The 263,458-nt window shown below is 41.5% G+C and overlaps 5 protein-coding genes and 1 pseudogene across 8 annotated transcripts; 4 read left to right on the forward strand and 2 right to left on the reverse strand.

Moving 5' to 3' along the window:
- The first annotated feature begins 7,664 nt into the window (after nt 1-7,664).
- TRPC3 (transient receptor potential cation channel subfamily C member 3) lies at nt 7,665-89,440 on the forward strand. The gene is made up of 12 exons (XM_004594542.3): nt 7,665-8,267; nt 28,099-28,870; nt 36,438-36,626; nt 47,756-47,920; nt 52,008-52,224; nt 57,740-57,973; nt 60,766-61,030; nt 66,410-66,605; nt 67,775-67,984; nt 71,086-71,169; nt 86,863-86,938; nt 88,818-89,440. Exons 1-12 carry the CDS (start codon nt 8,053-8,055, stop codon nt 88,958-88,960), a joined length of 2,766 nt encoding a protein of 921 aa, XP_004594599.2. The 5' UTR covers nt 7,665-8,052; the 3' UTR covers nt 88,961-89,440.
- Nucleotides 81,413-86,015, reverse strand: LOC105942329 (ubiquitin-conjugating enzyme E2 variant 1-like; annotated as a pseudogene).
- A 6,157-nt stretch (nt 89,441-95,597) lies between the features above and the next one.
- BBS7 (Bardet-Biedl syndrome 7) lies at nt 95,598-147,074 on the forward strand. 2 transcript variants are annotated; one of them, XM_058666897.1, is made up of 19 exons: nt 95,598-95,656; nt 97,678-97,743; nt 99,772-99,834; nt 101,414-101,589; nt 105,439-105,625; nt 107,885-107,957; nt 108,295-108,411; nt 109,763-109,893; nt 116,591-116,675; nt 118,626-118,728; nt 122,603-122,795; nt 123,951-124,025; nt 125,846-125,911; nt 131,438-131,577; nt 134,606-134,770; nt 139,837-139,946; nt 140,033-140,136; nt 140,249-140,372; nt 146,541-147,074. In XM_058666897.1, exons 1-19 carry the CDS (start codon nt 95,621-95,623, stop codon nt 146,672-146,674), a joined length of 2,148 nt encoding a protein of 715 aa, XP_058522880.1. In that variant the 5' UTR covers nt 95,598-95,620; the 3' UTR covers nt 146,675-147,074. The 2 variants fall into 2 exon arrangements, 1 of the variants encoding a protein (XP_058522880.1); XR_009245837.1 differs by lacking the exons at nt 140,033-140,136; nt 140,249-140,372; nt 146,541-147,074 and adding an exon at nt 135,209-135,337 and having other exon boundaries at nt 139,837-139,926.
- A 1,169-nt stretch (nt 147,075-148,243) lies between these two features.
- CCNA2 (cyclin A2) lies at nt 148,244-153,782 on the forward strand. The gene is made up of 8 exons (XM_058666900.1): nt 148,244-148,732; nt 149,482-149,737; nt 150,718-150,830; nt 150,954-151,177; nt 151,648-151,855; nt 152,528-152,641; nt 153,016-153,149; nt 153,455-153,782. Exons 1-8 carry the CDS (start codon nt 148,520-148,522, stop codon nt 153,501-153,503), a joined length of 1,311 nt encoding a protein of 436 aa, XP_058522883.1. The 5' UTR covers nt 148,244-148,519; the 3' UTR covers nt 153,504-153,782.
- Nucleotides 153,783-154,121: 339 nt separating this feature from the next.
- Nucleotides 154,122-166,099, reverse strand: EXOSC9 (exosome component 9). 3 transcript variants are annotated; one of them, XM_004594538.3, is made up of 12 exons: nt 165,929-166,099; nt 165,507-165,601; nt 164,358-164,477; nt 164,120-164,222; nt 163,202-163,339; nt 161,533-161,615; nt 160,545-160,677; nt 159,201-159,289; nt 158,482-158,628; nt 157,404-157,588; nt 154,481-154,565; nt 154,122-154,259 (listed from the first exon to the last, which is right to left on the reverse strand). In XM_004594538.3, exons 1-12 carry the CDS (start codon nt 165,992-165,994, stop codon nt 154,175-154,177), a joined length of 1,329 nt encoding a protein of 442 aa, XP_004594595.2. In that variant the 5' UTR covers nt 165,995-166,099; the 3' UTR covers nt 154,122-154,174. The 3 variants fall into 3 exon arrangements, with proteins under 3 accessions (XP_004594595.2, XP_058522881.1, XP_058522882.1); XM_058666898.1 differs by having other exon boundaries at nt 165,883-166,065; XM_058666899.1 differs by lacking the exon at nt 165,507-165,601 and having other exon boundaries at nt 165,929-166,060.
- A 29,599-nt stretch (nt 166,100-195,698) lies between these two features.
- SMIM43 (small integral membrane protein 43) lies at nt 195,699-197,167 on the forward strand. Its single transcript, XM_058666682.1, has 2 exons — nt 195,699-196,077; nt 197,050-197,167. Exon 1 carries the CDS (start codon nt 195,831-195,833, stop codon nt 196,020-196,022), a length of 192 nt encoding a protein of 63 aa, XP_058522665.1. The 5' UTR covers nt 195,699-195,830; the 3' UTR covers nt 196,023-196,077; nt 197,050-197,167.
- The last annotated feature ends 66,291 nt before the right edge of the window (nt 197,168-263,458 follow it).

Consider the following 263,458-nt stretch of genomic DNA (forward strand, 5'->3'; position numbering starts at 1 on the left):
CAGTACTTGGGCATAGGAAAATTGATTAGTAAGGCATTTAGTCACATGGGAAAATTATTACAACTCCTTTAAGAATCTAATTTACTCTTGGAGATTTGTGCTCTGGGGAAAGACGTGAATTCTTCATCTCTAAAACGTAATAATTGTGAAGAACTATGAAGGGTCTGAAATTTTATTCTACTTGTGAGTTAACAAGGTAATCAGACACAGTTTCACAGATGCTGGCAGAAGGAATAAAACTCCTAGGCCAAAGACAAAAAAAAAAAAAATGTTGACTATGCATAGCAAAGGCAGTGTCTAGAGTATCAGCATCGTGCCAGTTCCCTGAGTCCTAATTCCCACAGAGAGACATCAAGAGGGCCAGGAGACACCTGCATATGCAATGGGTTATGTTGCAACAGGGAAAATCCAAGGTTAGGCAACTTGAATCGTTTGTAACAGTCTGGTAGGCCTGTCCAATCTTTGCACCCAGGAAAAAGCACTGTCTACTACAATGGAGCAGAAACATATTTGCTCTATTTTTTTAAAGAGGAACTCTAGCTTCCAAGGCCGCTCACCATAATTAAAAAAAAAAATCCTTGAAAAAATATTTCGGAATCAAGACAGCCACTGTCCTACTTGCAAGATATAAAGAAATGTGAGGTACTCATGGAGAATTGGCCTAAATTTCTATCTCTATTTTCTCAAGAGTGAGACTTTACTTATGGTCCCAGCTCTGCCCCTTAGCCCACTTTCCATTCCCTCCCCAAATTAAGAAGCCTTTCTTGAAATGCTATTGGCAGAAGTTGATTTACGTGGATTGAGAAACCTCAGTAGCAGAGGAAAAAAAGTCAGGGCCTCTACAGAGCAGTTAGCTCAAGTCTGACTTGCTGCTTGGCAACTCCTTCCTCCTCTCCTCCCCCAGACACATCTTCCTTTCTTTTAGTATCCACTAAATAGGGATTGATTGCTTTTGGAGGTTTTTGAACAACGTAGATGCCTCTCAGCCTTGACTGCTGAGTGTTTGCACATGTCTGTGTGACTTCACGGAAGACACTTTCCCTTGAACAGCTCTGTGGGCTAGCTTCCCTGAAGAAAGAGCAATCTTAACCTGGCAGGGGATAGAAAAGTAATTGTGAAGCAGAGAACATTTCATACAGCAAGCCTGAGAGATAACATTGTTGGGAGGATCAAACAAAATAGTGTCACTGGGCACATAGGTACCAGAGGCATACTATAACCAGATAGAAAAAGATGGAGATAAAGTAAGTCAATGCCAAAGAGAAGCTTCGCCCATTCTCAGATTTTCCCTGGACTCAGCAGTGTGACCGGTGCAGAGCAAGAAGAGTCTCTTCTTTCTCCCCCTCCTAGATCTCAAGTATTCACTAAAATTTCACAATTGTCTGCTGTTGCAACTGTCACTGCTGTTTTGATGAGTTTCTGTGCATTGAGCACTTTCTATTTGGCTAGTTTTTTTGCTACCCTGGTGTGACAAGGTCAAACAAGACAATGTTCCTAGGCCCTGAAAAAGTTCACAGCCTAGTGGAGGAAACAGACAAGTCAACCAGCATGTAACTTGGCAAATGCTGAGAGAGTGGCATGATTAGCAGGAGAGATGCTTGCTCTAGGACCCAGACTGGGTCTACTATAAGTCCTATAGTGCACAAGAGGGAACTAATGGTAGCCGATACTCACATTGCACCTACTATCTGCCAGGAATATATTTTTAAAAAACATTTATTTTTGTTTTTATTGGAAAGTCAGATATACAGAGAGGAGGAGGGACCAAGAGGAAGATCTTCTGTCTGATCACTCACTCCCCAAGCGGCCACAATCGCCAGAACTGTGCCAATTCGAAGCCAGGAACCTAGAGTCTCTTCTGGGTCTCCCACATGGTACAGGCCTGCTGGGATTAGAACCAGTGCCAATATGGGATCCCAGTGCATGCAAGGTGAGGACTTTAGTCGCTAGGCCACCGCACCAGGCCCAGGAATATTTTTAAGAAAGATATATTTATTGGGCCTAGTACAGTGGCTCAATTGCCTAATCCTCCCCTTGCAAGCACCAGCATCCCATATGGGCATAAGTTCGTGTTCCAAATACTCCACTTCCCACCAAGATCCCTGCTTGTGGCCTAGGAAAGCAATAAAGGATGGCCCAAAGCCTTGGGATCCTGCACTCATGTGGGAGATCTGGTAGAGTCTCCTGGATCCTGGCTTCGGATTGGCTCAGCTCTGGCCATTGCAGCCATTTGGGGAATGAACCAGTGGATAAAGATATTTCTGTCTCTCCTTTCTGTAAATATGCCTTTCCAATATAAATAAATAGATACATACATAAATTAAAGCATTTAAAAATAAATAAATAAATAAATGAAATTTTTAAAAAAGATGTACTTATTTATTTGAAAGGTACAGTTGCAGGAGCAGGCATTGTGGGAGGAAGAAGAGAGATTTTCCCTTTACTTGTTCCCTCACAAGTGGTCAGGGCTAGGCCAGGCTAAAGCCAGGAGCCAAGAGACTCATCTAGGCTTCCATTGTCACCTTCCACTGCTTTCATAGGACTATTAGCAGCAAGCTAGATCAAAAGTAGAGCAATCAGGACTCAAACCAGCACCCATAGGGATGCTAGCATCACACTCCAGTCAGCATTTTAGCCAATCAAGCCATAATGATGGCTCCCAGGCAGTTTTAACTGCTTTTATAGAATCCTATAAAAGTCCTATGAAAGAGGTACTCTGATGTTATCCCCATGTTTTAGAAGCTCAGGGAGATGGAGGAGGTTCCCCGAGCTCAAAGAGCCTGAATTCAACAGAGGGAGATTTGACTCCAGGCCTCTGGCCCATAGTATTTGTTACAAAATGCTTTGTGTTCCATCACTGAAACAAGTTTAAACTAATTGTCTTAGAAAAACTATCACCATTTATAACCTATTTGGATAGTAAAATACATTTTTTAATTCCAAATTTCTGACTCATGAAGAAATTTTCAAAGCCTGTAACTGCTCAGGATTTCCTTGCCCTGTAAGAGAACTACAAATATTCATGATGGCTTATAGGACTCTCCATATTCTGGACAAAAGGCACTAGATTATTAATGATCATATCATAAGTTCAGGAATGTCACATTTGAGGCTTCAATCCTTCACATACACAATTCCCATCTTGCTAATAAAATTGATGAGGTAAGGTTACTTTAAGAGAGCAAAAGCAAAGTCCACTTATAAGAGTACTTCCATTCTTAAAAGTAGGGGAAAAAATGCACTGCTTAGAACATTATGCCTGCTCCATGCTCTTGCTCGCTTGAGAAACTGGCTAAGTCTAACCTTCATGTTGTGGTGCAAGAATTTCTACTCAACACTCTTTATTATTATGTGTATTACGCACAGCCTTGGAGAAAGCCAGGGAGGGAGAGAATGAGGGCAAGGAGCAAAAGTGTTCCCTCATGTGTAAAAGATTCCAAAGAAGGGATAGATTTTTTTTATAGAGATTTAGGAGGAAATTTGGAGACCAATTCCTGCTACCAGAATTTTTTTTTAACAGATCACTTTATTTGGACTTATCACAGAAGCCATGCCTCACTAGTTTTCAGTGGTTACTTCTACTTGAAAAATAATCCATTTGAACAGCCAGATACTTTGAACATAGAAAATTAATTTTTTGTTCTCCAAACAAGATGTGCATTTTGAATGTAAGTTAAGGAAACATTTGAGTACACAGATAGCTGATAATCTACTTGCATATACAATCATATAGCCTCTTTGATTAAAAAAATAAAAATAAATTAAAATGACAAATTGGTTTATGCCAGAGAGAGAACAAATTTTATTAGATCTAAAAATGACTTTCTTGCAGATATTCTTTCCTCTGGGCTTTCTTTACCCCAGAGCCATGCTTCTTGAGAGCATAAATGTGCCAGACTTGTGCTGGAGCAGCTCCCTCCATGTGGAGGAGTGAGCGTGTGAGGCTGAACCATGACCCCACCCACTTCATATGCTGAAGACCTAACCGACTGTGACAGCCTTTAGACTTGAGAGAGCTAATAAAAGCAGAATGAGGGGTGAGGGGATTCTATTCCAGTGAGCAGTGTTCTTAGAAGAACGGAAGGTTACAACAGAAGCACAGAGGGAAGACCATTTGAAGACACAGAGAAGACAGCCATCTGTCAGTCAAGGAGAAAGGCCTCAGGAGAAATCAACCCTGCTGATGATGCTTTGAACTTGGACTTCCAGCCTCCAGAACTGTGAGAAAGCAAATGTTGTTTAAGTCATCCAGTCTTTGATACTGTGTTATGACAGTCTGAGGAAAATAACACAGGATGTGGGATCTAGTGACGCTTCTATATAGGACCCCATAAGGGCAGGCTCATGAACTTGTTAATACAATTGTAAACATCCCACAGATTCCAGGAGTTCACTCAACAAACACTACTGACTTTACTTTGTACATCAAGAATTGAGCTATAAATGGGGTGTACAACAGACTAGACCAGTCCATTGCACATGCTGGTAGGCACAGGAACCAGAGCTGGGGGCCAATCCAGAGGGGGTCATTTGGGGTCGCTCTGACTGGGCTGCAGCTCCCCCTGGTGTGAGTGCTGAACATGAGGTGGGCAGGGTTGGGCAGCACTCATTGGTTTGCAGAGGAAGAAAGGTAGAACAAATGATCAACTACCCCAGTGAAGCTTAACAACAAACTTCTGGGCGAATGAAGACTCTGAGGTGGCCTATGTCAGCCAATTGACCTTGGAAGGATTTCCTCATCCTTGGAATGGTGATAGCAACAGCATCTCAGAACTATCTAAACAATTTGAGCAGAACCCTCAGAACATGCTCCACGATGGGGAACCTGGGATGACATCAGGTACTGAGGTGGTTGGGAGGCTGGGAGTGGTTTTTCCCATTGCATCTCACCCTCCCCCAGATACAGAAAGAAGAAAAAGAAATTGTCTAAACAAAAAAAGTGCAAAAACTGATGAAGAGAAGGGAGGGAGGTAAGGGGACTGCAGGGGAGGAATCCAGGGAGTGAAGAAAGTCTGGTTGTCTTCTCGGAATTGTATGGCTATGTACATTAATAAAATGCTTAAAAATTAAAAAAATAATAAATAATAAATAAAAACAAAACCCTTGGTTTACACACACCAGCATTCCACATGGGTGCCAGTTCGTGTCCTAGCTGCCACACTTCCCATCCAGCTCCCTGCTTGTGGCCTGGGAAAGCAGTGAGGATGGTCCAAAGCCTTGAGACCCTGCACCGGTATGGGAGACCCGGAAGAACCTCCTGGCTTTGGATAAGCTCAATTCCAGCCATTGAGGCCACTTGGGGAGTAAATCAGCAAACAGATCTTTCTGTCTTTCCTTCTGTCTGCAAATATGCCTTTCCAATAAAAATAAATACATTTTTTAAATGAGCCCCCAAATAAGTCAAAATAAATAAGATTGCCAATCATTCTCCAAGTATTCACAATTAAAAGAGGAGACAGCCATATAAATTGTTCAACATAATGTGATCAGTATGCTCGCACATTCTAGCCGCAGACTGCACGCTGTGCGAGCTCCTCTGGGATGTAGGGAAGCTGCCAGTTTCAGGGCCACGCTTCATCCAGGGCTTTGGGGCACGGTGGCGGTGTGCCAGGTGGACCAGGGAACAGAGCCATTGCGGTGATCAGGACACCAAAGACAGAAGCAGAGAAGTGGGAAAGCATCCAGAACTCCAGGTGATGAATGGGAAATTCAGGTAAAGGCAGTTAAGATGTGTCCAAGGGAGGGTGGAAGCAGAGACTGAAGAATTAGGGTTGGTGAGGCATGCCAAATTTGGATTTTTAAATTCAAAGCAGCGGGGAGGCATCAAGATTTTTAAAAAGCAGCATCATGATCAAACTTGCTCTGAGCCTAGCATCTTCAGGGTGTGGCCAAACTAAATGGCCTTAGGACTGGAGGGCTGCAGAAAGACCAAGGGCATCTAATCGGAGGCAGGATGTTGGGGTGAAGGAGGTCAAGGCTGCTTTGGAGATGCTGGTGTGCAGAGGTGGGATGGATGGGGTTTTGGAGCTTACAGTGTGAGCATTTCAACACTTTCACATGCGGGAACTTTAAAAGGTGCTTCTAATTGTGAAGTACTGCTCAGCAGTCACTTGCTCCTTTGCTTTTCCTGTAGCAATGTGTAAATAAATATCACTGCTTCTTTAAACTTACACATTGCCCACTTAATACAACACTTAATATCTTATTTACTTTCTCAAAATTAACTGCAGGGCATGATGCAATGGCTCATTTGGCTGTTCTTGCCTTTGTAAGCATGGAGATCCCATGGGTGCTGGTACCTGTCATGGCTGTTTCACTTCTCACCCAGCTCTCTGCTAGTGGCCTGGGAAAGCATTGGAGGGTGGCCCAAAGCCTTGGGATGCTAGACTCACACGGGAGAACAGAAAAAGATTCTGGCTTCAGATGAGCTCAGCTCCAGCCATTGTGGCCACTTGGGAAGTGAACCAGCAGACAGAAGGTCTTCCTATCTGTCTCTCCTTCTCTCTGTAATCTGCCTTTCCTATAAAAATAAATCTTAAAAAAAAAAAACCCTTAGAACTTAAAAGAAAAGAATTAACTTGAAAAGAACTACATTTGGGAAGCATTGTGGCACAGAGAGTAAACTTATGGAACCAGCATCCCAAATAGGTGTAAACTACAGTCCTGGCCATTCAATTTCTGATCCAACTTCCTGCTAACACACCTGGGAGAGCAAAAGCGGCTCAAGAACTTGGGCCACTGCTGGCCAGTTGGAAATCTCTCTTTCTCCCTCTCCTTCCCTCCCTTTCTGTAACTCTTTCAAATAAATCCTCTTCAAAAAAGCTACATTTCCTTACCTGTGTTTTTGCTTACAGTGGAACTGTTCCTCAAAAAAAAAAAAAAAGTATAACTGCATTTAGTCAAAAATAATTAAATGCTATTTTATCTCATCCTGGCAAGTAAGGGATTTTCCTGATCCTTCAAAATCGGACTTGCAAACTCATATTTAAGGCAATAAGAAATCTCAGCGAACACAGGCCCTGAGTCTAATCTGCACTTTCTCCTTGCCTACCTTGGGTAGTTTACTCAGTCTGGCTGAGCCTCTGCCTGCTTATTTAAGGGAGAGAGAGATTCATTTGCTATCCGTAAGTTGCCTGCTAACTAAAATTCTTTCCTGTGGGAAAAATGACTGCTCTTAGATTATAAAACGCTCTTTAAAAAAGTTTGAAAAATTTGCTTAAAACTTTTTTCTTGCCAAGTTTAACCAAACTTGTCAGACGCCTTGGAGTTTCATTCAAAGAAATGACACATTGCGCACATTAAAGTAATATAAAGATCTTCAGGAAAACGACTTTAAATCTGGGAGGATTCAACTATTGCGGTGACCATCACAAGGAGTGATGCTTCCAAGAACAAATTTAACAGTTGGGTGGAGTAGCTACGACTGAGAGAAATTCACAAGCCTGTAGGTGCCCCATTTACCCTTTTTTTTTGGGGGGGGGGGGACTTGTCTCTGGATGCAAAAGGGGTGTTGGCTCCTCTGGATAGCGCAAGAGGCTCCGACCCCACCCCTCCCCACCTGCTGCCCAGCCCGATTCCCTCCTCAGCAAGGTCTGATAAGGAACTGCTTCTCCCCGCCCCCCCCCCCACGTCCCGCGCCCGCCCCCGTTCTCCTTCGCCCGGGGGTAGCAAGGCTATCCTAGCAAGAGATGCTGTCGGAGACGCGAGCCCGGCGCGCAGGAGGCAGCGCCGCCGCCGCGGGGCCGGGGCGCCCTTCCCAGCGCCAGCGCCCCGCTCCGCCCCGGGCTTCCTCCTCGCGGCCACAGCCGCGCGGCTGCTCCCAGGGGCTGATGGTGGGAGGCGGCGGCGGCTAGGCTTCGGCTCCCGCCTCTGACTGCTCCATCGCGGTCCACGCCACCCTCGGCCCTCTGCCTTCCCGCCCCGCGCTGCCTGAAGCCCCGGGCGCCTCGGGAGGTTGGGAAGGGGCGCCGCCCGGAGACCGCGCGGCTCCGGCGGCAGCGGCTGCGGAGGAGGAGGAGGCCGGCGGCCAGCAATCGGACCGCAGCCGGCGCGATGTCCACCAAGGTCAGGAAGTGCAAGGAACAAGCGAGGGTGACCTTCCCCGCTCCTGAGGAGGAGGAAGATGAGGGCGAGGACGAAGGAGCGGAGCCGCAGCGCCGCCGCCGGGGCTGGAGGGGCGTCAACGGGGGGCTGGAGCCGCGCTCGGCGCCCTTGCGGCGGGAGCCACACGGCTTCTGCCCACCTCCCTTCTCCCCGGGACCCGACCTGTGAGTACCCCGGGGCGCCGGGGTCCGTGTCTCGGCAGGGCGGCGCTTGGGCAGCGGCGGGAAAGGCGCGGCCGGGGACGCCTGAGCCCGCCAGGCACGGCGGGGGAATCCGAGTGGGGGCGACTTCGAGGGAGCCGACCTCGGCCGGGGCTGCGTGGACCTCGGGTCCTGCTCTGTGGAGGGACTTGGGGTGGGAGGTGCCGACGGCGTGGCGGGGTCGCCGTCCCACAGCCCCGCGGACAGGCGCACCGACCCCACCTGCTCACCGCGGCCGCTCCCTCGGCGAGAGCCTGACGCGCGCTGAGGAAATCGCCCGCCGGGGCGCCGGGGCCAGGGAAGGGGCGAGACGCGTGCCAGTCCCGGCGCGCACTCGAACCTCCAACTCCTCCCCGGCGTCCCGGCGCTGGGAACTTACTTGGGTCCCCTTGGTCGCGCCTGGCCGTCGGGGAGGGGACAGGGAAGTGGGGTGTAGGGAGGAGGACGGATTGGGACGAAGGGTGTGGGTTTGCCTGGATGCCTGGTCTCCCTGCGGTCCGTGCACAGGTGGAGGGAAATGAGAACCAAAGACCGCGCAGGTCTCCTGCGGCAGGAGTGGGCGACGGGTGGAGCCGCCTTGGTGCTTAGTCTAGCCGCGATTCTCTGGGTTCGGCGGCTATGCCCTTTCTTAAAAAAAAAAAAAAATTGTTTCCTTTCTCTTTTTTCATTTCCATACTTTTTTTTTGTTCCCACGAAAGAGCGGTTGGAGCTCTAGTGTGTGAGAAAGCGACTTTTCTCAATTTCTATACAGCCTTTGATTATCGGGGGCGGGTGGGTGCAAAGAAAATGAAGGGTCAGTTTGTCCGGGTTGGGGTGCCCTGTATTTCTCTTACCTTTGGGAGTTGGGGAGGTGGGGAACAAATGCATCGACTCAGGTCAGAACTTGAGGCCCAGGGGAGTTGGCGGCGCCCTCCGGCTCTGCCGGAACCCGCTTCTCCCAGGCGGGACCGAGGCTCTGCAGCGCCCCCTGCTGCCCTTTCCCGGGTCCGAGGCCTGGGGGCGACCCCAGGAGGCAATGATTCCCTGTGGGCTTCTTGGCTGGCTCAGAGCTGGCGCTGCACCTGGCTGGACTTGCCTGTAGGACACAGAAACACAAGTTGATGGCGGAGGCGATCCCCCAGGGCATGATTCTGATTTAAAATGAGCGGTACATCCCGATGTGCTTCAGTTATTACTGGAGATCTGTGAGGAGTTTAAACAGCCTTTTAGAGAAGGGGAAGAGATATCCTCTGGGATGAAAAGTGCCATCCATTCCTTTGCCTGCCTGCCTGCCTAGGATTAAGACTTGTCCGTTTTTCCTTCTGCTAAATCGTTTTTTTTTAAAAAAAAAAAAAAAACCTAGTTCCATTTCTTTAAAATTGGGCCTTCTTTCACCTTAAATGCAGGCTAAATGGGACACCTGAAAACTTGCTTCTTTCGGGAAGTAGGCCAGAGCTGAGATTACTGTACTCACATCTGAAGTTTGAGGTCGCTTACACACAGCCCTGGGTCAAGTGCTTTTGCTACCTGCTCGTAGACCATCTTTCCAAGGTGTTAGCTGCTTCACATAACTCAGCAAGTCAGTGCTGTGGCATAGTTACTGTGCACAGGCTGAGGGGCACCTGGCACTCCCAGGAGGCACACATTAATGAAAGTTCATCCCCAAGAGAGGGCAGCGAGCTCTTTCTGCTGATTTGAGGTCTCAGTGTGATAACATCAGACTAGTTTGACGTCTGTGGCGGAGATCAGCTCTTTAGCTCTTTACCCTGCCTTTGAGTAATGTCTTTATTTATCACTGTTTAAAACCACACAGGCCTTAAAATGGAGTCAGAGCAGGATACCCCAGGCTGTCCGAGTCATTTTCAATCCACAGAATAACACAGCTGAATTTAAAATTAAGTAGGATATACTTATACTTCCCCCCCCCAAAAAAAGTCCTCAGAGAAAACCATGTTGCGCACTTCAGCTGCTACATGTTCCAATATTCCATGTGGGAATTTTAAGCAGACTTTGGAGGAAGTGTGTCACTGCTATGTCATTAACAAGATTTTTTTTTTTAAGCCTCTGGTGGAACTATTGAGTCAACCATTGATTTAGACCAAGACTTTCTTTATCACAATTGTTTGCAAACCTGTAACCAAGCAGCATATCATCAGAGAGATTACCTCATTTTTGAAGTTTTTCAGTCATTAAATATATCTTATGAACTCCAAAAAGACATTTGAACAAGATATTTATGAGTTTCCATGCAAACACATTTCTCTAGCATGTATTTGTGCCAACTGGAGGCTGATGCAGCAACCCCAAAGACGAGACAACTCTTTTGCACAACAACGTAAAAATCTCACGAGGGAGAGGTGAGAATGAGATGGGGCATGAGCAGTTACTCTGTCAATTAGAGTAAAGTGTGTAGTATTAAAGATATATAGGTATAGATGTATAGAGATACACACACACATTTGGGACTAGGAGAAGGGTGAGGTGCAAAGCAGAAAAGAGAAGTAGGTGTTTGTGGTGATACCAAGGGAAGCTTTATGGGCCTGGAAGGATAGATGGTACGAGGGATTAATTATTTAAGCTCTTTTTGTCAATTCCCATCTCCCCCCTGCCATATGCCAGGTGTGTCTTCAGAATCATTCTTGAATTTTGTCAGAACACAGAGTGTTTTTAAGGAGCGGTGAGATTCGCTGGTTTGGCACATTCATGTGGAAGGGCTCCTGTGCTCAGTCAGGAGGAGAGGAAAGTATTGATTCTTTCAAACCAAGAACAATTTGATCAAAGCCTTGCTGAGAGCAGGATGGATTGAAGTTGCAATTGACAGAATAAGAAAAACAAAATTAGGAGGCTATTGTAGCTGTCCAGAGGGAGATTAGGATCATAATGTGTAGTGTGTAGTGTCAGCAGGATGAAAAGAGATTGGAAAAAGAATACACACAAAAAGAGAGTTTATGGGATCTTGCATCTCACTGCGAATGAGGGCTTTAAAGAAAAAGCAAGATCTGAGATGATTTAATAATATTGACTTGCATAACAAGATTGTTGATATTAACGTTGAAAAGAACAAGAAATGGTTCTGGTTATTTTTAAGTTAATTCTGATAAAGGTGTCATACTAAAAATGAAAATTGAGTGTAAAGCTTAGGAAAAATTGATATTCTGCTGTTTGATAGGATTTGTTACAGAGTTGTGTGCCTGTGTGAATTTATCCAAAGAAAGGGTGTGCAGAGAGCAACTGAGGGAGCCCATGCCGGTTTTCTGGGGGGAACATTTTTGTCTGGAGAGCACTGACAAAGAACAGCCAGCAGAGTACGCAGAATAACGGAGAAACAGGCTGCTACTCAGGCCAGGCCACCTAAAGAACAGTTTCCAAAACGTGAGAAGAATTGACACACACAACTCAAGAAAGCAGGAAAAAAATTATACATCTAGTTTTAGAAAGAACAGTATGCCTTTGTATGTGTTAACATATCTGCACAAAATCATTGCATCTCTCCATGTATGTTATCTTAGCAGAAGGTTCCTAAACAAATGGATTGTGTTTATGTGTTCTTCAGAGGAAGTGTTGTTAAAGGTTAGTTGTGATTAAAGCAAGAACAGTGTTTTTTAAATATGTCCAGCTGTCACTGTGAATGTGAATCCCATGTCTTTAAAGCAGGGTTTTCAAAATGTTTATTGATTTTCATCTAATTGAAAGGCAAAATAGATAGATATGTTCTGTTTGGTTCATTCTCCCCCACTCAGTTCAGGGCCAGACCACAGACAGGATGCCAGAACTCCATGCGGGTTTCCCAAGCGTTGGGCCATGTTCTGCTGCCTTCCAGGATGCGTCAGCAGAGAGCTTGATTAGAAGCATAGTAGTTGGGATGTGAATCTGCATTCCCAGATGGAATCCAGGTATCATAAGTGACAGCCTAACCTGCCCAGCTTACCTTTTAATCGCTTTTTCCTTGAACTCTTTGGAGGGTGCTGGTACCAGAGCTTCTAATGCTCAACTCTGGGACAGGGCGATGAATGAGTTCACAGTAACATATCCCAGCTTGTCTGGCTGGATGTAAACTGCTGTGAGGCTGGCCTTGTGTGATGTTAGAGACTTGGAGGAGTTTGGCTGTGGGCTTAAGAACAATGTGAGGTATGTTGGCTTGGATATCAGACTGGAGCAGAAGGCGGGGTCTTCCCTTGCAGAGGAGTCTGGCCTTGGAGGACTGAGCCATTCTGGTGCGTTAAGGAAGAGGCAGGCTTCTCTGTGGGAACAGTTACTCTTCAAAAATAGCACAACATGGCAGTAAGCTTGAGGTTTTTAATAACCTGAAAATCTTCATTCCAATTTACATCCTGGGTGAGTTCACCATATACAGTAGTTTGTTTTAAATTATATTTATGTAACAGCGAAGGAACACATAAATAGAGTTTTAGAAGTTAGATAGTTCTGAAAGGTTTCTAAGAATCATAGCAAGTACCTAGCAGTTCTCTAGTCCTCTGGTTCCCTCGTCCTTTTTGTCTGTCCATTCTATTTTTGCTTCAATTTTAGCTTCTGCATGTACTGTGATACTGTTACTTATACGTTTTCAATGTTACCAATACTCTCAAGTAAGAATGTTTCCTCATATATATCACGTGTTCTCTCCTAATCTCCACAGCATGGCTATCACAATTTCTGGATAAAGCAGTGTGTGTATATGTGTTTGTGCGTGTGCGTGTGTGTGTTTGAGATTTTCTTATTGGGACCAATGCTGTGATACTGCACGGTAAGTCACCACTTCCTCTATTATCAGAACATCAGTTTGCATTCTTTCTTTTTTTGCTTCTGCTCCAGCTCCCAGCTATTATCCCGGAGAAGGCAGTGGAGGATGACCCGTGGGCTTGGGCCCCTGCCACCCACATAGCAGACCCTGATGGAGGTTCAGCCTTATGGCTTCCATCTGTTGTGACCGTATGAGGAGTGAACCAGATTTCTTTCTGTGTCTCTCCCTTGCTCTCTGTTATTGCCACTCAATATTTAAATAAAGAAAATAAACCTTTTTATGTTTATTTCAAAGGTAGAATGATGGAGAAACAGAGTGACAGAACGTGAGAGAGAAAGAGAATCTTTCATCGGCCTGTTCACTCTCCAGATGGTCACAACAGCCAAGTCAGGTTAAAGCCAGGAGTCGGGAGCTCCATCCTTGTCTCCTGTGTAAGTAATGGAACCAAATACATGGGCCATTCTCTGCTGCCTTCCCAGACACAATAGCAGAAAGTAGTTGGGGCTTGAACTGGCAATCTGATATGGAATGCCGGTACAGCAAGCAGTACCAATTTCAGTTCTTCGGATTTATGTCTTGTAAGATCCTTGTTATTATGACCATGTAACAATTGTGCACTGCTAAGCCATGTAATATAGTATGATTACTTTTCTTTTGTAGTCACTTGTTTTTCATGGAGTAAATATTTGTGGCATCTTGTCTTTACTCCTTTAGTTGAGCCTTCCTCAGTTTCCAACCTGTATGTTTTATTGAAGCGCACACATTTCCTTTGTAAGTGGTGTTTAAGTCTCTTCCTCAGGAAGCTTTTAGAATTGTCTCTACATGAATACTGTTCTTGGTATGGTTTTTTGTTGTTGTTGCTGTTAACATGAGTTAGACATTTGGTGCACCATTTCAAGCTGGAGATTATGTTCCTTACTGTCCTTAGGTCTTACGTATTTCATTATCATTATTCTCGTTCTTCCCTCTGGAATTCCTATTGTTTGGATTATTGTACTTCCCGGATTGATTCCCCAATGCTTATCTTTTGAGTATTATTCTTCTTGAATTGTTTTTGACTGTATCTCTCAACTCTTTCCCAGATTTTATTTCTTCATTAGCGATTTTGTTTTTCATCTTTCATACATTTTTTTTTCTTATAAGTTTTCCTTCTTTTTGTAGCCCTCTTTCTTACTTCAGAGACGGGATATTGTGGTTTGTTTTATCTTCAGTTTATCAGGGAAGGAGACTTTAGAAAGCAGCAGTACACTGCTTGAAGCTGTTGTGGAACTGGGCAGGGGTTCTCCTGTTCCTAGTTCCTGCCTTCCTCGATATTCCCAGTACCCTCACGTCTATAGCGTCTCTGTTGGGTATCTCCAGAGACTTCATAGTGTCTCGCTCTTACAGGGGTACAGATTTGCACTTGACCTTACCACTTCAGGGTTAGAAATCTGCCTGCTTCTTCCACATGTTTTCAGCAGTTCCTTCGACTTAGGTCCTCCCCTCATCTCTTATTTCTGGGATTTCTTTTGTCTTGAATGTCTGGGATTTCTTTGACTTTGAACATAGTGGCACAGTTCCCTTCCTGTTACAGTCACTCAGGTAAGACCTTCCTTCCTCCACTAAATCACTTATTTTTTTCAATCTTGTCTCCCAGCCATCTTTGCGTATTGTGGCTTGGGGTTACTAATGCCCTTGGTTTCATGGAAGATGATATTTTTGTTGCTTTTCTTTGTTCTCTTCTTTAGGGGATGATTTTACAAAGACTAGGTTAAGAAAGACTTTGTTTCTCCATCACAAAATAAAATAGCCCTACAAGTGTGTTTCAGCTGTTTACTTAAGGCCTAATGATGGCCATATTCTTTGACAGAGCCAAAAACACAGAATCTTACCAAATGTATTAAATAGATGGTAACCTACGTAGTGTGATAAGAAATGTCATCTGAAATCCCCACCTAAAACCATTTTAGTATTGGGCTTTCTAAACCTAACTTATATGGAATATTTTTAAAGACTAATATAATGTTTGAATTGGGCTAGTCTAGTCTTGTCAGGGCTCTTATTTTACGAATTGAGAAACTAAGGATGCATGTATTGTACAGCAACCTTGAGCCAGGTGAAATCCCCCAGGACTGTTAGCTGTTAGCATACTCTGGCCTCGTCCTCTTAAAAAAAAAAAAAAAAAGATCAATTTACTCCTGGGAGAAGTAACATAAGATGGAATTAATTAGTATTAATTCATTTATGAGATCCAATTAATTTGTCATTTCAACTTGACTGCTGATGGCAGAGCAAGTTGAAAAAGTTTGCAAGCTAAGCAAAAGGACTAAAAATAGAGAGAAAGAGGAAAAACACATATCTCTAGGCAGAGTTTACCCTTGCCAATACCACTCGAGGTCACCCTTGTTAAGAATTATAATTCTAGGGTTTTTTTAAACCTGTATTGGCATAGCAAATGTCTGTTTGTCTTTCTATCTCTTTCAAAAATTAATCTTAATCATTGAGTTTTCTTTTTGCCCACAGCATTCCGTTACTCTTTGTCCCCAGGTTACATTAGGCTATAGACCACCACAGAAAATGCACTGGGAGGAAAAAAAAAAACAAAAAAACAAAAAAACTGTGCCCTTGGTAAGAAAGAATGCTTTGAATTGCCTGGCTTGGATTGAGATCACCTGTCAGGGAGCATGCCAGCTAACAGTGAGTAGCCACTGAGCAGTCTTCCAAGGAGGGAAGCTCGTTGCTTGACTAGCTGTCCCCCAACAGTGTGGTCAGCACTGCACAATAGAGCTGCAGAAGGAAGCTCATGCAGGTGCGCACATGGGCGTCTAACCTAAGATGGAGTGTCTAGAGTTGTGGACTGTAGGGAGGCTCACGTCATGCTTAAGGGCTCAGCAGTGACTAGGTAGATCATTAGAGTGGCTTTAGTATGCTGCCTTGAGTTTAGCACTGAGGCCAGGGATAGTGGTCTATAATTATCTATTCAGAGAAGTTCTGTTTAAAAGAAAATGCTCCTGTTTTCTTTGCACTGTTCATATAATAATGGATAATAATAATGATCTGGCTCTAGACCTTTTTGAAGAATGAAATTTAAATGTCCACCAATGTGTGACCTGTGAAGGAAAGAACTTAGCACTGCTAAGATTTTATAGCCGTTTTGCATCTCTAAATACACTTTGTCAAATAGAACTGATGTAGATTCTCTATTGAAATGTGGGTCGCAGTGCGATGAGGTAGACATCAATATTTAAATCCTGACTTTTGACTTCAAATATAGATAATAATGCAAGAAAATCAAATCCTTTTGCCTCTTACATTAGAGTTTGAAAGTATTTATAAATGGTAGTGACTAATATATTCAGATAGCCACATATGACCTTCTCTTGAGCCATTTTTTTTTAATTTGTTATTTGAGTTCATTTTCTCTCAATTGTTATTCAGTCATAGAATGAATTAATGTGACTCTTATTTGTATAGTTTGAATTTTTATATTTTCATTTCCTGAAAGGCAGAGTAGCAGAAAAAGAGACAGACAGAGAAATGTTCCATCTGTTGGCCAGTGTCCGAAAGCCTGCAGCTGCTGGAGCTGGACCAAGTGAATCCAAGAGTTCAGAATGCCCATGGGTCTCCCATGTGGGTAGCAGGGCTCCAAGATTTTAAGCCATCATCTGCACCCTCCCATAATGCATTAACAGGAAGCCATATTGGAAGCTGGCACTCTGAAATGGGATGTGGGTATCCATAATGGTGACCTAACTTGCTGAGTTACAATACTACCTTTCGTAGACTTTAATTTGATTGCCTCCAATCATTCTAAAATAATAAAGACTAACTTTTAAAAGTACTATAAAGGGCCTGGCTCAGTAGCCTAGTGGCTGAAGTCCTCAGCTTGCATGCACCAGGATCCCATACGGGCACAGGTTTGTATCCCTGCTGCTCCATTTTCCATCCAGCTCCCTGCTTGTAACCTGGGAAAGCAGTCGAGGACAGCCCAAAGCCTTGGGACCCTGCACCTGCATGGGAGACCCAGAAGAGCTCTGGGCTCTTGGCTTTGGGTTCACACAGCTCCAGCCTTTGTGGCTGAGTGGGGAGTAAACCAGCGGATGGAAGATTTTTCTCTCTGTCTCTCCTTCTCTGAAAATCTGACGTTCCGATAAAAACAAATAAATAAATATCTTTTAAAATAAAAAGCAGTGTGAAAATTAGGCTGTTTATAAAACAAGTATTAATTATTAAGGACTGCTAATTGTAAAATTCATGCCTCGTTTGTGCTCAGATTATTCTGATAAATAATATAGGTGAGAATCAAGAAATGTATAATTCATTGATTTTTTTGATTCAACAAAGAATTGGATGTGATTAAGTAGAAATCTGCACTTGAGTTTTTGATTGAAATATGAATTACTATTTACATTCCTTTAATTTTTGATCAGTTATATTAAAATACTCATGATTTTTAAAATACATGGCTTACTCTAATTTCCCTTCACCACTACTTTCACATGTTACCTTATGTAACCAAGGGTATTTTTTGATCTGGAAGGAAACATTGGCAGAAATTATTCCCCGGGTCTTTGATTTTGTGGTTTATGTATCCGTGCATTTATGCATCCATCTCTCCAACAGATTCTCATCAGTCTTATGCTAAAAGTCAGGTATGTGCACAGAAGAAGAGGTAGTCTTGGCTTTTGGACATCAGTGTCATTGAAGAAATAGGCATAGAACAGACAATTAGAAAAAAATGTGCTGTTTGGTTTTATGGAGTTGCACACTAGCAAGGGTCTTGGAAGCATAGCATCGAAATTCTAGAAGGCATTTGCCTCAGTATTTTCAAGGGCACGTAAATTTAACAAATATTACCCTGAAGTCATGTAGGCAGTGACTCAGGGTGCTCATTCCTTCCTATGGGCTTTTCTGCTGTTTGCTGTTGAGGAGTCTGGCTGGGAAGCCTAACGAGAAAGTGATGATCATGTGAAATGAGGGCTTGCGTCCTTCAGCAGACAGCTTGTTTCTGGCAGTCGCTGGGGCAAATACCAAAATTAGCATACATCTGATTGATCTGTTAGCATGATACAGGAAGAATTCTGAATAGAACACAAGCCAACAGATACTCTTGGGGTCTTTGTAACTTGTGTAATCGCTCTACCTTGTGATGTTTCTCTGGAAAAATGTCTCTTTAGAAAAGAAAGTGGTACTCCTGGAGAGCTTTCTGAGGCCATCCAGCTGCTTCCGTGACAGGGCATGATTGAGCTGGATGCTGTGTGGGTGGATGTGGGCCTGGCAAGGGGCAGCGTGGCGTGGTGACACCCGAGGCTCAGCACTGGGGCACTGGGCAGTGCCTCTTACACTGCCTTCCTCTAGCTTTGTGTGCTGGCATGTTTAGGGGACACGGAGCTCATCATGACACCCACTTGACTTCCTCCTCACTGCAAATACTTATACACTTAGGAGATTTTTCAAAGAGGGAGGTTTGGTGACATTATTGAGGCTGTTTGTCATGTTTCCTCTCCTGCCAACTACACACTCAGGTGTCTCAGGAGGCAGCTTCATTGACTGGCAGCTGGGTTGACTGACAGCTGCCTGCTGGTGAGGGGCACTGTGGCATTTGCTATTTTTGGACTTTCCATCTCTGACCTTTCTTGTCCTCTGTCAGTACCTGCTGCCTGCCACCCTCATTACCACTTCCAATTATCACCATCTCCAGTGCTGGAACTGACATGGTGTTTGATCTCTCACACTTTTCCTCCCCTCCTCTGCGCGTTTCTCATTACTAATCTTCTGGGGCTCCTTCTGTCCTTCTTGTCCTTCACAAAATGACAGGCTGGGCTATGGCCAGTTGGCTCTGTCGTTGTTGAGTAAGGTGAACTAACCGTCAAAACGTTGTGGGTGTTACTGCCCTGGCTTTGCCCACACACAGAGTGTTATTGCTTTGCCTGCTTGCCACATGGATTGAGTATTTAGTTAATTCTTCACTTCATTGCAATTAAAGGATGAGGATTGCATTTTTCAGAGTGTTAGTTTTGTAGCTGAAGGCTTAAGTAGTTTGTGGTTCAGACCTAAAAGTCAGTTTAAGAGTTGTTCTTTGTAGAATCAAAATGTTCCAACGCGTAAGTTCAGCCTATCACCTGTTCTTCATTTATTATTTCCTGTAGACAGCATGGGAAGGTAGGGGCAGTTTGGGTGAAGACCTGTGAGCTCTGACCTTTTCCTTCTGTAATACTCTGTGAATTAAAGGAAATCACTCATGTGTCACTTAATGGTGGAGGTACTTTCTGAGAATCCTAGATAGTTTGGTCCACCTCATACCTAGGTTATATGGCCTCTTCCTGGAAGTGGATTTCATATATCTAGGGGGCAAGATGAACAAAACACAAGATCCAATCAAGCACAAGGAGAAAATCTTGCAATCAAGAAAGTTAGTAAGCATGAGACATAGGAGGTTGCTGTAGGCCTAACATGGTAGGCTGTTTTACAGTTAACATTTTTACAGGTAGAAAGAATATACTCCAAACTAACAATTAAAAATAGAGCATAACAAAGGTATAAATTAATAACATTTATTTATTAGCATTCTCAAGTCCTGTGTTCTACAACTAATTGAATTGTTAGACTTTTATACAACAGGCAAGATAGTGGATTTACTTATAATAGCATCACCACATGGGTGACATGATGTTTGATCTTACTATGACCATCACTAGGTGATAGGAATTTTTCAGCTGCTTCATAAACTTATGGGACCACTGTTATACATTCTGTTGTCCTTGATGGAAATGTCATTATGCAGTATGTATCTGTGCTTACCATTCTAATGAGGTTTTTTAAATATATAGAGTTAGTTTAATCTGATAATATTTTAAAACTTTAATATTTTAGTACTATAAACACAGCATAAAGAGTATATCTTTAAATAAGCATAAAGCACTTAAACTCAACAGACTTGAAGAAATGTGTCCTAGAAATTAAGAGATGCAATAAAATTAGGTCTCCAGATTTGTGGGCATACTATAAAACGAGGGGTAAAGTGGTCAGGAAAAGCTTCAAATGGACACAAAGTCTTCATACTTCAGAGTGAGAATCCTGCAAGTGTTCCGGGCTTCACCGGGGAAAACTTGATCTTGTGTTTACAGAGATGTGATGTAAATTGGGTTGTGAACTGGCGAAGGCAGAAACAGTAGTGTGTTCGGGGACTGAAACAAGAGGAGCTTCCAACAGGCAGGTACAGCAGGGTCAAGAAATCAGAGCAACTTAAATGACCAATAACATGTGGCCCCTGTGATCTGTTTATGGCATTTCCTGAGCCTTCCACTTGCTCGTTGGCCAGGAACAAGAATTAACCAAGTGCTAAAACGCAATTTGGTGGTTTTTTTTTTCTCTTACTATACATATTTATTTAACAAGTGAGTTAATGCAATGGGGGTAAGCTGTTTTCTTCAATTCCAGTATCCAATATGAGCACTGGTTCAAGTCCCAGCTGTTCTTTTTCTGTTCATCTCTGAGCATTTGGAACTTACAAGTCCCTGCAGGTTGAAAGTTTGGGGTCCTCTGACTCTTCTGGTCTCTGGGCTGTGTTCCTTGCCTGCTTGGATGCTGCTTGTCAGTGGAAGTAACTTGATCTTGGCTGACTCGCCTTTGCTAGGAAAGCAGATGTGTTCCCTAGTGTACTTGGCTACAGCTCAGTTCCCACGGCTCTGGAGCCAGGTACCTGCGACATCCTCCATCTAGCTTACAGCACCAGTGACTTGTCCGGCTGTGATGCAGGCTCCTGGCTGTTACCACAGGGCCTATGCCATATGGGCCCTGAAGGTGCTTAAGAAAGCTCTTGGCTCGTACTGTACCACTGCTAACCAGGACCATGCTGTCCCAGGCCTCTGATAAAATAAATTTGGCAGGAACCCTCTACCCTCAACACGTTTCTTCTCTGTTGAGTCCACAGCTTGGTCTGTAGTTCCCTTCTGTTATTTCTTTCTTTTCCTAGGACAGTAAGTGTCACGACTTTGATGTGACAGTTGTCCTGAGTGCGTGATGAGAGCACTCGGTGATCAGCTTCCTTCAGAGAAAATCAGAGAAATAATGGAGTTGAGCAGTCTTTCCTTAAGACAATATTTGTTTCCCCAAATTCTACTTTCAAAAGCCCATTTTCTGGGAAACATATGAACATTATCTTGGCCTTTTTCTTTGCACATCTACTTTAAAATTTATCTTCTTCACTTCGCCCTAAACACACTCACACAAATGTGCTACAACTGCAGCCCCAAAACCCCCAGAGAGAAAGATGTCTGAAGGCAACCAGGCAAAGATCTTATATTTGGAAAGGTAGAAACAAGAGGGCCTTAATATATTTGCAAAAAAAAAAAATATCATTGATACCAGAGGAAAACCCGTGGTAGTACAGCAATAAGTAGAATCATGTGATTACAGGACAGTGAAGGAAGAAGCTAATGAGCAGGGGAAGGAAGGTTTTTTAAGCAGAGTGAGACAGATTGTGAGCATCCCTGAAGACAGCCTCAATGAAAAAAGCAGTAGGGAGCCTAAGAGAAATGTGACATGGTAAAAGCAGGATTTAAAAAGAGCTGACGCTGCACTGGGTGTGGTTATAAAGAGGAGTCAGGAACAGCATCAAGTGTCGGAGAGAACTGGAGAACAGGATCTAGGTTGCATCCCAGTTCGGCCTTTTGTTGTCTGTGCTGCCTTGCACAGTTTCCTGAGTTCTGCTTTCCTATTTATGAAACCGGGGGAAAGAATGCCTGCTTCATAGCATTGTTACGAGAATTAAATACAAGAGTGCATTGAAAATATGATGTCTACCAGGGCTCAGGATGGTTTAGTTGCCTTTCCATTTGCCATCTGTGTTGAAAACTCTTATGATCACCAACTCTGATTTTATAATCATCTGGAGGATGGTACTGGCAATGAGAATTGGAGGGAAGGGTCCAATATGACCAAGATAACCCATTTTTATGTTACTTGAAAACAAAGAAAAAGGACACTTTGCATTGACAGAATCAAGACAGTTGAGTCATAGGTGACCTTAAAATTTCTAGGCCTGAGATACAAATGTTAGGAGGGGGCTCATCTAAAGGACAAAGTAATTTGTAGTATTTTAGTGTGATCAAGGGACAGATAATCATTCTGGTGGGATCTGAGGAAAGATGAGAAAATGGATTTGGGAATTCAGCTGAACAGATGCTTATTGAATCCCTGCTTTCTTTGAGACATTGGATTGGACCTTGTGGGTAACAATGAATGCAACCTTCCTCTAAGAATGGATGCAGTAGTGACACATAAGAGGAGGGTGTTTCTTAATGTTCTGGTATTCTAAAGAAGCGAAAACAGTTTAGAACACATGGAGTATAGGAGAATTGATGTAGAACTTATAGAAGAAATCACTTATAAGGAGAGAGACAATCAGAAATCTGAGCTAAAGTATTAATAAATGGTAATTCAGCACTTTGAGGTCCAAAATAAGTTCCTGGATGCACTATCATCTCCCCTCACACGCAAACACACACACACACACACACACACACACACAAAGTGAGGATTATATCATGCGCCTTACTCTTATTAAAGGACAAAAAGTCATCTGGAGAGAGAGGCTTACTGGGACACACTTCTGGGTTGATTTTTGGTACCTTACCCTTGTAAAGGGTACAATGATTCCTATAAAGGATGATATCTTTAACTCTTTAGTTGCAATTTCAAGAAGATACAGTGATTTTAAGCAATATTACTTGATGAACACCGGAGTGTGACATTCAGTGGTCAATAACAAAGGCACTTCTATAAAGGGTGCTTATTTAGCTTATTTACCATGACACAGAATCTTGGCTTCCTGCAGATCACATTTTAGATTGTAACAAAACATATAACTAAATGAATGCTATGTCTACTTACCCCTTATCCTGTGCTGCTCAAATATGTCATTTCAATTTCACTTTTGGCAAAGGCAGTGTGCCAGGTGCTTAAAGAACTCCTAAGCTGGGGCTGTTTGACCCAGAACAGCTTAATTGTTTTTATCTTGAAGGTTCCCAAGGTTTGGTGTGTGGGGAACTGATGGTGGATGCTCATTTACGGCTATATTCTAGGACCCCACCTCTGAAAGCTTGTGATCTATTTCCCCTGGCTGGCACACAGTCCCCTGCCATTTTAACAGTCTCTCCAGGTGATCTTGAAGCTAGTGGTCCACAGCCCAAACTCTAACACTGGTTCTAACAGATCTCTAACATTGTTAAAGATCAGTTGACAATCATGTTGTGAAAACCAAGGGGTGTTGCTTGTATTTTTGCCTTTGAATATAGTGGAACAGACAATTTTCTATGGAGACATCAAACTATTTCTCAGAAGGAACTTTTCATCTAATTAGCTGTTTAGACAAATACAAATGCTCCAAAAGCGTGAAGAAACGTTTTCTAGGAAATCTATGGTCAGTGTCTTAGCTTGGATTGCCTTAAGAAAATACCATATACTATATGTTTGCAACGAAAGAATCGCGACTTCATTTGAACTGTAATACTGCAACAAGGTGGAGGAATCCACCATGGGGGGAGGGCATGGGAAGGGGATGGGGGGATCCCAGAGCCTACAAAATTGTGTCACATAATGCAATGTAATAAAAAAAAAAAAGAAAATACCATATACTAGGGAGCTCAGAAGCATAAATTTGTGTTTTTGCAGACCTGGAAGTTGAAAGTCTGAGTTCCAGGTGCCAGCATGCTCAGGTTCTGGTTCCTTTTTCCTTCACCAGCCCTGGCCTGCAGAGCTGCCTTCAGAGGGAGGGTTGGGGGTGGAGAATAAGGATGAGTTTTCTTTTTTGTTTCTTTAAGGTTTACACCTCTGTCTTCGCAGGCACATTAGCAGGGAGCTAGATTGGAAGTGGAGCAACTAGGACTTAAACTGACCTCCAAGTGGGATCCCAACATTGTAGGCAGCAGCTTTTCCTGATACACCACACTGCTGGCCCCTGTCAGTTCTTAAAAGGACAGCAATGCCAACATAATGGCCCTAACTCTTGACCTCATCTAAAACTATTAATTTCCCAAAGATCTTCCCTCCAAATGCTCTGATGTCAGTTTTTTGGGCTCCAACATGTGGATTAGGGGCAGGAGGCAGCTAGTGCTTTGACAAAAGAGATTCTGCAGAATGTTTCTTTGGGTGCTGAATGCATCGACTCTGTGGAGAACTGAAGGTGGGAAGTGCCCAGAAGACATCATTTTGTTAGCACTGCTGCATCCATTCCCCTCAAATTCCTTGCTTGCTTCTCACATTTGTGCATTGTAGGTGAGTTGCATGTTGACTCAGATTATTTTGTTAGTCCAAATCATGAAGGTTATCTCAGCACTATAAGGGAAGTTGTTGTTTTTTCGGTAAGGTAACTCACTATTGTGGAGTCACCACAAAGATAAGTAGCAGTAAGTCAGCTTTTTTATTTTGAAATAGCAGTGTAATTTGTTCTAATTGAGAAATCTGATTTCACACTTAACTCAGTGTTAGAATTACTTTAAGACAGAATAAGAATGACTCATGTGACTTGGTGTAGTACTAAAATCACAGGTTTTAGTTCAGATATATGAAAGTAGAAAAGCATTAATAAAAAACTTAAAACACTAAGAAATGTAGTCTAAAATGGAGACTCTATAATGGACTATGTTAATCAGTGGATTCTTCAACGGCCTCATTGTGCTTGGAGTGGTGAGATTGGCAGCGATTCATAACTGGTGAACTATCACAACCACTTGAGCAAGTATCTCAGAGCATGCCCCACATCGGGGACCTGGGGTGGGTGGGAGGCTGGGTGGGCTTCTCCCTCAATATTCCCTTTACCTCAGATATATGAAGGAAACAATATGGAAATAATAGTCTTACCCACTTCCCTATAGCCCTTTTACCTTTTTACCCTGATTAACTATGCAAAGATTGTCAAAAATATAATAATAATTTTAAAAATAAATAATAAAATAAAAATTCATACAAAAAAACAAAAAAATGTAGTCTATTAGATACTAAAATCATACTATGCTGAGATTCAGGCTAAATAAATATATTCTAGCTACTGTTATAACACACACACACAAAAAAACTGGTAATTATTCAAAGTGATGGATATGTTATTTGTTTCATTGTAAGAAATTTTGTACTAGTTATATATGTCCCATAACTTCATGTTATTTAAAACAATACTAAGAAACACCAAGAAAAAATAATGGAATAATCATTTTTTAGTATTTCAAGTCTACCTCTTCTTGGAAAAAATGATGAGATTTTTATAAGTGGTTTCCTTTCTAGGTAGCCATCATTAAATTAAAAAATCCTTTTATTCAGATGTGACATTTTAATAAGAGTTTATTTTTCCAAAAATAACAATCTGAATATAGATTGTATATTCTCCATGTATACTCTCCATGTTAATTTTCTATTGACATATTCTGTAATTATAATTAATATCAAAATATTATTTTAATGATAGGCACATAATTAACATTTTATGCAAGATGGCAATTCTTTGTGTAGAATTTGAAGTGTAACAGTTTGTAGCTCAATAATAGCTTTGAAACCCAATGGAGTCAGGACCATTAGTGGTCATGAAACATACTTATTACAATAAAATTTATAAGGTCTGCTTGACATCCTTATCATAGATTTTGGTCTTGAAACAAATGTCTTTTTTATGTAGTTCAGGGAATGGTATTTCCCAGTACACCTAAAAATCATCATTATACCAACACAAGTACTTACACTCAGTCTTGCACCCACATTCCCTCACACACCACAGATTCGTATCTCACTAACAGCAACCAAGCATGGGACTTTTATTAACCTACAGAGGGATTATATTGTAGAGATGGCAACTGCGCATTTGTATTTTAAAATCTTTGTCAATTAAGTGATTACAAAAGACAGAAAAACCTTAATTTAAAAAGCCCATCCAAACTGTGATTAAAACTACTCAAAATATACAGAGAAAGGTATAAGTGAAAAGTAAAAATCCCCCTTCTCTCAGGCGCCTTGGGGCCGCTCCTCTGAGCCCAGGTATCACTACCGTTGTACACGTCTTGTGTTGCTGTCTAGAAATTGCCACAAAACGTGTATGTCTGTCTATGTATGTTTATCTGCATACATATGGATGTATCAATGTATGCAGTTAGTATTTTAAAGTCAGTCACCCAACACTATCTGGGCATTAGATTGGGGTGCAACTCACAATACTTTTGGCTCTTGAATAAGTTAACAAACTACTTTAGGGAACTTTGGTTCTTTGCACGGTTGGTCTCTGTCCTGGAAACCTGGCAGTAGCATCAGTGCTCCTTTTATTGGGGCCTTTAAGTGGAGACTGAGGATCACCTCTGATACCTGGTGCTGGACCAGCTCCCTAGTTCAGTTGTCCATCTCTCTCCAGTGAGGGTAGCTTCCTCTCTAGTCCATATTCAACCTCTGACTGTATACATGAGATTTTTCTCTATGGGAGAAAGTGTTTCTAGAACATATGGTAATAAAGCATTTTCTTTCTCATTCACTTTTATCCTTAGCTATTTTGTTCTTAAAATCCATGATGGGGAAAAAAAAAAAAACCCTTTATCTGGCATCTTTGGGTGCAACTAATACCCTTCCCCAAATTGCATATGCTTTAAAGGAAGTGTTTTTGAGTGTTTCAATCAGTAAGAATGTTGGAATTTGGAAAAAGTAGAGGTACAGTTGTACAATACTTCAACAGCCACTGAGCTATTGTGTAGATTACTGAAACATTACTGACAATGACAATGTTAAAATTACATTGTTCAGCATTGCTCTTTCAAGACTCGATTCTTTTAAGATATATTTTTTTTGTTTATTTGAAAAACAAAGAGGAGAGAGAGCATAAGAGAATCTTTCTTTTGCTTATTCACTCCCCAAAAGGCTGCACCAGCGAAGGATGAGCCAGGCTGAAGCCAAGAGCCTAGAGCTTCTTCTAGCTGGACTTTGCGGGTGCAGGGTCCCAAGCATTAGGACCATTGTGAGCTGCTTTTCCAGGCACATTAGCAGGGAGCTGAATCAGAAGTGGACTGGCACCCATGCAGGAGTTGCAGGTGGAGGGTTAGCATTCTTCTCCAAAGCCCACCTGGAGATTTTTTTTTCCTGAAAGAGCGTCTCATCATGAGCTCATGGAGAAAATCTGAAGAACAGTATCAATTCCTGTTTTTACACATGTAGTGCTGAGTCACATGGACATGAAAGTATTTGCCCAATATGATAGACATTACAGTGTGAATGCAAATCACTGCACATATATAAATGAATGATTTGAAGTTTATAGTAACAGGTAACTTTCAGTGAATGTGGTTGGTGCTGGGACTCCGGTGCACATGGTTCTGGATATGCAGTCTGCGCCCAGGTCTTTTCATTACAAATAAGGCTTGTGGTTTTTAAGCCATGGTCAACTTTCAGTTTCAAACAGTTCCTAATGACAAAGACATATTTATTTTCAACAAGATGAATCTAAATTGATCCCCAAATTCCGAAATTGCTTAATCTAAGTCACTGAAAATAGGAATCCTGGGAATTGAGCCTGGGATTGGCAAGAGAAGGAACAGCTAAGATCCCACAAGACGATTCTCCTAGGTCTAAATGCTAGACTTTTATTTGGGTGGATGGCAGGAGGCGTCATTGATTTTATTTAGTTCAAGTAAGCAGTGATTATGAGATTTGTGTTTGGCCTAATTCTGGAAAAACTTATCTTTGCTTAGCCCTCAAGCCCAGTGTTGTGCCAAGTGTTTGCTAGCCTCCATTTCTAAGAGAGCTGGATTTTGAAGGTTCAGGAAGGTTCTGAACAGGTGTCACGAGGGCGTGGGTGTGTGGAGATTGCTTCTGATGGTAGGACTCCATGTGAATGCTGTTTGCTAGAGAGCAGGATCTTTTGTGCCAACGGGCTACCGAATGCTGTCAGGGTGCCAAGCTGCCAATGGGTAGCAACAGGAGTGAATTTCCTGAGTCCTTTGCACGTGAGCCAGTTTGCCCAGCAGCCACGGTGTCTGCAGTGGGTCCTGCTTTCATAGGGACCCCTTGTGTGGGAGGAAGCAGTGTGCGCCAATATCCTACAGCTGTTTTATCATCACCGCTGCCTAGGTCCATGGAGGGAAGCCCGTCCTTAAGACGTATGACGGTGATGCGGGAGAAGGGCCGGCGCCAGGCCGTGAGGGGACCGGCCTTCATGTTCAATGACCGAGGCACCAGCCTCACCGCTGAGGAGGAGCGCTTCCTGGATGCGGCCGAGTATGGCAACATCCCCGTAGTGCGCAAGATGCTAGAAGAGTCTACCACGCTGAACGTCAACTGCGTGGACTACATGGGCCAGAACGCACTGCAGCTGGCAGTGGGCAATGAGCACCTGGAGGTGACTGAGCTGCTACTCAAAAAGGAGAACCTGGCGCGCATCGGCGACGCCCTGCTGCTCGCCATCAGCAAGGGCTACGTGCGCATCGTGGAGGCCATCCTCAACCACCCGGGCTTCGCGGCCAGCAAACGCCTGACCCTGAGCCCGTGCGAGCAGGAGCTGCAGGACGACGACTTCTACGCCTACGACGAGGACGGCACACGCTTCTCGCCCGACATCACCCCCATCATCCTGGCGGCTCACTGCCAGAAGTACGAGGTGGTGCACATGCTGCTGCTCAAGGGCGCCAGGATCGAGCGGCCTCATGATTACTTCTGCAAGTGTGGGGACTGCACCGAGAAGCAGAGGCACGACTCCTTCAGCCACTCGCGCTCCAGGATCAACGCCTACAAGGGGCTGGCCAGCCCGGCGTACCTGTCCTTGTCCAGCGAGGACCCGGTGCTTACTGCCCTGGAGCTCAGCAACGAGCTGGCCAAACTAGCCAACATCGAGAAGGAATTCAAGGTAAGCCCGCGCTGCTGCTGCGCTCCCTGGCGGCCCTGCACTCACCCTCTCTGTAGGCAGCTGGCGGGACCCGCGGCTTATTCTACTCCTTATTTTTGGCCCCAGTGGACGTGGTGAAGTCGGGAGGAAATGGGGGGCGTCATTCCGAGGTGGACCCCCAGCGATGGTGCCATGATCAATTCAGTTTGGACCGTGCGTGCTTTAGTTATGGTGCCTCTCTGTGTGCTGGGTACAGAAAGTGCAAACTTTTTCCACTTAGGAGGTTAGACCTGGGACTCATTCCTCCGGTTTTGTTGTTAGTTTTAGTGTTTTAGTGTTAGTTTGGTTATTACCTTGACAGCGTGCATGGTAGGTAGCTGAAGGTGCCCCAGTGCCAGATCCACACCACCCACTGTACCTCTCTCAGCACTATTAGTTGTGAGTGCCCTGTTCAGTGACCCAAGCATTTTTGTATCCGTTCAAAATCAAAAGTCAAAAGATCAGTGTAAGATGCTATTAAAGTAATTCCTCTAATATGATGAAAATTCCTCTCCTTGAATTCTACTAATGCATATTCAGAAGGGTGAGCCTTGGCTGTCAGGTCAACACAGAAATACAGGACAGGAAAGTGGTCTGCTTTTATGATTTTTTTTTTTTTGATGAGTAATGAGTAAATGTTTGTTTTACGTCAGTATCATCTCCATTAAGCCATATTATTTTTTATAAATTTACAAGTTAGTGATAGACCATTTTAAAATTTGTTCTCTCTTGCTACATTTTCCAGTGTATTTTTAAACAGTTCTAGTTGTTAAATCTGGGGCAAAAATGGTATTTCAATGTTATGGTGAAAATTGGTCCGACCTTTTCACAAATTCTACCTAAAAAAATTATGATACTTTTCTTTGAGCTACTTTCTGGATGCTGAAAATCCTAGTTCAGGCTTGTGGTATCAGATTAGGGAAAGATTACTCCTTCACTTACATGAAATTTACACAAATGCAACTAGTAATGTAATTCAGGAAAATCTATTTTATTCTAAGATTGCAGGAAAAGAGTGAGTAAGTACCACTCCCCTTCCACATCTGTAGTTCTCTAGGTATTCGTCGGCCTTTAACTTGTCCTGCTGGAGATCTAGGCTTAGTTTAATTTTATTTGTGAATACATTGTACATTTTTTCTGAAATAAGGCAATATACTTATGGTAAAACTTCAGAGAAAATACAAATACTAAGTACCCCTTGTATTTGCTTCCTTTGAAGAGATTAGTTATGTAGTATCTAAGAAGACATATTGCTTTGAACCCAAAATGGAGTTTAAAACAGAATTCATGTAGAACAAGTTAAAAACTTCTAATTCTGCTCAGAGAGTAGAAGATAATCAAGTAAAATAAATCTAAATATCGCACCTCTGAGAGTCATGAGATGATAAGTCTGAATTTATTTACTTCTCACTATTTTAAACTTCACACAAACTTTTTATGCATTTTTGGACATATGTTGGAAGTCTGCAAACGAGATTCTATAAAAGGGAATATTTCTGACATATTTTAATGATTTGCTAAAGATGGTGATGTTTGCAAGTCTGCCCAGTCAAGTCGTCTCCAGGAAGTGATGGCAAGAGAATTTGTTATTCATAGTTTCCCCTGAAGTTGGCTGAAAACATATCAGTGATGCTTAGATCACCTTTCCTCTGTAGGAGGGTTAACTTTGACAGCCTTCAAAGGTGGGGAATTGTCATAAGAGGGGAAAAGATGAGCAAACACAACTGGCCTGTGGAGGACATTCCGAAAGCTGCCGAATCTCTAAGGAATTACAAAGATCACCTAAATTCCCAGTTCCCACTTCTGGATCATTTAGCCAGCATGATGGAACTTATCCTTCTCTGGACCACAAGTAGGACAGTTCTGAAGTTCCAGTGCCCCAAAAGTGCAAATCTCTCTGCCTAAACTGAATGTGTTTTTTCTTTGCCATTTTACTGACCTTGTTATTCCTTAGTAGATGCCTTCCTTTCACCTCTTAGCCCTCTCGTCTCATGTTCATGTCCATCTGTCAGGGTTTAGACAGAGAAAATAGGGCTTGCTTAGCACTGACCCAGGACCTCTGAGTTTTGCAAGGACAGTGGAAGTGAAACTCATCTCTGAGGCAGCTAGGTAACCTGATTTGCCCTGTTCCACAGCCTTTACCGGAGGGACTTAGAGCTTCAAGGACTAGCCTTGAAATGAAAAAAAAAAATTAGGTAATATGTTCCCTGGTGAAATAGAGGTGATATTTTTTCCCCTTGTCAAATTCCTGTACCTACTTAATTTTGTCAATACCCTGGAATATCCAGTATCACCTCTCCAACTGCCATGGGTTACGTGCCCTGGAAAAAAATTGTCAGCCCCATGCAGTTCTCCAAGTTCCTTGAGTAACCCAGTAGGCATGGGGCTGAAAATACATGAAGGTCATTATCCTAAGAGGCTGGACATTCTAGGATATAGATACAGATAAATTAATGGAGGACAGCTAAGTGACAGGTTATTAAAGAAATATTTTGGATGTGCAAATGCTGCCTGGAACTATTCTGAGAAATAGAATATTGGACAGGATGGACTGGAGGTCTAATCATCCAAATGTCAATGGCAAGGAAGTCAGTCATTTATTAAGTTCTGCAACCTCAAATTGAAATTCCCTAATTCTTACTAAGTCAATGATGTACTTTTGTTGTTGTTGCTTATAAAGAAAAAAAAAATGATCCATTTGCCTCCTTTCCTGTGCCTCAATTTTCTTCTTGTAACTGAAGAAAAGAAATTTTAAATTATGTCACAGTATAGCTAAAAAGTAGAAGAAACTGAATAGAATCCAAAAGCAAAACCTTTTCAGGCAGAAAGATACTCCAGGAATCAACTGATCATTACCAATCTCTCATTTTGCAAATTAGAGTCCCACCTTTTAAGCCTAGATCTTAAAGTCTTGAGTCCCAGTTCTAGATAATATACCTCTTATAATGTACCCGGTGTTACATAAACACTTCACTATTTAACGTGTACTAAGCAAACTGAAGCATTTAATTCTCATAGCACCCATATTGGGATATTCTCATTAGAAAGAATCGGTTAATTCCACAAGATTATTCAACTAATAACTAGTAGAAGCAGTCATTGAATCCAAGAAGTCTGGCTTTGAATTCAGTGCTCTTATTTTTAAAATTATTTCATTTTATTTTTAATATTGTTTACAAAATAGAGAGGGATGCATGCCAATGTGGACCTCCAATTAGAGCAAGGATGGTTGAGGTGTGGAGAAATCGGGTGAGACAAAATGTTTCAGTTTTTTTTTTCTCCTACATCCACTAGTGGGGAGGCAGAGGAAGCTGCTCCCTGCTGTCAAACTACATCAGCACTGGTGCATGGGGAACAACTGATGACTTCTTGGAGACCTGGATGTAGGGAAAAATGTTCTGAGGGTGTTACTTGAGTGGTTTTGATAGTTTTGAGACATTGTCAGCTTTGCTGCACCAGGGATGAGGAAATCTTTTCAAGGTCTAATGGCTTACTAATTTCACCTAGTGCACCCACAGATTCAGACCCTTGCTGCAAAATTCGGCCAAGTGAATGATCTAACCTGTTCTGCTTCCTATCCTCTGAGGAGGCACTCAGCATCCACTGCTGCCCTAGATGAGATCCGTGTGCATTTGCGCACGCTCTCCACTGTACCAGCATCAGCAGCTGAGGAGGCCCAGTCCTGTTCCATGCACTCTAAGATTGGACTGTATAGCGATTTTCCCTGTGGCTACAGTTTGGGTCCAGCAATCTAGTTGAGGACTCCACCAAGAAACTTTTCCTGGAGTGACATCAGACTTGACCAAAAAAAAAAAAGTATTTGTTTTTATTGGAAAGGCAGAGTTACAGAGAGAAGGAGAGACAGAGAGGAAAAGATCTTCCATCCACTGGCTCACTCACCAAATGCTTGCAATGGCCATTCGGAGCTGAGCCAATCCGAAGCCAGGAGCTTCTTCCAGGTCTCCCACACAGGTCCCAAGGCTTTGGGCCATCCTCCACTGCTTTCCCAGGCCGTGAGCAAGGAGCTAGATGGGCAGTAGAACAGGTGGAGCATGAACTGGCTCCCATATGGGAGCTTGGTGCTTGGGAGGGGAGGCATAGCCAATAGAGCCATTGTGCCGGGCCTCAGACATGACTCATATATGTTCCAGCTAGTGCAGGGTTAGGATCAATTCATCACCTGCACCAGCCGATGCACATACCACTGGATGCAGCCACCTGGTCAGTTCCACCACCAGCCACCATTCACTCCACTATATTGCCCCTTTTGCTATTTGAAAAAGTTCCTGGCTGATGTAAGCCTGCCTAGAGTTGAATTTCCATTTTCTTCTGATGCATTAAAAGGGATTATGATGGTGATTAAACCATGCACATCAAAGGGAATATTCAGAAACCTGCAGACAGGCTGTGATGAATACTGAACTTTACTGTTCTTCCTCTGCCTTGAGCAGGTTTTCAGATTTTACATTCCTGCTTTATGTGTGCAATAGGTCACCTGGTAAATGGGCAAGGCCATGGTAATGGAAGGACAGTACAGCAAATACAATTAGATAATGTTGACCAAGCCAAGTGTCTAGGCTATGAAGTAATGTGAGCTAGTGTCTCTTGGTGGAACTAACAGGCTATTGAGACTTCAGATAGAGTTGCTCTTTTGACTGAGAACAGGCCATCTCCTAGCCTCTAGTTTTCTTTCACTGGACTTTTGCACAGAGGGGTACTTCAGAAAACTCACAGAAAAATGAAATTAAAAGGGGCCAGCGTGTGAATCAGTGGTTTGAGCCACTGCCTGCAATACTGGCATCCAGTATGACCGTTTCCCTGGGAAAGCAAGTGCTGGGGCCTCTGACTTGGGGGGCCCAGAGGGAGTTTCTGACTTGGACATGGCCTGGCCCCAGCTGTTGCAGTCATGTGAGGAGTGAACCACCAAGTAGGTGGAAGATCTCTGCCTTTTTCTCTCCCTCTCTCTTTCTAAATCTGCTTTTCAAATATATCTTAATTTTTTTCATTAAAAAAGAAAATAATTAAATGATAAGTTTGTTTTCTTGCAAACATTTTGAAATTCATGCATACGTGGGGTCTTCATAAAATTTATGGAAATGCCTAATGTGCAAAAATTATGCATAGATTTCAAGGCTTTTTTGCAGAAAAAATAAACTTGCCTTTTCATTTCATTTTCCCACAGACTTGAAGCATCCTAGTATATTTAAAAGATGGCATCCTGTGACTGCAAGAAAAAAAAATCATGTTTTCTAACGATCATCCTTTTCTGTACTTGGGTTACAAACTTTGTGCAGCAGGAAATGTTCAAATTATTATGAGAAGCATTGTTATCACAACTTTTGTGATTACTAGTTTCTTGTTTCCTGGCTGATCTTTCAGCGGATTTGAAAAAAAGTAGTGTTCTTTAAAAATAGTCTGCAGATTGTAGTTTCACAAATAATGAGTCGTTATTCAGGTATTTATGCATAAGCAGGTGGTGAGGTTTCTTCGAAGTACGCAAAGAACCTCTTTTGTTTCAGATCAGTGGAGAAATGGTCATCGTATGTTGTACCAGATTGCACAGAGCAGTCTGGACTAAAGAATAATGGGAGGAAATTTCATCTAAAAGTGTATTGAAAGAGGAGCTTTCTGTAGAAACGAACATGGCTTTAATACTTCTTCTGGGTGCTATAATAAAGCATTTCATTAGTCTTTCAGGAATGGAAGGCAGATGGATATTTAACTGATACTCTGCATAGAAACCAGAGGCTGGACATCTTATTAATTTTATCAGTTGCATGGTGCCAACTTGAATGGAAACCAAAGATTGATGCTTTATTCATTTTATCTGTTCCCTTTTGAGGGGAAAGGATTAACTGTAACCGTTCTTTATCTGGATTTTTGATATCTGAAATGGAAACTATTCTAGTCTGTGTAGCCTTTAAACAATCCCTCTTGTTTATTTTAGTGGCTGACATGGTTTTGCCCATCAAATCAAATTAATTCTTTGAGAGAGAAAAAAAGAATTCTTGTGTTTTTTTTTTAAATATAATTTTTTTTGGAAGCAGAGAAAGTCTGTTCTGTTAAGTATTACTTAGTTATGTCAACAAATACAGCATCTCAGAGTGGATTGAAATGAGTAATTCTGTTTTTCTCAAGTGTACCAAATTAAATTCTCATCAGGTTAACGTTCCTAATGAGCTGGAATGTTAGTGAAAGTCACAGAAGTAGAACTGGGGCTGCTGAAAGTGAAACTTTTCCCCAAGGGCGGGCCATCCACACCTTGCCTGGAACCAGCGGGCTAGAAATAGAGCTTCATTCAAAAGGTAGCAGGGAGTGCTACCAACAGTCCGTGGCACTATGTAAATATGCAAATGAAATTAAAGAGTCACAGATTATTTTTAGCAAGGTGTTACTTCCAGTGGCCTAGAAATTTTTCTCTCAGGTATTGATATTCTGTAACCCTTCAATTACATATAATCAGACAATTCTTTTTTTTTCCAATTTTGCAGGGCATGTTGATATGCCCTTCAGACAACCAAGAGGGAACAACACTAACAAAAAAAACCCTAGCTTATCTGTCCCTAGCCACCTCTTTGCATTCTGAAATGTCATTCTCAAAAGTCCACTTGCATCAATCACCAGAGGGAGTATTAAGTTACAGGTTGTTTAGGCTTTCCTCAATTTCTAAATCAGTACCTCTTAGATAGAAGCTCAGAATTTCTAGCACTTTCCCAGGTGCTATGCCTGCTGCTGATTTGAGCACTGGAAAGGCTTGTCTCCAACAAGGCAGGGGATAATAAACTGGGCAAGTTATTTTCACAAATATCCCATCTTCTGTCATTTTAGAAAAAGAAAAATTGTCTAATAAAAATGATCTTGCTTAGGCCTTAAAAGAACTAAAGATACCAAACTTTTTGATCTTTTGGTTTTTCAGCATTGACATTTGGCCAGTGTCACTTAACATAAGCTTTTATGCCTAGCATTTTTCAGAGCAGCATTATAATTGACAAGTAATTGTGTCTGTCTATATTTATGGGGTACCATATGGTGTTTTGATGTATGTATATTGTGATGTTAAGACCAAGCTAAAATATACTTATCACTTCACTTTGTCATTTTTGGTGAGATATTTGGAAATCTACCCTTAGCAATTTTGAAATATATAATGCATTGTTACAGCTAAGGTCATTGTGCCTTGCAATAGATCTCAAGAACTTATTCCTCCTGTCTAACTGGAACCTTGTACTCTTTGATCAGTAGCTCTCCATTCTTTTCCTAGTCTCTGATAACCACCGTTCTATTTTATACTTCTATAAAGTTGAGTTTTTTAGGTTTTCCACATATTAGTTAAAGTCATGGGCATAACACTTCCAGAGCTGTCTCACATGGCTGAGCAGATTGTCAAAGGGGGTTCGGAGAGAGGTGAATGGAGGAAAATCCAATCTGTAGTTAACTCAGCAACCCTTGCATCCAGCTAGCAAGCTTTCCTTCTCAAAGAAAGAGCCCCTGTACAGTTTACATGGTTAGAGCAAATTTCCTATATTAAACAGAAAACCTCTTGTTGTAGAATGACTACCGGAAGCTCTCCATGCAATGCAAAGACTTTGTAGTGGGCGTGCTGGATCTCTGCCGAGACTCAGAGGAGGTCGAAGCCATTCTCAACGGAGATCTGGAGTCAGCAGAGCCTCTGGAGGTTCACAGGCATAAAGCTTCACTGAGTCGTGTCAAACTTGCCATTAAGTACGAAGTCAAAAAGGTGAGTGGGCCTGTGTGCATACAGCATCCAGCACCATGTCAGAATAAGCATGGAATACCACCTGTGCCGTAACACCATTTCTAAAAATAAAAATAGTGAGAGGAATTTGAAAAGGGGATTGTGTAATGTACCTTTCCAAATCTTGAACTGTATATAGAAACTTGGGATTCTGAAATTTTTTTTAAAAAGAGGCTATCTGTATTAATTTTTTTGAAAATACAGTGTTCTGTCAAACTTTGTATTAAATCTTTGTCAAATAAATTGATGGAATTTTTGTGCTATTTTATTAATGATTGTGTATCTACTTTAAAACTTTATTCACATAAATGAAGTTGAGTATCTTTTGCTCTGGTTATTGTACATAGCACTTGTCTATTTTCCTGCTGGACTGTGGTCTTTTCTAAAAGATGCTATATATTCATTTGAAAGTTATAATTTTTTGGGTACAGAAAGAGATCTTCCATCCATTGGTTCACTCCCCAGTTGGCCACAATGGCCAAAACTGGGCCAGGCCGAAGCCAAGAACCAAGAACCAGGAACTCATTCTATGGCTCCCATATGAGTGGCAGGCACCCAAACACTTGCACCATCTTTTGCTTTTCTCAGGCCATTAGTGGTGACCTGCAATGGAAGTGAAGCAGAAAGGACCAAACTGGTTCCCATATGGGAATTCCAACATTGTAGACCTGATCTTTTTAATTTGACTAGGTGAATTCTTTATTTAGTAAGCCATTGAGCCTTTGATTACTATGTGAATTTAAAATGTTCTGTAAAAAAATAATAAATACAATATTAAGTTTAAAAAATAATAGAGGATATTAACAAAACTTTTTTTCTTCATGAGAGAATCAGAATCATGGTAAGGTTGGAAGTTAAATGTCTAGATCTTTTTTATGAATTGTGAAACCTTGAAGAGTCATGAATCTTTAAATTTCAATTTCCTCACATAAAAGGAGAATTATTTCTCTATTTCAGGGCTTTAGTGGACTATAAATAGATTAAGATATGTAAAAGCATTCTGTAAACTTCATTTTACTATAACTGGTATACTTTTTGTAAAGCACAGTAACATAAATTTTCATGTAATCCTTGCAACAAGTTTATGTTTTTATTCATTGCATTTATGAAGTGGGTTAAGAATGATGATGACATTTTTATTTTACAAGGAAACTAAAGTTCATCAAGCTTCAGTGACACATCTAAGGTCACACAGCCAGGTAGTTAAGTCATGCAGATGCCAGCAATGAAATTGTTTTTCCTGCAACAAACCCTCATCTGCTTGGAAAATTGTATGAGGCTTTTAAATAAGTCATGAAAATTTTAGTCATGCTGTTTCACTATGATAAAAATCTCATTCAGAATATGAGTGTCTGTAAACTCTAGATCAGGGAGATTCTTGGACTTTGAAAGAAGTCAGTAAATCACAAGGAAAGCTATTGTCATGAATGGATAGTTTTACAAACTGGGAAGTCTGTCAACAGCCAAGCCTTCTGCCTTCCTGCTGTGTGATGTGGTGCTTGAAAGGACAGGTACCAGAGTCACCCTGCAGCAATTCACTCCTGATATTACCATGTGTTTCCAGGATGACCATGACTGTGAACAAGTCATCTAGACCCTGGTCTGCTCATTAGTAAAGTATAAAGGAGACAATCTGAGTGCCTACTTAACTAGCTCTTTGAAGTTTGCATGAGATAATAGATGTAATTGGCAGAGGTTGATGCTTGGTGATTATTCAATAAGTATTAGCTAATGTCATTATGAAAATTCACATTGATGACTCCCAAACAAGGTCAGTCCTCAAAGATGAATGTTGTAACCCATGTAGATAGGAAGGAATTTTCTAAGTTCACAGAATCATAAAAAGTGAAGGAAGAAACTTATCTAAGCTGTGCTTCTAGAGTTTTACCCCAAATTATGCGCAGAACTAATTTAATAAGAAAATGTATGTGGTCCAAACAGAACAATTCTGCTTCTACTGTAGATGGCCAGCTCCTGCAGAAAGGATGGATGCTCTAAATCTATTATCATTTGACCCCTCCCACATCAGAGACCTGCACATGCCTCTGACCAGGGAGTGGCTCTCAAGCCAGTGTTTATATTTTAGGAGATAGGGGCACATGAGAATGGAAATCTCTCCTCTCTGCTGTGTAACACACATCTACTACAATGTAGAAAATTCTCAACTGTCATGTCCACAAGATTTTGGTCGGCCACTAATGACAAATCTCCCCTCTACTTAATAAGATAGTCAAATGTGAAGATTCTCAGTAAATTAGCTTTTCAGAGAAATTATCATCTACAAGATAATTAAATTGTCTAGACTGCCTCTCTTTCAGAGCATTCTTGCTAGTTGAGATTTTGGTAAATGGGGGGAGTAGATATAATTTGGAGCAAGATTGATTGTGAACTATATTTAGAAAACTGTCTGGGTATATGTTCACAGATCTTGTACTATGCATCCTTCTCTTTGACACCTGAAAGGAGAAAATTGATTTTGGTTGTCACAGGTTTTTTATCATTGCTTTGAAAGTGTCATATTAGCAGAGACAGCTCATCTACAGATGTGCTTCTGTTAACCAAACTGTCTTGCAGAGTGAATGCCTTCCTGCATGTTAATTTTAAGTAAATCAGTGTGTAGGCTGCAATGTGTAGTGTCATTAATAATAAATCTACTATCAATCAACAACCAGCAATTTAAAAATACAGTATTTATAACTGAAAGGAAATTTAGGATTTAGCAAGTGTTTCTGAGTTTGTTCAATGCTGTAAAAGAAATATTTCTTTGGAATTTGAAATATTCCTTGGATTTGTAATCTTCAGTTAGTAAATGTATGTAAAAACACGATTCTGGAAAGCCTCCAAGCATTCTAACCAGCATCTTAACTACTAGAACAAATGAATTTATAATCTTTTGTTTTTAAAGATTTGTTTGTTTATTTGAAAGATTGGAAAGTGAGAGAGAAAGAGAATCATTCATTTATTGGCTCACTACCCAAATGCTGCAACAGCTAGGGCTGGGCCAGGCTGAAGCCAGAAACTGGGAGCCAAGAGCTTCTTCTGGGTCTACTACTTGTGAGGAAGGGGACCAAGTACTATGGCCATCTTCTACTGCGTTTCCAGGTGTATTAGCAGGGAGCTAGATTGGAAGTGGAGCAGCCAGGACACCAACTGGCACCAATTTGGGATGCTAGTATTGTAAGCAATGCCATAGCACAAGCCCCCAGAATTGATATCATAAATACCCAGTCAACCCAAAGGTTTTAAGAAAAACATTCAGAGCTCTGTAGAAAAATAATAATAAAAATAATAATAAATAACATTTAAAATGTTCAAATCCTGTTATGATAAATGTGTCTTATATGAAGATACCATTTTTCTCCTCTGTCAAAGCATCAAAAAATAAAACATTGCAGTTCTCAATGCTGTTTGTAGAGCAGGCCAGCATATTCCTCTCTCCTTTCTAACAGGGAGTAGATTTGGAAGATTATTCATTCTAGAATCATGTCTAAGTGTTCCACAAGGGGAATTATAAAACTGTGAGGATAAAAAAATACTATCGCTATCTATAGAGATACCTGCATTATCTTACAAAAGGAGAATGAACCAAAGGGATATGAAATTCAATTAGAAAATAGATACAAAAATGCAACTTTTAGGCAGAAACACTAATTTTGTCCAATTTGAGTAGTGAGCTATTTGCCTCCCCGTACCCCTTGAGTTGTGCTTTTCACTGTGCCTCCCTTGTGCTGTGTGCTTTGAAGCTGAACATCAGTCCTCCTCTCCCATCTTAGAAATAACAATTCTACCTGCTTCACAGTGAGCTGTGTCTGGTGTGAAAGATTTCTCAACAGATGGTTCAAGAACTGAGTGCTGTAGCGTATAGACTCCAGTCCTGACTGGAGCACTAGAAGAGTTAACATAACATTTTTCTCTCAGTTCAAAAATCTGGAAAATCTGTATAATGTAAGCATGTTTTCTTTTTAAGATTTATTTATTTTTATTGGAAAGGCAGATATACATAGAGGAGGAGAGACAGAGAGGAAGATCCTCCATCCGATGATTCACTCCCCAAGTGAGCCTCAACGGCTGGTGCTGCGCCAATCCAAAGCCGGGAACCTGGAACCTCCTCCAGGTCTCCCACACGGGTGCATGAACCCAAGGCTTTGGGCCGTCCTCGACTGCTTTCCCAGGCCACAAGCAGGGAGCTGGATGGGAAGTGGAGCTGCCAGGATTAGAACCGGCGCCCATATGGGATCCCGGCGCGTTCAGGGCGAGGACCTTAGCCGCTAGGCCACGGTGCTGGGCCCTATAATGTAAGCCTGGTTTTATATTCAATGATTTTATGAACTTTAAAAAGAAACTAAATTGTGTAATTCCATTCACAAGAATATTTTCATTTTTAAAGATTTATGTTGTTGGTTTGAGAGGTAGAGTTACAGAACAAGAGGAAGAGACAAAAACAGAAAGAGAGCAAGTAAGCTGGGATAAGACCAAAACCCAGAATCAGGAGATTCTTCCAGTTCTCCCACATGGATGCAGAGACCCAAGCACGTGGACCATGTGCTGCATTCCCAGATGTGTTACCAGGAAAAGACTGGAAATAGATCAGCCCAGGAAAGAAGCAGTGCCCAGATGGAATGCTGGCACTCCTGGTAGTGGCCCTACCTACTGCACCACAATACACACCCCAAGAATGTTTGAAAATGTGTGAATTGTATCACTGACACTACTATTAAAAATGAAAATAGATCTATTCCTACTAAGTATTTGTACAAAAGTGTTCCCCTGAAGAGACTTCCTTTAACAGCTGATTTCATGAAAAGACCATGGAGCATAAATTTTAAAATAATTATTGCTATTTTCCATAATGCAGTTTTGAAGGTATAAGGATCTCCCTTCCCATTTTCCCCCTTTGCTTTTTCCTACTTATTATCACAGTAGCACAATTCTTTTTTTTTTTTTTTTTTTTTTTTTTTTTTTTATTAATTATTATGCATTATGTGACAGTTTCATATGCTCTGGGAATCCCCCCACCCCTCCCTACACCCCTCCCCCCTGGTGGATTCCTCCACCTTGATGCAGTATTACAGTTCAAATTCCATCAAGATTCTTTCCTTGCAAACATATACCCAGCATAGAGTCCAGCTACTCATTGTTGAGATGGGTTGAACAGTTCGTTGGGGAGACCATTTCTGGTCCAAAGTCAGAGCTGGTAGAATATCATCCCAGTCAATTAAGAGTCTCAATATAACATTAACAGCAATTTGTAACATTATGGAATTGACAAGGTTTTGCGTAACCAGTATGTTAAAAAAAACAAAACAAAACAATACAAAACAAAAAAGAAGCAAGTTCTTAACCACAACCTATGATTAGCTCATTGACATTTCAATTTTAGTTCATATACAGGACCAGCTGCTATATACCTTAAAATGGCTATAAGGTACCATTCAGCTGTCTCGTGTCTGTTTCATTTTAGTATTTAGCCATTTGTTGTGTTGAAGTCTAATTTTACTGATCTTGGCAGATTTTAGGTTAATCTAGACTGGCTTGTAACTCTAACAAGACATTTGTCAGCAGTTAAGGTGCAGAACATTTTTTTTTTGGGGGGGGGGGTGTGCAGGAAAGTCCCCAACACCATGGTAAGGAGTGACTAATCTTTGTGTCCTACCCAGCGAGGCATTAGCCAATCCATGCCAGCTCTTTCCTGTCGGATTTCAAGCTCTACTTTTTGTTGTTTGTCTATTTATTTTAGGTTTTTTTTTTAGTTTGTATGATTGTTTGTTTGCTGTGAGGGGTTTTCGGAGCGATCCTGATGGTCATTGCAAGGGAGGGTGGGGGTCCAGAGGTGGAGCCAGGCTCGGTCCAGAGAAAGCTCTCCTCCCTGGTCCCGAGGGACGTTTATTGTTCTTCTGTTTCTGCGGACCGCTCAGGGCTTCTGGTTGTCATTCCGATGACGTTGGTTTCTGCGCGGTAGTGTTTGGACTTCTTCCATCCCCTGCGGGAGCTCCGGTTAGGGGTGGGTGACCTCAGAGTACTCGGCCTCCGAGGGCATCCAATTCCCTGTGGCCTCCTTGGCAGTTGGGATATAGTCCTTGTTGCTCGTATTAGTAGTTTGTGGTGAAGGTCTGGGAGTCTTCATGGTTGGGATCCAGGCTTTCTCCTTGCCATCTGCTCTACCCTGGAGTGCCCCCCTGCTCCACGCACATGACCTCCTGTTAAGAGGTTGTCAGGATCGCACCCGATTCCCCCCTCATGCATTGGTATAGTAGTTTTACTATTGTTTAGTGCTGCTTTGAGTCTGTTGTCTATGAATTACCAGATTTGATCATGATAGGCTATATTATACTTTTTCCTCACTCTTTTTATGGTCCCGAAAGGCTTCCCTGCACTCCCCCCCAGTAGCACAATTCTTTAGGAACAGTTGTAAGTTTAACATTTAAGTGTATCAGGGCATTCTAGGTATAGACAGAGGTAGAAAATCTAGTATCAACTTGTCAAGGTGTATATAACTGTTTCATTGAAAGTTCTCCTTTTATTGAAGAGTAGAGATGCATGCTATAACATGTCTTCACTTTCTGGTAGGAACATAAATTTAAAAAATTTTTAAATTTAATTTTAACTAGTTTTAACAGATTCAGCCCTTTCTCCCTCTCTCGATGAATATATGTATATTTTAAATTGTTTAAAATTTTAAAAATTTTATATTTAAAATTATTTGTTTTCCATAATTTACACTTTTTGTTGGTTCAGTTTATGATCCATTAGTCATTGGATAAGAAAAAAAGTTTGTCCTGAAGTGAAGTGAATATAAAGTTGTGATCACTTTGTTCCATTGATACGTTGAGACTTTCTTGTGTGTCAAGCATTCTTGCTTAAATCAGAAACCCTCAAATAGAGTATTATTTTTGTAATGAGTTTGATTTGCTGATCCCCTGAAGTTGGGAAACAGCATACAAATTTTATACAGATGGTTTTGACTGGTATGGTAGCATGAGATTTTTAGAAAGTAAAATAGTTTTTAAGAGATAAAGGTCCTTGTCCTATTCTAAAGCTGTTAAAATGAGAAAAACTCATCTCCTAGAAGGATTAGTTTGCTTTCCTCTCACCTGCTAATATTCTACTGACTATTTTCACTTTAAAATGCTCTTTATGGAATTGGATTAGGATTTTAAGTCACTGGAGGGAAAACTGATTCTATTAAAAGAAAGCAATTGTCATAAGGTGCCACATTGTTATCTCAAATAAAAAGGTGGCATTTTGTAGTACATGGAATGTGCTTGTTGAACTATGTTTTGAAGTACAACAAATGATAAACGAACACCACAATTTTGGCTACTATTCAACATATGGAAAACATTTGTACTGTGCCATACAAATCACAGTAAGTCAAAGATTGATCATTACATCTATGCCACATAGTAAAGAACAGTTTCCACAAGTCTTTCAAGTTGTGCAACTTTAGTGCAGGTATAATCGATGCTATAAATCACATCTTTAGATTTAAAGGTTAGCTCAAGGAGCAGGATTACAAAAAGGGAGCATACTACAAAGTTACTATTTCTGTCTTCAAGCATTTATAGCCTAAGACTAATGTTTCCGTTCATCTGAGCTGCTAAAACAGAATACTTGAGACTGGGTAAGAAATTTCTTTTCTTTTGGAGGCTGGGACATCCAGTATCAAGACTCTGACAGGTGCGGTTGTCTGATACAAGCTATATTTTCTGGAAGGGAGGGACACTGGGTTCATAGTTCTTAGCAGAGGAGTGGAAGAGCAGGCTAGCCCAATGCTGTGTGAATCCTGCATTGGAAAGGCTTTAATCCCGTTAGTGAGAAACCCTCTTGACCCATTCACTTCTTAAAGAGGCCACCTGTTAATACTATCATTAACACTTGAATTTTGGAGGTAACATCTCAAACCATAGTTGCCCATCAAATCATATAGACAGATGTTCACCAATCTTATAGAAACCCTTGACATATAAAAAAGTTCATAGTTGACTTTCCAGCTTTCTAATCTAATGACATTTCGTATAACACCTGTAGCTTTTCTTGCATGTACCTTTCCTGTCCTTAAGTCTAATAGGAGTCCCCTGCGCTGCCTGTTTTGGTTCTACCCCTTCTAAATGTAGATCCTTCAAAAACTAGCTATTGGGGCCTACATCAAAATACTGATTAACTTATTATTCTTGAGCACTGTTAGATGATTTAACTAACATTAAATACATTAAATTAATATGTTAAGCAAATATTGAAATTAACTCATTGAATACTGATACGTATTTAAATTGTAATTCAATTAAAATTCTCATCTTAGCAAGTATTCGACGTTCAAGTCTCTATTACAATAGCTTACTTGCATTTACTGGGAATTTTCTGTGTGTACCAGAATAATGATAATACTCAGTGTCACGCTGATACTTCTATTTTTGTCTTATACCATGTCCAGCACAGTGCCTGACTCATAGAAGCTCAGGGCATTTTGATAAGTGAATAAATGGATGAATGAGATTGACCTAGGAACTGAAAAGGGAAATGAAACAGGAAGAAATGATATAAATATAGTACAGGGACAGAATGTAAGTTTGGCAATGTTCTCAGCAAGAATCCTAGGACATCATCTCATGTGTCCAGGATGCCCTCACCTTTAATTAAATCCACACCTGTTTTCATGAGTTTCGGTAATAACTGCATTTGCCCGTGAGATACTCTTCAAAAAATGAGAATCTTAAAAGAGCAACTGAATCTTGTTTTGGAAAGATCTGATACACACTTAACAGCTAGCAGTGACTGATGAGCATCAGGATCTAGGATTTTGATAGCTGAATTGAATGGAACTTACAGAATAATGCGTCTTAGTCTAGGCTGCTATAACAAAGTACTATAGCTATAAAAACAGTAATTTATTTCTCACAGTTCTGGAGTGGGGGGAGAAGACTACGATCAGAGTGCCAGCATTGATGGGTTTGAGTGAGAGCTCTCTTCTGTGGTTGCAGAGTGCCAGCTACTCAGTGTAACCTCATGTGGCAGAGAGAGAGAGAGCTAGAGGAGTCTCTGGGTCCCTGTTACAAGGACACTTATTCTACAGGTCAGGGCTCCATACTCATGATCTCATTGCCTCTCTAAAGCTCCACCTCACACTGTCACATTGATGTTAGGATTTCCATGTATGAATATGGGGACTATAGACTGAAACAGTCACCTGTAGCAATATGCTTTTTAAACATTGATTCATCAACCAAGAAAAGATAGCATATTTCTCTTAGAACTTTAAATCTCTCCTACACTACTGTCTAGTATTACTGTAAAGTATTCAGGCATTCAAAAGGTATTCAGCATGTTTTAAATCTAATATTTATGCATGCATAATACATTCTCGCCACCTCTGTCCACGGTTGCCTGAGTCCTGCTGCACACTGGCATAGCCACAGCTGCCAGAGCAGTCAACAGTGGACTTCTCCAAGGATGGCTGTGCACTGGGGGGTAGGAGCAGGGCTTTTAAAAAAGAAACTCTGCATCTGCCACCTATGCTGAGAGATAAGAGTGTGGTTTTCGCCAATGGGAAGGTCTGCATCACTAAGTGGAAACCTGTTCATTGACTGGTAAATGATAACTTGAAGCATATCCCAGAGTTAATATGAACCAGTAGGAACAGTGGCTGCTCTCTTTGCCTCTCAAAGTTTGCTGAAAACAGTTTATTGACATTTTCTAACAGGTTCTTTGTTACTGTTGATCCTGCTTTTTATAACACAGGGAGTGATACCTTAACTTCTGTGTTGCTGAAAGTTTTTTTTTTTTAAGAAAAATATGTTGTGTAACTCATAGTTGATTTTAAAGTAATATTTAATAATTCCCAAACCTAGGCAAAGCATGTGTGGCTAACAAAAGTCATGTCGGACCCGGCGAAGTAGCCTAGTGGCTAAAGTCCCTGCCTTGCATCCACCAGGATCCCACGTGGGAGCTGGTTCTAATCCTGGCAGTCCCACTTCCCATCCAGTTCCCTGCTTGTGACCTGGGAAAGCAGTCAAGGATGACCCAAAGCCTTGGGACCCTGCACCCATGTGGGAGATCCAGAAGAGGTTCCTGGCTCCTGGCTTTGGATCAGCACAACTCCGACCATTGCGGCCACTTTGGGAGTGAATCAATGGATGAAAGATCTTCCTCTGTCTCTTCTCTGTATATCTGACTTTCCAACAAAAATAAAGTAAATCTTTTAAAAAAAATTCGTGTCTAGCTGCAAATGGGCATTTTTTTGGGAGGGAACTTTTCATGGACTTGAACACAAATACATTCTGCTACCCATAGAAGGGCATATCAGGAAAGAGGGCCCAGTTCCTACAAATGATGTCAGCAAATTAAGTGACTTAAGAAAGTCACATGGGAAAAAATCTATTAGCAAGACTTAAATAAGTATAATTTGCTCATTTTTTTTTCCAGAATAGTTTGTAGTTATAGAGGACCTATTAGTGGTAAATGACAGAGGGAGAAATAGAGAGGAGAAGAAATCCCTAGATTAGGAGGGAGCAACATTGGATGCCAGTTCCTGGACACAGGTCCACTGTGAGCCCAGCAGAATACCCACAGATTCATTAATTATTTTTCTATGCAGATGTACAAATTTTAAATAATGGTACATGTATGAACATAGGGCATACCACATATGAATTTTACACATATAGCATTTTAGGGATTGCTCAGTAAACTCAGTAACATTTCTCTTTCAGTTATAATCCATAATAAACCAATTGATTTTGTTTTGTTTTGTTTTCCACTTTGAACTGAATGAAAATAAGCCATCAGATAGCAAGAGGAGATGCATTTGCACAGCAGAGACCAAGAGTCTCCTGATTCCACAGAGGGACTAGTGAATTATGGAGGGTTTCTATAGGAAAAAACTGACTAAGGAGAGCATTACTTTTATCCTCTGGTTTCCACTTTAGTTCTCATAATTATGAGGCAGTTTTGAAAAATGGAAGGAAGGCAAAGTCACATGTTAGCAGAATTCCCTGTGCCTCCATTGTGGAAGAAGATGTGTTGATACCTGGGATTTACATGTATCCAGTAGCTGGACTCTTGATGATGGTATGGTAATTTTTCTCTCTCTTTCTCTCTCTACCCACCCCTAATAGTTTGTGGCTCACCCCAACTGCCAGCAGCAGCTTCTGACCATCTGGTATGAGAATCTCTCGGGTCTGCGGGAACAGACTGTGGCCATCAAGTGTCTGGTTGTGCTAGTTGTGGCCTTGGGTCTCCCATTCCTCGCCATTGGCTACTGGATCGCACCTTGCAGCAGGGTATCGGTTTTCAACACCTGTTTCACTCTGAGTTTTCGTCTATCCCATCCCTTTGAGATGAACATAGGAAGAGCTTTGTAGTTAAGGCTCTTATCAGTTTTACCCTGAATGCTAATTGACTCAAGAACATGGATTCTGCTTTCTAGTGGTTGAGTCAATTTGAATAAGAGATGAAAAAGCAGTTGATACCAGTGGGACAGATCACATTTGCAGGCATAGTATACATAGGCTTGTGAGATAAGATCCCCATGGTAGACAGACAGGAGGAAAAGCTGCTGGAGTGAAGCAGCGGTTAATGCCAATTCCATTGACAGCTTAATAAGAATGTCATCTGGGCTGCCTCTGGCAGGGAGGAGGAACAGATAGCTCTGCTGCAGTAGAACTAGGAGACAGTTAAGAATTTGGGGGCAACTGATTTGAACCTTTCAGAAGCATTCTAAGGCTGAGTGTCTTAAGTATATTTGAGAATAGTAGCATTATCCAGAGTCTTCAAGAAAGGGCATGTCAGCTTTCTCTAGCCCTTTGTTCCTTTAGAAAGTTCTAAAAAATGTAGAATTGGGGTTTGAACTTTGGTATTATTTTTATAGTTTTTTTTGGCTCACTTTGTTCACAACCGTTATTCACCAGTGCAATCAACTGATTGTGCCGAAGAGATCTCCTAAGCCAGATGTGGAAAGGAGTACAAGGCATGCTAACAGAATCTGTGATAGGTTAATAAAGGGCAGAGCTGAAGAGAAGGAGCTGCTTTGAGTTTCTTTAATCCTGTTTTTATATTCTGAAATCCGGTTTTGTTTAAATCAGGGCTATTTCAGGCAAAGTGAGCCAAGGTCACCTACAAATGACCCTGAAAATCAGTCAGCTGTCTGGCTCAACACCCCTCTCCCTTGTTACAACCATAGGTTCTCTTCTGCAAGCACCATATGTGTGTGAGAATATTCATCCATCTTACTTCACTCTTGATTTGCCTGATGCAATTTAAGGCAGAGAGTTTGTCATTTTGATCAATTTTGATGACTTAACTAAGTTCTTTTGTTATGGATTGTGGAAAACTACTTTCAAATTATTCAAATTCATAAGCACTGAAGACTGTAAGCTATAAATAGTATGAAAAATCATGCAACAAAGCAAAGATCATATCCTACCCAGTTTCCTTTCTGGAGAAAATACATTGGGAAGTTCAGGTTTCCATGTCTTTAAGGGCAGTTAAAACATTGCAAAATAGAGCCTGCAAGTCAGGTTCTGTGTTGGCATCTTTGGGTCCATTCCCTTTTTTCTCTTCATTTGCAAAAGTGTAGCTCACAAAGTGATGAACTCTGCTTAACTCAGAAGGGACAATGGACTGGGCCATTTCTGGAGCTCCTGTTTATAGCTGCCCTGTAGCACCTACCCTACTGTTGCAAAACAATCCTTGGTCAGTCATGATATGTTCTTTAGGGGATTTTCATGATGGCCAGGTGGGCTTCAGTTGGTCTAGTTGGGGATGGGATAACATGTAAATAATACTTACCTTCTGGCCCAGACCTGGAATTTCTCTGCATGCCTGGGTTTGGAATGTTGCTACAAAAATCCCTCTGGGCAGTGCTGATTAGGACGGTTTTTATTATTGGAAAAACGAATGTCTTGGCATGTCCAATGATTAGAACCCTGTAGGGCAGCTGCACCACTTGCTCAGTTCATTGGATTCCTTTTGTCAAAGGTCAAGCAAGGACATCTTCACCTAAGGGAGACAGAGGATAGTTGAGTTCTTCCTTTACATTATAAGGAATGGTTCTCACTACAGTGACTATCAGTGTACCAGGGCTATTCCTCAAGTATCTCACCTTTGAGATGAGTGTGCTGCTCTCTTTTCCAGTTATGTTACGTTTTCAAAGAGCAACCTTTAGCTAAAAGTGACTTGGCATGTCCCAACAAATAACTGGGCAGGAGATTAGCTACCCCAGAGGCATCCACTTGCAGCTGGATAACAGCAGAGTGCTGTGTAAATACATAGCTATTTTTCTACGTATAACATGAAAAATGTGTAATTTGTCTTCCTGTATTCATGTTCAATCTCAGAAGTACTCGACCTTCTTTGATCATGTTCTGACATCCAATTAAGTTTCTGGACATGCAAAGTGCTTTGTTTGACACTACAGTCTCTTAAATGTGAACCTCTGTACTTTGAGTTTAAAAGCCAGGTCTGAATATGTAGAGAACTCATTTGACAAATCTGCCAAGTGTGCTTAATTCTTGGACTGTGGAAGCCCTTGGGCAGAAGAACTTGTTTTTCATTTCTACTAGAACATGAGATTTTTTTTTAAGATTTATTTTTGTTTGAAAGGCTCATTTACAGAGAAGGAGAGACAGAGAGGTTTTCCACCTGCTGGTTCACTCCTCAGATGGCCACAACATTTAGAGCTGAGCTGAGCTGATCCAAAGCCAGGAGCCAGGAGCCTCTTTTCAGATCTCCTACATAGGTGCAGGATCCCAAGGATTTGAGCCATTCTCTGCTGCTTTACCAAGCCATAAACAGGGTGCTGGCTCATAAGTGGAGTAGCCAGTGCACAAACCAATCCCTATATGGCATGCTGATACCACAAGTGGAGGATTAGCCTGCAATGCCACTGCACTGGCCCGCTGAAAATGAAATTTTTAAAAGCATTGTATTAAGGGGCTTTGTTAAGGAGTCACCCTAAAACATTTACGGACTGAACTTTAGAAGTGTTTTTACACTATTAACACAATTTTCCCAACTCAGAGATGACTTTTATGCAGTTTGTCTACTTAAATATTTTGATTATGGTATATTTCTTCTTATCGTAGAAGTAGCAAATAAAATAATTTATCTCAATTGTAATATTTTATTTTAATATAATATAAGACATGACTTGATTTTTAATATTCAGAAGTGAGAATTAAAATGTATATGTATGATAGTCATTTATGTTTTAATATTTAAAGGGTTTTGAGGTTTTACATAATTTTATAAGCTCATAATTACATTTAAAATATAAAGCAATAAATAAGTTCACAGCACAAATATTAAATTAATTTTCCTAGAAATTTTTTTCTTAGAAAAAACTCTGAAAACATTGACTTTGAATAGTTTTTCATATCAAGCAAGAATCTGGAAATATCCTGTGATTCCAAGAAATGTGTGTGGAGCCCGGCATGATGATTAAACCGTTAAATCCTGTCCATGCAAGTGCCAGGATCCCATATGGGCACCAGTTCGTGTCTTAGCTGCTCTACTTCCTTTCCAGCTCCCCACTTGTGGCCTGAGAAAGCAGTGGAGGACAGCCCAGAGTCTTGGTACCCTGTACCCACATGGGACATCAAGAAGAAACTCCTGGCTTCTGGCTTCGGAACAGCTCAACTGTAGCCATTGTGGCCATTTAGGGAGTAGGCTGGTGGATGAAAGATCTTTCTGTGTCTCCTTCTTTCCATAAGTCTAATCTGCCTTTCCAATAAAAATAAAATACTTTTAAAAATATAGGTAAAGAAGTATGTCTGTAAATGCAGTATATCCTAAGACAAAGTAGACCTTTAGAAACAATGAATTCTGAAAACATATTAAATTATGTTTGGAAAAAATATACCCCTAAAAAGATTAGTTTTCAGAATGTATAGCTCTTCAGAAACAGAAATATAATTTTGTAAGTGTTATTTCACTTATTTAAACTTTTTTATAGATTTATTTTCATTTCATTTAAGGCAGAGAGACCTAGAGAAGACAGAGATCTTCCACCGAATGTTTCACTCTGTAAATGCCTGCAATAGTCAGGGCCAGGCCAGGTCAAAGCCAGGAACCAGGAACTCAGTTGAATCTCTCAAGTGGGTAGCAGGGACCTAAATACTTGAACTGTCTCTTGCTACCTTCCAGGGTACACATCAGCAGGAGGTTAGATCAGAAAGTCCTGGCTCAAACCCAGGCACTCTGAAATGGGATGGAGATGCCTCAAGCTGCATCTTAAATACTGTGCCAATTGTCCACCCATATTATCATTATTAATTATCATTATTACTATTCATGGTAATTATTATACATGGAAGGCAATTTCCTAAATAAAAATTTTCTTCTTTTTTTTTTTCCTTTGTCTTATTACAGCTGGGGAAAATTCTGCGAAGCCCTTTTATGAAGTTTGTGGCACATGCTGCTTCTTTCATCATCTTCCTGGGCCTGCTTGTGTTCAATGCTTCCGACAGGTTTGAAGGCATCACCACACTGCCAAATATCACAGTCATTGACTATCCCAAGCAGATCTTCAGGGTGAAAACCACCCAGTTCACATGGACTGAAATGCTCATTATGGTCTGGGTTCTTGGTAAGCCTTTTCTCTTAAGTAACCTAATTTGTACTTTAAAATATATGAATGATTGAATTTTCTATGGAAAATGTTATTATACCTTTTGTTTACTTCATTCTTCCCATTTCATTATTATTATTATCAGTTTATGATACAGTTCCATAGGCCCTGGGATTTCCCTTAACCCTACCCCAATACCTTCCCCCCTCACTGAGTTCCCCTATATCATTACTATAGTATAGTTCTTCATACACAATCAAAATTCTATCATTGTGGGCATGGGCAATGGCAGAGTGTCCAGCATCCTTTCAAGATAAATTTAACAGTTTCATTGGGAGTCTATCTTTGATCTGGAAGTACAGATGCATACTGCATTGTGTCCTCACATCTGGCTATGATAGTCTCCATTACACAGTTACTATACATCCCCTTAAATGAAAAGTCTCAAAACAAAATTAGCAACAAGAAAAAAAAAATTAGAAATCTACAATGTCATGAAGTTAAATAACATGCTGCTGAATGACAGATGTGCCAGTGAAGAAATGAAAAAGATCAAGAACCTTCTTGAAGAAAATTATTCTATGCTATGATTTATGAGTCAGTGAAAAATTTAATATCACAAAAAAACTATTTTTGAAGAAATGGAAACAAACGCGTCAAAATCCATGAGATATAGCTTCCACTTATCTTTGTTGGTGAGATGTGTCTCCTGTAGGAAACAGATAAATGGTGTTTTTTTTTTAAATCCAGTCACTGATCTATGACGTGTGATTCATGGTTTAAGCCATTTACATTTAGGGTTAATATGAATAGGTAATAATTTGATCCTGTCATTTTAGCAATGGGTTGTTCATTGTTTTGAGTTAGTGTTCTGTTATTATTTTACCGGGATGTTCTTCGCATTTGCCTTTGGTTTTGGTGGGTGCTATTTTATCTGTCAAGAGAACATCTTTCAGTATCATTTGTAGGTAGGTATGAAAGAAGCATGTTCTTTGAGCTTTTCTTTACTGTGGAAGAATTTTATTTCATTTTTTAAGACAAAGGAAAGCTTTGCTGGGTACATTATTCTGGACCAACAACTTTTTGCTTTTAGAATCTGGAATATATCACACCATTCTCTTCTGGCCTGCAGAGTTTCCTGTGAGAGGTCAGCCTTGAGTCTGATTGTTATTTTTCTATGCGTCAATTGATTGATTTTTTTTCATGTGCACTTTTAAGGATCTTTTTCTTATGTTCGACTGAAGAGAGCTTGATTATGATGTGTCATGTTGAAGATCAGTTTTGGTCAACCCTGTTGCAAATTCTGTGCCCCTCCTGGTTAGTGTTTCTCAATTCTTTCTCCATATTAGGGAAGCTTTCTTTTATTATTTCATCAAATGCAGCTTTTTAAAATTTAATTTAATTTTTATTGCATTTCATTTTATGACATCGTTTCATAGGCTCTGAGGTTCCTCCAACCCCTCCCTGTGTCCTCCTCCCATGGTGGATTACTCCACCTTATTGCAGTATTACAGTTCAAATCCAGTCTTGTTTCTTTCATTGCAAGCATGTACCGAGCATAGAGTCCAGCATCTTGTTGTCCAGATCAATTCAACAGTTTCTGGAGGAGACCATCTCTGGTCTAAAGGCAGAACTGGAAGAATATTGTTCCAGCCAGTGAAAGCCATAACATAACATCAACAACAGTTTACAACATTATGGGGTTAATTGACATGGTATTGAGTGACTGATATGTTAGAAAATGCAGGTTCTTAACCACATCCTGATCCTCATTAAGGACTATCAGTACGGGCACCAAGGACTACATCCCAACTGCCAAGGAGACTACAGGGAATTGGAGTGCCTTCAGAGGCCGAGAACTCTGAGGTCATCCACTCCCATTTGAATCTCCCACATGTGATAGAAGTCCAAATCCCTCCTCACAGGGTCCAGTGTCACCGGAACAACAGCCAGGAGCCCTGAATGATCTGCAGAAACAGAAGAACAGTAAACTCCCTTCAGGACTCGGGAGAGGAGCTTTCTCTGGTCCTTGCTTAGTTCCAACTTTGGGTCCCCATCCTCTCTTGCAATGACCATTAGGGTCGCCCCGGAGGCCCCCTCCCCCAAACAAAACAAAACAAACAATCAACAACAAAAGGAAATTAGAATAGACAGAGAACAACAAGGAAAGCTTCGAACCAGACAGGAAACAGCGGGGACTCACATATACCTTACTAAGGTTACTCCTTACTAGGGTATTGAAGATTTCTCTGCACACCCCTCCTAAAATTGTTCTGTGCCTCAACTGTTGATGTATGTTTTGTTAAAGCTATAAGCCAGTTTGGACTATCCTAAAATATGCCAAGTTCAGTAAAAATTATGCTTCAATACAATAAACTGCTAAATACAAAAATGAAAATATACACAAGACAGCTGAATAGTATCCTATAGCCATTTTAAGGTGGATAGAAGACAGTTGTATATAAACAAAAATTGAAATGTTAATGAAGTAATCACAAATACAGCTTTAAACCCTATTTCTTTTTTTGCGCCTTCTGGAACTCTCATAAGTCTTATATTTGGCCTTTTAATAATGTGTCTTAATTCTTGAATACTTTTTTTAGTTTGACCAGCTTCACTTCCAACTTTTTGATTGTTTCTCCTTTGTGGCAAGAAATATCTTCCAATTCTGAGATTCTTTCTTCTGCTGCATTCATTCTATTATTGAGACTTTCCACTGAATTTTTTATTTGTTCTATTGCATCCTTCATTTCCTATAATTTGATTGATTTTGTTTCAGTATTGCCATTATTCCTTAAATTCCTTGAACTCCTGTATGTGCTTTTAGTTGTTAATATTAAACTTTATAACAAGTTTTTAGAATTCTGTATCCCCCATTTCCTCTATGTATTCCTCAGTTAAATCTGAGTTTGGCAAAGGCTTTTGCTGCTTTGGAGGGGAGTCTTCAGTAATATTCCTTGTGCATTTGTCTCTTCTTTTGCTTTTAGTCATTGTATTTCTGGTTAGCAGGTTCTTCTCTCTAGGGCAGATTCCTTTTTCTAAGATTTATTTATTTATTTATTACTATTTTTTAATAATCTTACTTAGTTGATTAGGGTACAAAGGATCAAGGACTACAGGAAAGTGGGTAATACCATTGTTTCCAAACTAATATCATCACTTTTTTTTCCCTGTATCTGGGGTCAGGGGAGAAACAAAGAGAGAAGCCCCACCCAGCCTCTCAGCTATCCCAGGTCACTAATGTGAGGCACGCTCTGAGGGTCCTGCTCAAATAGTTTTGATAGTTCAACAGTTCTGAATTGCTGACAGTCTCGCCGCTCCAATAATGATGAAATCTATTCAGAATCCACTGACTGACATAGTCTCTTCATGGTTGGGGTTCTGAGATCAGCAGTTCAGTTGGAGGGATTTCCAAAGAAACTTCATCTGAGGTGATCCCAGACCAGATTCTTGTGTGTGCTTGCCAGTACAGGGTCCGGCACATTTCGTTGTAGGGCAGGTTTCTAACCTGTGTCACTCACAGGTCTACAGTTCAGTTTTACTTATTGTGTTTGGTACCCACTTCTTTGTTTGCAATCACTTGTGCCACTCCCTCCAGTGTGTTTCAGGTCTGGGCTCTTGTGTTAGGCTTCCATCATGGTCTCCAAAGCTCCAGCTCCTGGCTCACCAATCTCCACCTCCTATGATCCCAACTGTGGTTACACTTTGTCTGTACCTTGCTCCCACTTCAGTTTGAGCAGTTCCCCACTATTATACCTTATATGGTGGTAGTGTTACCCATTACCTCTACAAGATATGATCAAATTGATCTTGTTTCAGTAAGCAATAAAAAAAAAATGTGATAACTAGGGCCCGGTGGTGTGGCCTAGCAGCTAAAGTCCTCGCCTTGAACGCCCCGGGATCCCATATGGGCGCCAGTTCTAATCCCGGCAGCTCCACTTCCCATCCAGCTCCCTGCTTGTGGCCTGGGAAAGCAGTCAAGGATGGCCCAAAGCTTTGGGACCCTGCACCCACGTGGGAGACCTGGAAGAGGTTCCAGGTTCCCGGCTTCGGATCGGCACGTACCGGCCGTTGCGGCTCACTTGGGGAGTGAATCATCAGATGGAAGATCTTCCTCTCTGTCTCTCCTCCTCTCTGTATATCTGGCTGTAATAAAGTGAATAAATCTTTAAAAAAATGTGATAACTAGATAATGCTGGAAGATATCTATTAGCATCAGATACGTATTTGATATTTGAACATCAAATATGAGTAACATGAACCTAAATTTTAGTGACTGAACAAAATGTCAGTTTTTAAATGTGACTCACTTTGATGATCGATGACTTAATTAAAATATTTGTGAAACAACCTTGTGGCTATTAACTGATATCTGAAGAGTTTTCATCTTGCTTATTTTCAGAGATTTTTGGAGAGTTTCATTTTGGCAGAGTTTCCAAAAGTCTAATTTCATTATTGTTCACCTCACAATAACCTCTTTTGAATTCAGCTGCATTAAAGTAAACATTTTTAAGTTATGTGAGAAAAAAATATTTTCTTTTTGTTTGTTTGTTTCTTCATCCTGGCAAATGGAAGTGGAAGCCATGTGTCTTCTGGTTGCTAATCCAGAATCATTTTTCTACCCTTGACTGTTTCATTCAGTTTATTTCCTGACCTGTTCTCATTTCCTGAATCCATGTGTTGGCCCCCTTGTCCTTTTATTCCTGTCACCTCATCCTTGGTTAAACAATTATAGAATGAATTTTATTTTGTGCCATTACATTTCTTTATAAAAATTCCACCATGCTAGCAGGACAATATGTTAAATCAGTATATATTGTTCTTCTCCCCAGAATGACCTTTTTTTTCCCAGTTTCTTCCAAGTGTCCTAGAGCCTCCTGGTTAAGGGATTCCTCTTCCCTAAATGATGTTCTCCATCCCCCCAAATTTAGCAGAAATGAGGAGAGAGGATACAGGATGATGGGAGTGCTCCTGGATGATTGGGAAAATGTCCTCACCAGAAATTTACAGTCAGTTTCTCATGGGAGGGCTTATTTCTTTAATAATTACTAGAGTTTTATTATTTTCCTTTGTACTTTTTTTTTCTCCTCTGCCTCCTAAATCTCATGGGGGCAGAAATCTTTTGACCTGAAGAACCTTCTTTGCTTATTGCTTTCCCTCTTCCTCTGCCCACCACACCTCACCCTTCTACCCTTCTCCACAATGAGTATGCAGTTTATAGTACCTAATATAGAACCCAGTTTCTCCCAATTCTAACTTGGTGAGGTAATCATTCCCTTAGTGGAAATTCTTCCATTTTCTCCTCTTCTATCTCTGTTTCACTCTCTCTCCTCACCCATCCCTTTTCACAATTTCTTGAATTTAACTCCAAGTAGCCCCATGACCCCATAGTCAGTCAGTGCTTTAAGGCACCTACTAAAGCCCTTTGCCTATGGGATATTTAAAAGACGTGACTTGAGGTTGGACAAAATAAAAGCTTCTCCGTAGGGGCTGTCGGATCTCACCTGAACTCTCTGTGTGTGTGTTGCAACAGGAATGATGTGGTCTGAGTGCAAGGAGCTGTGGCTGGAAGGGCCTCGGGAATACATCTTGCAGCTGTGGAACGTGCTTGACTTTGGGATGCTCTCTATCTTCATTGCTGCATTCACGGCCAGATTTCTGGCTTTCCTGCAGGCAACCAAAGCACAGCAGTATGTGGACAGCTATGTCCAGGAGAGTGACCTCAGTGAAGTTACCCTCCCTCCAGAGATTCAGTACTTCACCTATGGTAAGTTGCTAGCTGTAGGGTCTGCTTAGGTTTCAGGAAGGGTATTAGAGTCACATTAGAGCCTCCAGTGGATGCCTGAAACTGTGGGTAGTTACAAACTCTGAATGTGCTATGTTATTTCTTAGGCATAAACACCTATAATGAAGTTTAGTTGTTTACATTAGGTACTGTAAGAGGTTAACAGTGCTAAACAGTAACCAGTAAAGACAGGTGTAACAGCCTTCAGTAAAAAAAGAAAAAAGGATAGCATCACCACTCTTTTTTTTTTTTTTTTTAAGATTAATTGTGTTTGTTTGAGAGGCAGAGTTACAGAGAAAGAGAATTAGAGAGAAAAAGAATCTTGCCTCCATTGGTTCACAAGTGGCTGCAACTGCCTGGCATGGGCCAGGCCAAAGCCGGGAACCAAGAGCTTTATCCAGATCTTCCACAAGGATGTAGGGGCTCAAGCAGAGCATCTTCTGCTGCTTTCCCAAGAGGGTGCATTTACAGGGTGTGGGTTCCAGTCCTGGCTGCTCCACTTCCAATCCAGCTCCCTGCTAATGTTTCTGAGAATGCAGTGAAGATGGTCCAAGTCCTTAGGCCCTGGTACCTATGTGGGAGACTCAAAGAAACTGCTGGCTCCTGCCTTCAAACTGGCTCAGCTCCTGCTGTTTTGGTTTTTTGAGGAGTGAACCAATGGATAGAAAAATCTATCTCTGTAAGTCTTTCCTTCTCTCTCTCTCTCTCTCTCTCTCTCTCTCTCTCTCTCTCTCTCTGTCTCCTCCTTTCTACATCCTTCCCTCCTTCTCTGTAAACTCTGCCTTTCAAATAAATAAATCTGTTTTAAAAATGTTCAAGCCACCTTTCCACTGTGAAAGGTGGAACTATCGGTGAGATGGGGACTATTGTGCGTTTAGTGTGAATGGAGTGTTGACTGTTTATGAACAGTAGAGAGAGCTTCAGAGCTCTGCCAAACTGGCTTCATATCTAAGCTATGATATTTGACTTCATTCAAGATAACTTGGTTGTGTGTGCCTCAGTTTCAATGTCTATAAAAAGGAGATGGTGCAAGATAGGATAAAATTGTCTTCAAGGCTAACAACATAATAACTCTTACTGCAGGAGACTGTCTTAATTGGGGAGAAAAAATAGCTTGATAAACTGCTTAACATAAAGGTGAGTCCCTAAGAGCAGGGGTTTGAAGAGAAAAGATAAAAAGGTGCTAAACTGCCCTGCAGGCTGAGTGAACATTAATTCAGAAAAGGCAGAAGTAGGAACTAAAATGACCTTGAGAATGTGAGCTTTGGAGAGCCCACAGAAACATCAGGGAGGATATATTGTATTTTTCTTATGGCATGGAAAGAGGTTCATCCCACGCTCTTCTAGATCATGAAGAACAGGGAGACCCTGCTGATATCAGTGTGAATGGATGGCAGTGTGCCTAGCACAAGGCCATGTTAACTAATATCAACTTCCCTTTCCTGGAAGCCAAATTGAGAAGTTGCAATTAGCAAATCTTCACATAGTTGTAAAAACCTTAAATCTGGGAAAGACATGATTCTCCAAACCTCACTTTACAGGTTGGAATACTAAGGCACAGAGTTTAGAGGTGTCTAATTGTGAAGAATTTCTATAATTGCAATTAGGGCTTACATTGTGATGAGTACAGGGAGCATGCTGACATTGTAGAAGATTTGACTTCCATCTGAAAATATGTGAGTATCATGCATTGTGAAATTTAAACACATTATCTCTTGTCAGCAAAAGTAAACATTTGTGTGTATCAAGGAGACTCATTTGAATAAGAAAGTCACCATCAGCAATGAAAAAATTTAGATCATGATATTTCTCGACTTTTTCCTGTAACTTATTTATTTAACTTTATTCTTGTGCGTTGAATGACTCTTTTCTAGAGGGGGAGATGTGAATTCAGGCCTCTCTGCTTCTGGATGTATGGTTTTGGTCAAATTTTTCACTTTTCTGAGTCTTGATTTCAGCATCTTTTAAAACATGATAATAATAACATTGACCACATAGGGTCATTACAAGCAGTGTCTGACACATCTTCAGCATGTAGTTCATTTTTTGTTGATGTTTGTCAATATCTATAATGCATCCATTCTTTTGGGAGTGACCAGTTTGTGCAAAATTAACCATGTAGTTTTTCTGTTAGAGAAATGGGTTTGCTGCACACTTAATAAGTGACCTTAAAAGTGTTGCTATGAGTTCTCTTTCAGAATCAAAATCCAAAATGTTTATAGTGAAGTGGCATTTTCCATTTTCCGGGAGCAAGTTATATCACATGATCAACACCACTGTGATTCAGTGACATTTTCACTCCTCACCATATGACATTTTACTCGCATCCACTATTTGATGAACGAATTTCCCCACAAAATGTGGAAGAGAATTTTTGCTGCAGTAATGCCTATAGGATGACAAAATAAGTGGTAGATAAATCTTATAACCGAGGGAATGAATCAGTCCAGTAAGCTATTTATCATCCTGAATACTGTTTGTTTAATGAAGTGTTTTAACCTCTTTCCTTCTCTTTTATATATTATTCTGTTTTCTGTTCAACATGAAATCAGCCAAATGCCTCCAAAATAGTGTTTCCTATGTGGAAAGTAATGTAAGATTCATACTTCTTGCTGAACATGAAAAACCGGGCTTGGGCAGTTCACTAAACATAGAGTGGTGTCAACTGGGATAATAACCACCCACCTACAATACAGATCCTGTTTCAGGTATTTGCTTTGCCTGGTTGGCAATGAATAAGTTTCATTTTTAATCTCCTTCTCTCTTTTCTCCAGCTAGAGATAAGTGGCTCCCTTCTGACCCTCAGATCATATCGGAAGGCCTTTACGCCATAGCAGTTGTGCTCAGCTTCTCTCGGATCGCTTACATCCTGCCTGCAAACGAGAGCTTTGGCCCCTTACAGATCTCACTTGGAAGGACTGTAAAGGACATTTTCAAGTTCATGGTCCTTTTTATTATGGTGTTTCTGGCCTTTATGATTGGCATGTTCATACTTTACTCTTACTATCTTGGGGCTAAAGTAAATCCTGCTTTTACCACGTAAGTAAAACGTCTTATTCAAAAGCTGTTGATAAAGAGACATTTAAATAAGTTGAGATGAAGCAAAGGAAAACTGTCAGTGAATTAAATGAAGATTTTTTTAATAGCAAAAAAAAAATCCACCAGAACCAGTGCTTGTATGTGACTGTAATACTCCGCAGGTTCTTCTGGTTGTGCCTTATGTTTGGCCACAAAATAGATTAAAATTTGGAAAAAAACAAAATCAGATGAAACTGGCTATTTTTTTTAATTACGTTGCATTATGTGACACAGATTCATAGGCTCTGGGATTCCCTTATCCCTTCCCCCTCCCCTCCCCCCATAGTGGATTCCTCCACCTTGTTGCAGTATTACAGTTCAAATTAAGTCAAGATTCTTTCATTGCAATCATATACCAAGCATAGAGTCCAGCATCTTATTGTCCAGATAAATTCAACAGTTTCTTAGGGAGACCTTCTCTGGTCTGAAGGAAGAGCTGGCAGAATATCGTCCTGATCAATTAGAAGCCCCAGCACAACATCAACAGCAATTTACAGCATTATAGAATTAATTGATGTAGTATTGAATAATCAATATGTTATAACAGTGCAAGTTCTTAATCACCTCCTGTGATTACTTCATTGACCCTTCAATTTTTGTACTCAGCACCGGCTGCTATACACCTTAAAGTGGCTATAGGGTACTATTCAGCTGTCTCGTGTCTGTTTTCATTTCAGTATTAAGCTGTTTATTGTGTTGATGCATAATTTTGCTGAACTTGATAGATTTTAGGGTAGTCTTAAACTGGCTTATAAATCTAACCAGGCCTTTGTCAACATTTCAGGTACAGAACAGTTTTAGGAGGGGTGTGCAGAGAAATCTTCCATACCCTAGTGAGGAGTAATTAATCTTTGTGCCCTATCTAGTAAGGTATATGTGGATCCACTCTGATTGTTTCCTGTTTGGTTCTAAGCTTTCCTTGGATTTCTCTGACTATCCTATTTATTTATTTATTTTTATTTTTAAAAAAATTTTTGGGGGGGCTCCGGGGCGATCCTGAGAGTCATTGCAAGAGAGAGTGGGAATCCAAAGCAGAAACTAAGTAAGGACCAGAAGAAGCTGCTCTCCATAGTCCCGAAGGAAATTTGCTGTTTTTCTGTTTCTGCAGATCTCTCAGGGCTCCTGGCTGTTGTTCCGATGACCTTGGGTCCTGTGAGGAGGGATTTGGGCCTCTTCCACCCCATGTGGGAGATCCAAACAGGGCTGGGTGACCTCGGAGTTCTCGGCCTCCGAAGGCACTCCAATTCCCCGTGTTCTCCTTGTCTGTTGGGATGTAGTCCTTGGTGCCCACACTGATAGTCCTTGGTGAGGATCCGAGTCTTCAGGGTTGAGATACAAGCCTCCTCCTGTCCACCTGCTCCACTCTGGGGTCGCCCAGCTCTGTGCATATGACCTCCTGTTAAGAGGTTGTCAGGATCGCTCTTGATTCCCCCTAGATGTCTTTGTCATTTAACTATTGTTTAATGCTGATTCGAGTCTGTTGTCTATGAATTACCTGTTATGTTTCTAGTAGGTTATACTTTATGTCTTCCTCACACATTCTAAGGAGATGGAAGATTTCCCTGTTCTTCCACCCCATTTCCGAGTAGCTTAGGGTCCTAAAAGTATATTAGGTTTTACAATTCTTTGATGTAGAACATAAGCAGTCTGATTCACATTAATTGTATGTTCACTGAATACATCACAATATCTTAATGCATTAGATACAGGCTGTTTGAGGTTAAAATAATATTACAATATATGGGTACTATTTTCCGGATTGACATCCTTTCATCTTATATTAAGGCAAACATGTGGTATTTAACCTTTTGGGATTGGCTCATATCCTTCAGCATAATGGTTTCCAGTTGGGCCCATTTGGCCACAAAAAACTGCATTTCATTTTTTTTAATAGCTGAGTAGTATTCCATGGAGTAAAAGAACCATAGCTTTCTTATCCAGTCTTCTGTTGATGGGCATTACTGAAAATCTGTATACCATATGATCCAGCAATAGCACTCCTAGGAATATATCCAAAACACTTGCTACATGAGAAACCAACATGCACCCCTATGTTTATAGCAGCACAATCAATAATTGCAAAAATTTGGGAACAACCAAAATGCACATCAACAGAAACTGGCTATTTTAAAAGAAAATGGGAATACAGATTTCTAATTTTGGATGCTTCTTATCTTGTGTATAACAGTAAATTTAGTTTTATCATTCTGTAAGCAATACTAACCTTTGAACAAAAGAAGCATCAGTTTCATGTATCCATTCAGCAGCACAGGAAGCTCACCAAGGGGAAGTTGTAGTGAACTGATTTGCAGTCCCTGGAAAGGTAATCGCATTTCCTTCCTTCCCCTGGCAGTGGTGCTTTCTACACTGCAGATTCACTTTCTCCACAAGTCTCCAGTTAAGCTTCCGAAGTCATTGTGCCCTTCTGGATCCTCAGCATGGAAACACGCAGGCTGAGAGGTCCTTCGTCACTCAGTGGTTTGTGTTGCCTGGAGAGGGGAGGAGCCTCTTTCTGTATGACAGTCTTTCCAAGTTGGGATGTCATAAAGTACCTTCTAGTTACTCCCTTGTTCTCCGTTATGCTCCCACTGGAAACAAATGACCACTTCAATAAGGCTAAGGCAGCATATGAAGCACTTGCTGGCATCTAAATTATTCTAAAATGAAGAGCAAGACTTAGAGGTAAAAGGAACCTGAAAGTCACTTGATTGTAGTAAAGAAGAAAAAATCTGTTTGAGCCAGTAGGGAAAAGACAGATTCTGTACACAAACCACTCCGGCCTTTACTCCTTTTAACACTGTAACTGGTGTTTTCCATTACATTTCTTTACCGTTTCAATGTAGTGGGAAGAACAGAGGCCAGGAAATCAGTCAAACCTAGATTTGAATTCAATCTCTGCTGTTTCCCAGCTCAGGCATTTAGTTAAGTCACTGGGAATTTTGCTGTGTCGGCTTCCTTCTTTTTAAAATAAGCGCAACAAGGTTTAAATAAGGTCATTGTGCGAATTATGTAAGGCAAGTTATATAAAACCTCTTGCCCACAGTAGGGACCCAGAGCTGCCAGTTTCTTTTCTGTTTTGACGATCCAACTTTCCCTACTCATCTACTCCATGTAGGCTTAAAGAGAGGTGGCAGGTGAAATCAATGGCAAGAAAAAGAGATTGTAATTTTTCATGGTCTTTATCTGCATGTATGCCCATTAGTATTACATCACATAATAACGTTTCATAATAGAGAATAATGATAGGAAATTTCCCTGCTCAATTATCTTCTCCAAGAATCTAGCAAAACTTCTTGAGTATAATGAATAGGTACTCCATAAATATATGTTGAATAGGTGAATGGAATAAGTAAACTAGTATTTAAACCGATAAAACTTCAGAACTTGTTATTTGGAATCAGTTACAAGAAATGCATAAGTTTTTTTCATATGTCTTTCTCTGGATAAAGGTTGTTTTTTTAAAAAGATTTATTTTATTTTTATTGCATAGTCAGATATATAGAGAGGAGGAGAGACAGAGAGGAAGATCTTCCATCCGTTGATTCACTCCCCAAGTGACCTCAACGGCCAGAGCTGAGCCAATCCGAAGCCAGGAGCCAGGAATTTCCTCCAGGTCTCCAACGTGGGTGCAGGGTCCTAAGGCTTTGGGCCGTCTTCAACTGCTTTCCTACGCCAAAGCAGGGAGCTAGATGGGAAGCGGGACCGCCGGGATTAGAACTGGAGCCCATATGGGATCCTGGTGCATTCAAGGTGAGGATTTTAGCTGCTAGACCACTGTGCCAGGCCATAAAATGGTTGTTTTTGAACCCTTCTTTATAATTGTGTAAAGCTGTTTAGTTTAAGGACTACTTATTCACATATCAATGATGACAACTCAGTAAGTAAATACATGATGCTAAAAAAAATCACTGAAGGACAAAAGTGTGGTGAGGGCCTAAATGGTAATTATCAAGGTGGAACAGTAAGTAGACTATGTAAATTAAGGGGAATGAATAGAAATCTTCCATTCTGTGTAACCTCTTCAGTTACAGTTAAACATTATTTCTAATGTAGTACCTGTCAAACATTAGCTCTAATACAGTTGGCCCTCGGTAACTGTAGGATTACATTTGTGATTCAGCCAACTATGGAACAAAAATATTGGGGAAAAATTTACATCTGCTCTGAGGAGGTATAGCCATCCTTGTTGTCATTGTTCCTTAAATATACAATCATTATTTTCACAGACATTGTACTGTATTAAATATTACAAGTAACCTAGAGATGACTTGAAGTTCACAAGAGAATATGCATAGGTATATGCAAATTATGTGTTATGTTACAGAAAGGACTTGAATATCTGAGCATTGTGGTATCTGTGAAGATCCCAGAAGTTCATGATCAGCAAGGGATGACTGCCCAAGGGGTGATTATCCATTCCAGTGATAAAAATTCAGGTAGAGAGGCAGTTACGGTGCAAGGCTTGTGTTTAAGACACTGGACATTTAGCTGTGTCAACCTTTTCCCACACAGGTTCTCCAGTGTCTAGGTCTTCTCTGATTCCAAAGGAAATGGCTTCTTTTGGATACTCTCAGAGACTTTTTTTTCATAAACAAGAATATAAGGATTTATGCACCCTTTTTCTTATTGAGGTGATAGACTATTTCATATTTACCATATCTCATTTTTACTCAATCTTGGATTTTATTTTCTAAACATTCCTGAAGATAGATCTGTTTCATTCTCTACCTGATTCCCCACCCTCAGCGATATCATGACATCCCTTATGCAGAATACCAAATTGTTCAGCCTGTTTCCTGTTGATACTTGTTTACATTATCTTCCTTCTAGATGCAAATGATTTCATTGCAAATGATGCTACAATAAATGTGTTCATATGTAGTTTTTAAAAGTAGAAATATAACTTGAGTCCCAACCCTAATCTACTGCAGAAAACCAGACTTAAATTTCTAAACCACCAAAAAAAGTCAAACTACAAATTTTCACCATGGATGAAAGGAGTGTCATGACATGACTTCAGCTTTTCCCTGCTCAGTTCACAGGGTTTTCACTTGATGATAACATCATGAAAGCTAGGCATTGGTTTCTATGCATGTAAATCTATATCAAGGGGAAAAAATAAATCTTTATGCATAAAAAAGCTAGGCATTGGTCCCATTTCATCACCAGTTCCTGGAAACCGAGGAGAATAATTTCTATTAAGCAGCATAACAAGACCATTCTTCTCTTAAAGAGTTTATTATGATGGTGTTTTACATCTATATAATATCAGATTATGACTTGCTTTTAATTTTGATCTTTTACTACTAAGACTTACTGTGCATCTTATTTTTCCAACAGTGTAGAAGAAAGTTTCAAGACTTTGTTTTGGTCAATATTTGGGTTGTCTGAAGTGACTTCTGTTGTGCTCAAATATGATCACAAATTCATAGAGAATATTGGATATGTTCTGTATGGAATATACAATGTGACTATGGTGGTGGTTTTACTCAATATGCTAATTGCAATGATTAACAGCTCCTATCAAGAAATTGAGGTAAGTCTGTCTCCTTGCCACCCCATTGTGAAGGCATGTTGTGTCTGCCTCAGTGCCCTGTGGTGGATCTCTTGCTCACATTTCAAACAGGTTTACCTCCAAGTGGACAACTTGGACCCTCCTGTGTTTTCCACCTGTATAGGTGATCACACATTTTCCAGAGTGTTCTAGGAGAATAGCAGAGGTCTCCGTGAATTTATCACCACACTGCCTTCATTCAGGGTATAGCTTGGAGGTTTTGAAATTAGTATCTAAAAGAAGTATTGACCAGGGGAAAAGTATTCTCTCCTAGGTTAGCAGCTCACCTTTCTTCCTTGGGGAACAAACTTTAGATAGCTGGCAAACCTTTAGCAAGTAGGAATTTATAGTGTTCTAGGCATCTATTTTTCATTTTGTGGATTTCATCTGGTGCTATTCATTATTGTATATACACTTTGTGTCCTCCAGTTTAGTGTGCAAAATCTTTTTAGTGCATGCCGTTTTTGAACACTACTGAATCTCTGTGAGTGCCTCAGAAACTCGTAACACAGTGTTCTTAAAACGGGAATTAGGTCCTCCATGCATGAGAACTTCAGCAAGCTGAAGGCCTACTTACTGTGGTAACGGCAGTCTGGGCTGTGTGAACTGAGTCGACCAGGTTCCTCTACTTGCATACTGCACTAATTTCTTCTGTCCGTTAGAGTGTCCATGGTCATGGGTGTAGAACTGCGCTGAGAACGGAAAGAGTTAGGAAACAGCTCTCAGCTGCCGAGACACTAATGAGACATTTAAGAACATGAGGCAACCACAAAAACTTCAAGAAGCCTTGACGTCTTTTCTTTTTTCCCTTGTCCTTACCACACTGCAACCTTGCTTAATTGAGTCTAGGAGAGAACGGAGGGTGGGTGGAGTGTAAAACTATACCCGAATGTGCAGAATTGATGAGAGTTGTGGGTTGAGGGGGCGGGAAATAACCACCTCTTCCTTCTTTGGCTTTGATTTTTCTTGTCTTTTTTTTTCCTTGTATTTTGTTTTTGCATAATGCTCAGGAAATTCTGGTTAAATTTCAGTGCTCACGGGGCCACGTATTTCAAAAATGAGTGTCGATTCACTTAAGAACCTATTGGTATCAGTTACTGGAATACTTAATTTTTAAAACCAGGTACATCTTTTCTGTCTTTGTGACTTAGGATGACAGCGATGTGGAGTGGAAGTTTGCCCGTTCCAAACTTTGGTTGTCCTATTTCGATGATGGGAAAACCTTACCTCCACCCTTCAGCCTAGTTCCTAGTCCAAAGTCGTTTGTTTATTTCTTCATGAGGATCATTAACTTTTCTAAATGCAGAAGGAGAAGGCTGCAGAAGGATCTAGAAATGGGAATGGGTAACTCGAAGTCCAGGGTAGGTATCAAAACCTTATCGAAACCTTAAAATAGATGTTTTTGTCTTTTTCTGCTTGTCTTTGAATGTTTGTTCAGCAGTTTTTATGTGTGAGCCTAGAAGATGTTCTGAGTAACCACTCATTCCAGAGTCTTTCACAGACAAATAGTCAGTATCAGCATAATTTTTTAACAAGTCCCTTAGTCTATACCCTGTTTTTGATCAGAACTTGATGTAAGCTACCAGATTAAAACAAAAGTTCTTTAACTTGTTAAAAGTAAACAGAAAATTTATTGTTAGTAAATGCTTTCTTTTTGTGTGCTCCATGTTTCTCAACTGTTATTCTGAAGTTAAATCACTTTAACTTCAGATTTCTTCTTGGCATATATGTCCACCACTGTGTCCCTTCCCCCCCCCCCTTTTTTTTGGTAAGGAATACTTAACTGCACTAAATAATGCTTTTTGTTCTAGTATCATAAAATGGACACAGGCCTAAGAGCAACCTCCCCAGGCAACCATAAATACCTCCTTTAATAGCATGGATGGTTTGCCCCTGAGCTGTCCCAGCTGAGTCACAGTTTAACAAAGAAGATGAGTTATAGCATTACAGCATGGCACTTTAATTCCATGTAGTTAATTTTCAAAGATAGAATTGGCATAAAAGCCGAAGTTATAGTCAAACCTCAAATCATGGGGAACAATGCAGATGGGGCAAATGGGTCTTGCCTAAAATTGAGAAAATGGTCTGTAGCTGGAATAATCTAGAAGCCCACAAGACGTTAACGATATCTCCATAAAATATAGGCTTTCTTAAGCAGAGGTGGATATTTTTTCTTGGTTAAAACTTGGGGGAAGGGATTGGATACAATTTAATTTCTCACATTTTAAGATATATAATAACTTCCAAAATGTGAACGAACCCTGGACCATTTATTCATTATGAAAGTGAGTATTCAAATCTTTTCAAAAACTTACTTGACCTTACTGTGGGCCCTTAATGCTTTTTGATTACAGTATAATGATTGACTGTAATATTCCATGATTTAAAATATATATACAGTAAGAAACAGTATTATGTAAGGAACAGGATCTTGGCATTAGACCTGGGCTTGAACTCTGCTTCATAAAACTTACAAGCAAGTTTTACAGGTAACTCATTCACCATTCTGAGCTTTAGTTGTCTGAACTGAAAAAGAAAACTGGGCAGAATATAGTGAGGATTATTGTGAGATGTCGAAGTTCCAACCTCTACAAATATCAGTACCCTTCCCTATTCACAGTTTATAAAGTGTTTTGTTGCTCATTTGAACCTCATGCAACACGGTGAAGTAGGTATGACCACTAATCCCATTGTATAGGTAAGACAACTGAGACCCTTTAAAGAACTCATTTATACAGGGTCTCATGAGTTAACCAGTGCTTTGGGGAGGATGTGCAAGTCAAATGTGCTACCATCAAACTCACAGCTCTTCTGTGGCACTTGGCTGCCCTTTCAGCTGAGAGCTTAAATTAGGCTAGGCTAGGCTCCTACCTCGTTCTTCCCACAGGGTAGCTAGTCATTAAAAGGACCAGGCTTAAATTGTCATCCTGGGCACCTTCTGTTAACTGCTGAAGTTGATTTTTTTTTTTTTTTTTAAGAAAGAACACAGTTCTGGGATTTATTAACTGAGGCTTTCTTATTAAGAAGGATGCCTCTTCGGTGTGTGGGCTTTCAGTTCTTGCATTCGGGAGAATATTCCCAGAGCTTGCTTCCTAAAGGGAACAAATCTCATAAAGTAGAGACACTGAAACTCCTGCTGGAAAAAAAACAAACCAAAAACCCAAAGGACTTACCAGCTGGGATGAGCAACTCTGAGTTGCTGTGGCTACCGAGAGCCCCCTAGCGGGAACTCAGCTTACTTGCAGGAATCGGTAGCGTTTCATGCTGTGTTTTCCCTTCTGCCTTGGTCTCACCCTTGGCAAGAATGATACCTTTTCTCAGGGAGGACACTGGAAAGGAAGGGAAGTGGAGCGCAGACGTCTTGGAACGTGCTCTTTGTGTCCTGGTTAAAACGAACATTTTTATTTTCTTAATAAAATTGCACAGAGCTATTTAAATGTTCCTAGAACTATTCTTTGCATACTGAATTTAGTCCAACGTTGGATAAATTACGTTTTTTTGTTTCTCTTTTTTAGAAAAAAGAGCCCCAAGAAAACTTCCTCGCTAACCTGTACTGCTAACCCCAGTCAGCAGCCAGCACTGACCTCCAGTGGCAAATGGGAGAATTTCCTTTAGTTAGAGGAAATTTTTTTGGCACAAAAGCAGAATCAGGAGGGTGTTTGCATACCAGTGCCACTCCCTTCCTCCCTAGCATCCCTCTCTGTATAGTATACAGAGCAATAATGGTGAGGAGTCAGGTGGTGGGTAAATACATCTTGTAGGGTGGGGACTCCACCTTTGAATAACATCTTGCCGAAGGCAGCTGGTGCAGGAATCAGAAGTGGGCCTTGCTTATACATGTGCTGGAAGCATAGACAATACCTGTGTGTTTCCCTTGCCTTCTGCTGTTGCTCGTTTAAAAGCTAAACGCTTTAAAAAGAGAAAGGGAGAGGAAAAAAATCAAAGCCCTTTAACCCGTTTCTCACCAAAGCTATGAGCCTGACTTGATGTGAGACCAAAATGCCTGGGAAGACCTGTTATTTTTGGCTAACATTTTAAGGCTGCAAAATACCAGATAATTCCATCTGAATTTCTGTTCAAATTTAAGAGAGGAACGTGGCCTCAGGAGTCACCTGGAATGCCTCTATAAACTTTGCCTTCTCGATGCCATGAACACATTTGTATAAAGTATTCAAGACCCTCAGGAAAAATTTTGTCTAGTGTGAGCCATCTTTGTAAAATACATTCAGTTAAACAGTCCTGTTTCAGTATATCATGTCAGTATTTCAATGAATGAGAGCATATTGCTCACATTAGTTTTTGCCTTCCAGAATACAGTAAGTCACTTACAAAATCCATCTTCCAGAAAGTGTTCCTTGGAAATGTTGACTCCGGAAATGTTATCAGAGAGAATAAACTGGATTATATTTTTATTCCAAATAAATGTATTCTAATTTACTAGGTTGATTGTATTTTTTCCTAGTTAAACCTCTTCACTCAGTCTAACTCAAGAGTTTTTGAATCACACAGTTTTAACAGCATTCTCAATCAGCCAACACGTTATCAGGTAAGCATTCATTGGACATACCTTCTTGTATGTGATTCCATTTGTGTCTCAGTGTGTGTGTGTGTGTGTGTGCACAGTGAATAGAGTTGTATCATTCACTCTGCCATAAGGATGGTACAGAACAGAGAAAATGAGAAAACTGTTAGCAGGGGGATACTTTAGAAATCAGAGTCCAAGTCCTTTACTTTTTTTAAACTGAAGATTTCCTTTTGCAATGTTGAAAGCAAAGTGTTGCTACAACTGCCAAAGAAATGTTTTATGTACTTTTAACTGGAAAAGGAACTTCATCTAGGCTCCTAGTTAGGGCAATTTTGGTAGCAAACCAGTGAACAGGAAATTTCTCTTCCCTTCTATCTGTAACCCTTTCAAAGAAAAAAAATCCTTAAAAGAACAGAGCATAGTGCCCGTATTTATCTATTCCAAGCGATAAATACTATAGTAAGTACCCTTGTATCTTTCACATTTCAAATATACATTATTCTCTGGTAGGATAGTACATTTTAATTTTTTAAACATGATCAAACTGATTTTGCATCAGTAAGATTTATTTTCCTTTAAAAGGTGAAGTTACAGAGTGAGAAGCAGAGACAGAAAAAGACAGATCTTCCATCTGCTGGTTCTCTCCCACAGTAGCCACGAGAGCCTGAGCGAGGCTGATCTGAAGCCAGGAGAGTCTTCTGGATCTGCTGTGTAGGTGCATGAACCCAGGAACTTGGGCCTTCCATCACTGTTTTCCAAGATCAGTGGTAGGAAGATGAATTAGAAGTGGAGCGGCCAAGACCGAAACTGGCACCCATATGGGATACTTGCGCCAAAGGCAGAGGCTTAGCTTGGTACACCATGGCACTTGTCCCATCAGTTAACACTCTTACAGTAAATGTATGGGAGTGCCCATTTCCTGCTTGCTTTACTAACAGTATATTACCAAATGTTCTCATATTAGCCAGATAGGCGAAACTGGTTTTACTTTGCATTTTTTTATCATGGATGAACTTGACCAAATCTTTCATCCCTTGTGATATGAATTGGGAATCTTTTCATCAGTTTCTCATACAATTTTTGACTTTTATGAATTGTGTATTACTACCCAGAACTTTTTATTTTGTGTAATTAATTATTTTTAAGATTTTTGTCTATTTACTTGAAAGGCAGAGTTACAGAGGATGGATGGAGAAACAGAGATCTCCTATCAGCTGGTTTGCTCCCCAAGTGGCCTCAATGCCAGTGTTGGGCTAGGCTGAAATCAAGAGCTTCCTCTTGGTTTCCTGCATGGGTATAGGGAGCCAAGCACTTCGGCCATCTTCCACTATTTTCCCAGATATATTAGCAGGAAACTATATTGGAAATGGAGGGATCGGGACTAGAATACACACCATAGTTGCAGGTAGCTAAAGATTTTTAAACATTTATTTGAAGGAGTTACAGAGGAGTAAAGACACACACAGAATCTTCCATCTGGTTCCAATATTCATTGGTTCACTCTACAAATATCCAATGCCAGCAGTGACCAGGACTTACCCAGGTAGAAGCCAGGAGCCCAGAGCTTCGACTGGATCTCCCACATGAGAACAGGTGCCAAAACATTTGAGCCGTCGTCTGCTGCTTTCCCAGGTGCATTAGCAGGGAGATGGATCAGAAGTGGAGCACCCTAGACTCAGGCAAACACTCATGTGAAATGAGAGCATCACAGGCAGAGGCTTAACTTGCTATGCCACAAAACTGACTCTGAAAAAAATCTTTTTGTAGCTTCAAATTTCCTGTCCTATTTGGAAAGATCTTCTCCCACGTGTGTTTATATAACAATGTTAACTCATATTTTTTATACATTCAATTCCTATCTGGAAAATATTTTATTCAAATAGAATATATCCAAAAGCTTCCTCTGGGTCTCCCGTATGGGTCCAGGGGCCCAAGAGCTTGGGCCATACTCTGCTACTTTCCCAAGCCATCAGCACATAACTGGATCAGAAGTAGAGCAGTTGGGGGCCCGGCGGCGTGGCCTAGCAGCTAAAGTCCTCGCCTTGAACGCTCCGGCATCCCATATGGGCGCCGGTTCTAATCCCGGCAGCTCCACTTCCCATCCAGCTCTCTGCTTGTGGCCTGGGAAAGCAGTCGAGGACGGCCCAAAGCTTTGGGACCCTACCCCCGCGTGGGAGACCTGGAAGAGGTTCCAGGTTCCCGGCTTCGGATCGGCACAGCACCGGCCATTGCGGCTCACTTGGGGAGTGAATCATCAGATGGAAGATCTTCCTCTCTGTCTCTCCTTCTCTATGTGTATCTGGCTTTCCAATAATAATAAATAAATCTTTAAAAAAAAAAAAAAAAAGAAGTGGAGCAGTTGGGACTCAAACCAGATCCTATGTTGGATGTTGGTGCCATGGGTAGAGAATTATCTTGCTACACAACTACACAGCTCCTTTGTTTTCTTCTTTAAGAACAGAATACCTTTTCTTCAGTTCAGATCCTCCTTTGTCTACTCAGCATCATCTTAAAGTTGTCTTTAGATTTCTCATATTAATTGGAATTATCATGGTACAGCACATTCAAAACCACTAAAATGCTAAAGGAAAGCAGAAGTTCAATTCTCTGTCATGTTAGAAAGATAGGAGCTGGTCGTCCCAGAGCCCCTAGTATGTCCTGAACAATGTCGGGGAGGTGGCCTTTTCTATATACCTGTCATGTGTGCCTTTCAGCCTAACATTATCTTGTGGTTCAAGAAATGTACTGGGCTGGCTATTGTGGTGACATGAAGGAAAGTTCCTGCCTGATAAAGAACTTCTGTAAAGTTGCACAAGCTTTTTATGTGCCATGGAGGCTGCAGAAAAAGTTCTAACTTCAGTTAGCTGTCTGCCAGACTGAAAACCTGGGGGAAAAAGTTGTTGGTCTCTCCTTGATATAAGTTGTGTCACTTTTCTTGGTGCTTACCCTTATGCCTTCAGGTATAGTTGTGTCCTTCTGACTTGAAAAATATTTTCCTCTACTCTCTTACTTTAGTACCTAGGCCTGCCAATCAAAATAAGAAAAGATGAGTTGTCTGTTTTTCCCTTTCTCTCAATTGTTCTGTCTTTCAAACAACATTCTTAAAAGCAAAGAGTCTAACCAGGAGGGAAAGATCAGAGATAAATGTACAGTGCCCATTGGGAGAATTCAGTGATGAATAGCTGAAAAAGATGGTTGTAGTTTGGGACTTACTGCCGTAACAAAGGGGGATAAAGTTATGGAGAAGGAAGAACACGTAAGAAAAGGGGCATGAATAACTAGGAGCAATAAACTTCAGAAGGGTAAATGTATGGAAGAAATTAGTGGAAAAGTTACATTCATAAGGTTTGTTTATGCAGACCCATCTTGGTGCCAACTTTCTGTTGCCAATGACAGTGGTTGTTTTTCCTCCATCTGGTGTGAGGGAGGAGAGAAGGCCTTCATGACGGAAAATTTATGCTCCCCTTTTAGGGAGATGGGAGAAGGCAGAGAACCCTTTCTGTATTTGGTGATTTTTAGTTGCTGTATGGCTAAAATAATCCTTATGTCAAAGTGACGTATTTTATGATGGTGTATTCTGATCCTCTTGACTACGGTGGTCAAGATTGTAACCCACGTTTGTTTGGTGCAATTCACACAGTTAAACAGAATCAGCGTTCACCACTGGTTTCTTTTTGCCATAATTCTCCATTAATCTCTGTCAGTTTAAGTTTCTTGTAGTTTCTTCAAGAAGAGCTCATAGATACTTTGTCGTTGGTGTTATTTCTAAACCAGTTTCTACTTTCTAAATAATACATTTGCTAGCTATAAAATCCAGATTTAAAAAATATGTTTGTAGACACTGTTATACTGTCTAGCTGGAACGGAATGTTGATAGTGTAGAGTTTGAGACCAGTCTGTTTTCCTCATATAAATGACCTGAGGTGTTGATTTGACTGCCCCAAGTTTTCTTTATCTTATAAATCCAATAACTGGCTAGTGATGGCTCTGTGGATGGAACTGCATTAGTTTTTCCTGGCACACAGCATGGCCTTTACTATGTACATTTAATTTTATTTTATTTATAACAAATTTATCTTGAAATTTTTTTTTCTGCTCCATTATTCGGTGTCTCTTCCTCAAAGGCACCAATTGATGTCTCTCCTAGCTACCACTTTGTTTCTGTTCCTTTTGAATTTTTCATCCATTTCCTTTTTTAACTCCTTTTTTGTCAGAATCTGTTTTATTTTTGTCTGTTATCATTTGTGCTCCTTCTAATTTATTTTTTTTAAGTTTTTTTTTTAATTGGAAGAACAGATTTACAGAGAAGGAGAGTCAGAGAAAGATCTTCCATCTACTGATTCACTCCCCAAGTGGCCACAATAGCCAGAACTAAACTGATCTGAAGCCAGGAGCCTGGAGCTTCTTCTGGGTCTTCCACACAGGTGCAGGGTCCCAAAACTTTGGGCCGTCTTCGACCGTTTTCCCAGGCCACAAGCAAGGAGCTGGTTGGGAAGTGGAACAGCCAGGACACGAACTGGTGCCCATATGGGATTCTGGCACATGCAAGATGAGGACTTTAGCTGCTAGGCTACTGCATCAGGCTCTACTTTACTTTTTATTTCTTTGCTTTTTCCTCTCCTCTTTGCAAAATTTATCAACTTATATGTCTCCCCTCTTTGGCTCACCACATTTTCCTTCTCTTTTAGAAAAATGTTTCTTTTTCATTTTATTTATTTGAGATAGCAGAGAAAGTGATCTTCCACCTGCTAGTTCTCTCCCCAAAGGCCTGCAACCACCAGAGCTGGGCCAGAGTGATATTAAGAATCCAAAAATCAATCCAGGTCTTCCACATGGGTGGAAGGAATCCAAGTGCTGGGCCATCATCCGCTGCCCCTGGTGCATTAACAGGAAGCTCTATTGAAGACAGCGGCAAGACTTGGTCCCAGCACAGTGTATGGGATGCAGGCAACCCAAGACATGGCTTAAGCCAGCCACTATGCCATAGTACCTCGTCCTCTTTGACTTCCTTTTGGATCTTATCTGAAAGACATGACTTTGACTTGCATGTTAAATATGGTAATATGTTTATAAAATAAGTCTTAGGTTTAATTAGTCAGCCTTTCAAAACCAGAACAAGGTACCAAGAGAAACTGCTTAGGTTTATGTTTACCTCTGGGTTTTGCAAGTTGATAGTCCAAGATTGAGTGGGCCCCTTCGATTGGGTGATCTGGTAGGGTAGACGATGGCAATAGCAGAGCATATGAGAATAAGCCATCACCTCGTGGACCAGGAAGCAGAGAAAATGGCTTTTCCCCAGACTGCCTCCTGATGCACACCCCCAAGGATGAGCCAGCTGTGTGTGAGTCCTCAGACCCAGTCACCATAATTGGGTTTCCACCTTCTTTGTACTACCAACTTGTGTGACTTTGGGTTGAACATCACATGAGTTTAGAAGCCATATCTTGTCCAAATCATACACATGTGTTCTCATTTTTTCTTTAACAGTATCTTTGTTATATTACAGTTTTGGAGACTTGAAGTCTAAAATCAAGGTGCCAGTGACTTAGTGTCAGGTAGAGGCCTGCTCCCTGAGATCTCTTATTAAAGATACTGATCCCGTTCATGACCTAATCACCTCCTAATACCTTCACATAGGGTTTCGGAATTTCAACACATGAATTTGGCATTGAAAATTCAGTCTGGGAAGAGCTGGGCATTTGATTTTGTGACCTGAAGCTACAGGCCATGACTTCAAGAATCCCTCCTCTGGAGAAGAAGGGCAGTGTTGAAGGGCTTTCCTCCCTTGGAGCCCCCTCCTGTCACAATGGCAGGAGATCTCTTTCTTAAATAAATCTCGCTTTACACACTGAAAATGTTCACATGAAAATTCTCTTCCATGTGAGACAAGAATCGAGATTGCTATTGTCTTTTGTGTCACCCCCACACACACACACACACAACACTGAGAAAGCAAAGGAAGGTGGTCCAAGTCCTTGGGATCCTCTTCCCATGTGGGAGACCTGGAGGAGGCTCCTCCTGGCTCCCAGCTTCAGAGCAGTTCAGCTCTCACCATTGTGACCATTTGAGTGAGCCAGCACATGGAAGATCTGCTGTATCTCGCCTCTCTCAAATAAAAAAAAAAATCTTCCTTTTAAATAAAATAAATCTTTTTTAAAAATTAAAAAGGAGGGTAAATGTTTAAGTGAGGAAGAAGGAAAGAAAAGAAAGAAGTAGGCCGGCATTCACGTAACACTGCAATACGATTTAGTAGTATAGTATGCCTATATCCGGAATATAAATAAATGACTAAAATTAAATGAAATGGGATGGGAACCTGGAAGAGGGAGTGTTTGAAATTCATTCAAGTGGTAACAGCAGCAAATAATTCTCTTGCTCTGCACAGCGTAACTTGGAACAGAGGTTAGAAGTTAACAGCAGGCAGATTTGTGCTCAATACACAGAGGTTGTTTTCTAACAGCTACAGCTGTCCAAAAATGGATTCAACTAGCTGTCTGGAAAAAGTACCAGACTCTGAATCACAGATGTTTATTCAGGGATTGTGTAAGGTAATTTGTCAGGCAATCTCATAATGACTTGCGTGAAAATAGGGGAAAAAATTATTTCCAAGGTCCCTTTTCTCCTTATTTTTTTTAAACTTTACTTATTTTATTGGAAAGGCAGCAGATGTACAGAGAAGAGGAGAGACAGAGAGGAAGATCTTCTGTCCGATGATTCACTCCCCAAGTGGCTCCAACGGCCAGTGCTGCGCCTATCCGAACCCAGGAGCCTGGAACTTCTTTCCCGGGTCTCCCGCGTGGGTGCAGGGTCCCAAGGCTTTGGGCCATCCTCAACTGCTTTCCCAGGCCACAAGCAGGGAGCTGGATGGGAAGTGGAGCTGCCGGGATTAGAACCGGTGCCCATATGGGATGCCGGTGTGTTCAAGGCGAGGACCTTAACCGTTACGCTATTGTGCCGGGATCAGTCCGTTTCTTCTTAAAACTTCACTGTGTACTCCTGAGTCCAAACCAACCTTATCATTTCAGCTCACCTTTTTTAGGTTTCTAAAACTCATACCACAAAATCTATGCGTGACAAATTGGTCTTTCCTATACAAATAAATAAGACAATGAGTATGAAAACAACTCATAGCATTCTTAACAATTGTTAATTAAATTTGAATTAGTACAAAATAAGGAAAAGGAAAAGCTCTGATGCCTGTGCAAAGGAAAATCTCCAACCAGCTACATGGGAATTCTTTCTCTTGGTTTGAAAGTCAACTTGGTTATTTTGTATAATGGCTTTTCATTTAAGGGGATGCATAGCAACTGTGTAATGGAGACTATCATATATAGTAGCATATAATTTAACTTCAAGGCATTGTAAGTTTCTATTTTTCTTCCTGTTGATTTTGAAACATGACTTTTCATTTAAGGGGATGTACAGTAGCTGCCTTGGCCTAACACCACCCTGGTTGAGCAGGCTTTGGGGAGTGAAACAGTGGAGGGAGTGGGTGAAAAAATCTCTCTACTGTCTCTTTTTCTGAGCTGTGAAAGAGAGAGAGAGAAAGGCTCTCTCTGCTTTTCAAGTAGTTGAAAATAAGCATTTTGAAAATGGTTTGCTTTATGAAAGACTAGGTGAAAATTACAAAATAGTTATGCTGAGTAATTTACATGTAATCTACAAGGTACATTCCAGTATTTCCCTTATACAGCTTGAGGCAGCAGGATTCCACAGCTCTTGAACCATGGACACACAATTCAAAGGGTTATTGCTGAAGTTGACATGAATGCCCAGGCTAGTCAGGCACATCAACTGCTAGGCAGCAGTAAAAAACTGTGTATTGGGACTGACACCTGGTGATTAAGTTGCTGCCTGAGACACTGGCATCCTATATGGTTGCCAGTTCGTATCCCAACTGATCCCAGTCCAGCTCCCTGCTAAAGGCCTGGGAGAAGCAGCAAGAGATTGCCCAAGTATTTGGGCCCCTGCCACCCATGTGGGAAATCTGGAATGAGGGCCTGGTTCTTGGCTCTGACCTGGCCCAGTCCCTACCTGTGCAGCCATTTAAGGAGAAAACCAGCCATAAATCTCTCTCTCTCGCTCTTCCTCTCTTCCTCCTCCACCCTCTCTAACTCTGCCTTTCAAATAAATATTTGTATTAAAATGTAGATAATTATTATTTTAATAGTTTATTATTTTATATTTAAAATTTTAATTATAGGTTATTTTAAATGCAGAGGGCTATTATGAATATCCTATAAGTCACTACCAACTTGCTTTAATGAGTGTGAACATTTTGCCCTATTCTTTGGATTTTTTGGTGCAAGATTTTTAATACAAGTCAAACACTCCATCTCATTACAATAGATTTTCTTCTTCCTCAGAGATTTTCACTATCTTGAAGTTCAAGCATTTTCTTCTCATTATACTTATGTTTACATTTATTTGTTATATAAACCTACTCATATCATAAAATAGTTTGTTTTTGAAATATATGTAAATAAACGTTGCATGTCTCGTAATGTCTTCACTTCTGTGTTGACAGATGTATCTCTCAGTTTTCATTCTAGTTTATTATACAATGTTTCATTGTATGAAAAAGCCACTTTATTCATTCATCTTCTGCAAAATAGTTAGTTCTGTGAGATTCTTGACTATTTTAAATCCTGAAATAATGAGCATCCTAGTAAATGTGGGTTTTGCTTTATGCATATTGATAGCAGTTTTCCTGGGTAATACACGCGAAGCAGGGTAATGCTTATTTCATTTTATATTTCCAGCATCAGGGTGTAAGAGTTTCTCACAACTAGTTGGTATTTTCAGAGTTCAAAATATTTATTAACTACAAAAAAGTTGGTCTGTACACTTGAAAAATTTCAGCTTCATGAAAGACAAAAGCCAAGTACCTGTTCCAGATTAAAGAAGACTAAAATATGAATTTTTTTCCCCTGGAGGACACCATAACTTGCTTTTTTTCCAGTATCATTGACGCTTCAGCCTTGAGTAGTCCTGGGGGGTGATGGGGTACTGTGCTGGGCCACCCACCTCGAGACCCTGCTGTCTACACCACCTCCCACCTCCATACCTGCACCGGCCCAGCCCCTCAGCCCGGCTCCAGGGTCTCTCCATTCCAGTTATCTTATTCCAAATTCGACTCAAGGGACCATGGATGCCGCATGCGAGAGCCCTGTCTACAACATGGAGTCGTCCATGTTGAAAAGCAGAAGCATTTATGGGAGAGGACTATGCAGAGCGCTCCTGGGTGTGGATGGGTCTCCAGACAGCCTGTCTCCATGCCGAAGCATGAAGGACTCTGAGAACTGGCAGGTCTGGGTCATCACCGCCCTCAGAATGAGCTGGGAGAGCGCCTCTGCAGCTGCTGGGACCCCCTCAGAATGAGCTGGGAGAGGGCCTCTGCAGCTGCTGGAACCCCCTCAGAATGAGCTGGGAGCGCGCCTCTGCAGCTGCTAGGACCCAGGCGCCGGGCTGGGGCTTGGCACTCACTTGCGGGGCGAGTGCAGAGTGGATGTGTTTCCCCAACTCCAGGGGGCCTCCCTGCTGGAAGTGTCCGGAGTGTAGAGGTGACAGAACACAAAGGTCCTGAGGGAGAGGGGAGCACACACCCCTCGATGTAGTAGGGGAGCAAGGTGTGGGGGAGCCCTGAAGTCCACACTGAAGGCCAACTTCAGGGGTGGAGGGAGAAGGGTTCCAATCTATGCTTCAGCCATTGGTGGAGGGCAGAGGGCAGGATGATGGCTAGAGAGGGCACCATGTAAGAATCAAGAAAGAAACCAAGGTGAGAAGCACCTCCCCACCCCTGCTGTAGTCCCTTGGCCACTCCCCTGAAACCTTTACCCTTCCTCTAAGGAGCCACCTGAAGCTGCAGGTTGGCACGGTGGCGGGGGGGGGGGGGGGGGGGGGGTGCGGCCAGGAAGGGTGTTGGGGGGAAGGAGAGGCCCAGGCCAGGTCAGCAGCAAGCTGTGTGACGCGTCTTTTCACAGTTGAGTCAGCAGTGTCCCACCAGTGAGGATGGGAATCGATTTAAATAGGTTTTCTTGATCCCGGCAGTTCAACTGCATGGACAGTAGTTACGCTTGACAGGATGATATTCTAGCACAACTTATATATTTCAAATGGACAAGAAATTGGTATCATTTACAGTATCCTTAAACAAATTGCCTTTGAATGGGAGGTTCCTTTCCAGTATTTGGAGGCCTACAAGACGAACCTAGAAAATGTACTGTGGAGCCTGCCATCTGCCTGGTGGCTGGCTTGCTGCAGCCTAGTTACTGTAGCACTGTACTTTAGACAGCTGCGGGAGCTTCGGGTTCTCTTTGCCATCAAAAGGCACCAGAGCTCCTGCAGCACGATTTTGATGATCTGCGAGTTCTGCCACCTGGCCAGCACTGAGATGGCCCTGAGGTCCACTACTCCATTAGAAGTATTAACTCTGTTCACATTAATTTTTTTTTTAGATTTATTTTATTTTTATTGGAAAGGCAGATATACAGAGAGGAGGAAAGACAGAGAGAAAGATCTTCCATCTGATGATTCACTCCCCAAATGACTGCAACGGCTGGTGCTGCACCGATCCGAAGCCAGGACCCAGGAGCTCTTCCCGGGTCTCCCACGCAGGTGCAGGGTGCCAAGGCTTTGGGCCATCCTCAACTGCTTTCCCAGGCCACAGGCAGGGAGCTGGATGGGAAGTGGAGCTGCTGGGATTAGAACCGGTGTCCATATGGGATGCCGGTATGTTCAAGGCGAGGACTTTAGCCACTATGCCATCACGCCAGGCCCCCGTTCATATTAATTTTTGTTACAAGTCATACAAACAGGTGAGAGCTTCTGGGGATATGGGTCCACATTCTATTATAAGACTGTATATTCCACTTCCGTAAATTGTTCTTGGAGGCTCAGTTATCATCCCTGGCCATCATGTAAGTGTCATGTCTTTATCATCTTCTAGACCCCAGATAGCTGTGCCATCTCCTACTTCTTTCTGGCCAATTTCGAGGTCTTCCAACAGTTGAAAATTGCAAGAGACTTTTACATCTGAGCCCATGGTGGCTGCAATCTTGTGGCACTAGAGCTCAAAGGCCGGCCTATTCTTCACCACACTTCAGTTCCCTGGGTGCTGCTGTGCAGGCTGAATTTTTTTTAAAGATATGTTTATATCTTTGAACGTGGACTGACAGAGATAAAGAAATCTTACTGTTGGTTTGCTCCCTAAGTGGCTACAAGGGCCAGGACTGAGTCTGGCAGAACCAGGAGGCAAGAATTACGTTTGGATTTCCTACATGGGTGGCAGGGTAGCAGAAAGTGGAAGCAGCCAGGACTCAAGCGGGGATTACAAGCAGTGACTTAGGCCATTGTATCACAGCATCTACCCCAAGACACATGGTATCTAACATCAGCAAGCAATATTTTGTTGAGAAAACAGAACATGGACTATGTATTAAACAATTTTTGATCGATGTGAACATTATAAACTTGATCATTGTAGCATTTACTTATTAGGAGATACACAGTAAACTATCCTAGAACAGAGGAAAATGCTATCTGAAAATTAATTTGCAACATTTCAGCAATATAACGTAGGAGAGAGAAGGAAAAGCAAAGTGACAGATTTTCAACATTAGTGAATCTAAATGAAGTGTATGCAGAGTTTGGGTTACTCCATTTCCCCCTTTTCTGTAGGTTTAAATTTTATTCAAAAGAAAAAAACTGAAAAGAAAAAAGTGTTTGTCAGACTCAATTTACTCTTCATCAGTGAGGCTGAAGAGCTTTTTGTAGTCATTCAGGTTTTCTTTTTTGTGAACTTAAGTTCTTTTGCATAATTCTACTAAGGCTGTTTGTTGTCTTTGTATTGCTTTGACAAAATCCTGGTGACTGATTCTTTCTCAGTATGTTTTTTTTTTTTTTTTTTAATTCATTGATTACATTGTATTATGTGATACAGTTTCGTTCTCTTTGGCTTGTTTTCACTTTGTGTCCTGGGTTTCTTAAGTAGTCTCTTCCTGTGAACGCATAACAATTAATTTGTTTTCACTAATTTCCTACTAACTTTTCCCAGTTTCTTCCCCTTTGGTTTTTCTAGTCTCTGGTTATTGGAAAATCTCATATTTCTAATCATTTTAAAGCTTGTCTCCAGATCAGATCTAAGGTTCTTCTCCTTCACCCTCAAGTCTTTGGTGGCTCTGGGGGTATAAGCATGAGGAGGAGCTTCATTGGATCCTCACAGCTTAGTTACAGGCTCCAAGCACTTGAGCAATTTTGTTCTGCTTTCCTAGGCCATGAGCAGGAAGCTGTATCTGAAATGGAGCAGCCGGGCCTCAAGCCGGCGCCCATATGAGATGTTAGTGTTGCAGGTAACAGCTTAACTAGCTGTACCACAATGCCAGCCCCTCTCAGTTCTTTTCTCTCCCTCATTTAATGCCTGGAAGCAAGCCGACAAGAGTAGACATCCTACTATGGATAGCATTCCTGGCTTCCTTTTTTTTCAGACAACTCTAATCTTCTCTGAGTAACCACCATGGATTCCATTCTTTCCTGGTTGGGGAACACTACCTTCCTTTCTCACAATAAGGGGAGAAAATAATCTGTTTTCTCTGAAGGACCAAGATCCCTCCTGGCTCTCATGGCTTTTCCTTGTGTGAGTGAAGAGGGATTGGGTGGTCATTTCAGTTCTGGTCTGATGAGTCTCAGGGAAGCCCTAAGGGCGAGTGGCTAGTCCCAGCTGCTAATGACAGTTTGATTCTACGAGATACTGATCATGCCTTGTTTTGGAATTAGGTTTTATCAGTTCTGAATAATCTCTGTGTTCATTAGGTTTTCATCACTGGAACGAAATGCTATAGAGAGGATGTCTTTATAAAGGAAAGAGGCTTATATTAGTTCATATTTCCCATCTGGCGTGACCTTCTTGTTAGAGTTCTGAGGTGCAGTGCAAAGCGTCACATGGCAAGAGACCGGCAGGTGTGCATGTCCGTCTTGTTCTCTCTCTGCATCTCTCAGTATAAGCTACCAGAGTCTATTCTGATCTAATTTAAGTCACTTTTCCAAGAGCTCTTCCTTCAAACACTGTAACTGAATTAAATTTCTGCCTCAGTAATGTAAGACTTTGATGGGTACAAATATTCAATACATAGCTATTTCTCTTGATATCAGGCTATTTTTCATTGCTAACCTTTATCACATTAAAGTTTAAAAATGGTCTGAATATGGATTTCTCAATTCTTTCCTCATGGTTTGTTCTTTTATATATTCAGAATTGATCTTTTTCTTTAAAATCTTTGCTTTTCACACATAGGTGTTGGCTCTTATGATTGGTGTGGGGTTGACATCTAACTTTAACTTTCCTATATGGTTAGTTCATTGCCTTGGCTTTTTTGTCTAATAGTCTTTTTTTCCTCACTGATTTGTATGGTTGACTTTCAGATTGCTTTTGACTAATGTGCATAGCTTTGTGTTTTCTTTTTATAGGAATCTGTGCACACTGTCCCTTAAACTTATCAAGATTTCTGTGGGGCTTACCTATCATAACGAATTGTTCTGTGCAGACAAGAAACCTCACTTGTCTAGGAACTACCTTGAGTACCATATTCCTGACACCAAGGAGTGTCCTGGACACAAAAGGAGATATTAGCAAATATTTGCTGAATGAATAAAAGAATTTAGTGTAAAGATCCACCCCCTCATGAGTCTGTCTTGAGGTCTAGATTCCACACAAGCCAGCAGGTTTTGTACTTTAACTGGTGAAATACACCTTTCCTGCTCAATAGCATGGGATCTCTTCTGTTGTTATTCTCTAAAACAGATTTTGAATCATCATAGACTCATCTGTTTTATTTGTCCTTAGCATCTGGTGAGTCAGTTAGGTCCATAATTTCTGCTTCCTCAAAAATAGGATATATATACTGTCCTTACTGTCTATGCAATTTCTCCTCCAGCTCCCTTTCCTTTATTGTATTTGAAATGTGATATTTGATACATGCACAAGTATGGATGTTACACGTAATAAGTTATAAAGAATAAGCAGAAGCCCAACTGTGAGATCACCATGTTGTGTCATAGATAATATCACTCATCCCCTTTTTCCACTTTTTCTTCTCCACTCCATCCCGGTACCTCCAACTTAAAAGGAAATCTCTATCCTGAAGTGGGGATTTCTGATCCTCTTGTTACAAGTGTTGTTTTCAAATATGTTTATTGAAAATATAGGTAATTGTTAAAATGTATCATACGCACTTGTCATGGAGCTTTATAGGAAGAGTTTTATCCATACTGTCTCTGTGGCTGTGGTCCACGAATGGTCCTTGGAACACAATGGCATTACATTGTGTACACTGCTCCAATTTCTTTGTTTCTTCTCCTGTATGCTATGTGTTTAAATTGTTTCAAGTGTCTGCTCTTTGAGATAGGGTTGCTATAAACATTGCATATAAACTATTATATTTCCTGCTTTATGTCTGCAAAGTTGCTCTAGGTTCTATACCAAAGAATGGACATTTTGGATAAAGGATGTACATATATTCAACTTTACAAGATAATACATTATTTTCAGAGTGGTCGGTTTACATATATATGAAAGTCTTCATTGACTCATATACTTTTCAACACTTGGCATTATCAAGTTTATTTTCCCATTATTTGATGAAAGTTTGCATATCATTTTGTTATAATTTGTATTTCCACAAGAAAAGAGTTTCCTAAGCTTATTCAGCATTTACATTTTTGCTTCAGTGAAATCTTTTGTCTATTTTAAAATTTGGTTGAGCTTTTATTCAAATAAAGTTCTTCATACTTTTGGAGACAAGTTATTTGTCAGTTATACTTATGTAGAGTGTTTTCTTCCAGTTCATAGCTTACCTTGTTACTTTCTTCATGGTATTTTAGAAAATGAATGAAATTAAATTTGTCAATATTTTCTGTTTTTATTAGAATCTACCATTTTTAATCCAACTTTATCTTGAAATTTATTTATTATTTATTAAAGAGTTCAAAAGCTTTGTCTTTCATACTTTGAGTGCATATGGAGTTAATTTTTTATTCATTATTTGAAATCAGATTTCAATTTAACTTTTTCCCTATGTATAAAAAATTATCCTGTAAGATAATTCTGTTATAGCATTTATTTAGTGAAATATAAAGACTACATTTATAAAGCTGTGGAAGGTAAGCGTGCAATATAACAGAACGTGAAATACTTTAAAATCATAAAAGGTAATACATGCAATATTGATATGTATACATAACTCAAAGATATTAGAAGGTTATACATCAAAATAAGTGAATATCTTTAGATAGTATACTTAGCAATGATTTTAGTTCTTCTGACCTTCTCTAAATATCCAAATTCTCTGTATTTGTATGTTCTTTTAAATGGAAAACATCAAGGTAAATAGTGAGTTCAAGGCAAACTATAGAGTCAGTATGCCTTAAATAAAGAGAAGCCATTCATTGAAGGAGAAACTATAAATTGAAACTTTTCCACTTAAGTTTGTTTTGAAAGCTTCTATTCCTGGAGTGGAGAGAAAAGGATGCTTGTGGATTATGCAGTGTTTCAGCAGGTGAAAAGGGTTAATTTCTAAAACCTCTGTAATTTTTCTGTTTCTAGGGACATACAGTTCTCCTCTGAGTTTGCTTTACAGGTTTTCAAGGTTCTTTAGTGATTAGGAACCAGCATCCTTATGTATATCACTGGTGATTTGATGTTTTCTTTTTGCCCAACAGCAGATAATGAAAAGACTTATAAAGCGATATGTTTTGAAAGCACAAGTAGATAAAGAAAATGATGAAGTTAATGAAGGTAAGCAGTCCCAAGATGAGAAATGTCCTTTTACAATTAACTTAGTGATCTCGGAAGATATCACACTGAAGTATATTATAAATGTGCAATCCTTTATGGCCTAGTGAGTTAAGCTGCCACCTGTGATGCAGGCATCCTAACTGGGTGCTCCCAGCTGCTTCCCTTCCACTCCCGCTGCCTGCTAATGGCCTGGGGAATGCAGCACAAGATGGCCAAGTACTCGGGCCCCTATCAGCTGCTTAGGCCACTAAAGAGTAGGTGATGGCCTTTTTCTCTTAAAATTAATTTCATTTGTTTGATGTGCTGACTGACTGAGAGGGAACGAGAGAGAAAGAGATCTTCCATCCTCTGGTTCACTGCCCAATAGCCGTGATGGCCCAGACTGGGCAGGCTGAAGTTAGGAGCCTAGGATTCCATCCGAGTCTCCCATGTGAATGGATGGATCTTCTGATGCTTTCCCAGGTTCATTAGCAGCCAATTGGATCAGAAATGGAGTAGCCAGGGCTTGAACCAACACTCCTATGGGATGCTGGCTTTGCAAGTGGTGGCTAATTTGCCGTACCACAACACTGACCCCTTGTGCATATTGTTGAGGAAGACTTACTATTATTTGGAATAAAAAAGTTTTGCCTCCTACATAGCAGAACATAGGAATTATGCTTCAATGCATTATAAAGGTAATACACTCAAAAATTTATTTTGCATGTTATTCTATTATGAAAATCTAAGTCAGGGCCCAGTGCTGTAGCGTAGTGGCCAAAGACCTGGCCTTGCACGCACCAGGATCTCATATAGGCATTGGTTCGTGTCCCAACTACTCAACTTTCATCAAGCTCTCTGCCTGTGGCCTGGGAAAGCAGTGGTGGATGACCCAAAGCCTTGGGACCCTGCACTCACATGGGAGACCTGGAGGAAACACCTGGCTCCTGACTTCGGATTGGCTCAGCTCTGGCCATTGCAGCCACTTGGGGAGTGAACCAGTGGACAGAAGATCATTCTCTATCTCCTCTCTGTATATATTCCTTTCCAATTAAAATAAATAAATCTTTAAAAAAAACAACTAAATCATGGTGTCAATGAACTATAGAATCAATTATAGGATTTAAGATAAATTCCTGCCCCAATTTTATTTTCAAGGTTGATAGTTTATCTACATTACAGTCCCTTGCAAGCGAATCCAAGCTTTAATTACAATCTGTCTATACTGGAAATACTACCAACTAAGTTACAGGGCAATGGTGTTTTAATAGACAAAACTCACATGGCCAGAGGTTTCATATCTAAACCCCTCAATTTCACTGTAGCTTGTAACTTCCGTATATACAGATCCTCTGTTGCACAAACTGTTGGTTCCTTGGCCCCACATTCATCATTGCCTTCCTAACAAGCACCCTATATTCTTTTTCCTTTCCTTTCTGTCTTTCAATATTTACTTCATCTGTATGAGTAGTATTTGCCTGTTAAATAGACTGATCATTTTTAGTGAAGTTTAGTCTGGCTAGGATTCGTTTTAATTCAAGTCATGAGAGACATTTGATGAAGATATCAAGCCCTATGACTGAAGCAAATGAGGGAACTCCTTGTAAAACCATACTCTGACTATAGATCAGCTCGGAGGATCATGTTGTGCTAAAAGTTGAGTGAGCCAAAGGACCATACTTAATGCTGAGTTTTCCCATTAATACCATAGCTGGACTATGCAGCTCTTTCAAAGATCAATATATTATTTTAGGCAGATGTTTTTAACATGTTTTAAAGAAATTGAAATGCTACCTTAGAGACTTTATGAAATACATTTACGAATTTCACTCTTTGTTCTTTTATAAATCCAAAGAACAAATTATCAACTACATGTTTATTTTTCATACAAATACTACAGGTGAATTGAAGGAGATCAAGCAAGATATCTCCAGCCTTCGTTATGAACTTTTGGAAGACAAGAGCCAAGCAACTGAGGAATTAGCCATTCTGATTCATAAACTCAGTGAGAAACTGAACCCCAGCGTGTTGAGATGTGAATGATGCTCCAACATGGAATCCTGGCTTTGACCACAGCACAAATGTTGGCAATAATATATCTGAGTATGAAATACTTGAAAAACTGTGTTGTAAAGTTTTAGTATTAACTACCTTTATCATGTGAATCTTTAAAAGTTAGGTCTTCATTGATTTTGTTTTTTTTTTTTTCACATGAAAATGCATTTTAATGGTCTGCCTTGACATTGCAAACAATACCATACTATTGTATTTAAAAGCCCTATATTACCAACATTTCTGATATTTTTGTTCATTTCAGATTATAATGTAATTCTTTGCACTACCTGCTTGCCTCCAAGAGACGGTAAACTCCTTGGGGACAGGGACCATGTCTTATTCATCTTTGTGTCTCCAGCATCTAGGACAGTGCCTGGTACATAGTAGGTGCTCAATAAATGTTGTTGAAACCAACTGAACTCCCAATAAGATATAAATAAAAATAAAAGATCATCACTATATAGCATACCTTTCTTTGTCCAAGTCCTGAAAAGGGTTTTTTTTTTTTTTTTTTTTTTAAATCTAGAAACTGAAGAAATTTTACAACCAGCTATGTCTAGGTGAGATTTTCTTAGAATTTTAGCTCAATGATAATACTAGAGCTTTGAAACCCTGAGTAAAGAACCTAACAAAAAATGAATTAGAAATGTAAAATTACATTACATGTTTAAGTTTCTTAGAATTGTTCAACACACATTAAAGATTTTTCTAAAATATATGTTGTTTGTTTTCTGTGTTAGACTTCTTTTGCTATTTTTCAATAATGTGAATTAGTCAATGGAGGGTGGGGAGTTTTATTTAAAGTTGGCTGTTATGGGAGGTTATTATTGTGTTATAACCTAATTTCTCCTCTGATGCTCTATTATAATCTAATAAGATTAAAAGCTGACATCATAGATTGCCTATTAGTTTTGGACAAGATTTTTTTGAAGATTTTTCTTAGGGAAAGAAGTAGAAAAGCAATGACTGTCTAGAAAAACATGGCCAACCATCTCTGGATGTATTCCATTTCTTTTTGAGGCATCTCTTACCATCATTGATGATAATTATTGATGTTTCTTACTTACGAATTCCACTTTCTACACAGAATACACTGTAATGCATGTGCATTTGACTGCTGACATGGCTGAGCTGAATACTGGTCACCTTCATCACCTCATGATATTAAGAAAGGACTTCAACAGCAGTCTTAAAAACTATCATACTTCAAAATCCCTAAGACCACACCAGGAAGGCAGACATGAACTACATAAAGTGGAACTACATAAAGTTTTAAGATTGTGTCTTAGTCTCTAATTTTTAAGTACAGACTGATTACAAAGACAACTTTATAAATTTTTTGCTACCATTATAGAATATTTTATTAGTTTTTGTGCTATGCTAATAGTATTTGTCTGAAACACTTCTCAAATTTTATATATTATATTTAGGCCTCAGAACTGAATAAAATGTTGAATTTTTCCATTGTTATGCTACCATACTTTCTGTTAAAATGTTAAATATATGAAATTTCTTTAATAGATGATTACTTTGTTTTGTAGCATAATAAAGATTCCATGTGTGGGAACTTTTGCTTATGGCTAGAGAACAAATATTTATTTAGTAATTTTCATATTTGGGGTTGGAAAAATGCTAAGTGAAGAAGCAGCAATTTGACTAGGGACATTTAGCCTGAAATCCTTGGAATTTGGAGATCAGAAATGTATGGAGATAATACTCATAACATTCACAACATATGTGTACACAGGCATGCCTTATTTTATTTTATTTTATTTTATTTTATTTTATTATTTTATTTTATTTTATTTTAGTTTAGTTTAGTTTAGTTTAGTTTAGTTTAGTTTAGTTTAGTTTAGTTTAGTTTTTGGCCCATGCCTCCAACAAGTGAAGGGGTGTTAACACTGGTTGTTTAATTACTAAGCTATATACAGCTGATATACAGTAGCAAGGTCCAAGTGCTGTGGATGTTACCCGTGGTCTGCCCAGATCCTTTCTAATGTGTCACTGTACCTGTTTCCTAGCTACTCCTGAACAGTTCCCAGCTAATCATCTCCCCAGGGGAATGCTCTCAGTTGAAATGAAAAGCCAGACAGACTGCAATATCGCAGCAAAAAAAAAAATAATAATAATTTTTCTTCCTCCAATCTTAAAAAAAAAATATATATATATATATATATATACATACATATATATATTTGAAATGCAGCATTAACAGAGAAAGACAAAGACAATTCCTTCTACAGGTTCACTCCCCAAATGACCCCAGTGGCCAGGGCTGGACAGAGCTGAAGCCAGGAAGCTGGAACTCCATTTAGATCTATCAGGTGGATGACAGGGGCCCAAGCACTTAGGCCATCCTCTGCTTCTTTCCCACACACATTACCAGGGAATTGGATGGGAAGTGTAACACCTGGATGCCTGTGGAATGCTGGCATTGCAGGCAGCAGTGAATCGCTCTGTGTCACAGCAACAGCCAAGAACTGGTCCCCTTGATTCAAGGCTGGGTCAAACTTGGCTTGAAATTCTTGCTTTACAGCTTGAGAAAGGAGTGGGCTGAAGCAGGATCCAAGCTAAGATGATATCTCTGTTGCCTTTTTCCCTATATTTTCCCCACTTCTCTTCTTCCTGAAAGCATTACCTCAGTGAATCACTGTAGGTAAACCATATCTTGTTAGATATCGCATAGACGTATAGCACTAATGTGGTACCACAGGGCAAGGTGAGGATTAGCTTAACGGATTGCTGTCAGAATTAATACTTCTTTTGAGGTTAAATATAGTTCTGGGCCAACAAATCCCTTCTCTACTCATTGTAAGAGATCTTTTGAGAAAGCAGAGCTTATAGAAGGTGGGACAGCTTGGAGAAGGGAGCATCTTAACAGGACCAAAACACATTGCCTAGAAGAAAGACATCAGGGTGCCTATAATTAAAAGATTGTCAAAAAGCCGACAGTTTTTCTTTCCTTGTGGCATTTTACTTTTTGCCCATTTTTCTATTCTCAGTTCTAGATAATAAAAGGAAAGAATAATATTCAAACCACTTCTTGAGCCTTCCTGTTAAACAAATTGTGTTTTGTAAAATATCTTATGGATAACATTTACTAAGCACTCTTGATTTTATGGAATTCAGTCTGTTGAAAAGCTTGGATTGGATTCCTAGACTTGAAGTGAAAGTGGGCACTGTGCAAAATGGGACCCAGTGTCTTCAAAGTGTTCTGTACACTTTAGCAACTTAAAAAAAATGGAAATATATTGTTATTACAACAGAGCTAGTACAACTTAGGATAACTGGATTGCCCAGTCATGTCCAATATTTTTATGTTTCAAAATGCCAAAGGAGGGCCCGGCGGCGTGGCCTAGCGGCTAAAGTCCGCACCTTGAACACCCCGGGATCCCATATGGGTGCTGGTTCTAATCCCGGCAGCTCCACTTCCCATCCAGCTCCCTGCTTGTGGCCTGGGAAAGCAGTCGAGGACAGCCCTAGGCCTTGGGACCCTGCACCCGCGTGGGAGACCCACAAGAGGTTCCTGCTTCGGATTGGCACAGCACCAGCCGTTGTGGTCACTTGGGGAGTGAATCATCAGACGGAAGATCTTCCTCTCTGTCTTTCCTCCTCTCTGTATATCTGACTTTGTAATAAAAATAAATAAATCGGGCCCGGCGGCGTGGCCTAGCGGCTAAAGTCCTCGCCTTGACCGTGCCTCGGGATCCCATATGGGCACCGGTTCTAATCCCGGCAGCTCCACTTCCCATCCAGCTCCCTGCTTGTGGCCTGGGAAAGCAGTTGAGGACGGCCCAAAGCATTGGGACACTGCACCTGCATGGGAGACCTGGAAGAGGTTCCAGGTTCCCGGCATCGGATTGGCGCGCACTGGCCCGTTGCGGCTCACTTGGGGAGTGAATCATCGGACGGAAGATCTTCCTCTCTGTCTCTCCTCCTCTCTGTGTATATCTGGCTGTAATAAAATGAATAAATCTTTAAAAAAAAAAAATAAAAATAAATAAATCTTTAAAAAAATATGCCAAAAGCATTTTATTTATTTATTTATTTATTTATTTTTAAAGATTTATTCATTATTTTCATTGCAGTCAGATATATAGAGAGAGAGAAAGGAAGAGAGACAGAGAGGAAGATCTTCCATCCAATGATTCACTTCCCAAGTGACCTCAAAGCCGGTTCTGCGCCGATCTGAAGCCAGGAGCTAGGAACTTCATCCAGGTCTCCCACACAGGTACAGGGTCCCAAGACTTTGGGCCGTCCTCGACTGCTTTCCCAGGCCACAAGCAAGGAGCTGGATGAAAAGTGGAGCATCAGGGATACGAGCCTGTGCCCATACGGCATCCTGGCTTTTTCAAGTCAAGGACTTTAGCCACTAGGCCACCATACCAGCCTCGGATTCTACTTATTTTTAAAGATTATTTATTTTTATTGGAAAGGCAAATTTATTAGAGAAATATCTTCCATTCATTAGTTCACTCCCCAAAGAGCCACAGTGTCTGGAGCTGAGCCCATCCAAAGCTAGGATCCAGGAGTTTCTTCCAAGCCCCACGCCGCTCCTGTGCAAGAAAGCTGGGACTGGGGACAATCTGGGCTGGGCAGGGCTGCAACAACCTTCGGCCCGCATGTGAGTTGGGTTTGGGGAAGCACCAGGCTAAGTCAGTCCACTGCATCTACTGGCTCATGCAAAAGCTAGAATAAGTGCCGACTGGCTCAGCTTTACCACAGCATCCACTAGCAAGGGCTGAGACAGGTTGCAAGTTGTGTCAGACTGGACTGCAGTAATCCCTGGGAAGTGCAAGATCTGGGACTAGGCCTAGTAGGGAAGTTGTGGACACTCTGCTGGGCTGCAACTTCCACTTGTGAGCATGACAGTGTGGGCTGGGGGTGGACCTTGCTGGACAAGGCAGCAGTATCTGTTGGCATATGTATGGACTGGGTTGTGGGGTGCAGTGGGCTGAGCTAAGCTGTAACAAGCATAGGTGTATATGAGAGCCTGACTGGGATGTGGCCTGGACCAGACTAGCCTGCTGTACATACAGGCATGCACAGGAACCGGGCCTAGGGGGAGGTCTGGCAGAGCTTAGTGGGAGTTACCCCAACTAGGCTACAGTTCCTGCTGGTGAGTGTAAGGGCCAGATTTATGGCAGGCTATATTGAGTATTCCATAGGTTTGCACAGGACATGTAGCTGGGATAAAACTAATCAGGCAACCACAATCATTGGTGTGTATGTAGTCTGATGTGGTGATGGACTGAACTGGATCCTGTACTGGCAGGCACATGCAAGAGTTGGGTATGGAGTCATCCCAGGTAAGGTTTCTTGGGGGACTCCCCAACTAGACCACAGGCCTGAAAACTCTGGCCACAGGGTAGATCATGGGATTTATGGTCTGACCTTGGACCACATGCATGTATCAGAACTGGGCCTCCTCCATTGCTGATGCAGATGCAGTGGGTGACGTGCCCTGGTGCAGATGGGAGACATGATGGCCAGCTCGCTTGGGCCTTCAGAGGACAGACAGTGAGTGCATGTCAGAAGATGGAAAACAGAGCAGGTTGGACAACTCTCCTGGCTTAGTTTTGGCAGCAAGTATCCAGGTGAGTGGATGCACTGGGGTGGACCCTGTCAGCCAATGGTCCTTGGAAGGATTTTCTATCTTGAAACAACAAAACCAACAGTGTCTTAGAACCATCAAAACGACTCAAGCAGTATCCTCGGAACATTCTTCTCCACATTGGGGTTTCTAAGAAGACATCAAATGGTCATTCTCTCATCCCCAGGTACTGATGAGGTTTGGCAGCTGGGAGCACCCTTTCTCCCCCCAAGTAGGAGAAAAAGGAAGATAAGGAAAATTGGCAGCATTGTCCCACCCACCTTTCCCTATTTCTTGACCCTCCCCATCTTAATCAGTGGTCATTATGGGCATCCATTCTTATTAACTATGTAAAATAACATATAATTAATTTTAAAAGGATTGAATATAAATCAAATCTGAAACTCCTGCTGTCTACTACAAAGTTGGACAATTATAGATTTGCACCTCAAGGTAGTCGTTCTGCTTTAACTTGAAAAATACAATTATGAAGACACATTTTAAAAATACTGTTTTCAGTTTTAATGTCTAATTGGCGATTAACCAAATATGTCACATAAACCAAAGTTGGTCTCTGAGCTCTTCAGCAGACTCGGGCGTTTGTAAAGCAAAACAAACTGCACCTGTCAGACAACTTGATCACGACACTAGCTAACTCTTGCGGCCGCCCTTTCAGCGCCAGTGTGAGGCCGGCAGAAGCCGCGGCTTCACCTCGGTGCTGCTTCTGCTGACTGATTCCCTCAGGGCAGGGCTGAGGCGGGAGCAAAGACAGCGTCTCCGGTCTCTCTGGAAACGGTCTTTCCCACCCCCAGTCCCCGGTCCTCGGTCACCGTTCTTTTCCACCTCTGATTGGATCAGGTTTACGGGGGCGGGACTTCGTTTTGCCTCGGGGCCAATCACGTGGACGTGCTGACGTCACGTCAGCGCCGCTGTTCGGCGTCCCACCCGGAGCTTCGTTGGGCGAGGCCGCTAAAACTGTTTAGTCCCTCGGAGGGGACGCGGGGGCGTGCGGTTGGCGAACCTGCGTGCGTCCTGTTTCGGTCTTGGTCGCCGGCATGGATCTGGTTTTAAATCGTGCGGACTACGTGCAGGTATATGCGAAGATGCGTTCCTTGGCTGACGTGGCTGCGGGATGGGGCTCCGGGAGCTGCTACCCGCCTTGCGGGCGGCTCGGGCGGGTCTGTGAGGAGCTTTCTGGAGGTGGGAAGGGCGGTACACGCCCCGAGGGTCTGGCGCTCGCCTCATCCTCACGCCATCCCGCCACATTGCTCTTCCCCTCGGCCCTGCCCTCGTGCCCTGGCTGCCGCTGCCCTGGGGTCCCTAACTGTCTCCTTTCCCGCGAGCCAGATAACTGTTTCTCACCGTGAGCTAAAAGCCGTGACAGCCATTGATGGAGTGTTTGCGCTAAGAGCTAAGCATGTATAAATATTTACCCATCCTGACGCATTTCAGCGTAGGTGGTGACCACCCAGGGACTCCCGAAAGGATAATAATTCTTGTCATTGGTGGAGTTGCTATGTGGATTAAAGGCGTGGACTCCAGAGCTCTTTGCTTCTGTTACACTATCATGCCTTTTAGGATTTGTCTCAGCTCTAGAATTACCTTTCCCGATTTCCTGACTTCTTCGTTTTCAGCCATGTCCTATTGTAGCTATTGCTGTAAACTTTCCCTGGAAGTTATGCTAGGTACTTCTGCTTTTAATATCTTCTGTATCCAGTCACTGCGTGCTCTGTTTTGACATCCCAAATCTCTCTTGGATCTGTCCCATTTTCTCCACCCTCTTTAATCCCAGTTCAATTTGGTCTTCCCTTGGGTAACTAGCAAAGCTGCATAGTTGCGCTCAGAGCCTCCAGCTTCACCTCCATGGCACTTAGCAGATGGATATTTCAAAACCCAAATCTTAACAGATTAAACTGTAGTACCACTTACTGGAATGCCGAATAAAACCATATTTGCATTCGTTCAGTATGCATTGTTTTCCCTATCCTCCTCCCCCAACTGTTGACCACCAACTGTTGACATTTCCCTGCTGGAAACAAACAAACAAACAAAAAAAACCGCAGTCTGGCCCTGCGTGTGACCCAGGAAGCTGAAGTCCTCACCTTGAATGTGCCTAGGATCCCAAATGGGTGCCGGTTCTAATCCCTGTGGCCTCACTTCCCATCCAGCTCCCTGCCTGTGGCCTGGGAAAGCCGTGGAGGACGGCCCAAAGCCCTGACACCCTGCACCCGTTTGGGGGACCCAGAGGAGGCTCCTGGCTTTAAATCAGCCTTTGTGGATGCTTGGGGGAGTGAATCAGTGGATGGAAGAGCTCCCTCTATCTCTCCTCTTCTGGGTTTACAATACAAAAAAAAAAGAAAAACCAAAAAAAAACCCCTCTGTCTCTTGTAAAATAATCATCATTTGCCCCAACCAGCAGAGCCAGTAAGCCAGTAACGTGGACACGGAGAGGGTCTGGGGATGAAGCACTGACAGGAGACCAGTGGTGGTAGAAGTCTCTGTGAAGTCTGCTTTATTGCTCCTTCACCTCTCCTTATATACTCTTTCCCCCCACATCCTCATTTAGTAGGATATTGGATACAGATGAGCCCAATTAGTCTGGGTGTTTTTAGCCACAAGCCCAGTTCCTGTTCCTGCCCAGGCTAAGGAGCACTATTCAACTCCTTAACTCACAACAATCATTAGGTTAGGTTTCATTGCCTAGAACATGCCTGATATCTTGGCAGAAATTTCTTTGTTGCGTTTTTGGGAACTATAATCTACTTTCTGAAGATTTTAAATCACTTTACAAAAAAAAACTTTCAGCAACTCTATGAGATTGGGAAAGAAGGTTTATAATTTTTTCTTAATGGAATACTTTACTAGTATGTCATAAATTACTTTGGCATGAGACATGGTGTACCTTTTACTATTTTTGGTGATTTCCTATGTTCCTTAGTAACATATTTCATTTGAAAATAAGTTCATTGCTGATGTTAACCGTTATATCATCAATTTCAGTGATTAAAAAGGCTATTCCCTGAATCTCATGGTCCATTTAATCTCTGGTATCATAGTTTTAAATTAGAGCATAGCAGAAGACATGCTTTGATTGGCTGGTGTGTTTCTTTAGGTGGGAGTGACCTCTCAGAAGACTATGAAGCTACTGCCTGCCACCAGACATCGAGCTACACAAAAGGTACGGAGGAGATACTGATTTCTTCGCTTCTCATTGGCTCCCACAGAAGATAGGTTCCTAATACTTTCTTATTGGTAAATTATACTTTAAAAAAATGCTAGTGTTGAAATAGTTAAATGATTAATTTGTGCAGAAATTAGAATCCAAGGGAGTTTTCTAGACATGAATTCTCATGGATGTATGTGATTAGTAGATAACGTAAGTGAACTTGCTGAAGTCTATTCAATAGAGAAGGGAAGTTCAGTGAAGCATTTAAGGCATCCCACATTGGAGTGCCTGGGCTTGAGTTCCAGTTCTGTTGCCACTGAATATCCTGCAAGGCAAAAGTGAGCTTCCTGCCATGTAGGTTTCAAATCTGCATTGTATCTCCGCTCCTGGCTTTGATTCAGCTCAGCTATGCTTGCATTTGGGGCGTGAATAACAGATGGGAACTTTGTTTCTTCCTTCTCTGTCTTTCTGCCTCTCAAATGAAAACAAACAAATAAAGCCCTGTATATCATGTTGTTATTTTGTGTGTACTAGATTGTATATATAAAGGAATACATTTTAGAAATAGAGAAAATGCTTACCCAAACTTTCTAATAATTTTTTAAAGATTTATTTTTTAATGATTTATTTATTTTTATGAATGTATTTAAAAATACATCTTTAGGGCTCGGCGGCGTGGCCTAGCGGCTAAAGTCCTCACCTTCAAAAAGCCCCGGGATCCCATATGGGCGCCGGTTCTAATCCCAGCAGCTCCACTTCCCATCCAGCTCCCTGCTTGTGTCCTGGGAAAGCAGTCGAAGACGGCCCAATGCATTGGGACCCTGCACCCACGTGGGAGACCCGGAAGAGGTTCCAGGTTCCCGGCATCGGATCGGCGCGTACCGGCCCGTTGCGGCTCACTTGGGGAGTGAATCATCGGACGGAAGATCTTCCTCTCTGTCTCTCCTCCTCTCTGTATATCTAGCTGTAATAAAATGAATAAATCTTTAAAAAAAAAATACATCTTTTTTTTTTTTTAAACAAGTATTTTTTTTTTTTTTATTGTTAGACAGAGAGGAAGATCTTCCATCCGATGTTTCACTCCCCAAGTGAGCCGCAACGGGCCGATGCGTGCCGATCCGAAGCCGGGAACCTGTAACCTCTTCCGGGTCTCCCACGCGGGTGCAGGGTCCCAAAGCTTTGGGCCATCCTCGACTGCTTTCCCAGGCCACAAGCAGGGAGCTGGATGGGAAGTGGAGCTTCCGGGATTAGAACCGGCGCCCATATGGGATCCCGGGGCTTTCAAGGCGAGGACCTTAGCCGCTAGGCCACGCCGCCGGGCCCAAAAAAAAAAAAATACATCTTTAAATGTAGAGTTTACAGAAAGAGAAGAGATACAGAAAGTCTTTCATCCAGTTGTTCACTTCCTAAATAGCTGCACTGGCCAGAACTCAGGTGATCCAAACTAGGAGCCAGGAACTTATTCTGGGTCTCCCACGTGGGAGCCAATTCGAAACCAGGAGCCCGGAGCCTTTTCTGGGTCTCCCATGCAGGTGCAGGGTCCCAAGGCTTTTGGCCTTCCTCGACTGCTTTCCCAGGCCACAAGCAGGAAGCAGGATAGGAAACAGGACTGCCAGGATTAGAACCGGTGCCTATATGGGATCCTGGTGCATGCAAGGTGAAGACTTTAGCCACTAGGCTATTGTGCCGGGCCCTCATAATTTTTTTTTAATGAGCTTTCTGGAGATGCCTCGATATATATGGATTTTTTTTAAAAAAGCATCAAAATAGACGTTACTTTCTAAATTCTTTCTTGAAGAACCTTTTGAACTAGCTTTGTATGGCAGTTACTTTCATTTTGATTCTCCATAGCTTTCTTTTTTGGTCTTTCTTGTTCTTTGAAAGATTAGTTTTGTAGAAATTGTAGAAATTGCTTTTGTAGAAATTGCTTTCCTAGATTTTCTAATAACTCTGCTTTTAAAACCATAGTTTGCTTATTGATAATTTTGCTTTTCTCATAAAGGACATGATGACAATAAGATTCTCTTCAATATATTACAGGTGGTTGTTGGAGACCATGATGGGGTAGTTATGTGCTTTGGCATGAAAAAAGGAGAAGCAGTCGTAAGTATAGCTTTTTATCAAGAGAAGAAAGCTATTCTAAAAGAGAAATGTATTGCTTATTGAACACTTTTAATGTTTGCATTTTTGAAAATGCAGACAAGGGAAAATGGGCTGTAAAGGAGGTAATTTATGAAGGATGAGGCTGCAAGTGGCAGAAGTGCCAGGTAGGTTAGTTTTCTAGACTCTCTAACAAATTACCTAAAACTTCGGGTCTTACAACAGTACACGTCTTTTATTTCATAATTTCTCTGAGTTGGAGTCTGGCTTAAGTTTCACATGGCTGCAGTTTAAACGTCAGCTGGCCTGTGTTCCTCTCTAGAACACAGCTGCTCTTTCATAGTCTCATGGTTGTTGGCTGAACTCAGCTCCTTGCTGTTGTAGTCTAAGGCTCCCACTTTTAGGCTTGGGCTTCTCCCAGCCGTTTGATGTTTCCACATTCCCTTGCCATGTGACCTCCCACAGTCCTCCACACAACTCGGTAACCTAATTATTGAAAGACAGCAGGAAAACCTGGTCAGCTAGAATGGAGTCTTACATAGCCTAATGGCATCACAGAAGCGACTATCAGGACGCTTGCCACTTCATGCAACTTAATCAAGGAGAGGATTACTGTATATAAAGTTTAGAGGGTCAAACAAGTACAAATAAGAAAATGGAAGTAGCCAAGAACAAAATTAATGCTAAGAACGAAAGAGATGAGGAGAGATTAATTTTTAATGTTCAGTTTTGAAAGGCAGTTAGAGGGAGAATGAGAGACACAGAGAGAGAGTGATCCTCTGTCTGCTGGTTCACTCCCTAGATGGCTGCAGTGGCTGGAGCTGGGTAGGTTTGAAGCCAGGTCAGGGAACTTCATCTGAGTCTCCCTCATAGGTAGAGGGACCCAAAGACAGAGCATTCCTCCACTGCTTCTCCAGGACACCAGCAGGGAGCAGGAATTAGAGTAGCCAGGACATGAATTGGAACCCATATGGATGCTTTTGCCCTGCCGCAGGCGGAGTATTCTCCTGCTTTTCTATGGGACTAGCACACCCCCTTATTAATTTTAAAGAGGTGATTAAAGTGTGAAAATGAGTCCAGTTGACCTAGTTAAGTAATTTGCTGCATAAGCTTTCCTGTAGATGAGAATATTGCTTAAACCAGTGCTTATTTAATATATCTGGGAACTGTCTGGGGAATCTTGTTAAAATGTGGATTTCCATTCAGTAGATATGGAATTAGACTCGAGATTCTCTGCTTTCATCAGTTAGCAGTGTTAATGTTGCTGCTTAAGGAACCATGCTTACAAATGAGAGTGCAGTTTTTGCTTATGTCATATTGTATGTAATATATTCCAAAGTTTAAGAATATTCAACAATAAAAAACCCCAAAACAAAAACAAACCAAAAAACACCACAAAAAATGAAAAAAAAAAAAAAAAAAAACAACAGACCTGAATAGATCTTCATCTAGAGGTGTTTCTATATAGTAGGACTATAGTATTTTATAAATTTAAAATCATAGTGTATTTTAAGGTAAAAGAAAAAGGCTTACAAGAAAGAAGCTTGTGTTTTACCTTTTTCTCTCTGAATGCAATTTGCAGGCAGTGTTCAAGACTCTACCGGGCCTGAAAATTGAGCGGCTGGAGCTAGGAGGGGTTCTTAACACACCGCAGGAGAAAATTTTTGTTGCTGCAGGATCTGAGATTAGAGGCTTCACAAAGAGAGGAAAGCAGTTCCTCTCTTTTGAAACAAACCTCACTGAAAGCATTAAAGCCATGTATGTTTTTTTCTTTCTTCTTTTTACATATGTATTGATCACATTTTGGATAGATTGTAAAGCAGCTTATGAAGTATTACATCTAAAAGCTTTTGGAAAATCAAGTCGTTTAAAGTGTTTGCTAATTAAAATTTACCATAGACTCAAAATGTATTGCTTGTTAAAATGTTGTTTTCTTTTTAAAACTGTCATAATTATAGCTTACTTCAGCTATGATTCATCATGAAGTACTGGAGGATAAAAACAAACCTCTAGATATTTAGATTTATATTCCTTGGCTGTCTTTGAGAGTTCTGGTTTTGAGGAAGCAACAAATACTAAAAGGCTGGCCATCAAATTTGGTGACTCTCAGAGGAGTATAATTTCAGGTTAAGTCAGCTAAGACTCTAAGAAAAATAACTCCCTTCGTGATTTCCTGATATATGAAATTTTTGCAAAATGTTCATGTTTGACTCATGGGATGAGGGACAGGGCCGTTAGAAAGGGCTTTAGAAGTCATCTGACTTGCTGTTATACCTGCTACTCAAGAGGATCTTTTGGAAGATGAGGATGGTTTGTCCTGTCTCATATTTGCTGATTCAGAGTAATCAAGAATGGGCCTAATGTATTTTTAGAAAACAGTTCTTCATTTGAATCTGAACCAGTAAATTTGCACAGCTAGACTACTAGATTAGGAAACTGCAATCTGTAATGCAGAGCCCATGTGTAATTCCATAGAGTGCACAGTGACCTCCTGTTGTCTGAGCTACAAAACTGTGGCTTGAAAAGATTAGATCAAAATTACACAATGGCAGGTGGAAGTACTTTTAAGTGATTTAACAAGAATGTAATATTTGGATATACTCTTGTAGACAGGGCCAAAATACTTGTGAAGTACTGAAATTAAATATGTTAATTAGCATATCCCTGTGTCAGAGAGGTACAGAGACAAAGGTGTGAGGAAAATAAGTAGTTTCCCAGTAATACTTACATTTTTTAACCTTAAATATTTTCACTGGAGTGGAGTGGCAAACATTTGAGAGATCTTTTTTTTTTAAATTTTTGGAAGGTTTATTATCTTAATCTGAACATGAATAATGTCTCACAGTAAAACAAAAGTTATAATTTCAAAATATTCAGGAAAACAACTATTTTAAAAAAATAATTAATCCTTATACATCCTTCCCCACTCAATGCATTCATCTATTCCCCATTCTTGTCAATAATACTGTTTGCTTTGGCTATTGTAATGCATATTGACTTCAAAATGGAATTTCAGAGCATGAAAAAGATACAGAATGATGTAAGTTGGTAAGAATGATATTATCAAGGATCTCAGAGAATGCCCCACATCCGGGACTTGGGGTGGGTGGGAAACTGGGTGGGGCTTCTCCCTCAATATCCCCCTTTACCTCAGATACATGATGGAAACAATATGGACATAATACTATTACCCACTTCCCTATACCCCCTGAACCTTTTTTTTTACCGTAATTAACTATGTAAAGATTGTCAACAAGAATACAATAAACAAAAAAGAGAGAGAGAAAAAAAGAATGATATTATGTGGGGAACAGGCAGGGTTGGCATTTGGCATAGCAGGTAAGGCACTGGTAGACATGCCTGTGTCCTGCCTTAGAGTGCATGGTTTGAGACCCAGCTCCTCTGTCACCAATACAGTTTTCTGACAGTACAAAATCTGGGAGAAAGCAGATAGTAGTTCCTGCCAACCATATGGGAGACCCGTGTTGAGCTCCTCTGGTTTCCTGGCTTTGGCCTCCTGCACTACTGGCTTTTGTAGGCATGTAGGGAATAGATCAGCAGATGCATTTCTCGCTGGCTCTAATCCTTTCAAAATAAAATGAAAATAAATAAAAATCTAAAAGATAGTTCAGCTTGGATATTTAAAAAAAATGATATTAAGAGGGATATTTAATCATTTGTAGTCACAAAGTAGGCCCACTTAATTGAAGAGGAGAAAATCAATGATCATTAAATTCTGCAAAGAATAATGTAGTATCATGATTTTTTTTTTTAAGATTTATTTGTATTACAAAGTCAGATATACAGAGAGGAGGAGAGACAGAGAGGAAGATCTTCCGTCCGATGAATCACTCCCCAAGTGAGCCGCAACGGGCCAGTGCTGTGCCAATCCGAAGGGGAACCAGGAACCTCTTGTGGGTCTCCCACGTGGGTGCAGGGTCCCAATGCATTGGGCCGTCCTCGACTGCCTTCCCAGGCCACAAGCAGGGAGCTGGATGGGAAGTGGAGCTGCCGGGACCAGAACTGGCGCCCATATGGGATCCCGGGGCGTTCAAGGCGAGGACGTTAGCCACTAGGCCATGCCGCCGGGCCCATATCATGATTTTTTTTAAGAAAAGATTTATTCATTTAACTTGAAAGAGGTACAGAGAGATTTTTTTCATCCACCAATTCACCCAAGTCAGAGCTGAACTGATCTGGAGCCACAACCCACGAGCTTTTTCTGGGTCTTCCATGTGCATGGGTGCAGGGGCCCTACATCTCGGGCCATCCTCCACTACTTTGCTAGGCCATTAGCAGGATGCTGAATTAGGAAGTGGAACAGTTGGGACTTAAACCGACACCGGTATAGGATGGCAGCATTGCAGTTGAGGAATTAGTCTGATGCACTATAAGTATCAAGGTATTTCAAGAGGCTTTAAAACGTGGGAAATCAAGAAAACCTTGAGGTTCAGTTACTCTGTTTTGGTTTGTGGGTATAGAAAGTGAAAGATGTATTTGCACTGTAATATAATTTTTGTCAAAAATTATCAGGCCCCCACCATGTGAGAACATGATTCCTTCTAAGAATTAGAACTTTATTGTGATTGTTACCTAAATTATGTTAAGTGTAACAAATTAACTTAATTTTTCAAGATAAATTCTAATGAAATAATTTTCTGCTGTTTAATTTTTAGTTGAAAGTAGATTCATTTCAAACAGATGTTAAAGTTGTTTCATTTCAAATAAATGTGTCTAGGTGACTTAACATGTTAGAAAGCTAATAGAGAGCTAAAAGCTGTGCAATTTACTGCCTACTCCACTGTTTACTGTTACATGTTGTTGCGCAAGTTACTTAACATTTTAACATTCACCTGCTTAAAGGGATAATAGTGTTCCCTAGTTTAAGGTGATTAAATGAATTAATCCATGTCAGATCACTTAGGACAGTGGTTGGCCACATAGAATACATTCAGGATAAGTTTGTGCTATATTAATTTTCTTCAGATAAAGATTTGAATTCCCCTTATTTTTGTTTTATTTTGTTTTGAGCTCAGTTTTTATTGAATTAGCCCAAGGACTTAAGATCCTTATTTTCAGTTTTCAGTATGTTATCAAAAAAAAAAAAAAAAAAAACCTAGAAATTAAGTAGAAGAAATGAAAAAAAAAAGTCATTCTGTCTGTGATGGAATAGTAATAAACAGTTTAAATAGTTTTGTTTTTTTTCTTTTTTTGAAAGATTCATAAGATTCATATGAAAGGTAGACTTAGAGAGAGATTGAGAAAGAGAGAAAGAAAGTGATTGATTTTCCATGTGCTGGTTCATTCCCCGAATGACTGCAGTAGCTATGACTGAATGAGGGTAACATCAGGAGTGAGGAGATCATATCTAGGTCTCCAAGTAGTTGGTTGGCAGGGTCCTAATCACTTGGACCATTTTCTGTGGCTTTCCCAGGATTGTGAGTATGGAGCTAAATCATATGGTGTATCTGTTTTGGAGGTGGTGGCTCCACTTACTGTGCCACACAGTGGCCTCTAGTTTTGTTTTCATCTGAAAAAAATTCAGGAGTGACCTATGCTCACTTTTTAAAATACATGTGTGTTTAATTACTATTTTAATGTTCTCAGGCACATATCTGGCTCAGACCTCTTTCTCAGTGCAAGTTACATCTATAACCATTATTGCGACTGCAAAGACCAACATTATTACCTTTCTGGGGACAAAATCAATGATGTCATCTGCCTTCCAGTGGATAGAGTGCCACGTGTTACACCAGTATTGGCCTGCCAGGACAGAGTACTCAGAGTTTTACAGGTTGTCATTGTTTGTGTTTTATAACTTTATATTTTTTAGGTAGATGAATATTGATCAGTGTTGTGTACTTGAGATAAATTGCTTTAGTGATGTCTATTTTAAGTGTGTTACATAAGTTTTTTTCTGGAAAAAAATTTTAATGATTGATTATTTTTACTTAAAGCAAGTATGTTGAGATCTTTTATAAGTTTTTAGGAGTCATATTTGGAAGGAAAAAACTGCTTTTCCCATCTCCATCTACAATTTCTGAATTTGTACAGTCAGAATGGAATATTCCTAGTCCAAAGAACTTTTCTGAGCTTTTACAGTTGTTTTGTTGGTCTTTTTTATTTAGCAGAAGTTGTGATTGTCTCTATCAGTTGCTTCCGGTCATTGTTACTAGTCACAGTAGTTAAGACTGTGTCTTCTCGAATCTGGCTCTCAGTAAAACATACACTCTGTGAAACCCTTAAAGGCTTTTCTTTTCTTTTTTCTTTTTTATTAATATAAAGAAAAGACCCTTGAAATTTAAATGCAAATAGCATGTGAAAATGGATTAATTGAGTTAAAAATTAGGCTGATAATGGTGCAAAGTCTAAATATGGATTTCACGCCTCTGCAGACCAGGTCACTCTGTGAAACTCTATAGAAAGATGGCTGTTTCTTGGCATGAGCCATTTTGTAGAAAGAAACATCCACTGATTCTGTGAGGTTTTTTCCCCTGTATGGGCAATTAGGTAATTTTGGGGATTCATTCTGTAGATATGAATAATTATTTTTTCCCTAACCTTATCTTTCAATTATGAGTTGTTGCACAGGCTTTTAAGCAGAGCTGGAATTAAAAGTTGATCTGACTGAATTCTAGGATTCTACTTTTTTGATAAGATGGGATCCATATTTTTTTTTTTTTTAAGATTTATTTATTTTGGGCCCCGCAGCGTGGCCTAGCGGCTAAAAGTCCTAGCCTTGAACGCGCCGGGATCCCATATGGACGCAGGTTTTTTTTACAGTGGGTGATTTTTTTTTTAAGATTTATTTATTTTTATTTACAAAGTCAGATATACAGAGAGGAGGAGAGACAGAGAGGAAGATCTTCCATCTGATGATTCACTCCCTAAGTGAGCACAACGGCCAGTGCTGCACCAATTCAAAGCCGGGAACCAGGAACTTCCTCCAGGTCTCTGACATGGGTGCAGGGTCCTAAGGCTTTGGGCCATCCTCAACTGCTTTCCCAGGCCACAGGCAGGGAGCTGGATGGGAAGTGCAGGTGCTGGGACCAGAACCGGTGCCCTTATGGGATCCTGGCGTGTTCAAGGCGAGGACTTTAGCCGTTAGACCACGCTGCTGGGCCCGGGATCCATAATGTTAAAAAAAAAGAAAAGAAAAAGAAAAAGAAAAAATTTGCCTCCAATAAAGATTGGTGGAAAGAGTTGAAATCTTCTACTTATGTATACTTTTTTTACTCTCTATCTACATTTTAGTCAATCTGTTTCTCAAGAGGTTGTATGTTTTAACAGATACTTGTGTATTTTATGTTTTTAGAGTTTTATATATATATCTTTGAGTTTTAAAATATTATCTTTAAAACAAAGCATTGTGGTTTTCATATGTCATAAAATATTTTAAACATTTAATAGTAAAAATAATAAATACAATAATAAAATAGTATACTATACTATCTACAGTTTTTTAAGTTATAGTTTATTGAATTTAAAACCATGGATACTTTTCTCCTGTGAGCATAAATACTGCTACCTTATTCTCTAATAGCTTCTCAAATACTGTGTACGAGGTAGCTAGCATTACAAGTGGCAAAGCTGGGGAAAACATGTTAAATAAATAATTTGTGAATTTTGGAAATTTCCAAAAGCAAGACCAGAACTTTTCTTAGGAAGTTACTTTGTGTTTGCTTCAAATGGTAAAACTCTTCAATAGGTCTTAAAGGGACAGAAGAAATAACTTGTTCCTGAAGAGTTTTGGTAAGAAGATTTACTTATGCCAAGTTTTTAGGCACACAGTATGTTTAAAAATAAAAAGTATTGAAGATGGAGAATATTGTAATTACTTTCTTCTTGGTCTTTTTATTTTATATGTATTTTATTTTCAAGGCTATTTATATATGTTTTATAACAGATACAAATTGATAATTATGACCTGCTTTTTTCCAACAGTTTTATGTTTTATACTAGGTGTTAGTAAGCATACTGTATTTTAATATTGATGTTATCTATGTTATTTTCATTTTTAAACTGTTTTAATTTATAAATGTTTCCTCTTTAGGGATCTGATGTGATGTATGAAATTGAAATTCCTGGCCCACCAACTGTTTTAGAACTATATAATGGAAATGGCGGTAATCATAATTTCATTTTTCCAACCAATGGTGTATTATAAAAATATTAGATGAAACAGAAAATTGTAGAATGAATGAATATAAACTGGAAAGGTAACACATTTTTTTGGATAAGTTGTCAGTAATCAGCAATAATGAGTTTTTAAAAATAAATTTTAGTTTCTTCACCTAAAATTATATGAGAAGTGTCTTATCTTGCCTGTGAATAAAGCGTTCTTTCAAAAGTTGTCTTTTATGATATTAAAAAATGAGTTTTCTAATGTGAAATCATTTTAATTTGAAGGAGATATTATGAACTATAGAATGGATATAATATGTTGACTTTCATTCTAAACAGGTAACTCAGGAGAAGATATTCTGTTTGGAACATCAGATGGAAAGCTTGGGCTTATTCAGATCACTGCATCCAAACCAGTACACAAATGGGAAATTAGAAATGAGAAAAAGAGGGGAGGTATGCTTTTGTTGTAGCTCAGATTCTGAAATTTCAACGCTTAGGAATAAAGTAAATTATTATCTGTCTTTTTTTTTTATTCACATGATATAGCTCATTTAAGAATTCAAGAGCCAATTCTGAATTTATCTACTGTCTTATGTTAGGTCTAGCATGTTATTGGCATACATTAACTGAGAAATGTCAATAATAATTTGGGATAAATAGGATTTTAAAAAGTAATATGCATCATTTTATATGAAAATCTGTTTTTTATGGTTTGGAATAGGGGACTAACTAGAGTGTGGGAGCACTTGTTACAAGGCAAAGAAAAAGTGCAATTGTAGGTCGGGGCAGGGAATATTTGTATTTCCTAAAGAATACATACCTACCTAGGAGGATTTATCCCTGAATTTGTAAGTGATAAGATGTCATTTATTGCTTCAACAAATACTTGTTAGGGAAGATAGTGTAAACAAATGAATATATAAATAGCTTTACTTGGTCACCTGAAAAAGATACAATAGGAAAATGTGTTAGTGAATAATAATTAAGGGATTTTTTGGGCTGCTTTTTACTGAGTGGTTAAAGAAAGTCTCTTGGAAGTGGTGGAAATTTGAACTAAAATCTAATTGATAAGAAAATATATTAGAAATGTAAGGATTTGGGAAGAATCTTTCTTGAAGAGGGGAAAAATGTGAAAAGGACTTGGTTCTTTTAAACAACAATAGGAAGATCAGTGTAGCTAAATGAATTAACCTGGTATGAAGTGAATTGGAAGAGGTAGGGTTCCTGGCTCCTGGCTTCTGATTGGCACAGCACCAGCCATTGCAGTCACTTGGGGAGTGAATCAGCAGATGGAAGATCTTCCTCTTTCTCTCTCCTCCTCTCTGCATATCTGACTGTCCATTAAAAATAATAAAATAAATCTTAAAAAAAATAAATCTTTTTAAAGAAGATTTATTTTATTATTTTCATTGGATATACAGATTTACAGAGAGGAGGAGAGTCAGAAAGGAAGATCTTCCATCTGCTGATTCACTCCCCAAGCAGCCCCAATGGCTGGAGCTGAACTGATCTAAAGTCAGGAGCTGAGAGCCTCTTCCAGGTCTCCCACACGGATACAGGGTCCCAAAGCTTTGTACTTTCCTCAACTGCTTTCCCAGGCCACAAGCAGGGAGCTGGATGAGAAGCGGAGCTGCCAGGATTAGAACCAGTGTCTATATGGGATCCTGGTGCATGCAGGGCGAGAACTTTAGCTGCTAGGCTACCATGCCATACCCTCAAAGTCATTTTTTATATCCTGAGTTCGTATATACTTCACTATAACTGTTAGTTTTTTAAAAATAATTGTTGTGTTTCTTTCTTAAAGGTATTTTGTGTATTGACAGCTTTGATATTTTGGGTGATGGTGTTAAAGATTTACTTGTTGGAAGAGATGATGGAATGGTGGAAGTCTATAGTTTTGATAATGCAAATGAACCTATTCTAAGATTTGATCAGGTAGGTTCATTATACTTCATATGATTCTAATTCAAATTATGGAGATGATTGATCGTTTGAATTATATGAAATGAAAATATGTTAAAATCTAGTTTTTGGTTTAAGTATAATTATTTTGATGTTCTAAAAATTTCTAGTATTTGAGTAATTGACTATTGTCTTCAAGCTGAGTAATAAGTTACTGTTTCATGACACTTAGAGATTATTATAAAGCTCAAAAGCATTAGACATTTTACCTTACTTTCTTATGTTTCAACACTTAATAAGAATAAAATTTGTATGTTTTGGTAACATAAATAAGTGTTTATTTAAAATAAAGCTTAGGAATGAACATATGGACAGTGTAGGAAGTATCCTTAAAGATGGAAAGGTAGCAGTGTACTTTAGCCACTGAAAAAGGCTGGCTGTGTAAAAAAAAATACTGGATAGAGGTACTCTTAGTTCACAGATTTTAATGTAATTAAACTCATTTATGCTAGGCTATAAAGATACAAGGGAAGCATTCTAATGTAAATGTAATCTTTCATTGTCACGAGCAGTATTCTTCAAACTAGGGCTTCCCCATCTTGTCTCATGAACGATCTTTTGAGACTTGTTTTTTGGAAAACAGAGTGAGGGAAATTGAGGGACAGGTAATGGATGTAAGGTAAGATACCATTTGAGAGGCCTGCTCTCATAATGGAGTGTCTGATTTTGAGTCCTGGCTCCACTTCTGAGTCCAGCTGTCTGCCAAGTTATTCCCTGAAAGGTTTTAGCAATGAGTCAATTAGCTATGTTCCTGTCACCCATATTGGAGACCCAAATTGGGTTCTGGGGTTCTGGCCTCAGCCTATTCCAGCCCTGGCGATCGTAGGCTTTTGGGGAATAAACCAGCAGGTGGAAAAGCTCTCTGTCTCTCTCCATCTCTGTCTTTCTCTCTCTCTGCCTTTTGAAGAAATAAAGATTAGTGCATGAAATATTTTTTAAAACGAAGATGCAATTAAAAGATAAGTTCTTTGAAAAAAAAAAGCCACAAAATATACAGACAGTATAGGGATAAAAATGTTACACAGTTTATTTTATAGATTGATTTCATATTTGTTAGTCTTTGATATAAAAAGTCATCCTGCTAAGAATGTAAATACTAGTTTAGGCTTAAAATAAATAAATTTACTTATTTATTTTATTTTATTTTATTTTATTTTATTTTATTTTATTTTATTTTATTTTATTTTATTTTATTTTTTTGACTTGTGAGGGAGAGTGGGCGGGGAGGGGGAAGAGGAAGGGCTGGAGGCCCAGGGCAGAACAATAGGGGCTGGCTGGAAGGCAAGGTCCCCCACCACCCCCTCCCCCTCCCATGGGCGGATGAGGGGGTGTGGAGGAAGAAGAAAAGGAGGAGGAGGAGGGAGGGGGACAGACACCCTGGGGCAATGGTGGGTGGGCAAGGGCACAGGCTGTGGCTGCCCCTGGTGGCTTCCTCTGCTGGTCTGGGCTAGGCTTAACATTTATAATAAACTTTGTTGATGTCTGCTGATTTTTCTTAATACCCTAGAGAAATTTTTTATGTTAGACCTCAGCTCTCTTTATGATTTCTATTCCAAATGCCAGCAATGAAATAATACTTACTCTGCAGAGTTTCACATTAAGAAATCCTATCTTTTCACTCTTTATGTATTTATTTTTTAATCGCAGAGATACTGCTTTCAGCTCATTCCTAGGCTTCAGATATGCTGCCTTTATCTTGAATGTTTTCCTTATCAGAAAACCTCTTATCTCACAGTCTGACTTGGTAGCTGGTTGGATTATCAGAAAGTTAAAGTGAGAATCATAGAAAGAAAACTATACATACCTTAAACTTTGTATTTTAACTTAGGGATATGCAGTTTGCCATTTACCTTTGTGGACTCCGCATCTGTGTAGTCAACAGACTGGATAAGAAATATGGAAAAGAAAAATTGAAGTGTATTGAACATAGACAGATATTTTTCTCGCTAGTCCTTCAACAATAAATATGGTGTAACAACTATTTACAGATGATTATATTTTATTTGGTATTATAAATAATTATAGATAATTTAAACCATGTAAAAGTATATGTGTAGGTTATATGCAGATATTATGCCATTTCATACATATCTGAACATCATAGATTTTGGTCATCTTTGGTATCCTCAGGTGATCCTGGTACCTGTCTCCTGATGAGAAAAAGGGATGACTATCCATTCCTTTGCCAATATCTTGAGGACTATATCTTTTTGTCAGTTTGTTGACCTTGAGTGTCACTCTGTATTTCTTCTTATTTAAACTTATCCATACTATATTTTAAAATATTTTAACAATAATTGTACATATGTATGGGCTGCAATATCACATTTCATTACCTGTATACAATGCGTATTGATCAAAATGAAATAATCAGCATTTCCTTTTCTTTGCTATTACTTTGTCATTGAAGAGTTGGAACTTCTATTTGTTCATACATTATACATTAGGTTATAGTGAACTATGTAGTCTTCCCCATTATGCTATGCAATAGTGGGAATTTACTTTTTTGTTTGATCTGTTTTGTTAGAATTGAATCTAACTCTGACTTGCTACACGTTATCTGTAGTGCCTATGATTCTCTCCTTGCTTGCTTGCTTCATTTATTTATTTATAATATCTATTTGAAAGGCAGAGAGACAAAGAGAAAAATAGAAAAATCTAGCCACTGGCTCCTTTTCCATATGCTTGTAGCAGCTAGGGCTGAGTCAGGACAAAACAAACGAGTGCAGAACTCAAACTGGGTCTCCCAAGAGTGATAGGATCCAAGTTCAGAGATATTCTTGGCACCTCCAAGGATGTACATTAGCAGGAAGCTGGAACTGGAAGCAGGGCTGAGACTTGAAAACAGGTATTCCATAATGAAATGTGGACATTCTGAAATGCGTCAACCGCTGTGCCAAATACCTGCCCCCAGGCTTGTGTTTTCATGATTACATGAGGACACTTCAAAAAGTTTACGAGAAAATAGAATTGAAAGGGGAGTTTTCTCACAAAAATGAACTTTAAAAACTACTTTCCATGAATTCTTGAAACAGTGTTTATTTAAAAGACGCAGAGAGGAAGAGACAGAGATGGAGACAGAAAGAGGCCACAAGAGTGAGGTTTGGGCCAGGCTAAGGCCTGGAGTTAGGAACTCCTTCCTGGTCTTCCACTTGGCAGGGGCAATCATCTGCTACCTTCCAGGCACACTAGCAGGAGTCTGGACTGAAAGTGGAGCTGTTGGGACTCTAACCAGTACTCTGAAATGCTAGTGTCACAAGTGACAGCTTAACCCTTTGTGCTGATGCTGGCCCCTCTCTGTGCACTCTTTGAAGGACTACATGTAACTTTTTTTTTTTTTTTAAAGATTTAGTCAGATATACTGAGAGGAGGAGAGACAGAGAGGAAGTGGAGCTGCCGGGATTAGAACCAGCGGCCATATGGGATCAAGGCGAGGACCTTAGCCACTAGGCCACGCTGCCGAGCCCTACATGTAACTTTTTAAAATGAGCTGAGTTAGCTAAAGCTGAAGCTCCAAAGCTTTTTAATAAGTGTGTTTAAAGCACAGGAGATAGATGATTTTCATTAAAATGTTTAACTTATAAATATTTCTGAGTATGTTAAAGATGATACTTTTAGGTGAAATAGTACAAACTATACTTAATGGTCACTTGATTAACCACTGAAAGTGAAAACATGCGTGATTAGTGGGCAAAGTATCCTTTTAAAATTCAGTTGATTTGCAATTAGTTGATTTCAGTAAATTTAAGAAGGGCCTAATTATGTTGTTATCACTAACAATGCTTTTGATAGTTGGTGATACTATGTTCATCACTTGGAGGATTTTTAGACAATCTAGTTAACTTATGTAACAAAACTTCCTCTGTAGAATGAAGGATTTGTGACTATTGTTATAATATAGGGGAAAGCAGTGGGGGAGTACGGGCATGGGCAGGGTGGAAGGGGAAATCCCTGAGCCTAAGGAATTGTATCAGGAAAAAAAAAAATCGTATGTTAAAAAACAAACTCCACAAAAATTTTATTCCTTTCAAAATATTTATATGACTGTAGTTAATCGGTGCTTACATTTGTAAAAATAAAAATTATGTTGAACCCAACTTTGTTCTAACACTATGTGCAATTAATTTTATAAGACCTAACTAATTCAAAAGGAAATGGAAAGTTCCTATTTATATCATTAGACATATTTCCTGTAGAACTTTACCTTTGTGATTATTATTTACCAAAGTTTATCTCAGACATTTATATATTGCTAACTATAATTACAACAACTTCTCATACATAGAGCTTTATAATCACAAGATAATTTATATATTTTTGGTTATAGAGAAATATAAAAAATACAGAAGAATTTCAAGCATATGAGTATTTTATATTAAGATAAAAGTATGTCAGAAAAGTGAGGTGAAAACAAAAGTTCAAGGAGAGAAAAGTAACAATGTAGAATTTCCAACTTATAACAAAAGATTATTTCTTCACTTTTTAAGTCAATCATTTGTGTGTGTGTGTGTTTGTGTGTGTGTGTGTGTCTGTATCTGTGTATGTTTGTTCTGGTATTTAGATTCTCTAGGTATGATTAAAAGATATTATAATTTTATTTAAAAATATTGCTTACAACTTCCAGAAACTTTATTCCTTATAGCTATTTAAAGTAGGAATGAAAAGTACAGAAATGTAAAATATGTAAGGTAAAGTTTTGTTCAGAATTACTTGTGGAAACATGAACAAAAGATTTTTTGAAGATTTCTTGTGTTTATGAAGTAACCAGGATACTTATTAAAATTGAGCTTTTTGCAAATTATAATAAGATCTTTGCTACTTGAGTCTCTGGGAAATAGCCTCAGGAAGAATTATGATAGCCTTTTTTGCAGGATAGCTTAGAGGTAGAGAGTAGCTGACATTTTGTTGATTGGTTTGATGTTTCTGTGCATTCCCTCTGTTGCCCCACTTGAAAATGCTTCTCATTCCTTCCTGCTAAGCATTACCTACCCGAATTTCCTTTCTGGTAGTCAGAACTTAATACCGTGTTGTTAATGCATTTCTTCAGAATTTAATAGAATTGATTGGAACATATCAGAGTGTAATACTGCCTTATAAGTTGTATTTTGTTATTATTTGAACATAAGCCAGGTTGTCCTGTAGTTTATTGCTTGCTTTCCAAAAAACTTAGAAGTCGGGTCACCTAGAATGCATGTTTGTTTTTTTTTTAAAGATTTATTTTTTATTACAAAGTTAGATATACAGAGAGAAGGAGAGACAGAGAGGAAGATCTTCCGTCCAATGATTCACTCCCCAAGTGAGCACAACGGCCAGTGCTGTGCCAATTCGAAGCCGGGAACCAGGAACCTCTTGTGGGTCTCCCACGTGGGTGCAGGGTCCCAATGCATTGGGCTGTCCTCGACTGCTTTCCCAGGCCACAAGCAGGGAGCTGGATGGGAAGTGGAGCTGCCGGGATTAGAACCTGCTCCCATATGGGATCCCGGGGCGCTTTCAAGGCAAGGACTTTAGCTGCCAGGCCACTGCGCCGGGCACTAGAATGCATGTTAAAAAAGATATTACTAGTTGATTTACATGAAACATGTTTTGGAACTATAGCTTGAAAGATGATATTGTAAACATTGAATCATCTGAAAATCATAGATTTTCTTAAAAGTAGCAAATTCTTAAAGGTTCCTTTTAGGTTGTCATTATGCACCTAAAACGGTATCTGGAGAAGACACATGAGAGATTATCAGTGGAGTTCAGATAATAGACAAAAATTACTGGCAGTTTTACTTGTAATTTTTAAAAATTTCTATTTATTTTTATTGGAAAGTCAGATATACAGAGAGGAGGAGAGACAGGGAGGAAGGTCTTCTGTTCTTTGACTCACTCCCCAAGCAGCCACAACAGCCAGAGCTGTACTGATCTGAAGCCAGGAGCCAGGAGCCTCCTCTGGGTCCCCCACGTGGATGCAGGGTCCTAAGGCTTTGGGCCATTCTCCAGTGCTTTTGCAGGCCACAGGAAGGGAGCTGGATTGAAAGTGGGGTTGCCAGGATTAGTACTGGCACCCATATGGGGTCCCGGTGCATGTAGGGTGAGGACTTTAGTTGCTAGGTTACCATGCCAGACCCGCTTATAATTTTTTTAAAGTATGTGTAAGTCAACTATTTATGCTAATTAGGCTTTAACAAAAACAATGCTTATTTGTAAGGCAGACAGAGGAGAGAGACGGAGAAAGAGAGAGAAATGTTTAATCTCTTGGTTCACTCCCAAAATGACCAAACTGACCGGAGGTGGGCCAAACCTAAGCCAAAAGCCAACAGTTTATTGCAGGTCTATACGGGGACAAGAAGTACCATTTTCTGACCTATTCCCAGATTAACTAGCAGAGAGCTCTGTGGGATGCTGCCATCACAGACAGGGACTTTAATCACCGTGCCGTAACTCTGGCTCCTTTTTGGATGATTTAACTAACTGGTACACACCAATACACTAGTCATTTTTAATCATCTTTCTCAAATTAAGAAATGTTGTAATTTTATTGCATTTGTTAAAGATGTTTGTCTTTCTGATCTCAGAGTCTACATGTAATAAATATTGAACAAGAGACAAAAGATAAATTTTGTAGCTTACTTTACTGTGAAGTATCTAAGTATTAATGAAATGGTTGGTCTTGAATTTATTCCAGATGTTTTCTGAAAGTGTCACATCTATCCAAGGCGGTTGTGTAGGGAAAGATGGTTATGATGAAATCGTGGTATCTACATATTCAGGTAAAATAAATGATAACTGTTGAAGACATTAGCAGTAGCAAAAATAATTTGGTTAATTGCTTTTTATCATTAATTAAAATTAAACATTTTTTTAAGGTTTTAATTTTATTTTTTGTTGGAAAGTCAGGTATACAGAGAGAAGGAGATACAAAGAGAAAGATCTTCGTTCTGCTGGTTCACTCCCCAAGTGGCGGTAATGGCTGGAGCTGAAGCCAGGAGCTTCTTCCATATCTCCCATGTGGGTACAGGGTCTCAAGGCTTTGGACCATCCTCCACTGCTTTCCCAGGCCACAAGCAGGGAGCTGGATGGGACGTGGAGCAGTGGGAAAAAAATCAACTGGTGCCCAAATGAGATCTCATTTGATGCAAGGGGAGAATATAGCCACTAGGCTATCACATTGGGCCCTAAAAAGTTTTTATTAGTAAGTCACTGGTAACCAATCACATAAGAAACTTCATTCGTTAGAAAATAGGAAAGAGGAGTAGGTTTTATTTTAATTTATGAAATAGTTAATGTTTGAATAATGCTTTGTTTTTTTTTTTTAAAGATTTATTCATTTTATTACAGCCAGATATACACAGAGGAGGAGAGACAGAGAGGAAGATCTTCCGTCCAATGATTCACTCCCCAAGTGAGCCGCAATGGGCCGGTGCTTGCTTATCCAAAGCCGGGAACCAGGAACCTCTTCCAGGTCTCCCACGCGGGTGCAGTGTCCCAATGCATTGGGCCGTCCTCAACTGCTTTCCCAGGCCACAAGCAGGGAGCTGGATGGGAAGTGGAGCTGCTGGGATTAGAACCTGCGCCCATATGGGATCCCGGGGCTTTCAAGGCGAGGACTTTAGCTGCTAGGCCATGCCGCCGGGCCCTGAATAATGCTTTGTAAGAGTGCTTATGTCTCAGTACCATTGATATCTTTTGCTTTAAAGAGAAGAGTACTGAAGTTGATAATAATCATTTAGAATTTAACTATGAGCTGGTTATTTTTGCATTCTCACAGTACTCATTTCAGAGTTTTAATTCCCATGTAATTTCCAAGTAATTTTTGAAAGATAACTCTTTTCTTTTTCCTTTTGATTGACAAGAGATAACTCTATCCCCAAATGTCTGCAACATCCCTGTCTAGGTTGGGCTTGAACCTGGGAGCAGACATCTTAATCCAGGTGAAGCTGGCAGGACTCAATTACTTGATTGATCACCGCTGCCTGTCAGGGCTTACATTGGCAGAAAGATGAAGTTAGGAGCCCGAGCTGGAAATTGAACCCATGCACTCCAGTGTAGAATGTGAGCATCTTAACCCATATGCTGTATGCTCACTGCTGGCAGTTCTTATTTGTTGGCTTTTTTGGAACTTGCTGGAATGTATTAACTTTATCATACTTGGAAAAATAATTTAGCGGCCAGCACTGTGATGTAGTGCCTGCCTGTGAAGCCAGCATCCCAGATGGTCTTCTGTTCAAGTCCTGGCTTCATCATTTCTGACCCTGCTTCCCGCTAATGTACCTGGGAAAGCAGTGGAGAATGGCCCAATGCTTGTGCCCCTTCCCTCACTCAGGAGACCCAGAGGAAGCTCCTTGCTCCTGGCTGCAGACCTGCCCAGTGCCAGCTGAGGTATCCACTGATGGAGTGAGCCAGCTAATGGAAGATCTCTTTCTTTAGCTCTTCTGTGTTTCTCTAACTTTGCCTTTCAAATAAATAAATAAATCATACAACATTTAAAATAAGTATTACAGTATTTAGGACAAAGAAAATAGCATCCCAAAATAGTTAGTTATGTCGTTAGGTTTGAATATTTTTCAGTTTTGATTATCTGAATAGTTCTAGGGCTGAGCAGGTTGCTGTTAGTTGACAAAACGCCATATATATTGGTACTTCTGCTATACAAAGTATAATACCTCTTTTTTAAACACTAGAACCACTAACCAATGCATGATTGTGATTCGTCTCTACAGGCTGGGTTACAGGTCTCACAACAGAACCCATTCAGAAGGAAAGTGGACCAGGAGAAGAAGTAAAAATAAATCAGGAGATGCAGAATAAAATTTCTTCTTTACGGTAGTTTGTTTTTGTTTGCTTTTTAGATTTCATCTCATGAATTATATGGTTATTGCTTTTTATTATTTATATATGTGCCATATTTTATTGGAAGAAATAATCACTTTTTAAATAAATAAATAAATGATTATCACTGTATTTTTTAATGTTCATGACCAAGGTGAGGGGATTGCAGACCCACGTGGGTAATAATCACTTTCTAAGGTGAGTGTTTTGGGCTGGCTTGTGGTGAAGTAGGTTAACACACTGCCTGGAACACTGGCATTTCATTTGGGTGCCATTTTGGATGCTGGCTGCTGCACTTCCAATCCAGCTCCCTGGTAACATGTCTGGGAATGCAGTGGAAGATGGCCGAAGTCCTTGGGACTCTATACCCATGTGGGAGACTGAAATGCAATTCTGGACTTCTGACTTTGGCCTAGCCCTGACCACTGTAGCCTCTTTGGGAGTGAACCAACAGTTGGAAAAATATCTATCTTGCTCTCTCTGTTTCTCTGTCCTTGTGTTCTTCAGCCACCTCCCATGTGACTTTTTCCTTTTAAATAAATGTAGTCTTTAAAAACAAAGTGAATATTTATGGACTTGAAAAGATTAGTATTAATATTTTGAAATCATAATACTTTTTCTGTATCTTAGTCTGTATTGACTTTCTTTGATCAAGAATTGTATTTTTCATTTATTTAGCTATATACAGTTATAGTATTGTTTTTTGCCAAGATTAGAGAAAAGGCAACGCAGATAACTGTTTTCTCATTAGCTCTTGTTCTCTGTTCCTGTGGACCCTTATGGATTTTTAATTTTTTAAAATTTGTTTTCTTACTGGAACTAAGTAATGTTGGGTCCTATCCTGCTCAACCTGACATACCCTGTGAAAAAGTACCCATGACTTATGCAAGGCTGTTTCATATAATGAAGTGGCAATTACTAGAACTTTCAATGATGGCTCTCCCTCCTTCATCCCTTGCTAAACCTGCTAGGTTAATGAGGGCTGATTTTTTTTTCTTTTTTTGATGATAATTGAATACTACAAAAACTTTTAAGGCAACAGATTCTTTAAGTACTACTAGTACAAGCCATTTCACCAATGCCACTGAGAAAGCAAGCTCTAAATGTTCATACATATAAGTGCAATAAATTTTTTTTAAGATATCCAGATTCTTGCAACCAGGCTAATGATGAGTTAGTGATTGTTTTCCACATCCCCAGTATAATGCCTTTTATTTACAACCAAATCTGCCCCATTCAGATTCCACTGCAATGTGACTCTGTTATGAACTTACTTCTGATTTATTTGCTCAACCCCTGAAATAGTGTTAGATACATAGGAATAAATACATAATATTTAGCAATAAGCATTAATTGAGTGGATAAATCTTCTGTGTTTATTGCACATATCCCTCCTAAGCCCCTTTCTATTCTTTTTACCCTATATTGGGGCTGGCTAAACTAAGCCTCATGTTATTCTGTTATTTACTTCAATTATATGTGAATTTTCCCTTTATCTTGAACTACACTAAGCAATGTCTGTGCAGTCCAGTCTCAGAATACTATTTCTTTTTTTTTTCTTTTTCTTTCATGATGAGGTTCCAAGCACAGGGATTCCTCTCTCCACTGCCCCATATTCTCCCTACTATTTTCCCCACCTATTTACAGTACTAAAGCCCTTCAACAACAGTTACAAGTCCAACATTCTGCTATTTAATGTCTCATGGCATTGGATGTATAGGTAATAATAGTCTAGTATCCCATTGTCAAGATATATATAACAGTTTCATTGGAGGTCCATCTTTTATTCAGGAGTAGAGATGCATACTGCAATGTATCTTCAGTTCCTGGTATGCTGATCTCTTTTACAGGATATATATTTTTTTCTTTTTTTATAAACATTTTATTATTATTATTATCATTTTATGATACAATTCCATAGGCTCCTGGCATTTCCCTTATCCCCTCCCCAATTCCCTCCCCCCCATCTAGTTCCTCTGTATCATTACTAAAATACAGTTCTTCATACACAGTCATATGTCCATCATTGCGGGCATGGACAATGACAGAGAGTCCAGCATCCTATTGTCAAGATATAGTGAACAGTTTCATTGTAAGTCCATCCTTGTCTGGAAGTAGAAATGCATACTACATCTGAATGTTAGTCTCCATTTCACAGCTCCTGTACATCCCCTCAAATGAAAAGTCATAATACAAAATCAACAATAGAAAGAAAAATAGAAATTTACAATGCCATGAAGTTAAATGACATGTTACTAGATATGACAGTCTCCATTATACAGCTACTATACATCCCCTTAAATGAAGAGCCACTAAACAAAATCAGCATCAGGGAGAAAAAAGAAATTAACAACACCATGAAGTTAAATACCATGCAACTAAATGATTAGCCTGTAGCTGAGGAAATGAAAATCAAGAACCTTCTTGAAGAAAATAATGCTACTGTATGATCTATTGTAACTGAGGAAGACATCGAGAAAATGGGGCACACAGAATTCATAAAACTCATTTTAAAGCTTCTGATCAAAAATGAGAAGCACATACAAGAGTTCAAAGAATTTAAGGAAGCAATAAAGCAAATCAAGGCTGATATAACAGAAATTAAGAACACAGTAGAGCAAATTAAAAGTACAATGGAGAGTCTCCAAAATAGGATGAAGCAAGCAGAAGAAAGAATCTCAGAATTGGAAAATATTTCCCATCATCAGGGGGAAGCAAACAAAAAGCTGGAAGCAGAGCTGGATTAGGCCAAAAAAAGTATTCAAGAATTGACAGGATATATTTTTAATTATATTTGCCTATATATCTATCTTGTATTTTGCATGAAAGTTGCCCTATATCAGAGAGAACATGTGACATTTGTGCTTTTGGAATTGGCTTATATCACTGAGCATATTGTTCTTTAGCTGGGACCATTTTTTTGCAAATTGTAGAATTTTATTCTTTTTGATGGCTGATTAGTATCTATAGAGTAGATGTACCCTAGTTTCTTTATCCATTTCTGTTTTGATCACGTCTGGGTTGTTTCCATGTTTTCGCTATTATGGATTGTGCTGCTATTAATATTGGGTTGCAGGTCACTTTTTAATGTGCAGATGTCACTTCCTTTGGATATATTCCCAGGAGTGGGATAGCTGGGTCATATGGTAGATCCACATTCAGTTGTCTGAGCACTCTCCATGCTGGCTTCCATAGTGGTTACACTAGCCTGCCTTCCCATCAACAGTGGAGGAGGCTATCTTTCTCCCTACATCCATGCCAACAGGTGTTAGTAGATTTGTGAAAGTAGACTAATCTCACTGGAGTTAGGTGAAACCTCAACATGGTTTTTATTTGTATTTGCCTAACAGATAGAGAGCCTGCGCTCACAATCCTTTTTCAACTATTAGTAGATCTTGGGGCCTCTAACTCATGACCCTGCTTATGGTCCCAAATTGTTAATGGTCTGCAGCTTCTTTATTCTGTCTCTTCCCCCTCCTGTTGCACATGCTTACTGACTTCATGTTTTGTTTCCTCTCATATGTTCTTCAGCCGTCTTATTTTTCTATTTTAATTAGTGTAGCTTCTCCTCCATAACCAGATTCATATATTGTAAATGATTATTTGCATCCTACCTTGATACTTACAACTCTGTTAATTTTTTTGATCTGGGAACAAGTGGATGTTTTAACTTTTGGGTTAAAGATAAATAATGTGAAATCATTTAGTCAGTGATAGGAGCAAAAATTTTGCTCTTATTGGTGTTATACTGTTAGCCAAAGTTATAGAGACAAGTTTTGCTAAAGTGTCTCAAATTTATGTAGACATTATGAGGATATCAAATATTTTTGTATTTATAGATGACAAGGTTGTATTTATGTTCTTATAGGAGTGAATTGGAACATCTTCAGTGTAAAGTATTGCAGGAAAGAGAGAACTATCAGAAGTCTTCTCAGTCAAGCAAAGCAAAATCAGTAGTGCCTTCGTTTAGTATAAATGACAAATTCACATTAAATAAAGATGATGCCAGCTACAGCCTTGTTTTAGAGGTACAGACTGCAATAGATAATGTCTTAATACAGGTAATCAAAATGTCTGATTTCTTGGCTTTATGATTAGAGCTATTTTGTAAACCAGTCACACACTAATTATTGTTGAACATTTCTAGTTTTACACAGTAATATTAAATATTAAGGCTGGTTAATCTTTCATTGGGTGGTCAGTTTGCATGTTAGATATTTGAATTTTATCTTAAATTTATCATATACTTAATAAACAACAGGTGAGTAGACATAAGGTCATGATATAAAGGGGAAAAGATCTAAAAGGTAATAGAAATTTTCTACTTTGGCCTCCCTCTGAGAGAATCTCAATAGAAACATAACTTAGAAAACTTCAATATTTAATATCTTCGTTAGAACTTTTTAAAAAAAGTCTCATAGCATTAGAATGACAGGTGATACTACAGCTTACTCATTAATTCAGTAACTTCTAGATAGGCCAGTAGACAAAATAGATCACCTCAAAGGGTGAAATTTGTAGAAATAATCATGTGTAATTCCATTATCAATATATGAATATGAATTTGCAAATATTGAGGAAATACAAAAAGATTGTAGTAAAATGAAAATAAAATGGAAAACATCAGAAAATGAAAAGCTATAACTTGGAGGAAGAAGATAAGGTTTCAGAAATGTGGTGGGCAGATCAGGTTATTAGTTAAAATTTGAAGGCTGAAAATTCTTTATGGTAATATTAGCTCATGGGCTGCTATATTGAACAACTCTAGGAATAGCATTTATACAGAATATGATGCATCAAGTTTCTCCTAAGAACATCCTCCTAAGGGAAGACCAAAGATTATTTTCTGTCCGTGTTACAGGTGAAATTAAAATCGATTAAAGGGAATTGATAAAATAGCCATTATTTACAGCCACTGGTATCTTTTTGGTACTGAAAAAATAGGAAGATTATGCTTTTAATGGGGATAGAAAGAAAAAGATATTCTATGACTTCCACTAATTCTATTTAGAAAAAAAATAGATGATTGTAAAATAATATTTTTTATTAAGTTTACTTGCTGGAAGTATATACTGTCCAGTATAAGTAAGAAAATTGATACTTTCAGATTGCAAGATGAATATGAAATAGAACCAAGGAGAACTAGTAGAGAAAACACATTTTATAAACACTTTCAGGTTTTCTCTCTGAACTTTTTTTTTTTTTTTTGGCGATAGAGTGATGTTCCAATAGATTTACTTGATGTGGATAAAAATTCTGCAGTTGTTAGCTTTAGTAGCTGTGATTCTGAGGTGAGTAAAAATATGAAAAATCTTCATGTTTTTATTTGTTATACTGTTTTGATTTAAGTGTATAAATGCTACAGGGATTTAATATTTTTTTTCTATAATCTTTTGTTTCATAAAATTTCCCTCAAAGTTGGCTTTAGTTTTCTTTCCCTGTCTTCAAATAATTCAGAAATTTGGATTCTGTCCTGCATGTCTTCTTTTTGTGGTCTGTTATGTCCAGCGAGTTACTACTTTATGTCAGTTCTATATCCTTGACTCTCATTCCCCATTTGGGCTTCATTCATGTTCTGTTGACCAGTCCTTGCCCTTCTTTTGTCTTGCCGGAACTGTTGGTTCTGTCAGTTTCTTTTTCTTCAGTCAAGCCTCTCTACTAGACAGGTTTTCTGTCTCAGTTAATTTTTCTTCACTGTAACTCAACTACTTGAGAACAGAAATTTTATAAAGAAAAGGAGTTTATTTTGGCTCCAGATGCAAAATGCAAGAATAGGTGGGTCTCCTTGGTTCAACTGTAGCAATGGTACTGTTGGCAGAATCCCAGTTTGGCACAGAGCATCACGTGATGAGACAGAAACTTGGGTACTTCTCTGTGTCTGGGTGGTGTTTATTATAATCACCAGAATTCACTTTATGGGTAACCTAATCCAATATAGTCACTTGCTAATTCTACATCTTTAATGAGCTTTTACCCTCTTAGTGCCATTAGCATAAAACTTTGGTAACTGAACTCCTGAGTTTGGTTGAAGGACAGATACTCAAACCATAGCATCTATCTAAACAGAAAATGTCACTGTATCATGTCTTCAAAACCTTTTAAATTTTCCTTATGTTCTGTTGAAAGTTAGTCTAGTTTCCTCATTCTGGCATATAAAAATTTTCGTGATGCAACTCTCCAATTTATCTCTCACCAACTGCTACCTCCTTTCTTAAGCACATTATTTCTGTCCAACTGAAGTTACTAGAATTTCTTGAAAATGCTATCGCATTCACACTTTATTGCATTTGAAAATGCTGTATTCGTTCACTCTTACTTCTAGGTTTTTCCTGGTTTGGGGAAACTCGATGAATACTTTCTTAACCTTTAACCAGTAGATATTTATTGAGTCCTTTCTAGGTGTAGAATGCTGTGATGAGATCACGTCAGTGCTTTTGAACATGCTTACTGTATTATTTCTCTTAGTACTAGTAGACTCAAAGGTAGATGTGCCTCATGAAGAGAATGGGAAGGTAAAAATAAGGCCTGGATTAGCTGCACTGGAGAAAGCAAGCCAGAAAAGGAGGAGATGGATGACTGCATTCCTCACTCCTCAACTCTCTTTGATCTGTAGCATTTTATCCAGAAATAGTTCAGTGCATTTGTTTTTAATTACATTATAATGTCCTTACTTTAATACTGATTAGTACTATTTATGAGTTAAAAAATTGAAATTAAAATATTTGAGTTTCTGCTTTCAAAATAGCATCTTTATTATTTCTTTGGTTATTCACTAGAGACAAGGTTCAAAAGTGCAGAGAAAATGAAATTAGATGATTATTATTTGCAGGGTGGAAGCAAACATTTAGCTAACAATGTGTTCAAGAAATTCATGGAAGGTGCATATTGGGGAGAATTACTTAACCCCCAGAGCTTCTGGGTTTTCATATGTTAAAACTTAGTAAAATATAGTGCTTAGAGTTGTTTGTAGCAATAAATGAGGACATGTGGGAAGCGCACCTAGCACAGATAATAAGTTACTCAAGCAAATGGCAATCGTTGTTATTGAAAGTGACGTTTCTCTTGCTGTAAAGATGAGTTCATCTTGTCTTGAACTTTGAATTCTTCCTAGTCAAACGACAACTTTCTGCTTGCCACTTATCGGTGCCAGGCAAATACCACAAGGCTGGAGCTCAAGGTAAGAAAATGTTAGAAATTATCTTCACTTGCATGTGTAAACATTATTTTTTTTCTCTTTATGTATCTTACAACAACATTATGTAAATTATTTGCATTGAATTTCCCCTTGCAGTGTGTCATTTTGGAGTCATGACTCCATTGGCCAGGTAGATCTTAATGCAGTCAAATCACTATCTCTGCTCTTTGATTTTTAAAGTTTTATCTATTTTTATTGCAAGGTCAGATATATATAGAGTTGAGGAGAGACAGAAAAGAAGATCTTCCGTCCAGTGTTTTACTTCCCAAGTGACTGCAATTGCCGGAGCTGCACCAATCTGAAGGCAGGAGCTAGGAGCAATTCTGGGTCAGCTGGATGGGAAGCAGGTCTGCTGGGATTAGAACCGGAGCCCATATAGGATCCTGGCGCATTCAAGGCGAGGACTTCAGCTGCTAGGCCACTGTGCAGGACCCGCTATCTCTGCTGTTTATGGTCAGTTAGTTTATTGTCTCTAAAAAAACAGAATTTAACATTTCTTCTAACAGAAATATTTTTCTAATTTTTTATGGAAAATTTTGAACATACATAAAAACAATCCCCATGCATTTTTCAGCTGACTTCAGCAAAGATCCACTCATAGTAAGCTTGTTTATACTATTACTCACCATCTGTAATTATTTTGAAGTGAATCCAAGATATTTAAAATTTCACTTGTAAATATTCAGTTTGTTTGTCAAAAAAACACTTTTTAACATAGCTGTAATGCTACAATCAGAACTAAGAAAAAGCAATACTCTCTTAATACTATCAGATATTTAGTGTTCAAATTCTAAAGAGGTTTAAAAAGTTTTTATTTTCAGTTTATTTGAAAGAGATAGAAAAATCTTATGTCCTGTATTTCACTCCCAAATGCCTACAGTAGGCAGGGCTGGACCAAGCCAAAGCCAAGAGCCTGGTACTCAGTTTGGGTTTCCCGTGTGGGTGGCAGGGACACAAGTACCAAAGGCATCATGTACTGCCTCCTGTAGTACACCTTAGGAAGACGCTAGATCGGGAAGGCAGTAGCTGGAACTGGAAGCACGAACTCTAATAAGGCAGGTGATGATTCAACCACTGAGCCAAGTGACCACCCCTGACTTCTGTGTTCACATTTTGATCCAATCAGGATCCCAGAAAACGAATCTAATTATTGACATTATTCTGGATATTTACTCCATATTTTCTTGCTGCCTGGATTTTGCTCATTTCATTCCAGTAACATCACTAATTGCTATTTATCCCAGAGGAAACTTCCTAAAATTTTCTTCAGCTATTTAGGAATATGATCATTTTTACAATAGAATATTCAGCTTAGCATATTAATCTAGTTATATTGTGAGTTTTTAAAAAAATTTTTTATATACTTACAATCGGTACCTTTTTTTCTTGGTGTTAATTATATTGTCAAACTAAAGGTTTTCTTTTTTCAAGAGATGGTGCTGGATCCGGCAGAATAACCTAGTGGCTAAATCCTCACCTTGCATCTGCCAGGATTCCATATGAGTGCTGGTTCATGTCCCAGCTGCTCCACTTCCCTTCCAGCTCCATGTTTGTGGCCTGGGAAAGCAGTGGACGATGGCCCAAGGCTTTGGGATAGTGAGGGAGACCTGGAAGAACTCCTGGCTCCTGGCTTCAGCTCAACTCGGCTCCAGCCATTGCAGCCACTTGGGGAAGTGAATCAGCGGATGGAAGATCTTTGGCCCTCCTTCTCTCTGTAAATCTGACTTTCCAATAAAAATAAATGAATCCTAAAAAAGAAAAAGATGCTGCTACATTTTTTTCACATCTAATTAAGAAAGGGTCTAATTAAATGCATTTTTCCCCTAAGTGGTTCAATTTATTCTACATTGGTTCTTTTAAGCATTTTGAAAACAAAAATTGAGAACCAAGATAATGTTGATTTCTGAAAGAATATACTTGAGCAAAAAAAAAAAAAAAAAAAAAAAAGACCAGAATGAGAACAAATCTAGAGCAAGGGTTTTTTTTTTTTTTTTTAAACAGGTACATGAATTAAAAATTTTAATTTTAAAATTCTGAAGAAAAAAATAAATGTCTAACAAGGGTCAAGAAAAAGTGAAGTAGAACTTTTCATAAAATCTGTTGTAACACCACCATGATAAAGATTGAAGGTTATTTTTAGGCCTAAATGAATATTCTATATAATAGAAGATTATATACAAATAGAGTTTTGCACACACTTATGGAAACTTAATGTATAATGTTTCTATTTAGAGGGAAATCATATTACATTGCTGTTTCTTCTTAAAAATTGGTGTTGAATTTATCTGGAAGCAAATTAAGTAATTCTTATGCCATTTTGAAATAAATTGAAATCATCTAGTTACTTAAAAGTATAATTATCCTCCCAAGAATAATTTATAATAATATGTATAGACAGCCTATGAAATGCTATTCAAAATACCAATGAAAAAGAAAGTAAGTAAAGGATGTGGTAGTGAATTCACAGAAGAGGGACTCCAAATAGGTAACAAAGATTTTTACCCCATTGTTAGAGAAATCCAAATTAAAACAACAAAAGAAATTTCTGCTTATCTGATGAGTTAGTAAAAAAAAAAATGTTAAGAAAGAACATTACTGTGTGACAGGACTGAGGAAAAGGACTGTCTCTACCATGGCTGATGGAAAAATAAAGTTTATAGCCATTTTGAAAAACAGATAAATAAATGATCAGCTCCATTTGGGGAATCTATTTAAGATTAAAAAAATTACAGAAATATACACTGCAGATATTATATATAACTAATTTCATTGTGTAGAAGTAGAAGCAAAATGAATACTCTCACTAATTAAATGGTTGAATAAATGACTATTTATCCATATCATTGAATAGTATGCTATTAAGAATGAGTAGATTTGGGCCCGGCAGCGTGGCCTAGCAGCTAAAGTCCTCGCCTTGAAAGCCCCGAGATCCCATATGAGCGCCGGTTCTAGTCCTGGCAGCTCCACTTCCCATCCAGCTCCCTGCTTGTGGCCTGGGAAAGCAGTCAAGGACGGCCCTGCACCCGCGTGGGAGACCTGGAGGAGGTTCCAGGTTCCCGGCTTTGGATAAGCAAGCATCGGCCCATTGCGGCTCACTTGGGGAGTGAATCATTGGACGGAAGATCTTCCTCTCTGTCTCTCCTCCTCTGTGTATATCTGGCTGTAATAAAATGAATAAATCTTTAAAAAAAAAAAAAAAAGAATGAGTAGATTTTCTTTTTTTTTTTTTAATAGAATTTTTTTTAAGATTTATTTATTTTATTACAGCCAGATATACAGAGAGGAGGAGAGACAGAGAGGAAGATCTTCCGTCTGATGATTCACTCCCCAAGTGAGCCGCAACGGCCGGTACGCGCCGATCTGAAGCTGGGAACCTGGAACCTCCTCCAGGTCTCCCACGCGGGTGCAGTGTCCCAATGCATTGGGCCGTCCTCGACTGCTTTCCCAGGCCACAAGCAGGGAGCTGGATGGGAAGTGGAGCTGCCGGGACTAGAACCGGCGCTCATATGGGATCCCGGGGCTTTCAAGGCGAGGACTTTAGCTGCTAGGCCATGCCGCCGGGCCCGAATGAGTAGATTTTCATCCATTACCATGGATGTATCTCCAGAAGAAAAATGGATATAAAATCCCTATATGTTTAGATACATGTTTTCTTTTTTAAAAAATTGTTTGTATTATTTTTAAAATACATTATTATTTTCCATGATACGGTATTGTGTGTATAGGAATTTCCCTCTCCACATCCACCTCCTCCCTTCCCATTCTTCCCCCCACCACCATTTTCCCCCATATTATAGTAGTAGTATAGTCCTTTAGCAACAGTCACAAATCCAACATTTTGCTGTATGAGTGTATCATGGCATTGTAAGTATTGGCAATGGTGAAAAATCTAGTATCATATTGTCAGAATATATTTAACATTTTCATTGGGAATTCCCCTTTTATTCAGTAGAGATGTATACCACAATGTATCTTTACTTCCTGCTAAGGTAGTCTAGCTAGTCTCCACTATACAGTTCATTCACAAGAATATATATGTACATATATTTACTTGTATATCTATTTGTATATGCATGTATGTTCCCCACTATCAGAGAGAACATGTGATACTTGTCCTTATGGGATTGGCTTATTTCACCGAACATAATGGTCTCCATTTGGAGCTATTTGGTTGCAAATTGTAGAATTTCATTCTTTTTTAATGGCTGAGTAGCATTCCATGGAGTGGATGTACCTCAGTTTCTTCATCCATTGCTGTTTGGACAGACATATGGGTTGTTTCCATGTCATTGCTAATGCTCAGGATCCCTAGCGATTAGGGGAATACTAATAAAAACCACATTGAGGTTCTAACTCTGGCTCCCATATGGGATCCCAGCACATGCAAGGTGCGGATGTAGCCACTAAGCAATTGCACCAGGCCCTGTTATTTATTTTTTTTATATAGATTTTCATTTTACTTTTATTGCAAAGTCAGATATACAGAGAGGAGGAGAGACAGAGAGGAAGTGGAACTGCCGGGATTAGAACCGGCGACCATATGGGATCCTGGCGAGGACCTTAGCCACTAGGCCACGCCACCAGGCCCCAGGCCCTGTTATTTATTTTTCCTTTTTCTTTGTAAGATTTATATTATCTATTTTTATTGCAAAGTCATTTATATAGAGAGAGTAAGAGAAACAAAGAGAAATATCTTCCATCCGATGATTCACTCCACAAGTGACCACAATGGCTAGTGCTGCAGCAGTCTGAAGCCAGAAGCCAGGAGCTGTTCTGGGTCTCCCACATGGGTACAGGGTCACAAGACTTTGGGCCATCCTCGACTGCTTTCCCAGACCACAGGCATGGAGCTGGATGGGAAGCAGAGCTGCCAGGATACGAACCGGCACCCATATGGGATCCTGGCATGTTCAAGGCAATGACTTTTAGCTGCTAGGCCATGGCGCTGGCCCCTTATTGGTCTTTCTTTAAAAACAATATTTCTAGCACATTTGCAAAAAAAATCTTAATTTAAGTTTTTATTTAGGTAAAACATTGATTTTTTTTCCTCTCACCTATGACACAAAAGGTGTGAGTCAAAATGTTAGATTAGAGAAGTTGCTTTTATAGAGGTCAGATTTTTATAACACTAGCAATGTGCTGTATAATACATTCCTTCTGAGTGAAGCTTTAGTGATTTCAAAGAATCACTTATCTTTTCAACAAAAACTTCTTGATCACAAAAATTTTTATATGAACTTCATGTATAATATACCTCTGTTTTTATAATGATGGAGTAGAGTATGAGAATGTCTTAAAGTGGCAAATGGAAATATGGTAAGGATAACTTATAGACTAATTTTGCAAATAACACCAAGTCTGTGACACAAATAGTTTTTTAATAGACATCATATATCCTTCAGGTTTGAATAGAGGAATTAAAGCATAAATGCTTGATAATTTGTGTTAAACATTTTAAAGATACACATATGTTGCTGTTTCTTATTCTTTTCTTTTGTGTTCAATCAGATTCGTTCAATTGAAGGCCAGTATGGCACGCTTCAAGCATATGTGACTCCAAGAATTCAACCTAAAACCTGTCAAGTCCGCCAATACCAGATAAAACCTCTTTCACTCCATCAAAGAACACACTTTATTGATCATGGCAGGTAGGACAAGGGAAAGAACAGTTTAATTTTACAGTATGATATAATTCAGAACAAATTGCCTTTTATACTGTAAATTCTGGAGGTTATTCAACATTTAAAAATTTAATGCTTTGTTTATTCTAATAGAAGCTGGTTTGAATTGGATTTTTGCATCTTTCCTTGTATGTTGTCTTTCTGGAATCATTGGAGTAGCAGTTTTCTCTCTTAAATACCTTTTTTGGTGGCTTTAATTTTTTAAATTGTTAATATCATTTCATGATACAGTTGCATAGGCGCTGGGATTTCCCCAATCCTCTCCCCAAAAACCCCTTGCCACACACACACACACACACACACACACACACATTTCCAATAATAATTCGGCTTGATTTTGTTTCAGTGTTGCTATTTCTTGTGTAATATAGTCCTTAAATTCCTGCATGTGCTTATTGTTGTTGATAAGAAGCTCTATAACAAGCATTTTGAATTCTGTATCCCCTATTTTCTTAACGTATTCCTCACTGAACTCTGAGGTTGGTAAAGGCTTTTGCTCCTTTGCAGGGGAGTCTTCAGTAATATTCATTGTGCCTCTGTCTCTTCTTTTTCTCGTGGTCATTGTTCTTCTAGTTAACAGATTCTTCTCCTTAGGGCAGGTTTCTAAGCTGTGTCACCCACAGGTCTGTAATTCGATATTACTTACTGCAGTTGGTACATGATTCTTTAAAGTTTGCAGTTCTTGTGCCACTCCTTCCAATGAGTTTTAGATCTCGACTCTTACGTTAGATCTCCACCAGGTCTCCATAGACGCAGCTCCTGGCTTTCCACGTCCACTTTCCACTTCCTGTCATCCTGTGCCATTGTTGCACTGTTGTCTGTATAACCTTTCTCCCACTTTTGTTTTGTGTAGTTCCCAGGATGAGGGAGAAACCAGGTGTCCTCAATAGCTAGGTTGTTGGCAGTGCTGATCTTGCCGACACCTACTGGCCATTAGGTCTAAGGGCCACATGGACCTATTTTGAGTCATACGATGCCAGAGTCGGTATTATTTTCACTGTGGGACCAGTACAGCACACTGAGCTCAGTAAGTTCTTTCCCAGTTCAGTGCATTTGCCAGCTCACTGTTGTCCTTTGAGCCTTTGTCCAAGAGCCTTTGTCACACTGTACAAATTGACACCTGATGTGCCACTTGTGGATTTCTGGATCTGCTGGCTATTAGGTCTGGGGCTACCTTAACCTATTTTGGGAGGAACCTGTAGGATACTATATTGGTGCAATTCACTGAGCCCAAAATGAGTTCTCTCCCAGCTTAGTGCATGTGCAGTCCTGTCCCACAGCCTTTGCCTGTTTACATAAGATGGCACCCAATTTGGCTCTACTGGGGGTTTGGGCTGTGAAATCCACCCTGTTCCCACACCGCCTGTTTGGGATCTGCTACTCTGTCTCTGCTCCTAGTCAAATCAAACAAACCAGTGGAATGGGCAGTTCTTTGTATGGGTTCACCCCCTGAGCCTCTGATGAATGTCCCTTCCCACTTTGTTGCTGGTGAATTACCAGAGGCCAGTACAGTTAAGATTGCTGCTGGCTGAATGTTGCTGGAATGTCTGGTCACTGCAACACCACCCTGTTGTTTCCATTGCTTTCCTGTGTTCATTGGTCTCCAGGTCCCCTCTGCCTTCAGTCTGTCCTCTTCTATTTCCTGGAATGTGCCCTCTCTGCTTCACATGTTTAAATGTGTCCTTACCCTATTCCTCCATCTTGGTTCCCCTCCTTGAATACCTATTGTGAGCAAGTACTGTTTAGCATTTAGATTGTCGAGTAGTTGTCTGTGAATCATGCCTCAAACATTAGTCTCATTACTTCCTTTCGGTTTCTTTTCAAAAGATAGCAGCAGAGTGATTGGTTGTGAGAGCCCCTGTTATTTTTTACTTCCTTTCCAACTGAAATATCCTATTTGTATTTTTTTCTGGACAAGAGAACACAGACTTAAATGAAATAGAAGGAAAAGAGATGAATAGTTATTGGATAGCTTGTCTCTGCCACATACTGTGCCATAGAAGGCATAAATATTATTTAATTCATAGAGCAAAACAAAAGTGATGTCTCCATTTTAAAAGTGAGAAATGGAGATTTGGACAACAAAGTGACCGATAAAAACAAACAAACAAAAAAAAACCAGAGCTGAGATGTTAAGCCAAAACTCTGTTGTAGCTTGTAACTTAAAAGATATGCAATTTAAATAAGATACAGGGAAGAATATTCTTAAGGAGATATCTGAAAAAACATTTAAAAAGCGTAGATTTTTTTAGGGTGTCTTCCTGCATAAAAAAGTAAGGTTGGCATAAATGGAGGCAGTATGGTGTGCTAGAAAAAGCAAAGTGGAAGTCAAAACACTGGAATTATAATCTGTTCCTGTGCAATTTTGAGGACATAATTTTTGTGGATTTTGTTTTTTTTCATCTGCTTATGAGAAGATTAATTTGGATGATCTCAAAAGATCCTTCTTGTTTTTAACAGTCTTTAATTTTGTGTCCTTAAAGTTCCCTTTGAACTTTTCATGCCATAAAGTATTTTTTCAACTCTTCATAATTATCCATTTTAATTTATTTTAAATCAGTTTGTCTTAGTTTACCGTTTTGCAAGATGGAAAGTATTATTCCATTTAGATGATACTATTTTCTTTTTTCCTTTTTTAAGATATTATTTTGTAATTTGCCCAGGACTACACAAAATAAGGTTTCAAATCTATGCCCTCTTAAAGTTTATGTAGGAGGTAAAGAGAAGTATGTTATAATGAAAAAATAAAATAGTTATATGACTTAAGTGAATAATACCTTTGATGATCATTTTTCATGAGTTTGAAATGTTCACTTTTTTGATATATAAGATTAATCTGAAAAAAGTTAAATTTCAAATAAGACTAAGTTGAGAAAAGTTAAATTTGTTTTTATATTTGTTTAGCTACAATTGCAAAAATTCTGCTTGCTAATATGTGCATATGCTATTTCTATGTGTTCCCACATAAATGTGTGCCTCTACAATGAAATTCCAGACCCATGAATACGTTGACCCTAACAGGCCAATTTAGTTTTGCTGAAGTTCACTCCTGGGTGGTATTTTGCCTGCCTGAAGTTCCTGAAAAACCTCCTGCAGGAGAATGTGTGACATTTTACTTCCAGAACACCTTCCTGGATACACAGCTTGAAAGTTTCTACAGGTAAATCAAGCTTTTTTACTGGCTTGCAAATGTTATTTTGTATAAATAGTGCTTCTAGGTTTTCATTTGTCTTAAGCAAGGAATAATCTGAAAATATGTGATTGAAAACCTATACTAATCTAGATCATCTATTGAAAAACAGGTAGGATTAAGGTGTTTAGGAAAGTGATTGAGTAGGACCAAGTAATCTAGTGGCTTAAGTCCTCATCCTGCATGCACAGGGGTCCCATGTGGGTACCACTTCGTGTACTGGCTCCTCCATTTCATCTAGTTCCCTGTTTGTGGCTTGGGAAATCAGCAGAAGACAACCCAAGGCCTTGGGACCCTGTACCTGTTAGATTTGCCGACCACTCGTGAAAGAATAAATCAGCCAAGTATAGAAAAAATGCAGGTGGCCTTTATTCAAAGAAACCACTTTTGCCAGCCTTTCTTCCCCAGTGCCAAAAAGACAGATGTGGAGGAGGGAGCTACAGAGGAATGGGAAGAGACGAGGAAAGAAGCTTGCAGGGACTTTTAAACCCCTCTTGACAGGGAAGCTGAAGTGGGTGTCGCTCCTGTTGTTATTTGGTGAGGAATATTGGCTTGTGTTCGTCATTGGTCCATCAGGGCTTTGCTGCCCTGGTGACCTGCCAGATCCCTACTGCCCCTTCCTAAGGCCCATGTGACTTGTCTGGTCTGATGCAAACTCTGTCCAACTCATGGCAACATCAGTACTGACTTGGGAGACCTGGAAGAGGCTCCTGGCTCCTGGCTTTGGATTGGCTCAGCTCCAGCCATTATGGCCACTTGGGGAGTGAACCAGCAGACGGAAAATCTTCCTCTCTGTCTCTCTCTCTATATATATCTGACTTTCCAATATAAATAAGTAAATCTTAAAAAAAAAAAAGGCAAAAGGAAAGATCAGTACCTTTCCTTAATTCCTAACAGTAAATGAGAGAATGAATTGTTTAAAGACACTCTTCTAGAGTAGCAGTAACAGCAAAATCTCACATGAAATCCATAGGAATATTCTTAATTTTAAGCATGTAGAACTCATATGTTAAAAAAACTACACTTTTATTAACATAAACGACCTTGATAAACTGATGTACTATATAGTGGCAGTTATAAAGATAGCCCCCTTTCCCTGATTTAATAAATATTTTCCTAATTCTAATGAAAATTTCAGAAAATTTCTTTATATAAACATGTGAAAAGGCTTAGAATTTCAGGGCTTAGAGCATGTAGACTCTTTGAAGCTGTCCTGTTGCAGTGTGAATGTCATACTCTTCTAATTCATCTGGACTTCCTGGTTGTACTTTTTTTTTTTTTAAGGATTTATTTACTTACTTGAAAGAGTTAGAGAGGGAGGAAGATAAACAGATAAGATCTGCCATCTGGTGATTCACTCTGCAGAAGAACAAAATGGCAGATAACCAAGTGCTTGGGTCTCTGCATCCATGTGGAAGACCAGGAAGAAGTTCCTGGCTCTGTTGCAGTCTTGAGGAGTGAGCAAGAATTCCTTTTCTTGCTGCCCCATCTTTCCCTGCAGCTCTGACTTTCAAATAAATAACCAGGTCAGTCCAAAGCTAGGAAGATTTGATTTTCTTTGTTTCATTTGGGGGAAGGTGGCAAGCTTATCCCTTCTTTGCCCTCTACCTGTTAAGGATTCTTTCTCTGAGCAACTAATTGAGAATTTATTTCTGCTTTCTAGTTGAGAGTTTACTGTGCTGACTTCTGGAAACAGTAACAAACATGTAATTTTACCACAGATTGCAGTCTTTTGGGACAAAAAATCTTAATAAGTCTAACTGGTGTTAGCATCAGTTATTTGAGATTGATTCACTGTACCCTTCTGGGGGTTTGTGGTCATTACTCCTGTTTTGAAGTGCCACAGTGACCCTCGCATGTCTGTCCTAGCAGATAATTCAGCATGCGCTTGGCATATCTTTGCTGTTTATCATTTTATATATTTCTAAATTATTAGTTTTTATTTATTTATTTTAAAAGAGTTTCATTTACTTGAAAGGCAGAGTTAGAAAATGGGAGAGAGACAGAAAGAGAGGGGGAGCAGAGAGATGGAGGGTTGTCTACTTCCCAAATGGTTGCATCATCTGAGACTGGTCCAGCCCTAAGCCAGGAGCTTTCTCTGGGTGGTGTGGAGCAGCTGTGTCTCTGGTCTGGTTCCCATAGAGGATTTTGTCAGGTAGGGGTTTAAGCTGTTATGCCACAGTTCAGCCCCTATCTGAGGATCAGCTAGAGAGATAGAGTACCCATTTGCTGATCAACTCCCCAAATGTCCCCAGCACCCAGGCCTGAAGGCGGGAGCCAAAACTTAACCCAGGTCTCCCATGTGGGCAGCAGGAACCCAGTTACATGAACCACTAGCTGCTGTCTGCCAGGGTGCACACTGGCAGGAAGCTAGAGTCACAAGTTACAGTTAGGAGCTGGGAATAGAACTTGACACTCCAGTGTGGGACCACTAAGTGCCTATTCCCATTCTGTTTCTTCAAGTAATCTGTGTTTCTAAAGATTTATTTATTTGTTTTCCTATTAGTTAACTTACTTGAAAGGCAGAATGACAGGGAGATAGATATCACATCTTTTGATTCATTTCCCACCTGGCCTCAACTGCCAGGGCTGAGTCAGGCCAAAGTCAGGAGACAAGAACTTCACTGAAGTCTTCCATATTGAGTGCAGAGACTCAAGTACTTGAAGTGTGATCTCTTGTCTTCCAGGTGCATTAGCAGGGAGCTGGCTCATAAGTGGTAAAACAGATTTATATTTAAGGGATGTGAGTGTCTGAAGCAGTTGCTTAATCCTCGATGCCATAACACGTGCCCCTAAGTACCTTCTCTTAACATTCAAAACTAATTTAGCTGTCAAGGCACAATTTAACAGCTATATTTTTAAAACCTTCCTCGGTTCTTTTTTAAGTGCATATAGCATTTTGTTGTTACTTATCTTTGAAGTATAGTTTTTGTGTATGTTTGTTTAAGACTATAATGCATAGAGTCTATTTTTAATTATGTTTGCTTATATGCTCAAGTACTTTATACAAGGTTTTGCATGCAGCATGTTCTCAATAGATATTTTTCAGGCACCTGGCTAAAAATACATGTATATGGAAGTATAGTAGTATAGAAGCATTTGCTTTGGAGGCAGACATATAATAAAATCTTGGCCTTTTGGCTAAGATCAAGTGTGGAAGCAGACATACTTAGACATGAATCTTACCTCTGTGACTCACCATCTGTGTTACCTTGGCTGGTTACTTAACTCTGATTTTCAAGTTTCTTGGGCCTGGCGCAATGACTGAATTGGCTAATCCTCCCCTTGCAAAGTGTCAGGATCCTGAATAAATGCCAGTTTGTGTCCTGGCTGCTCCACTTCCCATCTAGCTGCCTGCTTATAGCATGGAGAAGCAGAGAAGGATGGCCCAAAACCTTGGGGCTCTCATCCATGAGAAACTTCTGCTACTGGCTTCAGATCAACTCCGCTCCGGGCCATTGCAGCTTTTGGAGAGTTAACCAGCAGATAGAAAATCTTCCCTTCTGTGTCTCCTTCTCTCTGCAAATCTGCCTTTCCCCAATAAAAATAAATACATCTTTTTTTAAGTTTCTTTTCTGAAGAATGGAAGTAATAATGCTTCATTGGATTATTGTGATGATTAAAAGAAGATAAACCATTTGAGTCATTCCACAGTGTTTGGCAGCCTGTGTTAATTAAATAGCATCTGTTAAGATTAAATACTAGTGAAAATGCCATGATTTCTAAAACATAATTGGGATCAAAATAGTAAGGGTTTATTATTCATCTTTATATAAAAGTAGAATCTGACTATAGCCAACCAATATAGATGATTTGTGAGTGCCAAATGAAAAGATAATGTTAATAGATAAAAGATGATAAATATTATTTAGCAAACTTTTGTTAATTATAAAAAGAAATCAAATGCCTGCAACCTTAACCAAATAAAGGAATTTATCAGCTCCTGTCACTTTAACAGTGGTTTGCCTTAGGCCCAACTTGGCCATGGTCACCCGAGGTGCAGTGAAGACCTGTTGTGGGACCAGTGTTGTTTCTCAATGGGTTAAGCTGCTACTTGTGATACTGCATCCTATATTGCAGTTCTGGCTTAATGTCTGGTCATTTCTCTTCTGACCCAGCTCCCTGATGCTGCTAAGGAGTCAGGGGAAGGTGGCACAAGTACATGGCTGGTGCAAATATTTGGGGAGTCTCTCCAAATGTCTTGCTCTACCTTTGAATGAATGAATAAATGAGTTTTTTTTTTTTTAAAGACTAATACTTTTCTATTGCTCCATTCTGCTTTTGTTTTTCTGTTTTATTAATGCATTGGCATGTTGGCCATGAGCAGCTCTGGGGTCCAACCTTGAATCTTTTCAACTGCCAAAGGATATCTTATTAGTTTCTGCGAAAATCTCTGGATTGAGTATCTTGATTAAGCCATCAACCCTCTGGTCAGGACTATGGAATATACTGCCAAAAGCTTCCTTCTGACATGCAGAAATGAAGTGAGACCAGTGCCACTGAAATTATGTAAATGGAGAAGAGGCATGCAGAGAAGCATGGCTTCCTAAAGAAAAACAGAATTCTCTAACTTCAGACTATGGCAGTAGATGCTGGGCATGGAAAAGCTCTTTTAGGTTTTAAAGAAGTTTGTTTTCAAAATGAAGCATATAGTTAATACTGTAATTCAACTAGTTGCACCAAGAAACAGTGTGTCTATAAGTAAGAAAATCTAAATGCATGTTACGTATAAGGGATTAGCTATTAGATATATGAGTGAAGAGGAAGAAAAAATCATCTTAAATCAAGAACTTACATAAATTGTGGTGTCTTTAAGAGGCATTGTCTAGCATCTTCAGTTTCATGAATATGTTCAGGAATTGAATTAAGATGGCAGTAAAAGATTATATTTTAAGTATGCCTAATATTAATAAGACACGCACAGGCATAAATTGAAAAATCAAGTGAAATATAAACACTGAATGCTAATCATAAAATGTATATTTAATGGACCAAGTCCTTCTATAGCTCTTTTTAAAAATGTTTTAATTTTATAGAAAAGGAGAAGGAGTTTTTAAATCTGACAACATTTCTACTATATCCATCCTAAAAGATGTGCTCTCTAAAGAAGCTACAAAAAGGAAAATTAACCTCAACATATCATATGGTAATTCTTTCTGATTTTCTGTTGTTACATTGGTGTTGTTTCTGATCAGTGTATTTACCTATTTGTGCCTGGCCAATTCCTTTTAGAGATAAATGAGGTGTCAGTCAAACACACTTTAAAGCTGATTCACCCAAAGCTGGAGTACCAGTTGCTTTTGGCTAAGAAGGTACAATTAATTGAAGCTTTAAAAGTAAGTATGCATGCCATGATTCACAATTTCATTATTTTTAAAGTTTTGATATTTCTCTAAATAATGTTATACTGGTTGTAACTTTGAACTTCTGTTTTTAATGTAAAATAAGGAATTGCAGGTTCATGAAGGAAATACAAATTTTCTGATACCAGAGTATCGCTCTATTCTCGAAGAGGCTGATTATCTGCTGGAAGAATACAAAAAGCAACCTGCACATCTTGAACGACTTTATGGTTAGTAGACCATTCTAGAATAGTCTTTCTGTATTTGTTTTCAACTGGCTGTTTGACAAGGATCTTGTAAGAAAAACAGGAAAAAATGAGACAAATATTAACTTATGAGGTAGTAGAGTTTAGACTATATTTTACACAAATAATGTTCAGGTTTTATTGTTATTGTGAGTTGTAACAATGCAGCAGCATTTAATAATTTTAGGTGAAATTAAATGAATTGTTTATAGTACAACTTGTAATATACCCAAAATCTTACTGCCAAAGCAAACCAAATATTGAACTATAAATTGACATATATATATATATATATATATATATATATACATACAAACATACATACATACACACATATGTATGTTAAAAACTTATTTTACTTTGGTGGTGGGATTGGTGTTTCACTACTTGTGTTGAAAGAAATAGGGAAAGAAGAGGAGGCAGGCAGGAAGGAGAAGCTTAGGAAAAAAAATTTTTGTTCTCAGTCCTTATGTAACACCTATTATGCATGACACTATTTAAACCATCTTCATAATCAAACGGGACATTTAATTCTTATCATGAAATGATCTTTATTTTTAAAAATATTGTTTACCTAAAACCTAAGACTAAACATTTCAGTTCTTACAGCTGGGCCAGGAACCAGCCAAGACCCTGGCACTCCACCTGGGTGTCCCATGTGGGTGGCAGGAATTTTTTTTATTTTGCTTTTTCCATTTTTTTTATTATAATTTTGACAAATTTTACATAGTTAATTAGGGTAAAAAAGGTTCAAGGGCTACAGGAAAGTGGGTAAGACCATTATTTCCATATTGTTTCCTTCATGTATCTGAAGTAAAGGGGGATACTGAGGGAGAAGCCCAACCCATGCACCCACCCACCTCAGGTCCCGAATGTGGGGCATGCTCCGAGATTCTTGCTCAAGTGGTTTTGATAGTTCACCAGTTATGAATCCCTGCCAGTCTCACCACTCCAAGCACGATAAGGTCGTTGAAGAATCCACTGATTGACATAGTCTATCATAGAGTCTCCATTTGCCCATTTTTTCACTGCCAACATATGGCTGAGGTGGTTGATCGACTAGTTCTGTCCTCTGTCTTTTCATGGTTAGAGTTCTGAATCCAGCAGTTCGATTGGGGAGATCCCCAAAGAGACTTTGTCTGAGGTGTTCCCAGACCAGATCCTTGTATGTACTAGCAAGTACAGGGTTCGGCACAATCCATTGCCCCAATCAGCTGGTGCTTGCAATTGCTGGGTTGGTTCTGTTTTCACCCCCAGCTTCCACTGGAAGCAATGGGTGTTGCAGTCCAGCCTAGTTCTGCCCAGCACATACTTGGCCCTCACATAAACCACTGGGAACTGCAGCCTAGTTAGAGCAACCCACAATAACCCCCACCAGGCCCGCCCCCTGCCCTGGTTTACCAGTATGTATAGCTGACTAGTCCAGTCTGTCCCACACCCCATTCGGCTCTCGTACATGTCAAAGGGTATTAAAGCTTCATTCCATCTAACCAGCTCCATTATCCAGCCCTCACAGATATTGTTGAGTGCTTCTCTGTCTAGCCACCCCAGCCCCTGTCCTGTTTTTCAAGCTTTCCAGTGGGAGTGGTAACCCAAGAGGGCGGTGCCCACTATTTCCCTTCTAGGCAACTCCCATTCCTGGATTAGGCACTCTCCAGGTGGTTCTGTGCTTTGACTTGAGACAATTAGCCCCCAGTGCCAGCTTCTGCCAGCTGATGCTGCAGCTAAGCCCAAACAACCCTTACCCATTCTAATTTTTGTTTGCACCAGTGGGAATAATCAGCCCAGCCTGGCTTTTCCCTGATCTAGTCCACATGAGGCCCACAGGTGTTGCAGCCCTGCTTAGTGTGGTCTGCCCCCATCCCAGCTCACACTGTCCAGTGGGAGTGGCTATCCAGCAAGGGAACCTTCCCATATTCCTTCTGCTGGCTTCGACCCCTCCCTTCCTGGTTCTCACATGTGCTGGTTGGGTGCTGCGGTCACATCTGGTACAGGTAACCTCACCTTGGCATTCCATATTGTGTACTGGTTTTTGTTGTGACCGAACCTGGCCTGACCCAAACTCTGTTCTGGTGCTCAGATTCGCCAGTGGATGACATGAACTGATTCAGCCTAGTCTGTCCCTGACCAATATCAAATGTGTGCCAGTGGGAAACTTTCCATGGTCTGTTCTGGACTGTTTCCCATTATGCTTCTTGTGCTTACCTGCAGGGTCTGTGTCCTGCCAGAGGAGTTGTCCAGGCTCCTCCATCAGAACCTCTCCCAGTGCCAGGTTTTGCACATACGGGACCATGAGCCAGCCCCACTCAGTTCACTTCCTGTCCTAGCCGGAACAGTGGTTTTTCCTGGTTGGCCTTCAACCCAAACTGGTTCTTACTGTTGGATGTTTCAGCCCAGCCACGGCTCGTCCATATCCACATACGGCTCACACATGGCTCAGTAGGGGTTGAGACTTAGCCTAGTCTGTCCCACAGCTACCCTGGTCTTCCAGAACACCAGACGGTGTTGGAGTCTGGCCCGGCTTGGTGCATCCAGTCCCAGTCCACACTTGTGCTAAGGGAGACTACAACCATGTCCTGATCAGAATGCAGCCCCCATTCCAGCACACGTGCCCCTTGGTGGGAACCTCAACCCAGCTAGGGTGTCCCCTTACCTCCCCAGCCGGGCCTGTTCCCAGGCATAGATCACGCGCCTGCCAGTGGTTGCTCTGACTCAGCTTGGCTCAGTCCCTCACCTGTCCCGACCCTCGCCTTAGACACTGTGGCTTAGCATCCCTGGCTCACGCAAACCAGTAGGTGTAACAGCTTAACTCGGCATGACCTGTGCTCCATCCTGGTTTCTAGTTTCTCTTGTGGGCTAACGTTTGCTCAGTCCTGCCCGTTACACCCCGTTCCATTACCAATTCACAGATTGGCCAGCTGTTGGGGCTACTTTGCCCAGCTTGTCTGACCCCCAGGTCTGGACCATATGTTCACCAGTGGGAGCTATGACCCGCCAGGGGAAGTTTCCCAAGTTCCTCCACTTGATCCTCTCCCAGACCCAGTTCTCATACATGCCAGTGGGTTTTAGGCCATGTCCCGGCATAGTCCGTCCTTCCGTTTGGCCTTGTATGAGCTGGTGAATGTTGCAGCCCGGCCCACCCCACACCCTGTTCAGGATGCACATTTGGGTGCTGCTACCTTGACCAGTCCAGACTGTTGTGGGTTGCTTTACTTGTGATTGATGGCAGGCTCCTTGGTCACAACTGCTTAGTCAATCACCACCTTAACTCTTGAGCTAACCAGTGGGGCTAGAATTATCACAGGGTTTGGCCCACACATCCCCCACAGAATCTACCTCTGGATATGGTTCTCTCGAGTGCTAGTTAATGTCATGTCCCTACTTAATGTGACCTTTCTCCTGATCCATCATCATGTCAGGTAATAGGATATGATCCTGCTGGACAAGCCCTGAGCCTTAGCTTTTGCATGGACTGGTGTTCAGTGGTCAGCATTGTTCAGTGATTACAAGTTCTTCAAAGGAAGAGTTACTGTCATTGGGAATCTTTAGGATTGATTCACATCTCAGAAGCACAGTGGGTTCAGCCTGGAGCTACCTAAGCAGCGATTCAAAGAACCAAAACCCCAGAGCTCCTGGCTGGGCAGCCAGCAGGTGGAGCCTGGCGCCAAATGGTGCACTGGCTGCCTGCGGACAGCTCACCACGTGCATGCAGTGGCTGGAGTCAGGGATCTCAGCATGGAGACACCCTGGCCTAAGACCCCCAGTAGCCAGCAGGCTGCAGGAAGTTCCAGCCCCCAGGCCCAAGGTCATGCCCCTCCCCAATCTCATCCACCACTGAATGAAGGCGGCAGGTCGGCCCCAGGCCTGCCCAGCCCCAGAGACTCCCCCCGTTGGTGTACTCACCCGGAAGGGAGCAGCCCCTGGAGCCCAGGCAGGCCCCTGGACAGCTTAACACATGCACGAGGCGGCTTGAGTCAGGGATCTGAGCATGAGACGCCCTGGCCTGAAACCCCATGAATTCTAATGTTTGTTTTGTGTTCCACTGCTTTGCATGTGCATGAGCAGGGAGCTGGAACATATGCAGAGTAGCTGGAGAAGAACTGGCAATCTGATATTGGAAGTCAGCTTCACAAATGGTTAATATGCCACAATGTAAGCCCTTAAATATTGTGTCTAAAATACCAACCATTTTAGCTTCATGCAGTGGGTGGGACCTCAGTGCTTAGAAAAAGATGATTCAGACAGGTTGTAATGCAGTAGATTAAGCCACCACCTGTCATGCCAGCATCTCTTAGAGGAGTAGTGATTTAAGTCATTTTTCTGCTAGTGTTACTGGGAAAGCAGTGGGAAATCATCTGAGTGCTTGGGCTCCTGCTATCCACGTAGGAGATCCACATGGAATTGTGGGCTCCTGACTTCAGCTTGGGCTTGGCCAAGCCTGAGCCCTTGCAGTCATTTGGGGTGTGAACCAACAGATAAAAGATCTTTGTCTCTTGGGGCTCAGCACCATAGCTGAATGGCTAATCTGCCTCCAACTGCCAGGATCCCGTATGGGTACTGGTTTGTGTTCTGGGGACCCCCACTTCCCATCCAGCTCCCTACTTGAGGCTTGGGAAAGCAGTAAAGGATGGCCACAAGGCCTTGGGACCCTGCACCCGCGTGGGAGACCCGGTAGAAGCTCCAGGCTCCTGGCATTGAATAGGTTCAGCTTTGGCTGTTGTGGCCATTTGGGGAGTGAATCAGTGGACAGAAGATCTTCCTCTCTCTTCCTTTCTATATATCTGACTTTACAATTTTAAAAAATTTATAAAAACAAAATGTTTCTTCTCTCCCCACCTCTGTCACTCTGCCTTTCCAATCAAAAAAATGCAAGATGATAGTAACACAATTTACTTTTTCTTTTTTTTAAATTATATTTTTGACAGTTAATTAGGGTAAAAAGGTTCAAGGGCTACAGGAAAGTGGGTAAGACTATTATTTCCATGTTGTTTCCTTCATGTATCTGAGGTAAAGAGGGATTTTGAGGGAGAAGCCCCACCCAGTTTCCCACCCACCCCACAATTTACTTTCTCTAATAAAAATTTATTTGTCTGAAATGCAGAGTGGCAAATAAGGTGGAGACAGAAGGGGAGGACATGGGGATCTTCCATTTGTTGGTGGTTCACTCTCAAATTGCTGAAACAGCTAGAGCTGGGCCAGGCTGAAGCTAGGAGCTAGGAGCTTCATCTGTATCTCCCATTGGGTGCAGGACCCAAGTACTTGGGCTATCCTCTGCTGGTTTTCCAGGTGCATTAATAGGGAGCTGGATCGAAAGTGGAATTTCCAGGACTCACGCCCATACAGGATGCCTGTATTATAGGTAACAGCTCAACCCATTATGTCACAACACCAACCCCAGTAATGTCAATCTTTTTTTTTTTTTTTTAAAGATTTCTTTTTATTACAAAGTCAGATATACAGAGAGGAGGAGAGACAGAGAGGAAGATCTTCCGCCTGATGATTCACTCCCCAAGTGAGACGCAACGGGCCGGTGCGCGCCGATCTGATGCCGGAAACCTGGAATCTCTTCCGGGTGTCCCACGCAGGTGCAGTGTCCCAAAGCATTGGGCCGTTCTCAACTGCTTTCCCAGGCCACAAGCAGGGAGCTGGATGGGAAGTGGAGCTGCTGGGATTAGAACCGGCGCCCATATGGGATCCCGGGGCGGTCAAGGAAAGGACTTTAGCTGCTAGGCCACGATATCCAGAGCTCGGTGTGATAGCCTAGTGGCTAAAGTTCTCACCTTGCACACACAGGATCCCATATGGGCACCAGTTCTAATTCTGGCAGCCCCGCTTCCCATCCAGCTCCCTGCTTGTGGCCTGGGGAGGTAGTTGAGGACAATCCAAGGCTTAGGGACCCTGCACCTGCATGAGAGACCTGGAGGAGGCTCCTGGCTCCTGGTTTTGGATCAGCTTAGCTCTGGTCTTTGCAGCCGCTTAGGGAGTAAGTCAGTGGATGGAAGATTTTCCTCTCTGTGTCTCTCCTCTCTGTATAAATGACTTTCCAATAAAAATAAAAAATAAATCATAAAAAAATTTTTTTCCAGGCGATTACTTACTCAGTATGCCATTAAACAGAGCTAAGTGACAGGACATTTTCATTTTTCTTTGTAGGCATGATCACTGATCTTTTCATCGATAAGTTTAAGTTCAAAGGCACCAATGTAAAAACCAAGGTACCTCTTCTGCTGGAGATCCTGGATAGTTACGATCAAAATGCACTGATTGCTTTCTTTGATGCAGCGTGATGTGTCACCAAGGTAAAGCTCCAAAGATGTAGTCTTAACAGAAATGCCAAAACAGAATTGGAGGCCATACATGCTTCTTACTGCAGATGCTTTTTGATGTCAAGTAATTTATTAATGTATCACCTAAAAATGTGAGACAGTACTTTTTAGTAATACTTCTATTTTGATAAATGAACATTTTTTTAAAAATGCATTTTTACTTTTGAAGCTCAAGGAGAATGGTTGTGAGGGTTTGCTTTGTACATTTTACTAAGTGAATGCTTTTATTTTCAAATTGAGAAATAATATATGGAAAATTAAAATGTATTCAAATTTTGTGCAAGCACCTACACACTTAAGTTTAAACTACTTTATAGGTTTCTAGGCATATTTTTATGTATTCCCTTGTTTCCACAGCTGGTGTGTGATATGCTGCCAGACTGTGCCAGCTCCCTGCTTCTGTTTGTGCTGGTGGCTGGGGTTGATAGGCAGTGTGTGATGTGCTACACAGCGCTGTAAGGTGTGGCCCCAGAAAGAAGCCCGGCTCCAAGCCTGGGGCAGGCTTCCCTCCTGCGGCATCACGGGCAGAGCTCTGAGGCGCCAGTAGGAAGAGTGCAGAGTCTGGCCTCGTTTTCCTTCGGCCATAATTTCCTTTTCATTTTCGTTGGAGCAAAATATTTTGTTCATTAATCCTGACTCAAATGTATTCATGTCAAATGTCAGGGAAATATTTGGTTTAAAAGTTTTTGCATGGTGCCAAGATCATGGAAAATAAGCTCGACTTTATGCTTTCAGGAAGGGCCAACTGATGAGTTTGGCAGAAAATTGCTTTGTTATATGCCATTATTTATTTGCAAACCTTGTATCTTAAATGTGAAAATGTGTTAGACACATGCAGTTAAGAGTTTTGTTGTAATAGGGTCGTATTGCTTTTGCTGCATTTAAACAGTCTTCATTTTAAATGGAACACGTAATTTTATCTCAGTCATTAGAATTCCAGTCCCCTTTCTATTGGCTGCCATAGGTTGGCAGAAACATTAAAGGTAATGACTTGTGACTGTCCATTTCTGGTTTTTTGTAATCTGTTACTGCTTACCTGTTATCAACGATAGTTCAGTGTGTCACCTTGAGTTACCTGCATCTTCATTAAGAAAAATAAAAAATGCTAAGAGAAAGTTCTGCCTCCTTCACCTTGTAGTCTGTCATTTTTAAGTATTACTATGTGAACTGCGTGTTAAAAGGTGGATGCACGTTACGTAAGCCTAACAACCCCATGACCTCTAGAAACTAGTTCCATTTAACAGATAAAACAAAGAGTTTGAGACTTTGAGGCCAAGACCACTTAGCCACCGGCAGCCGCTGCACTCCTGCAGGGCAGCTCCCGCAGGGCAGCTCCCGCCTTAAGGCTGCACGCCCTCCAGCCCCGGCCTCCGGCCCCGCGCCGTTCCGCGCAGGCGCCTTTCCTCCAGCCCGTGCTGGGCTCGCTGCGCCGCCGCCTTCACTCTGCTGCGACCCTGTCGCATCCGGTGACGTGGCGGGACGCGGCCGCTCTCATTGGCCCATTTCAATAGTCGCGGGATACTTGAACTGCATGAACAGCCGCGGCGGCGGCGGGCTGCTGGCTGCATCTGCGGGCGCACTCTGCGCTGCACGCCCGCCAGGCCTTGCCTCCGCCTCTCGCAGCCTGCTCGAGCCGAACGGGCCGGAGGCCGAGGAGCGGCCCGGACGCCTGGCAGGACTGGCCCTGGCTGCGGCGGCGGCTCCGTTTGCAGCGCTCCTCGGCGGGATCGGCGCCTTAGTCGGCCGGGCGGAGTGCACGCTGCTTGGCTCGGCAGCTGATCCCGCCGCCCGCCGCAGGGAGCAGCGATGTTGGGCAACTCGGCACCGAAGGCCGCGGCCCGCGAGGCGGGCTCGGCCCTGCTAACGCTGCAGCACAAGGCGCTCCACGAGGACCAGGAGAACATCAACCCGGAGAACGCGCTGCCCGCCCTTCAGCCACGGACCCAGGCCGCCCTGGCGGTACTGAAGGCCGGGAACTCGCGGGCTGCAGCCGCACAGCAAAGGCCCAGGACGCGACGGGTAAAGGGATGGTAGACGTCTGGAGGGCGGTGGGCCGAGCGGGGGTCGGGCTTGGGCTGAAGAGGAGGGGAGGAACCAGAAACAAACTCGGGGCCTCGCACGGGAAGCCAGAGGCGGGAGCGGAATTCCACTTGGTCCCCGCTGCTCCTGCGTGCGGGGTGCCGTTATTGGCTTTCTTCCACTCAGCAGTGCATGCGTTACCGGCGCTGCGGGTGCTGCCTGTCTGCCCTGGGCGGGCTCATTTCTGTGGATCCTGAGGTCAAACCTAACCCCACAACCAGGGCCTTGGCCCAGCTCCACGCCTTTCTTCCACTTTCAAACCCCAAGCACTGTCCGAGGAACCGGGTCCCCTCCCCCCCTCACCATCTGGCCATGCGTCCTTGTATTTCAGAAAGGGATGTAGAGAAAAATAGTAATAACCTGTAGCTTTTGCCAGTTCGGCCATTTTGGCCGAATTGGCTATGTTGTTCCACCCTGGGGCCAAAGTGCTGAACCAACACTATAAATCGCCTTCCTCAGCCTGTCAGGTCTGCCCACCCCCCGTTTCATTGTGGCTTTGGTCAGGATTTATACAATTCTGCCCCGGTTCTGCCTTTTTAGGTGCTTTCATAAGAACGTATGTGAGACTGAAATATCCTTCTGTCTTCCTTGCCTAGACTTACGAAAGTTGAATTTTCCTGAATACTGAGTCTTGGATCTCATAGGGGGAAAGTGATAAAACTCAAAGCCAGCTATTAATGTCCTTTTAGGTTGCACCTCTAAAGGATCTTTGTGTAAATGATGAGCATGCTGCAGTTCCTCCTTGGAAAGCCAATGGTAAACAGCCGGCCTTCACCATTCATGTGGATGAACCCGAACAGGAGCCTCCCAAGAAGCCCAACGACTCCAAAAAATCCTCCCCCAAGTCTGAGGATGCCTTGGCTTTTAGTTCAGCAATTGCTTTACCCGGACAAAGAAAACCACTGGTACCTCTTGATTATCCAATGGATGGTAGTTTCAGTGGTGGTAAGTTTCAACGAAAATATGTCATACTAAGATAATGATAGCTATAGGGTTATAGGTAATTATTTCACAGCTAACATTTGACCTAGCCACTGACAAAAGGACCTCAATCCTGATCACATCAGTTTATTTAGATTTTCAATGCTGATTTTAATGTGACCCCATAACTGTTTGCTTCTCTGTGAGCGTAATTTCATTTGCATGTAAGCAGTTAGTACTTTTGAATGGTGATATTGTGATCCCCAACATCTGCAGCTTTAGCATTTTGGTTCTGTGTCATCTGATACCCGAGTGGGGATGCCCTGGTGCAGGTCTCCAACACAGCTGTTTCTGTGACAGCAGCTGCTGCAGGGCTGTGTCTGGGCTGTGCCGTTTGTTTGCCGTGGACTGTTGAATCACTGGATCTAATCCGATTGTAGTTTTAGTTGGGAGAATAATCAGGGAAGGATCTTTGGAAGTAATTTATTTTTATTCCACTTTTGCAACAAACTTAACCACAAGGTGATCTTTCAAGTGAAATAATAGTATTTGGTTCAAGATAGCATTACAAAAAATGAATAGTTTATTACAGTATTAATCTGAACTGTGCATTGATAGACTTAACGTCCTCATTAACACTTGTTGGTAGAAACCAGTTAGCTCTGATTCTAACTGCTACGTAAGTCTGCCTTGAATATATCAAGACTGTGGGTCTGCAGTCTTTTAGGGCAACTCTTAAGGATGTTAACTGTGCCATCTCCTGTCCCATAGGATATGATGCTTTAATAGAATACTCAGGCTTCATTTTCTGTTCCTTGCCTGTTTTATTTTTTATTAACTGAAATTCCAAATAGTTAAGATATTCTGAGTACTTCATTATAAGCAACCATTCTTACGGATGAAATAGACGCTTTGATAGTGAGATTCCTTATAACAGTAGTAATTTTGAACTGTTAAACACAAAACTTTTAACAATTAACTTGGACATTTTTTTATTGTTTCAGAATCACCAAATAAGATGGACATGTCAATTGTATTAGAAGATGAAAAGCCAGTGAGTGTTAATGAAGTTCCAGACTACCATGAGGATATTCACACATATCTTAGGGAAATGGAGGTAAAGACTGAGTCCGCTTTGTAAATGTAATTCAGTAAAACAATATAAACTGCTTTATCCTAATGCTTTACTTAAGTTCACAGTGTGCACATCTTTGTTAACACAAGTAAACTTTTTCAACAGCTTAAATGTAAACCTAAAGTGGGCTACATGAAGAAGCAACCTGACATCACCAACAGTATGAGAGCTATCCTCGTGGACTGGTTAGTTGAAGTAGGAGAGGAATATAAACTACAGAATGAGACCCTGCATTTGGCAGTAAACTACATCGACAGATTCCTTTCTTCAATGTCTGTGTTGAGAGGAAAGCTTCAGCTTGTGGGCACTGCTGCCATGCTGTTAGCCTCGTAAGTTCAACTTGCTTTGCCTGATTGAAAGTGATCACTGCCTTTTTGCGTAGGGAAGAAGCTACATTAAAAAGACACCCACTGGCGTTTTAGTGTGGTACCGGACAGAGCATCAGTGATTACTTTAGGGATGATGGTGTGGTGGAAGTTGGGGTTAGAGGAGCTGAGGAGGAGTCATTGTCAAAGTTTATTTTCCCACGACTTAACATTTCTTGAAATCTTGGCTACTTGGAAAATTCTAGTGTAGTTCTCTCCTTGGGCAATATCATCTCATTTCTTTGAACTGGGAGAAATGTCTCAGGAGTCCTTTCAGTTTGGACCCTTTGATTACTATTCATATATACACTGTTAGAAATGATGGTCAGGAATTGGTAGAACTGCATTTTGTGGAGTGCAGGTTTTGGATTCATTCCAGATGTTCTACTGTGACTTCAGAATCAAGATTGATTATCTAAAAACTTTCATTGTAGGAAATTTGAAGAAATATACCCTCCAGAAGTAGCAGAGTTTGTGTACATTACAGATGATACCTATACCAAGAAGCAAGTTTTGAGAATGGAGCATCTAGTTTTGAAAGTCCTTGCTTTTGACTTAGCTGCACCAACAGTAAATCAGTTTCTCACTCAATACTTCCTGCATCAGCAGCCTGCAAACTGCAAAGTTGAAAGTTTAGCAATGGTAAGTTATTTAAATTTTTGTTGGAGTTTTATGTAATGATTGGTGCAAGTCACACTTTAATTGCAGTGCTTTTTGGTTAAGAGACTGTTCCGGGGACAGGTGAATGCTACAGAATGGAAGAAGGCTTGCCAGAGATAATATATAATATGTACTGAGAAAGCATTGGGATTGGCAGTATGAGGATTGTGATTGGGACATGGCAGTCAGAGGGGTTGTTTCTAAAATACAACAGTGGCACAGAAATGGCCAACACTGGTGGCAGGCTAACCCTTCTATGGCATCAGCATCCCACACTGCTGCCAGTTCTTGTCTTGGCTGTTCCACTTCCCATCTAGCTCTCTGCTAATGGCATAGGAAAGCAGCAGACTATGACTCAAGTCCTTCCACCCCTGCATTCATGTGGGAGACCCAGGAGCTCCAGGCTCCTGGCTTCACATTGGCCCAGCTCTAGCTGTTGGCGGCCATTTGGGGAATAAACCAGTGGATCAAAGATCTGTGTCTCTAATTCTGCCTTTCAAATAGAAAAAATTTTTTTTCTAAACGGGGCAGTACACTTTATGTATTTAGAGATGAGGTTGTGAAATGTTTTCTGGAACTGGTACAAAATAAAACAGGTCAGAACTTGAGGCTTGACTTAGAACTCTTCTGATCACAAGGTATTTTTCATTTCAGTTTCTTGGAGAATTAAGTTTGATAGATGCTGACCCATACTTAAAGTATCTGCCATCAGTTATTGCTGGAGCAGCCTTTCACTTAGCACTCTACACAGTCACGGGACAAAGCTGGGTATGTATGACATAGTCTTCACATATCTTCCTTGTGTCAATTAAGTTAAATAATCATCCTGTACAAGTGATGGTAATGTAAATGATCTGTCGTGAAGAAAACTGTCCAACCATATACTCTGTTTAAGACATCTCACTTGTTGAATAACATGTTGTTAGACTGAAGGCTTCGTTGTAGAATTTGAAGAAAGGTGGCCTTCAAGAATTCAGATTCTATGACCTGCTGTTGGCAGGGCAAGTCGTTAAAATGGGATTACGCGTGAGAAATATGGAATAATGGCCTAAGAAACTAACACATTTGTTAGTACTGAAATGTAGCACCAACTTTTAACTGCCTACTATCAACAACACTGGTTCTCTGCTCCTTTCCCATAGCCTGAATCACTAGTCCGCAAGACTGGATACACCCTGGACACTCTCAAGCCTTGTCTCATGGACCTTCACCAGACCTACCTCAAAGCACCACAGCATGCACAACAATCAATAAGAGAAAAGTACAAAAACTCAAAGTAAGAGCTAACTTGGATTTTGAATAAACCTGTTTTTCAGGCTGTGCTTCAGAAATCATTCCGATTCCCATTTTACCTTTAATCTGCCTCAGCCTCCACAAGCAGCTGTTCTGGCTGCTCATTTGTTTGGAGGCAGCTGTAGTTAATGCTTTTTTATCCTGCATCTGGAAGAGGGAGAAGTGAGGAGGAGGTATTTTGGGGATCAGACATTCTTCAATCCAATAGAGGTTCCTAATACATATTGTATTATAAGATTTCCCTCATCCAGTGATATTCACTAAAACTGGGTATTTTTCTGCTTACAGGTATCATGGCGTTTCCCTCCTCAACCCACCAGAGACACTAAATCTGTAAAAGCAAAGACTGCTTTTGTTTTCTAAGATGTAAATCACTCAAACTATATCGTGTACAGATTTTAGCTTAGGTTTTTAATGTTAACGATCATTTATGAATACAGAAGTATGGACAAAAACAAATTATGGTATCTATTACTTTTTTTAAATGGTTTTAATTTGTATATCTTTTGTACATGTATCTATCTTAGATATCTGGCTAATTTTAAGTTGTTTTGTTGAAAGTATTAATGATGCCAGCTGTCAGGATATTGAATTAATAAATTCGTTTGGAAAATTTTGCAAGTCAAATTTAATTTGAGTAAAAATCTGGCCAACCCACTAAAGCAGACCCTATTTTTTTAACGCCCATTTTCCTAAGCAACTGGATTAGCCTGCTAACTTCTGTGTACTTGTTCTGTGTTTATTTACCATGTCAGTGAAGATCTTCATTCTGGCTTTTTTTTGTACACACAGGTCAACCTATGAAGTCATTTTAGTCCTTTTACAACATTTTACTTGGGTTTTTAAATGACAAAAACAACAGTTCTAGAAAGTTCATTTTAATATAAAAAAGGAACTATTAAAAATATTGGGCTGATAATGGATTTGTGAATAAAAAATACCCAGGGCTGTTAGCACTGAATAAATAACCTTTTAATAGTTATATACAAATACTCAACTAGGTTGGCTTTAATTAGCAGCTCTCTTCTTCTTTCTCTTTTTCACTGGCCTTTTGCCTGGTGCTTTTTCTTGTTTCTCATTGGTGGCTTGTGTTCTGTGAATAAAGTAAATGAACAGTTCACTAGCCATGCTTGTTAAATTTTGGATAAAAAAAATAGATCTGTGGCAGCTATGAAAGTAAATACAGGAACCTGAGAACTAGGTGAATATCTTAATGTAAAAGGGATGTCTTTGTAACAGTACTGTAGAAGAGGTAGCCTTCGGAAGGCTGCTAAGTTATGTGTACACATTTCCAATAAACCAGAACTTTGTTACCTTATTTTCTTTGGATTCTTGTGTGGTTCTGGTTCTAAAATGATCAGTTCTTCTTCTTCACTGTCTGAGAGCACTATAGGGGCATCTAAGAAAGTTGTAAGAAAGCAATATTGGTAAGTAATCTCAAATTTCACATGGGTGTCACAAGTTCTAAAGCTTCCATTACACAGCCCTAGCTACTCTTACTGATGAACACTGTCAATAGACTGTCAATAGAAAAGGTAGGGGAAAACGCTTTCCAAGAACCAATTATGGCCGCGAGGAAGGCCCCACAGTTTTCTCTGAGCAGAACTGCTGGGTCAAAAGGCACATTCATTTTAAAAGATGTTTCTGCCAAATCCTTCCACAAATATTCACCTACTCTTCAAGAAGCAAACAGCCATTTTATATATCCTCATCAGTGCTGGTATTTCTTATATACATTGCATTATGTGACAGTTTCATAGGCTCTGGGATTCCCCCAACCCCTCCCCTTACCCTACCCTCATGGTGGATTCCTCCACCTTGTTGCTGTATTACATTTCAAATTCAGTCAAGATTCTTTCATTTCAACGGTTTCTTGGGAAGACCATCTCTGGTCTGAAGGCAGAGCTGGCAGAATATGATCCCGATCAATTTAAAGCCACATCATCACATCAACAACAATATGGAATTAATTGACACGGTATTGAGTAATCAATATGTTAAAAAATGCAAGTTCTTAACCACATCCTGTGACTACTTCATCGACATTTCAATTTTGGTTTATATACTAACGAATGTTCTAAAATGTTGCTATTCATTATACTTTGAGTACTGATTTGTATCTGCTCACTATTCGTAAACATCAATCAAATAGGTTGCATATCAGTTTTTTGCATTTTTAGCTTTCACTTATGTCTTCATGAAACAACTTTCAGATCATTAAGACTGGTTAAATCTGTTACATTCAGGGCTACATTATTCTATATAGCACTTTTAAGAATAATATACATTCAAGAAAAAAACACAAGAATTTAGCTGGTAGCAAGAGTTGTAAGTACTGGGAAATTGGAAATTATCAAAATGGAAGTATTAAATTACTGAGAAAGTTGAACAAGGGTTATCTACTTAATTTGAATAAGTAAAACAATTGTCTGCTGACTGGGACCCTTGTTCAACTTTGTCAGTAATACTTCCGTTTTGATAAAATGAGTTATGCAGTGCAAAGATCCCCCTAAATGGTATCATCATCACTGATCCCTCCCTCAGCCAGATTTAGTATTTTAGCATATTTTCATCCCTTCATCTAATTTGTTGATCCTTACATCAGTCCTGCTTTTAACAATTCATAGTTTGTGCGCAAGACTAAAAATTTCTAAATTTATCATTCGGCTCCTTCATTATACAATCCACACTTAAGGTTTTCAAAAGCTACATGGGGTTAGATGATGCTGTATTGGGTATCGCAGAAAGTTCTACTAAGACAGTACTATAATGACACATTTCAGCCTATCAGTTTAAGATGCTTGACCTCTCCTGTTGGAGTGCCTGCGTTTGACTCCAGGCTCTGCTCCTGATTCCAACTTCTTACTAATGCAGAGCCTGGGAAGGAGCAGGAACAGCTTAGATAACAGTTCCTGCCACCACAGGACTGATTTCCAGGCCTGGTTTTAGGACTGGCCCAGTCTCAGCTGTTGAAGGCACTGGGGTATAAATGGTTTATACTCATGCTCACAATAAAAAAAAATCATTTACATGCCAAAAATAAACATCGTTTCAGAAGAAAATTGGAGGCCAGTGTTGTGGTAAAGCCAGTTAAACCACTTGTGACACATACTGTATTAGAATGCTGGTTTGCGTCCCAGCTGTCCTGTTTCTGATCCAGCTTCCAGCTACTGTGCCTGGGAAGGCAAAGGAGGATAGTCCTTGGACCCTGTCATCTTGGTGGGAGACAAGGATGGAGCTCCCAGTTTCTGCCTCTGGCAGGGCCCAGACCTAGCTATTCCTGGTATTTGGGCAGTGAAACAACAAATGGGAAATCTCACCTTAGTTCCTGTCACTACAAATATATCTTCCATTTTAAAATGGGGCAAATAAATGTGTCAAAATAATGGTGCTGGCACAATGGCTCAATTGGCTGATTCTGCCTACAAGTGCTGGCACCCCATATGGGCACTGACTGGTGTTCTGGCTGCACCACTTCCCATCTAGCTCCCTGCCTGTGAACTGGGAAAGCAGTCAAGGATGGCCCAAAGCCTTGGGACCCTGCACCCACTTTGTAGACCCAGAAGCTCCTGGCTTTGAGTTTCTTCCATGTCTCCCATGCAGGTATAGGGTCCCAAAGCTTTGGGCCATCCTGTACTGCCTTTCCAGGACACAAGCAGGAAGCGGGATGGGAAATGGCGCATCCAGGACACAAATGGTTGCCCATATGGGGTCCCAGCACTTACAAGGCAAAGATTTAGTCACTGGGCCATCGTGCCAGGTCCTTAAGCGACCATCTGTGACAGTGGCAGTTCCAATACCAGTTCCACTCAACTGCTTCACTTAAAATTCAGTTCTCTGCTAATGTTCCTGGGAAAGCAGCAGAAGATGGCCGAAGTGCCTGGGTAGCTGCCACCCACATGGGAGACCCAGATGGAGCTCCTGGCTCTTGGCTTTGGGCTGGCCCAGCCCTGACTGTTGTGGCCATTTGGGGAGTGAACAGTGGGCAGAAGGTATTTCCCTCCCTTCTCTGAAACTGCCTTTCAAATAAAATTTTTTAAAGAAATTATTGTCAGCCTTAATAGTTTTAAAACAAAAAGTCCCCCTAAAAAGGATATACATTTATGTCTATAGACTCTTTAGATAGAAATCACTACCTATGCACATGCAGCTATTTCATATATATATATATACATAATTTACTGTATTATCCATATAATGAAAGACACAAAAATAAAAGCTATAAGGTATCACTTACCTTGGCTTCCAGAATCAGAAATTTCGATTCCAGTGTCCATTTTCACACTGTCAAGAATGACAGCTTCATCACTGCCACCTTCATCCTCATCGTCCTTCTCAGAGTCTTCAAGCTCACCCCAAGCATTTTCTATTCCCTCTCCAATTTGGGCAGTTCCAGGAGTCCATAGAACAGGTTTAGAAATACTTAGCAAGTTAAGAAAACAGAATATAAATATTGCTATTTGACAGACTGTTGAAAAAAAATATTTTTGTAAGACTGATTCAAATGTTCCTCCAAGAGGAAAAAGAATTTTTTTTAGAGCATTTGTTATTTCAATAACCTGAAGCTGTTCTGTTACCTCTGGGCTCTCAAGAGGAAAAATAATTTAATACAGCTAATACTACAGAGAAAAATAAGGCGTGTAACTCAGGCGAGACGTTACAGACATACAAGAGAACAGAGGGAACTGGCTTAGCAGTTCACGCCTGCATCCCACCACTGGAGTACCCGAGCTTGATTCCTGGTTCTGACTTTTGACCTGCCTCCTGCTGGTGCACACCCTGGGAAGCAGTGTTGGCTCAACTTACTGGATTCCTGTTTCCCATGTGAAAGACATGGATTGCATTTCTGACTTCTGTCTAAAACTCCAGTCCAGCCCTGGGCAATTTCTTAGATAACTCTTTTAAGTTTTTATTTTCATTTTATTTGAAAGGCAGAGATCACCATCCACTGGTTCCCTCCCTCTAACAGCCAAGGCTGTTACAGTGGAACAAGGATGCAGCCATCGTCTGCTGACTCTCAGGGTATGTGTCAGCAGGAAGCCGAAGCAGAACAGCTGAGATTCAAACCAGCTGTTCCAATATGGGATGCACACACATGTTCCAGGCAGTGAGTTAAGCACTGAACCAGTGCCCACCCCAAGAACTTTGGTTTTTGCAGAATAACTCAAAGAACCTAGGTGTTATATCAATTGGAGTAAGTCACCACCTTGCATCTTTAAGCTTTCTCCCTAAAAAAGTGTATCTTTCAAAGAGTCTTAACAATACAGAAGTGTTACAAATCTCCTTGTTACTGCTAAAACCACCCCAAAAGATACACATCTGAAGGAGGCTCAGCTTCAGCAATGATTTCTTCTGCTTTCTCCTCAACGTCTGAGGTATCCACAGAGGCCTTTTCCATCGTAAACGCTGTGATCCTCTGATTTGCTATAGACTCTGCAAAGCCAAACTTTCCACCTTCTTTCCTGTGTATGGTGTTTTTGGGAAATAAAGTGTTTAAAGATGGGAAGAGAACACACAAGAAGGCAAAAATTTATTTTATCCTCTGGTGGATGAGAAATACTAAAATACAATCAGTTTGATCAGCATAACCATACCAGTTTGTTCAAATAATCAAGGGACATTACAAAAATTGTAATTTTAGGCATCTGAAGTTTCTTCAGCTCTCCCATTTTCCAATCAGTCATACCGGTTAGACATTAACCTTCCAACTTACAAAGGAGCACAATGAAGTATTGGATCATATATCTTACATGCTCAAACAAAAGCAGAGTTGGGAGTTAATGCCAGCTGAATTCTTTTGATTAACTTGAATTATCAGATTTTTTTTTAATCTAAGAAAATGTTAACACATAAAGAAAAATCTTATTAAAGATTCATGTGGCTTTACAATACAGTTTAAATTGAAATAGTTAAGTTATCTTTGAAAAAATCTATATCATTTTTAGGAGACATTATTAATAAGAATTAACTGAAAATTAAAAGTGTGCAAGAGCCTTAACAGAAAAAAATTTGTGTCTGAAAAAAATTAACTTACCTAACTTTCTGATCATTCTCCAAAGCCTTTTGTATTAGCTCTGTAATTTCTGCTACTTTTACCCCAGCTATTTTGCTGCATCTCAAAACCTATTTATAAAAGTGAATCAGTTATTTAAAGGCAACATAAAACTGAAACAATGTTACTAGTTTTTCTACTTTTAAGCCTGACCTTTTTCCCCCGCCCAAGCATGAAAATAATACAATGTAAATACAATTTAAGGCATGGAACTGTTTTAAAATGTCTCAAAGACCATCACATTAGGTGGACAGACTCAAAAAAAGGCCTTAACAAACAATAAAATACCAGATATTTGGAGGGGTCTCACTAACTTTCTGAAGTAGCTGCATATGTACATCCATGTGCTACTGTCCCTTCTCTGAGTAATCAACAAAAGGGCTCTGGGTAGTAGTTACAATACTGTTAATGACAATGACCATGAAAACACAAGCACATTGCACATTTCCTTTTTTGTAGATACCTATTATCCTTTCATTCTAATAATGTCATTAGTGACATCACTCCCCATGAACAGGAAGAAACAGAAATCTACACACAGGTAACATGTTGCCCGTGGTCCATTAGTACCTGACAGGGAGAGCACAATGCTCTTAACTGCAAACACTGTATGTTATAGAAGTCTGCTTTCTAAAAGTCCTCATGTGAATCTGGCATATATCTGATTTCAGAACTACTACCTATTATATCCAAAATCTTCATTTTTACTTGAAAGCTAGATTTACAGAGAGGAGGAGAAATACAGAAGAAATCTTCCATCTGCTGATTCACTCCCCAGATAGCTGCAATGGACAGAGCTGAGTCGATCTGAAGTCAGAAGCCAGGAGCTTCTTCTGGGTCTCCCGCACGGATGCAGGGCCCCAAGGCTTTGGGCCATTTGCTGCTGCTTTCTCAAGACATAACTAGGGAGCTGGATGGGAAGTGGGACAGCCAGGACACCAACTGGCACCCATTTGGAATGTTGGCACTGCAGATGGAGGATTAGGCTGTTGGGTAACCATGCTGGCCCCTATGCCCAAATCTTACAAATGAAATTAACTTTTAATGCCCCCCCTTTTTTTTTAAGGAATAGGAATCTTTTCATACAAAAGAAAACATGTTCTAGTTGGAAGGGTCAGAGTCTGGAAGACCACACATGGAGACTAAATGGGAAGAGAGAGGGTTCCTTAGAGCTTCCAGCCAAAAGGACAGAATGACGGTTCTGAAACCAGATTCAGGCACATTCTAGAATCAATCCTTAAGAATCACGTTCACTAGATTTGGGTTAAAAGAAAAAACATTCTAAAGAGAAGTGACCTATTCTTAATCAGCAATTAAAGTACTAACTTGATCTTTGAGCAGCATTATCCCACCACTGGACTGGATGGTACAAATCTCTCGATGCTTGTTCATGGCAATCACCAGCAAGCCATCCATTACTCGCTCTTCTCGTTCACTGGGATCCACCAACAAATACATCCTGCAATGAATGTTACAAGAACCCGAGTACATCTGAGGCAGAGTTTTCGTCAGTTTTGGGATGATGGATGCTTTCTGTTTGCTTTTGAGAAACGGAGAGCGCAAGAGCGTGAGAGAACATGCAAGCATGCGCAAGCTGCTTCCGTCTACCAGGTCACTCGCCGAATGCCCACAGCAGCAGGGCCAGGCCGGCTGAGGCTGCAGGCTGAGAACACAACCCAGGCTCCCCAAATGGGCAGCAAGAGCCCAATTATTTGACACACTGCTGCTCGCTCCTAGGGACGGCGTTAGCGGGAAGCTGCAGTCCAGTCAAATAACCAATCAAATGCAGGTACTCCGGTGTGGTGCACTTCTTAACCGCTACGCCAGACTCCTGTTCCCCAAAGCAATGGACTTTTTAAAAAACAGCATCAGTAAAGACACCACAGGACCACTACAGGGACCCAAAAGACTCCCAAGTTTTTTGTTGTAGGGTTTAGCAGTGAAGAAACTACGGGACAGCTACAGGAAACTAGATTTTTCCCAGTCTTCCGTTAACTCCTAGTAATTTCTATCCCCACTTCCCCAAAAGTGAGTCTAACACACAACTGTTCTTTATATCTGTACATCTTTAGAAAATACAAGACACTATCAGTAAATCTGTAAATTTTTAAGTATGCCATTAAAAGAAAAATGGTACAAAGTGTCTTAATTATGGAAGAGTGTAATTACCAATAGGTAATGCCCTCACAGATAAAGAGAATAACACTAGGGTGCTTTAGTGTTAAAGCAGGGGCTTATTCATCCATGCGTGTACACACTTGAGTAGAGTTCCTAGCTGCATTGGTGATTCAGCCCATTACAAGGTGAGACGCACCCTTGCTGGAAGAAAGCAAAGCTGACACAAATGGGCATGTGGTGGATGCTCAGTGGCACGGGATCACGCTCTTCCGGCGTATACTGTTTCAAAAGAAAAGGCTCAAGTTAAGAACTTTTTTTTTTAAAATCATCTTATTCAACAAATAGTGAAATGAAAAAATAAAATTCCTTCAATTCCTAGTGAGCACCTAAAATCTTCTCTTACAACTATCTGTTCGAGTGCCTTATACCGGTATACCAGCCCCACAGTGCCCAGTGCTACACTATGTCATCACATGAACATATCCCATTTTGCTGATCCATTCAAGAGCTGATGGATATATGGATTATCTTCAGGTTCGGGCTAATACCACGTTCCTACAAGTTTCTAAGCAAATAATTGTTCCCACTTCACCTATAAATTCCTAGGCAAGAAACTGTTGGAAATCTTTTCTCCTAGTTCTAAACCATTGCCGACTTTAATATCAGCAAGTCATGTGTGTCGAAAAGTATACATACAGAATATATTTAACTTTCTAAACTCCCAAAATTTCCCCCAACATAGCTGTATCATTTTACACTCCCACCAATAGCTTTAGAGTATCATCAGAATTGTCAAGTCAAATAATTGTTCTACTTTAACTTCCTTGTTAGAACTGTCTCCTCTAAAAGAAAACCATTAGTACACCTTTGTCCTACCTCTAAGGCTTTAGAGTTTTGCTCTAGCTTAATATCTGAAAACAGCACTACGAATATCTAGAAAATGAGCATCTCAAGTACCCTTTTGCAACATTAAGATTATGACAACAATGAGCTTCCATTATTTTAGCATACAATTTATGTAAAGCAAAAACAACACACTCAACACGAAAGACAGAGACAACATATGTTAACTGTTTTCAAAATGTGGTTCCTGGGCCAGCAGCACTGGTATTAATTCTTGGGTACTGCTCCTGTCCTGCCTTGTGAGTGGAGCTTAGCAGTAAGTTTTAACAAGCTCTGTTGATGGTATCCATCTGCCATCTATTTTGAATAGTGAACAAAAGCCCTCAAGAAAGTCATGCATCTCTGGTTTCTAGATCCTTCTCAAGTTACTACATGCCTCTGAACAGTAAGTATCTCACTTTACTCTCAGGTATTTTTCACAAGTGTGATCCTTAAACATAATCCAACTACTTCTTTTAATACTCCATAGAATTACTCTACCTTAGAAAACCAGGCTAAGAAGCATTTTTGTTTGAAAAACAGAGAGATAGCCCAGATTTCCTGTATACTGGTTCATTCTGTAATGGGCAGGAGAGAGCTATTAGACTGGAACTCAATCTGGGTCTCCCACATGGTGAGGGGGATCCACATACTTCAGATATCATCCCGGCCTCCCAGGGCACACAACAGGAGGAAGCCAGAACTGGAACTTGAGCTGCGACTCAAACCCACATACTCCAGCGTTCCGACTGCTAAGCCCCATGTCCACCCCTATGGCCCGTTCTTACTAACAAGATACCAATACGGAAAACGGAAGAGATCTTAGGGCAGTACTGGGCACATACAGTTTTCACCTTATGAACAAATGTTAGAACTTAGCTCCTAGCCATCTATCATATGTGTTTGCTAGTAACAGGTAGCACGCACATCCAGGATACTCCTTTATTCCTGGAAGGATCCTGGCTCAGATCAGGGGTGTTTACCAGTGTCACTTCGTCTCCTTGGACTGAGACATCAGGTCTTCGGAAGTGACATAAGGCCACAATTGCAGCAATGCTGGCAGCATCAATAATATTTCCATCATGATTTAACAAATGCAGGTCAACACGGATCTGCCAAACCTGAAAGTGAATTTCAGATGAAAATAAACTGATCATAACCACTTATCAGAAATAACACCATGTACAATTTTTTTCTTGTTGTTAATGCAGTGACTTCCAGATTTTTAAGAAATATATACCTAACAAACTTTTAATTTACACAAAAATCTGAAATACCAACATTCTACTTTATTATATGAGTCATCTAGTCATCTAAACAGAATCACTGTACAATTTAAATTTAAGGTTTTCCTAATGCCAAATCCAAGTATATGTCTACTAGACCTGCTAACTTAAAAACTTCAAATTCTTAGTTTTTACATGATAGTATTTATGATAACTTTACAAATAAAGCAAATGTTCAGGTAGGGAATGTGGAAAGTGAACTGATCACTCTGGAGTCAAAAAGCTGATGTAGCACAATTCTGGGAAGCCAAAGATTTTCCAGTGTCAGCCCTGCCACTGACTGTGTATGACCACAGCCTACTCACACACATTTGGATCTGCTCACCAGTTCATCCATAACAAAGGAAAACACTGTTCACTAACTTAACAAAGAAATATATGCGACATTATGTAAAAGAGGTACAAGCTCTTCAAATGGAATGTTTTACATACAGTCAAGTCACTATTTTTCACCCTTTAAAAAGAAGATAGAAGATAGAGTATGACGTTCCAATAGTACTTAGGGAAGGACGGGAACCAGCACAAAACTTCTTCAATTAAAGCACTGAGAAAGTACAGCTACAGGAACCAACAATATTTACCCCAAGAATCAGAAGTTTGGGTGCATTTCCTCACCTTCTCACCAGCAACGACACAGAGCGATTCAGTGTCTATACATTTTGAATTTCTTAGACATCTTTCCAAGAGTCGATTCAATTTCACCAAGAGATCAGACTGCCTATGAAAACAGGGATGGGCTAACATCATGAAATGTAACAAAAAGTACATTATATACATTAAACATTACAATAACAGCTTACTGCTATTAGATTCTCCTATGGTGAAAGCAGCTTAAGAAAAAGATCTGAAATACCTGCCAGGTTCAAAAGCTGGAGCAGCCATCTGGGAGAGCTCAAGGTTCAAATAAAGAATCCCTTCTGTTGCTCTATTGAGCTTTGGAGAAACAAGTTCACAGGAAACCTGTCCGAGAACTCTGCCGAGGTCAGGGTACAAAGGAGTTAGCTACCTGCATTTCCTTGTTCAATCTTGCTTTCAGGAACACAACACACAGAATGACATTCTGAGGTAGCAGTTACATCTAGAACATACTCAGAAATAAAAGACACAGACATAGTAACATTCACTATTTCACAGGCCCTTCCTCCTAAAATCTATCAGTAAATACTGTTATTAAGATTGATCAATAGGGTCCGGCGGCATGGCCTAGTGGCTAAAGTCCTCGCCTTGAATGCCCCGGGATCCCATATGGGCGCCGGTTCTAATCCCGGCAGCTCCACTTCCCATCCAGCTCCCTGCTTGTGGCCTAGGAAAGCAGTTGAGGACGGCCCAATGCATTGGGACCCTGCACCCGCGTGGGAGACCTGGAGGAGGTTCCAGGTTCCCGGCTTCGGGTTGGCGCGCACCAGCCGTTGTGGCCCACTTGGGGAGTGAATTATGGGACGGAAGATCTTCCTCTCTGTCTCTCCTTCTCTCTGTATATCTGACTGTAATAAAATAAATAAATCTTAAAAAAAAAGACTGATCAATAAAAATGTCATGGAAACTTCAAATTTCTTAAGGGTTTTCATACAGCATGTTTTAGCAGCACTCTCTGACCAAACAGCCTCACAATTTTCAAGTGAGTATGAAAAGCAATTCTCACATCACTCAGGAAAAAGAGGAAGCTGGATACTACTTGTGACAAAAAGTTCATGATTGCTACATTCCCCATTCAGAAGTGGAAGAGTTCAGGAAACAAATTCAGTGTTACCACTGCAGGTTATTTACATGATTTGCAGTGGTCGCGCCTAACTATGGACTACTTAAAACTACTTAAAATGATTAAAAACAAAACGGGATTACAAAACCAAAAAGTCCCGGACTAAAGAAAATACCCTTATTTTTGGCAGCTCCACAAAGTCCTGTCCCGACCTGTGAGCTACTTTGTCAAGAGCGGACTCAATAAGTGTTATTTTCAATCAACTTCCTGTTGGGTCTGTATCTAACTGAAATCTTCCCTTACCTTGTCTTCCCAAGTTCCACAACGCAACACCCATAATCTGTTCCAAATGAGATCCTGATGTTCCTATAATCGTAGGTCTGCCTGCCGTCCAGCCGCTGTAAGCATATCATTCATTTTCTTATTCCTTCAAGCATCTCTTGAACAACTGCTAGCGGTCCGGCCCTGAGTCTGGCATCTGGGCCAAAGTGGGATCTGACCCTCCCCACCTCGCTGGGAAAGTGGAAGCTAGGCGCCTGCGCGGTGACAGGTGCGGGCACGACTCGCGCCTTCCGAACAAGCCCGCGGTGCAGCACCCCGCGGCAGAAGCCGGGGAACATTCTGGCTGCTTCCCCATGGGTTCCCCCGGCCCAACGCGAGCCACGGTCGGTGAGTTCACCTCGTGGGACCAGAGCACCCGCGCAGGGTGCAGTCCCTCCGTTTACCTTCTTCTCCTCGATGGCGCGGAGAAGGAAGCGGCGCTCGCAGTTGGAGAGCGGCGTTTCCTTCATGGTATCCTGAGCCCCACGGGCACCACAATCCTTGCAGACACCGGAATTCCAGACTGCAAGTCCACGCACCGCTCGCGGTGAGGCGCAGGAGATTTACGTCATCTGCATCGCTGCGGCGCCGAGCGGGGAGGCTGATGCTTGGCCTGCCGCTAGTGCGCAGACTCCAAGTAAGCGTGGGGGCGGGGCGAAGGGGCGGGGAGAAGCCAATGAGGCTGTAGGAGCCGAGTTTCCGAACACTGGATTTGGAAGTTGTTTTGATGTAAAGCGCCCAGAGGCTGAAAGACACACCCGGTAACCATCCGTTTTAGTAGTCCGCCCTCACCCTCACCCTTTCCTCACATTTTGGAATGTCCCTGCGTTTTAACTGTTACTACAGTTGGCTGAAACTAATTTCACTGTTGAAGTCATTAGGCTTGTTTTGGCGGCAGACAGAAGCCTTGGCGGGGTGGTGGGGGTGGGGGGGCGTGCTACTGCGAAGCTCTTAGCCTTTGGAGGAAACAATTGTCAAGTTGCAGTAGGAGACTTGGAGTTCCAGGCTTCTGGTTTCTGCCTGGCCCAGTCCTAGCTGCAGCAGCCATTTGGGGAGTGAGCCAGAAGATGGAATAGCTCTCTAATCTCCCTCACTTTGTCAGTTGCTCTAACGTTCATGTAAAGAAAAAAACAATCTTTTAAAAAATCTATTTATTTTTATTGGAAAGTCAGATTTACAGAGAGATTTGTCTCATCAGTTTTTTTTTTTCCCTAGCAGGGATACACTTTAGTTTTAGTTTGTACCATTTTCAGTCTCTTTCATGTACTCAACAAATATTTCATGAGGGACTGCTGTGTCCCAAGAATAACTCGAGGGCAAGGGGACAAAGGGTTGGACAAGATTCTTTCAAGGAATTTGCATATTTTCTTTTGAAGAGACAAAAACTTAGAAATAAGTAGAACTCTTGCACCTCCGGTAGTGCTAAGAATACTGATCTCTATCTCTCTGCCTTTAAAATAAATACATTTAAAAAGAAGGAAAGAAAGAGGCCCTTGAAACTTGGGTTATAGAGACAAGTGGACAATGCAATAAAAATAAAGCAATGATATTGCCTGAAAATGATGTGTTATCCAAGGGAAGCTGGCCCAGGTCAGAGAAGGTAGCAAGGATGTTGCTATGCTGGGAGTGTAATCAGTAGTGAAGACTGGGTGCTAAGGAGGTGTTTGTGAAAATCTGGAAATTGGAGTGGACTTCAGTTTGCCAAATGACAGAGCAGGCTGTGGAGAAAATTGCTTGAAATATATTGGGCAGCTGGGTTTTGAAGAGCTAGGGCCTCCTTTGAGACATTTGGATGGTTTAAATTCCAGCTCAGAAACTTACAAGCTGAGTAACCTTGGGTAATTCAAACCCTTCTGTGAAAAACACTCTGGGCTAATAATTCCTTGCCTCACAATGCTGTCAACAGGATTAAGCAAGTTAAGATGTCAAAAATGTTAGAACAAGCCTGGATTCATGTTTAGCAATAACAAACACTTAGTATTTATCCTTCATTAGTGATGTCAACACATACTACTCTCCAGAGCTTCAGTGATACATGTTTTAAAAAGGGAAGGGTGTACTTTCAACTTTGCAAACCCAAATTCCAAGTTGCTTCCCTGTATGTAGGATTCTTTTCAGATAGAGATCCAGGAGGAGCTTTGCAGTCAGGTTAGGTGTTGCGCAGATCATTAAAACAAAGTTCTCAAGAGGAGGCTGTCAGGGTTCTTTGAAATCAGCCAAGTCACACAGTTGTCTTCCTTCCCTTCCTACTTCCTTCCTTCCCTCCCTTCCTTCCTTCCCTCCCTCCCTTCCTTCCTTCCTTCCTTCCTTCCCTTTTTCTTTCTATTCCTTCTTTTCTTCCTTTCCCTCCTTCCTTTCTTCCATCCATCGTTCCTTCCTTCCTCTGATTTATTTGTATTTATTTGAAAGGTAGATAGAAAGAGATCTTCCATTCGCTGGTTCATTCCCCCAGATGGCTGCAACAGCCAGAGCTGAGCTGATCTGAAGCCAGGAACTAAAAACAGATTTCCCATTTGGGTTCAAGGTCCCAAGGCTTGCAGCTGTCCTCTGCTGCTTTCCCAGGCTGTTAGCAGGGACCCAGATAGGAAGTGGAGCAGCTGGAACTTAAACTGCTGTCTATATGGGCTGCCAGCACCATAGATGGAGGCTTAGTTAGCTATGCCACCACACCAGCCCCTACTACACAGATTTTATAGCGTCCATGCCATGGGCTTTGGCATCAGAGAGCCTTGGGTCTAGATCTTAGCTGGGCGAATGGTGGTGTCTTAGACACATGAATCCCACCTCTTGTCCTAGGCTGCTTAGGCTGCTATGACAAATACCATAGACTAAGTGACTTAAATAACAGAAGTTTATTTCTCTGATTTTGGAGTCTAGAAAAATCTAGTATCTGGGTAGTGGTCTGTAGAGGACCATCTTCCTGCTTTATCCTCCCATGGCAGAGGAGGGAATTATCTCTCTCTCTCTCTGATGTCCTGATTGCCTGCCAAGGGCCTCACTACCAAATACCATCAATTGGAGATAGGAGACCCAAAACTTCAGTCAGTAGCTCATGAGACGGAGTTGTTACAGTGACAGTCATATAGTTAATTCACATTTATTATGTGCCAGACACTTTTCTAAGATGTTTGCCTAATCTTTACCACCTCTTACAAATAGTTACTATTGTTATTATCACCCTATTTTGCAGATTAGCAAAATAAACCAGAGGTTAAGTGACTTTCCCAAGAGCATACAGACATTTAAGTAAAAGTGTCTGGATTTGGATATAGACCGGTTCCAACTCCGTTGCCTAAGTCACAATTCTACTATTTTTTGATAACAGTAGTTTCTATCTCATAGAAATGATTGACTTGCTTTATTTATTTGAGAGGCAGAGAGAGAGGTTCATCTATTGGTTCACTCCCCAAATCCCTCAGTTAACTGGGTCTGGGTCCAAATTGGGAGCAGGGAATTTCATTCAGATTTCTCGTGCAGGAGAAAGCAACCTAGTTACTTGAGCCCTGACATTGCCTCCCAGGGTCCTCATTCATAGGCAGTAGAGTCAGGGACTCCAGTGTGGAATAGGGGTATCTGAACTCCAATCTAGACACCCACTCCATAGGTAGGATCATTTCAGAAGAAATGGCTTTTATTTAAAGATTGATTTATTTATTTTATTTTTTTTAAAGATTTATTTATTTTATTACAAAGTCAGATATACAGAGAGGAGAGACAGAGAGGAAGATATTCCGACCGATGATTCACTCCCCAAGTGAGCCGCAATGGGCCGGTGCGCGCCGATCCGATGCCGGGAACCAGGAACCTCTTCCAGGTCTCCCACGCGGGTGCAGGGTCCCAAAGCTTTGGGCCGTCCTCAACTGCTTTCCCAGGCCACAAGCAGGGAGCTGGATGGGAAGTGGAGCTGCCGGGATTAGAACCGGCGCCCATATGGGATCTCGGGTGCGTTCAAGGCGAGGACTTTAGCCGCTAGGCCACGCCGCCGGGCCCCTTGATTTATTTTTATTGGAAAGTCAGCTATGCAGAGAGGAAGAGAGACAGAGAGGAAGATCTTCTGTCTGTTGATTCACTCCTTAAGCAGCTGCAATGTCTGGAGCTGAGCCAATCCGAAGCCAGGAGCCCAGAGCCTTTTCTGGGTCTCCCACATGGATGCAGGGTCCCAAGGCTTTGGGCCGTCCTTGACTGCTTTCCCAGGCCACAAGCAGGGAGCTAGATGGGAGGTGGGGCTGAATGGGATTAAAACCAGTGCCCATATGGGACCCTGGCGTGTTCAAGGCGAGGACTTTAGCCACTAGGCTACTGTGCTGATCCCAAAGAGATGGTTTTTAAGCACACGGAACACTTCAAACTATAAAGTAACACATTTGTTGAATCATTGACTTTGGAAAGTCAGAGTAAGTTGTATCATATTAAAAAGCAATGACATATTCAATTCTGGCTAAATAATTCAGTAATATCTCATCCTTTTAGGTTCCTTTGTGGATATCACATAACTTTCCAAATCCATTTTTGGAAAACGACCATGTTTTGGTAGAACGTTAGATTATCTATACTGAGCCCATGCTGACTCCTGATGGAGTCTTGATTCCCTTATACTTCTGAATGCTCACGGACCATCTGTTTGAGAACCAGTTTCAGAAAGTTGCCTGTAGAGTAGTGCTCTTCATATCATTTGGTTTATAGTAGTTGTCTTCTGTGTGCTTAGGAACTTCAGCAAGTTCTGCTTTTCTTTGGGCAGAAGATCTGGCTTGCATTACTGGCGTGCCTTGTTAGTAATGAGGACCATCAAAGGCTTTCTACATCACCTGAATTTTTTATGAAAGGAAGGACATGACTACATTGTCCTTGAGAAGTCTTTGGATTATACAACTAGCAACTGACTCCTATTTCAAACCATAACTGTATCAAATTGTGGGACTGATCCAATATGAAATTAGATTACTCATCTGTGAGAGGCAGAGTTCCAACGGAAAAATTTAGGTAGAACATGAGTCATATGATGTGACATTCTTCTGCCCTGTAAATATATCCTATCTAACTAAACCATATGTTTTCACAGAGCTAAGAAAATGAAAATATAAAAATTTTGTATATCTACGCTTTGATCAATGAGATTTTATACATTTGAATTTTTGAGAGTTATAGTTGGATTTTGAAAATGTCTGTCATATTCTTTGCAGCGAAATTTCCCAACTGCATGTTTTCCTAAATAAATAACTTGTGATCATTTAAATACGGCAAGAAATTAAACTGCACATGCATTTATTGCTTTTTTCCTGCCAGAAACATTACTGCTATCTGAAAAGCTAGGTGCAAAATAAGTTAGATGCATGCAAAAGAAGTCCTTTTATACAGAAAGGCTGCTCATGTCGTAGGTTTGTCAAGAGAAGTTTCATAAAACTCTCATTTCTGTAAGGTTTTTCTTTACAATTACTAATGAAAACATCCTGAAAGTTGTTATTGATGTTTTTGTGTGTCAGTATTGTCTGATGCAAAAGCTTATGGGAAAAGTCATGGTCTCCTTTCTTCAAGACTCCATTGAGTTGTTAAGAGAAGTGAAATTTATAATATTGGTTGATCGGACTAGAGTTTTATCTCTATGGCGACCTTTAAAAGAATGATAATTTGCTGCCACCGGGCGGTTTTGGTTCAACAGCTAGAATTGTGGTACCTCTGAAATGGCTTCGGCTGTGGTCACAGGGCTTTTTAAGTTGCATCCCACCTCTGTTCTCTTTCCTCTTTTGCTTTGGAGTGCTGAGGGCTGTTGATGAGTCACAGAGCGAGTACAAAGGATGGGGGCAGTGGGAGGTGAGAAACAGGAGAGAGCAGGCCTTGATGGATTTTAGAAGGACACTACCCATTTCTTGGGAATTGAGTTATGTACGAGTCTGTGCCAGTGGGTCTAAGTGGCTCTGCGTGGCTTGTGGAATTTAGTTGACTGATGCATTTTGGTTCCATCTATTGAAAACTGGATCTCTCACTTCTCTTTTCTGTGTCATTTAGTATCATCTGTATTCTATAAACAGTTTTTTTTACTTCACTTTAGCAACCTCCTTGAAGTACTTTTTCCTGTTGACGTGGATAGCTTGTCATTTTCCTGTGTTCTGTTTTCTGTTTGATTCCTTCTGCGTAGACATTCTTTCAGTACATCTGGGGGATTCTTCCTTGCCTCATCTCTTAAGTGTCAGTTTTTCATGAAATTCTGTGCTAGAAAACTTCTGCTTGTCTCCCAAATTTCTCACTTCCATGGTTTCAAATACCAGTAACCTACCAATTGCTCCCAAATCTGTTGTCCTGATCTTTGGGCTGTAGATGCTTCCAAATATTCCAAAGACATTGCAAATTTGCCTTGTCCACAACTGAACTCATTTTCTTCATTCTCCAACAAGCTCTTCCCCGTGTTCCCTCTGATGAATGGCAGTTTCCTCAGTGCCAATAGATGAATCAAGGTGCCATTCTTCATTCTTCAGTTGCCACATCCACCCGTCCTTATGAACCATGAAGTTTAATTGAGTCCACCTGCCAAGTACTTACCCCATATGTTTTCTCCATTCTCATCACCACTAGATCATTGAAGTCACTATCATTTTTACTTGATTTTATTAGCTTTTTTTTGTTTTTTAATTTTTTATTCGCTTCTGATTTAACCTCCAAACTGTGGGATCTTCCTCCCACAGTTCATTTTTCCATATTATGTATGGAAAAACTTATGTTTTTTTAAATTTTTTAGCAGTGATATTTCCCATACAACCCTTCCACAACTTCCCCTTGCTTTTTAAGATAAATTATTAAGTTCATACCACAGTTTTCAATGCTTATCATGATCCAGTCCCTGCTTGTTACTGAAGCCCCATCTTCAAATTCCTTTTTGTCTTTCTAATCTCCAGCCTTAGTGAATGATTTTCAGCTGCTCAAAGGCAGCAATTTCTCTGTTGCCTCCAGGGTTTTGGTTTAGGACTCCTTGTCTGAAACATTTCCCTCTAGGTTTTCTGTCTGGCCAAGTATTGACCACTCTCCAGGATCAACTTTTTTTTAAGATTTATTTTAATTTTTTTAATTGGAAGTGTAGATATACAGAGAGGAGGAGAGACAGAGAAGAAGATCTTGCATCCATTAATTCACTCCCCAAGTGACTGCAATGGCTAGAGATGAGCCAATCTGAAGCCAGGAGCCTCGGAACCTCTTCCGGGTCTCCCACATGGGTGCGCAGGTCCCAAGGTTTAGGGCTATTCACGATTCTTTTTCAGGCTACAAGCAGGGAGCTGGATGGGAAGTAGGGCTTCTGGGCTTAGAATTGGCACCAGTATGGGATCCCAGCATGTGCAAGGTGAGGACTTCAACCATTGCATACTGGGCCCCAGGATCAATTCTTGAAAGCAGAAAACCTTTCTTGAATCGTCTATCACTCCCCAGCTGGGTTGAAACCCCCTCTTTGTGTCCCTCAAGCATTTCAATCTTCCTCCATCTTAGTTATTATGGCCTGGGCTTGGAAGGGTTTGTTTGCCTGGCTGTGTCCCAGTGAGCTCGTTGGAGAGCATCTGTTACACTCAAGTTCTTATCCACAGCATTTGGGCTGGAATATAGAAGCAACTTAACAGATATTGGATGAGGATAAATAAAGTGAATGAGTGAGGAAAAGATGAAGTTGGTAATACACTCATCTGGAGTTATGTGTCCCAGGCACTGTTCATAGAAAAAAAAATCTGTCCATTTAATTTCCCCAACAAACTTTCACAGAGCTGGACTGTTGTATTAGATAAGTCAGGTTTACTTGCCAAATATTTATTAATTTGATGCTGTTTTTCATATTTAGCAGGGGATTTGAGAGAGCTCACTGTGTCTGACAAGCTTCAGGCTCTCTGCAGCAAACACATAAATACATTACATGTTTAAATTAGAAAAGATCATTTTGTTTTAAATAGCCAAATATATATTTGTTATGCAAAATCTGTTAAGATTTTTCCAAAATTGTCAGTCAACATTACGTAAGTTGTAGAACATTTCAATAAAACCACCTGCATTTGTTCAAAACTGCTCTGAAGCTGCCTCAAGAGGGACAGATGGTGCTTCCATCATTTGCAATAACATGAAGGACAGCAAAGCAGTTGAAGAGAGTTAAAGTCCTGGATCCCGTAGGGCCGGGCTTAAGATATAAGAGGCATGGAGGAATGTGTCCAGAATCAGGGGACTTGACAGAGTCCAAAATTCTCCCACATATCTGGTCAATGTGTATTTTACAAGCTTCTCAGTGCAGCGGCATTAATAAAGATTTTGGTAGTCAGGCTTTGGGAACTACACAGAGAAAGTGATCAATGTGCATTTGTCAATGGAGAGATTTAAAATGACAGCACCCTGCTTTAGCTGGAAGTTGATGCTCATTGGTTGATTAATATTATATGACAATAAGTACTGAAAAGAATTAGATATGCTTAAATCAGTGAATATGTTAGGGTGGTGGTATAATCCCCCTGTCCACTAATTTTGGATAGATGCTGTGTGAGTATGTGCTGTTGATAAAAATCAGGATGGGTATTTGGCACAGTGGTTAAGACACAGCTTAGGTGTCTCTTCCTGTATCAGAGTGCTGGGTTTGCTCCACTCCTGTTTCCAGCATTATGCATACTCCAGAAGGCAACAAGTGATGGCTCAAGTACATGGGTACTTGGTGCTAATATATGAGACCTGCATAGAGTTCCCAACTACTGGCTTTGTTCTGATTCAGACCTGGTCATTAGAGGCCCTGGGAAGAGAGCCAGTAGGTGGGAAATCTCTGTCTGCTTGCCTTTCTGTATTTCAAATAAGCTAAATAAATAAGAACTTAAAACAAATTGGGAAGAAATATAAGGTCTACCTACCAACTTGTGCCAGGGACAGGCTCAAGTATCTGGTTATGCCAAGCTAAAATAGGCAAGGAAATCCCTGGGGACTTTGAGTAGGCAGCTGTACCCAGTGGCCATTCTCATCAGGCTTGGATGTCTGTTTTGGCTTGAGATTTGTTTTGGCTCTGGTTAACAAGACCTCTTCTGTCCCAAGGCACAAATCAACCTGTGATCATCTGATTAAGTCATACTCTTTGAAGACACACAATAATGTGTATCTACTGGGATGTGTACATAGCATGTTCAAGAACCTCTCATGCATCCAGGGCCAGAAAAAGGTATGTTCCCTGAGACTGTCTCCCTCCTAGCTTCCAATGCGTGTCACATTACTCAGAAAGAAGTGGGAGGAACAGCTGGAGCAAAGCAGAGAAGTTGGCAGTAGAGTGTGGTGTCAGAAGAGTGCCCATTATTGGTTGCATCAGTCATACCAGGACTATTTGAGCTGCCAAAAGAGTGGTTGTGTTTGGGTAGGTGGGTCAAAGAGGCAAGGGGAATGATGCAAGCTCAGTTCAAGGAGGGGCAGGAGATAAGCGGTGAAGAAGATGCCCTCAGTCATGTGACCTGTTGGCAGCTCTTCTGGAGGTGCCACAAGGTGAACTAGGTGAGCTGCAGATGAAGAAAGGTACAGCTCTTGCTCAGGTAGCTGTGGATGAGATACTCAGTGACAGACTTCCCAGGAAGCCACACTGGGCTTTGTGGTCATGGTTCAGACACCACTCAGGAGGTTCAGAGAGGACTCAGGGCTTCTCCATCTCTACCTAAGCACAATCTTGGCACAAGAAACAACTTAGCAAAACCCAAGCTGAAGAGTAACCTTTTGCCCAGAAGAGTGCTTCCCAAATATCAAGGAGCACATTTGGTATATCCCAGGGATCCCTGAGACTTCCCAGTTTGGTGAAGGGACACATTAATATTTACTGCATTAAAAAAATATATTTGAGGCTATGGTTCCTTTTGCCTTTTTGTTCTACCCACCATTTACCCACAGTCCTCCTGTCATGACAGGCAGAAAACAAGCAGAGGACCCAAAAAAAGTAGACCATGGCCCAGCTAGAAACCCTTAAAGTATGTATTCATCTCACTTTCCTTGCAAATCCTACCTCATTCTGCGTGTTTGTACCACTTCAGTTCATAAGGTAGTAAACTTTACAATATTTTTCCATATTTTGCTGTGTGATTTTTGTCATTAATTTTGTCTGAATGTGGCCTTTTTCTAATCAGAAAACATAAGTTTCTTTTTTATTTTTAAAGATTTATTTATTTCTATTATAAAGTCAGATATACAGAGAGGAGGAGAGACAGAGAGGAAGATCTTCCATCCAATGATTCACTCCCCAAGTGAGCCGCAATGGGCCGGTGCGCGCCGATCTGATGCCGGGAACCTGGAACCTCTTCCAGGTCTCCCACACAGGTGCAGGGTCCCAGAGCTTTGGGCCATCCTTGACTGCTTGCCCAGGCCACAAGCAGGGAGCTGGATGGGAAGTGGAGCTGCCGGGATTAGAACCGGCGCCCATATGGGATCCCGGGGCGTTCAAGGCGAGGACTTTAGCTTCTAGGCCACGCCGCCGGGCCCAAAAAACATAAGTTTCTTAGGGATGAGAATATGTATTAGCTTGGGGTGCTGTAACAAGATGCCGTAGACTTGGTGCCTTAGAAACCAGACTTTTGTTTCTCATTCAGATGGAAGTCTGAGATCCAGGTGCTGGTAGGTTTGGTCCTTGGGGAGGGCCTCTCTCTGATTTGCAGGTGAATACTGTCTCAATATTTCCTCTCATGGCAGAGAAGGAAAGAGTTCTGTGTCATTGGTTTTTTGTTTACTTATTTATTAATAGAGAGAAAGCAAAAGTAGTCCAGTTGCTATTTTACTTTCCAAATACCAATAATTAGACAGGAAGTGGAAAGCTGGGAACCAGGGAACCAGGAATTTAATGTCAAGTCTCCCATATAAGTGCCAAGAGGCAGAAATTATACTTTTTGCACCTCCACACAAAAGAAATTTTAAAAAGTTCACATAGAAACTTGCACCTGAATTTTCCTAGAAACATTCTTTGTAACAGTCAAAAAGCCATTGGCTGAGAATAAACAAACTGTACTTTAGTCATACAAGGGAATGTTATTTTGCAATAAAAAGAGGATAAAGTTACTGATACATGTGATGTGTCACAACTGTATCTCAAAACATCTAAGTGCATGCACTAACAAAACATGCTAAGTGAAAGAGGCTGTCAAAGAATGATCTCATTGATATGACAAGTCAAGAGAAGGCAAATCTTAAGGTAAGTAGTGGTGTCACAGGGCTGAATGAGGTGACGAGCAGAAAGGATAGTGGTGGGTGACTGATAATGGGTACAAGTTTCTGATAGGGGTAATAAAAATATTCTAAAGTGAGTTTGATGATGGTTGCATAGTCTGCACCATACTAAAACCATTGAGCTGTATGCTTTAATGTAGTAGACTTTATGACAAGTAAGTTATATTTCAATAAACCAGTTTATGAAAAGGATGTGTCAGTTTATGCATCTAAGTTAAGATAAACTTTCTCTTAAATGGCTTTTCTATAGTCTCATCTTACCTCTCAATATTACAACTCTGGCTTAATTATATCAGTGCTTCTAGTTTCTGAATTGAGTGCCCCAACGAGTCAGATATATCTTCAAGAATCTACTTCAGAAAGTCCCCGGAAAAATGGAATTGAAATTTTGGTGCAAAGAAATTTTTGAAATCCTCACATGGCTTTTGTATCCTAAATTTTTGAGATTTTTGAAGACTTTGTATATGCCCAGATTTCCATTTTTTATGCACAAAAGCAATCTTATATTTTCATTCCATTTTTCATAAATGTTTTGAAGTACTGATTTATGTGATGATTCCTGGACCTGAAAAATATTGCACTTGTTAATTTGCTCATTCACCCAGCAAATGTTTTCTTTGTGACAGTACCAAGCATCCAAGCATAATGTAGTAGACAGGCTGCTTCCATCCCAACACCCTGGAACTTACTGTGTGTTTTTATAATAAATATGATGGGACTCATATTACATGTTCAAGGAAATCTGCATGAAAGGACACTGGGATGGTTTAGGGGTAAAAGAAGATTCTACAAAGAAAGTATCATTTCAGCTGAGAGAATGCACTGGGCAGGTACAATTAACCAAAAGTATTTCCCTTGTATCTTTCTGAACTCAAGGAAGACATTTTGATGCACATCAGTGTAAACTTGCTGTTTTCACATTTTAGTACCAGGTAATTTGCACAAGGATCTTCTTAACCTTCAATATTCTTGTACTCCAGGTTCTGATCTGCTTTTCTAGCTATTTTAAAAGTCTGATAAGGAGCCTATCACAAAATACCTTGAACTTGGCAATTTTCAAATAACTGAAATCTGTTACTTACACTTCTTGAGACTGGGGAGAGTAAGCTCAAGGTGGCAGCAACAATGGTGTCTAGTGAGGGCTCACTCTGTGCAGGAGCTGAGGGAGGGAACCAGTCAATGGAAGCTTCACTGAACTGAAGAGGGGAGAGCTTGCTTTTCATATCAACACATCCTTCCTTTCTTGATGGGCCAGTTATAATGTCACATACCCTATTATGATTTGCCTTTTTTTCAGCTGTGTTACTTGGGAGCTGTAGCTCAGGATTGTATTTTCTTCCCTAGGACAGCATCACAAAGCAGTCAGTCAATAGTCAATACTCATTCTGAGCAGAAATGACAGGTTGCCACATGATGTTTACTAAGGAGAGTCACATCCTTTGAATTTGTGATGTTTAAAGTTGAAGATGCCCTTTAACCATAGTGCTGCTATCTGTATTCTCCATAAGAGTTTGCTTGGGTTGGGAATAAGTGTGATTAATATTGAAATATTAAATCTGAGGGTCCAGGGTTGTTGTGTGGTGGATTAAGCCACCTGAGATACCAACATCCCCTATGGGCATTAGTTTGTGTCTGAGCTGCTCCATTTATGATCCAACTTCCTGCTAAGAGTCTGGGGAAAGTGGTGGAGAATGGCTCAGATGCTTGGCCCTTGCTGTTCAGGTGGGAGACTCAGATCTTCAGCCTAGCCCAGTGCTAGCTGTTGCAGCCATCTGGGGAGTGAGCCAGTAGATGGAATATCTGTCTCTCTTCTTTTTGTAACTCTGACTTTCAAAGTAAATAAAGAAATCTTTAAAATAATTTTTAAAATCTGAATTAATGCAATCACAAATGATTGTTATTTATCCTCTGTTTGAATGAAGAATCAGGAGTTCTGGATTCCAGCTTGTGTTCTGCCACTACCCTAAGTGAGCTATTTGATGTTTCTTGGCATAATTCTACCAATATGATTTCCAGATCTTTTGTGTGTGTGTGTGTTAGACTGATAAAACCAACCCTAAGGAAGTTACTTTTATTTTAAAAGTCTTCTAGAGCTTAGTAGAAAAATGTGAAAGAGGAGTATTGATGTTATTATTTTTTTTTAAATATTTTCAAGTAACTTCTCTGAATTAGGATATGTTCATCTTTGAAATCTATTCAAAAGGTTCTACCCACATCTTGTCCCATTGTTACAATTGTATTTGTGCATTTTGAAAATACCACTTTAAATTGGAAGTAATAGCTGGAAACAAATTTGATCATGTTTATGAAAAGTGACTTGATTCATCTACAGATACATGTTGTTGTTATTATTAGTGATGACAGTTGTCCCAGGGCAGCCAGGAACACACTTTGAAAGCAAGGAAGGAACTGGACCCACATTAAGGGTGCGTCTCACCCATGAGCTAGCGAGGCACTCAACTGCCACCAGCCCACAGTGCTTCTCAAACCTTAAGATGCATAGAAATTATCCAGATATGCAGATGGCCACATCGTATGATGGTTTGACTTGGGATTTTTTTCGACTTTATAATGGTGAAAGAGTGATGCCCATTCAGTTGAAATTATACTGTGAATTTTGATCTTTTTTCAAAACAGTGATCTGTGGTCTGATGCCTGTGACACTGAGCAGCTAGCAGGCCGACATCCATTAGTGAGGAGACACAAGGGAGGCCCCACAGAGTGCTTCCTTGCTGGTTCTGAAGTTGGATAGGTTAAATGTATCGAATGCATTTTTGACAGAATATTTTCAGTTTACAATGGCTTTCTCGGGATGTAATCTCATTTTAAGTCAGAGAACATCTGTATCATTAAAATGCTGCTTTTGATGAAAAAACCTGGGGTCAGGTCCGAGTGTCTTTTTTAAGCTTCTGGCTGATGCCAACATTGCTGAGCTGCGGAACCCACTCTGACTATAAAAGTTAATTAAAAAGAAGAAGAAGCAAGACAGAATAAGCTGCAGACCATACTCTTTTCAGTGTGGGTCCCTCATGATTCATGATCATAGCAAACATATGAAAAAAGAGAAAGGAAAAGATATATTTTTTCTATTTTGCTATTGTAATTTTAATCATTTTATCTTTAACTCAATCCAATTGATTACAAAGATGGCAGAAGTAACTGTTAATTTGTGTTCATGTATCACTTCTACAACTTTTGTACTTGGCACCTCTAAACACACATATCTAGTAGGGGCTGAGTAATTCCAGCCAGGAATCAGGATGGAGAAGGAGATGCTGGAGAAGTCATAGGCAGAGCAGTTGAATATTTCTTACAGGGTGCTTTAAAATCAAAAGACCCAAAAGGTTTTGGCAACATAGTATAAAACCCTTCAAATATCTCAAAATCAACCTTTAAACATTTAGGCAGTCTGGTTCTAGAAATCATAATGTTCAGTGAAACAATGTTTAATTTATGGACTTTTGAGAATTTATTTACTTAAAAGGCAGAATAAAAGTGAGAGCAAGCAAGAGGGAAATAACGGAGGTAGAAAGAGAGCTAGATCTTCCATCTGTTGGCTCACTCACCCAGATGCTTGCAACAGCCAGGGATGGGTCAGACCAAAGCCAGAAATTCAACCTGAGTCTCCCATGTGGGTGTCAGGAACCCAGGTGCTTGAGTCATCACTGTAAAGTCCCAGGAAGCTGGACTGAAAGGAGAGCAGGGACTTGAACCTAGGATGCAAGGGTCTTTACTGCTGAGCCAAACACCCAAAACCTTAGCCCAACCATGTGTTTTTCAAAAATGCTAAACAGAAAGTTAATACATATTATAATTTGACAAAGTTGCATCTGCAGTGTCAGTTTTAAGAAATGTTTATTATCTTCAGACAAGTACATAGAAATTCTTTCTTCATTTATCAGTTCACTGAAAAAGCTAAGTATTATTATTTTACCTTTATCTATTTCACTAACCGGAGAGTATAATTTTGACATTGTTTCAAGGTTTAGTTGACAATTTAATTTCATAGCATTCAAAAACTCACAGGGTGCAGAATAGTTTTAGAAACACACTGCTGTTATGCATGAATTATCTTACAAATATGATTATCAATAGTTTATCATAGAAGGGTGAACAAGGCAATTCTCCTTTACATTAATATTCTGTTTGTGTTGAAGCTAAGAGCAAGTACTGTGACATTACTCTTTTGGAAAATCTGCAAACCTCATTAGAAATGTATGAACCAGAAGGCATATCAAATATGATAGCTTTCTAATACTGCCATGAAATGATTACTGTAATGTTAAAGAAGATATCAAAGACTGGATTGTTAACTTGCTTTATAATAAAAAACCGATTTGCTAATATTCTTTAGTGTTTGCAAAAGAGCCTTTTGTGGGGTTGGTGGAGAGGTAGAAAGCTTCAGACTTCAGCCTATACACTGTATTTTTTTTAGCGTGGTCTGGAAGAAACCACAGACTGCATGCAATAACACTGTGCATGAGATGCTGGGGTGTGATGAAAAAGATGTCTTTCTCTTTCAGTTCCTACTTGGAGATGACTTGACTTTGATCAGGGACATTGTGTAACATTTAGGGGAGAAATACCTTTTTCATTGTTGATGGGACAATTAGTTGTGTACTGAGGCCATTGTATTTGAAAGAGAATTTGATAAACCTGCAGGGAAACTATCTAAAGGGAATTGGTGGGAAGGAAAAAAAAGCCCTCTCAAGTTAGTTTTCAGGTTTGTTGCAGAGCAAAAAAAAGCAAAAAAAAAAAAGCAAAAGTAGAAGTAAAAGCTTTGTTGGTGGAAGGAAGGGTTACAAGAAGAGCAACTCCAGGAAATTTTCACACTGTTCAGTCTTGCCAGAGGAGTATTTTCTCCCTTCAGGAAATGTCATGTTTTGCTGAGTCTTGCTTCTTAATTCAGTGAGAAAGTGGTTAATTTAGGGAGGAGCAGATATGCAGGCTTCTGTGAACACTCACTGAAAGTGGAAGTAGCCATGTCCATGACTGGCAGGAGTAGTGATTAAGAAACCCCTTGTGGAGCAAATTCCTTTCCCAAAGAAAGGCGCTCTGGGTTCCAAGCCCACTCTGTCATCATGGAAGCTGGCAGTAATTCACCCAGTTCCTTGCAGCCTCCTACTAGCCCTGGTGTTTGCAGTTAAAATGAGAGCCATTTCAAGTTTGGATCTAGGCAGGATATGGAGATAATTACGATTAATCTCCTAATTGAAGAATAGATGAGACCCTGGTAGCTGGGCATAGTGAGAACCTCTTAAGCTTCCAACCACTGCCCTTCACAACACCAGGAAATCCCAAGAAATTTGAAGATGAAGAAAAAACGTCTCACAACAGTAAACAGATCCATGGCCTCCACAAAATGTTGAAACCAACACATAAATGTTTGCCTCTTACAAGAGACTTTCTTCATCTGACAAAATATGTAAGATAGAAGAAAATATGAAGCCCAGAAAGCTAAGTTGGGAGCAGGTACTGAGTGTTTTAGGATGAACTTCATGGGCTCCTGTCTTCTTGGAGTGAGAGCTGGTTCAGCCACAGCTGGGGTGAGTGGAGAGACGTAATTCTTGGTAGTGTGTAGTGGAAAGCACAACCCAGCTGCTCAGCCATAAAACACATGAAGGGCTGGTGATTATGAGCAGCTACACACAAGAGCCAGATGTGTGCCAGCTGACCATTTTCTCCAGTTGCCTCAAGGCCTTGTTTCCATTACCGAGTGATTGCTGTAACATCATCCCTCGTATCTGTCACGGAGCAAAAGAAGACTTCAGATTGCCATCTTTGTGGGCACTCTGAACATTTTCTTTTTCACAATGTTTTGAATGTTATAAAGAAAATGATAGGACTCTCTCTTTATTGCTAACTTTATAACTTTTTTTATGTGTAATGCTTGAAAAAGTGCTTTAAAGTCCACAATTTCTGTGGTGCTGGTATCTTGGTTTGTGGGTGTGCAGAGCCACTAAACTAAAATAAAGTGAAGTCATGGAAGAGTCCTTTCTTCTCTGTCTGAAGCCAGCAGCCACTGGTCTAGGGTGTACTGACTTCAGGGGGTAGGACTGTAAGGGTCCTTGGATGGATTCGCAGTAGCTTACAGATGGCTGTTGCAAAAGCCGGGGGAGCGGTTGGTGTGAGCGGTTGTTTGTTGGCTGGTGTATGTGGGGATGGCAAAATGAGTATCTGGATAGATTTCCAACTGGAGGCCTCAGGGTGTCTCAGCAGGGGATTCTGTTGATTCCAACTGGTACTCATGACAACAGGACTTTCTGATTATAGAAGCAGGAACACCCAGACTACAGCTTATAACCACTGTGGGATTTGCTTCTCTAAATATGAAAGATCCCATGCTATGGCTGGGATGTGGCTTGTTCTCTAAGGGTTCATGTATTGGATGCTTGTCTGTCAGGATGGGGATGTGAGAGGTGTTAAGGTCTAGTGATGTGAGATCTTTAGGCTGTTGGTGGGTGCTGTCCTCCAAAGGGACTGTGTGGGATTTCTTAGTTCTCACGGGAGCCAGCTGTGGTAAAAGCCCGAGGCTGACCCCCATATCATGTTTTGGCTTCCTGTCTGTTCCTGTCATCCCTTCCTTCTGCTTTTGTTTCCACCACAGTAATCTCAACCACCAGATCTCAACCACCTTTTCACCAGAGCTGAGTTCATGCTGGCAACATGCCTTCAAACCTCTGGAGCTGGAAGCTAAACAAACATTTGTTCTCAGAGTTACCCAGTTTTAGGTTCATTTTGCTTTAGGAGGGAGAAATGAGACTAATACACTTTGAGTAATAATACTGTTCAACTGAGCCAAGCAGGAATATGACTTTTTTACTGTTCTTATTCTTCAGGAGAGCCATGTCTGTGCCTTCCTATGACCTTTAGCCTGGTAACTTATTTTCATGTTTTCCAGCTGATGGAAAAGCTACAGCTTTACTAAAAACCTATCTACAAGAGAGGTGTGTACATTCAACACGATATTTGCTGGTCAGGGTTCTCAAAGGAAATAGATCCAACAAAATAGACAGATAGATAGGGATGGATAGATCGATGGATGGGGTAGGTAGGTGATAAGAAATGGGCTTATGTGATTATAAAGGCTATGATGTTCTGGGATCTGGGTTTAGCAAACTGGAAGTCCAAGGGAGCCAACAGTGTGCCTCAGTCCTGGAGACTCAGAGCTTAAGTTTCAGACTGAGTCTGAAGGCAAGGAAAAAACAGGTGCCCCAGCTTGAAGGCATTGAGCCAGAATTCCCTCTTAGCATCAGGAAGCTCATTCTTTCTATACTATCAAGGGCTGGAAGGATTAGAGAGTGCCTCACCAATTGCTGTATTCAGTCCACAAATTCCATTGTTAACTTCATTCAGAGGCAGTCATAAATATGTAAAAACATTTTTTGTATAAAAATTAAGAAAATTAAGAATAAATTTGTATTGGTTTTATGGCTAGTGTTAGAGTATAATATACCAATGCTGTTACATTAAGAGTTATATGATTCTTTTAAGAAAGCTTTTATTTTAAAGGCAGAGAATGAGAATGAGTGATCTTTTACCTACTGATGCACTTCCCAGTAGCCAGTACTGAGCCAGGCTTACGCCAACAGGCTGGGATCAAATATGGATTTCCCAGTGGGTGGCAAAGACCTAAGTACTTAAGCCATCACTGCTAGATCCCAAGGTGTGTATTAGCAGGAAGCTGCAATTGGAAGTAGAGCTAGGACTATACACCTGTACGGGATGTGCATGTTCTAAGTAGATCTTAACCACTGTATCAAACAGCTGTTCCTGATGTTTGATTTTCAAAACAATCCTTCAAAATTTTATAGTTACTATTAAGGAAATTTAGTGTCAGAGAAGTTAAACAGTTTTCCTGAAGACACACACACAGCTTGCCTACCAGAAACAGAAGTAACTGGGTGGAGTATGAATCAGGAGTCTGGTAGGAGACAGAAAATACCCAAAAGGCATACTCAGGGGATAGGTATTGTGGTATAGCAGTTAAGTTTCTTCTGAGGTATCTGCATTCCATATCAGGGTGCATGGGTTCAAATCCTACCTCCATTTCCCATTCAGCTTCCTGCTAATGTGTATTTTGGGAAGGCAGCAGGTAATGGGGTCGGGTACCTGAGTCCCTGTCACCTATGTGGGAAAACTGGATGAAGTTTTGAGTTTCTTGCTTGGGTCTGCTTTAGCTATTGGAAGCATTTAGGGGAAGATCAAAGAGATCATTAATAGATAACAATTAAAAGTAAAATATCTTTTTTTTTTGAAGAAGAAGATGACATGATGGTAACTTTATCTATTCAAGCTGCTTTGATAAAAACACCCTATACTGGGTGACTTAACATTGATTCTTACTGTTCTGGAGACTGAGGGATATAAGATCAAGGCTCCCTTATATTAGGTAATAAGGGTCTGCCTTCTGATTCATAAACAGCCCTTCTTTCACTGTGTCCTCACATGGGAGAAGCAGTCAGGGGCTGTTTATGGTTTCCTAAAAAGAAAAAAATGTAATCTGTTTTGTTTATTTGACAGATGTTCATTTATTTGACTAGCTCACTTCCCAAATGACTGTGATGGCCATGTCTAGGCCACACTGAAGCCTGGAGCCAGGAGCTTCTTTTGGGTCTCCCACACGGGTGCAAAGGTTCAAGGATGGGCCATCTTCTGTTGCTTTTCCAGGTGCATTAGTAGGGAGCTAGATTAAAAAAGAGAAACCTGAATACAAACCAGTGCTCCTAGAGGATGCTGGCATCACAGGCAGTGGCTATACCTGGTATGCCATAACATCTGCCCCTGTGGTTTCTTGTATGAGGAAACTTCCCACTCATGAGGGCTCCACCTGCATGATCTAATTATCTTCTGAAGCTCCCTCGTCCCCATCTCGCTGTCTCCTTTGTGTTGTGGATTATGATCTAACATGATTTGTAAGGGGACACAGTTTCATCTTAGTCTGTTTTTGTGCTGCTAGGATACAATAACTACGATTATGTCATTCATAAAGAACAGGCATTACTTTCTCACACTTTCAGAGGCTGGAAAGTCCAATAAGCACCAGACTCGTTTGCCTGGTGAAGGCTGCATCCTCAGAAGGAACGGGACAGAGCACCTTTACATGGCAAAGGTGGAAGGGCAAGAGCACAAAAGCCCAGTTCCCTGGCAATAAGGGAAATCCAAATTAAAACATCAATGAGGTACCACCTAACGCTAGTAAGACTGGCCCACATGAATAAAAGCACCAACAACACTTGTTGGCGAGGTTGCGGGGAAAAGGGATCCCTACTCCACTGCTGGTGGGGCTGCAGGCTGGTACAGCCTCTATGGAAATCAGTATGGAGAATATTCAAACAACTCAAAATCAACATACCGTATGATCCAGCAATAGCACTCCTAGGAATATATCCAGAACAATTGTTTTATGAGAAACCAACATGCACTCCTATGCTCATAGCAGCACAATCAGTAATTGCAAAAACATGGAAGCAACCAAAATGCCCATCAACAGAGGATTGGATAAGAAAGCTATGGTTCGTCTACTCCATGGAATACTACTCAGCTATTAAAAAAAACAAAATGCAGTTCTTTTTTTTTTTTAAAGATTTATTTATTTCTATTGTAAAGTCAGATATACAGAGAGGAGGAGAGACAGAGAGGAAGAGCCTCCGTCCAATGATTCACTCTCCAAGTGAGCCGCAACGGCCAGTGCTGCGCCAATCTGAAGCTGGGAACCAGAACCTCTCCCGGGTCTCCCATGCGGGTGCAGGGTCCCAAAGCTTTGGGCCGTCCTCGACTGCTTTCCCAGGCCACAAGCAGGGAGCTGGATGGGAAGTGGAGCTGCCGGGATTAGAACCGGCACCCATATGGGATCCCGGGGCATTCAAGGCGAGGACTTTAGCCGCTAGGCCACGCTGCCTGGCCCTTGAAGCCTAGTTCAACCCAACCAGCTCCACCACCCAGCCCACACACATACTGGCGGATGCTGTTCTGTCTAGCCACCCCAATCCTGGTTTTCATGCTCTTCAGTGGGAGTGGTAACCCAAGAGGGAGGTGCCCACTATTTCCCTCCTAGGCCACTCCCACTCCTGGATTATGCACTTTCCAGGTGGTTCTGCTGTATAACTTGACAGAATTAGCTCCCAGAGCCAGCTTCTGCCAGTTGATGTTGTGGCAAAGCCCAACCAACCCTAACCCACTCAAATTTATGCTTGCACCAATAGGAACAATCCACCCAGCCTGGCTTTTCCCTGAACTAGCTCACATAAGGCTCACAGGTGTTGTAGTACTGCCTGGTCTGGTCTGCCCCCATCCCAGCTCACACTCTCCAGTGGGAGTGGCTGTCCAGCAGGGGAGCCCTCCACATTCCCTCTACTGGCTTTGACCCTTCCCTCCCTGGTTCTCATGTGTGCTGGTTGGGCGTTGCGGCCCAGTCTGGTACGGCCCACCTCACCTTGGCATTTGCCAGTGGGTGTTGTAGCTTGGCCCGGCCCGGTCCACCCCCAATTCCAGCTGATGCTGGTGAGGGTTATAGCCTAGACCAGCGCAGCAGGCATTCAGTCCCAACTGTAATGTGCACTGGTATGTGTTGCCACCATACCCAGCCTGACCCACGTTGTGTTCTACTGCTAAGATCCGCCACCATGTGATGTGAACTGGTTCAGCCTGGTCTGCCCCTGACCTGTGCCAAATGTATGCTGGTGGGTACCTTTCCCTGGCTTTGTCTGGGCTGCTCCATATCGTGATTCTTGTGTTCACCTGCAGGGACTGTGTCCTGCCAAAGGAGTTGCACAGGCTTCTCCATCAGAACCTCTCCCAGTGCCAGATCTTGCACATATTGGTGGGTCCATGAGCCAGCCCTACTTAGTCCACCTCCTGTCCTAGCAGGAACAGTGGCCTTTCCTGACTGGCCTTCAACCCATTCTGGTTCTTACTGTTGGATGTTTCAGCACAGCCAACGCTTGTCCATACCCAGACACGGCTCTTACATGGCTCAGTAGGGGCAGAGACCTAGCCTATTCCATTCTACATCTACCCTGGTTCTCCAGGGCAGCAGATGGTGCTGGAGTCTAGCCCGTCCTGGTACGTTTAGTCCCAGTCCACATTTGTGCCAAGGGAGACTGCAGCCATGTCCAGACCAGAATGCAGCATCCACTCCAGCCCCTGCTCTCACCAGTTGGAACCCCAACCCAGTTAGGGTGTCTTCTTAGCTCCACAATCAGGCCTGTTCCCAACCATAGATTGCGCACATGCCAGTGTTTGCTCTGACCCAACTTTGCATAGCCCCTCACCTGTCTTGTCCTTTGCCTTAGTTGCTGTAGCCTAGTAACCCTGGCTCATGCAGACCAGTAGATGTAAGAGCCTAGCTTGGCATGACCTGTGCTCCCCTCCTGAATTCTATTCTTCCTTGTGAGTTAAGGTTTGCTTGGCCCTGCCTTGTCCACCCCCTTCCAATTGCAGCTCAGCATACCCCACATCCTGTTTTAGGATGCGTATTCGGATACTGCTGCCTTGACCTGCCCAGACTGTTGTCGGTTCCTTTTCCCATAAGTGATGGCAGTTTCCATGGTCACACCTAGTTCAGCCCATCACCACCCCAAGTCACGAGCTAACCAGTGAAACTTGTATTTCCACAGGATTCGGCCCACACTTCCCTTAGAGAATCTACCCCTGGATCTGGTCTCTAGAGTGTTGGTTAGTGTTCTGACACTACCAAGTGTGAGCCATCCTCTGTTACGCCACTCAGTCAGGTACTGGTACCTAGCCCTGCCAGACAGACCCCCAGCCATAACTTTCATGTGGACTGGTGTGTGGCAGTCAGTGATGCTCTACACCAACAGCCCATCTCAGGATTCCCATGTGGGTTGGTGAATCAGTCTTGCCCAAATAGATCTTATGGACTTTCCCCTCCAAACTGTCAGATCTTAGTCCCCATGTTTGCAAGCAAGTTTTGTGACCTCATCGCTAGGAATCACACAGAATTCATCCCTCACCTACACTTACACTAGCCTTATCCCTGGATGTCCCTTTGCAGCAATTACATACCCTAAAAACCTTAGAGCTTGCCACTGGGTGGTTAGCAGGCAGAGCCTGGGCCCATTGGGCACACTGGCTGCCCAAAGCCTAGGACTCTTTCATTATGTGGTGATGGTGCCCATGGACCGTGTCCCAGGCATTTGGTCTGACCTGCCCAGGTACTCTCCGCAAATGGGTTGCCACCACTGTGGAGGGCTGCTGTCACCCAAGCTGCCAAGGTCGAACTCCAAGAGAAAACTCTTACTCAATATGTGGGTCTTGTGTACTTTCTGATCAGACAGTGTTTGGGGCATTTCGGTCTTGTTTTTGCCATTTCCACCAGCTTGCTGTCACATAGTTTCCCATGAGGTATTGAGAGCAAGCAATGAGCATGTCTGGAGAAGAGATTGGCAAGCCACTTGGGTTGGTGGAAGGAAGACTAAGGGCAATGAGTAGTTGAATGTGTCCCAGACAAGTTCAGTTCCTGCTGGAAGAGTCAAGTTTCCAGTAGTAGCTACAGCAATGGGTGCTCCAGTGGCCTTCCTGACACAGTGATTGTGGGTTCTGGGGAAGGCTGTTATGGTTCTGTGTGATATCTCTTCTATCTTGCTCCTCTAGACAGTAGGGGATGGGGGGCTATGACTTGGTGGTAATTTCCTTTTGCTACTTCTACCCATTCAACCACTTTGAAACAAATTTTTCCAGTCTAAACAGTATGAACTTGCCTTGCTTTAGATACCTTTTGTGATTTGTTCTCATTTTTGCATACTGATTGATATACTTCTGTTAGATTAAGTTAGTTTAGGCCATGTGCTTCTTGCTAAAACACGCCATTGGGGAAAAAAAGCCACAACACAACACAGTGTCTCTCTCTCTCTCTCTCTCTCTCTCACACACACACACACACAATTACTTGAATGGATTTTCGACTACTCAGAACACAGTTGTCTAATAAGAAAAAAAAGAGCAGAGATGCTTGGTAGACAACTACCTAGGTGTAATGCTATCCTGTTAGCAAGATGTGGTCAGGACACATGCATATCCACAGGATTCTACATACCTTGCAGCAACCCACAGCATTATATAGCATAGAACCAGGTGCTGGGTCTGGCACTGGGACAGGGGTCCAAGCCTGCCAAGGATCAGTCTGCACTGTGGTGTCTTACTTTCTGTATTTAAAGGGCACTTTGGATAGTCAGCTGCTGTTTCACTAAGGAAACAGTGGTTGCAGACTAAGTCTGCTTTTCTCTCGTTCTTTCCCCTTGGGTCAGTTCAGTTTCAGCGTTATGTGTGCATTTGTGCATGGGAGCCACAGCTCTTAAACATTACCAGCTCATACAGGAGTTTGCTAGACCTCCCCTTAGTGGCAGTTGTCTCCCCAGTGTTGTGAAGGTTGTGCCGAATGAAGGATCTATTACTTGGTAACGCTCAGATTCTTTATTTTTGCTGCATGACATAGCATTGATCAAGCCTAGAGTCAGCCACAGTTGCATTAACTTTCTCTAATGTTCCTGCTAACTTACTGGCAGAGTCTAAATTAAAGAAATAATGTTTGACCATGATCACAATCTGTCATTTAATTTCTTTTTCCAGTAATGGATATACTTGTGCTCTTTTGTTGTGTTTAAGGATATTCTAAACTGAGGACAGAATTTAAAGTGCTTTTCAAAGGACTATTCTTAGTGTGAATTCTGCATTTTAAAGGCTACCCACATAGGATAATCTCCCACATACCCCTCAAATACATAGCGTTTGCTCCCTTCATCCCCCTGCTTCCCTCCCTCCCTCCCTTCTCACTGGCTACATGGGATTTCAGTAGCTTATCACATATATTATACTTGTTTCCTGAGGAGTATCTTGTTTTCTAAGCATTGTGTAGTTGCTTAAGTCATTTTTTGAAATGGAGTGAGGAGAAAAGGAGGCAGGTAAAGCAGATCCTGTTGTTCAGAAGTTAAAGAAGTTGATGGTTAATGTAACAGCCTCAGGTAGACAATTTGCTTTTCTTTTATCCTACAGTAAACGGTTTTTCTAATTCTGAGCTAGAGAGTTATTGGGGTGATAAGGAGTATAAATAAGGGATCATTCCAAGGAAACTCAGTTTGGATCTCCTAGAAATGAAGGCTGTGCTGTGACTGTCAATGGAGCAGGAGCAAGACACATCGAGTGTTAGAGACACATAGGTAGTAACTTTGGTAAACTGCTCGGCTATTATGAATCGCCAGAATCATTGAAGCTGATTCAGGCTTTGAGGAGCTAGATCAGGGTGTCCTTGGGCCTGGAAACTTCTATACAGTATGGACCTCATTGCCTAAGCATGAGTGGGTTATTTTAAAAGACATTCTTTTCAGGGGCTACTGCAGTGGCATGCTAGGCTAACCATCCATTTGCAGTCCCAGCATGTGGGTGCTGCTTCATGTCCCAGCTGCTCCACTTCTGATCCAGCTCCCTGCTAATATACATGGGAAAGCAACAGAAGATGATTCAGGTCCTTGGGACTCTGCACCCACATGGGAGACACAGAGGAAGCTCCTCCCTCTTGGCTTTGGATCAGTTCAGCTCCAGCTGTTGCAGCCATTTGGGGAGTGAACCAGAGAATGGAATATCTTTGTCTCTCCTCTCTCTGTAAATCTGCCTTTCCAATATAAATAAATAAATAAATAAATAAATAAATAAAATTTAAAAAGAGATCCATTTTAAGCAGAAACCACTTGTCTATAACTCATTTTTTATGACTCACAGCACCTGGTAAGACATATAGTTACCTATAACTTCAGTCTTACTGCTCATGATCAACAACATGGTTGAAGTCCAGAGCATGGTGCAAAACATCTCTTCCATTTCTTTTGAGTTCATTTTCAGGCCAAATTGAATCACTCTTACAAAGTGCTTGGAAATCTCATGTCCTCTAGTTTTCTATCCGTAACCTTCACACCCTTTTACCATTTCCCTACTGCAGGTGACCTTGTTAGGTAAATCCAAGTAAGTTTCAAACTGGGATTGTGGCAGAAGATTTTTACAGCCTTTTCTGGGTATTTCTTTAGGTATTTAGACTCTTTAAAGAAGCATATTGACACAGTGAATAAACACTTCTATTCTATAATAATAACACCACAAGACTGGGATATGTACCAGAACTAGGGAAGGCTGTGGAGGACACATGGTGAGGAGAGGATAGTTAATGGGTACAAGGATCCTGTGGGGAATGAGGAATAATAGCTAATTTGGTATAGCACAATAGAATAACTGTAGTTGACAATAATTCAATATTTCAGAAAAGATAATAAGACCTTGAGTACATGCAACACAAGGAGATGATAAAAGTTTGAGATGACAGGCCAGTTAACTTGATCATTGGTCACCATGCATTGCATGTATAGATATGTAACAATGTGCTTTATAAAAACGTGCAGTTACTGTGTCAACTAAAAATAGAAATATACAAAAATTGTAAACATTATGCAAATGTACCTGTGATGCTTGTTTTGACAAGAGACTCCTCTCTACTAGAAATGAAGGAGGAGAAGAATGAGGCAGGCAATGGGATGGGAACCCTGCTGTGTAACATGCCGTGGAGGTCCATAGGCCAGGATCCTGCACAGCCCTGGGGCATCATCCAGCTGATTTGAGACCCATGGTACAGAGATGGAGGGGTTAAAATATTCAAGTGGTTTTCTTACTAGTGGCACGTGTGGGGTCTGCTCTCTGGGGCAGGGCATGCATTGGGGAGATGCAGTGTTCTTCCTTCTTCATCTTTGTGCCATGAAGGCTCCTTTTCTAGCTGCTGGAACTAGCCAAGCTCATATTAAGTGAGTTTCCTTTCTGCCTTTGAACATTCTTGGGGCTTAAGGAAGAGAGGCATTGTGCCTTACTTCTACAGAGTCGTTTATTTATCATAAACTTGTGAGGAAATATAAATATGACTAGAGGCTAAAATGCTTCAGGAGCTTCTAATAAATGTGATATGCTGTTTTTCATGGTAGAAATGCTATCTTGAATACAAATTTTAAGAGAGAATATTAAGATTTATTAGCTAATATTTATAAACCCATTTAAACTGCTGAGAAAAATGAATAATCCAAATAGTTATGGTTAGGAGAAATAGAGTAGCTTTGCGATTGGAGACATAAAACCTATATCCCTATTTCCTCAATATTCTGCTAGCAAATATTGACTCATCTGAAATGTTGACCTTTAAAACTTTGAAGATGCATGTGTGCAGGAGGTACATTTCTCAACTTGTTTTTCTTTACCTTGATATCCAAAAGACAAAAAAATGTAACCATTAGCTTGACAGCCATGCAAAGAAATGTGTGTGTGTTTTCCTTGTGAGGCAGACTTTCATGGGGTTTGGGAGTGCAGGTTCTCAGGGTTGGTGTCCTGACTCTAACACTTGCCAGCTTTCGGGGTGGTGGTAGGGTCTTCGGTGCATAACCTGACTTCTCTGTGCTTTCATTTCCATCTGTTGTTGATTTGGCTATCCGCATGGCAATACACCAAATGGCTGCACATTTCTACCTAGTATGTTGTTATGATGCCTAACATGGAAGCAATATTTTTTTAGTCACCAGAAATTCTTCTATTTGTCTGCAAGAGTTTGTCCTCAGCCCCTCCACCTGGCTTTCATAAAACTCTCCAGGAAACCAGCAGAAGCTTGTAGAAGGCAGAAACTTGCCTGTGAAGAGGATGCTGTGGAGGCAGGCAGCAGGGGGCAGGCCCACACCACTTCCTCCACCCCCAGATCTGTTCTGGTCCTCACTTTGCCTCTGCAACTGGAATGCACTTAATCCCTCCAAACATTCTGCCTTATTCTGTCCGCTCCCAAGCCACAGAGTCCCACAATCAAGGATATTTCTGGCATGGCTCCTCTTGCTCATCTTCCCACATTATATCAGAGGTGGGTAAAAGATGATTCCTATCCCTTGGGTTCTGTAACAGGAGGTGGTGATGGATTGCAGGCACTGGTGACCTCTTGTCAAGATGACCTAAGATGCAGAGTTCCACCAGTAGAGGATTGTGATGCCCCCAGTGGAGGTGCTTAGATTCTGGGGTGTCCTCCATTCCCATCCACCCCCACCTCCGCCAAACAAATAAACAAGCAAACAAACATCAGAAATCTCTACTGAACTAGAAGACTTCAAATTTCCCTCAACAGCAGTAGTGCACTGGCCAGTCTTCAGCAATTGGCTAACTGGTCCTGAGTTGTAACAGTTGCCTGTTTGTTCTGACAAACACGGTACCTTGGCTCACAGCTTTTCCCACACCCTCCAGTCTCTTTGGACCATCCTGCCTCACTGGGACAGGCATTTAGGGCAGGCAGCCCTCTATATCATCTAGGATGTTTTTGTTAGATTTCATCTGCAAAACAGCCCAGGAAGCTCAGATATGTTCACACAGAGACGAAGCCAGCTGGAGGCCTGCGTCACAGACAGCTACAACCTGCTGCCTTCGCTACCATGGAAGCCACATGGCCCGCAGGCTCTTTACCTATCATGTTTATGTCCTTGGTCTTCTACCCTGAACAGGGCTGAACCCTGTGACCCACAGAACTTTGCACAAGTGACACTGTGTGACTTCTGAAGCTAGTAAGAAAGGGTGCTATGGCATCTGCTTTCTGCTCTCGGATCCCCTTTGCTACAAGACTCCAGCTGCTGTGTTGTGAGTGCCCAAGCAGCCGTGTGGGAAGGAACTGAAGCCTTCTGCTGACAAACTGCACTGCTCCCCAGCACGAGTATTCCACCTCAGAGGTGTGCCCTTCAGGAGTTGGCAGCTCCTCCCTGGTTGGAATTCTTTCTTTTCAAGATTTATTTATTTAATTTTATTGGAGAGTCATATTTACAGAGAGAAGGAGATACAGAGAGAAAGATCTGTCCACTGGTTCACTCGCCAAGTGGCTACCAATGGAACCAGGAGCTTCTCCCAGCTCTCCCACATAGGTGCAAGGTTCCAAGACTTTGGGCCATGCTCTACTGCTTTCCCAGGCTACAAGCAGGGAGCTGAATGGGAAGTGGTGCAGCTGGGACATGAACTGGTGCCCATATGGGATCCCGGGGCTTTCAAGGCAAGGACTTAGCCACTAGGCTATCACGCTGGGCCCTGGTTTGAGTTCTTAGTTTCTGATCTCAGCCTGGAATTTGGGCAGTAACCTGGCAGATGGGAAAGCTCGGTGTTTCAGGAAAAAAAAAATAGTGAAGAAGGAAGCAGCCCTTTCCATCCCAGACAAATCTTTACGAGAGTGCAGCCCTGGCTGACATCTGATGTACCCTTTTAAGAAATACCAAGCCACTAGCACCACACTAAGCACCCTCAAATTCTTGACCTACAGCAACTTCAAGAAGTAGTGTTTATGTTGTTAAGCCATTGAGTTTTGGGGATCATTTACTCTACAATAATCTAGAAACTACATTTCTTTCCAAACTGCACCATATGGGCTATGAGTGATGTCAATCCAATAAAAAATATTAGGGGCTTAAAGTAACACATTGAGTGGATTTTATTTTCTGCTCATCAAGGAAATTGAATTTCAAGCCAGCGCTGGAAAGCTTTGTACAATCCAACTTTGGAAACACTTTTTATTTTGAATGCTTTTCTTACTAACCTGTGCTTAGAGCGCATCTGCAGCTGGGAAGGGAGAGGCAGCTGGGACTGGAGTCTAGGCAGCCATCGGTCATGGGGGTGCCCCATTTTCATGGTCACCTTTAATCGATGTCACCTGCTCTTTCAGAAAGCCAGAACGGGTGAAATTAAAAAAAAAAAAAACAAAAGAAGAAGAAAGAAAGAAACTGATTGGGAAGGGAGGGAGTTAAGGACCTTCCTGGAGGTTGGGATTGGGAACTTTTAGATCCTTTGGAGATCACCAGCTCCCTGGGAGATGGCCCACTGAAGTTCACTCCGAGAAAAATCCGCTCCTGTCTCCTCAGCGCACGAGAGGATCTTGGTGAGGCGGAGGCTCTGGTGTCTGCTCCAGGGAGTTGGAACCAGAATCACACTCAGCTCCCGGGCGTGTTTCCTACCAGCCGGGGAGGCAGAGCCTCGACCCGCGAGTCGGGGGCGCCCTGGCGCGGGGCCGCAGCGGAGTGGGAGGTGGACGCGCTGGCGGCGCAGCTCGCCGGCGCCTCCAGCATGGAGTGGGAGCTCAACTTGCTGCTCTACCTGGCGCTCTTCTTCTTCCTGCTCTTCCTACTTTTCCTCCTGCTCTTCGTGGTCATCAAGCAGCTGAAGAACTCCGTGGCCAGCACAGCCGGGGCGCTCCAGCCGGGACGCCTCTCGCTGCACCGCGAGCCGTGGGGCTTCGCCCACGAACAAGCGGTGTGAGCCGCCTCACGGGCAGCAGTCCCGGCTTTGATTATCCGTGCCTGTGGCAGTCCAGGTGCGTTCAGGGTGAGAGGGACCCGCGGAGGGATTAAGGCTCTGCATGGCCACAGGAGGCTCGAGGTTCGCTCACACTCAGGGGTCCGATTCCGCAGGCACCGGGTCCGGGCTGGCTCTGCTCTCCCGGAGGGACCCTGGGGTTTTCTAGGGCGTGGAGGGATGGAGAAAAGAGCTCAGCCTCTGGAAGTAGCATGGCTTTGGGCAGCATTCGGGTACCTTGGGGTTTCTAAATCCTCAACACTCTCTTTTCTGGTGCAATTGTGTTTTATACCTGTGGGATGGAAAACCGAATAATTTGGATATCTCATTCCAGCCACTTCCAGACATATCAATGTCAACATAAGCATACAGATAATCAGAAAGAGTGTGAGCTTTGGAATGAATAACAGGAAAACTGGACACCCTTTAGATATTAAAAAGTTCGTGACAAGTGACATTAAAATCCTTGTGCAGTTTTTTTTAATTTAATTCATTTCCATGAACTTTTTAAATGCATGGATTTCAAACTTTTTTTTAAACCAAATAGTCTCAGCTTTTAACTCAGTTTCCATGAACTTTTTGAAGTAGTTTGAAATTGCTTTAAATTTCTTTGCACTTTGGGAGACAGTGATGAAGAGAGGAGTCAGTGACCTATTTTGCAGAGGAAGTCTCTTCTATCCTGATTCAGGTCTAGCCACCGAGTAGGTGGAGTGCGGTGCTGGGTGGGTTTAGACTGCTACAGTGGAAGGGAAACATGAGAGTGAGTCCTTAGAAACATGCCTTTGGCTCGGCTGATGGTGACCTTTTGGGTGATGGCCTGGGAAGTAGGCAACAAGAAGCAGAGGGCAGGATCACGTCTATGTTTTCACACTGACTGATTAAAGCTGTTGCTGGAAGATGGATGGGCATGAATGCATTCATCCATGTGTGCACCCCAGCATCCTGCAGTTGGGGAAATAACAAGTGCATCCTCCAGATGCTTTTTTTGCAGGTTGATGCTGTCTGGAGTCAAGCGCTGCTTTTGGCTGCTGTGCCTAGGACCCGAGCTGCGGTTGCAGCCTGCAGACTGCAGTGAGAAGGCTACAGCAGTGGGAGAAGGAAGCTTCTCGCAAAGGGTAAATTGAGATCACTCCTGCTTTCATGTCACACCCCTAATGGCTTCCTGAAGATCTACGGCCTACTGATACAGTGAAGTCAAGCTCCTCTCCCACTCAGAATCAGTGTCCCTCTCCAGGAGCCAAGAAAACAAACTGATTCCTAACTCAGTGCAGGAAGCTGTGTCTAGTCTGAGGACTATGGGAATTAGAATGAGACATAAAGAGTGTTTGCAATTTTAGTAATAATTCTGCTCTTTGAAAAAAAATAGTGCAGGAGCTTTTGGATTGAAACACGTGATACTGAAATCATTGTCTTCCACAGGGGTTAAGTCTCGTGAGGGTGGAGCAAACTGTCTATGGCACTATTGTATTATTGAAAATGCAAATTTTAGACACAAGAAAAGTTCACATAGAGAGCCTAGAAAAGGAAACACTACTTTTTGCATAATTGATAATGTAAGCCTTAACTGAAAGATAATTGTTTTGATAATTCAAAGGAGGGGAAAATCATTCTCAAATGAATAATTATAGAAGCTGTTTGGCCTGAGGTATTCAGATAATTTCCCACATGTTCTATTTCACTTTACCAAAACAGACTTGTTTTTACTGAAGTTCGGCGTGGTTTAATTATTATTTTCTGGGCAGATTCTCACCTCTCTCACACCTTGTTTAGAGAGTTATGGTAAGACTGGATTTGCAGCTGTGAACAATAGTGCTCTAATTGGTATCTCTGCAATGGCATTTAACTGCAGGTTGTATGGTTAACAAGGACATTGAAAATGAATGTGGGAGTAATTAATTAAATATTAAAACTATTTATAGGGATGGAAAATAGCCATTTCATACTTTATAAACAGAATGCGTATTGTTCAGCCACCTGCTTGGCTTCTTGATTTGCAATTTTTTATTTTTCCTAGTGGTGCCACTGAAGTCCATCCAGAAGTTTAACCTGCCCCTGACTCTTCAGAAAAAGACTTCAAACAACTCAGTGTAAGTAGTTTGTTGCTATCCCCGTATTAAGGCAGCCTCTCTGGGTATGTACTCTCAGGAGCCTACAACATGAGTGCCTACCTGTCCTTTCTTTTTTATGTTCAGGGACATTCTGTAAGCTCTTGATAAACTAATTCATTAACTAAGTTCCCATTTTTCTAAGGCAAAATGGAAAAAAAATATTTAGCCTTATCGCTGAATCTGTGCTTGGAAGTTGGCTCTAAATTCTAGGAATTAAGGCTCCTCACATTTGCTCTCAGACCTGGCTGATGTTTGTCCCTACTGGTATGATGAAATCCCGGTCCTTTCCCACTCAGAATCAGTGAGATTTGTTGTTGACACTTTGACACCTGCACATGAATTGTTTCTATTCATTTATTTAATAGTCATTTTTTTCAAGATCAAGCATAGATTGACCTTCCAATTCAGAATTTTTGAACTCACATTTTTTGACTGTGGTTATGAATTGTTGGCTTAAATTTGATATACCCACAATGCTCTAATTTCCAGGCTCCTACATATTCGTGATTCTATCCAACAATCATAGCCTGTTTCTAACAATCACTATGTCAAGTGTATTTTTAAAGATGAGATAAATATAAACTAGATTTAAAAGCATTTGGAAAGTCAGGAACATTTAAAATAACTACACTTTGTGTAACTTAATTTAAGATTCCTATGTTTTATTTTTAATAAAACATTTTCAGTGATTCTTCAGAGCCAAATTGAATTTCTTCTCTATAAGGAAATGAGCCATAATCCTATAATGTATTGTTAATGTTTTAAGTGTTTCTATTTTATTATTGTTTCTAAATTTCAGCAGTTCAAAATGGCTTCAAATATTATTAGAACATGTAGATTGACCAACTTCCCAAGTTATTAGTGCAGTGCAGTTCTGGTTGGCATGATAAATCATTTGAAGTTGAATGAGAAAGATATCACAGTCACACCTGCAAAATCCTAAGTGTCTCATAAAATAGATTCCTACACTTGAACTTTGATTTTAGGGCACAGCTGTAGAGCAGGACCAATGCCATCTGGTGTGATTCTACAGAAAAGAGAGAACATTTACCCACAGTGTGCCATGCACTGGCTTTTCTGGGAATGACAGGGTACCAGGATGTTTTTAGTTCCCTTGCAGGGGCGGAAACTTGGAACTAGGTGAGTAAAATATACGTAATACCCTATTTTTAGTTTGACATTCCATGTTTCCAATTTTGTCTATAGTTTCAAAGTACAATAAAGTTAAATTTTAAATGGCCAAAATGTTAGACCTAGTAAGTGGTTAAACTGCTGAAAATGGTGGGAAATGTTTATTATCTTTTTTCTAAGTTACACTTACCAGCCTAAGGACTTTTAGAATGCTTAGGACATTGATGTAGGACAGGGAAAGTATCTTCAGATTACTATACTCAATTTTTTAAGTTTTATAGCCATTGTGAAGTATTTGCGCTTATTCAAGCTAAATACACAATTAAAACCATTAGATTGTGACTGTCAGATTGCTGTTCCACAAAAGGGAAAGCTAAGAAATGAGCTATGGTTCTTCCATGTAGATATTTTTGTTTTAATCAACAAAACAAATTCATTAATTCTCCATTTCCTATTTTGTCTACACAAGCTGGAGTTTTAGATTAAATAATTTTCTGATTAATGATGAGTAGTGAGCATCTCACTATACAGGGAGTGAACGGGGTAATCAGGAAGAGCAAACCTGTGTTTAGAACAGTAATCAGAACATAATAGGCACTCAGAAAAAAGATCCTGATGAATTGAGCTAAAAAAAGCCTCGATTTTCTTTAATAGCAACTACTTTATATAATGATTCTAATCATTTCTGCCATTCCTGGTCTATATAAAACGATTCTGAAAACATGGATGGGTTCAAGTTTAAAATCTTTAAACTCTCAATTTACGTTTTACTAGTATGGCTCTGGGAAGCTAATTGAGTGTAGTGAATAGGTACAGGTTCTTCAGGCAAGATTTGTTGTTTTCCTTTCAGATTGGAAATCAAAATGGATGGATATCTTGATAACAGGGTGGGAAGTCACTGGACTGAAGAACAGCTGAAACAAATTAGAGGTTTTGCTCTTTGCTCATGAAACAGGGAGGCGGATGTAGGCAACTGCTGGTACTGGTTGACCTGTTCACTGATGTTACACTCTGTGGCTCTAAGCTTCCCTGGGCTTTTTCCTCTAGGCTCCAGAGTGCTCCCTGCAACTTCCTACCAAAAGAAGGAGGAAGCCCAAAGGGAAAACAGGGCATGCTGGTGGGATCCTTCTTCTTTCCAAGAGTGTTCCTGGCAGCCCACCGATCTTTGCTTACATCTCATTGATCACTACTCTGTCCTTGGCTACTGCTCTCTGCAAGCTTGCCTGGGAAATGTGGTTCACGTAGCAGGATGTATGACTGCGTTCAACCAAGATCCAAGTACTCTTGATTAGGAGGAAGATGGTGGTGGATTTTGGGTGGATAGTTGGCAGTTTGTGTTCTGGTTACAAAAATACAGTTGTAACATCATGCTTCAAACAGATCAGAATTGTAGTTGCTTCTCAACTGGCAGAACTCCAATCAGTGCTGCACAGTGAAGCACATGCCAGATTTTCTCAGGAAATGCTTGACACAACTGACCTTCCCCTCGGTCAATCTGCTCATCCTGCAACAAGGTCTCCAACAGGAGGACCCTGGGGACCTACATACCGTCTTGCTGGACATCATATTTTTTTAGAGAAGTTTGGTGTAGGATAAACATTTTGTTCCACTTTGTTTTTTCATTTTTTTTTTCTCCCAGAGTCAATTAGATTTTGATTTTCCAAATCTAGATTTGGAAAGTTGATTCTCACAGAACATCCCTTTCCTACACAGAGGAGGGTAATCTATGCAAAGAAAGGCTGTGTTGCTCCCTTCTGGGACTCCACCACCAACCCAGGAATATCCTGAGAGAAGATTGCCTTTCAAAGAAGCTGCTTCCACAGGCAGCCTACATCCTGGCCAAGCAAAGGGAGAAGAAACACTTCCCACATCTAGAGCTGTCCAAAAGAACTTTCTGTGATGATAGAAATGTTCTGTGTCTGCAGGATACAACATGGCAGCTACTAGTCTTCTGTGACTAATAAGCCCTTGAAATGTAGCTCATTTGGAAGTGCAAGTTATATCTTTCCATTTACTTTCATCTAACTAGCCACACGAGGCAGTGGTTATTGTATTGAACAGCACAGTACACATCCTTCTCTTTCTTGGGTTTTAGAACCAGTGAGAGAGATGGGGATACGTTATGTGCTCTTCTGCTTTATCATTGAACTTGTCCCTTAACAAAGGGGACAGCTGGTATTTAGAACTAAACCCAAGATATTAGCTTGACATGTATCCATGTATACATAATACTCTGTACATATAACTGTGATAAATGGTATAGTCTCCTGAGTATAAGTTTTGTGATGAATTTTAATAGTATATGTGTCCCTGTATGTATTAAGGATAACACCTGGATAAGCTTACTGTAAGTTGAAAATACTGTAAGTTGAAAATACTGTAAATTGCAAATGCATCTCAATTAACCCATCATAGTTAGCAACATGGTACAACTGGAGTCTTGGATATATACCCACAGGTGGTGTGACTGTGCACTGTACTGCTCTGTATCGTGAGAAAGTATTTTGCAAATTCCCACCCTGGGGGTTAGAGCAAGATCTGAATTGCAAAGTGTAGTTTCCACTGAGTGTGAAGCACTTTTACACTCTCATAAAGTTAAAAAAAAAAATCGTTAGTTGAGCCATATGTTGGAGACTGCCTGTAGCTGCTGAGAGATGAATGGCAGTGCTGGGCCAAGTCACCCTGCTATGACCATGATGTGCGCCTCGTCAGAGTGGCTTGCCAGGGACTGCTTTTGTTCTGTTCTGCTATTCACTCTATATCATTGTATTTTTGTAAGATTATGGCTGCTATATGATAACTCCGTATGTTTTTAAAAATATTTAATGGTTTATATTTTAAAAGACTGTGAAATAAAAAAGTTACATGTAACTCGTGTGTGTGTGTGTGTGTGTGAGAGAGAGAGAGAGAGAGGGAGAGAGAGAGAGAGTGTATACTGGTGATCTGTTATTATCCAAACTTTGGTAAGAGTTTGTGAAGATAAGATTAATGTATAGAAGAAAATATTAATTTTACTTTTATCGTTTGTTACACTTAAAAATTGTTATTAGATAAGTATGCTATAATTCATTAGAAAAGGATATACATTATATTAATTAATTTTTCCTGTGGGCATATGAGTTCAGAAATTTTACTTATTTGACAGAAGGACTGAGACACAGAGATGTCTCATCTGCTGGTTCACTTTTCCAAATGCTTGCAGTCCTGGGATTGGATGACACTGATGCCAGGAGCTGAGAACTCAGACCAGGCCTTCGGTGTCTGGCAGGGATCCAAATACTTGAGTCATTTCTGCTGTTGGTGTTAGCAGGAAGCTGAACTCAGGAACAGGAGCTGGCATCCTGATTTAAGTTGGGGGCGTCATATCTGGTGTGATAGCCTAAATGTCTTTCTCCCTTATTTTTTTTTTTTTTAAGATTTGTTTGTTTATTTTGGAAAGGCAGATATACAGAGAGGAGGAGAGGCAGAGAGGAAGATCTTCCATCCGATGATGCACTCCCCAAGCGGCCACAACGGCTGGAGCTGAGCCAATCTGATGCCAGGAGTCAGGAGCCAGGAGCCAGGAGCCAGGAGCCAGTAGCTCTTCTGGGTCTCCCACACGGGTGCAGGGTCCCAAGGCTCTGGGCCATCCTCGACTCCTTTCCCAAGCCACAAGCAGGGAGCTGGATGGGAAGCAGGGCTGCCGGAATTAGAACCGGCATCCACATGGGATCCCGGGCGTGCAAGGCGAGGACTTTATCCACTATGCATTGTGCCGGGCCCCTCCCTTTGCTTTTTAAAAAGGTTTTCTTCCAGTAGTTATAGGAATTCTCACTTAGTATACAGTTCAGAATAAAACATATTTAAAATATAGGTAAATAAACGCAACAAGCCTGCACTCAGGTTCTAGCTCAGGATCAAGATTGGTGGGGCATCCAAGCTAAGATGTAATGTAGGTGACTTTCTTACCTAGAGTAAATTTAATTTCGATTTCATTTAGCCTGCTTTATGGAGTGAATGCTGGATTGGTTCTGGAGATGCCCATTGATTAGCCAGGATGAAATGGTCAGGAATATCAGCTGATCTCCCCTAGTGATTGGCACAGATTTGAGAAAAAAGTGATCATAAGAAATTTATTTAAAAAAATGATATGTAATGTGGAGAAGCTGTGTAAGCATAGTAAGCCAAGCCTCTGCATGGGCACCAGCATCCAATATAAAAATTTGTTCGAATCCCGGCAGCTTCACTTCCAAACAGCTCCCTGCCTGCTGCCTGCGGAGACAGTGAAGGATTGCCCAAAGCCTTGGGCTCCTGCATTTACAGAGGAGACCCAGGAGAAGCTCTAGTCTCTTTGCTTTGGGTTGGTCTAGCCATTATGGCCATTTGTGGAGTGAACCAGAAGGTGGAAGATCTTTTTCCTTGTCTTTTCTTCTCTCTCTGTAAATTTGCCTTTCAAAGAAAAATAAAGGAATCTTAAAAAAAAACACCCAAAAAATAAAAAGCAAATGCAAATGATAATGAAGCTAAATATCTAGGTAATTTCTTCTGAAATAGCTGTAATTTTTCAACAGGTTTTTCTTTTTACTTCTATTATTATTATTCTAATTATAATTATTATTGTTTTATGATACAGTTCCATAGGCTTTGGGATTTCCCTTAATCCTCCCTAAATCCCCTTTTCTCACTGAGTTCCCCTATATTATTACTATAGGATAGTTCTTTACAAACAGTCGTATGCCCATCATTGCAGGCATGAACAATGGCAGAGAGTCCAGCATCCTATTGTCAAGATATAGTGAACAGGTTCAGTGGAAGTCCATCTTTAGTCTGGAAGTAGAGATGCATACTGCATTGTATCCTCTCATCTGGATATGATAGTCTCCATTACACAGTTACTGTGCATCCCCTTAAATGAAAAACCACAAAACAAAATCAACAACAGGAAGAAAAAAAGAAATTAACAACACCATGAAGTTAAATAGCATGCTAAAGAAAATCAAGAACCTTCTTGAAGAAAATGATGCTACTGTATGATCTATGAGTCAGTGAATAATTTAGTGAGAAAGTGTTTTGAAGAGATAAAACTAAAAAAAATCACAGTCTATGAGATATAGTTTCTGCTGATCTTTGTTGGTGAGATGTCTCCTGTATGCAACAAATAGGTTTTTTTTAATCCTGTGTACTAATTTGATGTTTGATGAGTTAAGCTGTTTACATTTGGAGTTAGTATGAATGGGTGGTAATTTAGTCCTGTCATTTTACCTTTATCCTTTTATCCTTTTAAAAAATATATTTGTTTCTTTTAAAATGAGAATTTTTTTTAAAGATTTATTTATTTTATTACAAAGTCAGATATACAGAGAGAAGGAGAGACAGAGAGGAAGATCTTCCATCCGATGATTCACTCCCCAAGTGAGCCGCAATGGCTGGTGCTGCGCCAATCCGAAGCCAGGAACCTGGAACCTCCTCCGGGTCTCCCATGCGGGTGCAGGGTCCCAGTGCATTGGGCCAGCCTCCACTGCTTTCCCAGGCCACAAGCAGGGAGCTGGATGGGAAGTGGAGCTGCCGGGACTAGAACCGGCGTCCATATGGGATCCCGGGGCTTTCAAGGCGAGGACTTTAGCTGCTAGGCCATGCCGCCGGGCCCTAAAATGAGAATTTAACTATCCTAAGAAAGCATATAATTCTCAAAGCATTTTAAAAAGAATCAAATGTTGAGAGATTAAATGATGATGACTTTATTTATAGGAACCAAACTCTTCATTTTCCAGTTAACGCCTTAAAGTTCTCCTTACATAGAGTTTATCCCTTAATCATGGTATTTCCACAAATAGTATTGTATGAAAATGTTACAATTCAGTATATTTTTGTAACAAATGTCTAAAACTAACAGCAAACCTTATATGGGATAAACAGTCCTCCGAGTTGTTTGTGAAAGCTGGTCAGTCCTAATTTGTAACTAAGTGTATATTTTCCCTATTTTGCAGCTTGATTCCTTGCTCTTTATTTTTTAATTAAAACTTTAAATTTATATAAAGTGAACAAATTTCCTGTATCCTTCTTCCCACCGTCGCTTCATCATCCTGCCTCCTTTCCTTTTTTCTTTTAATTTTTACAATGATATATTTCAGTTTATCTTATAACCATAAGATTAATATCATTTCTCCTTTTAGTGAGAAGATCTATGTGCCAATTAACATTACATTTTAAATATAGTAAAATATTTTTTCCAATATATTCAGAATTTGGGTACAGTGAGAGAGTGGCATGGTGATTGGATTAACTCTTCTCAAGTAACTTTCACACAGAGCATCACATGAACTTTATTTCTATACAGATTCCCTGTTTACCTTGCATATAAATAAAATAGATCTTAAAAATAGGGTGAGAAAGAACGGGTGACACAGAGAGAAAAAGAAATCTCTCATTTGCTGTTTAACTTCCCCAGTGCCATAATGGCAAGGGTGGGCCAGGCTGACACTGGAGCCTGGGTCTCCATCTGTGTCTTCCACATGGGTGACAGAGACCCACATATTTGGGCCATCTTCTATTGCCCTCCCAGGTGCATTAGCAGGGAACCATACTAGAAGCAAAGCAGCTCTTGTTCAATACACTCTTGTTCAAGTATTAAACAAGTGATCTGGTATGGGATATGGTGTTCCAGGTTGTGGTTTAACCCACTGTGTCAGAACATTTACCCTAAATGTCCTGCTTTGATTGTCTATATTGTATTATGGAGTTGTAGATATTCTGGCTACATCCTAGATACCCTTTCCCATTTTTTTCCCTCAAGTATATGCTTTGAAACATTTTCTCCCAGTTTATCCCTGACTCACTCATTTTTTTTTTAACAATGTCCTTGATTTTCAAGTTTGATTTATTATCAACTTCTTTTATCTGATGGCTTTCGCTATCCTCTCTGATATACTTTGTCAGGGTCAGTTCTGTGATGTGGTGTATTGAGCTGCTGACTGCTGCACCAGCATCCCAAATGGGTACTGGCTCAAGTTCCTGTTGCTCTACTTCCGATCCAGCTCCCTGCTAGTACACCTGGAAATGCAGCAGAAGCTGGCCCGAAAGCTTGACTCACTGCTCGCATGTGAGATGCGCAGCAGGAGTTCCTGGCTCCTAGCTTAGGCCCAGCCCAACTCTGGCTGTCATGGCCATTTGGGGAGTAAACCAGTGTATGGAAAGTCTCTCTCTCCTCCCTCTCTTTCTGGAACTATACCTTTTTTTTTTTTAAAGATTTATTCATTTTTTTAATTACAGCCAGATATACACAGAGGAGGAGAGACAGAGAGGAAGATCTTCCATCTGATGATTCACTCCCCAAGTGAGCCGCAACGGGCCGATGCGCGTCGATCTGAAGCTGGTGCCAGGAACCTGGAACCTCTTCCAGGTCTCCCACGCGGGTGCAGTGTCCCAATGCGTTGGGCCGTCCTCAACTGCTTTCCCAGGCCACAAGCAGAGAGCTGGATGGGAAGTGGAGCTGCCGGGATTAGAACCGGTGCCCATATGGGATCCCGGGGCTTTCAAGGCGAGGACTTTAGCTTCTAGGCCACGCCGCGGGCCCGGAACTATACCTTTTAAGAACTAAGTACATTTCTAAAAAGAGATTTTTTTTTTGTCTACCCCTAGGTCACCAAAAATATTCCCTTGTGCTTTCTTTTAAGCTTGCAACTTCATTGTTCATTTTCACCAAATCTATTGTACATTTTGAATTAACTTTTTGTACCAAATGTAGTAATGATTGAGGACTTTTATAGTTTTTTCCAATTCATTGAAAAGACTTTCCTCTGGATTACTTTTGCATTTCTGTCAAAGCTTAATGACTTTGTAAGTGTGGGTCTAAGTTCTCTATTCCAGAGGGTTTCATTATGCCATTCCCATATTCTTTCTCTTAGTGTAGTTTTATAGTAAATTTTGGTATCCATAATAAAATGTAATGAACCTTTATAATGAATTCCCCCTCAAAGACCATGGCCACTAAGAATCTTGAATTGGAAATGGTTAAATTCAATCAGAAAGTCTCAGCTCTTTTATTTATTTCACTTTGTTATTATTACCTTATTATCATTGCTCTCTCTGCGGTCTGAATAGAGAGATAGGTTTTGGTAGTGCTTGTCAAGATGGATGCACTCATATTCCTACATGACATAGAGGAAACGCCCTCTCTGTGTATAGCCACATGGTTTGAATGTAGCCATAGTTTGGACTGTTTGGCTCCAGGATTAGACATCATTTCACTTCTCCCACTCATTCCACTTGAGTGAATAGATACTGGATCGTGTGTGTTCAGAAGTTAATCTAGAAGTGATGTGGTTGTCATAAATCATTCTACTTACATGCAACTTCTTAAATATACTGATTTGTATCCCTTACACATCTTAGAACTAATTGCCAAGTCTTGTCCCATAGTGGAAAAATTAAAGGGCTTCTCCATCCCCCACTCCTATAATCTTCTTTCCTCAGAGTTAGCTCTTGCAACAATTTGATAAATATCTTTCAATGGGAGTTTCCACGAGTTTACCTGCATAGTTGCGTAGTCACATTTATTCACATTTGCATCTACATGTGCAAAACATATTTTTTTCTTTTTAATATAGATACCATTGGGGTGTAACTGTTACACAGTTTCCTTTCTCTCTGTTATGCTGTAGCAGGTTCTATTTTCAACAGGATAGCTGCAACAGGATCGCCAGTATTATAGCCTCCTACAATGTGACCTTGATGCTTTGACATTGAGTAGTGAGGTCTCTATCTTCTCCCCATGCACCTGGACAAGCCAACACCAGAATGAAGCACAGGTGACACTGTATGACTTATGTGGCTTCATCAGGAAGAGGAATGAAGTTTCTTCACTGTCAAAGGGAATGTGCACTATGGAAGATGGTATTATTCTGAGATTATTTAATCATCATTCCTCTGAGAAAGTCTCTCACTCTCTCGGTGGCCCCAGTGAAACCCCAGCTGGCAGGGCTAACTTCCAAGGGGTGAAAAAGACTCCAGCTGATGAACAGTCCTAGTTCCACTACCAGTGAAGCAATGAAGTGAGGTCTCACTATGCCCCTTCCAAACCCAGATTTTTGTTTTGTGGCCAAATTGGATTTGCTTGTTATAACAACAGTAACTAAAACATATGTCTCCAAAAATTACAACAAAAACCAGAAACATTTTTATTACCTTATTTTGTTGTTGAGTGCCCTCAGGCATTTATTTAACAAGTATGTATTCTTGATGGGCATTAAGTTTGTTGTCATTTGTTTAACAATTTGTTTTCATAAAAGTAGGATTACTGGTTTAGAAATCTTAAGACTTGGTAGATGCCAACAATCCCCTAATGACTGTGTTAACATTTATCCATCTGCCCATCTATTTCCCCACGCTTAAGTTTTGGCAATTATGAATAAAGTCACTATAAACTTATGCAGGTTTTCATAGAGCTAGAATTTCTAAACAGCAATTTGGGTAAAAAAAAAAAAGAAGTACCATTGCTGAGTCATATGGTAAGAGAAATGTTTAGTTTAGTTTAGTTCTGTTTACTGTATTCTTCCTGACACTTATGTGATTACCAATTTAAAAAGTATTTATTTTAATTTTATTTTTGAAAGGCAGAGAGAAAGAGGGAAAGAAGGAGAGAGGGCGGAAAGAGAAGAGAAGAGAGAACTTTATTTACTGAGTCACTCCCCAAATGTCCAACACAATCGGGATTGGACCAGTACAAAGCCAGGAGTGCAAAACTGTCTGGCTCTCAGGACTCAAGCAATTGAGCTGTCATCTGCTACTTGCTGAGGTGTGTGCTAGTAGAGGAACTGGATAAGGCACTCCAGTATGGGTTGTGGACTTTACAAGTAGTGATGTAACCACTGCATCAAATGCACCCCGCTTTCTTTTTGGCAAGGCATTGATGAACTCAATGCTTCTTTGTGTATTTTGAAGATTTATTTTATTTTTATTGGAAAGGCAGATTTTTAGAGAGAATTAGACACAGAGAGAAAGATCTTCCATTTCCTCCCCAGATAGCCACAGTTGCCAGAGCTGAGCTGATCTGAAGCCAGGAGCCAGGAACTTCTGGTCTCCCACATGGGTGCAGGATCCCTAGGCTTTGGCCATCCTCTACTGCTTTCCCAGACTATAAGCAGGGAGATAGACAGGAAGTGGAGCAACGGGACACGGACCAGTGCCTGTATGGGATCCTGGCACTTGCAAGGAGATGATTAGCCAATTAAACCATCTCTCTGCCTCCTTGTATTTTGAATATTAGATCTTTATCGCAGGTATTTTGCAGGTATTTTTTTTTTATCAGTTTGTGATTTGCAATTTCAATTTTGTAACGATGTGATTTTAGTGAAATCCAATTTACCAATTTTCTTCTTTATTTCCTCTCATGGATAATGACTTTGGAGTTTTTAGATTAAAAAATCATTCCCAAATCAAAAACCAAACAAACTTTCCCTTAAATTACCTCCTGGGGATTTTTAGTTTTGAAGTCCTCATTTAGGTCCATTATCTATTTTTGAGTTAATTTTTGTTGAAGATTAAATTTTGTTTCCACTTTCATTTTTAAAATATGTCGATAAGCAGTTGTCCCAGTATTATTTGTTTTAAAGACTTCCTGAATTTTAAAAGCTAAATATGTCATCAGAAAGTTTTGGAGGATAAAGTTAGGTTTTAGTGACAGTAATTGTTTTTTTTTTTTTCAATTCCAGAATGGTACATCACTTCATTTTATGAAATAGAGAGTCCATGGGCCCAGTGGAAAAGATTGGTTTTACAGACAGAGAAGGAATGAAGAAGAGACAAAGACAAGCAGGTTGATCATTCTCAAGATTCTTTCACTGTAAGGTGAAGTCAGTGAGCCAGAAAAATAGAGAATAAATGGTTAACATCAGACTTCTGACTACCTTTTTTTGTTTGTTTATTTGTTTGAAAGAAGTAAGATAAAAGGAACTCCATCCTGCCAATTCAAGTTGTTCTGTTTGAGAATTTGGCTGCTAGTTCACTCATCCTAATTTTTCTTGTTATTTTTATGAATATATTTTGTAGCTATAGGGATTCCCCCTACCTCCCCTTCCTCTTTCCCCATTCTCACCCTGTACCATTTTCCCCCGTATTATTACAATAGTGTATTCCTTAGCAACAGTCACCAATCTAATATTCTGCTATTAAGTGTATCATGGCATTGTAGTATTGGCAATGGTGAGAAATCTAGTATCATATTGTCAAGATATATTAACATTTTCACTGGGAGTCCTCATTTTATTAAGGAGTAGAGATGCATACTTCACTTCCAGCTATGCTAGTATCCATTATACAGTTCGTCTATGAGCATATATGTATATATGTGTTTATGTATTTATTTATGTTGTATTTTGCATAAATGTGCCTTATATCAGAGAGAACATATGATATTTATCCTTTTGAAATTGTCTTATTTCACTGAGCATAATAGTTTCAGGTTGCGATCATCTTGGTTTTCAAAGTTTTTGCAGACACCCTAGCTTCAATGTGATGAAACAGAAATGTGGAATGACTGACTCTTTTATGACTTTCAACCTGGTCTGTTGGTAGTCTAAAACAAAGACCTCCTGTCATTTTTTATTTAACAAGGTGAATTCTTTATCTATTCATGGTTCACTGTCATGCTTGTTGAATTGGTCTATTTATAATTTGTTTGCTCAGTAAAAACTGTTGGCATATTCTGAATCTAATACATTTTAAATCCCTTTCTTAGACTACCGGTCCTTTTTACTTCTCCTCTGCCTTTGGTTGCATAAGTGGTACTGGGGAAAAGAAAAAAATGAAACCAGACCCCATCTCTCACTATATATATATGTGTGTATATATAGATGTGTATATATATACATACATACACAGACACACACACACACACACACACACACACATACATTAACTCAGAATATACTGACAATTTAAATGTGAGACCTAAAATCTACAAATCACTTCAGGACATTAGTATGGGCAAAGGTTTTTTTGGATGTGATCCCAAAAGCTCAGTAACAAAAGCTAAAGTTGACAAATTGGATTATATCAAACTAGAAAGCTTCTATAAAGCAATTGAAACAATCAATAGAGTAAAGAAACAACCTAAAGAATGGGAAAAAATATTTGTAAACTATTCATCTGGCAAGCAATTAATAGCAAGAGTACATGAAGAATGAAAACAAGAGCAAAAAGATAATACAATTTATTTATTTAAATTTTTAGTTTTATTTTTAATATTGTTTACATAGTTGAGGGTGATGTATGCCCATGTGGAACTCTGATTAGAATGAGGAGGATTGAGGCATTGGAGGAAGGTGGGTGGAACAAATGTTTCAGTCCCTCCTGTTTTTTTCTCCTGTTTCCACAGAGGGAAGGAGAGGGAGCTGTTCCTTGCTATCAGACTACATCAGCTCCTGAGCATGGGAGATGATCATCTGAAGAAGCTGAAGTAGGTCAGAGTGTTCCAAGGTGTTACTTGAGTAGTTTTGATAATTTGAAGATGTTGTCAGCTTCATTGTACCAGGACTGAGAAAATCTAAGTTCTATTGGCTGACCAAGTCCACCTTAGAAGACCCAGACATTTCCTGCAAAAATTGGCCAGGAGTGTTGTCCAATCTTTTCTACTTTCCATCCTCTGACGAGGCACTCCACATCCTCCGCTAGCCAAGATGAGCTGGCTGTTATGTCCCCCATGTGCATCTGGGCATGCTGTTCACTGCACAAGAGTTAGGCATTAAGGAGGCCCAGTTCAGATACGTGCACTTCACTGTCGGAACACATATATTGTGACTTTTTCCTGTAGCCAGGGTTTGAGTCCAGCTGTCTAGCTGGGAAGTCCCCCAAGAAACCTCACCTGGGGTGACCTCAAACTTGATTCTTGTGTGCACCAGCCAGTGCAGTGTCAGGTTTGGTCTGTTAACCACACTAGCTGTTGTATTTACCAGTAGATGTAGCTGCCTGGTCAGTTCTGCTCCCAGCCCCATCTCTCATGCAAACTGATGGATACTGTGGCCTAGCCCAGTCCAGCTCACCACAGACCTGGTCCTCACACACACCAGTGGGTGCCACGGCTAGTTGGAGAAAATCCCAATATCCTCCACCAGGCCTTTACCCAGCCTCAGTATTTTCACATGCTGACATGTACTGTGTACTAGCCTGGCCATCCTGCATCCCATCTGGCTCTTGTACATACCGTGGGTGCTGAGGATTAGCTCAGACCAACCCCCTCCCTCCACCCTTCCTCCTCCTACCCAGCCCTGCCTGCACACATGCTGGCAGGTGCTACTGCCCTGTCCAACCTGACTGAACTCCAACCCTGGTCTTGTGCTCACCAGCAGGAGCTGTAGCCTAGTAGGGGAGTGCTCACAGCTCCTGTGTCAGGCCCACTCCCAGCCCAGGATCTTGTGCCTGCCAGGGGGACCAGCCTGACATGAATTACACTCAATGCCAGCACTTGCCAGGCCAGCCTGCACCCATTCTGGCTCTTGCAAGTGTCAGCAGGTGCAGCAGCCTAGCCCAGCCTGGCCTGCCCCCAGACCGAGCCCACATGGCAGCTGATTGATGCTGCAGCACTGACCAGATCAGCCCATGCTCAGGACCAGCTGTCCCGCTCATCAATGGAAATAGTGCCCCAGTAAGAGTCCCCAAAGTTCCCCTATCAGGCTTGCTCCCAACCCTGGGTCTTTGCATACTGGCAGGTGCTGAAGCTCATTCTTAGATGGCCTGTATCCAGTCTCAGCATTCAGTGGTAGGTACTGCAGCCTGGCTTACACTGGCCTGCCCCCAGTCCCAGTTCTCACTGGTGGGTGCAGCAGCCTAGCCCAGTCTGGCTTACCCCCAGCCCTCATGTGAATTGGTGGGTATTGTTGCCAAAACTTCACCTGGTCCTCTCCCCATCCCGGCTCTTGCTTATTCCAGTGTGAAGTGTGGACTGACCTAGCCTGACTCACGTCCCAGACATGGCCCACATGTATCTCAACAGCTGCTGTGGCTCTACCTGACCTGTCTGCCCCCAGTCTCAGCTCTCACACTCACCAGTGGGAGCTGTAGTCTAGCTGTTTCTCTTCCAGGCTTGCTACCAGTCCTGGATCTTGTGTGCTGGCGGGTGCTGTGGACCAGCCTGACATGACCTGCTGATAGTCCTGGCACTCAGACAGCTTAACTGGACCACATCCATTCTGCTACTTGCTGGTGAGTGCTACAGCCTAGCCCAGATTGTCCCATAGCCATTTCTGGCTCTTGTGAGTTCCAGCAGGTGTTGGGACCTAGCCAAGTCTGGCATGTCCCCACACCCAGTCCAGAAGCATGTGGGTGGGTGCTACAGCCTTGCCTAGCCTGGTCCACCCCTAGCCCTGGTTCTTGCACTCACCAGTGGGAGCTGCAGCCTAGCAGGGAAGTTCCTTAAGTTCCTCTGTCAGGCCCGTTCCTAGCCTGGATCTTGTACATGCTGGTGGGTATTTCAGCCAAGTGGGGCATGGTCCATCTCCTGTCTCAGTTGTTGCTGGTAGGTTTTGCATCCTAGCCTTGTCCAGCATTGGCCACACCCTGTCTTGCCCCTTGCAAATACCAGCAGGTGCTATAGCCTTGCCCAGCTCACCTGCCCTGAGGTCTGGCTCCTGAGCTCTCCAGTGGGAGCTGCAGCCTGGAAGGGGAGTTCCTCAAGTTCCTTTACCAGTTCCACCCCAAGCCCTGGATCTCACATGTGCCAGTGGATGCTGTGGCCCTGCTTGGCATGGTCTGCCCTTGGTCCCAGTCTTTGCATGTGCTACAGGTGCTGCAGCTTGGCCCAGTCTCGTCTTCTCCCAGCCCTGGTTCCTGCAAGTGTTGGTGAGTTCCATGATCCGTGCTGGCTTGGCCTGCTACCCCGTTCTCTCGCAAACTGGTGGGTGCTGTGGTCCCACAGAGGCAATCCACAAATTCCCTGTAGAATCTGTCCCCAGATCCAGTCTTTCACATTCTGGTGGGTGTTGTAGCACAGCCTGAGTGGCCACCACCTTCCCCTACACTTGTGGGCTGGTATTACAGGCTAGTCTAGCCAGGCATGTCCCCTTCCTCCCCTCCCCCCCCACCACCCCAGCCCTAAGTTTGCAAGCAGTGGGCAATGATACTGTGCCTGGCCCGGGTCTCTTACATGGGCAGATACATTGGCCAGACACAGAAATACTTTTTGGTTTCTCCCTTCTAAAGCACTCCATCTGAGCTCTCTTGTGTACCTATGGGTGCAGTGGCCTGGTCTGTAGAAGCCCCCCAAAGTCACTCCTTACCTGTTAAACATGCCCTCAGTGTCCTCCACTCTAACATAACCCCAGACTCTCTTCCTTGGGCAATCTGTAGTCCTCTCCTCTTCCCTGCATGGCTGTGTGGTGTGCCTGGGGGACTGGGTGGCATGACTCAAGATCCCCTGTCTTCCCCACATATCTTAAAAAAAAGAATAGGTAACTACGCTGGCACACTGGTATAAATTAACACAAATTAACTAGTAACTGCTTTTATCCCAGAAGTGTTACACTTTCTTAGGTACAAGGCAACCTAGGCAGTTGCCTACAACTGGGGCAGGTAATCAAATTTAAAAGTGGGAAAATGACCTTGCATTAATTAGGTTTTCATTACTTTAACTATGGTTGAGAAAAGCAGCTTAGCAAGATTTATTCTGGCTCATAGAGGAGTCCAAGGTCAGGTGGCCCATCCATCTGGCATCTAATGGACACAGATAGTGGCAGTGTGTGTGTGTGTATGTGTGTAGGAACAATCACATGGTGAATCAGGAAGCTAAGACACTGGGAGTGCATTTTTCTGCTCTCTGTGTGGTCTTTCTTTGGAGTCATAATGATTAAATCATGGTCTCCACCCTCACAGCCTAACCCAATCCACAAACTTCTCAAAGCCTTCATCTTCAGGAATCATGATTGAAATGATTCTTCCTAGTCCATCAACCATTAATCCAGGAATCTCTGTGTTTCTTTCTCTTTTTTAAAAAAAATTATTTATTTGAAAGACAGAGTTAGAGATGGAGAGACACACATCTTCCATTCACTGATCCACTCCCCAGATGGCTGAAATAGCTGGAGTTGGGCGTGTCTGAAAACAGGAACCATGAGTTGGGAGCTTCTTCTGGATCTCCCACTTGGGTACAGGACCCAAGCACTTGGGCCAACCTCTGCTGCTACCCTCGGTGTATTAGCAGGAAGCTGAATTAGAAGTGGAGCAGTAAACTCTGGGGATAAAATTTCTGCATGGGTTTGGGGAGCCAAATCCTTTTCAAAATATAACAGACTCCAACAGATATTTCTCAAAGAAGAAATACAAATGATCAACAAGCATAGATACGAAAAATATCATCACTGGCATTAATCACCAAGGAACTGCAGAAGTTAATGAGGCATCATTTCACCCCATGTAGAACATCTATTATCCAAAAGACAAAATAACAAATGCTGACAATGATGTGGAAAAATGTAAATCCTGCATAGTTTGTAAGAATGTAATTAACACAGATATTATGGAAAACAAGAATGGAAATCTTTCCAAGAAAAAAAAAACCTACCATATGTTCCAGTAATCTCCATACTGGGTATACATACGGTCAAAGGAAATATAATCAGTATGTAAAATGGACACCTGCACTCCTCTGTCCCTTGTGGCACTCTACACAATAGCCAAGATTTTGAGTCACTCTAGAAGTCCATCAATGATCAATGAATAGAGAAAATGTGTTCAACCATAGTGAAACGTTTGGTTCGAACCAGAAGGTACTGTGTTAGGCAGAGAAAGACAGAAGTGGTTACCCGCATCTGTGGTGGTTGTAGGAGACAGGGGATGGACAGACGATGGTGAACTGGAGTGCTGTTGAATAGGATGGAAAACTGCTAACACCTTACAGCACAGCTGGGTGATCATGGTTGATAACAATTATTTTTTATATTTCAAAGTAGGTCATAAAAAAGATTCTGAATATTCTCTAAGCAAAGAGATAATAAATGTCTGAAATGATGGATAACTGATATGATTTTTGTACAAGATACACATGTATTGAATTGTCACCCTGGACCCTATAAAATATAGGTATATCAAATGAAAATTGTGAAGCAAGTTCTTACAAAAGGCAAAGTTGTTTCCCATTTTCCTTCCTGCTGCCTAAAATGACATGACCATGATGGCTTCAGCTCCAGTCGACCCTTTGGGACCTCAGCCTGCTGGTACTAGAGGACCCTCACGCTAAGAACATCCAAGAGAAGAAGAGGAGAAAGAGTAGAAAAAGGAGGAAGAGGAGGAAGAGACTTGCTTTTTGACCCCAAGGGTACAGCCCTACCTGCTCTGGGTCACTCTGCTCTGAACACATGGTGTCAGGGTGTGACTATGAGGGTGCTGCTCTCTCCCCCAGAAATACTGTCCTAGTTACACCCTGACATGATATCTGGGCAATCTGTGATCCAGTTGAGTGACACATAAAATCAGCTGTGACAAGTAGCCATTGACAAGCCAAAGCTGAAGTCTTCAGGAGAAATCAGCTTTGCTGGCGCTTTGCTCTCACACTGCCAGCCCTCAGAATAATGACAAAATCCATTTTGGCTCATTAGACACCCAGTTTGTGGTGCTATGTCATGCCAGCAAGAGGAGACAGAACCGAATCGTTTTCTAGACTCAGCTCTTCTGGAAAACAGAAAACTGTTTTCAAACAAATAGAAAAGAGGACTTTAGTTACCATGACCAGTGTGGAAAGGCATGATTGGATGGAGTACTTGCAAGATGAATGCTAGAAGTTTTTGCTTTGTTTATGCTTATATGTACAAGTAAAGTGGGCAAAGTCTATTCATTTCTGATGTCTCAGGTAACAAATGCCTAAATTATTCATGACATTTATTCCTCCTACATCCTACTATGCATAGATATTTCTGAAAGTTTACTATATCAACATTTGAAAAAGATGAGCTTGTAATCAACATGGATGTCAGCTGGATACCCATTTTATGCTAAGATTATTTTACCACTGTGCGCATTTTTATAGAGGGCATAATGGAAATGGAGGATTTTGAATGAATCGCTCATATATATCCCTAAAAGCATAATATGCCTTGATAAGAATTGTCTAAATTTACGTCATAATATGCTTAAGTGGTTTTCTTAGTCACATTTACTGAGCTCCAAATGCTGTATGGTAAACGTAATTAGGATCCAGACAACTCAAGGACTTCTTGATGTCCTTAAGTTTCTGGGAAATGTATTGGTTCCTCAAGGAGAAAAACTCTTTCATATCATTCCAGAAGAACAAAGGATGAAATGATTAGTGAGGTGCAATTCTTTAGGATTAGACAATATAGCAAGAGCGGGTCTCAAAATGCAAATTGGGCAATAAATGAGTTTTTTTTAAATGTTTTCCTTTTGGTGTTTCACAATGAGCTTTAGAATATATTATTTGTGTCATTATTTCTATTTTGCTAACTATATGCATTATCTAAACTGCTCTTTTAAACATATATTTATTGGGCCCAGCGTGATAGCAGAGTGGTCAAAGTCCTCGCCTTGCATGCCCGGGATCCCATATGGGTGCAAGTTCTAAGCCCAGAAGCTTCACTTCCCATCCAGCTCCCTGCTTGTGGCCTGGGAAAGCAGTGGAGGACGGCCCAAAGCCTTGGGACCCTACACCTGTGTGGAAGACCCGGAAGAAACTCCTGGCTTCGGATTAGCTCAGCTCCAGCTGTTGTGGCTGCTCTGGGAGTGAATCATCGGACGGAAGATCTCCCTCTCTGTCTCTCCTCCTCTCTGTATATCTGACTTTCCAATTAAAAATATATATGTATATTCTCATTCCTTATAAGTTCATTTCCACAGATTTATAGAATATCATGGTGGCCAAACAACAGGATATGGCAAATAAATCTTTACCTCCAGACCATAAAATATGTTAGTAGCACAGGCTGCTTAAATTATCCTTTATTTCTTTTTTTTTTTTTTTTTAAAGACTTATTCATTTTATTACAGCCAGATATACACAGAGGAGGAGAGACAGAGAGGAAGATCTTCCGTCCGATGATCCACTCCCCAAGTGAGCCGCAATGGGCCGATGCGCGCCGATCTGAAGCCGGGAACCAGGAACCTCTTCCGGGTCTCACACGCGGGTGCAGTGTCCCAAGGCATTGGGCCGTCCTCAACTGCTCTCCCAGGCCACAAGCAGGGAGCTGGATGGGAAGTGGAGCCGCCGGGATTAGAACCGGCGCCCATATGGGATCCTGGGGCTTTCAAGGTGAGGACTTTAGCTGCTAGGCCACACCGCCGGGCCCAAATTATCCTTTATTTCTAAGAAAATAATTTACTTAGAAAGTACTGCTAAGAATATTTCTGGCCCAGTGGCTAAGATGTCTTGGGGCATCTATATTCCTAAGCTGAGTGCCCATGCTTGGCTCCTGGCTCCAGCTCCCAATCCTGCTTCCTGCTAAGGTAGACCCTGGGAGGCAGCCATTGCAGTTCAAGTATTTATGTCCTTGCCATCCATGGTGAGAGACTTGGATTGCATTCCTGGCTTCTGGCTTCAGCCTGGCCCAGCCCAATCTTCAAATTTGCAGCCCACAGATTCACTTTGAGAGTTTAATGAGCACAAATATTCCTTCACTATGCTTACTCCTCACATCACATGTATATAACAAACCCAGAAAGGACAGTGTGTTAGTCAGGACTGGCCAGAAAAACAGATGGATGAAATATAGATGGACAGATGACAGATGAGCCAGGATTTGTTAGGGATATTGGCTCTGGTGATCCGAGACTTCCCTTGACAGGCTGTCTGCAAATTGCAGACCCTGGGATGCTTGCAGTGCGGCTCAGTATAGACTAGGAGGCCTTCGATCCTGAGGGGCCCATGGCCTCACTTCTAGTCTGAAGTGGAAGCTCTGAGAAGCCTGGGATGTGTTGCGGAGCCCTGGATTCCTGGAGGCCTGAGGTTAGAGAGCCTGGAGTTTTCATGTCCAAGGATAGGAAGAGGAGGGTGTGTCCTGGTTCCAGGAGAGGAGGCCAATTTTCTTTTCCTCATTTTTGTTCGATCTGGGCTCCCAGCAGATTGAATGGTACCTGCCCATGTTGAGGGTGGATCTCCCCCTCTTGGTCCACTCCGTTTCACCTGCTAACCTCCTCAGACACACCCTGAAATAATGCTTCATCAGTTCTCTAGGTATTTCTTAATTCAGGCAAGTTGACACTTAGAATTAATCATCCCGAGTGGACACTGGATTTTTCACCAGTATAAATGAATCACTTTGGAACTTTTACTAGCTAAGTTATGTTGCATGTCCTTAATTATTTCCTTAGGAAAAATTTCTAGACTAGATCTGTGACTTAGAGCATATGAGCATTTTCTATTTTAAATCATTGATTGATTTACAGAAAGACTATAATCATTCTCTATCCGACAGTGCATTAAAGTATTAATTTTCTTACATTTTTTTCAGAGCTTTCATAAGTGCTTTATATAAATATTTCCCAATATGACAGATTAAAAAGGTCTTTTTTGTAGTTAATTATTGATGAGCTTGAATATCTTTTGATGAGTTAATTAGCTAGTAGGCAATTTTTATCTAGTACATATCAACTTAATATTGGGGTCTAATAGCAAAAGAAAAAATAACAAATGAGAAATTGTGACCCATTGCTATAATTATCTCTTTTTTTTGCAGTTTATTTAAACATTTATTTACACATTCCTCTTATAATTATCTTTAGAGATGAAGTCAGCTTCCTAGCAAACGTGACATAAAAAATGATTATTTGGTGGCCTTTTGGCCCTTTTGTCAGCACACGTTAGTGTAAGCCATTAGGCACTTTAGGAACCAGACATGTCAGTGGCTTCAGAACCAAGTGTGATTCACCTTGTCCTGGGAGTAGGCCTGGGCCTGCAGGACTTTTCCAGCACTAGGGGATGACGAAGGAGAATTTGAAGTCTCTTTCACATGAGAGCTCTTCCTAGGTTACACACAGGGTCCCAGAGTCTGTATTTGGTTCATTTGCCTCTGGAATCCTGCCAGCCAGACAATGATCCACTTAAAAAGAAATGTTGTTGATGTGGCTGTGGGTAAACAAGTCACTGGGGGAGGAGTGTGGATATGAATGGATTCATTGGAGGACAATTTGGTAATAGAATACAGAGAGTGGGGTGAGTTGGGGACTTGGGGCCTGGTGTCTGGGGTCTGGAGTGTGGGTCGTGGGGTCTGAGACCTGGAGGCTGGGGACTGGGGTCTGGGACCTGAGACCTGGAGCCTGGGGACTGGAGTTTGGGGCCTGGGACCTGGAATCTGGGGATTGGGTACTGGGGACTGGGGACTGGGGTTTGGGGCCTAGGGAAACACTTGTGGGCCATGGTGTAAACTTTGTTTTTTTATTGTGCTTGAAATGGGAGCCATTGCTTGGAGGGAATCAAGCACAGAAAATATGTGCTTGACCTTCCAGTTTCAGAAAAAAAAATGCTGTTTTATGTTGGAAAGAGACTTCAGGAGATACAAGTAGTATCTAGGAAATGGGTTAGGAGGCCATTTCAGTCACTCAGGCCAAAGTGATAGCTGTGGGGTCAGGGTAGGGACAACGTAGGTTGGCCAGGTCTTGTCATTGACAGGTCCCCTCTTCTGCATTTTGAGGACTTCCCACGTAAAACTTGGTTATAGTTTTTGCCTTTTATATCTTTACTGGGTCTTTGGTAAGACCCTTGTTCAAGTTAGGATCAGTTCAAGCCTCATGAGATGCTAAGCACTCCCTCTAGTCAGCTTGAGTTTCCTACAGCTACTTTGAGTTAAACTTTCACTCAGTTAAAAAGGCGCCCAACTCGCTTATCATCCGGATCACACCTCCTCAGCTTTTTGTTAGCAAGTCGTGATGCCAGGCGAAAATCACGTTTTGCTGTGTCTGTGCTGTGGTATGGCATTTCCTTATATGATTCAGGAGACTTAGTTTGGGAGGCAGGAAGACAATGATGTCTACTAGGAAAAGGAAATTGGATCCTCATGAGAACTGGGTACAGAAAGTACGAGTTGATTTAGTCCAGCTTTACCCAAAGTGGGGTTCAAAGTCAGGTGGTGATTGAACTAGCATGCATATTAGATGGACATGCATAGTGAGGCATGATGTGAGCTGTGCAGACAATGATCAACATTGTGCGTTGGGGTAGTCAGTCAGTTTACAATGGGTCAGAGCTGGAACTAAGGGAATCTGGACCCACTGGAGCTGAGCAACGGGTAGCCCCCAGAACAAACTGGTTCTGGAAAGTAGGCAGAGGAACGGAGTCAGAACCAGCCTCACAGTCTGGGTCTGGTAGAAACAAGCTGTGAGAATCTGACTTCAGGTTCACTGGACAGCAGGACAGAGACCAGATTCCTCACCACCCAGAGATGGCTGCTGTGCTTTCTAGACTGTTGGGCAAAGTAGAGTCCAGCCGGGGAAGACTAGAGTTGAAGGAACTAGAATCACTGACTCGTGGCAGAAGATTTTCTCTATTTCTACAAAATATGACTTCTGTTCCATGGTCACAAATTATGTTTTTAAATATAGAAGTTTGACCTGCATTGACCTTAAACTTACTGTTTCATAATTTCCAGACTCTTCCCGTTCCTACCCCTTTGCCAGCTTTTTGCCTGCTCCTCTTCTTGTGCTTTCCAGGTTATTCTCTATGATTCTTCCAAATAACTTTCAGCTTTAGCCAGAAATGGCCTATCCTAGCCTTGGCTTCTTTGAACTCTAGCAGAAGAAGGGAGGGTGCTTGTTCCACAGCTTTGCTAGTGACTGGAATCTCCAGTAATTGGATTGTGTATATGAGCTATTCCTCAGAACTAGACTTAATATAGCTGGTGCTTGGTCCAGATACCTGTCTTTTAATAATCTATTATTTTTGGGAGGGAGGGAGGGAGGAAGAGAGAGAGAGAGAAAGAGAGAGAGATTGAGCTTGCATCTGGTAGCTTACCCCTCAAATGGCAGCAGTGGCCGAAACTGGTCTGCTCTGAAGCCAGGAGCCAGAATCTTCCTCTGGATCTTCCATGAAGGCACAGAAGTTCAAGGAGTTGAACCATCCTCTACTGCTTTCCCAGGCAACATACAGGGAGCTAGATTGGAAGTGGAGCAGCTAGGACTAGAACCGGTACCATGTGGGATGCCAGCACCACAGGCAAAGGATTAGGCTGCTATACCACCACGGTCGCCCCCTACATTCTTACTATTTGTCCCACCTAATAATATTTTCTTTCATCTAATATGACATCCATCTCCTTGTGTTAAAGTTTCAAGTTCAGGGTAGGTGTTTGGCCTCATGGTTCACATGCCTACGTTCCACTTTGGTGTGCTTGGGTTTGGTGCCTGCCTCTGGCTTCCTGCTCATACAGGCCCCGGGAGGCAGCACTGAGTGGTGATGGGTCCCTACCATACATGTGAAAGACCTAGATGGAATTCTCAGCTGTCAGTTTCAGCCTTGGTTCCCCCTGGCTGTTTTACACATTTGGGGAGTGAACTGGTAGATAGAACTCACTGCTTCTATCTATCTATCCCCATCTGTCTATATCTATGTATCTATCTATCATCTATCAATCTATCATCTATCAATACATCTATCATCCATTTCTGTCACTGATCTCTATATGCCTATTAAATAAAAAAATAAAATCTTTTATAAAGTCTTGATTTACTCGATTACATTTGTAATTTAGACATAGTCATGTGAGGTGGTGGTATTGCCCTGGTCTACTCCCTTGTTTTCTGCCGAAATTTGTTAGTCTGTTTCCAACTGTGGTTGTTCTTAGCTGATACCTGGTATTCTTTGTATGTGTATAATTTTATCTGTGCATTTTTTCTTCCCCACAGATTTCAAATGAGCACCTTCTAAACAAAAATCCTTGTTCTATCCCCTGTAGAAACAAGTTACTCTCTGCAGGAGTCTGCTCTCCCAGAAACCCTCTTTCATCCCTAGCTACGGAGAAAGCCAGCTGTCATTTCTGACACCCTCCTTTATCTTGGAAAATTGCAGCCTTCTCTATGGGCTCCTTCTGCCTCCTGCCCAGAACTCCAAAATGCACTGAGAGATTTTCTTGAGAGTTTTTACTATGCTCTGCATACTCAGACGAAATATGAGCTGTTAGTTTGTAGCAGTGGGGTTTCATGAGTACTGACTGACTTAAGGACTCAACTTAGACACAATCAAGTGCCAAAAACACACAGATCATGAGTGTCTAAGTAGGTATGGAGGAGAGACATAGAGGGATGAACTCCAATGTTTACAGCATGAGCTGTCTGACATTCAAGGAGAAAAGAGGGCACCTCACCATTGTGCCTGTGGGGTGTCTGTGTGCCCAGAAAGGCTGCAGACACATGATGAAGCAGGGATCTGGCTAGCATGCATCCAGGGTCAAAGTACATCTCCCCCTCCAGTATGTGTTCTGTAGAAAGATTAAGGGGAAACAGAGTATTCTTGAAGGGTTATATGTGCTCATTATACTCACAGATGCTGTTCCATGTTGAGAGTCTGAATTATAATAGGAACTATTCCCAGGGATCATCGTAACCAGGTCTTGTCTCCTGTAGGGGTTTTATGTTTAACAAGATGTGAGCTCAGACCCCAGATGTGAGTTTCTCTCCACATATTAAGCTGCATTAAGTTCACATTTATCTCAGCATCTATCCTGCCAGCAGGAGTCTACCTTTACTATTTCATCTTACCTCTCGGATTTGCCCTCAAACATCATGGTTCTGTTCCAAAGCAGATGTTTGGATGTCTTGATCGCTTCGTCTGCCTCCCACAGCCTTTCATCTGTGAGTGGTGGTGAGAAAAATGACTCATTACGTTGGGCACTTAACCTGCGGCTGGGCCTGTGCTCATGGGCCCTCAGCGCACTTCAGTATTGACCACAGCTCTGAGGAAGGGCTGCTCTCATGTCTGTACCTGTCTCCCCACACCCTCCTTTCTTTCCATACTTCACAGGCCCAGCATGTTGGCCCCCTTAAGCTTGGGCTCTGAAATCACCTACTGTGACCAGAGGACTCTGCCGCCCTAATTTGGGCAACCTGCACCCAAACCCAATCTAAACTCTCTGTTAGGCATATGAGCATCTGTGACCACCAGGTGGGAGTATGGAGATCGAAAAGAATTTTCCACTACCTGAGTGATTGTGAGTGCAAAATCTACCTCTGCCTAGGCCACTTGTGAAGTTAAGCCTCTTTTGCAAAAACACATCTGAGTGATTTCATGATACCAAGGCTTGGCACATCTCCATAGATTCTCCACTAGAGGGGCGGTAAAGAGGAACCCATTAGCTTTCACTTCCTGCTTCCCAGACCCAGGTATGCCACCTGTTGTGAGTTCAGCCACTGTGTAAAATCATGGGTTGTGGAGTGCTTCCTGCAGTCAGAGGACTGCTGTTGCTGCACCCTCACATCACTTTTGCTGCTGAAGAACCACAAAGCAATGAAGAGCATGGGGAGTGCAGGCTGAGAGGGGAAAGGTTTACTTAGGGCTCACAGGGTCAGCCTCACTTGGTGGTGGCTGAGTAAACATCAAAAGAAAGAGAGAATTCTGGGGGAAGATGGCTCCAGACAGGGGGCTGCAGAAAGCACAGTGACCCTCTTTAGGAATGGTTCTAGCACACTCAGTGAGTTAGGAAGCATTCAGCATGCCAAGAGCAAAGCGAGGGAAAGGCACAGTGAAGATGGGGTCAGAGTAGAGACAAGTGACTACTCTATGGAGGACAGTCTTGGGTGAAATGGTACAGTGTTTGCATGTATTCTAAATGAACTGAGAACTTGCTGGGAAGTTCTGGGGAATGATAAGGCTACGATTGGTGCTTTAGTATAATCTATGTTGCATTGTGCTGATACCAATGGGGCAAGGTAGAAGCAGAGATACTAGTATAAGACTGTTGGATACCTGGGCATGAGATGATGGTGGGTAGGCCAGAGTGTGACACTGGAGGTACTGAGACTCACAGACCCAGAGCTTCCACAGGTGTCATTCACACCTGTTCAATGGCAGTGGGGCCTCTGAGTACTGTGTAATCTAGCAAGGCGTGGTGAATCCAATTCGGAAATCTACATTTTGAGGCAGAGACAAATGGATTTGTCAGCGCATAATGAGAGAGGAAGAAACACAGCCAATGAAATGGCCAGGATGGCAACAAGGTATAGACCTGAGGATTTGGGACATTGGGGTTACCGTTCATTGAGGTGGAGAAAACAATGAAAAGAGGAGATTGAGTGGGTGGGGCAATAATAAGGTCTCAGCTGTATACCCAAGAAACTTGTGTTCAGAACTCTGCATTACAGAGTCAGTAATACATAGATGGAATCTGAAGCCCTAGAAATGAATGAATGAAATCACTTAGCAAGTGAGTGTGTGGGTGTCAAAGAGATCACTCAAAGAATAAGTGTAAGTAGGAAGGGTGGGATGGGCGGGTAGAGAGAGAGAGAGGTGTTGCGGTATGGCCGATGAGTCATCATCTGTGATGCCCCACGCTGTACTGAAGTACCTGGTTCATGAGCCAGCTCCTCTGCTTCTTGTTGGAGTGCCTCCGTGGAGGCTGCAGGTGATGGCTCAAAGAACTGGGTCCCTGTCACCTGTGTGGGAGACTTGGGGTGAGTTCCCAGCTCTTGGCTTCAAACTGGCAGCTTTGGCTCTTGTGAGCATTTGGGAAGTGAACCAGCAGATGGAAAATGTCTGCCTGCCTGTCAGTCTAATTCTTTCTGCCTTTAGAATAAAATAAAAAAATGTTTGGAGTTACACATTGTGATACAGAAGATTGAACTGCCACTCGGGATACCTGTGTCCCACGAGGGTGTGAGTCTCTGCTGTGAGTCCCGGCTATTCTGCATTTCACATTCAGCTTCCTACTGATGTGCCTGGCAAGATAGTAGGTGGTGACTTGATGCTCTTCCATCACTTGGGAAACCTGAAGACCTGGATAGAATTCTCAGGTCTAGGCTTACCTACCCACAGCTGTTGTGAACATGTTGGGGGTCCCAAACACACTGGTGGCAAGTTTCTTCTCTCTCTCTGCCTTTCAGTAAGTAAATAAATCTTAACCAAGAAAAAAAGAATTTTGGCATGTGGAGAAGATCCAGTAACAGATGAATCCAGAGCAACCAGAGATGTGAGAAAGGCAGGCCAGTCGGCTTTCCCGGGGGCCCAGTGAAGAAAGCCTTGTGAGGAGAGATGCAGGGGCTAGCACTGTGGCACAGCAAGTTTCGCTGCCTTTTGTGACTGGCATCCCATATTGGAGTGCCTGATTCTGGTATTGCAGTGGAAGATGGTCCAGGTTGGAGTTCCTGGCTTTTGGCCTTGTCCAGGCCCAGTCCTGGCTTTGGAGGCCATTTGGGTAGTGAATCAGATCTCCATTTTTCTTTTTTTCTGCATCTCATTCTACTTTCTCATACTTTGTCTTCCAAATAAACATGTCACATGAAATCTCAAATGCAAAAAAGAAAAAAAATGCCAAAGAAATGAAGCAGTTGAGCAAGGGAATTTTTCCAGAATTTGTGGAAATTGTGGCTGTTTGGACTGCATTGATCACACCCACATTTACCAATGCTTTAGCTGTGGCAAAGGAGGGCTAGAGGACAGTGGCCCCTTGGCCCTTTGGCCCTCTTGACCTTGAACAAGAACAGTCCTGTCCTTGACTTCCAAGTCAGGCTTTCTTGAGGAGGACCACTGGTGATGGAGAAGAGATTTCCCAGCATTCCATCAGAACTGTGGTTCTCTCATTTTTGTCTTTCAACACTGATTTTAACAAGTTGCTCTGGCGTCTTGCCTGGAAAGCTAAAAACAGCCATAAGCTGGCGGTTGCTTTGCTCACAGCCCAGCACGGCAGACAAGGAGAACGTGTGAGCATACATTGCCGGATTCATAGTGCGGCCTCCTAAGACCATGCTCAGAAGCAGCAGGGAACAAAAATAACTTGGGTACACTGTTTATTACCAATTGACTTTGAGAAAACATCTTTATTTTCTTAAATAAGACTTGTAAAGAGGGAAGCAGCGGAGGCATTTTTAAACATGAATATTTTTCAGAAAATGAAAGGATTGAATTGGTTGTTCATGGTATCAAGTAGAAATGTGAAAATCATTTTAAAATGTAGTGAAAAATGGTCCTTTTCTTGATAAAAAGATAAAATATTGGAAGAAAATATGTATTGGTTTTCTTTCCAAACGCTTCTTCCTGAATGGCGTCATATTCAACAAATTCTACATGACTGCACCCATTTCAACCAGATTAAAACTTATTCATTTGTTTAGAAGCAAAAAGAGTGAGAGTGAGCAAGAGCGAGCGAGAGAGCGTCCGACTGCTGTTTCATTCCCCAATGCTCGCACATTGGCCAATGTCTAGCTGGGGCAGAAGACAGGAAACAAGACTTCAATTTTCTCTCCCATGTGGGTGCAGGACCAAGACCTTAAGCCATCACCTCTGTCTCCCAGGAGCTGTGTTAGAGGGAAGCTGGGGTCAGGAGCAGGAGCTGGGCGGGGGAAATCCAGGAGCTGTGATGTGAGGTGTAGGCATCCTAACTGGAGACTTGACTGGGAAGCTATATGCCAACCCTTCAGTGAATTTTTAAAACAGCGAAACACAGAGAAGGAATCACATATGTGAATATTTGAAACAGTTTTACGCAATGAAATTTTTTACTTTTTAGGAAAGATTGATTTTATTTATGTGAAAAGCAGAAAAAAGAGAAAGAGAGAAGAGAGAGAGCACGAGAGATCTTCCATCACTTGGCTCACTCCTCTGGTGACCACAATGGCCAGGGCTGAATGACCAAACTGAAGCCAGGAGCCTAAATCTGGGTCTCCAGGGTGGATACTGGTGCCCCAAGCACTTGGGCCATTCTTTGCGGCGAGCTGGATTAGAGGCTAGAATCTGAAGCAGCACCCATACAGGATGTTGACAGTCCGCTAAATTTCTGTGAGAAACCAAACGAAACCAAACCTACGTTATTCCTCTCAAATTTAAGTGTTATTCACAGCAAAGCTACCTCTGAATGTATCTACACCTCTGAACATATTTTTCAAGGTAAGGGAAACAAAAGTTTTGACTTGCTTTTGCATGGCTTCTGATCAAGAAACAGTTTTGCTCAGCCATGTTCAATTTTCAATATATTTTGGATAACATTTCAAGAAAATGAATCGCCACTAATTTCTTCAAGCTCTACATTGAAAGTTAGCAGAAATAACTCGATGTCCCTGGTCTAGCGCTCCCCTCAGCACGGCGAAGGCTCCAAGCCCTTTGGTCTCAGGGTTGTCCCATGCCGAGCCTCCGAGCCGCCACTTGGGGGCGACGTCGCCCCGCCGCCTCTGCGAGCTGCGCTGGGGCCAGCAGGCGGCTCCCCGGCCTCCTGCCGGGTCAGTGCGCCTTCAGCTCCGAGGCAGCTCGGCGTGGGCCCGGCCCACAGTACCTCTGGTAAAAGCAACGCTTTCTCCCGCTGCTGGAAGCTTCTTTCTCCTCAGCAGGACTCCTCCGAACCGACCGCTGATGGGTTATGAAATCAATATCGTGAGGAAAATGAGAGGCGGGTAATGGGAGACAGGGACTCCAGCTGCCCACCCGGGTTGTCCTGGACAAACAGGGACTGTGGTTACTAATGAATGCAAGAGGAACGGTGGAAAACACGAGGTGGAATGAAGAGGACTAGCAGAAACATCACTGTTACCACAGACGGAAAGTGTGAAATGAACTTTCTCTAGGGCTAGGACAAACATTGCTTATCCGGTTAAGGATAGAGCATTTGAAAACCATGTTTATGCAGGACTGGGTCTCAAGAGCGGCCTCTGGGAGAAGTCCCCCTCCTGTGGAAAGCCCTAGAACAAAGCGGCTCTCACAGTCAGACCAGTGGTGATTGGCTCTGTGTCCTGGCACGCAACTGGCTCAAGCCGGGTTCTAGAAACATCATTTCTTGTCTGGAGGCGCTGAAGGAAGTAAGGTAACTAAATCCAACATCAGGAAGCTGAATGTTAGCTTGGTGTTAAGAAGCTGATGTAATTTGTTTTCCCTCTCTGCAAGCTCCGTGAGGAGAAAAGCCTTCAGAGAAAATGACGCCAAACGCCGAGCCAGGCCCTCGGTGCTTATCGACTGTGCTGGCCTGTGGGTTACATTTTTTTCTTGCTGCCTACTTTGGTGATAAGTGAGAATTGTATGTTGGTTTTAATTTTTGAAGTTCTTAATGTTTCGAAGATTTATTTACTTGTTTAATTGGAAGGCAGAGCTAGAGAGAGAAAGAGCATGCGTGCATGCAAGAGAAAGAGTGCTCCAGTCGGCTGCGTCACTTTCAAATGGCTTCACTGGCCAGGGTTGGGCCAGGCTGAAGCCAAAAGCCTGTGTCTCCAGTGTGAGTGGCAGAGACCCAAGCAGTTGGGTCATCTGCTGCTTTCCCGGGCCTCAGCAGAGAGTTGGATTGGAGGTGGAGCAGTGGGCACTTGAACTTGTATTACTTTGGTATGCTGGCATTGCAGGGGAAGGCTTAGCCCACTAGGCCACAGCACCGTCCTCCCTCCTGTGTTGTTTTATGAATGGCAGATCCACTGTCATTGTGGTTGCTTCAGGGTTTCCTATCATAGGAAACATCAGGCTGCAGGAGGAGAAAATGTACGCCGTGGGAATTCTATTGTAATGGAGAAGCTGGGTGAACTGTTCCCGCAAAGTAGTGGGCCCCATTGTGTGCTCAGTCAGTACTCAGTCACTACCTCCCTCCAGGCTGGTGGTGTTTCTGTTGAGTAAACTCATCTACAGAACTCTGGCCCTGTGTCACTTTGTGGAAGGCATGCCTTTCATGTTTAGCTTGGTGGTAGGCAAAGCACAAGTGACGCTGTCAGTTCGCAGACCCCTGAACTTCTTGCTTTTTGTGTCATCCCTGGGGTGTTTCCTTCCCGGGTAAAAGAGAGTCTACTGTAACTAAATGGTGAAGGAAGAGTGAGGTCAACCAGCCCAGCCCTGAGTCCTCCGCAATCGCAGCGTCCGTGTCTGGTTGGGTGGGTGTCAGGGTGGGGACTTACTCTGGACTTGGCTAGCGGCCTGCTGGAGATTCCAGGCCTTCCATGCAGGGGAGCAAGGGCTGGCACGTTGGGCTGGAGACTTCTTGGGCATTCCTTGTGGGATGCTGGTGGCATTCCTGGTCCCTGCTCACCAGATGCTGGGAGCACCTTTCCTCCACAAGCTTTCTCCTAGCTTGTCAGGTGTCCCCTGGAATCCAGTGGTCTCCAGTCAAAAGACACTGGGCTAGATCAAAGACTAAAAGTCAAGAGGATCCTCCTCAACTACAACAGCTTTTATTTATTTTATTGCAAAATCATATATATGTATATATATGTATATATATATATACATATATATATATGTATGAGGAGGAGGAGAGACGGAGAGAAATATTTTTGGTCCAGTGATTCACTACCCAAGTGACTGCCAATGCCGGTGTAGCACTGATCCAAAGCCAGGAGCCAGGAGCTCTTCTGGGTCTCCCACGCAGGTGCAGGGTCCCAAGGCTTTGGGCGGTCCTCCACTGCTTTCCCAGGCCACAAGCAGGGAGCTGGACAGGAAGCGGGGCTTCTGGGATTAGAACCAGCACCTATATGGGATCCCGGGGCATTCAAGGTGAGGACTTAGCCACTAGGCCACAGCGCCGGGCCCACCAATGCCATTTCTAAAACAAAAATATGGGAGGGGTGCATGAGTGCTTTTCCTACTTTCAGCACACGAGGAGAGCAAAAGGAAAGAATGGGATATGTGAGGGTATGGCCCCTTAGAAGGGAGCCAGTTGCCTTGCATTGGTGCTGTGAGAAAGAGGTCCAGAGGGCAGCTCAGAATGGCACAGTGGTGTCAGGATGCTGTGATTGGGTCTGTCCAGGGTCATGTTGGAATCTGGTTTTCTAGAACTGTGCTCTCTGCAGCTGCAGCTAAGATTCAAGCAGGCCCAAGTGCAGCTCGTGTTGGTGGTAGGCCTTCCTGTTCACCTGCTGTTTCTTTTGCAGACCCACAGGATACACAAGTTGTGGGGTCATGAATGTTTCCATGGAGATTTCAAAGGAAAGCCTGGGAAGCCAGGGGAAAATTTGCAGGGGTTTGGAGCCCCAACAGAATGCTTCACGGGGAGAAGGCCCTAGAGGCGGCCTGCGAGTGCCGCTGCAGCAGGAGCCCCAGAAAGGCAGATTCATCAACAGGCAGGCAGGCAGCAGCCACCACACGTCCCTGTGCCCCGTGGCCAGCAAAGTCCCTGGGCCAAGCTCCCTGAGGCCTTGAGTGCCCACCGCACACCACAGCTCTTCAGTGTGCACAGAAAGCTGGACTCAGGGCTTGAAGATTTCATGCCTGCCCTGCTGGGTTTTGATTTTGCTTTGGGCTGGTTGTTCCTTTGTGCTTTACTAGTTTTCCCTTTAGGAATAGAACATTTTTAGTTTATACCTGTCCCACCATTGTATCCTGGAAGTATATTACATATATATTTATGTACATATTTATAATACATAAGTATGTATATGTATGTGTGTGTGTGTGTATACACAGAGGCTTGCAACTGAAGGAGTTTGTCTTGAGTCTCAAATAAGATCTTGGATGTAAACTTTCAAGTGATGCTGGTACAAAGAAAAACTTCAGGACCAGTGGGGATGGAATGAGGGTGTTTTTCATTGTGAGACATGCATGGACTTTGAGAGCTTGGGGTGGAGATCTGTGGCTTGAATAAGATCTGAGTGTGTTTCCTAAGCCTTCTTGTACTTTGTTCCTAGTGTTTACACTGAGTCCCTGTCTCTAATGCTTTTGATATGGACTTTATTTGGCCCCAGGGTCCCTTGTTTAGTTTGCAGTTTCCCAGTCTTTCCTTTGACTATGACAAATCAACCCCTTTCTAAAAATGCTAAAGATTAACTTGCTAAATTATGGGAGTGGTGCAAGGATAAGTACAGCCCTACATACCTCAATCATAGAGATTCAGAATTCAGTTGTTAACATCTAGACCAGGCTCCTTTTTGAGAATTTCTCAAGAGCTCACAGGCCCTGATCAAACAAAGTAATATGGGCTAATCCATCCAGAGGCCCAGAGGGCATTTGCTATTACAAAAGAACCATGCTGGTCTCCTGTCATTGTCCAATCAAAGGCAGGCCAGCACTATGGAACAGGTAGATCACTACATGAGCTGAACATGCTCTGCTTGACTCACTTTAATATGTAAGATTCTCTGCTTTTAATCCCTTGGTTGAGTTCAGGAATTGAGCAATAACTGCCTAAAGCTTTGCTTTGTGTCTTGAAAAACACCTTCTATCAACCTGTTGTCAATAGTTGGGTTACTTCAGGTTAGTATGAGCAGATTCAGTTTTGAGGGTCCTCTAACAATTCCTTCCATGAATTTTGGGGATGTTCTATAGTAGTATGATCTTATTAAATTGGGATGGAATCTTGGGGCCTGGCGGCGTGGCCTTGCGGCTAAAGTCCTCGCCTTGAACGCCCTGGGATCCCATATGGGCGCCGGTTCCAATCCCGGCAGCTCCACTTCCCATCCAGCTCCCTGCTTGTGGCCTGGGAAAGCAGTTGAGGACGGCCCAAGGACTTGGGATCCTGCACCCGCGTGGGAGACCTGGAAGAGGTTCCAGGTTCCTGGCACCGGCCGTTGCGGCTCACATGGGGAGTGAATCATTGGACGGAAGATCTTCCTCTCGGTCTCTCCTCCTCTCTGTATATATGACTGTAATAAAGTGAATAAATCTTTAAAAAAATCAATAAATAAATTGGATGGAATCTTTAAGAAATACAGACTACTGGGTGGTCCTTGGGTTGGTAGGGAGTGCTCTTATATGGAAGTCCGCCTTTGGCTTCCTTTCTTGCCACATGCTCTCCTGTGACAGGTGCACCACCATGATGTGCAGTGGCCACAGGGTCCTCACCAAATTTGGCACCATGCTGTTTGCTCTTTCAGTTCAAAAAGTGTTAGTGAAAGGAAACTATTTTCTTTACAAAGTAACCAATCTCAGATATTTCATTAAAGTAATAGAAAATAGACTAATAAAACTACTTAGTTATGACTTGTTTTAAATAAACTGTGTACTTCAGTTCCCAGAAATGTACCTAGATGGCTTTGATTAGGGTTGGAGGAAGGCATAGATGCTACCATCATTTGCAATTTACTACTTCCATCAACTCACTAGCACCAGAGACTGAGGGCACCAGGAAACACTGGCTCACACCCTCATAAATTGGGCAGAACTCTTTAGCTGCTTGTCATCCTAGGATGAATCTCTATTGTGCATGCTGTATTGGAGGCGACTTGAAACAGGAAGATCTTGAGTTCTGGGGCCAGCCTGATAATCACCTGTTAGTGTGCAATCTTTGTTTAAACTATTCGTGCCTCATTTTCTTCATCTTTAAAAAAAGAAAGGGAATTAAAAAATTCTTTTACTATTGTTTTGAAAATGGAATTTATGTATGTAGATAAAACATCAAGCACATGTCTGGCACATGGTGGATACTTGCTCAGTATTAATTGTACATTTTTCAGGGATGATGATGCATTTAAAAAATTAATTTACTTTTTATTTTACTTAAACATTTTAACACAGAAATTGTGCATATTTATGGGGTACTATGTAGTGTTTCGTATGCATACATTTTATGTAATATCCAGTTTGGGTGAATATATTTATCCTTTCAAGCATTTAACATTTCTTTGGTGAAAGCATCCAAAACATTATCTTCTAGGCAGCAGGTACATTGTACGTGCCATTCTGCTATCCTTCCACCATTTGGTAGATATCTGGATTTGCCTCCTGACTCTCATATGTTCTGGAACAAAGAACTGTAAATTTATGTATAAATTCTTCCGTTATTGTTAATTGGGGTTTAATATTACCAAATAATGCTGATCACGTTAATAATAACTTAGTGAGCATTAGCATGCCCATAGTTTCTGTTGTACTTCCTATGCAGTAAGGCAAAAACTCCATGAAGGGAGTCTTGTGTTGCATACCTCTTACTGACTGTGCTGCATGTGGTTATGTAGCTTCCCAGGGTCACTCAGTTGGGGAGTATGAGTTCCAAACATTGCCACCAGAGTGCATCTTAATAACTCAGGTGACTACTTGCTTTACTCAGTAAAGGCATATAATGATACTTTCAGGTTGGAAAACAGAATAAAGTTTCTTTAGGGGCAAAAGCATTTGAAATCCATGCTTGTTGGTTCATCTTTTGCATTTCCACAAATGTTTGAGCAGCTGTTGCACTTCAGCCACTAAAGCTCCTAAGATGGATAAGATGCATTTCTAGTCTTCGAAGAATTCACTGTCTAGCAGGTGAGACAGTCATGGGAATAAATGGCTTGCATGTAATGTGATAAGAACAGCAATGGAGGTAGGTGTTAGAGACAGTGGAAGCACCCACTCAGACGTACTTGATTCTCTTGCTTTGTCTGAGAGATGCAGGGACCCCTTGAATGAATGGAAAAGAGGCATGGCCCTGCTACAGGAACGAAGACCCAGGCCAGATGCAGTAACTGCTGCTGAGCCTAGTCTGAAGGCTGCTTATAGGCAATGTTTTCATTGCTCGCTTGGCCCATTCTCCTAAGTATCTGGCTTACCTTTTCTATCTGGGAGAAAAAGACAACAAAATATTACGTGACTTAGAAGCTAGGTGGTTGCTGTGTTGTATCAACACACCTGATAAACTGGGAGGCAGATATTCAATTTGTGTTGCAAAAATAAGAAACACTTATATTCTGTGGTGAGAATGTGTTTGCAGGATTAGACTTCAAGATGGTGCTCTTGAAGCTTGTCCTGAGCAGAAAAATATTAGAAAGAATGTTTTAGATGATGCCTTTCCCCCATGAGGCTTATTTTCCGAGTCATTAGGGAAAGTGTAGCAGGGTAGGGCTTCTCGTCTGTCCACCAGGCTTGGCTTTGTGTATTTCTCATTTCCACTGATGGCAGAGACCTGAAGACCCAGCAAGCTTTTCCAGGAACGCCCATCTGTAATGCATTATGGCTTTCAAGCACTTAAGACGTAGTGCCTGTGGTTTCTGTACAGAGGCAAGAGAGTCACCTGCTGTTGCATTGTGGCAAAACAGGCCTTCCTCCTCCACGAAGTGCTGTGGGTTTACAGGAGGTTGCTTCCATAGATCTTCAGTAAAAATTAGGATGAAAATGTGTACAAAGAATTTCCAGCGTTTTAAAAAAGTTGTTCCAGAGCCAAAAAGAGCTAATTTCAAGTCTGGTGAAATTTCCTTCTTTATGAATCAACTTCTGGTCCTCTGAAAAGAGAGATGTAACCATGGAGTGTGTGTGTGTGTGTGTGTGTGTGTGTGTGTGTGTGTGTGTATCATGGGGGTGGGGTTATCAGGACTGAGGCTTCCTGTAGTGTCTGTTGTGCCCACAGGCCCCTAGCACGGTGTGGGGCTATCACATGATACAGGTCAGTGCTTACCAACTGTTCCTCCTTCTGCCCAAAATACCTGAGAGAAACCATATAATCTTACTGGAGCCAATTGCAGAGTACTGGAAACTTACTTTGGGCTGAGGATGCTGGGAGAGGAGATGCGTTGCAGGAAGAGGAGGGAGAATTGATCAATTTGAGGGGTGGCAGTCATTCTCTGCCATGGAATCACTGGCCCAGTGAGCCGGTCTCTGGCTCCTGATCGATGTCAACCACCCTGCTGAGGATGGGGGTGGTTGCTGGTTCAGGTTTAAGTCTCCCCTCTGTGCTGTTGGCCTTGGGTTTGTTTCTGGAATGTCTTATCCCTTCTCATAGGAAAGTCTTTCAAATATTTGGAGACAGGACCCTCCTAAGGCTTCTTTTCCCTAGATTAAACTTCAGTTGTTCTTTTTTGGCTTGTTCTAATTTTTAAGATGGATTTTTAGGTTAAGAACATGGTACCATTCCATGCCACCTTTGAGTCTTGTTGTTTGAAAAGTTTCAGGGACCCAGCTGAAAGTCCCAAGGTCAGAAACTTGTGTCAGAAATAAAATCATCCCTGTAACATTTTAGAGGTAATTTCATTAAGATTCAATTCTCCTAGTGTCTTCCTGGGTTGAAATTTAAATCAAGGTCATTAAAACAGGTGTATATGGGCCCAATGCAATAGCCTAGTGGCTAAAGTCCTTGCCTTGAATGCACCGGAATCCCATATGGGCACCAGTTCTATTTCTGGCAGCCCTGTTTCCCATCCAACTCCTTGCTTGTGGTCTGGGAAAGCAATTGAGGAGATCCCCAAAGCCTTGGGACCCTGCACCTGTGTGGGAGACCGGGAGGAGGCTCTGGGTCTTGGTTTTGGTTTGGCTCCACTTCAAATGTTGCAACTGCTTGGCGAGTGAATCAATGGACAAAAGATCTTCCTCTCTGTCTCTTCTCTCTGTATATCTGAGTTTCCAATAGCAATAAAAATTTAAAAAACCCCACATCTATGTAAAAAAATCATAGATCTTTTCAAAATTCAGTTGTTTTTAAATCATGAGAATTTGATGAAGGAGAATACAAAGTATTTATTTTGCAGACTAAACAGGAAAACTCCCCTTTCCAAACCAGACTAAGGGAAAGATAATAAGTTTTCCTGATAACTTCAAAATTTAAAAGCAGATTGGGCAAATGTGATCCTCGTGTTTGATCCTTCTTAGAAGGGCATAGCTTTCCTCATGGGCATTGTCTTAGCTCATGGGGAAAAGAAACTATCAGAACATACCCATGATTGTAGACTTCTTTTTTAAATCAGAAGATGTCTGTTATTATAGATTAATTTTGTTAAAAAATATTCATTTTTTGAAAGAATTACAAAGAAAGAGGGAGAGACAGAGAGATCTTCCAACTGCTGGTTCACTCTGCAAATGGACTTTCATAGCCACAGCTGAACTTTATTCAACTCTCCCACATCAGGGGCAAGGGCCCAGACACTTGGGCCATCCTCTGCTGTTTTTGGAGGTGAATTAACAGGAAGCTGGATCAGAAGTGGAGCAGCCCGGGCAAGAACTAGTGCCCATATGAAATGCCAGCACTACAGATAGTGGCTTAACTCACTTTGCTACAGCCCCAGTCCTGTTACTACAGATTTCTAGTTCAGGCCATCAAAGATTGGGCATGGGACTAAGCACCCCTTTGGTTGACATCCTAAAGGCTGCCTTCGTGGTCTAGCTTACCAGAGATCAAGAGAAAAAGAGCAAACAAAACAGTAGGAGTAAGGAAAGATAGGTGGCAGGCTGATTCATATCAGCCTTACACAGTGATCTGCCATCAGCGAGACCCAGCATGGCCAGACCACCCACAGATGTGAAAGCCAAGGCTCTGGGCCAACAGCTGTCATGACAGAAGCAAGATTTCAGAGAGCCCTGTGTGCCCTGCAAGAGCAGTGTCTTGCTCGAAACAGAACTGCCCTGAGATTGAAAGACTCCCAAGTCAGAACCGCATGTCCAGTTGGCTCTAAGACTAAAAGCCCTTAATTCTGCCCAGCTTCCTTAGTAAGTGCCACTAGTGAAGGATGGCCTAGCTCGCTAACACTCTAGGCGGGACTGTACATTCCCCCCCCTTTTTTTATTCATTGATTACATTGTATTATGTGATACAGTTTCGTTGGAACTGGTAATCACCCCACCCCTCCCCCCTACATTTCCTTTTAAAGATGAGCCTATTCTAACCTCCTTTTCAGGCTAGCTTCTTTCTTAGGCCTTCCAGGTAGTGGAGAGGCAATGAGATGTCTTTGCTAGTCCTTTGCAGTACTGTGTGTGAAGAGATGGGCAGGTCTGGACCACACAGACCTGGTATCTGACCAGGTCTTAACATCCACCTGATTGCTATCAAGCCCTTCCTGTCCGTTTCTATTTGTTTCTCAATGGGAAGGCCTTCTTCTGGTTTGGAGGTTGTCTTTTTTGTTTGTTTTGTTTTTAAAGATTTATTTATTTTGATTGGAAAATCAGATATACAGAGAGGAGGAGAGACAGAGAAGATCTTCCATCTACTGATTCACTCCCCAAGTGACCTCAATGGCCGGAGCTGAGCTGATCTGAAGCCAGGATCCAGGAGTTAGGCCACAGCAGGGAGCTGGATGGGAAGTGGGGCTGCGGGCACATGAACCTGTGCCCATATGGAATCCTGGTGCGTGCAAGGCAAGGACATGAATCACCAGCCTGCTGTGCTGGGCCCTGGAACCTGTCTTTCCAAGGTTTTCTAATAGTGTCCCTGTCCTTTGCTTTGGATCTGTGTGTTTAATCTGCTTGTTAAGTCTGTTTCTTCAGACTTTGAAATGAAAATCTAGATGAGTGTGCACATAAAAGTTCAGATAGAAACAGTTTCTGCTAGCTGGTACTGCAGTCCCTTCAGACGTTGCTTCCTGCTGGAACCCTGGTTTGAGTGCAGACCCCTACTTTGCCCGTGTGGGGTCTGAAGAAGCTAGAGTGGTCATTGCCCTAACTCCTGTTGGTAGCAGGGTTTCCATAAACGGAGGAGGGAAAGAGGGGGGCCGGACTAGATTCAGGTCAGACTAATGCCATTCCACAGCCTCTTGCCAGCACGTACATACTAAACAGAGTACAATGGGAGTTCCTTCTAATAGTATTTGCCAGTGAACAACAAACTTTAGGTTTTGGCAGAAATAAGTTAAAAAAAATTAAGACTGCCTCTGCCTTCACTGTTGTTAATGTATTACACTGCAATTGCTCTTTTGAGCTAACATGATGAAGACATATGAATACCCCTGTACTGTGAGACCTCAGCAGTTTGGTCTCCTTTCCAGAAGCTTCTCCTCTTTGTGGGGAGCCTTTCTGTTCCTTACTTCAATAAAACTTTGTTTCTTCTACTCGCACTGTTCTGTCTGCTCTCACCAATAGTCATGGTCATTGGGACTTGAACCTGGACTCATTTTACTATTTCGCTGCAACATTATGGTCTCAGTAAGTGGTGAAAAAGCTACTCTGTCTACAGCCAGGAAACAGGAAGAAATTCCATCCAGCTTGGTACAGTTTCTCATTTCTACCTGGAGGAAGGTGTGGAGGTTGAATGTCATACTTTTATAGGTGTGCATAATATAATTTATAAAGGAAGAAAAGAGAGCGTAAATGCCTGTGGTCTTTGTGCCAGTGCAGACAGTGGGCTTGTGGGGACCTGGGGGTGTAGGCTTGCAGAGAGCTTGCGGTATCCCTGCAGGGGTGTGTTGGGACGTGGGCACAATAAGCCTGTGGATTTCCTCACGTACTTGGTCCTGGGTGAGATAGGGGGAGTGGAGCCCCAGGTTAGCATGCTGACATGGTGTGCCGGTGGGCCAGGAGTGAGGGATTTTGAATGGGCTTGGATCTTGGGTGTGTGGAAGGGTAAAGTTCCAGGCTAGCAGATGTGCCAGGAGCTTGGAACCATGGTGGGCGGGCAGAGCTCCAGGCCAGCATACCACCACTGAAAGACTGGACTTCCCAAGACTGAGCTAGGGAGCCCATGCACTCCTGGGCACAGGGACTGTGGATTGCTCAGAGGAGGGGTTAAAGGGATATATGGGAGGGAGGATTGCTGAGGGAGTGTGCTGCAGGTAAGGAGTAACTCCTTAGAGACTTCCATCAACAAGGTTATTGTACTTATTGGAAAGTGAGGGGGCTGAGAATGAGTGGTTTGGAGTAGGGAAGCTGGAGGACTTTTATGGCTCAGACTGATACACCCACCCATGTGGGAGACCAAGCATTAACCACTGCCAGCCACCACCCACACAGTGCACTCTAAAGCTACGGCTGGGGGACCTGCCTGGTAAAGCTAGATCACAGTCCCTGCCAGTGAGTGTTTTATCAGGGGCTGGGTAATGTTAGGGTGGACCATGACACTAACCAGTATATGAGAAAACCAGGTCTGGGGGAAGATTCTGTGAGGGATGTGGGCTCACCTCTGTGGAACTGTAGTTTCCGCTAGTGTGCTCCAGAGCTGGGGTAGTGAAGGCCTGAACTAGGCATGACTGTGGAAACCTCTGACACTGGTGGGTACTGGGATTGGGAACAGGCCAGGCTGTCCAGGCTGTAGCACCTGCTGGTGCACTCAAGAATTGGGTGTGGGTTGGGTTGGACCACAATATCCACCAGCACATGTAGAAGCCAAGACAGAGGTGTCAGGCTATGCTGGGTAAGGGCTTAGCACCTGCTGGCACATGTGACGTCTAGATCTGGGAGTAGTCCTGGTGGGGGAACTTGGGAAACTCTCCTGGTGGACCATAGTTCCTATTGGTGAGCATGTGAGTCAGTACTGGGTGTTGGCCAGGCCAGGCAAGGCAGCTCCATACATCAGCAAATGTGTGAGTTGGTTCTGCAGGGGAGGGTGGGTTGGGGGAATGTGGAGAGAGGCAGGAGGATGGATCAGGCATGGTCAGGCCAAGCCTTAATACACTAGCATGTGCAGGAGCCAGGCTAGAATGTGGACCATGCTGGGCTGGGCTATCATACCTACTGGTTTGCATAAACTAGGGATGGGGGCAGGCTGGGCCAAGCCAGGCTGCAGCATCTGATGGATGGCAAAGGCCAAGCTGATGATTGAAAATGTCAGGCTGGGTCAGAGCAAACACTGTCATGTACAAGATCTGTGGCTGGAAGCCAGCCTGGTTGGGGAGCTAAGGGGATGCTCCAGTTAGGTTGTAGTTCCCACTGGTGAGTGTGAGAGCCAGAATGGGGGCAGTGATCTGGGCTGGGCATGACTGCAGTATCCCTTGGCATGGGTATGGACTGGGTTTGGGGTGTGCCAGACTGGGCTAGACTCCAGAACCCACTGGTGTTCATGAGAGCCAAGGTAGGTGTAGGATAGGCTGGGCTAGGTCTTGGCACCCACTGAACCAAGTGAGAGCTGGGTCTTGCCATGGACTAGGTGTGGTTGGAAACTGGAACGAGTGTGGGCTTGTTGGGCAAGGCCTGGAGGTAGACTAAGGACAGGAGGTAGACTAAGTCAGTGTGAGCCAAGGACCCACCAGTGTGTGTGAGATCTGCCACTGGGAGGAGACATGATAGAGGAGCTTTCCATCTGCTCTGGATCCTTCAGAAGAAAATCACTACATATAACCTGTACCTACAGAATAAAGGGTTAAGTTTTGTCTTCTATGATCAGTTTTGAATCAATTCCTGTGAAATTACATAGGCTAGTTTAGTTTCTTTTTGCGTATTCCAATTATTCTGATTTTATTGTTGGAAAGAATACTCTTTCTTTGTTGAATTGCCTTTGTCAAAAATCAGTTGGCACTCTGTGTGGGATTGTTTCGTTTGATTTTGACGGTGATTGCTGAGATTAATGGAGTTTCATTTTATTGCCATTTTTTTGTGCAATTTAATTGTATTAAAGTCTTTTTTCCCCTCTTCGCATGTAGCTGTCACCTTAGCCTTTGAAACTATTATCTCTTAATAAAACAAACAAAAACCTTCAGCTTCCATGTCCTCTTCCAGAAGGAATATTAGTAAAATATTAAGGTGAGGAAGAGAACTTGAGCAATAGTGCTTATTTCATGAGAAACGATGAGATGCTGATGAATGAGATAGTCAAGGTCAAATAGTAGCTCAGGACTACAGCCAGTACTGGCACCCTATAAGGCATTGCAGTTAAGCCTTGGGCGCAACCTTTTCAGATCCCTCTTTCCAGATTCACTATTTCATTGATGCACAGTCTTCTTGGGTGTCAGGAAAAAACTGGTTTGATTCACCAAGCTAACTAGAAAACTAACCCCAAGAAATCATTCTCTAGGTTGGTTGGAGTACAGTGTTCATGAAGCAAGCTTCCAAGTTCTTGCATCTCAGGAGCCAAGTTGTTTTAGATTGGTAGCCAAACTGCAATTATAAAATCTCTTTACAAACTTGGAAAGGCTTACATCCAGTCACAAAAGGAACTTAGTGGGAAAACACGGGGGTTATCTGAGTGTATACAATCCACTCTGTGATTGGAAGAATAGATCAGTGATAAAATCTCATGACTACTGTGTCAAGCAGATAATTCTCATGTCAGAAAAACAACACTGCACCTAACTGTGTGTGGGAGTCTTAGCATAGGTGACAACATTGCTGTTTTCACAAGTAAGGAGATATGATGAGAGAATGGATCACTCAATGAATGGATAAACCTGGCATTCTGATTCCACAATGTTTCTTGAACAGATTTGCATGTCTATGACTCTTTAGGCTTGACTGCTAACCAGTTGAGTCACTAGATGTTTTCCAAGTCTTTTGGAAGATGTTTTACATCAGCAAAAATAATATTGGACAACAACAACTTTGATTTGAAGATTTTTTTTTCTTTTATTTGGAACTAATGCCATATCATCTTACTGGTTCTTTTGATAGAAAAAAATATATATATATACACATTTGACACACACATAATATATATATATATATAATTTTGACAAACACACACATATATATACTTTTTCTATCGTTGTCAGGGTCACTATAATGAATTACAAAAGCCATAATTTATTGACCAAATAAATGTGCTTAAATACTTTCCTAAGCACTTTTTAAAAGATTTATTTTATTGGAAAGTCAGAGATATAGAGGAGGAGAGGCAGAGAGGAAGATCTTCCATCTGTTGATTCACTCCCCAGGTGACTGCAATGGCCAGAACTACACCGATCCGAAGCCAGGAGCCAGGAGCTTCTTCTGAGACTCCCACGCGGGTGCAGGGTCCTAAGGCTTTAGGCAATCCTTGACTGCTTTCCCAGGCTACAAGCAGGGAGCTGGATGGGAAGTGGAGTTGCCGGGATTAGAACTACAGCCCGTATGGGATCCCGCCAGATGCAAGGTGAGGACTTTAGCCACTAGGCTACAGCGCCTTTCCTAAGTACTTTTCAATACTCATTATTCTCAAGCAATCCTCATGGTAATCTTTCAAGGCAACTTCTATTCTTTTTATTTTGTTGTGATTAAAAACAAAAAAAGGTGCCAGCATTGTGGTTAAAGCTGCCTCTTGGGATGCTTCACTTTCTAGTCAGCTTCTTGCTAATGCTCCTGCGAAAACATTGACCAGAATGTGGCCCTTCTATTTTATCACCTACATGACAGATCTGGACGGAGTTCTAGACTCATGGCTTCAGCTTGGCTCCACTCTGGCCACAGTGGCCAATTGGAGCATGAAATGGTGGATTGAAGATCTTTTTGTTTTGTTTCTCCTAATGTCTGTAACTTCATCTTTCAAATAAATAATATATTCCTTTTAAATACCCCCAGAAACCCTGAAGCTTATATTCAAATATTGCACTGGCTTTTAATTACTTCATTCCAACCAGAAGTCCAGCTTCTTTATGTCTCTCACCACAGGTAGAGTCTCTGATCATGAGATCCAGTAGACTCGTTCGTTGCTACTAGAGTAAGAACGATGACAAAGGATTGATTTATGATTTACATAGAAGAGGAATCCAACCCATTGGCAGATTTTTCTGGCAATGGAAATACGTTGTTGGGAACAGGGAGTTGGGGGGGCGAGGTGGGGGAACATGGAGTCAGCTGTCCTTTCAAGCACATTTCTGAAATGTTTACCCAGGGACATGGCAGACCAGGTATGTGAGTCTGTCAACAAGAACTGTGTGAATCAGAGGAAGATTGTTTATTCACGGAGTCCTGCCAGAGAGAGCAGCGACCTGCATGTGTGCTGGAATTCTCCAAGTTCCCTACTCTGCGAGGAGGATAAATGGACTAACTGTAGTTCGTGCAGCTCAGACTCCATAGTGGCAATTATAATAATAAGAGAGCGTCTAAGACAGTTTGCACATGTAACATACGTGGTGATTAATCCTGAGCACTATTTTTGGTTATTTTCACATACTTATTTTTATATCTTTTTTAAAAAGGTCTATTTAAAATTAGATGTTTCTTCTTAGTCTTTCGTATTTCTTGACAAACATTATTGGACAGCATAAATTATAAAATACATTTATGCAACTGAGGCTAACTTATATTTCACATTCTTGGGTTTTGGGATCATGAGAGAATGGACATTTTAGTTGTCAGTATTTCTATGTCTCTTTAACCAAAAGAGTGTATATCTGTGATTTTTGAAATGTTATATATCATTGTAATTAAGTTAAAGTGAGGTTGGAATTCAAATCCTAGTTCTTTCCTTTATCAATCATTTGATCATAATACTTATTTAGCTATCTTGCATCTCAGGTTATTATTTTTAGGATTGTTATGAGTATTTGAAGATTCAGTTAGCACAGTTCCTGGTGTAAAATAAGCAGTCAATAAACATTCACTGCTTCTTAAAAAATTGAAGAATAAAAATGTATCAATCTTTTTCTGAGTTTACTTATTTTTAACGTTTATTTGAAAGGTACGATCACAGCATGGGAGAGATTTCCTATGCTCAATTTCACTCCCCGAATTCCCACAACAGCCAAGTCAGCAGCAAGGAATTCTGTTCGGGTCCCCCTTGTTGGTGGCAGGGACTCAAGTACTTGAGCCATCATCTGTTACCTCTCAGGGTGTGCGTGAGCAGGGGGCTGGATCATAAGCAGAGGTGAGACATGATCCCAGACATGCCCATGTGGGATACGAATGTCCTAAGTGGCAGCTTAGCCCATTGTGCCATGACGCCTGCTCCAATATTTTGGTATATGTTGTACTCTGGCACTTCATAACCATTGTTAGTTTAGAGAATGATATTAATCCTTTTCATCTATTTTCCTGAACACATTAATTACCTGTATATACTTAATTTATATTTAGTTATTTAAGAAGCAGAAAGACACAGAGACAGAGAAATCTTCTATCCACTGGTTCACTCGTCAACTGCCTGCAGTGTCTGGGGTCAGGGCCAGAGTCTGGAGCCGGGAACTCCATCCATGTGCCCCAGGGGTATGGCAGAAACCCAAGTCCTTGCCTATCACTGTTCCTTCCCAGTGTCTGCATACACAGAAAACTGGGCTGAGCTGCCAAATGCAGGGATTGATCCCAGGTACTGGCGTGAGATGCAGGCATCTCAAGGAGTATCTTCACTAAACATTCACCCATTATGGTCTTTTTTTTTAAACAAAAATATCCAGGAAAATGTGTACATTTTGCTATTTTCCTCTTGGTTTTAGTAATTGTCTCTGTTGGAATTGCTGGCAAATTTTTCCCCAGAGAGAGCTTGAGTTGAAAAATGATAGCAGCTTTGCAGTGCCACCTTTCTCTGTCAGGGAGCAGATTGCCTTAAACCAATCAGAGACACAACCATTCCAGGCTTCAGTCCTGGATTTTCTTTCTTTCCTTTTCTTCTTCTTCTTCTTCTTTGGAGGGGTCAGCGAGGCCTTGTTTTCAGGAAAGGTTTAAGTTTATAGCAAAACTGAGGAGAAAGTACAGAGAATTCTTCTGCATCCCTTGCCCCCATGGCCACCCCTGCCCCGCTATCAACATTCTGCAAGAGAGGCATAGATACGAGGACTGACGAACCTGAGGTGACACATGCTTATCACCAAGAGTCTACAGGGTCCATCAGGGTTCACTTTTGTCCTTGTTCCCTCCGAGGGTTTTGTGTGCGGATGTGTACCCACCATTAGAGTATCATAAGAGTTTTTGTTGCCCCCAAACCTGATGTGTACAATCTGTTCATCCCTCTGTGTAATTTACCAGATTCAGAATATGGTCACTGTGGTCAAACCCTGACCAAGTTGAGCTGGGAGGTGAGGGAGATCATTAAGGTGGGGGGCTCTCATGCATGAGATGCACAGTGACAAGAATTATCAGAGAAGAGTCTGCCAGAATCACGGCCTTGCTCCAAGGCTGCCATATGCTCGTCCAGAAAACACTTTTCTGAAGGATGTCTGCTTAAAAATTGCCCATCTGCCCTGGGACTTATGCCACTACTGCTGTTGATCCTCATAGACAAGGAGCATGGATTCAAAAAGCTTAGGTAAGGCTTCTCATTTTTGTCTCAAAGAGGTCTCCTTGCCCAGCCTCTTGGAATACACCCAAAGTTTAGGATGGCACACGTACTCCTGCTACAGTGCTCTTCCTGCCCAAGCTTGCTTGGCTCTGGACACTGCCTCTCAGAAGTTTTGATACTTTTCTAGCTCAAGCTGCAGACAACTACTGGTCCTTTGTTTGTTTCTGATTTTGCCATTTCCAGAATGTCCATTGGAGCACTCTTGTTTTTCAGTTGCTTTCTTCTGCCTCTGGCTCATCCCTGTTTTTCTGGTTCCTTCTGAGTCCCTGGGTGTTCCCTGGAACCCTTTCCTACTGGTGTGTTTTTGGAAACTGTGACCTTTGTCCTCTGCTTTCCAGGGCCATTCTTGTATCCTGTTATTATCTTGTTACTAAATACTCAGCTTACTAATATCCTGTCCACATGACTAAAACTAAGATGAAAATACTGAAATGGACATGTCAGATTTTGGCAAATGTCTGCAAGGTGGACCAGGTCAAGAGTAAACCTCAGCCTTCTTTCTGCTCACCCTTCTCACTGAGATCCTGATCTCTAGAATCCAACTTCCCAAAGCCTAGACTGCTTTTTCCCCCTTAGAGGTCCCCATTTTGTATAAGACCTAAAGTACTCTCCTGCTTGCAATTCTGACCTCTTACCCACTCCTTCATTAGCCAATGCCCCAAAGGAAAACTCCATTGCAAAATGTCAACTTTTATCTACAAGTTTCCTCCTTCTCCAGAATCTTGCTATTCAAGCCTTAGAGGCCTTAGCAGCAACCCCGGGCCTTCAGACAGGCATGATGTTTTGTCTGTTACTGGTCCTCTTGTCATCTCGTTTGAGTGACGGTCTCTCCTCAGCTGAAAGCTGAGGCCCTGCCATGCCTTACCCTCTGATGTTTGTGCATTTTTGTACTCAGCCTACTAAGATGAACAAATAGTAGAAAAATTTTAGCCCCCAAATCTACCTGCTGCACTAACCACATGTTTGATTTTAGGTGTGATCCATCATTTGCACGTATAAATCTGTACTTCAATTTAGCAGGTTGATGTATTAACTTATTTGATCATTTGTTGAGTAAAAATTTTTGTATCAATTCTCAAATTGTGTAGAGTGTATGGAATTCAACTAACTAACCAATACAGATCTTGGGATAAAATAATATATTTTAGAAACATTTAATTTTATATTTTAAAAGGGTTTATTTTATTTGTTTGGAAGGCAGAGTAACAGAGAGGGAAAGAGCAAAAAAGAAAGAGAAATATCTTCCATCCAATAGTTTACTGCCTAAATGGCTGTAATGGCTTTCATCCTGAAAGGAGCAGAAACTCCACCTGGGTTTCCCAAGTGCATAGCAGTAGTCTGAGTATTTGCTGTCTTCTACTGTTTTCCCAGGCACATGAAAGGGAGTTGGATGAGAAGCAGAGTAGCCAGGATGGAACTGGGATGCTGGTTCTTACCCTGGTGAGCCATTAATGTCAGCTCCTGATAGTATTTTGAGTTTCCACTTCATTTGGGTGACAGAAACTTAACTTCAGTCAACTTGGAGATTGCCCTAGGACTGTATTCAAGTACCAAGGGGTTGTACAGTGCCAGAGTGTCAAGGCTGGGGAAGGACCTACTACTCAAAGTCATTTGTCTGTGATGCAGCCATTGACATGGGCATCATCCCTGTCTTTCCCTCAAATGGGTCATTCTGGCATTTCCTGACTGTCATTCTTAGCTATATCGTCCCTTTAGTTACCCTGCCTTACTCTATTAATTGTGTGTGTGTGTGTGTGTTTTTTTTTTTGCTATGGAGTGCAAAAAAAATTTTATGTGGTTCCTGAGCTAATTTTGGGGAGGGAAGGAAATTGTCCCAACTGTGGAGAAACAATCAATTTGCTTTTTCTATAAGACTTTGCTGCTTTCCTGCAGCTCAGCTTTTACTCTGTCGGATCTGCCTTCTGGTTCTAGAGGAAGAATGTAGGTTTGTGTCACAATGTTAACATCATGTTTGGCCCCAATATTTTGTTTATATTACAGGTCCTTCCAGCATTCTTAAAGGTTTAAGCTTTAAACATTTAAAATTTAGGAATAGTGTTTTTTCTTGTCCTCTATATTCCTTGGAGTAATAATATCAGATCAGCCAAGTTGGAAAGGAAGAAAATGAAATACCAGAGAGAATTGCAAACTTAAACACTGCTTAACATTTAAAAAGTATCAGTGTTCTATATGTATCAATCCACAAGCCCTTGCTTGTTGAGCCCCTACTATGTATCAGGCATTGCCCTAGACACATCTAATGATGAATGTTAAAAATTTCACCTCAGTTAGGTTCAGATGGAATAGGAAATATATGCATATAAGAAAAGAGGCAACTTTAAGACTACTGGCTGAACATGGCTGAGTGAACACATGGTTGAGCAAATCCTCTCTGCCAAAATGTACCTAAGAGACAAAAACAAAATACTGGCAGGGGGTACTTCAAGGCAGAGTGGATGGCAGAAGTGGAATTTTCAATCTGGAAAGCAGATGGGCTAGTGGTAAAACTGATTGAAGCCAAAGAAAGTTGACACTGTAGCCGGAGTAAGGAAAGCCAAAGGAGAGTGACTCAACCATAGGATTTCATAAATGTTCAGGATGGTGGGAGGATTAAGCTGCAAGTCTGTGAGAGACAGGAACTGGCCAAATCTTTGCTTACTTGGTGGGAGTGCAGTTGGGTGCTAATTGGTAAGTTAACTGGTAGCAAACGAAAAACAAGGAAACAAACAACTGTTGAGTAGTCACGTCCCCAGTGTCTGTGCCAGTCAGTTTAAGGCTGGATAGGGAGCCAAGGATCATCAGATGCTCAAGACAAACTTATGTTGCTGCAGAAAGAACCATGTCCGGCTGAAGCAGAAGACAACTTAAAAACAAGCCAAGAAACCCTGTTAAATTTCTCATGAGAGCAAGAAAAGATACTATAATTGGAAGCCACAAGAGAAGCCACAAAGAAAGTCTTCAGGGAGCAAAAAATCAGTCTTTAAAGGTTGACATAATAAAACATTTTAGAAGAAAGACTGGAGATGGATGTGAGGAATTCTTAATAGTCAACCAAAAATAAAAACAAAGGCAATGGAAATGGAAATAGTGGAGTTCTAGAAGGAAAGTGTTCTAGAATGAGAATACAGAATGATAAGCTAAGATAGTCTTAAGGAAATAGGAATAAATAATTTTCCAGAACAGAAAAGATGACTATATAGATTGAGAGAACTCATGCAGCATCTTAAGCAATATATGAAAAAAATGCCACAAACTCACCCTCGGGCATGTTCCTTTGAAACTGTAGAATCTTAGAGATAAAGAAAACCTACAAGCCTCTAGGGATGAGAAAGACCAAGTCATGGAGGTGCCAGACTTTCCACCTGCCAAGTGGGAAAGCTGGAAGTTTGTGGAAAAATCCTTAGAAAATTAAGAGGAAAAGTTGTTGCAAATCTTCATTTCTTTTCACTGCCCCATTCACTAACCAATATAAATAAAAGACCCAACTTGCAAATTTTATTGCTTTTTCACTCTTTTAAAATAAATACTGGAGAATGGGTTGCACAGATCAGGGAAGTAAATGAAGATGGCAGAGGATCCAGGAGAGGGAGAGACTGGCCAGGCAAGTTGAGTGGTGGTCTTGGTTTGCCGACCCTGACAGGTTGCCAGATTCAGGACTCTGAGTATTCAAATGAGGATAGTAACTGGGGAAAGTGCAAATGTTTACACACACACACACACACACACACACGAGCAGGGCCCTTTCAGAAGTTTGTAGAAAAGAATGCATTGAAAGTATGAGTTTATGTTAGTACCAAATGTTTTTGAAACCCAAGCAGTTTTTTCATGACATTTGTTTTCCATGTATCATGGAGAACAGTTTTCTACCAAAACATTGTGCACCCAAATAAACACAGATTTTTTTTCTGCAAACTCTTTCCAGTTCTCTCATATTTAATGGCTAGATGCTCAAATCCTGCACAAAATGACTTTTCCCCTACTTGAAGCCTTTCTGCTTCCCAGAGCCAACTGCTTTTGCTTTCTCTGACTTCCTCTTTGGATACTGGAGTGCCATTTCCCAACTGCTTTTCTCTTCAGCTATGAAGGCCCCTGCCCCTCCCCTGTCCTGGCTAAGAGCATCAATCAATTGCTGCTTTTCTGTTCCAGATGCATTTCACATCAGTCACTCAGGCAGCCCCAGATGGAAACGGGAAAGGTCTTGTCAATATTTCGTTTCCCCTCGAGTCTCCCTTCGGTGCCAAAATCCTCCTCCTCCTCTGGACTCGTGAAATTCCTGGACTCTGAGTCACATAGATGGTTCTAGCAGGCTCCTCCCCTTCCGCCTTTCCGCAGCCTGGAAGGCTCCCTTCCTGTGCAGCAAGGGCTCACCGTGTGTACAGACTCAGAAGAGAGGGGTGTGGCCTGGTGATGGGCTCAGTCAACTCTGCTTGGAGAGAGACGGGCTGATAATTAAGAATCACTGAGTGCATTTCACGATTCTGACAAATGAGCTTTCCTTTTCTGGATGCTAATATCTGAAAAATATCTGGAAACAACTTTGTTCATTTGTGTGATACAAAAGTTCTATTTCTATTGGCATTCTGAATACGGTCTTCTAGAAGAATGATTCTCCTTTTGGAGTAATAAACTATTTTTTAAATGTAATTTCTTTTAGGTTGAGATAAAATTTAAATAAAGTGAAATGAACATAAATGTACTGATTACTGCATTTTATAAAATACAGTATATATTTGGCTCAAGATTTTACACTTTTTATCACCATCAGAAAAGTTTTTTTTAAATTTATTTTTATCGAAGAGTCAGATTTACAGAGAGAAAGAGAGACAGGAAAATCTTCCATCTGCCGATTCACTCCCCAAGTGGCCACAATAGCCAGAGCTGAGCTGATCTGAAGCCAGGAGCTGCTTCCGGGTCTCCCATGTGGGTGCAGGGTTCCAAGGCTTTGGCCCATCTACTACTGCTTTTCCAGGCCACAGGCAGGGAGCTGGAAAGGAAGTGGAGCTGCTGGGATACAAACTGGTGCCCATATGGGATCCCAGTGCACACAAGGTGAGGATTTAGCCACCAGCCTAAACCTCCCTGGGCCCAAGAAAAGACGATGTTTTTACTATTCATTGGTTTCATTGATCCTTACTTCCTCTTTTTTGGAGGATTGATGCATCCTCCAAAATATAAAATTCAAAAAGCCAACAAAGTATTCTGATATTTACACCTTACTTTTCCTGTTCCTGATTTTTGTATAAGTGAACTCAAGTGGAATGCATCTTTCTTGAGTCTTTCCTCTTTCATTCCAGATGTTTTTGAGATTGTTTTATGCTGGTTTTTAAAATTTCTAGCACTCCAGCTTCTGTCTAAATCATAATATATTTATGTATTCTACATCGAACACTTCAGTTGTTCCTACAAGTTAAATTTTACTCATTTAAAAATTAAAATTAAAAATTTACTTACTGTAAAATGAGAAATAACTGTATAGAAAGATTCAGAGCTTTTCTAAGTTCAGCTTATTAGTAGTATATCTAAAAAAATGGAATTAGAGTCTAATCACATCATATAAATTCTAGAGTCTGCAAAGTCAGAAACTTGAATGTCAAAGATCAGGTCTTGGCAGTATGCTCTCATCCTGAGACTTTGAAGTCATCAAGGAGCTAGTGCAATGACTCAACAGGCTGATACTCAACCTACAAGTGTGAGTATCCCATATGGATGCCAGTTCCTGTCCAAACTGCTCCACTTCCCATCCAGCTTTCTGCTTGTGGCCTGGGAAATCAGTGAAGGATGGCCCATAACCTTGGGACCCTGCACCTGTATGGGAGACCCAGAAGAAGTTCCCTGGCTGCTGGCTTCAGACTGACTCAGCTCTGGCCTTTGCAGCCATTTGGGGAGTGAACAAGTGGATGAAAGATTTTTCAGATACAAATATTTTTAAAAAGTCATCAAACAATAACTGGGGAGAAGACGCCGAGGGAGTTTAGATAACTGGCACCAAACACAGTAATAGGCTCTAGTGTTTCACATCACAGTGCAGGGACGTTAAAAAATAAAAAAAAAATTGAAAATCATAATGGAAATTGGAACATATATTTTTGCATATTGGTTTGTGTGCTTCGATTAGATAATCCACTCAAGCATGCTTCAATGTAGTTAATTTTATAATGCTTTAAAATGTAACAGGATCCTTTTTTTACTTTTTTTACTGCATTTCATTTTTTTAAAATTAATTACATTGCATTATGTGATACATTTTTTTATGCACTGGGATTCCCCCCCGCCCCTCCCCAGACCCTCCCCCCCCACGGTGGATTGCTCCACCTTTTTGTATTTCCATAGTTCAAATTCAGTTGAGATTCTTTCATTGGAGGTATTTGCCAAGCATAAAGTCCAGCATCTTATTGTCCTGGTAAGTTCAATGGTTTCTTGGTGAGACCATCTCTGGTCTGAAGGTAGAGCCGGCAGAGTATCATCCCAATCAATTAAAAGCCCCAACATAATATTTTCAACCATTTACAACATTATGGCATTAATTGACATGGTATTGATTAACCAATATGTTAATAGGAAAATGCAGGTTCTCAACCACAACCTGTGACTTCTTCATGGACATTTCAATTTTGGTTTACATTCAACCGTGTTCTATACACCTTAAAATGGCTTAGATGGCTATTCAGCTGTCTCATGCCTATTTTAATTTTAGTATTTAGCAGTTTCTAGCATTGAAGCATGTTTTCGCTGAACCTGGCTGTTTTTCAGGTGGTCTGACTCTATAATTCTAACAGGATACATGTCAACAGTATAGGTGAGCATGTTTAGGAGGGGTGTGCAGAGAAATCTTCCATACCCCAGTGAGGAGTGACTAATCTTTGTGTCCCACCCAGTGAGTTATAAGTGCATCCCCGCTGATCGTTTCCTGTCTGTTTCCAAGCTTTCCTTGTTGTTCTCTATCTATTCTAGTTTTGTTTGTTTGTTTGTTAGTTTTGAGGGGTTTCTGGAGCACTCCTGATGGTTATTACGAGAGGGGGTGGGGACCCAAAATTGGAAGCAGGCAAGGACCAGAGAAAGCTCCTCTCCCTAGTCCTGAAGGAAGTTTACTGTTCTGTTTCTGCGGACTGCTCAGGGATCCTGTAACAGGATCCTTGAGCCTACCCATGCAGTGGGTGCCATGTCTGTGAGCCCTCAGTATGAAGGGGCCTGGGTCTGGCAGCCTGGGGTGCCCATGGTGCTGGGGGAAGCCCACTAGCAGCTCAGGGGCATGTTTGTAGGGATTTGGTGTGTGGGTTTCCAGGGGTTCAGTGGGGGTGGCACAGGTGGGGGCGTATGAGGACCTGATGTCTCACATGTAGGATTGGTAGTCTGACCATGGATTTCACATATCAGAGCTGAGTCTCCTCACTGGAAAATATGGAGCAATGGATGGCAAGCCCAGATGGACACAGAGGATGTAGCAGACCTCTGGGGCATGTAGATGACATCTGGGACCACAGCAGAGGAAGAAGGACAGAACAAAATAGACAACTACTTCTGCCAAATGATGAAAGCACATGTCTGGGCAATTGGATACTGTAAATTTGACTATGTCAGCCAATGGACATTGGAAGTGTTTCCTCATTCTTGGATCAGAGAGATAAATAGCATTTCGAAACTATTGAAACCACATGAGCAGAACACTTGGAGCATCCACCACATTGGGAACCCTAGGTTGATATCACATGGCCGTTCCCCATCCCTGGGTACTGGGGCAGTTGGGAGGCTGAGTGTTGCTTCTCCCCCTTTTTTTTTTTTATTGTATTGTTGTTGACAATCTTTACATAGTTAATTACAGTTAAAGGAAAAAGAAGGAAAAAGAAGAAAAGGTTTAGGGGGATAGGAAAGTGGGTAATGCTATTATGTCCATATTGTTTCCATCATGTATCTGAGGTAAAGGGGGATATTGAGGGAGAAGCCCCACCCGGTTTCCCGCCCACCCTAAGTCCCGGATGTGGGGCATGCTCTGAGATATGTGCTCGAGTGGTGTTAATAGTTCTGCAGTTATGAATCGCTGCCAGTTTCGCTCGATGAGGTCGTCCACCGATTGATATGGTCCATCATAAAGTCTCCGTTTGCCCCATAATTTGCTGCCAACATATAGCTGAGATGAATGATTGTCTTGTTCTGTCTTCTGTCTTTTCTTGGTTAGAGTTCTGAGTCCAGCAGTTCGATTGGGGAGATCTCCAAAGATACTTTGAGGTATTCCCAGACTAGATTCTTATATGTTCTAGCAAGCACAGGGCCCGGCACAGTCCATCACCCCGATCAGCTGGTGGTTGCAATTGCTGGTTTGGTTCTGTTTTCAGTCCCGAGTTGCACTGGAACCAATGGGTGTTGCAGTCCAGTTTGGTTCGGCCCTTACATTGCTTCTCCCCTTATATCCCCGCACTTCCTGGTACAAGAAGAAGAGATAGAAAATTTGAAGACAATGATGACGTCCACTTTTCCTTGACCCTTAATCCTTCCCATTCTGATCAACTATGTAAACATCATCAAAAAGGATATGTATATATAGATATATATAACATGGTATATATGTGTTCATGTGTATGTATGTATATGTATACGCATGTATATGCATGTATGTATATATAATATATGAATATATATATAACTGGAGAATGAAAGATGGGGTCATGGGTATTATCCAAAACCCAAAAGCTGATGTTGTAGCACAGTAAGTAAACTGCTGCCTGTAGTGCAGGCACTTGTTTATGTCCTGGTTGCTCCACTTCTGATCCAGCTCCCTGCTAAAAGCCCAGGAAAGCAGGAGGTGGCTCAAGTACTTGGGTCCCAGCCACCCATCTGGGAAGCCTGGATGAAATTCCTGGTTCCTGGATTAGGTGCTGGCTGTTGTGGCCATCTGAGAAGTGAACCAGAGGGTGAAGAATCTCTGTAATGATTTAAAAAAAATCATAAGGGGAAAAAATGAGTTAGAGAGAGAGATAGATAACTTTTTCCACACAATTAGCAGAAAGCTAGATCAAAGTGGAGCAGCCAGGAAATGAACCCATGAACCAGCTCTCCTAAATGCCAGCATCACAGGTGGTGGTTTTACTTGCTTGCCATTTCACTGGCCCCAACTCAGCGTTTCAAAACAAACAAAGACAGAAATAAAATAGATAAACAAAAGTTTGGGTTAGAAAAACGAAATCTCCTAAACCTGAAATTTTTGTGTTTTCAGTCATGTTTTTCTGAAAAAGTAACCCATGACCGTTAGTCACATCTGTTACTCTTTAACAAATTGCTCCCAAATTTGGTGGTTTCCAATAGCAATTTCTGTGGCGTGGCAATTCTGGGTGGCTGTGAGTCCGGGTTTCTCATGAGATTGCAGTCAAGATGTCAGGACAAATCATCATGAAGAGCCTTAAGAGAAAAAGTGAAAAAGGTATCTGTAGTAGATCTTGAAGCAGGAGAAGAAGTTTGCTGGGTGAACTGAGAGAAATTAGGGGAAGGTCTTTGAGCAGGCAGGTAAAATAATAAATGCAAACTAGGGGAATTAAAGTCATGTGTGAGCAAGTGTTGGGAACAGGCTTATTTACTACTCACAACAGTTGGGGTTGGTTCAGATTCAGATTCTCACATGGGTATCTGGGACCCAACGACTTAAGCCATCACCTACTGCTTCCCAAAATGCACATAAACAGGAATCTGGGAGCAGGACTGGAACTGGGATTTAACTAGGTTCTTCAATGTGGTGGTATATGTGTGTCCCAAACAGTGTCCAACCACTATGCTAAACGGCTGACCCTGATTATCTTCCGTAAGTAATATGAATGTGCTGAAAATCGATTAATTTTAATCATGGGATAACATGGTAAGTTTTTAATTTAGAACAAAATGAAATCTTAAAGAATCTGAATGGCAAGTTTGAGATAGAGGGTGACTGACAGCATACCATTTGCAGTAGCAAATCTATAGATGAGAGCTAATGTGAGATTGGAATGGGATTTTAGGATTTGAGGGAAGGGATGGTGAAGGAAGGTAAAGTGCCCAGAAACATTGCCAGGATTCTGGTCTGAGTGATAACTGTGTTCATTTTTTTGCCAGGATAGGGAATGTGGAAGAAAATGGTAGCTTTTGGGGGAAAACGATGAGTTAGCTTTAGGCATGTTGGTTTTTAGTTAGCTGTGGGATATCATGGGAGACACAGATTGCAGAAAGGTAAATGCATTAATTTAGAACTCAGGACAGAGGTCTAAGATAGAGATGGGGATTTAGACATTTTACAGCCCTTTTGTAGCCTGGGCAAGGAGTGGATGGATCACACACAGGAAGGAATGGATCATAGGACCACGATACTGAAAGGAGTCCTTAATATCCACCAAGGTTCTCACACAGATGATTTTTTCCAGAAGATAGTTGGCAATGCCTGGAGGCCCATTTGCTTTGTCAACTGGAGAGGGAGGGTGCTACCGGTGAGTCATGCATAGAAGCCAGAGATGTGGCTGAGCACCCTACAATGGACAAGGCAGCTCCCTGGGTCCCCCAATGACAAAGAATTATCCAGACTCCAGTGTCAATGGTGCTGTGGCAGAGAAGCCTTGATTTAGCAGGAAGGTCCTTTCTTTTAAGAAATGCTCCATCAGATTAGGTGTCTCTTGTGGGGTGTTAGTGGGATTGTGAGACTGCTGCTCCGATCCAACTTTTCCAAATTGAGCTTGGGGCAGGCTTTTAGGAACTAAAGGGATGTGGCCATGTTCAGGGAGCTGGTATATAAGAAAGGAACTGCAAGACAAGAGAGAGCTCTGAACATGGCACCAGTTATCCTTTCCCTATATTGGAATTTTTATTTATTTTTGGAGCTTAATATGCTAAAGAGGATTCTACTTCTATGAGTCTGAGGCTAGAATTCACCTCCCAGGACTTCTTGGAGTGGGGATGGCTTATGATGAAGTTCCACCAATCAGAACCAGCTATGTGAGGTTTTGAGTGAGGAGATGGTAACCTGGCCAGGGCTGACCCAGGCCCTGCCTTCCTCTGTGCTCCTGGGTTCTAAACATTGCATATAATTTCACAGCAATTGTGCATCTGGCAGGAAAGGACAAAGGAACAGGCTCATGAGAATGGCAGAGGGGTAAAAGAAATATTTAGGATCTAGAGGTTAGATCCTCATGGTTTGTGAAGTTAACAGTGCAGTTACTGGTTTCACAATAACATTGCTCGGTCCTGACCCTTCATTGACAGAATACCATTTCCACCAGCTGAGGCATGACTTGTAGGGATAAGTTATTACATCTGCCAACTCACAAACTGATCTCTCTCTTTTTAGAAATGTATTTGATAGAGTGATGTATTTGGTAGAGCATAGGTCGGAGAGGGACGACAATGTGATGGAGAGAAAGAAAGAAAGATATCTCACTCATTGGTTCATTCCTCAAATGGCTGTGATGACCAAGCTGGAGCCAAGCTGAAGCCAGCAACTTGTAAATACTTCTGGCCTCCCATGTGTGTGGCAGGGGCCCAAGGAGTTCAGTCACCTTCTTTTACTTTCCCAGCTGCACTAGCAGGAAACTGAATTGGAAGTGGAGCAGCAAGTTCTGGAACCAGGGCTCCAATATGTGATTTGGGGGGCGTAAATTGGTAGTAACTTGCTGTGCCATGATGCCAGCCCCATGATATCTCATTCATATTTTTTTCCCTAACTCCAAGATTTATGGAGCAGTCTTCTTATTTTTTGCCACGTCAAATAATTCAGGGTTCAGTTACAAGAGAAACCACTTTGTACAGTACAGCTGTGAAAAGTTACAATATCGGATATGAGAGGCTTAAGAAACTTCTAGGAAAGCTGGGGAATGAGGTCTGGGAAGTTCAACCTGCAGCACCAACAAAGGTACTCCAGAGAACACACAACTGATGCAGGAGCAGCAGGGGGCTGGAGGGGTATGTGAGGGGGTGTTGAGAACTGGCTGGACATAGGCAGGGCCTCCAACAGTAGGACAGTGGATTTAGAAGGACATAATTTTGGTTTCTGAGTGGGATGGATGGAGACTGAATCATGACCATGGAAAAGAGGGTGGGGTATTGTGGTGAGACTTTGTGGAAACAGAAAGACAAGGGGGAAATTGAAGCTGCTCTTCCTGCTATTTTTTAGGTATTAAAGAAGTCAGCTGCCTTAATCCTAACTGCCATCCCAAATAAGAAAAAAATCAAATCACTGTGATCACAAAACCAAGCGCTATCCAGCTGGGGATGAGTCTTTTCCAGAACTCAGAAATTGTCTGTAAGTATACAATTATTCCTCCAGCAAAATCCTCTCTCTCTTTCTCCCTCTTAAAAAAGATTTATTTGTTTTTATTGGAAAGTCAGATATACAGAGAGGAGGAGAGACAAAGATCTTCCTTCTACTGGTTCACTCTCTAAGTGGTCACAATGGTTGGAGCTGAATTAACCTGAAGCCAGGAGCCAGAGGCTTCTTCCAGGTCTCCCGCAAAGGTGCAGGGTCCCAAAGCTTTGGACTTCCTTGATGCTTTCCCAGGTCACAAGCAGGCAGCTGGATGGGAAGTGGAGCAGTTGGGATATGAACCGGTGCCCTGTGGGATCCCTGCGTGTGCAAGGTGAGGACTTTAGCCACTAAGCTATCATGCCAGGCCCCCAAATCCTCTCTTGCATGGTTTTGTTGAACTTCTTCTCATATGTCATGATCATTTCAAATATCAGTAGTTTGCAGTTAATAGCAAATCTTTAAAACAAAAACAATCCTCTACTACAATAGGCTCACCCATCCATCCATCAATCTATCCATCCATTCTCTCACCCATTGAAGATGGTTAATGAACAGTTACTGAAGTGTTGGGGGTTCAGAAATAACCATGAGGCCGGATGCTTATCATTTCATAAATAGGTTCAGCACTTTCATTGCTTCTTTTACTAGCAATTTTGCGATTCTTAATTGACCCTAAGACATCCATTCTTTCTGAAAAATCCTCATGGGATATCCTAATTGTTTACCCATGACTTTTATTAAGAAGAATGGACTTGTATCTTCCTAGACAAATACAAATATGTTGAATAGAAACAGTGGGAGGAAATTTAAAGCTAAATGTGTTCTGAGGGGAACATGTGCTTTCATCTTCTGGGTGAGTAGACGGAGCACAGTAGGGATGTTAGCACTGTTGGCTCAGGGTGAGCTTCTGGAAGTATGTCTGGGTCTGTCGCTGCAGTCTGAATAAGTCCCTCCCACATGCATGTCCCATCCTCCAAGGTAATGCTTTTGTAAAGTAGGGCCTTTGCAGGATGACTGGGTTTTGAAGGCTTGACCTTACAGTTGGGATTCATGCTTTTTGAAATGAGACCGTCGGCTTCAGTACGATGGCTCAATTGGCTAATCCTCTTCCTCCAAGCATGATGATTCTGTATGGGCACTGGTTCACGTCCTAGCTGCTCTACTTCCAGTCGAGTTCTCTCTTTGTGGCCTGGGAAAGCAGTGAAGGATTGGAACCCTATACCCATGTGGGAAACCTGGAGGAGGCCCTGGCTGTTGGTTTCAGATTGGTTCAGTTCCAGCTGTTGAGGCCATCTGGGGAGTGGGCCTGTAGATGAAAGATCTTTCTTTCAGTCTCTCCTCTCTAAAAAATTGGTTTTCCAATAAAAATAAATGAATCTTAAAAAATAATACCTTGGAGATTCAACCCATTCCTTCTGCTATGTGACATCACAGTGAGAATACACTGCCTATGGGGGAGGATATGAGGACCAGACCTGAATTTGCTGACTCTTGGTCTTAGATTGCTAGGCCTCCAAAACTATGACCAACAAATATCTATTTCTTATAAGCTACAGAGTTCATGGTATTTTGTTATTACAACTTGAATGGACGAAGACACCTGTTTCTTTATAGGGAACTGTAAGCTTACTAAATCTAAAAGGAAGGGATGGGGAGCCACTGGAGTAAAGCTACATACGTGTGTCACTGCTAGGATGTAGAGGTCCACGGCCTGAACTCCACTTCTCATCATGGGACTCCGAGGCCAGTTGGGGGACTTGAATTAAATCCAGCTGAAGCTTTTGGAGTCCTTACTGCCAGCAGATGGAGACCAGCAGGGATGCCTTTAGAGAGGGGTGTAGAGGGTTGCGGTCTGGACTAGCTGTGGGTTGATGACAGCCAACAATGGAAGACTGGCTGAGGAAGAAGAGAAGGGCAGGAAAGGGGGTGGCACCAGCAAGTATCAGCTTGGCACCCCGAGTTGGGCCTGCCAGTCCTGTGGCTGGCTAGTAATGGGAAAGGGGAGGTGCTGCAGTGCAGTAGGGAGGGAAGTGGAGGTCAAGTTTGCTTTTCATGAATGTGCAGGAGGAATCTTCCCCATGGAAGCTGAGGGCTGCAGCGAGGTTTTAGATGGGAGGAGAGGCAGGGCAATGACATCAATCTTTGTACAGCCAGTTAGATATTTTCAGAAATGAGCTCTTTTTTTTTAGGATTTATTTATTTTTATTGAGAAGTCAGAGATACAGAGAAGGAGAGAGACAGAAAGATCTCCTGTCTCTTGTCTACTGATTTACTGCCCAAGTGGCCACAATGGCCAGAGCTGAGCCAATCTGAAGGCAGGAGCCAGGAGCTTCTTCTGGGTCTCCAATGTGGGTGCAGGGTCCCCAGGCTTTAGGTCATCTACCACTGCTTTCCCAGGTCACAAGCAGGAAGCTGGATGGGTAGTGGGGCTGCCGGGAAATGAACCAGCGCCCAGGCACAGGCAAGGTGAAGACTTCAGGCACTAGGCTACTGTGTCAGGCCCAGAAATGAGCACTTTTTATTTGAATTATCACTCCAGATAAGGAAATGAAGGACAAGAGAAATAACATACTTTGTTCAAGTCACATAACTAATCAACTGGCTGCGTAGATCTGACTCTAATTCTCTGATACGGGAAGGTGACTTTCCAGCTGTTAACTCTCAGCTCCTCTCTCCTTTATCCTCTTACTCCCTCAACTCATTTTCCTGTCATATTTGCAAGAAGCATGTTCATGAAATAAAATGAAATTTAAAATTAGACTAATTGAAAATTATATCTACATATGTATTTTTTTTTCTAAAAACAAGACCCAAACGCTTAAAAAATTGGGGAAGCATTTTATTCTTAAAATCTGCAACTTATTTTCCATCTGGATCAATATAGTCAAGGAGACTATGGTGCTGAAAATAAGATCTAAAAATGAATTGAGACATGCAGGAACTGCAACATGTGCAGGTCACTGCCTTATCTGGAATGAATTGATTAGCTCCTGAGTGAACCAAATGAGTGTAAAATAGAGGCTATTTCAAATTTACCAGTAAATACAGTTTCAAGGTGTGTCTGACACTTGGAATGTTTTCTCAATAAAAGGAGAGTTGATATGATTTGGTTATCTTATAGAAGAGAGCTGGGAACTATTATTTATATGGAAAAACAGTGAAACAAATCAAGTTAGTACATAATATTTATACATCCACAGAAGGATAATATACTGAATCAGAAGGCCTTAAATTTTAAATGCATGGGAAGAGAAAGATGAATTGGGAGAATGAAAGTTACTTGGAGAATCTGGTGGAAGTCTGAAGGTGACCTTTGATTTGACTAGAGACTTTGGGTGATGAAGGTCAGACACTTGCTTTTAACAGGTATAAAAGCTGACTTCCGAAGTGTCCATTATTTATACCACCCAGCAGTTAAAAGCATCAGTTGTTCAAATGCATTAGTGAGGGACAGCATTCAGAATAGCATCCCCATGTGGCATTCTGTGTTTATGCACCTACCCTCTCAGCCACTTTGGAAAGGTCAGCTCACACAATACACAAAAAGGCACTTCTTTTGCTTTGCAGTGTACTTAACCAGGCCACACTTACTATCCGTTGTTACCTTATCAAATAGCTTTCCTCAAAGGCTAATTTGAAGAATACAAATATCAGATTTGTCAATCCCTGGACCAAACTCTTACACATTTACCAGCTGTGCCTCAGTTTTCGTGTATGCATACACACCCGATGTATAACATGAAGGTGTGTGCTCTCATGCAAGTCTTTTCCATAGGGGACTCTGTACATAGTTGTCAATACAATGGAATCAAATCCCTTTAGTTTCTGCTCAAGTCTTCCTAGAAATACCTTCAGACCGCTTTTGCATAACAGAACTCCCGTCTGCCATTCTGTAGTTTTGTGTTACTTTATTAGCAACACAAAGATCTAATAATTCGTCTGTCCTGTGACTATTCAACTGCAGGCCATGGAGCAAAGGATTCACTTCTGATGACATAATTTTCCTAGGAAATCAATCATATTTAGAGGATGGGATCGCCGGCGTTTCCGTTGCTTGGAGTGGGCTGGGAGCGGCTGTCCAGATCCTTCTCTGCCGCGGGATCCCTGCCCTGCCCTTGCGCCACTGGATAGTGCTTCCCATTTCTGCGGCAGTAGAGAGAGGGGAAAGGAGTTCAAGCAGATGGGGGGCGGGGGAGAATTTTTTAGGTGAAAGAGAGAAGCTGGAAAAGTAGGAGGAACGGAGAAAGATGCCAAAGAAACAGCTGCTATGCATGACCGTGTAAAAGCACCTGGGACAAGTGCTGAAACGAGGGGCCCAGGCCAGGTGGAGCCCAGGGCCTGGTGGAGCCCAGGGCCAGGTGGAACCCAGGGCCAGGTGGAGCCCCGGGCCAGGTGGAGACGGAGCTGGTGCAGAGGACCACTGGAAAGGGGACAGGCTTCCCCGCGCCCTGCGCGGCAGGGACCAGTGGCCAGCTCCAGTTGCTTTGCAGCTTGTGGTCCCTTGTCTGCCTGCTAGTGCTCTGCTGAGGCTTTGTCAGGGCCCCAGTAATGTGGCTGACATGTGGAAGCAGATGGTGGCATTCTAACCAAGGCACCACATTCTTTTGACATTTATACTTATTCTTCCTCATTCTCAAAAGACGACTAGCTCCTTATCTTTCATCCCGTGTCTCATCCTGGACTCGTTGTGTCTAGACCACGGTGCCTGGTGTTGCAAGCTCCTTCTGTTATCTCGTCGCTTGCCCTTCCCTGACACAGCAGGTCTGAGGGCACCCTTCTACACTTCTGCCTTTCCATCACCAGAGGAACACAATTCCCGGTAGACAGGCCCTCAGCGCTGAAAACCCGCCCTGTAGGTGCAGGTATTTCCCGTGGAACCATGCAGGGCCACAGGGCCAAATCATGTTAAAATTCTGGGTTAGTTTTGAAAATACAAAGTAGTTCCAGCCACAGGCTTTGAAGGAGCTCACTTAGCCTACCAACTTAACTATTTAAAGATGGCCTAAGAAAAACACTTCAAAAACACTTAACAATTTGGCTTACAAAGCCTCACGCTATTTCTACACCAAGGTCAAAGTCGTGCTGTCCTTGGACTTAGCGGCTACGCCCACG

This window comes from Ochotona princeps, chromosome 7 (genome assembly GCF_030435755.1).
Source record: "Ochotona princeps isolate mOchPri1 chromosome 7, mOchPri1.hap1, whole genome shotgun sequence".
NCBI lineage: Eukaryota > Metazoa > Chordata > Mammalia > Lagomorpha > Ochotonidae > Ochotona > Ochotona princeps.

Bases quoted from the DNA above. Each gene is read 5' to 3' on its own strand.
- EXOSC9 (XM_004594538.3), bottom strand. From the start codon at position 165,994: ATGAAGGAAACGCCGCTCTCCAACTGCGAGCGCCGCTTCCTTCTCCGC. The intron at 160,678-161,532 runs GTGCGTCTCACC...CATTCATTGCAG, and splicing joins TTTGCTTTCTTCCAGCAAGG to GATGTATTTGTTGGTGGATC. The intron at 154,566-157,403 runs GTAAGTGATACC...CAACTTTCTTAG, and splicing joins TTCTGATTCTGGAAGCCAAG to ATGCCCCTATAGTGCTCTCA.
- TRPC3 (XM_004594542.3), top strand. From the start codon at position 8,053: ATGTCCACCAAGGTCAGGAAGTGCAAGGAACAAGCGAGGGTGACCTTC. The intron at 28,871-36,437 runs GTAAGCCCGCGC...CTCTTGTTGTAG, and splicing joins ACATCGAGAAGGAATTCAAG to AATGACTACCGGAAGCTCTC. The intron at 36,627-47,755 runs GTGAGTGGGCCT...CACCCCTAATAG, and splicing joins TTAAGTACGAAGTCAAAAAG to TTTGTGGCTCACCCCAACTG.
- CCNA2 (XM_058666900.1), top strand. From the start codon at position 148,520: ATGTTGGGCAACTCGGCACCGAAGGCCGCGGCCCGCGAGGCGGGCTCG. The intron at 150,831-150,953 runs GTAAAGACTGAG...CTTTTTCAACAG, and splicing joins CATATCTTAGGGAAATGGAG to CTTAAATGTAAACCTAAAGT. The intron at 152,642-153,015 runs GTATGTATGACA...CCTTTCCCATAG, and splicing joins CAGTCACGGGACAAAGCTGG to CCTGAATCACTAGTCCGCAA.
- SMIM43 (XM_058666682.1), top strand. From the start codon at position 195,831: ATGGAGTGGGAGCTCAACTTGCTGCTCTACCTGGCGCTCTTCTTCTTC.
- BBS7 (XM_058666897.1), top strand. From the start codon at position 95,621: ATGGATCTGGTTTTAAATCGTGCGGACTACGTGCAG. The intron at 107,958-108,294 runs GTAATCATAATT...CATTCTAAACAG, and splicing joins ACTATATAATGGAAATGGCG to GTAACTCAGGAGAAGATATT. The intron at 124,026-125,845 runs GTGAGTAAAAAT...AATTCTTCCTAG, and splicing joins TTAGTAGCTGTGATTCTGAG to TCAAACGACAACTTTCTGCT.